This window comes from Lynx rufus, unplaced genomic scaffold (assembly GCF_022079265.1).
Source record: "Lynx rufus isolate CCGP_SWC_20201006 ecotype Redwood Valley unplaced genomic scaffold, mLynRuf1.p SCAF_2, whole genome shotgun sequence".
In the NCBI taxonomy this organism is placed as follows: Eukaryota; Metazoa; Chordata; class Mammalia; order Carnivora; family Felidae; genus Lynx; species Lynx rufus.
In genome coordinates this window covers 189,255,422-189,543,779 of record NW_025814834.1, presented here as the reverse complement: position 1 = coordinate 189,543,779, position 288,358 = coordinate 189,255,422, and the positions used below count along the sequence as shown (strand labels likewise).

General features: G+C 41.8%; 6 protein-coding genes across 8 annotated transcripts; 5 read left to right on the top strand and 1 right to left on the bottom strand.

Annotated features, from left to right (window-relative positions):
• Positions 1-22,448: 22,448 nt before the first annotated feature.
• Positions 22,449-52,413, top strand: RIMKLA (ribosomal modification protein rimK like family member A). Its single transcript, XM_047082206.1, has 5 exons — positions 22,449-22,611; positions 38,956-39,186; positions 43,252-43,338; positions 48,699-48,902; positions 51,861-52,413. Exons 1-5 carry the CDS (start codon positions 22,449-22,451, stop codon positions 52,349-52,351), a joined length of 1,176 nt encoding a protein of 391 aa, XP_046938162.1. The 3' UTR covers positions 52,352-52,413.
• A 15,604-nt stretch (positions 52,414-68,017) lies between these two features.
• ZMYND12 (zinc finger MYND-type containing 12) lies at positions 68,018-95,034 on the bottom strand. The gene is made up of 8 exons (XM_047084701.1): positions 94,838-95,034; positions 84,011-84,152; positions 82,722-82,893; positions 73,838-74,007; positions 71,962-72,084; positions 71,618-71,729; positions 69,914-70,059; positions 68,018-68,284 (listed from the first exon to the last, which is right to left on the bottom strand). Exons 1-8 carry the CDS (start codon positions 94,945-94,947, stop codon positions 68,159-68,161), a joined length of 1,101 nt encoding a protein of 366 aa, XP_046940657.1. The 5' UTR covers positions 94,948-95,034; the 3' UTR covers positions 68,018-68,158.
• Positions 95,035-95,457: 423 nt separating this feature from the next.
• On the top strand, positions 95,458-98,857 carry PPCS (phosphopantothenoylcysteine synthetase). 3 transcript variants are annotated; one of them, XM_047085049.1, is made up of 3 exons: positions 95,458-96,037; positions 96,209-96,312; positions 98,006-98,857. In XM_047085049.1, the coding sequence occupies exons 1-3, from the start codon at positions 95,530-95,532 to the stop codon at positions 98,327-98,329; spliced, it is 936 nt and encodes a 311-aa protein (XP_046941005.1). In that variant the 5' UTR covers positions 95,458-95,529; the 3' UTR covers positions 98,330-98,857. The 3 variants fall into 3 exon arrangements, with proteins under 3 accessions (XP_046941005.1, XP_046941006.1, XP_046941007.1); XM_047085050.1 differs by having other exon boundaries at positions 95,517-95,592; XM_047085051.1 differs by lacking the exons at positions 95,458-96,037; positions 96,209-96,312 and adding an exon at positions 96,331-96,531.
• Positions 98,858-121,900: 23,043 nt separating this feature from the next.
• On the top strand, positions 121,901-232,887 carry CCDC30 (coiled-coil domain containing 30). The gene is made up of 18 exons (XM_047082363.1): positions 121,901-122,063; positions 131,981-132,052; positions 138,640-138,755; positions 141,316-141,414; positions 158,313-158,438; positions 159,792-159,929; positions 162,147-162,316; positions 174,304-174,547; positions 179,353-179,532; positions 188,398-188,607; positions 192,445-192,599; positions 202,447-202,612; positions 203,209-203,321; positions 218,943-219,084; positions 222,373-222,509; positions 225,411-225,525; positions 232,264-232,331; positions 232,689-232,887. The coding sequence occupies exons 1-18, from the start codon at positions 121,994-121,996 to the stop codon at positions 232,885-232,887; spliced, it is 2,520 nt and encodes an 839-aa protein (XP_046938319.1). The 5' UTR covers positions 121,901-121,993.
• A 2,180-nt stretch (positions 232,888-235,067) lies between these two features.
• On the top strand, positions 235,068-251,405 carry PPIH (peptidylprolyl isomerase H). The gene is made up of 10 exons (XM_047085137.1): positions 235,068-235,143; positions 235,486-235,550; positions 235,872-235,895; positions 236,166-236,210; positions 236,480-236,522; positions 240,257-240,349; positions 243,697-243,784; positions 244,261-244,301; positions 245,128-245,216; positions 251,228-251,405. Exons 1-9 carry the CDS (start codon positions 235,078-235,080, stop codon positions 245,194-245,196), a joined length of 534 nt encoding a protein of 177 aa, XP_046941093.1. The 5' UTR covers positions 235,068-235,077; the 3' UTR covers positions 245,197-245,216; positions 251,228-251,405.
• Positions 251,406-256,350: 4,945 nt separating this feature from the next.
• Positions 256,351-276,533, top strand: YBX1 (Y-box binding protein 1). The gene is made up of 8 exons (XM_047083698.1): positions 256,351-256,660; positions 257,361-257,424; positions 267,112-267,145; positions 269,971-270,060; positions 270,357-270,659; positions 270,935-271,017; positions 275,020-275,285; positions 276,149-276,533. Exons 1-7 carry the CDS (start codon positions 256,495-256,497, stop codon positions 275,252-275,254), a joined length of 975 nt encoding a protein of 324 aa, XP_046939654.1. The 5' UTR covers positions 256,351-256,494; the 3' UTR covers positions 275,255-275,285; positions 276,149-276,533.
• Positions 276,534-288,358: the final 11,825 nt, after the last annotated feature.

Below are 288,358 nucleotides of genomic sequence, written 5' to 3'. Positions count from 1 at the left end.
TTGTGGGGCGGGGGGGGGAGGGCAGAAAGAGAGGGACACAGGGAGAATCCCAAGCAGGCTCTGCACCATCAGGACAGAGCCCGATGGGGGCTCGAACTCCTGAACAGTGAGGTTGTGACCTGCGCTGAAATCAAGTGTCAGACGCTTAACCAACTGAGCTACGTAGGCAGCCCTGTGCAACTAGTTTTGACCATTTACTTAGAAACTTCCACAAGATGGTTTGCTGACAACTTTGTTATCTAATATCTACTGCCTTGGGGTTTCCGACTGAAACTTCTAATTTAAAATCCTATTACACTTGCATTTGTGAGCTAAATGCTACTTGGATGTGATGGATTATTCTTTTTACTATCCTAATGGATTACATTTGTCAATGTTTTATTTAAGATTATGGAATCTGTGTTCATAAATGAAATTGACTATACTTGTGCTTTTTCTGTACCAACCTTGTAAGTATCATGCAGCAGGACAGAAATTTGCATACTATGACTCAGATGTGCCAAAGAATATAATGTTCACTATTTTCTACAATAAATTCTTAGACTCAAGCCTCTATTCCTGCTAATAGCATGGGGAAAAAAACTTTTAATTATGTTTATGTCTCTCTAAGTTCAAATTGAATTTAGTCAATTCAAAATTCTACTCCCTGCTGGCTGTTTTACCCACTCATGACAGCAGGAGAGGAACCCCACGCTGTCCTGTGGCCTCCCCTGATCCCACTGTTACAGCCTACTGAGGAAAAGCTAGTCCTACCTTATCTTTTGCAGTATTGTTCTGATGTCTACTACTGAAATTCATCATCTCTGCATTCTGCACCCCCCATGACAACCTCAGGCAGGAAGAGAATCCAATTAAGAAGGGGAAAATGCATCAGGAGGTGTTTTCTAAACATTTTAACTAGCTTACTTATCTTTAAATCCAAGACATTTATTGTTCGTATGTTTTTGTGGCTAAATCAAGAATCCAATCACAGGACAGTTCCCAGTTATAATGGTGGGAGCGTTTCCTCCAAGTGCTTTACTCAACTTCTCAGAATCCTCTCAGGAGCCCTATGCTAATAACTATTACTTATAATAGCTCTGTTAGGTGCCTTACTTATATTTTTTAATGTCTTTTTTTAATTTATTTTTGAGAGAGAGAGAGAGGCAGGGGAGTGGCAGAGAGAGAGAGAGACAGACAGACAGACAGAATCCAAAGCAGGCTCCAGGCTCTGAGCTGTCAGCACAGAGCCTGATGCGGGGCTCGAACTCACGGACCAGGAGATCATGACCTGAGCCGAAATCAGATGCTTAACCAACTAAGCCACCGAGGCACCCCTTACTTATAATGTTTTAAATTCTTGCTATAACCCAGTGGAGTACATAATGCCATTTCCATTTTACAGAAAAATAAACCGAGGTACAGAAAGGTGACTGTATTAATTAGGATACAGGCTAAGTTGCTGTAACAAAGAGATAACAAAAGACAGTGGCTTAAACAAGCTGGAGGTTTATTTCTCTCCCCAAACACAGCAGAGGCAGGCAGAAAGTCCAGGATGCAGGTGGCTCGGCTTCACTCACCCGTACCTTTCTTCTGTCTCATTACTCCACCATTGAATCATCCATTGTGCCATCCTCATTTGTTTGGTAAAAGCTGGCTCACCACTACACATGCATGTCCCAGCCTGTGGGAAGGAGGAAGAGAGGATGAAGGACAGGCAGTTCCTTTAAGGAAATTGCACGCAAACACTTCAGCTCGTGTCCCATTGTCCAGAAAGATCATAGTCACATGGCCACAACTAACTGCAAGGGAGGCTGAAAAATAGAGGCTCTACTCATGCCTAGGTAAAATCTAGTGGTAGATAGATGTGGTAATGATTCTATTACTAGAAGGAGGGACTCACGGGGGCGCCTGAGTGGCTCAGACTGTTGAGCGTCCAACTTTGGCTCAGGTCATGATCTCACAGTTCATGGGTTCAAGCCCCGTGTCAGGCTCTACACTGAGCTCTTGTTCAGAGCCTGGAGCCTGCTTTGGATGCTGTGTCTCCTTCTCTCTCTGCCCCTCCCCTGCTCGTACTCTGTCTCACTCTGTCTCTCAAAAATAAATAAATGTAAAAAAAATTTTTTCTTAAAGAAGGGAATCATGGACACTGGGGATTGGTTAGGCATTGCTGCACAGAATCTAATATGATTCCCTCCTTCCAAATTCTGAGCACTGTGTGCAGATGAAAAACTACAGTTCCCATTTGCCTTGCAGATAGGAGCCACCAATTAGATATCAACAGAAGTCACTGTGTGGGGCTCCTGGAAAACTTCTGTTGTCCTTCCTCCCTTCATCCATTCTGCTGCTTGGAAAGCAGATGAGGTGACTAGAGCTTCAAAAGCCATATTAGACCATGAGTGACCTAGAAGGTGCTAAGGATGGTGAGGCATGCAGAAAGGAACTAGAAACTTAATGATCAAGGAGCCACCATACCAAATTGGGACAACCTAACTCTGCACTTCTTTATTTTGAGGGAGAAATCAGCCTCTTTCACTTTTCAGCTGCTTTATGACCTACACACAGCCAAATGTAATTCTTAACGAATTCAAATTATTCATTTAAGCAACATATTCACAGTCGTGCAGCTAGGAAGATGTTTGTACTCAGATTTACCTGGTTCCAAAGCCCATATTCCTGCCCCTGCAGGATTAAATTGGCCTTTTACAAGACAAAAATGGTATCCTTTTGTTAAGATTCTACAATGCAATGAAGAAATAGTGGTATAGTCTCCATCCTATTTAGGGAAAGATATTTATCCTTTACATCTAGAGTCCTTTATGTGATACAGCATTTTGGCTAGCAAAATATTTCTCTGTTGGATGTATGCAACATAAAATTACAGGAAAGCACCATGAGCTATCGAGCCAGGCATGATTTGTTATTCTTATCTTTGACTTTTTTCTATTAATTTTAATTGGCTTCCTATTCATTCCTTTTGTTGTCAGCTTGCACGTGCTGACAGGCAAGCAGTAGGAAGCACCAGTGTGAAGGAAGATTAATGGGGAACATTTTTGAAATGTATAACAATCTATTCATCACTGTAACTTTTTCCCATTTGGAAAAAAAATCCATAATTATTTAACTTTTAATTCGAATACACTGGGCCCACCTTATGGGACACATAGTTGGAGATTCTCTCATCTACATGGTTGACAGATGAGCCTTATATGCCAGGATGGAAAACACATAGATAAGAAACAGGCCAGGAGAGCCACTATGACCCTATGAACCTGGATAAAGGCTTTATTCTTTCTTGTCTGGAGAGCATTTGGTTAAAGTAGGAAATCAACTACATGGACTGTTTAAGCCACATGTTCTAAATTGCTATTGGGGATGATATCACTAGAATTAGGAAAATTGTGCTACTTTGGGGGGGGGTGGTAAAATACCAGAAAGTTGACATATGTTGTTTAGAAGGGTTTATTAGATAATATTGTATTTATCTCCTTTTGAGAAAAGGAGAGATGATTGTCAGAGGCTGTCAAAAATACTTAGATTTAGAATGTCCTATGTAGTATAAAGGAAATAGGTAAGATTGTGATTTACCAGCAAATGTCACTTTTTCATTGTAGGGGTTTGTGGCAGATAAAAGAATGGCCCTCCAAAGATGTTCAAGTTTTAATCCCCAAAACCTGTGAGTATGTCACCTTACATAGCAGAAGGGGTTTTGCAGATGTGATTAAATGAAAGGTTTTAAAATAAGAACATTCTACTTTTATTTATTTGAGAGAGAGAGAGTGAGCATGAGCAGCAGGAGGGGCAGAGAGAGAGAGGGAGAGAGAGAATCCCAAGTAGGTTCTGTGCTGTCAGCACAGAGCCCAGTGCGGGGCTCAATCCCATGAACCGTGAGATCATGACCTGAGCTGAAATCAACAGCCGGATGCTTAACCAACTGAGCCACCCAGGCGCCCCATAAAATAAGAATATGTTAAAGGTTGCAGGAGTCGAGATGCCATTGCTGGAAGGGGCCATGAGGCAGTGTGGATTGCCACCAGAAGCTGAAAAGGCAAGGGACTGATTGTCCCTCAAGTCTCCAAAAGGAGCACTGCTCTGTCAACACTTGATTTTAGCCCCATAAGGCCCGTTTCTGACCTCCAGAACTGTAAGATAATAAATTTGTGGGATGCCTGGCTGGCTCAGTCAGTGCAGCATGTGAATCTTGATCTCGGTGTTGTGAGTTTGAGTCCCACGTTGGGCATAGAGATTACTTAAAATAATAATAATAATAATAATAATAATAATAATAATAACGACAACACCCAAGTGCCCCTCAAATGAGTTCATTTTAGATACAAGTATACAAATCAGGATAAACTCTGGCTCCTTGGAGAAATGGCTGATTCTAGGATTGGGACAGGAAATATTCAAGATGAGCCTGAAGCATCTTGTAGTGCCAGAAAGTAATGGAGTGCTAAAAGACATATAAATAAATAAATAAATAAGTAAATAAATAAATAAATAAAAATAAGACAGTGATGGGGATATGTCAAAGAGGCAAAGGAAGCACCTGAAAGAGCTCCTAATGGCCGAAACTGGTACAATTTAAGCAACAAAATAAACAAAGTAGTATTGGGTTATAACCCAATGTACAGAATAAATATCCATGAGAATCCAATGTGATTCTCTCCTAAATTCTGAGCATGTGACCAGAAAAAAACAGACAAACTACAAAACTACATGTCCATTTCTTTTGCAGATAGGAATAGCAATTGAATATAAGAAGTCACTAGGTGATAATAATGATTGAATAAATAAGTAAATGGGGGAGAAGAGACAAATGTCCCGTGCAAAAAAAAAAAAAAAAATATATATATATATATATATATATATACACACACACACATATCTATATATATATCCAAATAATTTATGTAGATGCTCTGCTTTTAAGGAGGTAGAACAACTCTTGATATCAGGTATCAACTGATAGGAGGTATCAACTCTTGATATCAGCTCAAGTCATGATTTCATGGTTGTGAGATAGAGCCCTGTGTCGGGCTCTGTGCTGAGAGTGGAGACTGTTTGGGATTTTCTCTCTCTCTCTCTGCTCCTCCCCTGCTCATTCTCTCTCTCTCTCAAAGTAAGTAAATAAACTTTAAAAAAAAAGGAAGTGGAATATAATTGCCTCCCCTTACGTATGAGCTGTGGAGTGACATCTATCCAAAGAGTACAGTATGGAAAGGGGGGAGGGGAGAGTAATTTTACAGTAGAGAAGCCTGACCAACACTACCTCAACCAGGTGATCAAGGTCAACAACAGTAGTTACAAGTCATATTGATAGTATGTATCCTTGATACAATGTGATGAAAACTGGCATCTATTAAAAAGAAAACCATAAGCCCAAAATGGCATCACTTAGACCAACTCACCAAACCTGGGCTTAATACCTAACCTAAATGCAATTTCAACCTCCCCCAGAAATGTAGTCTTAACAGGTCAGTCAAGAATTTTCTGGGGTGCCTGGTTGGCTCAGTCAGTGGAGCAAGTAACTCCTAAACTTGAGGTCAGGGGTTCAAGCCCCATGTTGGGTGTAGAGCTTATTGAAAAAAAATTTTTTTCTGATAAGCACCAGTGAGGTAATCTGTCACATGGGCCCTCACTGTTCCACACCGCCCAACCGGGTCCCTCCCTCCCCTACCCCACCCCTACCCCCCAACAAAGGAAGAGGACGTAAAACTCCCTGCTCTTTCCACTAAGAGAAGTGACCCAACCTGAAACAATCTTTTCTTTCTTTTGCTAGTAACTTCCTTGCCCCACCCTCCTCCCTATAACAATCCTATTTTATACAACTCTTCGAGCTCCTACTTGCTGGCTGGGATGCTGCCCAACTCATGAATCACTTAATAAAGTGAATTAGATCTTCAAATTTACTCACTTGAATTTTGTTTTTAAAAAAATGAAAAATAAATGGAAGATTCAAAGACTATATATGCTCTCCAAGCAATCCTCCCTAAATACTGCTTCTCTGAGCCAAACTAATAACAATGGAAAGCATTTTGATTCCTAACAAGTGGTGGGTTGGAAGCTATTCTGCTCATGCTAAATACAGACCCAGCTGGGAGCAGCACTGACTGAACTTGCTTGTAAAAACTGAAGGGCTGGGCAGAGACCTGGGGCCAGAGCCTCACACAGGTGAGCAGAGCAAAGACATGGCCGGGACAGGAATCTCTGTAGAAAATGGTTTTGGATCCACTCCAACACACAGATATCTAGATGATGGAGACCCCAGAGTTCTCCTCCAGTTAGTACTGACATGGGTTAGGTCCCAGAAGACACTGGGGGCAGATTTAGCCACACTCCCAGCTCTGTCATTAAAAAACAAAGGAAACAAAACTCCCTTTGGATAACTAAAAATAAATAAGTCAAATTTGTTTTTTAACAACCCTTACCTCTTGTGGTCTTCCTCCCAAAAGGCAATGACCTTTTATTCTATAATGATAATAATAATAATAATAATAATAATAATGTATCAATATTTTCATATGCTCATATATTGTCATTGTTCATATGTTCATTATAACAAATATGCCATAGTAATATAAGATATTACTAATAGGGCAAACTGAGCACAGCGTACATGGGAAATATCTTTACTATCTTTGCAAAATCTAAATTTTTCTGTAAATCTTAAAGTTTTACATTATAAAGCTTACTTAAATTTTTTTTTAACGTTTATTTTTGAGACACAGAGAGACAGGGCATGAACCGGTGAGGGTCAGAGAGAGGGAGACACAGAATACGAAACAGGCTCCAGGCTCTGAGCTGTCAGCACAGAGCCCGACGTGGGGCTTGAACTCATGGACCATGAGATCATGACCTGAGCTGAAGTAACCCACTGAGCCACCCAGGCGCCCCTATAAAGCTTACTTAAAAAGAAGGAAGAATGTGGGGCACCTGGGTGACTCAGTCAGTTAAGTGTCTGACTCTTGATTTCTGCTTAGGTCATGATCTCTTAGTTCATGGGATCAAGCCCCAAGTAGGGCTCTGCTCTGACAGCACAAAGCCTGCTTGTGCTCTCTCACCCTATCTCTCTCTGCCCCTCCCTTGCATGCTCTCTCTCTGTCTCTCAAAATAAATAAATATTAAAAAAAGAAGAAGAATGAATCTTAGTTTCTGATATATCATCTGTGGGGATAACAGACCAACGATAAGCTAGTCCTTAATCTTGTGTCATGTTGAATCTGATATTCTTGGAGGATGTCCTAAGATCCTTCATCATTCAATTTTTCCTAGGATCTCAACAGGAATTCAGCATCTACCAGGTAATTATGCAATTCCTCAATAAGTAATTATTCAATTCAACTATCACCACACCCTGTGGCAGGCCTGGTTATCCTAAAAGAGGAAGGTACTCTGGACATAGAGCTGGAAGAAAACAGGATGAACCTACTATCCTACTAATTCTTTATCCCCTGCACCCTAATGAACAGTGTTCTGCTGGGTGTTATGTGCACTTAATTTATTTTGTCCCAAGGGGTAGGTTAGATGTGCTGTTTCACTTCTGAAACTTTAAGCCTCCCTATGAGACTAGAAAAAGGTCTAGGACTTTGTTAATGGGAAGAGTGGCTGATGGAACAGTGCTTCCTCTCAATTTCACACATCCCTTCCGTTTGGCAGGTGCAGTACTCTTAGCATAATACTGGGGAGGAGAGTAAGTTTTCTGATTGGTAAGTTTGAAAGGAAAATCTGAGGCTGGACAATTGGTTCCTAGACCTGTTTGAAAGCAGAAACAACACTATAGCTTTTTTTTGAGAGAGACAGAGAACACACACACACACACACTCAGTGGGGGAGGGGCAAAGGGAGAGAAAAAGAATCTCAAGCAGGCTCTATGCCCAGTACAGAGCATGACATGAGGCTCAATTTTACCACCATGAGATCACGACCTGAGCCAAAATCAAAAGTTGATGCTTAACTGGCTGAGCCACCCAGGCACCCCAATAGTTGTATTAGTTATATTATTAACGTAGCTCCATGTTCTGTTCCCTACTTAATTATGTTTTATGCATGTCTTAAGCCCAGTGCACGACCAATCATTAACTGTGCCCTTGTAACTCTACCACTTGTTTGCACATTGATTATTATAAGAATCTGACAGGACACAGATGCTGACATTTGTCTTAAAACTATCTGATGTACCAAGTCCTGAATGGCACCTCATTGTCTGGAAGCATGTATACCTCCAGATGTTTCAAGCCCCGCCCCCCCCCCCACTTAAGGTTTCAAGAAACCCTTCACTCTCCTCTCATGAATTTATCTTCTTCTCCAAACATACATAAGCTGTGCCTAGGCTCAGCAGGGGAATGCAGCTGTTGGAAATGATCCCCTGCCTCCTCATCGGGCTGCCCTCTGATAACAAAGCTTTCTCTGCTTCAAAACCGGTGTCTCAAGACATTGGCCTACGGCACATCAGGTGCACGGACAAGTTTGAGTTCAGTGACAAAACTAGGTATGCACAGCAGAACCCCTTTCCTATCTCCTTCCTTTGGAGAGTGTGTCTGGCCAGAGTTAGCAGGCTCTATGCTCTGCTCCTTCATGTTCCCTTCATGCTCCCTTCCCTTATGGAGGAGTCCTACAGAATTCAGTTATTTCTCTGACTAGGTGGTAAATCCATCTAACTCTAGGTTTCAGCATTAAGAAGACAGTTGAACTCTCACATCTAAGCCACGTTCTCTGATGTCATAGAAACATAGTCTTTTGGCCTCCATCTACCAGCTCTTGCCTTATTTATCAAGTGGTTCAGAACTTGGATAGAAAAGAGAAGTGTTAAGCATTACCCCTATAAGGCCTAAGCTTTGGAGTAATACTCCCCAGGGAAGTCAAGGCCATGGTGTATTGTGCTCAACTGAAAGCAAGTGTATGCAGTAGGATGCCTTGCCTTGATTCCAGGACTCTTGTGTTGGGACAGAGGATCTGCACATAGCCTGGGACTATCTCTTGAAATGCTGGCATTCAGAAAGACTTCCTAGGTGTCTCATATGTCTCGTCTGCAGCCTGTGGGAATGTGATGCATATTTCCAGACCTAGACTGAGCCTTGTGTCCTATAAGCCAGGGCCCTCTCTCCTGTCTTGTAGACAACTAAGAGGGCATTTGGAACCTAAGCTGCGCCATCAACAAAGTACAGATCATATCTTAGGAACGTGAACGATATCAAGCAAGGCCGGGGGGTAACCAGTAACCTTTGGGTCACATTTAGGCACATCTACAATGGCTACAACAACATAATTCTTTATGCTAGTGTTAACCACTGGTCTGTTATGTTGTGTACAGCCTCAGCCTCTATAGGCACATGAAGAACTTTACTGTGTGAGTAGATCTCTTGGGATATATTTCTCTACAGTTATAATAGACAAAAGGGGAAAAGAGGCAAATCACAGAGCACTTTTAGATGTATCTATTTTTTTTTAATTTTTTAAATATTTATTTTTGAGAGAGAGACAGAGCACAACAGGGGAGGGGCAGAGAGAGCGAGACACAGAATCTGAAGCAGGCTCCAGGCTCCAAGCTGTCAGCACAGATGCGATGCAGGGCTCGAACTCATGAACTGTGAGGTCATGACCTGAGCGGAAGTCAGACACTTAACTGACTGAGACACCCAGGCGCCCCTAGATGTATCTTAATCTCACACCTAGACCAAAAGGAACATTTAGGGAGCCCAGGACTAAGTATTTTCCCAGGACTGTCTGCCATGGCCCCTGTGCCCAGCCATCACACAGCTCCCTGGAAAACAACGGCAGACTTTGCAGCTCTCTAGCCTTTACCAGCATGGGCTTGTTTCCTCTGCTGGTGGGCTTAGTTCAGTCCATTTACTCCTGGCTCCTGGTATTTGTCTATGAGTTTCTCGAATACCTAGTGACGTTCCAATAAGACTATGGAATTATAGCATTGTAGTTTATTTTATTTTTCAAAGATTTTAAGCAATCTCTATACCCAAGGTGGGGCTCAAACTCACAAGATCCTGAGATCCTGAGCCACACACTCCACCAACTGTGCCAGCCAGGCGCTCTGGAATTATAGTATTTTAGAGCTGGCTTTAGAGATTATTTACATAATGGGTTATCTAATTTAAAATTCTTCATCTTGCAGGTAAAGACTAGTGAGGGTTAAGTGACTTTTCTAACATTCCATTGCTGGCTAGTTACGGTGCTAGCTTGCAGGACAAGAACGTGGGTCTCCTAATTCAGTAGGGTTTTTTTCCTGCTACCTGTGCTGCCCCCCATGTATCCCATCTCTTGTCTGCTGTATACAGTACACTCTCTTCTACTGGACATGACTAAATTACCTGATGCTTTAGCTGGTATCAAGATTTTAAAAATAATACAATCTGAAGTCTTCAGAGAGATGGGACCAAAGAAATAACACACAGTGTGTTGTCCGATTCCCTGGCAAGAAGGGACAGAGTCAATTACTATTAGTTTTTCCAAGTAATGGGTGTGACTCATGCAACCTTTGCTTTTCATCAAGGGTTTAGTTCATCAAGGGTTTAGCCCCATGACTGCTCTCCCTTGGCAAACCAGTTTGAAAATGAATTATTCACAGATGTTTCACTCTCATTGCTGAAAGTATCCTTCTTCACAGTTTTTTTGGTGTGTGTTTTTTTTTTTTATTTTCTTTAATTGTGAGCAGTCAAATAGAAGCTCCTGTGCCTCGGGCTGTCTATCTTACTATCTCCACTGTCTCTAGATTAGTTTCTTCCAACTCTCTTTGATGGATTCGGTAACCACCTCAGGACACATCCCTTCCACACCTCCCTCCTACCCTGGCCCTATCACTGGCTAGAACCCCATCCGATTTAGTTTTATGGAGGATAACACAAAAGGAGAACAGGAGAACGTCTGAGCAGCAGAGTAGGAAGCAGTCCTGTGTCTTCAATTTTACACCCTTCTGCCGAAAAATAAAGCCCTAGGGCAGTGGTAGGAGAGACACAGATTGAGAAATGTATACACGTTTGACCACCTTTGACTCACCACTCCAGGGGACACCCCAGATGGCAACAGCGGCCACATTCTCCTCTATCCCTACTGGAGCGAGTGCCCACTGGGATCAAAGTGGGATTTGGGTACTGCTGGAGTGTTAACGAGATGACATGTCTCCCAGTTTTCTGCTGCATTCTGTTTTGCCCGATTGTGAAGGAGCCTTCCAGGAAAAGAACTCAAGCCATATCCACGCTGTGTATGTAGGTATGTCTGAGGGGCTGGGGGAAAGGAGGCAGGGGAGGGCTGACAGAAGCAAATTGCAGGCAGGACTCCAGATTCCCAGGAGAGCATTCATCACAAAAGAAAGGGTGCAGTATCATCGGCCACGTGCAGCATCAGGGCTACAGGTTTGGTTCGTATGGTAGTTCTGGTACCAACATGGTGGCTATTACCTAACCTTGTCAAACCCAGTCTCTTGCCATTGGTATCTTCTCTATGTTCTGGGGAACAGGAGAGGGCCAGGTTTAAGCTGCATGTAACACTACAAAGGCCTGCCTTGGCACATCGGAGAGCCATCACGGTCTTAACAGTGTGACTAAATGTGAGCATGGCTTACTCTGACATGGTGTGATGGTCAGTACTTCCGTGAGATGGTTCTCACAGCTTTTCTTTTTTTTTTTTTAAGTTTATTTATTTTTTTTTGAGAGACAGAGAGAGAGAGAGAGAGAGAGAGAGAGAGAGAGAGAGAGAGCAGGGGAGGGAGGGAAAGAGAGAATCCCAAGCAGATGCAGGACTTGAACTCATGTACCACGAGATCATGACCTGAGCCAAAATTGAGACCTAGACACTGACTGAGACACCCAGGTGCCCCATGACAGATTTTCTTAGATTTTATTTTCTATCTTGATAAGAGATGTACCAGTTTCAGAAAACATAGAACCCCCAATGCTTCATAATTTCCACAGCTCATGACTGTGTGCTTTTGACAGCTCTGTCACATTCGTGATGGTTTTTCATTATTTGTTTGCTTTGGCATATTGAGAGGGCATATGAGGCTGTTATAGTTGGATGACAAGGTGGGATGGGCCTGTGATCCCTCCTGCTCTCCCGGTGTTATGTTTAACATAATGGCATTTCTTTGATACACTGGCAAACGAGAGGAAGCTGCTCCTTTGCTTTTCAGAGGAAACAGTAGGAGCTGTGCTCCTGGTAGCCTTCAGCTGCCTAGGGGCAGTCACAGCTCCTGAGGGCAGGGATCAGGACCCTAGTACAAAGAGAAAAAGTGCTTCTTCCTCCTGGAGAACACAGGTGGGTGGGTGGGTAACTCAACCTTAATGAACTACGTTTCGTGCTAGACTTTGGTCCCCATGCTTGCCCTTACTGGGTGCCCTTGTGCACTGCACAGTCTATACAACTGGACATAATGGCACAACTCTCTGGACTGGACCCCATCAGATAATCTGGGAAACTCACGGGCACATCTCCAAATAGAGTACTAAAAGGAGGTGCAGGAAAGAAACACAGCACAGGCATTGGCCTGAGCACCAGAGTGGCCAACCACGGTCCAGCTAAGTAGCATCAACAACATAAGCAGCGGGAAATCCAAGGGAACCATGGAGCAGGAATCCACACAGAAAGCAAGCGGTGATCAGTGTGGAACGTTAAGAGCAGAAACATTGAAAGTATGACATGAAGCCTGGGCTGTTTCGTGGGAACGCTGGAGATATTTAGTTGGGGACTCTCAGGCATTAGAAAGGAGAATGTGGTGGAAAGTTCTTGTTTTGTCTGCCCAGACCCACACAAATTGTGTGAGTCTGGTGAGGCTGCCAACTATTCCTCCCCACTTCACAGCCACAGGGCCCAGCCAACCAAGGAACCCAATAGCCTTGGCTATGATTAGCCCAGAGGTAGGCCAATCAGGTTCTTCCTGGGGATTTTTTTTTTTTTTCCATTTAAAGGTAGAAGAAAAGGCATGTGGCCTTCCAGATAAAGAGTGTTAAGAATGTGAATGGGGGCCCTCTTCTCTGCCATGTAGAGGAAGGTATCCCTTGTAGAAGAGAATGGGGCCAATGTCAGAAAGAAGCAGAGCAAGAGTGAGAGAAAGGAAGGGACAGGGATTGAAAGAGTGAGAAAGACCAATTTTGAAAATGTATTTTAGTCCCCTAGATCTAGCTGTGACTGAAGTCCACTCCTAGACTTCCAAGGGTTGTAAGCCGCCAGTACATTCCCTTTTTGCTTATGCTAGTTTAAACGGAATTTGTTACTTGCAAATTGTCAAATGTACATGCAGGTGGGACCTATCTCTAACTCTTTAAAAATCTTTTTAAAAGTTTATTTATTTTGTGAGGGAGAGAGTGTGTGCACATGCACACACATACACATGTGTGCACATGAGCGGGGGAAGGGGCAGAGAGAGGGAGAGAGAGAATCTCAAGCAGGCTCCATGCTGTTGGCTGAAACTCACAAACCATGAGATAATGACTTGAGCCAAAATCAAGAGTCGAATGCTTAACTGACTGAGCCACCCAAGTGCCCCCCTATCTCTAACTCTTAAGTGACCTTTTAGAGTTGGGAACCTTCAGTTCATTACAAACTGCCAATGCATCTTCATATTCTCAAGGATGCTAAGAGTTACCTGCCTCTCAGTTCCCTGGATATTCCCAAGGTCTTTGGATGATTTGACCAAATTCCTGACTTTTTATGGTTAAACTTCCTTGCTTCTGACCCATCTCTTTGATATACAGAAGGACAGATTATGTGGCTGACCAAATCATCCATCTGAACTGGGAATTCTGCCTTACTGAATAATTACTAAAGTTGCACCAAAAGAGAGACATATTAATTCTTAAGATTTTACTGGCAACTCCTTTTGTAAAAATAAAACATATTTGCAAATGAGTAACCTGCTCAATACACTGGTTTTGCATACTCAAATATTTATATTTTAAGCTATATATGTGTGTGTGTATGTGTATATATATATATATATATACTTTCAAAATGTTTATTTTATATATTTTATAATATGCATTATAAAATAAATAAAAATATATACACACACTAGTAATTTTTCATCCAAAGAAAGTCTATATAAAGAAAAAAGTATATATCACTTTGTGCCAGTGATATGCCACAAAGCTAAGAATTGATTCCTATCTTGGACCAGTTATCTTCAAACAGAAGGTACAAACAATACTTATTAATCCTAACATGGGCACATTTATTCACAGGTCAAGCATGATAGAGCTTTAGCAGGATGACCAGTGGTGAATGGGAAATGGACAGAGCCCACCAGGAGCAGAACTAGGGAAAACTGACCTAGCTAAAGGGTCATTTGTCAACATGCCAAGATAAAGAATATGCCAGGACTAAGTTCCAGCTGGTTTCAGTATCAAGGAAGTACACAGCAGATGAAGCATAGCTTAGACCTAGTGAAGGGTCTAAGATCAATGTCAGCAAATGGCAGTCATACCATGGTTCTAGGTTGGCAGCCAGCCCCTAGAGGGTAACAAAAACAGGTCTTGGGCTCACGAGGGACAGGAATTCAAAGAGCTAGGATGAGGGTCAGGATCTTAGACCTGCTAGGGTTTCAGGCTAGTCCTTTTGTCCAAATGGGAAGAATGCCCACTTAGACAGCCTGGCCATTATGGATGAAAGCTATACCTCAGTGGGCATGCAGGGGGTCAGGCGATGGCACAACTTATTTCACCCACTGGCGGGAAAAGGAATTCAGCTCAACCTAGGTAGTAAGACACAAATATGACTAAGACATAGCAAAATTGCTCTCAAATGGCTTACAGTCTAGACGGAAACTAGACTGACTAGAGCACAAGGAGATGATTTCACATGTGTGCAGATACTGGAGGACTTTGACAATTGCCAAAGGAGAAAAATGCATAGTGTGCTACCATTGGGAAAATGAATACAGTTTTACACCATAAGATGGCCAACGGGACTAAAACAAGCTCTGGTCTCTAGTTTGGAGACCCCTCTTCCAGGTTCTTCTTGCCCTGTTTGCCACGCGCACAAGCCTGCCACAGATATGGAAGCTGACCACTATAAATTACCCTTCCTCCCTTCATTCGGAGCTCAGATCTTTGGAAAAACAGTCTCCTCTGAGCCCGCTGGTGTTAAATAAATCTCCGATCCACCAAGATCTCCGAGTGCCGCTTGGTTTTTCCGCCAGCGTTCCAGCCTGGTTCCGTAACACTATCAGAACACAAAGAAGGGCCACTTACCCCAAACTAAGATACAGGAAGATTTCCTAGGGAAGGTGCTACTTGAGCCGATGCTAGCAGGCAATGAAAAGTGAGAAAGATTTACCGTGAACAGTCGTGGAGGTGGGACACAGAAATGCATATTCAGGGAATTTGAAGAAACTGGAGATTACTAGAGTGGCACATCCGTAGGGTCTCTTATCCCCACATAAGGATAGGGAGGTACGGTGGGAGCTGTTCTTCATCTTCATGTCCATTTCCTCTCTTCCTTTTAGTAACAGAAGCCCTTCTCACCCCACACTGAGTTTTAGCTGGGCACACACCTAACCAATTAGGGAGTACAGTCTCCAGCCTCCTTGCAGTAGATGTGACTATGGGTCCAGGTTCTTGGGATGTGAATGGAAGTTAGGAGTATAATGTTCATGTTACATCTTTCAAAGGCGGCCACTTGTCCACTTCCTCTTTCCTCTCTTTCTCCTTCCAGAGGCCTGGAACACAGATGTGGCCACAAGAGCCGGCCCCAAACATGCCAACAATGAGTTGGTGGCACACTAGGATGAAAGGAACCTGGGTCCTGGGTTGAACCAGTGAAGCAGAGCTACTTCCCCATCCCGGACATCCTCCTTACTGGACTACTGAGTGGCAGAGAAATTACTTGTCGAGTCACTGTCTTCTGGGGTCTTTTTGTTATTGAGCATAGCCTGTTCCCTAACATGAGAGGAAAGGAAAGATAGTGTTAGGATTTCTAATAGAATTCCCGACTTGGTCAGAAAAGGCTAAGGAGCTAGGAAAGGACGACGGAACAACTGTCTTAATGATTACAGCTGCATGAGGCTGGGGCTGGCAGATAACAAGATAAGCAATTACGCAGCCTTGTCTCCAGACAGATAGGGCAAGCCCCTTGAGAACTATAAACTCCTACCCGGTTCTGGGAGCCTAGTTCATCCAGAGCAGGACAGCAGCCGGCAATCCCCTCCTGGACGTCTTCTTTGTACCCTGCCTTGCAGACCTGTGTCCGCTGTACTCTTCAAAAGCTGGCTCCAACAAGCTCCACATGAAGACTTCATGAAAAAACCCCATTCAGTCGTTTTGTGTTAATTAGGTTTACAAAAGAAGAGTATTATTTATAATCGCCTTCTATTTCCTGAAGAGGGAAGATCCTGTAACTGGAAGAACTTGCTGTTTTGCTGAACATGGTCATTCGTTGGGCACAGGTTTGGATGTAGAAACTAGGATGAAATGCATTCCTCTGAATAATGAAGGGTTGAGGAGTCTACATAGGGCTGGTGGGGGGGAAGGTGAAGAGCAGGAAAGCTGGAGGCTGGGAGGTAGGATGGGGTAGGGGATGGGAAGAGATCCCTGTGGCAGAAGCGGAGAGTGTGTACTCTAGAGAAAGAGGTGTGTCGTAGCGGGGTTCCAGCTGCTACAGCCCACGTGACATAAATCACGTCTCCCCTTCAGCAAATTCGATCTTGTTCACTAAGATGCTGGTAGGAGAGGGCATAAGGGGTGTGAGCTTGAATAAGAGGAGGAGGGGAAAACTGACACCTGGATTACATACAGCACAGAGAGAAGAAACAAGAGCACAGAAAGTCAGAGTCAATGCCAATGATGAACAGTTATAGAATTGCAGACACCTTCTGTTAGTTATTGTTTCTATAATTCAAAATTATGTGTACTGGACTGTCTTAATCTGAGTTACTATTCACCCAGTAGCTACCCAATGTCCATTACTGGAATAATCATCACTAGCACATACTCATCACTTACGAAAATTCAGAAACAGAGAGCGTTCTTCTAGTTGAGGGTAGGCTGAATTTAAGGAAGGACCAGACAGGAACTGTATTTGAGCTGGGCCTTGAAGAATGGACAGGAATTGGTTATGCAAAGTCTTCTCAGAGGAAGGGAACAGCACGGATAATCTGACCAAAGCCAAAGTCATGCATTTTTTCCACATATACTTAGCAACGTGCACTGTGTGCCAGGCACTAAGCAAGGTCCCAGGGAGGTGAAGATGAATTTGGCTCACAGGCTTCTGTTAATATATCCTGCTGTTTTTCTTTTCGTTCTGTTATTGGTTTGCCGCATCTATCAGGTCTTTTTTGGCCACATTTCTGCCCGGCCAGTTTTTCTTTCTTGAATTGTGTGTGTGTGTGTGTGTGTGTGTGTGTGTGTGTGTGTGTGTGTGTGACAGTGAGAGAGAGAGAGAGATGCTTCTTTTGCTATCTAATGCATTTTAACCTGCCATTGATGACCATTTCTCTAATTTATTGAGGTCAATTGAATTTTGATCTTCTATATACTTGGCACATCCATCTGCTTAGGGTCATATGTAATATTTATGAAGACTATCACTTTCTTTCCACTGTCCACACCCACATCTCAATACCCATTTGTGCCAGTCTATACTGAAGGTTAAAAGTAAGATGAGAAATATAGCCCCAGAATCCCAGGTTACAAAACCTGGTATACTTGACCCTTGAGCAACACAGATTTGAACTGTGTGTGTCTACTTATACATGGATTTGTTTCAATATAGTACAGTCCTGTAAGTATATTTTCCCTTCTTTTTGATTTTTTTAAAATTTTTTTTAATGTTTATTTACTTTACAGAGAGAGAGAGAGAGACACGGGGAGGAGCAGAGAGAAAGAGAGGGAGACACAGAATCCAAAGTAGGCTCCAGGCTCTGAGCTGTCAGCACAGAGCCCGCCGCAGGGCTCAAACTTACAAACTGCAAGATCATGACCTGAGCCCAAGTCAGACACTTAACTGACTGAGCCACCCAGGCACCCTTTGATTTTCTTAATAACATTTTCTTTTCTCTAGCTTACTTTCTTGTAAGAATACTGTGTAGAACACATATACAATATATGTGTTGTTTATGTTATCAGTAAGGCTTTTGGTCAACAGAAGGCTGTTAGTAGTTAAGTTTTTAGGGAGTCAAAAGTTATAAATGGATTTTCAACTGTGCAGGGGGTCGGCATCTCTACCCACCGTGTTATTCAAAGGCCAACTGTTTATCTGTAATTGACCACAGTTTTGTCAACTGAAATTGCAATGATGTCTCTTAACGATGGTCATAACTATTATCAACAGTTACCTGAGTACCTACTACAGGTAGAAACAGTGATACACAATGCTTTAGCCCCTGTTCTTAAGAGGCTTACTGTCTAGATGAGGAGGCAAATAGATGGTGCACAGGCCACTTTTCTATTCCTCTTCCTAACAGAGTAAGAACAGAAGTGAGAGTGTGGGAACATAGGAAGGAATTCCCTTTTCTGCCCTTCTATTTATTTATTTGTTTGTTTGTTTTGAGAGCAAGTGGGGGAGGGGCAGAGAATGTCCTGTCTTCTTAATGGTTTCCTTCAGAAGGAAGAATTTGTTAATCTGATTGCTCAGAACCCAGTACATTAATAAGTTCACATTTTACGTGGTTACGGTCGCTTTGTCTTCAAAGGTCACGTGGCCGTGTGTGCTGCTTTGCTCCCCATTTCCTGCTAAGCGGCCCGGCTCAGTCTCTAGCACACACTAAGAAAAGTAAATCCGGTCTGCTTTGCAGATCTGATCATCTTCTCCCCTCTTTCGGCAGGCATGCCCACGCATACTGGCCCCGAAATGTAGAGGGGGGAAAGGGAACAGGGAATTAGGGAGCTTCACTGTAGCCTGAAACCTATGCCATGTCACTCAACCTAGTCTTCTGGCAGATTTCTGTTCTGGAGGTTATTGGGTGCCAGCTCAGCTATGAGTAAAATAATCCACTGGTTTCGATTCCAATTTCTTTCTTGTGCATAGTCCCCTTGGGAACTCTAAGGAGAGGAGAGATGATTAGCAGAGCAAGATTTGGTTATTTCTGGTCCTTGTGTGTGGCCCGCTGTGTTGTTGGTCACAGTTTTAAACAAATGTTTGCTGTCCTTCCTTAGTGATGCCAGAGTTGGCCAGAGGAACTTTTTGTGACCAAGAACATGCATCAGTTCCAGGCAGAAATATTAAGAAATACTGTGGGATGCACATGATCACTTTTCTTCTTTCATGAGACCAACTGTGTTCCAGATAAGGGTCCAGCGTGGGTCCCAGCATAAGGACAAACTAGAATATAGCCAAGTTGACCTGCCATGAACATGTAGGGTATTTCAAGAAAAAAACTTTGCTGTCGTAAGACACTTTGAGATCATCTGTTACCACAGCCTAACCTAGCTGACATATTTACTGTATTACCACATGTATTAAACACTGCTATTTGTCCCCTTAACATCTATTCTCCTTTCATTCCTCCTAAGAAAACCCCCATTTTGCCCAGGTTATTCACCTAAGTCTACATGTGCTTGGGGAAAAAAAGTCTAATTCTCAGCCACAGGGGCGAATCATAATTAATTTAAGCCATTCATGATAGTTTCTTCCTCCTTGATGGTGACTGGTTTAGATGTCAGCATATGAGATCATGGGAAGATGGCTTGAAGAATTCCAAGACAGGTTTTCCTTGATAATGAAAGGGATACATGGGAAGAAACAGTCTCTCTACTTCTGCCAGATGTTACGTGTATGCATGTGTTAGGTGGAACTGTGGCAACCATTTTGTGACTACGAGGGGCACTAACCTAGGAATGTCAGAGTGACAAAACGGAAAGAATCTGGGTCACTGAGAATGTTATTTAGCTGTTAAATGAACTAAATCTAAAGCTGCCCTACATGCCACATGAGATAATATATTTTCCTTACTGTTTAAGAGAGTAGAATCTAGGGGCGCCTGGGCGGCTCAGTCGGTTGAGCGTCCGACTTCAGCTCAGGTCATGATCTCGCGGTCCGTGAGTTCGAGCCCCGCGTCAGGCTCTGTGCTGACCGCTCAGAGCCTGGAGCCTGTTTCAGATTCTGTGTCTCCCTCTCTCTCTGACCCTCCCCCGTTCATGCTCTGTCTCTCTCTCTCTCAAAAAATAAATAAACGTTAAAAAAAAATTAAAAAAAAAAAAGAGAGTAGAATCTGGAATGGAGGGGGAAAGAGTGAGTTTGGCTTTAGGTATGTTGAGATAATGGCAGGACAGCATTCTGTTTTATACTGCTGAAGCTCAAAAGATGTCAGGATTCAATGTGAATTTGGGAGTCATCTATGGAGAAAGTTACATAACATAATACATCTGGGAAAAATAATCCTAAACCTGGGACCATATCTCTGTGCGTGAGGAATTTCCGTAATATAACAAAACGTTACACCTATACAAGCATAGCCATCTCCTAACGGGATATGCCGCTGTCCCACATCCTCACCTGTCACCCATCCTAGAAAAGGGAGACCACAGGGGTGGTATTAACTTGCTAGCAAGGAAGAGCAAAGACAGTGAGGAAGCAGACCCTGCTCTCCTCAAGCCTGGATATGCACCTGTATCTTCATATGACTTAAGTATTCTAGCCTCGTATAGATAGCTATGGACATAGATGATAAGCAACTTCTAAATTTACAGACCCTTATACAGTTTTCAGTAAACAAGTGTGCCAGCACTCTATGGTTCGTCATCTCATAGACATGCTATGTGTGATACTGCAAAAGCCCCATAGGAAGCACCAGGGTCAACAAGGTGAATACCATGGAGCATCAAGGAAATGGCCAATGTAGAAGACAGAGTCTCTAGTGCCCAAACTCATCTGTGGTTAGAAGATATTTTGGGGGGGGCACCTGGGGGGCTCAGTCAGTTGAGGGTCAGACTTCGGCTCAGGTCATGATCTCATGGTTCATGAGTTCCAGCCCTTCATCCAGCTCTGTGCTGATTGCCTGGAACCTGCTTTGGATTCTGTGTCTCCCTCTCTGTTGCACCTCCCCCTCTCACACTGTCTCTCAGAAAAATAAATAAACATTAAAAAAATTATAAATAAAAAAAAGAGAATTTTTGGAAATTACTAATCCATAGGGCACTAGTGTACTGATTCTTTAAGAAAATACATGGTAGTGGGGGGGGCATTTTGCAACACAAAAGGATTTAGTTAACCTTGCTTGAAAAAGAATTAATTTTTGAAATTCTATTTAGATATAACTTTTCCAAAGGCACATCTAGTGGGGTAAATGCACACATCTGCATGATATTTACAGTGAAGCCTGTACCTTACCTGAGACATCTTAAGATGGGTTTCCAAGTCGTCACTGCTGGGCCTGCCTTGAAATTACTCTTGCTTCCCTAAGCCAAAAAAAAAAAAAAAAAAAAGACATATATTTTAATGAGCTGGAAGAGCAATTGCGATCTTCAAAGATGGCTAACTTCAGTCTTGCAGTTATTTAGAAGGGATCTGGCTTCAAACATTGTTTGCAGGCAGAATCTGCAATTGGCTAGGACCGAGGACGGTATTTAAAGATGACTCAGTTGTACGGCCTGTGGGGGTGGAGAGAGGGAAGACCAGCCAGTGGTCCTTCTAAAAGGACTCTTAAACCCGTTTTCGTCACATTGAGGTTCTGAGGCCCACAGCCGCCGCAAACTAGTTGGGGGTGTCCAGTGCAAGAAAATCTGAGACCCTGAGAAACGTACCTTCAAATTATCTGAATGGGAGGCGGCTAAAGCCTAATCCCCCTCAACACCCCCCACCCTCCACCCCAGCTCCAGGCCGGGATTTCGGCAGAGAATTCCGAGGCCAGGGTCCAACTGGGGGCCTTCCCGGGTGACCTTCGCCAGGCCCCAGAATCCCCCTTGGGATGTCCCTGAGGCCCTGCCCGGGACTCTGCTAGGGCCCACCGGTGCCCCTCGGACCCCGCTGCTCGCGACCGCGTTTGGGACGCAGCCCGCCGCCCGCTGCGCATCTTTAGCGGGGTAGCGGGGACACCCTCTCCGCCCCGCGGGCCGCCGCCCCGGCCCCTCCCGCTCCCGCCGTCCCACCCCGGCCGGCGACGCCACGCCCACCGGGGTCCCGGGCGGGGCGGGGATGCCCTCCGGCTGCCGCGCTAGTCGCCCGCCTGCCACCCGCGGACTCCCCGGGGCCCGTCCGCCGGGCGCCGCCCCTCCCCCGTCCGCCGCAGGCCCCCGGCCCCGCCGCCCCTCCCGGGCGCCGCCCGCGGAGGCCGCCTCTGCAGCTGGCCGCGCGGCCGGCCCGCGCCCGCCGCCGCGCGCTGATTGGCTGGCCCGGGCCGGCGGCGGCGCTGAGTGGCCGGGCAGATTCGCTGGGTCAGGGCTGCAGAGGCGCCTGGCGCACCGGCGGGAGCGGAGCCGCGGCTCGCGCTCGCCCGGGACGCCGGCCGCCCGCCCGCCCGCCAGCCCGAGCGAGCGGCCCGGGGCGTCGAGGGGGCCCGCGCCGCGCCGGGCGCCGCCGCCCTGGCCGCCATGTGCTCCCAGCTCTGGTTCCTGACGGACCGGCGCATCCGCGAGGACTACCCGCAGGTGCAGATCCTGCGCGCTCTCCGTCAGCGCTGCTCCGAACAGGACGTGCGCTTCCGGGCGGTGCTCATGGACCAGATCGCCGTCACCATCGTCGGCGGCCACCTCGGTGAGCGAGGCGGGCCCCGGGAGGGCGGGGAGGCGCGCCGGGGTCCCCGGGAGCCGGCCGGTGGGCGCGCGCACCCGGGCCTCCCCCAGCCAAGTCTCCTTCGGGCCCCCGCAGACCAGCCGCCCTCCCCCGCGAGCCCTCCTAGGGTTGGAGAAAGCCCCTAACCTTGAGAGCTTCCTTTGACCACCACCATCTGCTCCGAGACCAAGATTTGAGAACGGAATTTCACGTACTTAGGGGACTTTGTTTTGGGAGGAACTCGAATTCACCTGAAGCCGTCTGGAGGTCCGAGGAAAATTTGCAAATTCCGCTCGCATCCATACCCTGTCAGTATAGCTTTATGGAAACCCTCACTAAATTTACAAAATTGCCATTAAGGTGAATGTTTTTAAAAGTTTTCTAGGAGCGTGTAAGCGTCAGTAATGCACTACATAGAATGTCATTCCCAGACTAGGAACCTACATAGGGGAAGACATTTACGATTGGAGTCACCTCTTGAGTATGTAAGTGGGAGAGTGGACCGTTGATGGCTTCTCTTTAAACTCATCCTCCTTCCTAAAAGTGTTGAATTCTGATTCCAGAAAAGCCAAGATTTCAGGTACAGACCATTCTGGCCTCAGATTTCTCTATGCTGTGTCCAAGAGGCATTTTTTGGGTAAGACATGGTTATCATCTGTGACCCTGACCTCAAAAGGTTAAGTATGTTTTTAGATATTCTTAATTATCTTTAATACAAGCAGTCTCTGACAGGAATCCGTGGCTTAGGAACCTCCCTCTGGTTTGCAGTTTGAGTCGCTCCAGCCTCCACTCTGGAAGTAATCCAGCTACTTCAGGGGGATCAGATGTAGGGCTGGGGGTGAGGGGAATAGGGGCCCAGTTCCGGGTGCTTTTTGGGACACCATTCATAATATTTCAATCATTCCTGGTTAAATAAGCTCATAATTTGTTACTCTTCTTTAGCAGAGGAAAGGGATTCCAAATTCTGAACAGGATACTTACAGGCATTTTGAATGTGACCTGTGTAGAATGTATCTGTTCTAGATGCTTCATCCATAAATTTATCTAAACCCTTCATAAGTAATATCAGATTATATAGCCTGCTGGAGAAATATACTGTAAACATTAGGTGTCACACATTAATCTAAAGCAATGTGTCATCTATAAGGGGTACTCTCTATTCCTGATTTGTTAAAACGCTTAACAGTTAATGTAGAGTTAGATTCCTGAATAAGGGTTCTGCAAAGCTGAATTCTTACCACAGCTTTGCTACTAACAAGTATCTTGGCTTTACCTTGGCCAGGTCCCTTTATGTCTTTGAATCTCAGGTTTCTTGTTTATAAAACTAAGTGGTTCTTGCAGCTCCAAAATTCTTAAATGGAACAATCTGTTATATTTTACTGATCTAGATCTAGTATACATTTTTCTACCCCCAAGGTCAGTTTGTTTGCTCTTCATTTTATTTATTTATTTTGCAGCTTGTAAAGATGCCATTTTTGAGATATAGTCGTTGAAATTCCACATCATATTCCTGTTGTAAACCCATCACACATTCTGTGAAAGAGTAGGGAAGTGCTGTTTTGTATCTAAAATCCCCTTTTAGGGGTGCCTGGCTAGCTCAGTTGGTAGAGTATGTGGCTCTTGATCTTGGAGTTGTGAATTTGAGCCCTATGTTGGGTGTAGAGATTACTAAAAAATTTTTTAAAACATTTTAAAGAATTCATCCCAGAAAAAGAGAAAATTAAATTCTCGGTGCTGCAGAAAGCATTTAAACACTTCTGTTCAGTGTCTTAAAAGTTTATAGGAATTTATGTGTGACTGTATCTCAATCTATTCACAAACTAGGAGTTACTTCTTCTTACAGTAGAAGAAAATATAGTTATTTGCCTAGTTAAAGGAGAAACTGAAGACAGGTATTTTTTGAAGCAGTTTTAATCTTTTGCTAATTCAGAGATAGCCACACACAATTTATATAATATAAAACAAACCTATCAGATAACTATTTCCTCCGTCCAAAGGAAGGGTGTGAAGGGTGATCTCGTTTGCTTGTTCAGTGCTGTAGAGATGACTGGAATAGTGTCTTACAATAATAGGCACTCAATATATATTTTTGAGTGAATAAAGATATGCACTCTATTTCCCAGTTTCTTCTGTAGTCAAACTATAGAAAAGACTTGGTGATTGGCTGAGCCAAGTATTCTTCTGAAATGAACTCTAGAACTTACTGGCTTTGAAATACAGAAATAGTTACTGATATTAATGCCATTTCCCATTTGAAAGTTATTGAGTGAGAGCTGGGGAAGCCTTTGGGATTGTCCATCCTGACCCTTTCGTTTTACAAACGGAGAACCACACACTCAAATATACTCAGTGCCACCCAGCTGGTAAGCAGCAGCGACAGTTAAAGACATGGTCTGATTTCCAGCTGTGGATACGGAATAAGTCTGTGCTGGGGCATCCACAGCCTGTAGTACCTTTTCCTGTGGATGTGGAATTGAACTGAATTAAATTACATTGAGGCTAGAGCGTGACTTTTCAAAGCGATTTTAAAGTTTAGGAGTTTAATGCACCACCTTTACCAAGTCTTCATTCATACCATTGCTTCCTTCATTCCTTCTTCAGATTAGTGTAGGGGTTGATGCAGGAGTCAGTATGGGCAGGACCTCAGCCAATTACTTCAGTTCTTTCCTGAGCTTCCCCCTGTGGAGGCTAGTGGGACCTTAGATCCAGAGACAGAATTTCGGGTTATATTCAGACAAGAGATGAAAAGTTTAGGATTTAAAGATGGCAGTTATTTTATTTTATTTTTTATTTTTTTTAATTTTTTTTTTTCAACGTGTATTTATTTTTGGGACAGAGAGAGACAGAGCATGAACAGGGGAGGGGCAGAGAGAGAGGGAGACACAGTATCAGAAACAGGCTCCAGGCTCTGAGCCATCAGCCCAGAGCCCGATGCGGGGCTCGAACTCACAGACCGCGAGATCGTGACCTGGCTGAAGTCGGACGCTTAACCGACTGCGCCACCCAGGCGCCCCAAGATGGCAGTTATTTTAAACAAGATAATACAAGTAAGCTGAAAATGCCATGCAAATGCAAAGTTTTGTGATGAGTATTTTTTTTAGTGTTTATTTATTTTTGAGAGAGAGAGAGAGAAAGAGAGTGTGCACAAGCGGGGGAGGGACAGAGAAAGAGGGAGAGACACAAAATTCAAAGCAGGCTCTGGGCTCTGGCTGTCAGCTCTGAGCCTGATGCAGGGCTCGAACCCATGAACCGTGAGATCATGACCAGAGCCAAAGTCAGATGCTTAATTGACTGAGCCGCCCAGGTGCCCCAGTGATGAGTATTTTTAACCAGTGATCTAGCTGCCCCAGCCTACCTTTGGATGGGGTGAGTGGGAATGGCCACTGGGAAGAGTGGAATGACCTTCAGGTGACTGAAGCAATCCTGTAGAAAACACTTTCCCTTCACCTTTCCGTGGGATGTAGCATCTCTTTTCCTTCTTAGAAACCACAAGTTCTTCATTCGTCCAACAAATATTTCTTAATTGTTCCTAACCACAGGCTAAGGTGGTGGTGCATGTGTCACCAAAACGCACATAGTAATAGTCAAAGCAAAATATGTGTAATGTTTGTTGTGTGCCAGGCAGCTGTTGAGGTTCTTTCTGCAAATTAACTCTCAAAAACGTCACTAGGGTGTCTGGCACACAGTACTGGCTGGCAGTGAGGACCAGTACTCAGGAATTCCAGTCTCAGCAAATTTGTTTCCTCTCTTCCACTCTGCCCCATGCATCACCTGCACTGACTTCCCTGTGCCCCGTGCACTCGATTCCCTCGGCCCAAGGTGCCCATCTGGTGCAGTTCCCCTCACATGGCACACTTTCTTTCTTTCTTTCTTTTTTTTTTTAAGTTTATTTATTTATTTTGAGAGAGAGAATACATGTGAGTGAGGGAGGGGCTGGATGAAAGGGAGAAAGAATCCTGAGCAGGCTCCATGCTCAGCATGGAGCCCAGCGGGGGGCTCGATCTCAAAAACCATGAGATCATGATCTGAGCCGACATCAAGAGTCAGATCCTTAACGGACAGAGCCCTCAGGAGCCCCTCATGTGGCAAATTTAGTCCTCCTCCATCCTCAGCTCCCATGATTCACCTCTGTACAGTCTTTCTTGAACTTCCTCCCCTCCCCTCCCCTCCGGCAATCTCTTTCCCATTTGCTGCCAAGTAACGTTGTGTATCCTTCTAAAATAGCATCCATCGTATTTTATTGTAATTTATCTATTTACAAAGTTTGTCTTCTCTTTGTCTCCTGAAACGACTGGGAATCCCTCAAATGTATGTTCTGAAGCTGGCCTCCATACATAGTAGGCCTCCAGTTAATGTTTGGATGATTGAGTCAAGGGCATGAGAAGCTAATTTGAAGCGTATGAGACTTTTACTGTAACTAGGTTCTGTTTGGGAGATCATTTTTGGCCATGTAAATGTTTTTGTGATGAGCCATTCTATGAGGACAGAGCCACCAGTGTAAATTAAGTTCTTTGATCACCCACAGGTCTTTACAATGGCAGTTTATTGTCTCAAAAAACAAGTATAGTCACAAACTCAGGGATAGACATCGAGACCAAAAAGATGCACCTGACCTGGAAATGAGGGTGTGTGGCAGTGTGTCTCTTAGGAGCAGAATGACTCAGCATTCCTTGTCTTCCTTTCAGAGCTGAAACCTTGGTGGCCATATGGCAATTTCTAGGTCAGGTTCTTTAAGTTAAGGTGTTCTGGGATATTTTTCTTTGGTTCTTTGTTGTAATCAGCTGAGTAAGATGTAAGTGCTCAAGTGGGAGGAATCCGAACTGAATTTGATGAAGTGGTCGTGTCGCAGCCTTCCAGAAGATGGCAGAGGCCTCACAGAGAAGGGATGGTCTCCCATTGCTGTGCAAGGAGGCCCTAGCAGGCAGGGGTACATACTGACCTGTGCATAGAGGTTGATCTTTGACCTCGCGCTCTGCCCAAAGCCTGGGCCTGACACTCTGTAATCTGAATAAGCTACCATACAGGACTAGTGGAAAAGTCTGAGAGTGGATGGAAGCATCTGCCATATACTGTTTCTAAACCGACGTGAGCACTGAATGGATACGCCTTACCGCATGGGTCCACATTTATATCTGTGGGCCAACCTCAAGGACTGAGGATGGACTGGATGTGTACTTTATGATTCTAACGGTAGTTTTTAGGGATACGTCATGAACTGTGTTGGAAGGAATTCTAGAACCAATAGATTGGGGTCCTTAGTAGATCTCAAAGCCTTACTTACAGAGTTCTGAACCACCTATTGCTGTTACCGTAACACTTCCTCCAAATTTGTTAGGATTGACTGGTGGAAGGGGTAGAGCCATCATCAGAGAGGTCCACGTAATCCCCATCCCTCCACACGTCCTTATCACTCCCCTTATTAGCAGGGAGTCCAGTGACATCCAGGTATGTCAGTGCTAGCCTCACCCCATTCCACCCTCTTCTCCAGTGCTTAGGTACGCCAACCTTACCCACTTTCCTGAGACACGTCACCTTATCATGGGTTTATATTGTTTTAACACATAACTACAACATGATCTGAAATGTTTAATCTAGTCCCATTTGATCCTTCACTCTTAAAAAGTAACTCAAGCGATGCCTGGGTGGCCTAGTTGGTTGAGTGTCCGACTTTGGCACAGGTCATGACCTCACAGTTCATGGGTTCAAGCCCCACATTGGGCTTTACACTGACAGTGTGAACCTGCTTCATATTCTCTGTCCCCCCCCCCGCCCCTCCCCCCTCACGCACTTGTGCACTCTCTCTCTCTCTCTCAAAAATAAACTTTAAAAAAATAAAAGTAATTCAAGAAGATCCCCCCCCCACCATGAGAAAGTGATAAATTTAAATTAGTTACTTTGCATTGAGGAACCAACAGGAATAATGGAATAACTATTTCTGTAACTCTGTTATTAATGCTTTCATATATTTTATGTGCCTTCATCTTCACAACAGTCCTTCCCATTCACAACTGTTGCCTGCCCAGTCTGTGCCAGGCACTGTGCTAGGTACTGGAGATGTGATGGAGAGTAAGAACAGTCTCCATCCTCATTGTTGGGATTTCGTTCATTCTTTTGGTCAACAAATACCTGTTGACTACCTACTATGTGTAAGGTATCATTCTAGGTACCAGAACAAAACAGGAAGAAATCCCTGCCTTTCCAGGAAATTAGAGTCTAGATGGGAGAGATAGGATACAAACAAGATAAGTAAAATATATAGTATGTTGGTGAAAAGGGCTAAGAAGGAAAAAGCAGGGAAAGGGGATGGCATATTTCTGGAGGCAGGAGAGGAGATGCAATTTTGGATAGGGTGGAAGGGTGTTCCTCACCTAGGAGATGATGTTCAGCTAAAGACTTGAAGGAGGTGAGGAAACAAGGCATTTAGATATCTGAGATTAGAGTAGTTTAGGCAAGAGGGAGTAGCAAAGCAATCAGTATGGCCACAGCGGAGTGAGCCAAGGAGCAGGCCCTGGGAGAGGAGGTCAGAGAAGTGGAGAGTGAGGGGAGAAGAGCCAATATATCGGGCCTTGTGGGTCATGGAAGGACTTTGTATTTTACTCTGGATGAACTGGGAATCCATTGAAGGGTTTTGAGCAGAGGGGTGACATGACCTGCCTTATGGTCACAGGGTCACTCTGGTCACAGTGTTGAGAATAGACTGATGGTACCAAGGGCAGAAGCAGGGAGATTGCTGAGGTCGTTGCTACAATTTGGGTGAGAGATGACGATTGTTGGACTAGAATGATTTCAGGGGAGGAGGTGCAAAGTAACTGGATTTGGGGTAGATTTTGAAGACAGAGTTGTCAGGATTTGCCTACTGGATCAGATGTTGGATGTTCAGGAAAGACTAGTCAAGGAGGACTCCAATGTGTCTGTCCTGAGCAGCTAGAAGAATAAAGTTTGCCATTTACCCACCTGGAAAGGATGTAGGAGTAGGTTTGAGCAGGGGGTGAGGATCAGGACCGAGACTGAGATGCCCGTTAGACATCCAAGTGAAAATGTCAAGTAGGCGGTCTGTTATATCAGTTGGGATAAAGGGGAAAGCCCTGGCCCGAAGATATCAAAAGTAGAAGCATCTCCACATACCTATCAAGGGAGTGACTTCATAGAAAAGAGAAGAGGTCCAAGGACTGGGCTCTGGGGCACTCCAGTTAGTGGTTGGGGAGATGAGGAGCAGCCAGGAAGGAAACCTAAGTATAAGGGATGAAGAAATCCAGGAGAGAGGAATGTCCTGGAAGCAGAGTGGACAAAGTATTTAAAGAAGGAAGACGTGATCAGACTGTGTCAGATTTTGCTGATAGATCAGGTTAGATGAGGAGTGAGAATGGACCATTGGATTTAGCAACATGGAGTTAGCATTAGTGTCCCTGATAAGAGAAGCTTCATGAAATAATGGACAACAATGAATATACACACTGTCTTAGGAGTTTTGTTATAAAGGGAAGGTGAAAAATGAATTAGTAGCCTGCTATGAACTGAACTATTTCTCTCTCTCTCTCTCTCTCTCTCTCTCTCTGCCTTCTGATGATACAGCAAGAAGGCAGCTATCTGCAAGCTAGGAACAGGGCCCTCACCAGAACTCAGTCGTGCTGGCACCCTGATGTCAGATTTCCAGTCTCCAGAACTGTGAGAAATATATGTCTGTTGGTTAAGCTCCCCAGTCTGTGGTATTTTGTTGTAATAGCCTAGCTGACTAAGACCTTGCTCAAAGGGGAGATGGGTTTGAGAGTCTTTCCTTAAGACAGAAAAAACAGTGTGTTATATGCTGGTGTGAATGATCCAGTAGAGAGAGAGAAGTTGGTGATGCAGGGGAGGTGGATTGCTGGAGCAGTGCTTTATAAGTGAGAAGGAGGGATTGGGATCTGTTACATATTTCAAGGAATTGGCCTAAGCTAGGAGCAAGGATGCTTCAGCCATTGTAAGAGGGAAGATAACCTACAATGGCCCAGGTGCCAGTAGATGGATAGATGTGCTTGTGGGAGCTTATAGGGAAGTTCCTTTCTGATTACTTCAGTTTCTCTCATTGAAATAAGAAGGAGGGAGAAAGTAGCAAGAAGAGAAAGTGAAATCGTTCTTTAGGGTCAGGGAGAGTGAATGGACCAGGGAAATAGGGTGCTCGCCAGGCAGCAGTAAGAATGCCTTTGAGACCAGTCGGCAGGTTTTTGTATTTTTTTCTTCATGTTCCACTGCACAGGAGGGAACACGAAGTAGGCAGAGTTGGATTGGTCTAACCAGGGATGTGGTTCAGCCAAGCAAAAACTAGGTGCAAGATCTGAGGATGTACCGTAGATTTGAAGATGCATGCTATGGTGCTTTCCTATGAAATTTAAATAGGTTAAGGCAGGAAGTGAGGGTCTGAAGCGAGGGGCAGTAAAAAACAGGGATCTACACATGGTAGTTCCTAGGGTCAAAGTGGGGTCAAAGTTTGGCTGGAGTTGGGGGTACTAGAGAGAGTAAGCTGGAAAGATAGGAGACGGTGTTTGGAGACAGGAATTATGATGATTGCATCAAGTGTAGAATGTAACCCGGAGTGGTGGCTGAGTTGGGGTGGTGGACTTCAGCCAAGGACTTCCATCCTTGGAGGAAATGAGGTCAGGAAACAGAGGCATGGGCATTGGAAGAATTCTGCACAAGGGTACTGAAATCAGCATTAGCTGGGGCAGTGTTGAGGGGTCAATGAGTCAGGAGCTAAAGCTTCAGAGACAGAGGTGGGTGACTGGGGTCCCTAGATGGCCTGTACAAGTGGAGTGCTGTGCAGTCTGATGAGAGCTGAGCTGGGAGTTTTAGGGGAGAGAGAGGAGGAAGGTCTGGAAGCCACAACAAGGAGCGCATCTCTCCCACTGGCAGGTTCGGGAATCCCAGGTGCCAGGAAGAGAGCACAACCACAACTGGGAAGGACCATTAGGGAAGTGGGTTAACTGGGGAGAGTCGGGGGTGAGCCACACTCAGGAAAAGAGGGTGAAGGGAACACTCACTGTAAAGGTTGAGGATGGGGGATTTGCTGCCCGTTGAGTCCCAGAGGACACCGCGAGGTGGAAAGGGGTGGAAGATGGGAGTAGAAAAGACAATGTCAGAGCCAGGTGGGGATTAGCGTGTAGGGAGATGAGGTGGCCTCGGAGACTGGAGTCTTGGGTGACTGATGTGAAAGGGATAAAGGGCTTGAGGAGATTTGTCTTCGTGGTTGCAAGGAGGCTCGTTACGGTGAGGTAGGGCTGGGGAGGGTTTGGGAGAGGGCAGGTTGGTTTCCTGGGACCCTTCCATTTTACGGATGAGGAAACCGACACCCACAGAGACTTGTGTCTTGCCAAGTTGTTGAATGACAACGAGGCATTTTTTTTAAGTTTTAGATATTTATTTTGAGAGAGAGAACGCATGCATGCTTGTGCACAAGTGGGGAGGGGCAGAGGGAGAGAGAGAGAATCGCAAGCAGGCTCCACGCTGTCAGCACAGAGCCCAACACGGGGCTTGATCTCACGAACTCCAAGATCATGACCTGAGCCGAAATTAAGAGTTAGGCACTTAACTTAACCTACTGAGCCACCCAGGAGCCCCTAAATGACAAGGAATTGAATCACGTCTCTGACTTGGAGACTAGCACTTTATCTCCTTCGTCATAATGGCCTTTCATCTCAAGTTGTCTTAACTTCTTCCAGTGCTTTTGCAAATACATTCACCCTGGGATATCCCTGAACTCAGTGCTTGTAAGATGCCAGACCTTGACCATAGATTTATTTCTGAGAGGTGAACGTGCATTTATTAGTTTCACACATTTTTTCTGAGCCCAAAGGCACCATGAGTCAACATTTCCTTTCCGAAACTTTCCTTGATTCTCTCTCAGAGATTATCACTAACCGCTCCCTCCTCATTCACTGTCACTGTGCCCTGACATATATACCTGTTCGACCACTTGTGTTATAATCAGTCACCTCCTGTCCCCACCCACTACCCAAACCAGACTGATAACTCTTCCTAACACCCAGGTACTCTGTACAGAGCATCGACAGCATTAACCACAATTGTGTGTTGTCTTTCTTCTTAAATTCCAGGGATATCATCTGTTTCACCCACACCCCTCTACCCCCGTGCCCAGCCCTTAAGATGGTGCCTGTTCCTTAGCTGTGAGTGGCCCTCCAGTGTCCCTGTTGCCCTCCCATTTGATGGCACTGGGACCCCACTTCTAACCATCAACACCCGAATCTCTGAGGGCTCTCTCCGATCCCAAGAGGCCACTTGGCCCATACATGCAAGGCCAGCCAGAAGGGCCAGGAAATTAATACCACGTCCCCGGAGCAGCTTTCAACCAAAGACTGAGTTGGTGCACAAAAATTATCAATTGCCAACTCCGTCACCCCTCACGTGGGATAACTGAGGCGTGTGCACTAAACTATTTCTTACTGTTACGCAGCAGGATTAAGCCCTGGTTGCCAAGGCGGTCCCTCACTTAATAACATACCCTCTATTTGCCACATTCCCTTCTTTCCTCTCGCACCCGTGTTTCCTGAAATTACCATCCTAATAATAAACTTTTTGCACCTGTCTCGGGAGCGCTTCTGGGGACACCCAAACTAACAGTGGACTCAGCCCAGAGTAGCTGCTAAATAGATAATTGCTGAATGGATGTGTTGAGTGACAGACTGAATGTTTACGTTGTGTCTGTATGTCCCTAAGGAGACTAAGCTCCTCATAGGCAAAGATCACCTGGTTCAGCTTGGTATTCCTGCTTCATAGTGTGTGTGACTCACCCCAACAGTTCACTAAAGGTTGAATTGAATTAAATGACCTGAAAATAGCAATTGGTGGAGAACAAAAGCAGCCACTTAATGACTGTGGGTTTTAATGAGGTGGAGGTAAGACCTCTTTGGGCCTTGTGACAAAGAACTTTAAAAGGGAAGGAGTGGTGATAGCATCTCCTTAAAAATAAAAATAACTTCCTTCTAAGAAATAACTTCCTTATGGGGGGGGGGGCGGGTGGAGGCTAGAAACACGCAGGGAAAGCCTGGAACATCATCGAGAGGGGCCAGGTCATGTTTCAGATGACACATCTTCCTTATAACACGATGAGATCATGTGAAGCGCTCCGTGGATCATCCACTTACTTTACTTCTACTGTCGATTCCATTCTGACAACTTTCAGAGCTTCACTACCAGCCACTGTTACACAATCCTGAGTCTGGGTGGCTCACTCTGTTAAGTATCCGACTCTTGATTTCGGCTCAGGTCATGATCTTGAGGTTCATCAATTTGAGCCCCACATTGGGCTTTATGCTGACGGTGCGGAGCCTGCTTGGAATCTCCTGCCTCCCTCTCTTTCTGCCCCTCCCCCGCTCTTTCTCAAAAATAAACGTTAAAAAAATATATATATATATATGTATATGCATATACATATATATGTATATATATGTATATATATGTATGTATATATATGTATATATATATGTATATATATATATACGTACACATACATATATATATATATATGTGTGTGTGTATATAGGGGTCCCGAAAGCTGCCGTAAGTGAGGTCCTTGCTTGCCATCATCCTATAGTGTCCTGTGATTTTCTTATCTCCGCTGCTTGCTTTGTACATGAAGGTTTTTTTCTAGTGCACTACAAACCAGTTTACTTTTTTTTTTTAATGTTTACTTATTTTTGAGAGAGAGAGAGAGAGTACGAGTGGGGGAGGGTCAGAGAGAGAGGGAGACACAGAATCTGAAACAGGCTTCAGGCTCTGAGCTGTCAGCACAGAGCCTGACGCAGGGCTTAAACTCACAGACCACAAGATTATGCCCTGAGCTGAAGTCGGACACTTAACTGACTGAGCCACCCAGGCACCCCTAAAACCAGTTTACTTTTGAAGCTTTCTCTCATGAAGCCAAGGATGTGTGCGTCTGTGCGCATAGGGTGGGAGGTAACCCATTATGCATCAGTCAATGTGGAGACTTTTAAAGTCAGATCTGGGCGCCTGCGTGGCTCAGTTGCTTAAGCATCAGACTTCGGCTCGGGTCATGAGCTCGCAGTTCATGGTTTGAGCCCCACGTCGGGCTCTGTGCTGACAGCTCGGAGCCTGGAGCCTGCTTCAGGTTCTGTGTCTCCCTCTCTCTCTGCCCCTCCCCTGCTCGCGCTCTGTCTCTTTCTCAAAAATAAACATTAAAAAATTTTTAAAAAATAAAGTCAGATCTAAGGCAGGGATCCATATGACAAGAAATCTTTTGTTTATTTGTTTATTTTTAATTTTTTTAAAGTAATCTTTATATCCAGAATGGGTCTCAAACTCACAACCCGGAGATCAAGAGCCACACACTCTGCTAACTGAGGCAGCCAGGCGCCCCAAGGAATTTTTCCTTTAAATGAGATAATATATGTGAAAGTTCTTAGCAAAGTACCTAAAATACAACAGATGCCCACTAAAAATGCTAGCCAGATTCAGATCTGAGTGGCCTCACCTCTGACTATCTGTGCTTCTGTTTCCCTCTATTGATGTGAATGGTTGAGAATGGTTTTTAATATTGAGAGCTCTACTTTCCAAGAATGATTTGCTTCTTTCTAAACCGATTTCTCTGTATTATAAAGTACATGTCTTTGCTGTTGTACATATAAATGCAAAAGTCTAGTTTTGATTAACTTAATTGAACCTGATATGTGAGTTAGAAAAAAGCAGGCTCGGTTCTTTGGAAAAAGTTATCCCATTTTTCTATCCTGTTTTTAATGCAGTAAAATATTTCTGAATGTAAATAACAGACATCAAAAGGAAATCAGAATATACTAACCCATGAAAGTAGATTATTCTTTTTAGAAGTAATATGAAGAAAACATTGTTATGGCTTTAAATGGTTGATTTAGATCAGATTGGCTGTTGGCCACTGTACTAACTAGTTTGGGGTCTGATCTTTTTCACTGTCTTACTGACTTGTTTGGGGACAGAATGATATAGTAAAAAAAAAAAAAAAAAAGTGGTTTGCGGCTGAACAGTAAATTTCAAGCCCAATGTAGGAGTCTGGGAGAGTCTGAATATTCCAGAAACAGTTCTGCTCCCTTCCTCCTGCCCTGTCACCCAAGTCAAGGTGATGCCCAAAAGCACTGGGGCACTTAGTCACATGAAATCCCTTGTTATTTGTTATTTGAGGGCAGGAGCCTCTCATTGCTGAGCGCTTTCCCTCTATCTACAGGCTGCCAAGCAGAGCCCTGCCCTACCTGATGTCCTGCATCAGCTCTTTATTCCCTTGGCCTGAGGCCTTTGGATTGCAGTGGAAATGTTAAGGACTCTGGGAAAGGTGACACATTTAGGCTGCATCCTGTATTAAGCGTATCAGTTCCTTTCCTGAGAGCAGATATTTGAATGGGGAGAGGGGAAGCCATTTCTGAGTGGTTCAAGGTCTCAGAGTTCAGCAGCAGGTTTGCCAAGAGCCAGTCTTAAACTCAGGTTGTTCTTGGCCACGGCCGTGTGGAACTGCCGTTCGCAGTGAAGCCACAGGCCAGCAGCAGCCTCTTGTCTACTACTTCTAGAACCGACGATTTCTTTAGGTTTAGACGGCAAAGAGAACAGGAATGACCGGGGCAAGGGAAGATGCCCACAGCAAATATCGCTGGAGCTGTGGACGTGGGTGGAGGCGGAGCTGGGCGTGCACATGTAATTCCTTAACCTGTCCCACCCCTCTCGGCACAGAGCTGGAAGCAGGCACGGCCAGAGACCACACCTGTCTAACTGCTTGGTAGAGTCTTTTCGGCTACACTTAACCCCCTTCCATTCTTCATTTATTGAAGGCTCCAGTTGGAATGAGCCAGGCCCAAAGATTTACCTTTGGGGAAGAGAGATGAAGTTCTGGTAAGATTTCCTAGGTGTACGTGACTCTGCTTGAGGCCGCGCTGTCTCCGTCCACGTGTGGTTGATATTTCCAGAAACGATTGAATTCTTTTCTTCCCATTTAGAAGCTTCACTGTTCATGTGTGGCCTCGTGTTGGGATTTAAAAGCCAGACGGTTCTGCTGCTTCTCGTTTCTCTAGGTCACTTTTCTGTTGCAAAGCCATTTTCCTCCCCAGCGGGCACGAAGCTGCATAAGTTGTCCTCGCTGGCTTCATCGAATGTGCAGTGATGATGCCAGCGCCTCACGTGTGTATGGCACTATATGGTTTTCAAAGCATTTTTGCTCATATTAGCTCCTCGTGTGATGTCGTCTCAGGCTGTTGCTTTTGCCCTGCGTGTTTACTCCCCATTTTCAGCAACATGAATACTTTTCTTTCTTTCTTCTATCAGTTTTGAGGATGCTATACGGGGTTTGCTCTTTTTTTTTTCTTCTTCTCCTTTTATGTTATTTTCCCCAATGGCTGTAAGTGGCAAAAGGAAAAAGCCTGTATAAATGATACTGTTTTCTGACGGCAAAGGGAAGATAACCTAAATGCTCTTTATAAATCACCCCTGAGAATTCTGTTCTAGTTCCTCGGGTTCACGCTATCCGCAGAAGTACTAAAAACAATTTATCTCCGTGATTACGCCGACCCCCTTTTGTTGCATTGATGAAACATCTTCTAGAACGCAGGGGAAACTATGCAGGTTAGATCCATGTAGTCGTTTTGTGGTTTTGGTTTCTTTGCTTGTTTACTTTTGTTTTGCTCTGAGTTTTTGTATTGAGATTCTTCATCCCCCCCAGTGGAGAAATAGTGATTTCATGAGCATCTTTTGTGTTCTCCGAATTCTGTGGTTGTATAGCGTGTCACTTATGAAGTAGAAGGCACTTGGGTTAAAGCCTATAAGATGGTTCTGACACTGTTTAAATTTTATTTTTTTTTTAATTTTTTTTTAACGTTTATTTATTTTTGAGACAGAGAGAGACAGAGCATGAACGGGGGAGGGTCACAGAGAGAGGGAGACACAGAATCTGAAACAGGCTCCAGGCTCTGAGCTGTCAGCACAGAGCCCGACGCGGGGCTCGAACCCACTGACCGTGAGATCATGACCTGAGCCGAAGTCGGACACTTAACCGACCGAGCCACCCAGGCGCCCCTAAATTTTAGATTTAAACACTGTGTTTAGATTTTCTTTAGAGCCTGGTAGAGACTCCTTTAAGGTTCACGAAGCCTGACCAAGTAATTCCCTGAACTCACTCCTCATTGCCCTACCCATCCCATTTCCTGCCTCTGTGGTTCCAAACCTATTTCCCTGGGGCCTCTCAACAATTCAGCAACCATCAAGTGCCTATCATGCACCAGGCACTGTTCTAAGGGCTGGGGATACAGGAGTGAACAGACAGACAAAATAATGCTCATGGATAGCTCTATCTCTTGGGGCTACAGAAGATAAACCAAATTATGTCTTCTGCATGAAAGCCCTGCAGATCCATGAAGACTGAACTGCTGATCCTCTTGAGTCTTCACTCCAAGCTGATACTCCCAGTTTGCCCGTGCCCTTATGCTGTGTGGACCAGCTCTCTTCAGATGCATTCTGATTTTGTTTAATATTGAATTGATTTTTAGCAGATTGATATTTTTTTAAGAGTTTTGTTGTTATAAGGAGAATATGCACTTGGAGACATCTTGGAAAATACAGATAAGTAGAAAATAGGAAATTACCTATAATCCCATTACCCATTGTTCAAATGTTGGTATATTTCCTTCTAGTCTTTTCTAACTTGTATTTATAATTTTGTGTCCTGTTTTTTTCCACTTAACATTGGCATTTTTGCATTTATTACATTCATGAAAATCATTTAAATGGTTATATAATATTCCAGACATATTTTTATCTTTTTTTTTTTTTTTTAAGTAATCTCTATGCCCAGTGTGGGGCTGGAGCTCACAACCCCAAGATCAAGAGTCACCTGCTCCCCTGACTGAGCCATCCAGGTGCCCCTCCAGATAGACTTTTCAAGGTTAAGTCATAAAAGACTAGTAAGGATTCCTTAAGTGAGCTGCACTGCTTCCTTTTTATTTCGTCTCCAGCCTTGAAAGACACTACACTTTGAGTAATACTAGTGCTCCATCGAAGGAAGATGCTGGACTATGTAAATCTCCTGTGGATTCTTCTAACTTGGATTATTCTTGATATGTTGCTTTTCTTTTCTTTCTTTTCTTTTTTTGTTTCCTGTTCATTTTTTTGTGTTTCCTCATGATCATGCTCTGCCCATTTGTGTGGAGTGCGGGGTTGACTGTAGCTTTCTTGTTACTACAGGATATCCAAGTGCCATTTTCAAGGCTGTCTCCCTGCTGGGTTGAGCCTTGAGTCTGTCAGAACCAGTTCTTCTGGTGGGACCAGACCGTGGCAAGCATAGAACTCACGCTGGCCCTTCGATTGCAGGTCTTCAGCTGAACCAGAAGGCACTTACCACTTTCCCAGACGTGGTGCTTGTGCGGGTGCCCACACCCTCAGTGCAGTCAGACAGCGACATCACCGTCCTGCGCCACCTGGAGAAGCTGGGCTGCCGCCTGGTCAACCGCCCACAGAGCATTTTAAACTGTGTCAACAAGTTCTGGACTTTCCAAGAGCTGGCTGGACATGGGGTTCCTATGCCAGACACCTTCTCCTATGGTGAGTGTCCTTGGGATTGGAACCTAGCTTTCCACATCACCTGCATCTCTATGTTTTTTTTTGCCCAGAAGCGCTCCAGTATCTTGGTTTTCAGTGTGAATCTGTTCCTCTTAGGTGGTTCAACATCTTGAGTTTTTCACATGGCCGTTCCCTCTGTCTGAAATGCCTTCGCTTCTTTCTGTCTGTGATTCACTCATTCTACATGCATGTGGTAGGCACTATGTGCCAACCCCCATGCTAGGTACTGGGCTATAGCAGCAAGTGAGACAGAGTCCTGCCCGGAAGGCATTCCCAGTTCACCAGAGGTGGAGCACGGCAAGTAAACTGGCCGGGTCAGGGCAGTGTAACAAGTGCCACGGTAAGAGCCAGGGCAAGGTGGTACGGGACATGCAGGAGGGCTCCGCATGCAGTTTAGGAGATGTCGAGGAAGGCTTGCTGAAAGAGAGAATGTCTGAACTAAGCTGAAGTTATCCAGCTAAAGCACTGGGGACAAGGGGGTTCCCTACACAGAGAACAGAATATAGATCAGCCTGGAGGCAAGCGAGAACATGACGGATGGGTGGTACATAACATAACAGATTATGTAGAACATAAAGGTGATGGAATTGAGATTTAAACTAGAACGAGTAGGGGGCGCCTGGGTGGCTCAATCGGTTAGGTGTCTGACTTAGGCTCAGGTCATGATCTCATGGTCCGTGAGTTCAAGCCCTGCGTCGGGCTCTGTGCTGACAGCCCAGAGCCTGGAGCCTGCTTCAGATTCTATGTCTCCCTCTCTCTCTCTGCCCCTCTCCCGCTCACACTTTGTCCATCTGTCTGTCTGTCTGTCTCTCTCTCAAAAATAAATAAACATTAAAAAAAATAAACGGCATGGGAAGTGGAGTAGGGTGAATCCTAAGACTAATGGGAAGTTACTAGAAGGTGTTAATCAAGGGGGTGGCCCAATCAGACTTTAGTACTTCATACTTTGGCTAAAGTATGAAGAAGGAATCAGACAGGGGCAGAGTAGAGACAAGGTGGCAGTAGGGTTTTTAAACTGTCAAAGTGGGGGGCACCTGGGTGGCTCAGTTGGTTAAGTGTCTGGCTTGATCTCAGCTCACATCTTGAGCCCAGGGTCATGAGTTCAAGCCCCACAATGGGCTCCATACTGGATGTGAAGCCTACTTAAAAATCAGTCTGTCTATCTATCTGTCTGTCCATCCATCCGTCCAAGTGAGCAGTGATGATCTAAACTAAGGTAGCCATAGTAAGAATGAAGATATGTGAACAGATTCAGAAATTATGAAAGAGATCAAAATAACAGGCCATGATGACTGGTTGGATGTGAAGAATATACAGAGGACTCCAGAGTGACTCTGGTTTCTGGTTTGGGCAACCAGATGTGAAAGCAAACATTCACTGCAACTAGAAACACCAGGGAGGAGAAACAGGTTGGTGGGGGGCAGGGGTGGGGTGGTGAGGGGTTATCAGGCAGAGATGATTTCAGTTTGGGACACATTCTTTTTGAGGCGTCTATAGTATGAGCAAGTAAGAATACTCAGTAGGCAGGAGATAAATGGATCTGGAGCTCCTGAGAGAGGTGTAATTTAGGGAAGCGGATTTGGAAACCTTCATTAGGTTAAGTGAAGTCACAAGAATGGATGAGATTGCTTCAAGGAGAACGTATAGAATGAAGAGAGTGCTGAACTCTACACTTAAAATGGTTAACATTTTATGTATATTTTACCACAATAAAAAATAAAATTTAGTAAGAGAGGGTTCAAGAGGGAACCCTTTAGAAAATGGGTAAAGGAACACATATAGGAGACCAAGCAGGAGCATTTGGAGAGGTGAGGAGGGAAGGGAGAGATGCCAGATGCCAGTGGAAAGAGCATTCCAGAAAGGATGAGTGTTCTTTGGTTCTGAAAGGACAGGTGTGTTGGGTAAGTGATGGGGAGAAAAGCCCATCAAGGGTCAAGGATGAGGGAATGAATGAGAAGTGAGAAGATGAAAACCCGTCTCAGTAGCTGATGGTAGTTAAGGGATGATACAGGAGCAAGGATGGCGATTTTGTTTGTTGAAGATGGGAGAGAACTGGGCATGTTTAAAATGGCGACAGAACTAGGAACGGGGAGGCTGAAGACCCGTCAGAGAGAGCACACTTAATAGCACAAGAGCTCCGAGGAGGTGAGAGGGAGAGGGGTCTAAAGCACAGGTGCAGGGATGGCCTTGGATAAGAAGGACCCCTCTTTCACTGTTGTATACGGGAAGGAAAAAGCATAGCTAGAGACGAGTTAGATATGTCAAGGGATGTCAGGAAGTTGGGATATCCCTTTTTTTTTTTTTTTTTAAGGAGATAGAAGTTTATTAAATACACTGCAAGGGAGCGGCGGGCAGGAGAGAGACTGTCTGCGGGAGTTCCTTTCTAATAAAGTGTACTCTTCGTGAGGATGTTCCTGATTACCTACACGGCCTCACCATGGTTTTGTTTTAATCATTAACACTTTTGTAAACAAGGCAGATCTTATTAGTATGCCAGGGTATTTTGCTTTGCAAAAATTGATGAACTATAATACCACCTGTGGCAGGCAGACTACTGTCCCCCAGAGAGGCGAATGTATAGAAAATCACGGACACTTATGAAACAATTTAGAAAGATTTTAATATACATTATTATTCATATTTTAAAAATTAAGAATTAGCGTATAGTGGAGGTAATTCAGGCTTTTGAGTCATGCCTTAACTGGTGAGACAAATCCCCAGGCTTAGTTTCTTTGGGCATCGGCTTTCTATTGTTGTACCGCAAAGTACTAAAAACTTAGCAGCTTAAAATAACACCTGTCTAGGAGCACCTGGTGAGTTGAGCACCCAACTCTTGATTTTGGCTCAGGTCATGATCTCAGTGTTGTGAGATTGGGCCTCACGTGGGGCTCTGCCCTGGGCTTGGAGCCTGCTTGAGATTCTCTGTCTTCCTTTGCCCTGCCCCCTGCTCACGCAGCCTCTCTCTAAAAAAAAAAGAGAGAGAGAGAGGGAGACATCCATTTATTATCTCACAGTTTCTGTAGGTCAGAAGTCAAGCCACAGCATAGCTGGGTTCTTGCTCAGGCCTCACCAGACTGGAATCAAGGGACAGCTGAGCTGTGGTCTCATCTGGGGTCTGGGGTCTTCCAGGCTCACTAGTTGTTGGCATTTAGTTCCTTGCAGTTGTAGGACAGAGGTGTCTACTACTTTCTTGCTGGTTATCAGCTGAGGGCTATTCTCAGCTTTTAGAAGCTGACTGCTGTCCCTGTCACATGGCCTTCTTGACAATGGCCAAGGACAATGTGCTCCTTCAAGGCCAGCAGGAGAGTCTCTCTGACTTTTCACCTTTCCTTAAAGGACTCACCTGATTATGTCAGGCCCACCATAAATCCTCCCCCTCTTTATCAACTCAAAGTAGACTATTAACCTAGTCACAGGAATATCCCATCATATTCACTGGTCCCTCCCATACCCAAGAGAGGGGATTATACAGGGCGTGTAAACCAGGGTGTGGGAATCTTAGGGCCATTTCAGAGTTCTACCTACCACAGTCATTTTCTTTTTTAATGTTTATTTTTGAGAGAGAGAGAGAGGGAGCATGTGCGGGGGAGGGGCAGAAAGAGAGGGAGACACAGAATCTGAGGCAGGCTCCATGTTCTGATCTGTCAGCACGGAGCCTGACGCGGGGCTCGAACCCACGAACCGCGAGATCATGACCTGAGCCGAAGTTGGCTGCTTAACCTACTAAGCCCGCCAGGTGCCCCCTGCCACAGCCATTTTAAAGGGAAAGATACCTGCCCTGCCTATGGGATTGTTAGGAGGATCGCATGAACTAAAGCAGGTGCAGCCTTTGCCACACTGAAATACTTGAGGCGCTCCAGTTTCCTTGTGTCTCTACTCCTGCATATAGTATAGGTGCCCCATGCATGTCTGTCAGATGGAATGGGTTCGAATTGCTTTAATCGGGAACACGAGGCCTTGAAAGACATCCTACAGAAGGGGCACTGCGGGGCTGACCGCTCCCGACCATTAGCCTTACCTTCACTGACGTTTACCTTTTCTTGGCAGGTGGGCATGATGACTTTTCCAAAATGATCGATGAGGCTGAGCCCCTGGGCTACCCGGTCGTGGTGAAGAGCACACGAGGACACCGGGGTCAGTGCTGCTCCTCCTGGACTTCCGTTAGGGCCGCACCTCTGCGAGGGCAAGACCCTCATTGGGTGTCGCGGAAGCGCTGGTTTAGAGAAGCGGAGTGTCCCCTCAAGGGGCTCACAGTGTAGTCCTTCCTCTGTCCCCTCCTCTCTGTCCCCACCGTCCTTGCTTGGTCAGACCCTTCTCATCCATCCCCTGGACTCTGACTGGTCTCTCTGACTTCAGCGCCCGTGTGTCCTCTCTTCCTTGGAAGTGATTTCTCTGAAACCTCTGTTCTTGTCACTGCCTTGCTAAAAAGCCCTCCCGAGAGCCCTGTTGCCTGTTAGACAAAGCCCATATTCCGCTCTGTAGCTCCAAAGGCCCTGAAGCTTCAGCCTCCCTTTGTAGCCTTCTCTGGCCCCGTGAACCCTCATAGTCCACCGCAGACTACTTCTCATTCACCAGCTAGACCGTGCGCTGTCTTCTCTTTCCTTTGCTGGAAATGCCATCTTCCTCTGGCACCTAGGGATGCCACCTGTAAAGGCCAGCCCTGGCTATTGTCTCTTTCCCCTCCACACCCCCGGTCTCCCTGCCTCTCTGCCAGGCAGAATTAATCATGTTTCTGTAGCACGTTGACCGTGCCTCTAACAGTACTGCGCTTTATGACAGTTACGGGTGTATGTGCCTTTTCCCCCTCATTGGCTGTGAGCTGCTCAGGGTTGGGAACTCAGTCCCAGAGTCCTGCTCCGGCGCTCCATGCATAGCAGGGACTGGTGCAGCAGGTGAGCAGGTACCCCCTGATGCAACCCAGATGGCATACTTAACTGCTCAGGGCATCTGCAGCGAGTGGAGGCACCGTGAACAGACATGTCCTGAGCAGTTCCTGGGATGTAGGGACTGGGCGGTGAAATTAAGTGGATGCAGTCACTGCTGTCAGGGAGCTCCAGTGTGCAGAGAGTAGAGTTGCAGGGTAGCCTTGCAGGGTGATGGCCACTGTGGCAGGCTCATCCAGCACCCGCTTGTACCCAACAGAGGGGGACCAGCTCTGCCACGAGTAGGGTGGGCTTTGCTGGCAGGAGAGGAGACTTAGGCTGGAGTGTGCAATTCGAATTGGAGGAAGGAAGTGCAAAAACAGAAGTAGATGTGAGCAAAGCAACTCGTGGGAAACAAGGACACTGTCGAGGAGAAAGAAGAATGAGTTTGGGGGGCAGAGTGGGGCCCTCAGTGCTATTTAGATATGCTACAGTCCTGAAGTTCAACATCCCATTTCTTTTGTGCTAAAATATACAGAATTTAAAATTCAACTAATATTATTAGCCTGCAGACTGCCAGGGACTGTTCTAGCCTCTGGGGATACAGAAAGGAACAAAACAAAAACTCCTGTCCTCAGGGAGCTCATATTGTAGAAAGGTAAGAAAGACAATAAGCAGAAATTAAATAAAATACATCGTATTGTCAAACGTTTCAAAAATTGAGATTGTAATTCACATAACAAAGAGTTCACCATTTTTTAAGTGTACAATTTAGTGGATTTTAGTACATTCACTGTTGTGTACAACCATAGCCACTATCTAATTTCAGAACATTTCCATCCCAGAAAAAAACCCTGTATCTATTAGGGGTCAATTGCAATTGCCCTTCCCCTCGTCCCTGGCAACCACTAATCTACTTGTTGTTTCTATAGATTTGCCTGTTTCGAACATTTCATATCAATGGGATCACACCCTATGTGGTCTTTTGTGTCTGGTTTCTTTGACCTAGCATGATGTTTTCATGGGTCACCCATGTTATAGCGTGGAATAGTACTTTGTCCCTCAGTAATACTCTGTTGTATGGATAGACCACATTTTGTTTATCTGCTCACCAGTTGATGGACATTTGAGTTGTTTCCACTTTGTGGCTATTGTATATAATGCTGTGATAGACATGTGTGTAAGTTTCTATGTGAACATATGCTTTCATTTCTCTTGGGTATCTGCCTAAGCATGGAATTGCTGGGCCAGTATGGTAACTCCATGTTTCACTTTAAAGGAACTGCCAAACTGTTTTCCACATTGGTTATGCCATTTTGCATTCCTACCAGCAGTGTATGAGGGTTCTAATTTCTCCACATCCTCCCCAACCCTTGTTTTATTCATTCATTCGTGATTAGTTGATTGATTTATTGATTTTTTGGGGGGGAGTAGTAAATAAAACTTTTTGATTGTATATATTAATTTGAAAGCTTGCAGCCTGAAAAGTGAGCAGGTTTAACTCTTAGAATATACATGTATGAATGTCCTCTTTGCCTTGACAAATAAAGAAAATAGCCCCCACACTTCCACCATAAAAGCAAGCCACAAGCCAAAATACATGTTTTTCAAGCATTAGTGATGTAGAGGCCCACTTCATTTATTTTACATGTTTTTTTAAGATATGGATAAACAACATAATATCAGTTTCAGGTATGCAATGTAATGATTCAATATTTGTATATATTGCAAAATGATCGGCACAGTAAGCCCATCACCATACAGAGCTACAGAACTTTTTTTCTTATGATGAGAACTTTTAAGATTTACTCTCTTAGCAGCTAGCAAATATGAGATTTGTTTTTACTCTTGTGGTATCTTATCATGGTTTTGCTTTTTATTTCCCTAATGACTAATGATGTTGAACATCTTTTCATGTGCCTGTTGGGCATGTGTAGATCTTCTTCAGATAACTGTCTGTTCAAATCCTTTGTTCACTTTTCACTTGGACTGTTGGTCTTTTGATTGCCGTGTTAAGAGTTCATGACATACGAACATAATTGGAACAGGTTTTTTCCCTACACTGTAGCTTTTCGTTTTCACTTTCTTGATAGTGTCCTTGAATGCACAGAAGGTTTTGATTTTGATGGAGTTAAATTTGTTTATTTTTTTTTTCCTTGGGTGACTTGTGCTTTTAGATGTCATTTTCTGGTTGCTTAATCCAGGGTCACACAGATTGACACCGGTGTTTCCTTCTAAGAGTTTAATAGTTTTCACTCTTACAAATGGGTCTTTGATCCATTTTGAGCTAATTATGTATATGGTGTGACAAAGAAGTCCAGCTTCCTTCTTTTGCATGTGGATATCCAATTTCCCCAGTATTACTTGTTGAAGACTATTCTTTCCCCCATTGGATGCTTTTGTAACTCTTGTCAAATATCACCTGACCATTGTGGGCTCTCAGTTCTACTCTATTGATCCCTATATCTTTTTATGCAAGACCACACTGTCTTCATTACTGTAACTTTGTAGTAAGTTTTCAATTGGGAAGTGTGGGTCCTCCAACTTTGTCCTTTTTTTTTTCCTCAAGATTGTGTTGGATATTTGGGATCCCTTGCATTTCCATATCAATTTTAGGATCAGCTTGTCAACTTCTGCAAAAAAAGAAGTTGGACTTTTAGTGGGGACTGCATTGAATCTGTAGATCAATTTGAGGAGTGTTACCATCATAACAGTATTAAGTCCACTGGTCCCTGAACATGGGATGTCTCTCCATTTATTCAGCTCTTTTTCTCAAAAATGTTTTATAGTTTTCAGTGATAACGTCTTCTACTTTTTTGGTTGAGTTTATTTTTTTTTTATTTTTTTTTTAACGTTTATTTATTTTTGAGACAGAGAGAGACAGAGCATGAACAGGGGAGGGGCAGAGAGAGAGGGAGACACAGAATCGGAAACAGGCTTCAGGCTCTGAGCTGTCAGCACAGAGCCCGACGCGGGGCTCGAACTCACGGACCGTGAGATCATGACCTGAGCCGAAGTCAGATGCTTAACCGACTGAGCCACCCAGGCGCCCCTGGTTGAGTTTATTTCTAAATTTTTTGTTCCTTTTGATGCTATGGAATTGTGTTCTTAATTTAATTTTCAGGTTGTTCCCTGCTAGTGTAATATATAGTATCTTAAGGGAAATGGGTTGGGAGTAAACAAATTATAGCAGCTATTAAACTTTAGTATGTGGAAATAAATCTGAAGAAGGCAGTGGGATGGTACAGGCTGTGCCCTTGAGAAAGTTACTAATCTTGTAGACCTTTATTTCCCTCTACTGTAAAACAAAAATAACTATCCTGTTCTAATGGCTTCATAGGGCTAGTATGAAGTGTAAATGAAATAATAAAAAAAACAGGGTTTGGCACATGGTAGATAATTAACTAATCTTAGTCCTCTTTCCCACCCCCTCCCTCTTTTTGCTCTGTGCCTAAAAACTAACTGCAGGGTAAGCCCCATACTGGGACCTGCCAGCAACCAAGGAACCAAGTCGCTGTATCTAGCCCCCATTTCTGCTGAAAATCCTACCTAATGTCCAGGGAACCCCCAGTGCCTCTAATTGAATCCCAGCCATCTAGTGTCAGTTGCCAGATCTCCTGGTGCCAAATGTGCAGTGATGGAGACGTGTGTTGGAGGTTACTTCTCAGTCTCCTAAGCCACTAGGGCCTGAGATCCATCATCACTCTTTTTATTAAGATTTCAGAAGGGTCCCAGTCCTTTTAAGGTGGTTACACACCTCCTAGGAAAACCGTGTCTTCTTTTCCCATATTTGCTAACAAGAAGGCTCAGACTGGGTATGCTCATGTCAGATTTGCAGACATCAGAATCTCTTGCTCAGATTTGTTGGCTAGTATGCAGATGGAAAGCAGGTGCCGAATAATTGTAAAAGCAGTGATGATTCAAGCAGAAAATAAAGAATTGGGAGTCAAGAAGGAATGCTTTCCCTAGACAGCAGAAGTATAGATCATTCCATCTAGGATTGAACAGGTATAGCCAAGTAAGAAACTTCCTATGTTTAAAGGGAGGAGGGAGTCTGTCAGTGGCTTCTTCTTTGAACTCCCATGGCATTTTGCATAGACCTCTTTTAATGCTATATCATGCTGTGTTGTAGTTACCTTTTGCGGGTCTCTCTCTGCCTAGACTTGGAATTCCTCTGAAGTGTGTTTAGTTAATTGTGTTCTGTAAGCGTGGATTGGCACCTGCCTTGTGCCTCAAGCCCAGTGTAAGTTTTGGAGATTAAATAAATGGGGTTAGAGATGGACCCTGCCTAATCAGCATCCTGGGGTGATTGGAGATGCTAACTGCTTTTGGAACTGAATTGACTAGATCCTTAGGATTCTATGTTGGCCTCTTCTCTGTGTCTCTGGAATACATTATTGTTTCATCTTGAAAAAAGAGTTGTTGAGGGAGAGGGACCTGAGTAAAACCAAGAGAAAATAAGGTTCAGTGGCCATTTGATAAGAAGCTCGAGTCTGGTCAGGAAACAGAAGGGGCCAAGGTAAGGCAAGTTTGGGAAGAATTGACAACTGTATGGGCCAGGGAAATGGGAGGGCAAGGACAGGACTCAGAGGCTTCTGTAACTACTCTTACTCTGTGTCTTTCTTCTTAAAGGAAAAGCTGTTTTTCTTGCAAGAGATAAACATCACCTCTCAGACATCTGCCATCTGATCCGCCATGATGTGCCCTACCTGTTCCAGAAGTATGTGAAGGAGTCACATGGCAAAGACATCCGGGTGGTGGTGGTCGGGGGCCGGGTGATAGGCTCTATGCTCCGCTGCTCCACAGACGGACGGATGCAAAGCAACTGCTCTCTCGGTAAGGTATAAAAGCTCACAGTCAGTGTGTCAGTCGTGGGAGGCCACCGGGATTTTTATTAGGATGTGTGCACCCATTCAGTAAATGTGGATGGATCCCTCCTATCTTGTCAAATGCTCTGCTAGGTGCCAGGATCACAGAGAAGAGTTAGAAACAAGCCCTTGCCACAGCGAGCAGTCCAGGAGAAGAATGGACAGGTGTAAGTGCTGTGATAGAGGTCAGGCCAGGGGTATCACGACACTGAGGTTGAACCCTATCTGGGAGGTGTTGGGACTCAGTCAGGTTTAGTGTAAGGGGTGACAGGGGGATCCGTGTTTGAGAAAAACCCTGGGTAGGGGAGGAATCGAAGGCATAAGGCAGGAAGCAGGAAGATGAGTTCAGAAGATTTTACAGTAGCTCAGGCAAGAAATAATGAGGGTCTACACTAATGCAAGGCAGGAGGAGAGTGATTCTGCTTTTACATTGTAATTGAAAATTGTGTTTTTCTTTTTATTAAAATTTTTTTTTTTACATTTATTTATTTCTGAGACAGAGAGAGACAGAGCATGAACAGGGGAGGGGCAGAGAGAGAGGGAGACACAGAATCCGAAATGGGCTCCAGGCTCCAAGCTGTCAGCACAGAGCCCGATGCGGGGCTCGAACTCACGGACCGTGAGATCATGACCTGAGCCGAAGTCGGACACTCAACCGACTGAGCCACCCAGGCACCCGAAAATTGTGTTTTTCTTATATGTATGATACTATTAGCTGCAGTTTATGTTTGGGTCAAACGCATAACCCCATCCCATGAACCTATTGTTTTTGTGGGTTTTTTTCTTAATGTTTTTATTTACTTTTGAGAGAGAGAGAGAGCGAGCATGTGCAAGTGCTAGCGGGGAAGGGACAGAGAGAGAAGGGGACAGAGGATCTGAAGCAGGTTCCACCCTGACAGCACAGAGCCTGATGCGGGGCTCGAACTCACCAACTGTGACATCGTGACTTGAACCCAAGTCGGGTGCTTAACTGACCGAGCCACCCAGGTGCCCCCCGTGAACCTGTTGTTAATCTTGTTTTCTGTTATGGTGAATGGAGATGTTTCAGGAGGGATGTAAATTTTTGTCCCCATCAAAGAAAGCTCTCGTCACCCTCAGTGAATGAATGTGTGTGTTGGTAATATGAAAGAAACAACAACAAAAAACAACTATGGTTATTTCTTAAATGGCCCAGTGAGTGTACCAAGGCTAGTGATTAAGAAAGAGGCCGAGACACAGATTCGGTCCTTCATTAATACTGGTTGAGCAGCCACCACGAGCACACTCTGTGAGTATAGCGATCAGCCGGGGAGCCCCTGCTCTGGAACAGCTTACGGGTCCATGAAGGAGAAGACACGAAAGCACATCACTGCAAGACACTGTGATGAAATGCTGTGAGGGGGGCAGATGCTAGGCTCAGGCTGACACAGTGCTAAGTACCCAGCATGCTGTCCCATCTCATTTTCGTTTGTGGTACCACCACAGTGAGCCTCGTGGATGATGCTGTCTTTTTTAGTCACCTTACAAAATCCCTTCTTTAACTAGGAACCACACAGTTTTGTCATTTACCCACGTTACTGAGCTAGTCTAAAACTCTTTTATAGCCTTTTCCTTCTATAACCTAACAGGTGGGGAAGGGACAGTGTTAAGGTAAAGACGTTAGTTGTTGGACCTGAGAACACAAGTCTTAAGTCTTTCCAGGGAGACTATTAAACCTGAGGTCTTAGCTTTGTGGTACGTAAGGGCAGTCAGACTCTGTGTGTCTTTGGTATAGGATTTTGTCTCATAAGCCTTTCCGTCTCCCTCTTCCTAAGACATAATGTTAATTTTGCTTTTTCTATACGAAAGGAACACATTCTCGATGTAGAAAATTGGTAAGTATGGCAAAGTCAAATGAAAAAAGATGTCTATCATTAATCCCACTCCCTAGAGACAGCCATTGTTAACATTTTCTTATCATTATTTCCAACAACATCTATTTTATTTATTTATTTGGAGAGAGAGAGAGAGCACGCATGCACAGGGGAGGGAGGGAGGGAGAGAAAGAATCCCAAGTAGGCCCTGTGCCGTGAGCACGGAGCCCGACATAGGGCCCATTCTTACAACTGACCTTGAGGTCACGACCTGAACTGAAACCAAGAGTCAGATACTTAGCTGACTGAGCCACCCAGGTGGCCCCAACCAACAATATCTCTTTGCACACTTGTGGTCATACTGCACAGTCTTCAGTCCTTTCACGTGTTTTTCCAAAGGATCACAAGCTCTCTACAAGCATTATTATTAATGATTCTAAAATATGCTGCTTTCCTCCATTAGGAGATATTTGTAGCTTTTCATTTATTTATCAACAAATATTTAGTGAGTGCCTACTATGTACAAGTATTTCAGTTTTCCAGGATTTTATTTTATTTATTTTTTTTTTTTTAATTTTTTTTTTCAACGTTTATTTATTTTTGGGACAGAGAGAGACAGAGCATGAACGGGGGAGGGGCAGAGAGAGAGGGAGACACAGAATCCGAAACAGGCTCCAGGCTCTGAGCCATCAGCCCAGAGCCTGACGCGGGGCTCAAACTCATGGACCGCAAGATCGTGACCTGGCTGAAGTCGGACGTTTAACCGACTGCGCCACCCAGGCGCCCCTCAGTTTTCCAGGATTTTAAATAACTCTACCATCCATTTTGTGCAAAAAGCTTTTTTCCATTATGTAAGATTATTTCCTTAGTGGTAGGATGAGTGGGTCTGAGGAAATAAACATTTTAAAAACTCTTAGATAAGACATGACCCTGTTGTTTTCCCAAAGGGTGTCCTGATTTCTGAACAGACCTTCTGTGAGTGATGACAGTGCCCGTCTCACTGCCTCTCCTTGGCATTCCCCATCTCTTCTTTGAAGGGTTATTGTGTCCTCGGTGTCTGATGTCACCATTATGTCACTGTGCTTTCCCCACAGGCGGTGTGGGTGTCATGTGCCCGCTGACAGAACAAGGCAAGCAGTTGGCTATTCAGGTGTCCAACATCCTGGGCATGGACTTCTGTGGCATTGATCTCCTCATCATGGACGATGGCTCCTTTGTGGTGTGTGAGGCAAACGCCAACGTCGGCTTCTTAGCCTTCGACCAGGCATGCAATTTAGATGTGGGTGGCATCATCGCGGACTATACCATGTCCTTGCTGCCCAATAGGCAGACTGGCAAGATGGCTGTCCTCCCGGGACTGTCCAGTCCCAGGGAGAAGAAAGAGCCAGATGGCTGCACTTCAGCTCAGGGAGTTGCAGAGAGCGTCTACGCCATCAACAATGGGTCTACCTCTAGTGAGAGTGAGCCTGAACTGGGAGAGATCCGGGATTCCTCAGTGAGCACAGTGGGGGCCCCGCCCCCCATGCTGCCTGAACCTGGCTACAACATTAACAACAGGATTGCTTCAGAATTAAAACTTAAGTGAATTCCTGCTTTTTGGGCAGCATTTAAACCAAATCCTACTGCTTCCCTATAGTTTTGAGTGAATAAAATCTGGACTAATGTGATTTCATTTGCACAGAAACTAGAAATCCCATCTGGGCACTCAGCATTCTTTCTAACGATGATTTAAGCAAACGGCTTAGCTTTGTGGTTTTTACAAAGACTAACCTAAAGACACTCACCACGAGCAACATCCCGACTGATCAACTTGAGACCGATGTCTGCTGCGAGCACTTGGATATACGGCTGACTTTTAAGGCGCTGACTCTGTCCTGCTGCTTCTGGCTGTGATCAGCAGAGCCCATTAACCCAGAACGGCCCCTGGAAATACTGTACTCAGAAGCCCCACTGGACGGAGGCGGGTGCAGAAGAGACCGAATGTGACTGCGGTTATGTGCTCTTCGTTAAGTGTGTGTGTGATGTGTGGAGAATACACAGTCCAAACGCTATGAGAGGATCGATCTCTGCTCCCCGTCAATCACCATCTTGGCCATATTTCTCTGACACTCAGGATATGGTGTTTTAGGGAGCTTCCTCATTAGCAGTGAAGCACTTTGTAGAAAGTTCGAGATTGAACGTTCTTTGACTTCACTGGTTGGCAGATATCCTGCTGTGTAACTGGGGCTTTCTACAAATTGCTTTGCCGCTCCGAATTTATAGACCCTGCTTCAACTAATGCCAGCCCCAGCAGCCTCTTGCACCTTTGCTGCCTTTGGCCTCAGCTGGAAATGCACTTCAACGAGCTAGTGGCCACACACTTTATTTCTTATGCGTGCACTAGAATTGAACACCATGAACTTTCTTGTCAATGGACTCTGTTCGTTTGTCATCCAGAAGCCGGTGGGTTTTTATCATAGAAGCTACTGGAAGATAATCATTTTCCCTCTTCTCTCCTAAAACTTTGTGTACTGCTTAGCTGTAGGAGGTTTTCTTGTATGTGTTGGTGTTGTGGGCCTGTTGGGTAGATTGAGCCATTGGAAACACACTCTAATCCCCTTGACCTTCTAGTCCTATCCAGGTTTCAGAGACCTGTCCTTACCCACTTTTCCACACTGGGGAGACTCAGGTATTAGGAATTGCCCATTGCACATTTTGGGGGAGGACGGTGTTGGATAATATAGACGTGACACCAAGTGCTTTTCATTTTAACTCTTTAAGCAGTAGATGATGATCCTTCCCTTGGGAGAAATCATGGAGATAGAGTTTTCCATTTCTGCTCATATGAAGTATGATGAGAATGAGCAAGGCTCCCTCTTTAACCAAATACGCTAAAACGTAAGCCCTCAAGAGTTACCATAACCTATTATTTCCTCGAGAGATCGTACTCTGGAGCTGTGATGTTACATATGCCAAGAACACATAGACTTCCTCTTTGGAATGATCTCTGAAGCCATGCAAGGTAAGAGGCCTCCCACCCTTACAGTGAGACCTCGTTTTTCACACCACTCCTCCCGAGAGGTAGTCCCAAGCTCCATCACCCGTTTTATTAATCAGACTTATCTTCTAATGCTCTTTGGCTCTTAAAAAAAAAAAAATCATTCCTCAAAACATAAATCTACCCATAAAGGACAAAGACCTACCAACACTGAGGAAGCTCACAAGTGGACAGTTTCCAAGGAAGGCTCTAGAAATAGTCTGACTTAAGGTCAGCTTCACTGGACTAAACATCCATCTTCCCAAGGTGACTAGTTTGAAGGCAGCAACACCCATTTGGGTGTATAAATTCCTGGACTTAATTCTGCTGTAAATGTAAAAATGTGTATAAAGCCAACACTGTCACATTTTTTCACAACACATCTAAGTAGCAATTGGCTTTTAAAATATTGTGGCTAAAAGCACATCTCACCAAGTAGTTCTTAGACAACTGAAAAACGTTTGGCTCCATGATATGGAGATAATGCACTACACCATTGTAGTCTAAATGCAGTCCAACGTAGGGTGCATGCCACTCAGTTGTAACTCTAGTAAATTGTACGGTTGACGGATGATAACGCTTCACCTTTATACAGGTTACGACATTTACCTTATCTTTACCACTCAGGGTGGGTTTAGGAGGACAGTTCTAGGTCTGTTCTTGTTGAATTGTCCAAATGCTTTCTACGTAAACATCTGAACTGAGTGATGACCTTCTGGAAGCTGCATTCACTCATTCCCACTGTTCAGTGTAAGCCCAATCTCCCCAGTTTATCTCAAAGGATACTAGCGGGCCCTGTGCTAAGCAGAGCAGCTAGAGGGTGCTTCCGGATTTGTCAAAGGGGGCTCTTCAAGCTGCTAGTGACATCTATAGTCATTGGCACCATTGCTTTTTGGCCCAGCCTAGAAGCAGAGAAAGCTGGGTCACACCCAACTCATAGCTCCCCTCCAGGATTTCCCCTACTGGCCGTGGGCCCTGTGAGCCTCGGTCATGCGTCTGGGCCACGCTTGTTACACCTGCCGACCAGACCTGCTGGAAGGAACGTGGGGCTCAGAGCCAGATCCCGGTTTTGGCTCTCCCCTTAAATAGCTCACTAACCTTGTGCAGTCAGGTGGAGTCTGCCTCCATTTTTCCATTCTGATAGGGGAGATGCCTACTCTGTTTACCTCTTGGGGGTGCTTTGAGGTTGACGCGAGTTAATTAATGAGACTTTGCATCATGTGGGAGGTGGTAGAAGAATACCTCCCACATCTGGTTTTATAAGTTTCTCCTCACCCCTCCCCTGAGGGAGTTAAGAAAGAAAGAGGCCACGAATTCTTGGCATCAGCACATTAAAGAGTGTCAGGGGAACCTGAAAAGGATGCAGCTTCTCAGAGGCTTCACCGCCTGAAAGAAGGAAGGCTCTCCGTGTACTCAAACAGCCTTCTGGATGTATCGTATATAACCGGAAACTCCTGACTCTCCTATATCAACTAACGGTCTTCCTTGTGTAACATAAATTGCAGTGTCTGTACACGGTCTTCCCATTATCTTGAAACTGGTCGAAACTTGAATGCCAATAGCTCAGTCACGCAGAATATATATGATCCTGCACTTGGGAAAAATGTCTTCATGCTATCTGTCTGATTGCTGAGGGGCATGGGGTTGCCAGAACGTGGGTTTGGGCCTTTTAGGTCTTTAAAATCCGATAAAATCCTAAGCTCTTACTGTCACCGTTGCAGACTCCCTGCACCCAGCTCAGAGGGGATTCTGTGACAGTTGGGGGCGGGGCAAGGAGGAAAGGGAAGGAGAAAGGTCTTGGATACTTTTGTGACATTTCAGGGGAAGAAATAAGAAATTGGATCATTTGGAATTCCAGGGGGAAAGAGGAAGAAGTGGCTCTTCTGTGGATTGTTTTAAGGAAAGAATCACGCACACGTATTCATTAGAAGTAGGGGTCTTTGAAACCCTTCTGTAGAAAGAAAATGAGATGCACGGATTCTCATGAACCCTGAGGAAGTGGGAGAGACATCCCCTAGCGCTTTATGTCCTGATGAATGTTGGTCTAAGATGATGCAAATCCATCATCTGGAGATTGAAGCAGCTCACCGGGGGTTCCAGGATCCCCCTAGTAACAGCTGGCCCTTCTGGAAGTTAATGACCAGAATGCCACGTGCAGGCAAGCTTAGAGCCACAGCTCTCTGAGGTGGGTCTAAGGAGCCGTGTCAGACCGAATCCAAAGGCAGTAAAACAGGGCACTTCAGCTTAATACTTTGCACCTGGAGGTGAGGCTACTATTTGCTGTAAGTCTATGCAGATGTTCGGGGAAGAGTCCTGACAACGGTCATCTTTGTCCCTGTCCCTGAAGTTAGTGTTGTTCCATCTGTTGCTGCAGCCCAGCAGCAAGCCTGGTCCTATTTTTGCCTCTGAGACTCAAGATCATGACTTTAAAATGTTTCTACCTGGAGAACCCCCATCTCAGGAATATGTTGTTTGAATACTTTCTTAAAACTATATTATGCTTCCATTCCAAGCCTACAGTCAGACGCTGCAGACCTCCCTTCCAAATGAAATTTTTTTTCCTTCAAGCTCTTCCGTTTCTTTCTGGTGTGGCTCCTGTGCCCACGTGTGGCACTTTTCTGGGCCCTTGTGCCGGCATCCCAACCCTGTCTGGTAGTCTCACTGTGCCATTTCGGGTTCACTGTGACTTCGAGGCAATACTGGGAAAGTCACCCATGAAGCCAGATTTGAGGACACAGGAACAACAGCGCTTTGGACACCAGTTCAGTTCCCCATTTTATAGATGGAGGATCTGAATCCCAGAGGCTGAGATCATTTAGCGAGTCAGCCACAGGGCTGGGACCTGGGCCGTCCGATTCCCCATTCTGGTTTAGCATGCTGCCAGAGGTGGCTCTGTTCTTCCCTGGCGCCTAGCCCTTGCTCCCGTCCTGGGCTCACCCTCTGCCCTTTTTCCTGCTGAGCCTCTGCTCGGGATTAACGTGGTGTTGATGTGCCAGCTCTGAAGCGTTCGGCTCTTGGATGGCTTGTAAATGAGAGCCCCAGAGGTGTATATGAGATTTCCATGGTGCAAGCTGGCCTAAGGCCCAAGCCTTCAGACCGGCTAAGACCATTTAGCCCCGCCCCACACCATCCGTGAGAGAAAGGGAAGGTCCCGGCTGAGCTGGCCGAAGGCTCCCTCGGCCCCAGTTTGGCTGATGTTTCCCCATTGCGGAATTTCTTGGATTTGTAGAGGCTTTTATGGGCCTCCGTGGAAGCCAAGGGCTTGAAGGGCCCATATTTCTCCCATCAGGCACCCCTGCAGGGGCATCCTGATGGACGCACACGCTCCAGCTACAGCCAGCCACAAAGTCAAAAGTTCGCTCCCACTTGGTGCTTCAGCTCCATGGCGCACCCGCCTGCAGCCAGCCACTGGGCCGGATCCCTCCCTGTTGTAGCCCTCGTGTCAGCTGAGGACCACCTACCCCTCGAGATCCAGACAAGCCTGATAACTGGGCCTTCAGATGTCTGCGATTTCTAAGGCGCTTACATTGTGGCAGCCACAGCTGACTCCAGACTTCTGCTACCTCATTTTAAGCAATGATGGAGTCTCATCCCTGCAGTGCATCAGCTGACACGAAGCTCGGTTCTGTCCATTTTCACACAACAAAATTCAAATGAGCCAGTGTGTGTGTGTGTGTGTGTGTGTGCGTGTGTGTGCGTGTGCGCGCGCGTGCATGCGCATGCGTGTATGAGCACGTGTGTGCTTATGTATCTTTCAAAGATGTGAGAGGAAAGGACATTGCAGCATCGCAGACAGGGCACTCCCATTCATTAAATGTTCTTTTGATACGCTACAGAGGAACCCATAACCTTCCACCCCACAAGTACCTGTCTCCCTTCTTGGGACAGACCCAATTCATTTACATTCTCTTGTACAGCAGCATAGCCAGTCCTTTCCTTAATTTGATTCCTGCCAGTGCCATTACCTTTAAGATTTCCCCTTCTCTAACAGGTGGCTTATTTAAAAACAATTTTTTTTAATGTTTATTCATTTATTTTGCAAGAGAGAAAGAGTTTGAGCAGGGGAAGGGCAGAGAGAGAGGGAGAGAGAATCCAAAGCAGGCTCCATGCTGTCAGCACAGAGCCCGATGCAGGGCTCGAACTCATGAACCGTGATATCATGACCTGAGCTGAAACCAGGAGCCAGCCACTTAACTGACGGAGCCACGTGGGTGCCCCACCAGTGGCTTGTTAAAGGTATTTTCCTAAACAAAGATGGCTCCCTCCTCAAGAGAAACTCGAGTGTCATCTTCCAAGGTGATATTTCATTCCCACTATGCTAGCCAGGCATCACCACGACTGGCTGTCAGGATCGTCACGCTTTATGGAAGGCAGCACGAACTCACGTCCGTGGTGCCAGTTTGAGTTAGACATCCCCAGTTCAAATCCTGACTTGATAACTTCTAGCATGGGAGACCTCGGGAAAGTCACTTAATCTTGCCAAACCTTTGTTTCTCTACCTATAAACGTGATAAATAAACACAATCTTGAGTGTGGAGCACTTGACCACATGCCTAGCCTTCAGCAGCTTCCTTTCCTCTTGCTTCCTCCACCGTCAGCAGTCACAAACAGCTCCTGGCGGTGACCGTGGCTCTGTGCCAGGAGATAAAAGCTGGCAGACAGCAGCTTTCCAGCTGGGAGGGTGAGGAGGGCCGGCAGCTGCTCAAGCATGCCGTGGCTTAGGCTTAATAATCGGAAGGCCCCCTCCATGCTTGAGATGATGCTATAGTGTAAGATGTAGGTGGTGTATTTGGCTTGGGCTTGTATTTGAAGGAAAGGCTGCCTCGGACAACTGGGAGGCTGGAAAGCTGCTGAGCAGCCTGACCTTGGATGATTTAGCACCTGGTTTCCTTGGCTTTTCCTGTATTAGGTTTGCTGGCCTTGCATCAAATGGAGGGAGGAGGTGCCAGAGACTTGAATGAAATCTGTCAAACAGAGGGTGAGGGGAGTGCAGAAGGCCAGGGTGGCGCAGGGCACTCCGATACCCCAACGGCACCATCTGGACTTGGCAGGGATGACAGCCCTGAGATCAGATGGGGAAGCAGCCGATACAGTGGCTAAAGTCCCGCTGGACTGGGCCTGTCCTGAATGAGACTCCCATACTCTCCTGTCTACAAGGAACGCTCGTCTCCTGAAAGGGGAGCTGGGGCTCTCGAGCCCTCTGCTGAACTAACAAAGGTCTCTGTGAAGACAGGATCGGGCAGGTCGCTGGTTCCTTTCAGTCCCACCCGGAAGTCCCCCAGAGTGCCAGCGGTGTGCTGGAGCCGGCCCGTAGTGGCCCATGAGAGGAATTTGGAGAGCTGGTTTTTAAACACGGCCATCATTAAACATTAAATTCTATAAACCTACAATTAAAGTATATTAAAAACATAGGTGATAAGTCCTCAAAACTCATCACTTCCTAATTATTTTACTACATTTTGCCATTCTCGATGCTCTTGAGGTTACGCTGTCCGTTGTATCTGTGCGGTGGAAACGCCATGTAACGAATGGCGAGCTGCTTGCGCGTCTCTTCAAACGCCCCCCATTCAGGGACATCACGTTGGCCACTTGAAATCAGCCGTGGTAGGATATGGCCACCACAGAGATGCATATCCAGTCGTTCCCCCCCGGAGGGCTGGTTGTTCAACATTTGTCAGTACACCACTGCCATGGGGTGACGGAGAAAGAAACTGAGCCACGTAAGCATTGGCACGCCTGACCCCAGGGAGGTGGCCTGTGTGATGTATTTCTCAGAAGCGAGTGTGCTGGTCTACTGTGCAGAGCTGGCAAAGGAAAACACTCGAAAACGCTGCTTCTCCGCCTGTTTTGTCTTGCCTCTGTTTGTCACGCGTGAGCAAGGTGTTTAGTTTGCTCCTAAACTGAACGGAGTCATGTGTAGGTTCTGTCTCACTGTGGGCTGTGCTTCAGTTCCCTCCAGGAAAGTGCGTTCGGTTCCTCCACCCTAATTGGCAAACTGGAAAATGTGCTATAAGGGACGTACCTTAACTAGGCACCAAAGGAGCTCATTTCCAAGTGGTTTCTACAGCAATAACAATGTTAACTTCTCCGACAGGGAAGAAATCATTCCTAAATGATTGTTTTGCTGTCTTTGCTTTTTATTAAAATTAGTACTGTGGGACAAAATGCCTTGTCTGCCTTTGTTCTCCAAACCCTGTGCCTTTTTCAGTGAGAACCACATGCTGAATCTACATTTTATTATCTTCATATCATAAAAGGAGGGAAAAAGCGTCACAAAAACTTCATCCCATTCACTGGCATACCAGCTGCATTCTGAAAAACCGTAATTTTCCTTTCAAGTGCCGAGTGTCATCTGAGTTGTAACACTGCCAACTCTCAACCGTCAAAATGATGGAGGAAAATACTAATGCAGATGGTGGGAGCTTGTCATGGGCCTGCTCCGTGCGTTCTCCTGGGCTGACATTTGAACTAAGACTCAAACAGCAAGAAAGGGCCGAAAGCCATTAACGACGGATGGCCGCGTGGTGCAGTCAGGGTCACGGGGGACAGAAAGGATCTGTGTACCCATCTGAAGAATGCTCCCGGGTCAGGCTGAGCCGGCGGGACCTGTGTCCGCATAACGCTTCGCAGGGCTTCCTGGCAGAAAACTGCGATCTGACCTTGAACTCACGTGGTCAGCACCAGGCCTGAGGCTCCTGAACTTAGGCTGTTCCTCAGTTTGTGAGGGGGAGGGAGCCCAGCCTGAGGCAAGAGAGTGGCTCCATTGTTGCAGCCAGGGATGATTTGGGCATCGCTACTGTCATACCACTCATGTGCTTCAAACCACATACTGGGGAATGTGACCATGTTTCTTTTTATTTTATATGAACATCTTTGAAGGACACAAAAGCAAAGAGTTTAGGAAACCACCCAGATTTTAAATTATCAAAATTTTCTATTTTTACTGCATCTACTCATTTCTTTTCCTTAATTAAGCATTTAATACAAATCCCACACACCACATCTTTTCTCCTCTTCATTCTTCAACATGTATCTCTTTTTTGAAAGAGGGCATTTCCTTATGCCTTGACCACATCTACCAAAAAAATGAACAATAATTCCTTGATAACACCCACTTCCCATTCTTTATTTATTTTTGAGGGGGGTGGGTAGGAGCAGAGAGGGGGACAGAGGATCCAAAGCGGGCTCTGCACTGACAGCGGCGAGCCCAATGTGGGGCTCGAACTCATGAACCATGAGATGATAACCTGACCCGAAGTCGGACACTCAACCGAGCCACCCAGGTGCCCCACCCACCTCCCATTCTATCTCACTCCCCAGGTTGTCTCAAGAACTACCTTTAGCTGCACTGTAGACCAGGGCATTTGATGGGGCAGGAGGTACACTGGAAAGGGTGGTGGTCGTTTTCCCACCATCCTGATTATGGCTCTGGCAGAAACAGTGGCACCAGGGGAGACACCACTGGAGGGGCACCAGCTGCCTACAGACACCCTCCCAAGTTGTGGGATCTTGGGATTTCTTCCCCTCAAGGAATAAGCCTATGAAGCTCCCCTTCTATTTTCCAGGGTCCCATGGTCTTCCTCTGAGACTTCCCCAGCCTCCACGCTGCTGGCACCCACCTGGCTGTCACACTGGTGCCCACTGCTTCTCCTGCGGCTGTGTCTTTCACTGCAGGAATTGCCTAAATCAGGGAAGGGGCTTCTCCCAAGGATGACCTCTTTCCCCAACCTCAGATCTATTGTACCCTTACGGAATCACAACTCTTCAGATCTCCCAAAGATCCTTGGCTTCTTCATTTGTTAGAAAATTTTGGCTGCGGGGCGCCTGGGTAGCTCAGTCGGTTAAGCATCCAACTTCAGCTCAGGTCAGGATCCCACAGTTTGTGGGTTGGAGCCCCATGTCGGGCTCTGCGCTAACAGTGTAGAAACCTGCTTGGGATTCTGTCTCTTTCCCTCTCTCTCTCTGCCCCTCCCCCACTCACGCTTTTTTCTCTCTCTCTCCCTCTCTCTCTCTCTCTCAAAAATAAATAAATAAACTTAAAAAAAAACCCAGAAAATTTTGGCTGGATTTCTCATGAGAGACCAAGAGGACGTCTAAAGAGCAGCTCACTGTCACATCCGAAGGCACACCTCTGACTAAAGACACAGGGCAACCGATGTACTGCCTGCTCAGGGATTTTCTTTTGCTACAAAGAACATTAAGACAATTGCTGAAATCTCATATCAATGTTAATTTCCTGATTGTGATCATTGCGCTGATGAGCGTACGTATGTAAGAGAGTGTCCTTGTTTTTAGAAAATAACACAGTAAATGTTGGGGAGGTAAAGGGGCATCATGTCTGCAACTTGCTTCCCAATGGTTTGGAAAACAGTGAATATGTACAGAGAAAAAATAATAAAGTAAATGTGGTATGAAATGTTTGGGGAATCTGGATGAAAGGTACACGGGAATTCTCTGAACAGTCTGAAGAAATCTGAAATTATGTCAGCCTCCCCTATCTTTGGTTTGGGGCATTTCCTTTTTTCTCTTCTCTCTCTTTTCCGTAGGCGATCTCCTCCTTTTCCGCGGTATTAATTACCATCTACACGATACTCTCAAATTTATCTGGGGCTCAAACTCACGAACGATGAGATCGTGACCTGAACCGAAGTCGGGTGCTTAACCGACTGAGCCACTCAGGTGCCCGTAGGCTGCTCTTCTTAATGTCAGAATGAATGCCCAGTTGTACCTTTCCATCTATCTTCAAATGTCTTACCTGTTTCTCAATCTTGCCCCGCCCTAGTCTCAGTGCATGTTCTTCTTTTTTTTTAATATAAAATTTATTGTCAAATTGGTTTCCATACAACACCCAGTGCTCCTCCCAACAGGTGCCCTCCTCAATGCCCATCACCCACTTTCCCCTCCCTCCCACCCCCCATCAACCCTCAGTTTATTCTCAGTTTTTAAGAGTCTCTTATGGTTTGCCTCCCTCCCTCTCTAACTTTTTTTCCCCTTCCCCTCCCCCATGGTCTTCTGTTAAGTTCTCAGGATCCACGTAAGTCTTCTTTCTTCACAAACCCTCTCCTCTTCCAAGTCCTCCTCACCTGAGTGCACAATGCCAACTGCCTGCTCAAACCAGAAGAAAATAGGGGTGCCTGGGTGGCTCACTCAGTTAAGCATCCAACTCTTGGTTTTGGCTTAGGTCATGATCTCGTGGTTTCCTGAGTCCAAGCCCCTGACTTCAGGCTTTGTGCTGGCAGCACAGAGCCTGCTTAGGATTCTCTCTCTCTCTGCCCCTCCCCTGCCCACACTGTCCCTGTCTTTCTCGAAATAAATAAATAAACTTAAAAAAAGAAAAAAGAGAATAAGAGACTCTTAAAAACTGAGAACAAACTGAGGGTTGATGGGGGGTGGGAGGGAGGGGAAAGTGGGTGATGGGCATTGAGGAGGGCACCTGTTGGGAGGAGCACTGGGTGTTGTATGGAAACCAATTTGACAATAAATTTCATATGTTAAAAAAAAGAAAGAAAAAAAAAGAAACAGAAGAAAATAAACCACGACTCCAGTACTTACTTTTGGCTACTATCTCCCCCATCCCCCATGTACACGTTTATTTCTTGTGGTGAAACTTGACTTTCAAATTATGAATGGTCTTTTGTCACTGAAACCTTTTTTTGCCTTGTTCATTAAGACGTTCTGTAAGGATCTACAATCCTTACAAAAGTTTGCAAGCAAAGGACAACAATTTTATAATATATGATCCTAGCTTTATAAGCTGGTCCCAATAGTAACTTGTTCATATGCTTTTAAAGCCTGCTGATGTTTACTGAAGACTTTGCTATGTTTGTGTGGGGGTAGACATCAAAATGTTTATCTCCATCACACTGCCATCAATATTGATGAATATCAGGAATGACATAGCTTTTCTATCAAACAAAATGACAGCATGGCCTGTCATTCAAGTAATGGCTCATTATCTTTTTTTGAAGTATTTACTTTGTCAAACAATTGTTTCTCGTGACCTGTTATTCTTGAGAGATGTCGCACTTCATTGGGCCATCGTGAATACAGAGACCCCTCACTTGCCTGTGCATGTACATCTGTAGGTAGGGGGACCGACTGGTGGGTAAAGCAGTTTGTTACTAAGCTTGGTCATTGGAGGACCTATGACACAGCACCACTCCACAGCCGTCAGTGATTAAACGTTATATAGTAGGAAGGCAGAGCAACCACTCAAAGTGAATTTCTGTTAAGGTTCATAGACAACATGATCAAATTTGTAACAGTGAATATGTACTTGCTGGTAGAAAAAATTTAGCTAGACCTTTCAAGGATGATTCCTCAACTCCATGCCCGAAAATTCTGCTGAAGATGCATGGGGAAGATGCGATGACCAGGCGGGAAAGACAAGAGACACTCTGTGGAGGACCCAGAGCCTCACCGAAACTCCTGGTTCTCTTTAACCTGCTTGTACCTTTCTGGGTCAAGCAAACCCCACTTCGCAGAGATCTTTGGAATTGAGATTATGTCCTGCATCACTGTATCACATATGAAAATGAAACACATTTTCATTGAAGAGTGAAAAAAGTGAGGGCAAAATAAATCATTTTAAGATTAACGAAAGAAAGAAAATCTGAGAATTTGTCATTAGCACACCCTCATTACAAGAAATACTGAAGGATGTATAAGTAATGTGAGCCCAGATCAAAGTAGGAAAAGCAAGAAGGATTAGGACTTTATAAAATAATATTTGTGACTTGTGGCCTTTTTTTTTAAGTTTATTTATTTATTTTGAGAGAGCAGGAGAGCACATGTGCGTGCTTGAGTGGGGGAGGGGCAGAGATGGAGAATCCCAAGCAGATCTATGCTGTCAATGCACAGCCCATCAAGGGGCTCGACCCCACGAACTGTGAGATCATGACCTGAGCAGAAATCAAGAGTCGGACACTTAACTGACTGAGCCACCCAGGTGCCCCATAAGGTATACTTAAAATAAATAACAGTGATAACATATAAGTTAGGGGGCAATAAAGGAATTAAAAGGTTTTAAAGATCCTGTATTATCCAGGATGAGAGTAAACATCCTGAGGAATTTGAGACTTTGTTAAGTTAGGAATGAATATCTGAATTTCTGGGGTAACCACTGAAAGAATGGAAACAATGGTATATACCCTACAATCTAGTAGAGAGGAGGAGAAAATAAAATGAGAAAAATGTATAATCGATCCAAAAGAAAGAAGAAAACAGAACATGCAGAATAAATAGAAGACATAAAATAAGATCGTGGCTTTAAACTCAAATAATTCAGTGTGTAAATAAAATGTAAGTGGCTAAATGATTCTTTAACAGTCACCAATATAAAAATATCCAACTATATTTTTACAAGAGATATATCTAAAAAATAAGGATACAGACTGTTTGAAAGTAAAAGATTGCAAGAAGAAACATCAAGCGTTTCAGTCAGGTTTTAGCTGGGAAAACAGAAGCCTCTAGGTGTTCAGAGTGAAGAACTTTATTTAATACAGGGAATTAGAGACTTCAATGATCTTTGAAACAGCCGGTGATAAAGAGCAGGGAGCAAAGGTCAGCAAGCTGCTTTCACACAAAATCTGCTTTCAGGAAAGCACCTGGGTGATTTTCAGCAAGATTAATAGCTGCTCCTTCTCCTCCAGTTTCCAAATCCTGTGCAGTTGTCTCTCATTGGCTAGGTTCAATCCAGAATCATAAAGAAAAGAGATACAGGGAACTGTAGTTCCAAGCTTCCTATTGGAAGCAGAGATAAATGCTTAAGGAAACAGTGAGGATGCCTACCTGAGATCAAGCAAACCAGCCCAAAAGGAAACAGAGGTAGCTATGTGAATATCAGATCAAAGTAGACTCTAAGGTCAAAAGTATTACTAGAGACAGAGAGAATCGCTTCATAATACGAAAAATAATAAAGATTCAATTCACGAGCAAGATCTAATATTTGAATTTGCACTTGCCTAATAAGAAAGCCTCAAAATATGTAAAGCTGACAGAACCACAAAGAGAAGTAGATACACCCACAATCATATTGGATGGGTTTTATATACTTCTCCCAGAAATAAACAAATAATTCAACAAGGATGTACAAGATTTGAAAATATGAACAAGGTCACCTTAATGTACATACATAGGGCAATGTGCTCAATAATTCTATTCTTTTCTAGCACACACAGAATGTTCTCAAATAATGAGCATATCCTGGGAGATAAGGCAAATCTCAACAAAGTTCTAAAAGTCAGAGTTGTACACAACTGACCTCAATAAAATTAAGCTAGAAATCAACAACAAAGAGGCAATTAAGGTCATCTTGTTTCAGAAATTAAGAGTCATAGATCATAAAAAATTAAGAAATATTTAGAACAAAGAAGGGGTGCCTGGGTGGCTCACTCAGTTGAGTGTCCAACTCTTGATTTCGGCTCAGGTCATGATCCCAGGGTCATGAGATCAAGCCCCACATCGGGCTCCATGCTGAGCCTGCTTGGGATTCCTTCTCTCCCTCTCCCTCTGTCCCTTCCTCACTTGTGCATGTGCACTCCCTCTCTAAAAGAAAAAAAGAGAAATATTTAGAACAAAATGACAATTAAAATGCTGTACTTCATAGTATGTAGGATAAACTAAGGCAGTATTTAGAGGAAAATTTGTAGCCTTAAATGCAAGTGTTCGAAAAACAGAAAGACTGACAATTAAATTACTAAACATGTGAAAAAGGAGAAGACTATGGCCCATGACCAAGAGGAAAATTGGTCAAAAGGAACAATAAACTAAAACACTTTAATTTAAACAATAATTTTATAAATGCACTCAGTGGGGAAGGACTCATGAACAAGAACTCTGGGGTAGAGAAGATAGAGAACAGATATCAGAGGGGGGACGAAAGAGAAAGGGGCCAGTGAATATGGTTGAGGAGAGAGCTAGGCTTAATGAAATGGATTTGACAGACATCTTCAGAATAGGGAAGTTCCAATATTTTCTTTTAAATTATCTGCTAAGGGTTGTTGATCCCCCTCTGCACCCCTCCAGTCTTCACCAGACGTCTGTTTGAAAGAGCCGACTCTTATCTGGGGTCAGAGGGTGAGAGTCAAGCAGCAGGGGGTGTGTTCTGGGAGAGAGGAACAAACAGCTGCGAGATGAACTGTGCAGACAATGATGCAGCTGGAGTGCCAGGCGTGGGGCAGGAAGTAAGGCCCTGTGACTTTAGCCATCATGGAGAAGCAGAAGAAACCCACGGGTACGGAACAGGGGTGCCAGCAGATTTTCCCTAGATCTGTTTATTATGCATGTCGGGGTGATTGAATTTACAGGGAGGAGCATAAAGCTACCCCACAGGTCCTCGGCATCCTCTCCCCCGGATGCAGATCTACCCAGGATGCAAAGTGCTAACGGGCAGGCTGCTTGGCGAGTCTGGAGGCAATAAAAGGATGTGCTAAATAACCAGAGTCATCGATGGGACGTGCCGATACAGCCATGGTCACCTCTGGGCCGTCTTACAACAATGGATGAAGTTATGGGCGGGGGAGGGGATCAGGGTCACAAAGCTATTAAAGTGAGAGAACGGGGATTTGAACCCGGGTATGTCTGCCACAGAGGCCTGCACTCTGTCCTTCACATCAGCATAGATGGCTCATGTCTGTTTCAATCATTGTCGAGGAAAAGAAAGACCCCAGCCTGGAATGGTATCTCAGCCAAGCCAGACTGGGTGCTCTGCAAAGACCTATGATGGATGTCGCATTTTGCTACTTGTATTTGATATGTCTCGTGTCTTTTTGTTCTGCTATTCCTCCTTTTCTGCCTTCTTTTGCATGAAGTGGATATCTTCCAGTGTACCATTTTAATTTCTTTGTCGATCTGTAACTACCTTTCAGAGTAATTTTCTCAGTGATTGCTCTAAGAAGTATAATGGACATTTAAGTCACAATCTACCTCAGATTAATGTTAACTTAATTCCAGTAGAACAGGAAAACTTTGCTCCAATATAACTCTATCCCCTACACCCTTCTTTGGCAAAGATCTATGAAACATGTGTCCCTGGGAGACTTCTGGTAAATAATAAACTATTTGTGCTTTACTTATAAGTACCATATTAATGAGCTGACAGCACATTACTCAAAGTCATACAAAGTCACGGCAAGCCAAGTGCAAAGGTCATAGTTAAGATCACTTTTACTTATTTTTATGTCTAAAGCTCTATAGTCCCTCGCATATGCTGTGTTAAGAATAAAAACATGGCTATGTTTGCACATGTGTGCAGTGCCAGGGGGAAAGAGTGTGAACTTCAGCAAATCATAGTACCTCAAAGCAGTTGTGCAAGCTGGAATGCATTAGACGTTCAATAGCCCCTTGAATAGCTCCTGATGCAGAGTTCATGGGTCACTAAGTAACAGGATGAGTTTCTTCAGCTGAGATAAGACTTAGTAACTCTTGAATGGTACTTTGTTCATGGACACTGAGATGGTGTTCTTTGGCTAGACCGAAGGCTCTCTCAGCATATTCTTGTGCCTGGAATGGAATTACAGTTACAAAAGGAAGTCGTCATAGGAAAGCTTTACACTGGGAAGCCCCATCTGTGCTCAACATGGGAAAGGACCCATCAGCTTCTCACGCCACCGGTGTGAAAAATTTCCACTTTTGGAGTTGCCACTTGCTGGAGACTTGCGAATACCCACTAGGTCCTTACAACTAGCCACACATGTGCTGAGTGGGGCATGGGGGACCAGAGAAACCCACCTGGCTTGACAAACTAAGTACAAAGTACGCCTTCTTAACAAAGTGAGATCTCCACAGGATCTGAATCAGGACCCTCCGAACCAGCACCGGGAGGCCAGGGGTGACAGGTTCCACAAGCGGCTTCCCATCCTAGGGGCCATGGTCTAGAGTTTTGACTTGGACAGAGGCCTCACAGGACATCCTGGGACAGATTCTGGGCTGGCTCTTCTCCCCTCCTCCCCCTTCCTCCCTTCCTCCCTCACTTCCAATAAATATTTATTGAATGGCTATTACGTTCCAGGTACTATGACCACAGGTGGAAATTCCTGCCCTCCTGGAGCTTACAGTACAGTGAGGGAGAGAGGCAATAAACAAGAGGAACAAGTAAAACACCACAGTATCCTCAATAGTGATACATGTTAAGGAAAACGATAAGGTAGGAAAGGGGGGCTGGAAGCACCAGTGGCAGTAGCAGGGTTTTGCAGCTTTCAGCAGGGGGGCCAGAGAAAGCTTCGCTGAAGACAGTTGAGGAAAGACCTAAAGGAAGTGAGGTGGCAATCTGGAGTAGATATATGTGTCCCTATTCTCTAAGGACCTCTTATAGATCTAATACCCTTCACATGCCTTAGGGTAAGGACTTCCTTGAGTACACAGTAGAAAATTGGACCTGGAACTGTAGAAAAGAGGTTTTTACAGTGTAAGCTTGGAAATTCAATGGAAATGTTTTCCTGTTCCCTAAGCACTCTTACTACATCCCAGATAGGGTTGGTGTCCCTCCCTCGCATTCCCACAGAGCCCCGGTCTTCACGATCACACTGAATTATAACCTACTGACTGCGAGCACCTCTAGGTCCTGGCATACAGAAGGCACTTAGTAAAGTTTGCTGAAGAAAGGTAGGGAGGAAGGGAGAGGGGGGAAGGGAATCCTAAATTTTCCGTGACACCCACACACAAAGGCCTCCTCCAACCAGCCCTCCCTCTCTCCTTGCCTGCATTCGTTTTCTTTACAGAGCTATTTGCGATCTGAAATTTTATTCCCCATTAAATGTTGCCTTGTTTATTGTGACCTCCCCTCCTCCAAAAGAAGTTGGGCAAATAATGGACCCTCTCTGCGCCTCAGTTTCCTTACCTGTAAAGTGGGAATAATAAAATACCTACATAAAGTTGGCCTGACAATTAACTGCATTAGTTCGTGAGAAGTACTTAGGCTAGTAACGGGCATATCCCTCTGGAAGAAGACAATGCAGTTTCCATTATGCAGGCTGGACTCAACAAATGAGAAACATCATGAACATCTGAACTCTTCTGAAGTGCGGCCTTACTCAGAGGGCAGAAACCAGTGCAACTGGGCAAAACACAGCTGAATTCAACTAGAGGAACTTCTACCTCCATTAGACATGGCGCTTTTCTGGGGAAACTTGCCTTTGAAGAATTCATCATCAGGTAGTAAAGCATGACCAGGGTATTCAGAACAAAGATAGTTTTTTGGGGGGCTGTGTCGGATGTAGATTCTCGAATGTTCCAGACTGAAGTCAGGATCTGAATGGCTTCTGCTTCCTGGGCTTCATCTGCAAGGGGAAAGGGAGGAAGCTGGAAAGAAGAAACAGGCTGCGGGGAGCCGCTATGGGTGAGCACAGAGCTGACAGGGTGCTGGCCTTGGGCACAAGGCACAGCAGGTTCTTCACCCAGAGGACTGCGGCCACACGCGAGCAAGAAGCCGGGCAGTTTCAGGCAGCTCCGTAAAACCTGCTCACCCCAGTGGGTCTCAAGGTAACTGCGATTTCGGTCTTTCAGAGTCCTAAACTCTCGATTTCTTAGGCTCCAAATGCAGAGGCTATCCCAGCGGGATTCCTTGGTCCCACTTAGCTTCCGCCTGAGAGTCAGGGAGGGAGCGGGGACTTCCAGCAGCCAGCAAGCAGCTTAATCTTCTCCCAAATCCAAGGGTGCTGGCGCCTCGGCCTTGCTGCTTCCCCGTGTAAGTTTGTTTACACTTCCTTCCAGTGGTGTTAGGCCCTACTCTAGCGACTATTTATTCACTTATTATGAGTTATTTGGGGCCACATACTTCTAAACACTTTTTACATACTAAGAAGTACGTAAGAGAAGAAGACAGAAAGGGCACACACCATAACCCTGAGGTTGGCTGCCTTTGGATTTCTAAGTTTTCTGCTTTCACATAAACCACTTTTATAATGAGAGAAAACTGAATAAAGTTATTAATTTAAATTGTTTTTAATGTTTATTTATTTTTGAGAAGGAGGGACAGAGAGAGCATGAGCAGGGGAGAGGCAGAGAGAGAGGGAGACACAGAATCTGAAGCAGGCTCCAGGCTCTGAGCTGTCAGCACAGAGCCTGACGCGGGGCTTGAAGTCAAGAACCATGAGATCATGACCCAAACCGGAGTCACTTAACCAACTGAGCCCCCCAGATTAGCCCTGTCCTAATTTTTTAAATCTTAGTTCAAAACCTCTCCTCCAAGAAGTCTTCCCTATTTAACACCATCCAACTATCCTCACCTCTTCATTCTAGGACTCATCTTGTGATATAATTTGTACTTGTAGGCATTTCCTTTTATTTCATATAGGTCCTGTGTCATCAACTACACTGCATGTCTCTTTTGAGCAGGAACTAGATCCTCTGTCCCTTTTTATTACCTCAGAGGGAATGATGCTGTACAGTGCCACTCAGTACTCACCCTCTGTTGAGCCTGGGGACAGAGAAATAATGAGACCCGGCCCTGCCGCTGAGAAGCTCACTGCCCAGTAAAGGAAGAGGTGAAGGCCCCAGAACAAATGCGCAGTATGAGAGAGTTTACCTTGCCTTATGTGCCCTGGAGAAATGGAGGCTCTGCAGAAATCACAGGGAGCTCTTGTAAGTCTTTTTCTCTTCACATCCGTACCTTATGAGCCCCCGGAAAGGCTGTGTATAGTACCAGGGCTCTGAATTCTTCCCAACACTGGTGAAATCCCTTTGGTTTTCCTATCTCAGTGTCCGCTTCAGCAAACTACAGGAGATGGCACTGGTGTGCTCGTGACAGGGACAGTGGCTCTCCCTCTTGGGGAGAAGGCCTGTGGATTAGGTGGGGTGAAGCCACTGCTCTGTTTCCCAGGGAGAGCTGCCACTTACCCAAGCCGGTGTCAGTCTCAAATCGTTTGCCCAGTAAGTCTATCTGTTGGATGCGAGCCTCTGAGAGCACTTGGTAGCGATTGTTCAAGTATTTACTCCAGATCTCAGAGACCTATTGGGAAAGCAGACACAATCAGAGAAGGAGGCCAGACCTGAGCCTCGTGTATTTTGCTGGTGGAGAAACAGGAAGAAAGAAAAGTGGGATATATCGTGTATCAGGCCATGTGATCTTGGGCAAATCATCTCATCTTTCTGTGCCTCAAATTTCTCATGAATGGTCTGACGCCAGTTGTAACTTAGAAGGCCAAAGCATCAAGGCTCAACTCCCATATTCCCCACCTCACCTTCGTGTACAATGTGTCTGCCACGTCCAACTTTTTAAGGCCATAGAAGATATTAGCCAGGTGGAAGTAGCCTCCTGATGTCCTGATATCCTCTGTTCCAAATGCACAACTGGCAAAATAAATCTACAGCAGAAGGAAGAAGGGGTGCTTCAGTTCCCTTTGTAAATCATGTATCTGATTTTAAAAACTTGTACACCTAGAATTCGTAACGATACAAACAAAATTAAAAAGCGGGCAAAGGATCTGCATAGACGTGTCTCCAAAAAGATATGCCAGAGGCTAATAACACAGGAAGTGGTGCTCAACATTATTAGTCATTACAGAAATGCAAAATAAAATTGCCGTGAGATACCACTTCACGCACACTAGAATGGCTCTCATCAAAAAGGCGGAAAATCAGCGTTGGCAAGGACATGGAGAAAACAGAACCCTCGTCCACGGCTGGCGGGAATAGAACATGATGCAGTCTCTGTGAAAGACGGTTTGGCAGCTCTCCAAACATTCAACAGTGAGTTACTACATGACCCAGCAATTTCGTTCGTGGACACACACCCAAGGGAAATGAAAACTTGTGTCCACACTAAGACTTGTACACAAACATTCACAGCAGCGATACTCATAACAGTGGAGACAACCCCAATGTTCATCAAGTGATAAATGGCTGGACAAAAATTGTGTATATCCAGAAGATGAACACTACTCAGCAATAAAAGGAATGAGGTATTGATACAACAACATGGATGAACCTCTAAGTAATTCTGCTAAGTGACAGAAGTCAGATGAAAAGACAACATATCATTCTGCTTTTAGTAAATGTCCAGAAAAGGCAAATCTAGGGAGACAGAAAGTGGTTGCCTGGGGCTGGGGGTCAGAGTGAGAAATAAACTGCAAATGGATATGAGGGATCTCTGGGGTGATGGGAATGTTCTAAGACTGGACTGGACTGATGGCTGTACAACTCTGTGAGTTTACTAAAAATCATTGAGCTGTATACCGAAAGTGGGTGAGGTCTATGATATGTTATCAATGAAGCTATGGTTGATTTTTTTTTTTTGAAAGGTAGGCAGAAGAATCTGAGTTTGATCTGTATCTTAACTGTATTGTGCTGCTAGCCAGCACAAGTTTCCAGTGGATTTATCAACATTGTGCAGTGGCAGGCAATCAGAGGGAGGGCTGCCCGGTGGAGAGGCTGAAGAGACAACCAACTTGCGTGGAGATTGCATCCTGACCCTAACCTCATCCAGATTTCAGGCTCAGGAACTTTTCTGTCTGGTAATATTGTCCACAGCTGAAATCCTAACAGAAACAGCATAAATTCTGAAAGAACAGCTCAGTCCTCACCCTCATCATCATCTTATCTAACATTTGTACATAGTTTCATAGTTTATAAAGTATAGTTTATAAGAACTTTCATATGCCAACAGCTCTGAAGTAGAAACATTGATGTTATATGTAAAAATAACAGCCAAAATGCTGCATAGATATTGTCCTATTATTAATCTCTCCAATGACCCAGTGAGGCACAGGCTATTTGATGATTTCTGTCTTATACTTGATGAAAGAGTTGAAATAATTGGTCCAAGATTATGGCCAAGAGTAAAAGTAAAGCCCTTCTCTTAACCACTGTGCTGTTCTGCCTCCCTTTCTTATCCTCAGAGCAGTTGGGCTTGCAGAAGTGGCGTGACCTGGCCTAAGGATGCACAGTCAGGAGGTGGAGAGGCTTGAACTCAGGTTGTTAGAACCACGTCCTCGCTGATACCTCACCGGTCAGTTGTAAACGGAAAGTTTTAGAGAAGGGCTCAGTTAAAAAAGAACAAACAAAGCTCAGCATAGCTGTTCTCAGAAACATTCAGGTGTCATAATTTAGCTTGTTTACATCATTGGCCAGATGATAACGGGCTTCCTCGTAGTTCTCCTTAGCTATGTGGAGAAGTCCCAGGTTCCGATGCAGTAAAGACTGGATGGCATAAGAGCATTCCGTTGATTTGAGGACTGTCCACTGGGCTTGGGATAGGTATTCCTCAGCTTGGACAATCTGGCCCAGACCTGCCCAAAAGAAGTAAAGAAGGTTAGAATTTATATCCTGGCCAGAGAACACATGATGAAATATGAGTCAGCACCCATTCACTCATTTATTCATTGACTCAAACATTTATTGACGCACAAAACTTGTACATGAACATTCATAGCAGCCTAGCCATAATAGCCAAAAAATAGAAACAACTTAAATGCTCATCAGCTGATGAGTAGATATACAAAACGTGGCCTATCCATATCCATGGGTGGAATATTACTTCAGTCACAGAAAGGAATGAAGTACTGATCCAGGCTATAGCATGGATAAACCTTGAAAACATTGCACTAAGTCAAGGCAGACAGATATAAAAGGCCACATATTGCGGGATTCCACTGATATGAAATGTCCAGAACAGGTAAATCCATAGAGACAGAAAATGGTGGCCAGGGACTGTGGGATGGAGAACGGAGGGTGACTACCAATATTCCATATTGGCATGGGGTTCCATTTTGGGGTGACTAAAATGTTCTGTAATTAGACGTGGTGATGGTTGCATAATCTTGTGAATACACTCAAACCGCTGAATTGTACTTTAAAGGAGTGGATTTTATGCATGTGAATTGCATCTCAATTAAAAAGTTATGCCTATGGGGCGCCTGGGTGGCGCAGTCGGTTAAGCGTCCGACTTCAGCCAGGTCACGATCTCGCGGTCCGTGAGTTCGAGCCCCGCGTCAGGCTCTGGGCTGATGGCTCGGAGCCTGGAGCCTGTTTCCGATTCTGTGTCTCCCTCTCTCTCTGCCCCTCCCCCGTTCATGCTCTGTCTCTCTCTGTCCCAAAAATAAATAAAAAACGTTGAAAAAAAAAATTTTTTTTAAAAAGTTATGCCTATGTATATTTAATATCTTTTATGTACCAGGCCTTGTGTTGATTGATGAGGATTCAAAGATGAATCAAAGCCACTGCCCTTCAAAAATTTACAGCTGGGTTCAGGAAATGCATGTGTGTGTGGCATGAAAACAAACACATTTGTAAAATAGTGTAAGTGCAACAATAGTAACATCATAAGGTTTGGAAGTGGCAGAGATGAGGAGGTGTTTAATTCTATGGATGGGGTGGAGAGGGGGCATTGGAATGGGGAGAAGCATGGTCAGTGCTCTGGATTGAATGCTGTAGTACCCCAAAATCCATAGTTGAAGCCCTAATCCCCAAAGTGATGGTATTTGGAGGTGGGCCTTTGGGAGGTAATGGGGTCATGAGAGTGGAGCCCTCAAGAATGGGATTGGTGCCTGTAAAAGAAAAGGTACAAGAGAGATGATCCCTCTCTCTGCCCTATGAGGATGCAGTGAGAAGGTGGCTGTCTACAAGTACAAAAGTGCGCCCTCACCAGATACCATATCTGCTGACAACTTGATCTTGGACTTTCAGCCTCCAGAACGGTGAGAAATAACTGTTTAAGCCACCCAGTCTGTGGTATTTGTTACAGCAGCCGAACTAAGACAGGAAAATCTGAGCTGAGTTTGGAGGATGAAAAGAAGTTTTCCTGACAGATAAGGGAGGGCGGGCATCCAGGGTGGAGGGTAACATATGCAGAACCATAAGATACGAAATAGTGGGCTGTGTTTGGAGAACCATATATGGGTCTGTGACGCTGGAGCACAAATGTGTGAGTGATCGAGTGGCAGGAAATGAGGCTAAAGAGGCAGTCATAGGACAGGTCATAGAGGGCTTAGTAAGTTGCGCCAAGGAGCTGGAAGCACGTGGATAAAAGGTAGAGGATTTTCAGAAAGGGAGAGAGAATTGGATTTAGATATAGAAGGATACCCAGGAGCCAATATGGAGGAGGGACCAGAGGGGAGGAAGAAAACTGGAAGACTCTGGAAGACTTTGGAAATAGTTCAGGCCAGAGCCTGAACTAAGGCAGTGAGTAAACATAGAACAGATACACAAGAGGCATTTAGGAGCCAGAATGGACAACACATAGTTACTAGGTAAAAGGCAACTTTATTTCTAATGTTCAGATATTGCTGATGCTTAAAACTTTTTCTTTGGTTGTGGGGCGCCTCGGTGGCTCAGTCAGTTGAGTGTCTGACTTCGGCTCAGGTCTTGATCTCACAGCTCGTGGGTTTTGGCCCCACGTCTGGCTCTGTGCTGACAGCTCAGAGCCTGGATCCTGCTTCAGATTCTGTGTCTCCCTCTCTCTCTGCCCCTCCCCCGCTCATACTCTGTATCTCTCTGTCTCAAAAATAAACATTAAAAAATTTTTTTAAAATAAAAAAACCTTTTCGTTTGGTTGTAAAGATACATAACAGTTTCCTGCCTACCTGCTTGCCTTCTAGGGAGGCTGTCAGAAAACTAAACAGAAAACTTCTGTGACAGCCTTCTGCAGAGCAGGAAGCATGCTCTGGGTGCAAAGTATTTCATGTAATGGGTGCTGCAGCAGAAATGGTCAGGAGATGAGACCACACACCCCTCACAAGACAATCTTCAGTTCTGCTTGTGCTTTCTCCCAGGCCCAGTTCATATGTAGGCATTTTTTATTCTAGTTGTAATCACAGGTCACCGAACTAAAGGAGGCGAGCTGAAGAAGCAGCAAGCTAAGGGAGAAAACAAGGAACTTATCTTGACTGAAGTTCAAACTAAAACAGGAAAATCCTCAATGAGAAGCAAGAGGCTGAGGCCATGATCCTGGCTCATGCGGACATGGCAAGTCACATCTTCCATGCGGATTTGCTCTGTAAAATAAGAGCTTGAGACTTCGGTCCTCTCAAATTTAAAGAAGCAAATGACTCTTAGCAAAGATTATTTAGACGGGGGAAATTGGTAGAGGGCATTGACGTATATTGGACATTTCTCATTCTCATTGTCCGGTTTTCATTCAAGAAGGCCATGCCAAGGAAGGAAGGGCCCAAGGCCAAGCTGTACCAGCAAATAACAAGCATCCCAAAGGAAAAGGCATCCTTGGGAGAAAAATATTTGAGCCCCCAAATCCAGAGAGCAGGGATAGTGAGGCAGGAGGAGTGCACTGCTCCAAGCAGGTCAGAACTGAGACTGCGGCTGCTGGGTCGGTAAGTTCAGGCATGTTCTCCTAGGCACAGTGTTCGCCTGGACAGGCGTAGGGATGGAGTGGAGATACTAGATACACAAAGTTGCCAAAGGAAGTGAGACTATCCTAAAAGGTCATGTCCTAAAACGTATGGAATAGAAAAAGAAGGGATAGCCAGTTAAGGAGTAATGACACTCATCTGCAGGGTGAGACAATAGGCTTACGCCGGGCTGGCGGCCGAACTGAGAGACATTATGGAGGAAGATTTTGTAAGGCTTGGTGACAAAAGCAAAAGAGCACAGAATAAAGCAGTCACAGATAATCATCTGGGAGGCTGGGAGGCATCCAGGGGAAGGAAAGGGAATTCGTATTTACTGAGGGCCTGCTATTTGCTGTGTGTACGTCACGCTAGGCCATTTGCATCTGTGATCGAAGTCTGCCAACAACCCTGTGAAATACGTATCAGAGGAGGAAACTTCATCCATTCATTCAACCGTACATTCGTCTAATTTAGACTCTGCACCGCTCTGCTAGCTGCTCAGCGCATGCTAGTGGGTGAATAAAACACACATGATCTCTGACCTCAAGGAGCTTATAACCAAGGGAAGTAGACACACAGTAAAGAAACAAAAATGAAGTGCTGTGAGGGAAATGAACAGAACACGGTGATCAAAAACAAAGAGGGAAGAAACCTACCCTGATTGGATGTTTAGGGAACACCTCTCTGAGAAGGTCATATTTACGCAGACACCTGATGATTGAAGAGAAGCCAGCTGTTGTATAAGGGACTAAAGCAAGAGTTGGAATTTGAACCCAGGTTCTCCTGCTTCCAATGTGCTGACAACAGTGGGGGAGGGTGAGTGAGGTGGCTCTTCGAAGTGTGACTGAAAATATCATCTCTAGTTTATTAAAACTCCAAAGTTCGACGGAAAGGAAAAGAATAGGCTAAAATACCTCTTATTTTTCCACTCCAGTCTGAAGGAACCCCTAAGATGAGAAAGGGACATGTGCTCAAGGAATGTGATTTATTTAGGGGCGCCTGGGTGGCTCAGTTGGTTAAGCGTCCGACTTTGGCTCAGGTCATGATCTCACGGTTCATGAGTTTGTGAGTTCGAGCCCCATGTCAGGTTCTGTGCTGAAAGCTCAGAGCCTGGAGCCTGCTTTGGATTCTGTGTTTCCCTCTCTCTCTGCCCCTCCCCTGCTATTAAAAAAAAAAAAAAAAAAAAGAAGAATGTGATTTGTTTAGACTGACAAAAAGGTTGAGAAAGTTTTCAGTCAATGACCGGGGGAGGTATTAATGAGAACTTCTATTTAGACAGAACCTTCCAGCTTGCAAAGCACTCTCACGTTCATTACACACAAATTCATTTAATCCTCAAAACAATCCTGTGAAGGGCACTTAGATTTGCCAAATGCTTTCTCAGGGCCCACTCGGCGCCAGGTTTGTGGGGGGGGGGTGGGGTTTGAGCACCTCCTCTGTGTTAAGTGCTGTTCTGTGCGTGAAGACACTCTGATGAGTGAGAATAGGGACAGTTCCGGTTCTCCCTCAGCTTATAGTCCAGAGAGAAAGAGAAACTGTAATTAAGTAATCTCATCAATGGATATGTACACCCAGAAGAGGAAGAGGTTTTTAAGGGGACATATAAAAAGAAACCTGGTCCAGTCTGGGGGCTTAAAGAATTAACTCTTTAAATTCTTTTTTTATATTTTTTTATTTTTTATTTTTATTAAAAAAAATTGTTTTTAGCGTTTATTTTTGAGAGACACAGAGACAGAATGCAAGTGGGTCAGGGGCAGAGAGAGAGGGAGACACAGAATCTGAAGCAGGCTCCAGGCTCTGAGCTCTCAGCACAGAGCCCGGCGCGGGGCTCGAACTCACGAGCTGTGAGATCATGACCTGAGCCAAAGTCGGACGCTCAACCGACTGAGCCACCCAGGCACCCCCAAATTTTTTATTTTGAGAGAGAGAGAGAGAGACCAAGCAGAAGAGAGGGGCAGAGCTGGACAGAAAACCCCAAGCAGGTTCCATGCTCAGTGCAGACTCTGATGCAGGATTCGATTCCACGACCCTGCGATCATGACCTGAGCTGAAATCAAGAGTTAGATAATTAACTGACTGAGCCACCCACGTGCCCCAAGGGGGTGGTAACTCTTGAGTTTAGACCTAAAGGATGAATAGGAGTTAGTTAGGTGGAGGGGAGGGAAGAAGAGATGGGGAGAGTGGCTAAAGAGGAACCTTCCCAAACAAGGAGAAGGCCAATGTAACTAAAAGGGAGAGAGAAGATGTGAGATGAGGTGACAGAATTCATAAAGGCTCGATCACGCTGCAGCTCATAGGCTGCTTGGAGAATCTGGTCCTCACCTAGTGGAATGGTCTGATCACATTTTGTGTGGAGGCCAGACTGGAGGGAGGCCAGATCTCAGCTAGTGAGCAGTAGTCCAGAAGAGAGATGATGAAACTTAGGCTAGGGAGACTTTTCCCAAATCCCACAGCTAGTCAGTGTCAGAAATACACAGAGCCTGAGCTGTATCTCTTTGTCCAGTGCTCTTCCCAGTAGTTTTGGTGGAGGGACAGTTGGAATGGGGAGCCAGACCTGAGCGAGTGAGGAGGGGCATTCTCGCAGTTACATGGCCTGGTAGAGGGGAGTAAGAGTCCAAACTGGTGAGGAGGGGATCGATGCAGAAGCAGAAGCCCTGATTGAGGAGTCAGAGCCCATGGAAGGAGAGAAGGACATCTGCAAAGGGAAAGAGTAGGGATGGAGATGAGAGATTAGTTCATACAGGGGAACTGATGAAATGTATTAATGAAAAAGGAAGCCAGCATTCTCACTGTCAGAGAAGAGAACTACAGATATGGAATGGGAGGAAATTAGATTGGGCATGGGTTCATGCCAGTACCTCTAAATTCAGTCCAACAGGTGTTGGTAGAGGTACCAGGTACTGGCATGGACCCATACTCATATCTCTATCTCTATCTATCTATCTATTCATCTAACTATCTTTCTAGAGAGAGAGAGAATGAATTTAGATGTAAAATGTGCATACATTATTATATTCATACATATTCCCTAACTCTGTCCATTGAGAAGGCCTAGGAGTAGCCCTACCCCAACAGCAATGCATATGTCTAGTGCACAACTCTTGGCTTCTGAATCCCATTTTCCACTAAAAAAAAAAAAAAAAAAAAAAAATCAAGGCTCCTTGGAGGTATGTTGAGAAAGCAGGAAAGTGATAAAGAACATTGGGGATTGTCAAGGAGACACAGAAGCCAGTTTGAATGGGCAGCCACAAAGCATAAGAGACTCTTAAAAACTGAGAACAGGGGCGCCTGGGTGGCTCAGTCGGCTAAGCGTCCAACTTCGGTTCAGGTCATGATCTTGCGGTCTGTGGGTTCGAGCAGCGCGTCGGGCTCTGTGCTGACAGCTCAGAGCCTGGAGCCTGTTTCAGATTCTGTGTCTCCCTCTTTCTCTGACCCTCCCCTGTTCATGCTCTCTCTCTCTCTCTCTCTGTCTCAAAAATAAATAAACGTTAAAAAAAATTAAAAAAAAAAACTGCGAACAAACTGATGGCTGATGGGGGGTGGGGGGGTGGGTAACAGGTATTGAAGAGGGCATCTTTTGGGGTGAGCACTGGGTGTTGTATGGAAACCAATTTGACAATAAATTTCATATATTTTATTTTTTTTAATTTTTTTTTCAACGTTTTTTTTATTTATTTTTGGGACAGAGAGAGACAGAGCATGAACGGGGGAGGGGCAGAGAGAGAGGGAGACACAGAATCGGAAACGGGCTCCAGGCTCTGAGCCATCAGCCCAGAGCCTGACGCGGGGCTCGAACTCACGGACCGCGAAATCGTGACCTGGCTGAAGTCAGACGCTTAACTGACTGCGCCACCCAGGCGCCCCAAATTTCATATATTTTAAAAAAATGAATGGCCAGCCACTTAGAATAATCTAACCACCAAATTAATGATAGTAACAGATTATTAACCCATTGAATAGAACAGGGAACCAAGAATTCATTCTGATATAAATAAATAAATGAATATATTAAAAGTTTGATGGAATGGGATATTTCTATAGTTTCAGAATACCTCCCCATAAAATACTTACTAATTGCAAAGAGAGGGAAGAGTATACAAAGAAGCCTGTCAGACGCCACCAGTAAAGTAACTTAAATGGGTATCATCAGTAATGAAACAAATTGAAAACATATGCCAACTTTCAGGATGAGGTTGAGCCCCGCTTCTGTGATATTCCTGCCAAAGATACATCACCTGAGTCCAGTTGTGAAGAAACATCAGAGAGACCCAAATCAAGAGACATTTTATAGAATACTTGGCCTTTAATCTTAAAAGTGTCAGAGTCATAAAAGCCAAAGAAAGATTGAGAAACTATTCCAGAATGAGGGAGACTAAAAATATATAGCAACAAAACGAAAAGGATGATTTTTAACTGTATCCTTCTGCTATAAAGATGTTATTGGGACAGTTGGAGAAACTTGAATGGGATCTGCTTAGTAGATGATTGTAGATGGTGGTGGTACTGTGTTATGAAGAACGTCTTTGCAGGAGATGCATCAGGCAAGCAACTTACTCTCAACGTAGCTCAGGGAAAAAAGTTCAAGGTTCTGTATTTCCAATAGCCTTTCTTTTGAAAAGTTTGCTTTTACAATTTTTTTTAATGTTTATTAATTTTTGAGAAAGAGAGAAAGAGGGAGGCAGGGTGGGAGGGGCAGAGAGAGAAGAAGACACAGAATCTGAAACAGGCTCCAGGCTCTGAACTGTCAGCACAGAGCCCAAGGTGGGGCTCAAACTCACCAGCTGTGAGATCATGATCAGAGCCGAAGTTGGACACTTAACCAACTGAGCCACCCAGCGCCTCTAAAAGTTTGTTTAAAAAAATAGTGGCTATTAAGATGTATAAAATGGTTGGACAGTAATTAAAACATTGCAGAGGCTCAAAAAGGTTAATTCCCCTCCAAAATGCTAATTGTCTTCTTGTAGCAACAACCGTGTGGGATGGAGCTCCGCCAAGGCTGTGCTTCCCACTCTCAGAACCCCCTCTCCTATCCACGGGAGCAGGTTCCTATACTCCTATTACCATGTGACCCTGACACAAAGGTAGGTAAAGGTAAACACCATACTCAAGCTGAGTCAACACAACCATCTCTTCTAGGAATTGAACACTGGAAATCAGATGCTAATTAGTTTCTATTACCCTCCTTGAACCTGGAGGACATGTAGATTCCCTGTAAATTCAGCTACATCTGATATCTTGGGGTAGCTGTCTTCTGTGGTAGGCATCGGGCAGAAAAATCTGCAGAGATGGAAAATAAAGCAGATGCGAAGACAGAAGCAGAGACAAGAGACAAGGCCCAAGAGAGAAGCAGAGCACCAGCCTCAGTTGGTTACAACACTCTGATTCTAGTGCCTCATGAAGACTCAATTCCCCTGGGACACCCCAGGGTCCTCGTAAATGTCCTCTTTCTGCTTAGACCAGCTATTTAGTGGATTTCCATCAGTAGTAGCCCAAAGTTGATGACATCTGCTTCCCCACCTTATGCCAAACTTTACAGCAACACTGCTCTTTTACGAAAAGTGTCTTGGTGCCACTTCCAAGGTTGCACTCTTTGGCCACTGAAACGACCCGGTATAGTGCTCTTTAAGGGGCCCCCGGGGATCTCAAGTCATTTCCCTTACCCAGGCTCGCCTCGGCCAGCAGCAGGTAAGCAGGCACAAGCTCTACGGAACTCAGGCCGTGTAGGTTCATGCGGAAGCGAAGCGAATGCAAAGCTGCTGGGACAGCGGCTTCGTGTTTTCCTTCAAAGAGGTATTTCTGGGCTACAGTGTAGCAGAATTCAATCAAGTGCTTCTGCGGAAGAAAAAACTAGACCATCAATGGCGGGCATAGGTACACCTGGAGCAAGGCCAACACCTAATGAACTGGTCGAGGGCACCAAGCTAACCTACTTGTATTAGGGTGGCCATGAAATCCAAAATAGGTGATAGAAAAAACCCGGACTGTGAGTTCCTCAAGGGCCAGGAACAAGTGTCCTTTCACCATAGTTCATTGATCAGCATAAATGAGTGCTTAATAGAAAACTATGCAATAAATATTATTCTTATATTTGTAATAAAATTGTGGTTTAGCAGAACTGTCATGTCTTAGGACATTCTAAAAAAATCTGGCTTTCTGCTTGAGTTAATTTTGAGAGAAATATCTTCTCTTTCCTTCTGGAGTTAGGATAACAGATATAGCGAATATCGGAAATAACTTAAACTCTGCATTGTCCCAAGGCCATTCTCAAAGTGCCACAATACTAAAATGGATGAATCTGGTGTTTTGAGATTTATGGCTTATAAAGCCCTAATTTTTTTTAGAATAATTGAGATGCTTATCAATGCCATAAAATCTCCTTTATGTATTCCCTAGTGTATTCATACATCATTTTTTTGACCTCCTCCTATGCACCTATGCTGTTATCAACATACTTGGCATATATGGGTGTTAAGGCTGAATTCTGTTCTCCCCCCCCCCACCCCGCAAACTCAAGCTCTAACCCCTAGTACCCAAGAATGTCACTGTGTTTAAAGACGGGGCCTTACAGAGGTGATTAAGTTAAAATGAGGCCATTAGGGTGGCCCCTAATCCAATTTGACTGGTGTCCTTTTAAGAAGACATTTGGAAACACCAGGGATGCCTGTGAACAGAGAAAACCAAGCCTGTTGATACCCATCCTTGATCTTGGGACTTCTAGGTTCCAGAATTTCTGTTGTTTAAGCCACCCAGCCTACGGTATTTTGTTATGGCAGCCTTTGGCACCTAATACAGTACGTATTCAGTAAATATGTGGAGAACAACTGACTGAATGGTACTGAGGGCATAGAGCCACAAAACAAAGTCTCTGTCCTCAAGGAGGTTCGCCCTTTCTCCTGGGAAGTTTCGCGGCACCCGTGAGCCACCCCTGTCACAGTCCCGCAAGACCCACCTGCCGCTGCCGAAGCTGCTGCAGGCCATGCTGCCGCTCTTCCTCTGAATTGTAGAAGGGCATGGTGGTGCGCAGTGGGATCAGGAGCTGACAGATCTTCTCATGGATGCTGTCCCAGTCAGCTCTTTGATGAACCACACCACTGACAATAAAAGCACGGATTTCATGATCTTTACCTTGGGCCTGACCCACGATTCTCTTGGCCCTACTCCTGGCCCAGCCCTAAAACCTGGAGAAGTAAGCCCAACACATACCGTCAGGCAGGGAACCCAATGCCATTTCTGACACAAATCTCTTTTTTGTCATGAGGCTATTTGATGGTGTAAGAACTAGTTGGGGAGGGAGGCTGCTGTTTCTTTGGGCACAGGGTCACGTTCCGAAGTCACGTGGTGATGCCGTGGCTGTTGCGCTTTTCTGCTTGGTTAGGAACAACAAAGACGACTTTATCTCTCCATTGTTCTAAGACCATTTTCAGAATATCTGAACACCAAAGTTGATGGGTGAGAGGGTCTTTTCCTCGGGGAAGGGAGAGGAATTTACATTGGTTGAGGCTCTAGGAGACACTTTCCTACCATGAGTGCCACTGTGTCACTTAGCTCTGGAGAGCTCTACTTGCAGTGTCTGTTGTTCCAGGGGGCACACTGACACAAACACCCTGGGAACGGCCCCAAATCCCAGTGGTGCAGCAGGTGTTTTTGCTAGTAACTATTTAATTTTTTGACAGCAAAACCAAAGCTATTATTTCAAAGATAAGGAAGCATAGGTGTGGAAAGCTTAAGTAGTTACTCCGAGCCTATACTCCAGAGTCAGGTGTTTTCTTAGTTCTCCAGAGGGAAGCACTGTGACAGTTGGTATAAAGCTTTTCTGAAATTTACATACAGATTTAGTATTTTTAAACACTTAATTGGACAGGACAGCAGCCCTACAGAGAATCCATTCCCATTCCTTAAGTAATTACCTCTGTGAATGATTCCCAAACCTATTACCTGATTCTGACCCTTTCTCCAATTATTTTTGTTTTACATTTCTTTTACATTTTTTAAATGTTTACTTATTTTTTGAGGGAGATGGAGACAGAGACAAGAGTGTGAGCAGGGGTGGGACAGAGAGAGAGGGAGACACAGAATCCGAAGCTGGCTCCAGGCTCTGAGCCGTCAGCACAGAGCCCGATGTGGGGCTTGAACTCACGAACCGAACTGTGAAATCATGACCTGAGCTGAAGTTTAACCGACTGAGCCAACTAGGAGCCCCCTTTTTTACATTTTTAAGTATACTTTAAATTTCGTGGTTTTTAGTATAATCACAAGATTGCAAAACCATCACCCTATCTAATGCCAGGACAATTTCATCAATCAAAAAAAAAAAATCCATTTGCTCTAGCCGGTCTCATTTTTCTCTCCACCCACTGATGCCCAGAAACCACTAATCTACTTTCTCTCTGTGTTTGACTCTTTGGGACATTACATATAAATGTTAACAGATAACATGGGACCTTTTGGGTCTGGTTTCTTACACTTAGCATGATGTTTGCAAAGTTCATCCATTTCATAGCATTTATCAATATTTTATTCCTTTGTACGACTGAATGATATTCCACTGCATGGCTGTATCACTTTTAATGTTTATCCATTCATCAGTTGGTGGACATTTGAGTTACTTCTACTTTTTGGCTATGATGAATAATGCTGCTATGAATACTTGTATACAAGTTTTTGTGTGAACATATGTTTTCTTTTATTTTAAAGTTTGAAATTTTAATATTTTAATAGTGTGGGAAGAGGAGAACTTTCACGCAAAAATTTGGATGGTTTTATGGTGATGTCTAGCAAATTGATACATATGCATGACCCTTGTCCAAGCAATTCTCATTTAAGAATTTGCACAACATATGCACAAAACTGCAGACTACATGTGAACATATTATTACTTGCAGAGAAAAACAGACACAACTCACATCTCCATCATTCTAGACTGAACGTATGTTTTCAATTCTCTGAGCACATACCTAAGAATGGAATTGCTGGGTCATATAGTAACTCTATGTTTGACTTTTTGAGGACTGCCAAAACGTTTTCCACAGAGGCTGTACACTTTTATAGCCCACCAGCAATATATGAAGGGTTCGGTTTTCTGTATCTTTGCCAACACTTGCTATTCTCTTTTTTTAAATTAAAGCTATTTTAGTGTGTGTGAAGTAGTATCTCATTGTGATTTTATTTTGCATTTCCTTAACAAAAACGTTCAGCATCATTTCATGTGCTTATTGGCCATTTGTAGATCTTCTTTGGAGAATTGTGTATTCAAATCTTCTGACCATTTTTTAACTGAGTCTTTAGCTTTTTGCTGTTGAGTTTTAAGAGTCCTTTACATATTCCAGACAGAAGATCCTTATCAGGTATCGGATTTGTAAATATTTTCTCCCATTCTGTGGGTTGTCTTTTCACCTTCTTGATGATGTTCTCTGATGCACAGTTTTTTGGGTTGTTGTTGTTGTTTTGTTTTGTTTTTTGGTACTTACTTTATTTGTAAAAAAAAAATCTGCCTTTTCTTTATAACAAATTTCTAATTCTTTTTTTTTCTCTTTTGAGATTTTTATTTAAATTCAAGTTAGTTAATATATAGGGTAAAATTGGTTTCAGAAGTAGAATTCAGTGATTCATTACTTACATACAACACCCAGCGCTGATCACAAGTACCCTCTTTAATACCCATCACCCATTTAACCCATCCCTCTATCCACCTCCCCTCCAGCAACCCTCCATTTGTTCTCTATCATTAAAAGTCTCTTGTGGTTTGCCTCCTTCTCTGCTTTTTTTCTTATTTTATTTGTCCTTCCCTTCCTCTATGCTCATTTGTTTTGTTTCTTGAATTCCACATATGAATGAAATCATATGGTATTATCTTTCTCTGACTGACTTATCTTGCTTATCTGATGCACAGAAGTTTTAAATTTTTATTTTTTAAGTTATTTTGAGAAAGAGAGAGAGCAAGGGAGGGACAGAGAGGGACAGAGAGACTCCCAAGCAGGCTCCACACTGCCAGTGCAGAGCCCCACACGGGGCTTGAACTAACGAACCGTGAGATCATGACCTAACCCGAAATCAAGAGTCAGGCACTTAACTGATTGAGCCACCCAGGTGCCCCTGATGCACAGAAGTTTTAAGTTTTGATGAAGTCCAGCTAATCCACTTTTTCTTTGGATCTTTGTGTTTTTGGTGTCCTATCTAAATGATTGCCTAATCCTAAATTACACAGATTTACAACTAAGTTTCCCTCTGAAAATTTTGGTTTTAGCTCTTACATTTAGCTCTTTTCATATATGGTGTAAGGTAGGAGTCCAAATTCATTCTTTTGCATGTGGCTATGCAGTTATCCCAGCACCATCTGGAAGGGACCATTCTTTCCCCAGTTGAATGGTCTTGGCACCCGTGTTGAAAATCAATGGGCCATAAATGTATGTGCTTATTTCAGGACTCTCAATTCTAGTCCATTGATCTATATGTCTATCCTTACGTCAGTACCACACAGTCTTCACTACTGTAGCTTCATAGTAAAATGTGAAACTGAAAAGTATGAGTCCTCTAACTTTGTTCTTTTTAAAAGACTTTTTGGCTATTCTGGGTACTTTGCATTTTCATATAAATTTTAGGATCAGTGTGGCCATTTATGCAAAAGTAACAGTTGGAATTTTGACACGGATTGCACTAAATCTGTAGATCATTTTTAAGTGTCACTATCTTAATAATAAGTCTTAATACTTCATAAACATATTCATAAACTATGAATATGGAATGTCTCTCCATTTATGTAGGTCTTTCATTTCTTTCAAAAATGTTTGTGTCTTGCCATTCTTGGATTAAAAAAATTTTTTTTGACGCTATTGTGAATGGAATGGCTTTCCTAATTTTCAGATTGTTCGTTGCTAGCATACAGAAATACAACTGATTTTTGCACATTGATCTTGTATCCTGTAACCTTACTGAATTCATGTATTAGTCCCAATAGGTTTTTTTTTTTGTAGGTTCTTTAGGGATTTCTCTGTATAAAATCATGTCATCACCAAAAAGAAGTCTTTTTTACTCCTTCTTTTCCAAGTTGGATCCCTCTTATTTCATCATCTTACCTAGCTGCCCCAACTAGTTCTAGAACAATGTTGCATAGAAGTAATAAAGGTAACATTCTTGTCTCATTCCTGATTTTTGGGGGGAGGGGGAGAAGCTTTCAGTCTTTGATCACTCAATATGATGTTAGCTTTCTGTTTCTCTATAAGTTTATTCACAGATACCCTTTACCAAGTTATGAAAGTTTCTTTCTATTCCTAATTTGTTGTGTCTTTATTATAAAGGGTGTTGGATTTTATCAAATGCTTTTTCTGTATCTATTCAGATTATCGTGTGGTTTTTGTCTTCTAATCTGTTAAAATGATGTCTTAAACTGATTGATATTAGCATGTTGAGCCAACCTTGAATTCCTGGAAGAAATGCCACTTGGTCATGATGTATAATCCTTTTTTATATGCTGCTGGATTTGGTTTGCTAGTATTCTGTTGAGGATTTTTTGCACCCATATTCATGAGGGATGTTGATCTGTAGTTTTTTCTTGTGATATTTTTGTCTGGTTTTGATATTAGGGTAACGTGGGCCTCATAAAATGAGTTGGGGACTTTTTCTTCCTCTTTTACTTTTTGGAACAGTTTTTGAAGAATTTGAAGTTTTTGAAGAATCTTGAAGAACTAACTAGCATTAATTTTTAAGTATTTGATAGAATTCACTAGTGAAGTCATCTGGTCCTGGGCTTTTCTTTGTGGGAAGTTTTTGGTTGCTAGCTAAATCTTTTTAGTTAACAGATCAACTCAGAAATTCTTTTTCTCTTGAGTCAGTTTGCCAGTTTGTGTCTTATTAGGAATATATTTCATCTAGGTTTTCTAATTTGTTGGCATACATTTCTACATTGTATTCTCTTATAACCTCTTTGATTTCTGCAAAGTTGCTAGCAATGTCCCCACTTGGATTTCTGACTTTAGTAATTTGGGTGTTCTCTTCTTGGTCAATCTAAATAAAGGTTTGTCAATTTTGTTACTCTCTTTAAAATATCAATTTTTAGTTTTGTTGATTCTTTCTCTCGCTTCTCTATTTTCTATTTCACTTCTCTCTACTCTAATCTTTAATATTTTCCTCCTTCCATTAGTTTTGGGTTGAGTTTGCTTTTTCTTTCTCTAGTTTCTTTTTTTTTTTTTTTTAATTTTTTTTTTCAACGTTTATTTATTTTTGGGACAGAGAGAGACAGAGCATGAACGGGGGAGGGGCAGAGAGAGAGGGAGACACAGAATCGGAAACAGGCTCCAGGCTCCGAGCCGTCAGCCCAGAGCCTGACGCAGGGCTCGAACTCACGGACCGCGAGATCGTGACCTGGCTGAAGTCGGACACTTAACCGACTGTGCCACCCAGGCGCCCCTTTCTCTAGTTTCTTAAAGTGGAAGGGCAGGTCACTGATTTGAGATCTTACTTCTTTTATAATGTATGTGTTTATAGCTAGAAATTTCCCTCTGAGTACTGCTTTTACTGCATCCCGTAAGTTTTAGTATTGGTATTTTTGTCCTCATTTCATCTCAAAGCATTTTCTAATTTCCCTTGTGATTTCTTCTTTGACTCACAGGTTAAGACTGTGTTATTTCCATACATTCTTAAATTCCCCAAATTTCCTTCTGTTATTACTAATATCATTCCACTGTGGTTACAGAACATACTTTGTATAATTTCAACCCTTATAAATTTATTGAGACTTGCTTTATGGTCTAATACATGGTCTATCCTGGAGAATATTCCATATGCACTTGAGAGGAATGTATATAGATGTCTGTTAGGTCTAGTTGGCTTATAGTGTTGTTCAAGCCTTGTATCTCCTTGCTTATCTCCTGTTCATTATTCACGGTGGAATACTGAAGTGTCCAACTATTAATTATTTCTCCCTTCTCTACTTCATGCATTTTGAGACTCTGTTGTTGGATACATAAATCATGAATTTTTGCATTTCTACAGCCGATTATATATTTTTACTCAAATGTCTAAGTTAACTGATTCCATTTATACATATTCCAAAACTGGTAACAATAACCTAGCACAGGGTCAGCAAAGTTTGTCTGTAAAGGGCCAAATATTTTAGGCTTTGAGAGCTACATGGTCTCTGTTGTAAAAATTCAACTCTTGTGGTAGCACAAAAACAGTCATAGACAACATATAGCTTTGTTCAACCTCTCTCTCCTTCTTTCTTTCCTTCTGGGACAACAGAAAGGCAATAAGGTATTTTCTCTTTAAACTGTAACTGCTATCATAGAAATGACATAAAGCACTTAAAAAACTTTATAGAGAATTACTGTAAACAAATCAATTAAAGCACTTAACAGCCAGGATATAGAAACAGTTGAGTTCCATAGGATATTTATTAAATAGGGACTTTTTGAATAATCGTGTGAGCAATGGAAATATTAATTTACTTAACTGCCTGAATTTTTGTTCCACTGAGAGCATTTGACATATCTAGCCTTTCCAAATAAAATGAGCATTATTTATATATTCATGAGTTCTTTTTCTTATTCATCTGTCTAATCCCTAATACCCAGCACAGAGTCATGCATAAAGGAGTTGAAAATATGTTTTCAATCAGGGCTCACAATCAAGTAGCCTGTGAGCTAGACATTTTTTGGCCAATATCATGTTTTGTTTTGTGTTTTAATAAGTTTGTTTAATTTTTTTTAAGTTTATTTATTTAAGAGAGACAGAGACAGCATGAGTAGGGGAGGGGCAGAGAGAGAGAGGGAGAGAGAGAATCCCAAGCAGGCTTCACGCTGTCAGCACAGAGCCCAATGTGGGGCTTGAATTCACCAAACCATGAGATCATGACCTGAACTGAATCTAAGAGTTGAACACTTAACCGATGAAGCCATCCCAGCCCCCCAACCATTACCATGTTTTTTAGACTAAATTTGGAAGACATTAGGCAGGACACTCATTCTGCAGTTTACCACAGATCATACTGTCTCCTACTATTGAATGCCACTTCACTATTCGTTTTCTTTTCCTGATCAGTGAAAACATTTTAATTTGTGCCCCACATGTTAAATAAAACTTACTGCAAATCACTCTTATCTATATGCAATGATTTGCTAACTTACACTACTAAAGCCTCTTGTAACTTTCTGTAATGTTTCAGTGTGTACTTTAATAAAATTGCCTTTTCTTACAAATGTTCTGTTCCCTGGCTACATTCTCATAATCCAATATAGAACAATATGTGCAAGATTAACAGAGTGTATAAAACAGATGTATTTATAGGAAAAGAGTATAAAGAAATTGACCAAGATATCAGACTATTAATCTCTAAATTGTGAGATTATAGATTATTTTTCTTCTTTATTTTTTATATTTTCAAATTCTCTATAGTAAGCATGAGTTACATTAATAATTAGAGAAAAAAAATCTTTTGGGGTGCTTGGGTGGCTCAGTCAGTTGAGCATCCAACTTCGGCTCAGGTCATGATCTCACAGTTCATGAGTTCAAGCCCTACATCGGGCTTTGCGCTGACAGCTCAGAGCCTGGAGCCTGCTTCCAGTTCTGTGTCTCCGGCTGTCTCTGCCCCTCCCCTGCTCACCCTCTGTCTCTCACTTTCTCAAAAATAAATAAACATTTTAAAACATTTTAAAAGAAAAAAAAACTCTTTTGCAAAAAAAGAGAAAAAAAAACTTTCACAAATTCAAGTTTACTGTCCTCTGGCTCCTTAAATTTGGAATGAAGGAAAAGAATATTTACTGAGTGTCAGTTTGGTTTCAGGCATGATGCTACATGCTTTGCACTCGACCACAAAACCTGGTGAGGGAGGAGTATTAAAGCCCCCATTTCTGAGATGCAGAACAATTAACTCAGCCTTATTTTATGGATAAATCTTAAAATTCCCAGGACACAAGCATAGAGAAATCTGAAGAAAAGAAGGTGGAGGGGAGAGGAGAATACCTTAAAGAGAATTAAAGGCAGTGAAAGAGGAGAAAGGAACTAATGGTGGATAAGGGCATAGGAAATAATAACTTATTCATGCATTCATCACATATTTAGTTCCGACTGTTTCACGACACTCTGCAAGAGACTGTAAGGTATATACAGATGGGTTTGACACAGATCAAAAGACAGCATTTGCAGGATAGTCCTTCTACACATATTCAACATAATATCCTGCATTAATGGAACATAATAAAATTGAGATAGCACACGTGTCAACAACTAAAATGAAGAAGGGAAGTAAGAGTCATCTAAGAGTAGAGAGTGACGACAAAGTGAGTTGAGAGGAAGAAGGAATTACTTCTGGCTGCAGGGATGAAGGCAAGAGGGAAAGAGGTAGATGCTCATATCAGGTAGAGGCTCTTCTCTCTCCCCTGAGTGCCAGGCCTGTACTTGAAGTGGTTTACTAGCCATCTCTCCCAAGGGACCTGAAGGCCCTCAAACTGTGTATCCCCTACCCAATCTGTCACCCACCACCACCTCCTTCTGTGTTAATAGGTTTACTATCCACTCAGAAGCTCGCTTATTCAACAAATGATCACTGAGTGTGCGGTATGTGCAGCCAGTGGGTTTAGTAAGAGACACAGATACTAAACAAGTAAACACGAAATACAAAAGTACAGGAAAAACAAAGAAAAAGGTGAGCGAGAAAACTCAGAGAGGAGTACTTCCAGAAAGACCTCTTTGAAGAAATAACATTCCTGAGAACTGAAGGATGAGAGGGAGCTTGTGGCTGAAGAGGACGTTCCTAGTAGAGAAAACAGTCCAGGCAAAGAAACTGAGGGAGGAAAGGACTTGGCAAACTAGACCTGAAGAAAACCTCGGTAACTACATGAAGGAGAAGAGAGGGTGAGTGTAGTGGGAAATGAAGGTAGAGAAATGACCAGGGCTTTGTAGTTTTTGCTACAAATCCTGAATTGTATTCTAAAGGCAATGAAGACACTGCAAGAAAAACACAGATGCCGTCCCTTCCCTCATGGGATATACAGACCTAGTGAGGAATATGGACTATTAAACAACTGATGTCAATCTGTGTCCTAAAATTTAGGACTAGGTCCTACTAGTACTAGGGAACATATAGAGTGCTGCAAGAGCACTGAGGAGGAACACCTAATTCAGTCTGAGAGAGGTAGATTCACTTTCTGCTAGGATCACTGCAACAACTTTTTTTTTTTTTTTTAACATTTATTCCTTTTGAGAGACAGAGTGTGAGCAGGGAAGGGGCAGAGAGACAGAGAGAGAGAAACAGAATCCGAAGCCGGCTCCAGGCTCTGAGCTGTCAGCAAAGAGCCCGATGAGGGGCTCAAACTCACAGACTGCAAGATCATGACCTGAGCTGAAGTTAGATGCTTAACTGACTGAGCCACCCAGGTGCCCCAACTGCAACAACTTCTTAATCAGTGATGCGGCCTCCAGGGTCTACCTTCCAATTTATCTTCCACACTGCTACTGTCATCCTTCCTTAACACAAGGGAGAGCCCGTCAAAACGATCCATGACACCCCAGAGGATAAATTCCAAACTTCTCGATCTCATGTCACCATCTGGCCCTAACCTGTATCTTCTTGGTTTAAACTCCTACTACTACCTACCACGATCGTTTTTAAACGTTCTTTTTAGTAAGAAATACATTTTACCATTACAAACACACATATCCACATAAAATGCTAAAAATTTTCAAGAAACAATTCAAGTAGGGTTACTCTGATACTTTCTATGTTATTCTACTTTCTTCCTTAAAAAAGTGCATTTTCCTTAAAATGCTGGTTGTGATTTATCCATGATCTGCTAATGGGTCCAGTCTGCAATGTGCAAATCAGCAACTGCTTCCTCCACTACCTTCTCTACCCGGCTCTGAATAAACTCTGTTCTTTTAGCTTTTACCCAAGTAGACCTGGATGCCAGGAGTACCCTGCCCTTCTGTCTTCATTGTTCATTCACCTAGCAATTTCCTACTGACCTTTCAAGAGTCATCGCAAACATTATTTACTCAGAGAAACCTTTCCAGATACTGCCCCCAGCCACTAGGCTTCCATCCTTAGAGGTCCCCGGAAACAGCGCACCTTGAGTGACAGTACTTGTCATGCTGAGTCTATTATAATGACTTTTTAAAACAAGTTAGTTTGCTGGACTAGGTTTCTGGCCATCTGCCACCTAGCAGTTTTATCTCAGGTCCAACATAGGTCTAATTGGAAGCAAAGATCAGGGGATGTTATGTTGAACGAATGAAATCTCATCTCATTTTCTACTACCCTCCCCACACTCTCACCGTCTTGGCTGTGCACCAAACTGGCCTGGTTTCTATTCCTCAAACACACCACAGCCTTTACACCCTCAGAGCCCAGCATTTCCACGGTGGACTGCTCCTACTTTATTTTCACATCAGTATCTACCCTCCAAGAAGCTGTCTGTCCTACTTCCCATCACATTTTCTTTGTCTTTATGGCATTTACGACTCTCTGAAATTATCTTGTTTTCTTTTTATCTATCTTCCGCATTAGTATGTTAGATCTTTGAGGGACACAGTCCACCAAGTTTCCACTAGTTAACTTCAGCTTCTAGAACAGTGCATTGCGCACAGTAGGCGGTCAACAAAACATCTGGTGACGAATGAATGAGTGGGAGAAGAGGCACACACAGAAGTCTTGGGGACCTGTCTTGAAACCGCGTTGAGTGTTCCCTGGCAGAGCTGGTGCTATGGCTTACGCAGGGCACACAGACCTGTAATGGGGAGAGAGGGAGGGAGTTGAGGGGCCCACGTGCCACATTTCAGGGCCTACCAGTAATAAGTGACCGTGCAGGCCGTGCACACGCGCTCGGCCGGGGCTTCGCACACTTCGCAGCAGAGCCGGCGCCCCTTGGGCACCGCCAGCGGGCAGATGATGTCCATGTTGCAGCCAGCGGCGTCTTCGGTCCCCAGGACGGTTGCCTGGAGAGGACAGGCCGGACGCCGGAGTCACGTGACCACTACCGGGCAGCCTCGTTCCCAGGAATTCAAGCTCAGGGGGGAGAAGCGCAGTTCCACTGACATCTAGAGTGTATTTGTGGGGTTAAAAAATAATAATAATTAAAAAAAAAAAACCCACAAAACTCCCCCCAGTTAAGTCCCGAAGGTTAAATGGCCGGGCAATCTGACTCTAGTGGAATCAAAGTCCAGGAAGGCCTATACGGTGGCCGGTTAGAGGCAAACACGGACAGTTCGTTACCGGAGGAGGAAACTAACATGAGGGGAATGTGACTCTTCCAGATGCCTGCCCGCCCACAAGTCCCGCTAGCTCAGGGTCACCTCTGCCGCGCTGTGGGTCGAAACCGGCACGCCTCCCCCGACGCGGAGAAGGCTGGCGCCGGCGTGCGGCGTAAGGTAAAGGTCCGCCCCCTCGCTATTGCGGCTGCGCGGGGACCTGGAGCCGGGCTGGGGCGCGGCGCCGGTGGCGGTAGAGTGTGCGCCAGTGTGGGGCGCGCCCAGGGACTGATGGCGGAAGTGGACCTGGTCGCCGAGTTCCCCAAGCCTGCGGGAGCTGCGCGCTACGCCGAGGTTATGGCTCGCTTCGCCGCCAGGCTGGGCGCGCAGGGCCGGCGGGTGGTGTTGATCACGTCCGGCGGCACCAAGGTCCCCCTGGAAGCCCGACCAGTGCGCTTCCTGGACAACTTCAGCAGCGGGCGGCGCGGTGCCACCTCGGCCGAGGCCTTCCTGGCCGCGGGCTACGGGGTCCTGTTCCTGTACCGCGCTCGCTCCGCCTTCCCTTTTGCCCACCGCTTCCCGCCCCAGACCTGGTTGTCGGCGTTGCGGCCCAGCGGCTCAACCCCTTCGGGCTTGCTGAGCCTGGAGGCCGAGGAGAATGCACTTCCGGGCTTCGCGGCCGCTCTGCGGAGCTACCAGGAGGCTGCGGCTGCCGGCACCTTCCTTGCCGTGGAGTTCTCCACTTTGGCGGACTATTTGCATCTGCTGCAGGCTGCGGCCCAGGCGCTCAATCCGCTGGGTGCGTGCTCTAGGAGTCCAAGGTTTCCTGCAGGCAGAGCCTTTCTCCCCCAGACACTTTTCCCCTCACCTTTTCATTATCCGCTGTCTCACAGCCAAGGGAGCCTGAGTTGAAAAGGACCCGATCCCATATCCCACTCCGATTTATTACACCCTGTGCTTCTCTCTGCAGGCTCTTCTGCGATGTTTTACCTGGCTGCGGCCGTGTCAGATTTCTATGTTCCTGTCTCAGAAATGCCTGAACACAAGATCCAGTCATCTGGGGGCCCACTGCAGGTGACAGGCGCTTCTCTTCCAGAGATCTGATCCCCCTATAATCAATCTTGGGTTAATTCCCTCTTGATCTGGAGATGGCCTTTCTGCATTCCGTATGTGCTAGGCACTAGGGATACAGAGATGAATAAGACACCGCCCTCCCTCAAGAACCTCACACTCTAGTGAGGGAGCTGGACACAGACATAATTACAGTACAGAGTGATAAATGCTCTAGTAGAGGTACGTACAAAGTGAAGTCAGAGCATGGGGTGAGTGAATCTTGGGGAAGTCAAGGAAGGCTTCCTGGAAGAGATGACATAACTGGGTTTTAAAAGATGAGTAGAGAGTATACCAGACAAAGTAGGGAAGGTCATTACAGATTGAGTACAGATTGAAGTTTGGAAATGAGCAGTGTGCGGTGAACTGAAATTCTTTGGTAAGGCTGGAGAGCAGGGAGAGTGGGGAGCCTGAAGAGAGCTTACTTCGCAGAAGATTTTGTATTCCCTCTTAAGGAACTTTATCCTGTGGAGCTAAGGAAAACAAGTAGGAGAATGAGACAAAAATTCTTGTTTGAAAAGAACATTCTGGCATCAATAGGAAAGGTAAATTAGAGAGAGAGCGGTGGGTGTAAGTCAGATAACCATGATGGCTGTAGTTTGAGGAAGGGGTATGGGGTGACTAGTGGTGTGGTTCAGATGTTGAGATGATCTGGCTTCTTGGAACCTGAGAGAATTCTTAATCATTTATGATACAAGCAGAATTTAAAAGGAGAAACTCTGCCTGTGGGGCACTTGCTGTTCATTTGTTCAACAAATAATTTATTGAGTACCCTCTATATGGCAAATACTATGGCAGGACTTGGAGATAAAGCAGTGTAAAGAAATACACTGTGCCCCTGTGTTGCTTCTCCTTTGCCGAGGAGACCATAAATAAGCCAAATGCATACTATGTTAGATAGTGGAAAATGCTAAGCAGAAAAATTAAGTGGGGAATGTATGTATAATCCCTATGCTAACTTTCTGAGGGGGAAATCCTGATAATTATCGTAGTAAATTCACACTTTTAAAAATCTGGGAGCTTTGGTGTATCCTGTATTTTTCGGTTCTTCCTTGAAAATACACAAACCGACTCAACATTCTTAGAAGGGATCAAGAATGGCATAGTGGGAGTTTTGATCAAATGAAGATAAAAATCAGTTCTGTTTCTTCAGCGCTAAGATGTGTTACGAGTGACAGTGTTTAAGTGGAGTCAAATAGCCATTCTACCGGTGCAAGAAATATTTTAGGCAGAGGTTTAAAAACCCAACTTTAATTAAATTGCTGCCAAAGTTACATTTGGGTTATAGATTTGCATGAACAGATTATTTGCATTTGTTTATTTGAGCGTTTGGTAAAATGAGGGGAATGTTTAATAAAATATAATGCTCTTTTTCTAGAGCTCTGTTAATGGTAATGAGGGTGGTAGGGCAAGGTTAATTCATGGCTTGTCCCAGGATTTGTATAAAGCCTTGGAATTAGGTATCTTTATGAACCCTCTAGAACCAAGGCTTTTAAGCCAAGCATGTATAAATGCTTTGAAAAGTTTGACAATGAGAAATACCACTTAAACTGACTTAGCCAAAAATCTGAGTCCTTGCTTCCTTAGTTTCCCATGAGATTGACCTGGTAGATACTGAGCTTTGTTTGCTTATTAAGCTTTTCTTTTTCCAATACAGATAACAATGAAGATGGTGCCAAAAATGCTTTCTCCTTTGGTTAAAGACTGGGCTCCCAAAGCATTTATAATTTCCTTTAAGTTGGAGACTGACCCTTCCATCATACTTGATCGTGCACGGAATGCTTTGGAAGTTTATCGACATCAAGTGGTGATAGCTAATAGCATTGAGTCACGACGGTCCTTTGTGGTTATTCTAACCAAAGACTCAGAAACCAAGATATTGCTATCAGAGGAAGAAGTAGAGAAAGGTGTAGATATAGAAGACAAGATAGTGGATGATCTTCAGTCTCGACACACGGCTTTTATACATGACAAAAACTGAAGTGAAAAGCCTTTGTAGGATCAAAACTTGTTCAGTGGATCAGGGCTCTTACAAGTGGTGAAAATAAACCCTTTGCTTTCATAAAGACAGAGAAAATGAAGGGAGAAAGCAGTGAGTGGTATGCAGGTGAATATAGTTTGGTATTTGTCTTTTAAAGGTCATTTCATACTCCATAAAAATGAAAACAAGAGCAAAGCAGTTACGACCAAACCACCTGACACACTCACCTGATTATCATCTGGATTTTGAAAATGAACACAAACTGTTGCTCACCTTTAGAAAAAGAGCTCATTGGGAACTATATGCCTCAGCATATACATGTGAGGCCTGAATATCAACCTTCTTCATACTATGAGAAGGATTAGGGATGCATGAATGGCCATGCCTTGAAGATCAAATATTTCTTGATGCCTACTATGTGGTAGGTCCTGAGGATTATGAAGATTGAAAAGATGAATAAATATGTCTCTGTTTGGGAAATGGATGTATGAATAATAAAGTGCAATAAAGTGTGTGCCCAAAAGCCAACACAATGGAAATGATGTTGTTTTTATCAAAGATGGGAGTAGGAGAGAAGGACACTTCCCTTGGTATAGATTCCCTGTAGAGTGATGTGCTTCCCCCTACATTTACTTTTTGCTCCTTTTTCTAGATTGACTCTATTTGAGATAACAGTTTGCCTTTCAAATATTTTAGAACTGCTCTTAGGGGAAATTTAACTTTGGCTTCTACCCCGGGGCCAGGCAGGGACCTATTACTGACTTCTGCCTTGAGGGAAGCTTTACAATGTGGTAAGGAGTATGGGTTTTGGAGTCAGCCTAAGTTTGATGGTTCCAGCTGTGTCACCTGTGACCTTTGTAAGCTTACACCCTTAACTTCCTCTCAGGCTCCTCATTTATAAACCAGAGATAATAAATCTCTCTGCTAAGTAATGCCCTTTGTGGCGAGGATTAGATAAAACAGTGAAGATAAAGCATTAGTCTGGTGCCTGGCATGTAGATTTTTCACCTGCGCTTAAATTTTCTGGTGTATTTTCTGGCGGTGGCAGTATTATTCTGGTGCCTCTCTTGGTCCCTGAATTCTTAAGATTTCAAAGCAACTTTCACTGTTCTGCACTTTGGGTTGGGAGTGCACAAGAAGTGTGGTTCAGAAAAATCCCCTAATGATCTGTAGGATGATCCAGAGTGCATATTGAAAAACTACCATTAATAAGTAGATAGAAATAGGAGTTATACATATTTGATTTAAAATGCTGTTAGTGAAGCACCTGGTCGTTCAGTAGGTTAAGCATCTACCTCTTGGTTTCGGCTCAGGTCATGATCTCGCGGTTTCATGAGTTCAAGCCTGGAATCGGGTTCTGCACTGGCAGCACAGAGCCTGCTCGGGATTCCCTGTCTCTGTCTCTCTCCCTGTCCCCCACTCGCGCTGACTCTCTCTCTCTCAAACTTTTAACAAAATAAAATATAATTAGTGCTATTTCATGGAGTTGGGAAGGGTACCCCCTTGTATCTAATGACAGGCACAATTTTAGTTGAAAAGATTTGAGTAGAGGTGCCGAAATGCATTGAAATAAATCAGTAAGTCAGGAGATGTGACTCTGTGAGCAGAGGAAAAATAACTGCAGCAATCAGGACTATTCTGTAAGCAGCAGTTTCATTGAACAAAAATTTTAAATTAACTTAAGGTCCAATTAGCAAAACCTCAAAGACAACAAGCTCTGTCAGCAGTGGCTGCAGTACTAAAGGGATAGGAAGCAAAAGATTGATTTTCTTCCCTACATCTATTGCTTTATGTGAATGATGACTGTCATTATGATGTTGGAATGTCCAATAAGAGCAAATGGAGTGAAAACTAGAAGAGATCTTAATGTTTGTTTCTGCCATAATTATTACTTCCCTGGAGAACCATTTCCTATCCTGTTTTGTTATGCTTAAATAAACGCCACTTCCCTACATGCAATTATTTAAAGTGTTTCCCAATTCAGTTTAATTTTCATTTGGAGCACTTAAACAGTATTCACACATGTTAATATTCCAAGAGATTTTTTGTTTGTTTCTTTAACAGCAAATAGGAGTGTGCAAGGGAAGAAATAATGAAAAGGAACATGAGTCAATGAAAGTGAATGAGAAGGCACTTGATCTAGATTGGATGACCAAGGATTGTTTGGAGGAAGTGACACTTGAACTGATAAGTAGGAGTTAAGTGGGCCGGAAGTGATGGTGGTGAGCATTTTAGATCAGAGTAAAAACACTTCTTGCAGGGCTCTTGCACGAGGAAATGGTTGAAGCACTTACAGAAAGTAAGGGATAAGATCTGTCCAGACAACTGGCCAAGCTTTGGAAAGGATCCTATGTGGAACTAGAATAAGACTGAAATGTACCTGTGTGGGGTATCAGCAAAGCAAGGGCCCCCAAAACAGGAGTCAAATCAAGCTTTGAAGAACTAGAATCTTGCAATAAGAGCATTTAAATGAAGATGATATAAACCAAGCCTCTGTCAAATTGTCACTTAGAAATTATTTTGCATGACATAGGTGGAGGAAGGAAGGGTTCATCCAAACTGAATTTTCAGTGCTTGGGACTTCTCCTTCCCCTCCTCCTCCTCTTCTTCCTCCTCCTCCCCCCCCCCCCCCCTTCTTCTTCTTCTCCTCCTTCTTCTTTAGTGCTTAGAACTTCTAAAGAGCTCTGTCTCAGGGACAATTCTAGTCAAGTCCGGTTTATTCATGTTTTACAGTAATAAAGACGGGTCCAAAAATGTGATTTGTCTTAGGCGCCCCAGGTAGTGACGGATCTAGGCTTAAAACTCAGAACTCCTGACCCTCTCCCTTTTAAGAATGAAGTTACTTCTAGAAAAAAATAAAACCATTAGGCCTGGTCTTTAGATAAGGCCAGGCGGGAAGCTATTTGATAGTTATAAATGCCCGCTAACAAAATGTATCCCCGAAGTAGCAAGCGTGCGCCCGGTTGTGACCATGGTTACTGCAAAGCCAACGGAATGAGCCGTACCTTCAATCCTGCCGAAAAACCCCACCCCACGACCCAAAAGCCAATGGTGTGCACTGTCTCCACAGGAAGAGCAGCCCCTGAGCCAATGGTGCGCGTCGTTTCTATGGTTCCCGCCGGAAGGATGCCTTGGCGTCCCTGCGGCCAGCGCGGTTGCTATGACGCTCCGGCCTGAGAAGGCACCTGCAGCTGGCAGCGGAGCAGCGGTGGAGGAGCCGTGCGACTCGGGACTCTCCAAAAGACAATTTCCGACCTGGTTCCTGAGGTTCCCCCTGTTCCCGCTTCAGCCCCGAGGAGGAAAGCGCCTACTCCCCGTCCCTTTTCAGCATTCTACGTCTTTCTCGCTCGTCTCCCCAGTATGGCCTGAAACAGGAGAGCCTGTCGTAGCTCTGCCTTTGTAGTCGCGGGCTGGAGTGAAACCGCCTGAAGAAGGGCTCGTCCGTCTCCTGGGACCCAGCCGCCCCAGGCCTTTAGGTTTAGGCTGCCTGTCTTGCTGAGAGAGAGCTTGGAACCCCGTCAGTCAGCTAGGCGGGCGTTCCTTTTCCCACCGCCCAGGCGAAGACTCGGCCCTGCACCGCCAACCGCGCCTGAAGGTCCCGGCCCGGACGAAGTCCTCGGAGCCACGGCTTCCCTTGGTTGTAGGCTGTTTTCTGCCTTTTCGCCTTAGGTTCATCATGCGGAACCTTAATTCCCGATGAAGCTCTGGAGGCCTTTTGTATCTTCAGCATCAGACGTCATCAAGTCAGTTACTTTCTGCCTTTCCAGCTACAACCTCATCCATTTCTCTCATCACCCAGAGTGCCAGTTTTCTCATCCTGCTCATTCCACAGCCATTTTCACCCTTTCTTGTCCACGCTGCGCGTCACTGAATGTCCATTCGTCTCCACCACCTCTGCCATCTATAGACCACCTCCCTCTGCTTTCCTACTACAATGCTTTGGGTAGCTAAGTATTCCACATTCTCCAGCCCTGGGATCATTTGGAAGATTTTCTCTGTTTCTCTGCACTGTGGCAAGCTTCCTGTCTTGGGTAAACTAGAGACTAACATGGAGAAGCACACATTGGTAAATACAAACAGTAAATTTCTACAAGCCTAGTGTGTTTTGAAAGTGGAGGGGAAAACAACCAAAATGCATTTTTAGGCCGGTCCCAGGCTTATATAAAGAAAGAAGATTGTTCCTGGCTCAAGTGAATACTATGTTAGGTATACACAATGCTTTCGTGCATGTGAAAAGATCATTCAGGATGATCATGTAACAGGATTTCAACTTTCATGAGCCCATATGAATTCAATGCCTTGATACGATAGAATTTTCTGGAGAGGAGATGCTTGAAACAGCATCTCTTGTGCCTTCTCTTCATGTCAGTTTCTTAACTAGAAGGCGTTCTTTGCTATGTGAGCCAAGAAACAGAAATGACGAGGAGTGGTTGAAAAGAAATATTTTTGGCAAAGGAGCACTCTTAGTGGTCCTTAAAAGACTGGAACATAGGACCTTAAAAATAGAGTGAGTTTCATTTAGAGCCAGTGCAATTTCCTTTTAGTTGGAAAACTTTATTTAAATTGTCTTAAAGTATGTGTTCCTTGTTGAGTCTTACTATTTCTTTCTCAGTATTTGGATTTAAATGTAAACCATTCTGAATATATGCAAAGTGTACACTTTGAGAGGGTATTTTGGGAGCCAGAATGATTTGGATATTTTTATTTCTCAGGTCAATTACGACACTTATTTATGATATCTCATACTTACAGCCAGGTCAAGTTTCCAAACACTGAGAAGTTCAGCTTTCTCTTCTATAATAGATTGGGGGAGGGGGGTAGAAGTTCTGAAACTTTTTCAGTTGTTCACATTTAATGGATAAGTTCTAACTTTTGAAAAACAGTGTTAAGGGCGCCTGGGTGGCGCAGCCGGTTAAGCGTCCGACTTCAGCCAGGTCACGATCTCGCGGTCCGTGAGTTAGAGCCCCGCATCAGGCTCTGGGCTGATGGCTCGGAGCCTGGAGCCTGTTTCCGATTCTGTGTCTCCCTCTCTCTCTGCCCCTCCCCCGTTCATGCTCTGTCTCTCTCTGTCCCAAAAATAAAAAAAAAAAATAAAAAAAAAATAAAAGAAAAACAGTGTTAGATGCTATATCACAAGGGGTTTACCTTTCCCTTCCAAAATGTATATACTGAACAAACATGATGGCAACATTGAAAAGTAACTCTTTTTTTTTAAGATTTTATTTTGAAGTAATCGCTATACCCAGCGTGGGACTTGAAACTCACAACCCCACAACACCGAGATCCGAGATCCGGGGTCCTATGTTCTACTGACTGAGCCAGCCAGGCATCCAAACAGTAACTTTTAAAAACGTTTCTTTCACCCTGCACAGTAGTTCTAAACCCAGGGGGTGATCCTGCTCCCCAAGAGATGTGTGGCAATGGATAGAGACATTTTTAGTTGTCACAGCTAGGGAGATGTTACTGGCATCCAGTTGGCAGAGGCCAGGGATGCTGCTTTATATCCTTCTGTGCACAGAATATCCCCCCACAACAAAGAATTATTCAGCTCAAATGTCAACAATGCTGAGGTTGACAAACCCTGCCCTAACGTATCGAGTTTATTTTTCTGTTCTGGGTCAGTCCTTGCTCGTGCGTGTGCATTTTTACATAGCTGTAATGATAGTGTACACGTTGACTTTCCTTTTCTCTTAATTTTATATTTTAAGCATTTAAACATTGCTTTCAATTTGAGAGAGGAGGGGAGGGGGCATGCACATGCCAGCGCAAGCAGGGGAAGGGCAGAGGGACAGGGAGAGAGAGAATCTCAAGCAAGCTGCACACCCAGCGTGGAGCCCAACGAGGGGTTCAGTCCCACCACCATGAGATCATGACCTGAGGCAAAACCAAGAGTTGGATGCTTAACCACCTGAGCCACCCAGACACCCCTATAATTCTCTTAATGTGTATTTATTTTGAGAGACAAAGAATGAGTGGGGGAGAGGCAGAGAGAGAGAGAGGGAGAGAGAGCATCTGAAGCAGACTCTGCACTCTCAGCACGGAGCCCAATGCAGGGCTCAATCCCACAAACCATGACATCATGATCTGAGCTGAAATCAAGAGTCAGACGCTCAACCGACTGAGCCATCCAGGCAGCCCAAGATGTCTATAATTTTTAAATTGTATTGGTGTAGAAGGAAGAAAGAAGGATTAGGGTGAGTAGCCTATCTGGATATTTCAGTTTTTGTGGCCATGCTATTTACGTTTGTTTCCTAATGTCATTCTAAGACCATGAGATCCCAACCTCATCTTTCGCTCGGAGCCAAAAGATGTGCTGTAGCACAAGGTGTGGTCCTGGCCCCTTCACCGTAGTTTGAGGGCACCTGTAGGGGAAATACGAACGAGAAGCGATGAATCTACACCCATTCTTCTTGCCCTTGTTCCATTTAAAATCCTTTTTCTCATGGGGCGCCTGGGTGGCGCAGTCGGTTAAGCGTCCGACTTCAGCCAGGTCACGATCTCGCGGTCCGTGAGTTCGAGCCCCGCGTCGGGCTCTGGGCTGATGGCTCAGAGCCTGGAGCCTGTTTCCGATGCTGTGTCTCCCTCTCTCTCTGCCCCTCCCCCGTTCATGCTCTGTCTCTCTCTGTCCCAAAAATAAATAAACGTTGAAAAAAAAAAATTAATAAAATCCTTTTTCTCTGTCTCAGCTTGCTTTGACAGCTTTACCAACTCATTCTTTACATCTGGAAGTTTTGAGGGGCCCCTAAAAGTTTTTGAGATACTTAATGAGCATTTATTCAGTATCTACTTTGTAGAGAATAGTTGTGTGTGCTTTGATATGTGGGTAATTTGAGGCACAGTTTAGATGTCAGAGCATTTATAATTCAAATAATGGATTTATATTGCTTTAAGGTCTGCTTTTTTAGAATTTTGAATCTCCATTGAGTCCCAGTAAATCCCCTGGGAAAATGTGCATTCTGGGATGTCATAGCAGAACAGGCAGAGGGGCCCAAATGTTCAAAGTCATGGAAATAATCAGCAGCATGAGGGGGATCAGTGAGTGTACCGGCGTGGAAGGCTAATGTCAAGGTGTGGCGGAAGATAAAGCTATAGAGACAGGCAGGAACCAGGTTGTGAAGAATCTCTGGTGCCAAGCTAAGGGGTTGAACTCTTCCTGAAAGCACTGCAAATGATAAGCAGCAAGTGATTTGCATTCAGAACGGTCAGTCTGAGGGCTGTGGATGGGGGCCAGCCTGGCAGCAGGGACATCAGTTACGGATACAATAAACTGGACAATAAATGAGGAGAGCCTACACTAAGGCAGCACCATTAGATAAGAGGGAGAATCTACACATTCAGGACTGGTTGTTAATGAGAGTGGGATAAATAAGAAGGCAGGGCCATGGATGCCTCCTGGGTTTCTGGCTTAGGAAACTATATTGATGGTGATTTTATTAACTATTGAATACAGAAGGCGGACCAGGTGGAAAGGAAAGATGAGTGGATTGTTCAAACTGAGTTGTTTATCAGACAATTAGATATGCATTGGTCTTAAATAGTAGACTCATTTTAGATTGCCTTCCTAGCCTACATCCTCTTCTTTGGAATTTGTACCTCTCCAGCAATCCTTGCTTAAAGAGTAGACTTTGGTTGGGGCGCCTGGGTGGCTCAGTCGGTTAAGGGTCCGTGACTCTGGTCATGCACGAGGCGCTCTGTGAGTTCAAGCCCTGTGTCGGCCCTGTGCTGACAGCTAAGAGCCTGGAGCCTGCTTCAGATTCTGTGTCTCCCTCTCTGCCTGTCCCTCCCCCGCTCGTTCTCTCTCTCTCTCTCTCACCCTCTCTCTCTCTCAACAAATGAACATTTAAAAAAAATTTTTAAAGAGGAGACCTTGGTGGCTGTATTTATACCCCTACTTCCAACCCATTCTAGTCACAATGGACTGAATGAGGATTATACAACTAACTTTGGAGAGGGGGGCACAGTTCATTGGGTGAGCAAAAAATAATCATCCCTCTTTCATGAATTTGAACTAAAAGATAAAGAACAGAAATGACTTATCTGAAAAGTTAGATAGGCTTAACATGTGAATGGCTGTTTTTAGCCTGGCCGATGAGCAGGCAGAGAAAGTCCATCCATGTAGAAAAGCTAGCAAATGGGGGCAGATTCGTGTGGAAACGACAGAGCCGAAAGACCTCATGGGTCAGGCTAGACTAGTTCCAGTCTAGTCCAGGATGCGCTGCACAGTTCCATATCCAGCTCCTATGTAGTTATATTTATTTTCCAGTGTATGCCCTTGTGTTTTATTCTTTAAGTAACCCTCCTGTAGTAGTTTGGATTGGTTGGCCATGAGGGTCAGAAAGCTCAAAATAAAAATGGCTGGAGAAAGATAGAAATTTATTTCTGCCAAATAAGAGTCAAGAAGAAATCAGTCCAGACATCTTGAAATTGTCAGAGATTCACAGATTTCTTTTCTCATGATAGTATATTATCTGTGGCATGTGGCTTCTACCCCATGGTGTCCAGGATGGCTGCTCGAACTTCAGCTATCTTGTGTGCATTCCAGCCAGTGGAATGGAAGAACGAGTGAGGAAGGGGGAATCCTGTTCCTTTCAGGGCACTTCCTAGAGGTGGCACACAATTCCACTTGCATCCCATTGATTAGAACTTAGTCACATGGCTGTATCTAGCAGTAAGGCAGGCAGACGTGTGATCATTCGGGAAACCAGATTATCTTACGCTGAGGGAAAGGGAAGAATAAATATTGGAGGACAAAGCGCAGTCTTTGCCACATGCACTTGTGTTTGTTCTAACTTCAGTGTGTTTCTGTTTCTTCCCATTTTTTCTAGATAGATCTGGAGCTTCACAGAGATGGATTATTATTTAATGCTAACAATCCCATGAGGTAGGCATTATTATTAATCCACTTTGGGGGGAAACCAAAGTTTAAAGAAGTTAGGTGACTTGCCTAGTCATGAAACCAGAAAGTGGTGGAGGCAGGGTTTCAAGATGTGTCAGACTCCTATACCCAAGCTGTTAATGACCATAGTAGTGAGAAAGGCAGAGAGCCAAAGACAGAGTTCTTAGGAATGGCAGCATCTTAAGGGGCTGTGGATGAAGAAGAGCCCAGGAAGAAAACAGAGAAGGAAAGGTCAGAGAGGTAAGAGTAAAAACAGGAGAAAGTGATGTCACAGAACAGAGAAGGGAACCACTTTCAAGATAGGAGTGGACATAATGCAGAGAGATCATATATAAAAGTTACAGAAACATGTCCAATTTGGCATTTTGAAGGTTATTGGTAACTGATTTTTAAAAAAAATTTTAACAGTTATTCATTTTTGAGAGAGACAGAGCATGAGTGGTGAGTAGCAGAGAGAGAGGGGGATACAGAATCCGAAGCAGGCTCCAGGCTCTGAGCTGTCAGCACAGAGCCCGGCGTGAGATCCAAACTCGTGAACTGTGAGATCATGACCTGAGCTGAAGTCGGAAGCTCAATCAACTGAGCCACCCAGGTGCCCATTGGTAACTGATATTTTGAGTATAGTGGTAAGAACAGAAGCCAAAATGCAGTTATTTGAGGAGGGGAAGACAAATTAGAAGGAGGACAGTAGCTTCTGAGGAATGTGGTGGGGTCAAAGGAGGGTTATTTTTGTATCTTTATTTTTAAGACAAACATCTTGAGCAAAGGGTAAGAGATCAGTAGAGAAGGAGATAATGAGTATACAGAAAAGAAAAGCTTTCTTGAAGAAGCCATAGGGACAGGATCTAGAACACAGGTGAAGAAATTTGCTTTGGTCAGGAGGATGGAAATCTCCTCCACTGAGGGGGAAAGAGAACAAGGTCTCTAATGATGAAGGCTAGTACCTTGCTGTAAGGGAAGAAGCTGACAAAGTCATATGATGACCCTAGTTTTGCTAGTGCTGTGGGAGACAAGATCATCTGCCAAAAGAGGGGAGAGGTAAGACTTGGAGTTTGATGGGAGAGATGAAAGTTCTGAATAGCTGCTGAGTGAAATGGTAACAGAATCTGGTAAAGAATGCATAGAATGATCTAGCAGCCGAGAAGCTTGTCTCAGGCTGCAACCATGAATTTGTAGTGGCTTCAGTCGGCTTGCTTGTTTTATTTTTCCATACCAGCACTCAGCAAACTAAAATAGATGTAGAAAAGGCAAATGGTTGAACTTTTCCAGGGCTAGGATTTTCAGGGAAGGTGGGGCAAGGAGCAAGATAAGGGGGGACATTGATGAGAGGTTGAAATGATCAACTGTTGGGTCCAGGCTTGGCAGGAAAAGCCAAAAATATCTGGTAGTTTGAGAGAGGTAATGGTCCAGGGACTAAAGTCTCACTGTCGTTGTAAAACAATTATAGTTTAAGAGAGCAATCACCTCACACCCGTTAGTATGGCTATGATATATATCACTGTATATATAAAACAAATATAACAAACGTTGTCAAAGATGTGGAGAAATGGGAACCCTTCTACATTGCATGGTGGGAACATAAAATGGTGCAGCTGCTTTGGAAAACAGTACAGCAGCTCCTCAAAAAGTTAAACAGAATTATATGATAACAATTCTACGTCTAGGTATATACCCAAAACAATTGAAAGCAGGGACTTAAATGGATATTTGTATACCCATGATCACAGAACTGTTAATTCACACCAGTTGAAAGGTGGAAACAGCCCAAATGTCCATTACAGATGAGTGAATAAACAAAATGTAAACACATGTGTGCACACACAGACAGGAACTAGAATATTATTTAGCCTTAAAAAGGGAGAAGGAGAATGTGAATGGGGACCAGATGATGGGAGTGTGGGGGGGAGGAGCATGACAAGATTTTTAGCTGTCAGCCATGAGGAGGACACATAGGGTACAAAGATCCAGACCTGGGTCCTTTTTTCTTCCTGTGTGAGATTCAGATGATAATTAGAATTCTATATTGTCCATTAAAACTATTAATGTGAAAATGATAAGACTCTGAAGAACATAGCAAGAAAGGAGAAAAATAATTAAAAAAATATGATTTTCCTGTTAAAAAAACAAAACAGTATTATTTCTGTGGACTGTCTGCAGTACAGTAATAATTATGCATATCACTACAATTTGGGTCAGATTAACTTGGTTAAAAGTTGTGTTTGATTTTAACAGCAAGTCTGATTCACAGCTGGAGGTTCTAGTAACACAAATACAAACAACTCCAGCAAGCGGGAATCTATGTTTCACCTACTATTATAGTGTAAACTGTTTTGTAGCATGACTACTTTGAGCTGAAAAAGCTAAAGATTATATTGATGGCAGGCTTATATCAGGAAGTTTTGGAAGAGAGCTGAATGATTTAGAAGTCACCAGAAATTATAAGCCATATACTGTGAGCACAATAATTCCTTGATGGCACAGGAGCAGTGTGCAGTCTAGCTTCCAGAGGAGTCCCTGTATCTCTCAAATTCAACTGAGGGCGCTTCTTTGGAATTTATAACTTTGCAAGGGGTCTTTGGGCGATTTTCAGATTACTAAATTATAAACTTCAGAACTGGGTATACAGAAAAGCGTGTATTTTTTTTTAAACACACATTTGTATTGTGTGTGTGTGTGTGTGTGTGTGTGTATGTATACATGTGTATATATGTATATATATATATATCATGTTATCATTTCTTTTTTTTTTCATCATTTCTTATTTTAGAGATACTGTAAAGCCGTTTGAAACTTTAATTTTCTTTGTGTTGTTGGCTACTTCATGTAAGTGTTCATCACAACTGGATAACATACCCATTAATTAACAGAACTAAACTATACTTTGTACAGAGACTAACTCTGGGTGTATATACATATCAGATTTCTTGAATGCTCAGTTGTGTGTGTGTGCATGTGTGTGTGTGTGTACATACACATATGCTCATCTCTTCCACCAAGGCACAAGTGCAGTTAGAATACGTACTTCACCATCTTGACAAAGAAGGGATTGGACCCCTTGTTGCTACAGAAGAACCACTCTATTTTGTTTATTCCAGAATGAAGACAGGCTGAGCACTGCTACCAGAAATTTAGAAGAGCTTACAGTGAAGCACACGGAAGCAATGAAAGAAGTAAGAGCTAATAACATAAAGTTTTAAGATACCTGTGGTTTTGTTCATTGTCCTTCATTAAACTGACACATTAAAAACCAACATTTGAATATTACTGTGTAGTTTGCAAAGCACTCACAAGTATAATTTTTTTCATGAACTATGCCAACAGTCTGCATTGGTTTCCAGTAGAGTACATGTACAGGATGTTACCCAGAAATGAATGGCTGAAGATCCCAACAGGTCTGCTCAAGGTGGCTTTCATTATCTTTGTTTCAATAACCCACCCTCCAGCCGACTCTCTTGCTTGTAGGCTTAGAAACCTGAGTAGTCAGTGTTCTGTAAGAGGATCTGTTTCTCAAAGATGATCTTGAATTAACCACACTCACAAAGAAGTTTATAGAAAAATAGATACCAGCTTACTAACTGACGGTAAGAAACATAATTGTCACAGGAACGAGACATACATGTCCTGTGGCTGATGGATTCTTTCCCTACAGGTACACTACATGGGAAGCCAAACAGATGTTTGGTTACAGATGTTTACTCGCTGAACAAATCATTCTAAATTTTTATAGCACTGGCTAAGATAGCCTGAATTCCACAAGAGGGCTAATCTATACCTGCCCTTACTTCTGGACCTGTTATAGACTAGAACCAGGGTCCCCAGCCCTTAGATGAGTAGATAATGACATCTTTTGTCTTTCTTATCACTCTTTTTGATGTTTCCAATACTGATCAACATACTTTCTGACATATTCTTTCTTTAAACAAGTTAAGAAATTCAGATTGCTTGGAAATCACTCTGCTGTGTTTCATCATCTCAGCTCAGGTATGCAACTTACTGATTTTTAAATTTAACTCTTAGAGGACAATTTTATTTCCAAACTCAAAGAAGAATGCAGCTCCTTTAGAACAAAAGCAGGATAGCATAATAGACGATGCTATTATTATCTATAGCATAATAGACCAATAATAGACCATGAACTTTAACATTAGGCACAAGGGGGTGAAGCATTGCCTTTAGTACTGTCTTTGTGTGTAACTTTGGGTAAGTTTCTTCACTTCTTTGAACTTGAAATTCCTCACCTGTAAGATGGGGATGATAATAGCTTCTTCAAAGAGATTTGTGAAGTTTACAAGTACATGTGAGGTTAAAGCACACAAAAGATTTCACACACACATACTTGACACCTAGCAAGTATTCAATAAATTATAGGTGTTATTATTAGAAATAGGTAGTGTTGTTCCTGCCATTTTGAAGAGAAAGACATTGAAGATTAGCAGAAAGTTATTAAGTTGGGTGGCAGTGCTCTGTTACCTCTACTATACCACTCAGCTTTTTGTGTTTGTATTGTGAGGAGTTGTCCTCACAATTCAGTAAAACTAAATTCAGTTACTTTGGTAGTCTATCTCTAAGCAATTTGGCACAGTAGGTAAGAGCTTAGCCTCTGGGTTGGCCTGCTGAGTGTGAGGTCTAGCTCCTCCTCTTACTCAATTCTGCATGACACAGCAAACCCCTTGGACTCTAGCCACCTGCTTCCTCCCCTACAAAGCGGGAGGATAACAGTCTCATAGGATTGTGGTGAAAAGTAAATATTTGATGTCCTTAGTACAGTACCCAGAGCATCGAGTTAGCTTTTAATCTATTATTATGAGCCACATAAAAGTACCTGTTGTGAAGCTGCTATATGAACCAGAAGCTATTTTTTTAATACTCAATAATTTATTTTAATGCAGTCTTCTATTAAGATTTCAGACTTCTTAATCATCATTGTTAGCATAGGAGTATAAACAATTATTGTGGAGATTTTTCTCTGTTTATGAGTATCATGACTATATTCCCTAAACTATAGATAAGGCAACTTGATTTAAAACCTGATATGTTAATGGAAAAAAAAAAAGTAGAGATTGTGACTGTCCCAGAAATTTGTGGTGATATATCGTCATATCTATGGGAAACAATGACTGATAACATAAAACAGCTGAAAGGAAGTTTAGGGAGGGAGACCCACACTTAAGGAAAGCTGAATTTTCTGCCTATTTCTTAGATTATAGACACAACAGTATAGTGATCTCTTCATGACTCTTTCACTTCATAGACTTGATATGGGGTACTATATGATCCATGGACTAACAGTAAAAAAAATGTATTATTTTCTTTTTAGATGGAAAAGTATGCAAACCGTTTCCATACCTTAACAGAGGAAAGAGAAACATTGTCTCACGGTTGTGAAAAGGAAAACAAACAGTTTAGACATGAGGTTAAAGTGCTCCAACCGAAACAGGGTAATTTTTCCTTTTATAAAAATATAAAGTTAATTTTTTTTCTAATTCTAAAAGTAATATGCGACAATTATAGGAAATTGGAAAATGTATAAAAGAAGGAAGGGGAAAATTACTATATGTCTTCCACTCCAAGAAAAGTACTTATAATGTTTTGGGTGTATTTTCTGCCTGGTCTTTTTAAATTATCTGTTGTGAAATAGTCTGAAATGTGTGTGAGAGAGCACAGGATGGTCATTTCCTTCAGCCTCTATTAGAGCACTTACCACACTGTCCTAGTGACCTGTGTCAGCTCCTCTGGGGCAGAGATCTTGCCCTGGTCTTAGTGATTTCTGTGTTCCCCATCACACCTGCCCTGTAAAGTACCTAGCATATTATGGACTCAGAAAATATTTAAGTACTACAAAGCTACAAAAGAGGATACAGATAGGACCCCTTTAGAATATTCTATTTTGTTTAACCTCACAAATTAGATATTATTATTATATATGGTCAGTGATTATATCTACCACACATTAATTATTTTCCGTACTCAGCATTTTTCCTTACATCTCAGATATTCTATTTGAAATCTTTTTTTTTTTTTTCATTTTAGAACTTCCTTTCATGAGGGTCTGCTGATGGAAGTTTTTTCTTTATTTTGAATCTCAGACGGAAAAGTTGAGTTAATCACAGGATATATCTCATATGTACTACACTCTTGTTTCCTTTATTTTCATTTCTTGTTTTGCATTGAATATACTGAGTTTCCTTCTGCTGGCTTAATAGTTTGTGTTCTATTTTTGTTTGTATAGTGGTTGCATTTTAAGAGTTTTAAGTTTTCTTCTGGCATTTTTAGTTATTCTCAGCAGGAGTGTTGTTCAGGGCTCTAAGCTGCCATTCCATGAGAAACAGAAGATATGTATGTCCTACTGCCAGCATAAATTAGCTTTTGAAGGATTGGTAAATAGGGGAATTATGTCATTTCAAGGCAGAAGTTCATATACAGTTTCCCCCAGCATGTTAATGATTTTGGCTTACCAGCAAGCAAGCCTTGGAGTTTACACATGAAACTCATTTGTCCCACATTATTCTTCTGGCCTCAGTTTGGCCACATGTTTCTCCTTGGAAGTGCTTATTGTAAAGATATCCCTAATCTTTGTGCATTTTGCCTTTGTTTCCATAACTCCACAGACTCAACTCTTTTAGCTCACCTTTACAGCAAGCCTGGTTTTTTAAAAGAAGATAAAGCCCTATATTTACTATAGTATTTCTATATTTGATGGAATCTGATGTAATTCTTTTAATGTACCAGTATAATTATAAGGATTGTCAGTGTTTTTTATAGCACTCTAGTTACACAATGACAGAGATTTAGAATGGTCTATACCAATCTGTTTTTTTCAAGAAGCACTATTATTTTTAGTGAGCACTTTACAAAATACAAGTTTGTTTGTTTTGGGCACATAAAACTTAATTACTCCAGAAAAGCTTATATAATTGAAGGTTGAAGATAGAGCTAATATGACTAGATAATGGACGTAATGTTGGGTGGGAGAAAATGGGGGAAATCACTGGTGTCCCAAAGCTTTCTGGCCTGGGCATTTGGAATATTAGAGTTCCAGCTACTCAGGTGGGGGAGACTATGGGAAATCCCATTTGAGAAAGACCGTAAAGAGCTTGCTTTTGGACATGTACATTTTGATGCATGTATTAGACATCCAAGTGGGAATGTCAAGTAGACAACTGTGTAAGTTTGGAAGGCACCACAAGCTGCAGCTGTGAATTTGGGAGTCATCAGTATATAGCCAAACCTAAAGCCTTGGGACTATAGGGATTATCTGGGGAGTAAAAGAGGATTCGGGGATGGGCCCTGGGACATTCCTATGTTTAGAGGCTGAAAAGGTGAGAAATTAGCCAAGGAGTCTGTGAAGAAGTGGCCTGCAAAGTGGGAGGAAAACCAGCAGAGTGTGGGGTCCCAGAGAGAAATGACGACAGTGTTTTAAGAAAAGGATGTGAACAAGTAGGTCATATATCACTGATAGGATATGTAGAACAAGGACAGATCATTCACTATAGGATTTGGTCACATGAAGGTCATCAGTAACTTTGACAAGAGCTGCTTCTGTGGAGTGGTGGGTATGAAAGCCTGCTTGCAGTGAACTCAGGAAAGAGTGGTAGGAGAGGAAGAGGGGACATGGCAATGGTTGATCCCTTCTTGAAGCTGTGCTGTAAAGGAGAGTAAGGAAGTTGTGTAGAAGCTGGAGAGGGATATGAGATTGAAGGAAGATTTCTTATTGTTTTCATTGTTGTTTTTAGTGGGAGATATGATAGCATGTCTTGAAGATAATTACAACTCTAAGTTGGGAAGAAAGCTTGATGGGGCAATCAAGAGAGGAGTCAGCTGCAAGCATGTGGTCTTTGAGATAAGTGGGAATGGGATCCAGTGCACAAGGGGAGAGTTAGGAGCAAGGATAGTTTGTTAAATTGCACAAGAGATTTATAAGATTTAAAAGATTTTGGAATCTTTGAAAGATCGTGGAAGCTGTCTTTGGAGTGTGCTTTTTTTCTCCGTGAAATAAGAAGCAGGGTATTCAGCAGAGAGTGAGGGCAGGGAAGGAGCTGTTGGAGACTTGAGGAGAGAGAGGAATGAAATAATGGTCTAGAGCTCTAGAAAATATAAGAAAATGAGAGAGAATTCTGGGGAATTGTGGGAGGATTGCTGGACAATAAGGACTCACTTGGGGCGAGTAGACATGAAGCGAGAGTGAAACCAATCAGCACTGGCTGTGCAGTTTTCTCCAGCAACATTCAGCTTCTGGAGTGAGGTGCAGTAGGGCTGAAGGGTTGGACTTAAACAGGCTGGAATTCTGTCAACCAAGTATAATGGAAGGAAAGAGAGGCATGGGAGTTGTGAATGTTTCAAGAGAGTGATGATAACAATGAACTGATTGGATGAATCTAAGCTAGTTAAGAAAGTGAGAACAAGAGTGGGAAAGGAACATTGAGCAGTGTTTCAAGTCAGTGGATTATAGTTACCAGTATGGCCAAAAACTTGTTGACATCCAGCTACTAGAAGTATATAGGAAGGGGTGATTGGAGGATGGGATGCTTGAAATTGAGACTGGGGAGTTGCTGCTAATGACTCCCATAGAATTACTATGGGAGTAGAGAATGAGATGGCGTAGAGGACTCTTTGGAAGTTAGTTGCTAAACAGACTGAGAAGCCAGGGCACTAGAATAATCTATCTGAATGTTGAAATCACCAAGAATTTTGGTAGGACTTGTTGCGTAATGTCATGCAAGTTAATTGGCTTGTCGGTGCCTGCATCCTTGTCCCATAAATGAGATAATCATGTTTCCTACCTCAGTGGCTTTTGCAAGGATTAGATGAGATAAATTTATCTTAAATGCTTAGTACAATACCTGCCACATAGTAAGCACTCAATAAAACAACAACGAATTTTAAAGTTATCCAATAGTAAGAATATCTACCATTTTTTGAGAACTTTTTCCCATTTTTTTTTGTTATGATTTCTGAAAGTTTGCAAACACCCTGGACAGATAGAAAGAAGAGTGGTAGTAACAGTATAACTGATTTTTAAAATTAATTTGCTGTGTAATTAAGAACACATTTAACATCATATAACAGCAATTATTTGCCTGCATTTCTTTTAATAGTTTTGTATTTGTTATTTCTTCCAAACAGAAGTGCAAATAAAAGAGGTTGAAGAAATGTTGTATCAAGAGGGCTTATCTGAAATAGCTCTGAGCAGCCCCAGTGAACAGATTGCATACTTACTGGTAGAAAGAAGTACACTCTTGCAGAAACTGGAAGCCTGGGGCCCAAAGCCAGAGTCACAAAGGTGTATGACCAGTAAATTCCTGAAAGAACATCCCCAGGTATTCTGAAATTAACTAGGTAATTGAATAAGAGGCAGGCCAGTCTTTTAGTATTTGTTTTTTCAATCATTCATTCATTAAATTATAAGGAAGCCAGTTTTAATAATGCTTAAGAATATAAGTTTTAGGGCACCTGGGTGGTTCAGTCAGTAAAGGGTATGACTCTTGATTTTTTTTAAATTTTTTTTTATGTTTTTTATTTTATTTTGAGAGAGAGACAGAGTGTGAGTGGGGAAGGGGCAGAGAGAGAGGGAGACACAGAATCCAAAGCAGACTTCAGGCTCCGAGCTGTCGGCACAGAGTGCGACGTGGGGCTTGAACTCACGGACTGTGAGATCATGACCTGAGCCAAAGCCGGACACCCAACCAGTTGAGCCACCCAGGTGCCCCTGACTCTTGATTTTGGCTCAGGTCATGATCTCACGCTTCTGCCTGAGTCTGAGCCCCACTGTGGGATTCTCTCTCTCCCCGCCTTTCTCTCTGCCCCTCCCCTACTCACATGCTCGCTCTCTCTCTCTCTCTCAAAATAAACTTTAAAGCAAAAAAAGAATATAGGTTTTAGATTGGGGTGGACTTCCCCTGCTACTTGTTTGTGGTATGACTTTGCACAAGTTACCTTTTGTGAACCTTGATTTTCTCATTAATAAAATCTGACATCCACTCAACTACTCCACAAGGTGATCATGAAAATGAAATAACATATATAAGGCTCTAGAATAGTACCTCACACATTTATTAGCATTATTGTAGGGGACTTTTTCTCCACAAAAATCTGTAGTAAAAGGTAAAAGATTTATGCCATCTGAAAAGAAACCGGAGTATTAATTAGCATTATTGTTTTTATTTATTGAGCATGTTCCATGTGCCAGGATCTGTGCCAGTGGATGTAGAAACAAAGTCAAGTCAGACATGATTTGGACTTCCAAGGAACTTACAAGCTAATGGAGGAAGGAAAAAAAGCCAGTGGTTACAGTTCAGTGTGGAAAGTCCCATGATAAAGGCACAGAAGGCTAGGGAAACTCAGAGGAAGGTCTGAGTCAGATGTGATGGGTTACAGGACAAGAAAAGCCTTCCAGAAGAGGTGTTGAGTAGGATTTTGAAAGCTGAATAGGTGTTCATAACGCAGCTGGGAAAGGCATTGCTGGCAGGGGAAACAGTGTATAATGCATACTGGTTCATGTGAGTGAATGCTAAGAGATGTGGCTGGAGATATTTTCAGGAACCACATCATGGTGAGACTCATATGCTGAACTGAAGTTTGTACTTAGCACCCAGCAATGTTCCTGGATCACAGTAGAGGCATAAAATCATTTTTTAAACGATTTTATTTTTAAGTAATTTCTACACCCAATGCGGGGCTCAAACTCACAACCCAAAGATGAAGAGTTGTAGGCTACACTGACAGAGCCAGCCAAGCGCCCTGAGGCATAGAAACATTTGGAATGCATAGATAATGGACTTGGGTGTAGAAGGTCTGGAGAGTCACTAAATAATTTTAAGAGGAAAGAGTAACGAGTTGATTCATGTTATTACAAAATCTGAGACTTTGGGGCGCCTGGGTGGCGCAGTCGGTTAAGCGTCCGACTTCAGCCAGGTCACGATCTCGAGGTCCGTGAGTTCGAGCCCCGCGTCAGGCTCTGGGCTGATGGCTCAGAGCCTGGAGCCTGTTTCCGATTCTGTGTCTCCCTCTCTCTCTGTCCCTCCCCCGTTCATGCTCTGTCTCTCTCTGTCCCAAAAGTAAATAAAAACGTTGAAAAAATATTAAAAAAACAAAACAAAATCTGAGATTTTGATTTTTGGTTGTATTGAATCTATAAATCAGTTTAAGAGGAATTTACTATCTTAAAATATTGATGTGATCTGTGATCATGGAATATCTCTCCATGTATTTTTAAAAGTATATCAGTAAAGTTTTATGATTTTCCCTACAAAATCTTGCACTCTTTGTTACATGTATTCCTAGGTACTTCATATTTTTGGATGCTATTAATAGCAAATGCTATCTTTTTTAAAAGAATTTAATTTTCTAATTATCTTTTGCTGGTATTTGGAAGTATAATTATTTTACATATTGGCCTATACCTAGGATTGTTGCTAAAAATTTCCATTCATTTTACTTATTTATTTATTTCTAAAATATTTTTTTCTCTATTTATTTTTAAAAATATTTACTTATTTATTTTGAGAGAGAGAGAGAGACAGAGAGACTGAGCAGGGGAGGGGCAGAGAGAGAGGGAAAGAGAGAATCCCAAGCAGGCTCTGTGCCACCAGCACAGAGCCCAACATGGGGCTCAAACTCACGAACTGTGAGATCATGACCTGAGCTGAATTCAAGAGTTGGACACTTAACTGACTGAGCCACCCAGGTGCCCCTTGTTTATTTTCTTAAGTAGGCTTCACACCCAATGTGGGGCTTAAACTCACAACCCCACAATCAAGAGTCACATGCTCCACTGACTGAGCCAGCCAGGCTCCCCTCTCGTTCAATTTAGTAAGTAATTTAAAGATCTAAAGTATTTTCTACCTGTACAATCATATTACCTAAGAAGAATACTTCTGTTTCTTCCTTTTCAGTCCTTATTCCTTTTAATTCTTTTTCTTGCCTTATACTGGCTACGCTCTCTAGTATTATCTTGAAATTCATCTTATCACTGGTATTATCTGGTATTATTGTCTTGTTATTGATATCAGAGAAAGTATTCAATGATTCACTATTAAGTATGATGTTTGCTGAAGGTTTTGTTTCAAATGGTACTGTTTATTTATTATTTATACTCTTATTCCTAGTTTGCTAAGAGTTTTTATTAGAAACCAGTGGTAAGTATTTTAAATATTTTTTTATAGCCACTGAGATGATGAAATAATTTAGAACTTTAATCTGTTAATGTGAGAATTTTGTTGATTTATTTTTCTAATGTTAAACCTATTTTGCATTCCTGGGGCAAATCCAGCTTGTTCATTATATATTATCCTTTCTAGATATTACTAGCTTAGATTTGATAAAATTTTGTTTAAGATTTTTACATCTGTGTTTATGAGTAAGACGATTGCCCTGTGATTTTTCTTTCTCATGTTATTTTTGTTGGGTTTTAATCTCAAGGTTTGTCTAGCCAGTGTTAGCCAACCATTTTTCGTTATTTCCTCTATCATGAGAATATTTAGATAATTTTTCCTAATCTCTCTCCCATGAAATTTTAATACTACTGATAGAGTTCTATTTATATACTGTGGTGTTCTATTTATATACTGTAGGTATATCTTGCTTTGTAATAAAAAGAGTAAGATTTTTTTCGCCCCCTCAGAGTCAACTTTCACTCCCTTGGGGATGATATTGTCTCATTGAGAATGCATGATCTAGCCTCACAAAATGGATTGGACTGTGCTCCTATATTTTGCTTTTAAAAAAAAATTTAAATGACATTATTTAGGAAGACCGATTGATGTAAATTTCATTTATCTCTTGTTATTTATTTAGGAGAACTTTGAACAAAACCACCAGCCTCTGCAGAGAGAACAGGAGAAACATCAGGAACATGTGCAGCAGTCTAAAAAAAATGTGAGAGAGGTAAAAAAACAATCCTTTACTTAATAATAGTAGCTTTTACCAACTATTTTGTTTGAATATATTAAAATGTATAGATTCGTGCTGTGAAAATTATAAAATTGTGCATAAAAGTATTATAAACACATCACAAAAATTTGAGAAGAAAGAAGTTAATACTGATTTTTATTGAATGTATCAAAATTTAAACAGCGTGTGTTATATCCCTTGAAAAATCACTTTGGGATAATACATACTTCTTCCCAAATATGTTTGGAGCCCTTTTTGTGGGTAGTCCTTTAATATATAGCACATTGTTTTAAATAGAATCAATTCTCTTCATAGAATTAAATTTTTTGATCTGAGGAAATGTTATTAAGCACTAAATCCAGTGAATAAAGTATTTGCTGGGAATTTAACCACAGGAAGTAACCCAAGATAAATATATATGGATGAAACTGTATATCATAGCAGGTTGTTTTGTTTTGTTTTTTGATTTTTTTTTTTTTTTGAGAGAGAGAGAGAGAGAGAAAGAGAGCGTGTGCACATGCACGTGCACAAGCGGGAAGGAGAGAGAGAATCTTAAGCAGGTTCTGCGCTCAGCGCAACCCTGAGATCATGACCCCAGCTGAAATCAAGAGTCTGTCACTCAACCAACTAAGCCACTCAGGCACCCCTCATAGTGTTGTGTTAAATAGCAAAAATTTGGAAACTACCAAATGCTTAAGTGATTATATAAATCATGTTGCACCCACTCTGGAACATTATATAGACTTTAAAAATTATTGTTACAAAATCGGCGCTGTTATGTGGGAAAATGTTTCTCATGCAATGTTAAATGAAAAAGCCAGACAGAAACATGTACATAGATTGGGATTATGGCTATGTAAAAACTGTCTATAAATAAAAAATATTGCAAGGATATATACCGATACACTAGTAGTTTTGTTATGTATATGATATTTTGGTTGTCTTCTTATCTTTTAGAAAAATTTGTATAATGACTATATAAATTAATACATATGTGGGGATCAAAAGCAAGGTATAATTGAGATTGAATTTCTTAGCTCTTAAAATGCTTTGACAATAATTACAGGGGCACCTGGGTGGCTCAGTTGGTTAAGCATCCAACTCTTGATTTTGGCTCAGGTCATGATCTCATGGTTTGTGAGTTCAAGCCTTGTATCATGCTCTGTGCTGACAGCATAGAGCCTACCTGGGATTCTGTCTCCCTCTCTCTCTGCCTTTCCCCTGCTTGCTCTCTGTTTCTCTCTCAAGATAAATAAAAATAAAAATAAAGAGCAAGGTATAATTGAGACTGAATTTCTTAGCTTTTAAATGCTTTGAAAACAATTGCAAAAAAGGAGCTGGAGCTGTAAACATGATTTGAGTGTGTGCATATTTTGAAATTAAATGAAATACGTTATGTGAATGAATTTTATAAACTGTATTTAATGGACTGTATACATGAGGATGACTTTCTCTCTTTTTTCCAGATGATACTCACTTTTATGATAAAGTTTCTATTTTTTATAATTCAATAATTTAAATTATATATTTAATTTAATATAATTATATGTATAAATTATATAATTTAAATAATAATCTCTTAGATTAGGTTGAACTATATGAAGTTGTACGTTTATAGTGGAAAAAGATTAAATATCACCAACTTTATATGGTTTAACTTAATAAAAGAAATACATATAAATGAAATACTGTTTGCTACTTTCCTTTATTAGCTTTCAAACGCTTGTAGGAAATAGTACAGTGTTAAAAGAGTACATTTAATTTTTGTTTTATGACTAAAAATAGTTTTATTTCAGTCCCATAATGAAGACCTGGAAAAAGATAAAACATCACAAAACTGCCTAGAGAGAAATGCAGAACAAGTAGCAGAGAGGTTAAGGATGGCCCAAGAAGAAATCCGAAGGCTCACTGATGAGCTACAAGGGAAGGAGAAAGAACAGAGTAAATTAGGTAAGTTGTGGTTACAGAGGAACATTTCTGACCATGTTTTAATTATATATTATATATGATACATTATATATTATATTATGTATTATATTGTATATAATATTATATATTATATATATTAAATTGACATTTTCTCAGGATAGGATTTGAGTACATTGAGGGAAAAAAATCTCAGTTTGATAAACAGCTTCTTTTTCTCCAGTGTCCAGAAATGTTTTACTGAAGCATAAGCATAACCTACCTACCAAAATGCTTAAGTCCCAAGTTTACACCATGCCATGCAACAAATTCCCAGAAAACCCCTTTGTTTCTTCCTTCTAGGTCTACATCTTACTCAGAAGTAACTTTTAGCATTATTTCTGAGTTTTGATTGCAGGCAATACGCATTCTTAAATTGGGTTTGTTTCTCTTGTTCAATCTTATGTTTGTGAGATTCCTTCATGTCATTACATGTAGCCGTAGTTTATTCACTTATGCTGGTTGTGTAATATTCCACTGAATAAATATACTACAGTTTACTTTATCTAGCCATTCTACTGTTGATGGATATTTACATTGCTTCTACTTGTGGCCTATTACGAATAGTGCTGCTATGAATATTCTTGGACTTACCGACACATTTCTGTTTGTGATATACCTAATTATTGGATCAAAGGGTTATGTGTAGATTCTACTTTGGTAGATAGCTGCCATACTGTCTTCCAAATAGTTGTATTAATTTAAGCTCTCCTCACTTGTATGTGAGACTTTGTGAGTACTTGATATTGTCTATCTTACTAACTTTGCCTTTTCTGGTGAGTGGGTAGTGGTATTTAGTTATGGCTTTAATTTGCATTTCGCAAATGGCTAATGAAGTTGAAAACCCTCTCATTATTTGTTGTTATTGTTGTTGTTGCTCATTTGAATATACTATTTTGTGAAGTACCTGCTCAAGTCTCATGTATATTTTTCTATTGGGTGGTATCTTTTATTAATTTGTAAAATTTCATTTTTTTTCTTTTTTTTTAAGTTTACTTATTTTTGAAAGAGAGAGTGCAAGTGGGGGAGGGATAGAGAGAGGGAGAAAAAGAGAGAGAAAGGGAGAGAGAGATTGAGCAGGGGAGGAGCAGAGAGAGGGAGAGAGAGAATGCCAAGCAGGCTCTGTGCTGTCTGTGCAGAGCCCAACGAGGGGCTCTATCTCAGAAACTGTGAGATTGTGACCTGAGCCGAAATCAAGAGTTGGATGCTCCACCGACTGAGCCACCCAGGCGCCCCTAATTTGTAAAAGTTCTTTATATATCCTTGGGACTGTCGGCTGGGTCAGCCAGTTGGCAGAGCATGCAACTCTTGATCTCAGGGTCATGAGTCCAAGCCCCATGCTGAGTGTTGAGATTACTTAATAAAAAATTTTTTGGTTAATTCTTTATGTATTCTGGATATGAGCCTTTTATTGGTTCTAAATGTTACGTTGGAGTTTTTGCTATATCAAAATGCTAATATTTATCAAGTCAGGTTTAACACAGTTATTTTGTATGGCTTCTAGGTTTTCACTCATAAAGCCTTTTCTATATCACTATAAGATTATTGAAATGTTCATCTCTATCGTGTTTTATTGTGCTTTTATGGTTTCATTGTTTATATTTCAATCTTTGCTTTATCAACAATTTATTTTAGTATAAAGTTTAAACTTTTAAAACTATCCCCTTTCTGTATTATAATTTACAATGATTATGAAATTAGGTTGATTTTCAAATGCAGCATATAGGTTTCTTTAGGATCATATCTTGAAAGCGTTAAATGTATAAAACAGTAATTATTCCGCCAAACTGATCATGGGTTTAAAAACAATATCAGGAGGGTTGAGATTTTGTTAAGTATGTGTTTTAAATAATGAACACAAATGAAATTTTTGGAATATGGAATTTTTCTATATCCTAATAGGGTATATACACCATTATATATTTTTGTTAAAATTCACTGAACCATACACCGATAAGGGTGAATTTTACTGGATGCAAGTTAGAAACCCAATTTTAAAAAAATTTTGAAAAGAAATTCGGCTATGTGAGTATGATGAGAAGCAGTCTTTGCTGCTTGCAATACAGAAGGAAAAAGGAAAAGCAGGACACCCATTCCTTTTAGTCACATTTGGACACAACAGAACTCAATCACATGGCACTCTGTTCCAACAGCAGTTGGTTGGTCTGGTAGATCCTAAACTATTAACTGAAAGTTGTCACCACAGTAAGTATACTGGGGGGCTGTTGGGAAGCTGAATTAGCAAGTCCTTTAAAAACATATGTAGTATCATGGGGCACCTGGATGGCTCAGTCGGCTGAGCATCCGACTTCGTCTCAGGTCATGATCTCATGGTTTGTGAATTCGAGCCCTGCGTCGGGCTCTGTGCTGACAGCTCAGAGCCTGGAGCCTGTTTCGGATTCTGTCTCCTCTCTCTGCCCCTCCCCACTCGTGCTGTGTCTCTCTGTGCCTCAAAAATAAATAAATGTAAAAATAAAAGTTTAAAAACATATGTAGTATCAAAAAAATTAAAATAAAATATCTGTAGTACCAAAGTGTGCCCTAGATATAACTTCTTGAGTCATCGGTTTACAAGTCAGAATGTATTCCTAGGTAAATGTGTTATTCAACAGTGTTTACCAAGTATCAGTCTACTTTCAACACCCTTTTTTGTTGTTGTTGTTGTTTTGTTTTTTTTTTTTTGAGAGAGAGAGGGCGCAAGTGAGCAAGGGACAGAGAGATGGAGACAGAGAGAAGTGGGGCTCACCTGATTCAGGGCTCCAGTTTTACCTGAAGTGGGGCTTATGTTCACCCAAAGTCAGATGCTTAAAACTGAGCCACCCAGGTGCCCCCAAACTGACTCTTCAAAAAAAAAAATTTTTTTTTAAGTTTATTTAGTTTTGAGAGAGAGAGACAGAGACAGAGTGTGAGTTGGGGAGGGTCAGAGAGAGAGGGAGGCACAGAATCTGAAGCAGGCTCCTGGCTCTGAGCTGTCAGCACAGAGCCTGAAAAGGGGCTTGAACTCATGAGCCATGAGATCATGACCTGAAGTCAGAAGATGCTTAACTGACTGAGCCACCCAGGTGCCCCCAAATTGACCCTTAAATGAAGGACTCTATTTTAGCTTAATCTCTACCTCTGTCTATATCACATCCAAAACCTTGGATGGGAATTAAAAATTTTGGACAATAACAAAGATATTCTTCAAGAATAAAAAAAGAGGGTCACCTGGGTGTCTCAGTCGGTTAAGTGTCCGACTTCGGCTCAGGTCATGATCTCATGGTTTGTGGGTTTGAGCCCCGTGTCAGGCTCTGGGCTCTGCTGACAGCTCGGAGCCTGGAGCCCACTTCAGATTCTGTGTCTCCATCTCTCTACCCCTCCCCTTCTCGACTCTTCATCTCTCTTTCAAAAATAAATAAGCATTAAAAAAAAAAGAATAAAAAAAGAATTAATGTCAAATATTTATAGTATTCTTCAATAAATAAATTATATGAAAAAGATGAATTTTTTTTTCATTTAAGGGAATTATTAACCAGTTATAATGTGTGGACTTTACTCGATACTGATTGAAACAAATTTTTAACATTTGTGAAAAAAATTGGAAATGTGGATATTTACTGGATATGTAAGGAATTGCTAAATTTTCTTAACCACATGTGTATTGAATGTTTAAAAAGACTTCTTTTAGAGATATATAGTGAAATATTTATGGTTGAACAATATGTCTGGGATTTGCTTTTATAAAGACCCCTGTACCACACCCACACAAAAAAAATAACTCAAAATGGATCACAAAGCTAAATATAAGAGTTAAAACTGTAAAACTCTTAGAAGAAAACATAGTAACTCTTCATGATCTTGGATTAGGCAATGATATTTTAGTAGAGCACCAAAAGCAAAAGTGGTGAGAGAAAAACTAATAAATTGGAGTCAGTCAAAATTTGAAACTTTTTACAAATTAAGTTATTTATTTATTTTAAGAGAGAATCCTAAGCATGCTCTACTCTGTCAACACAGGGCCCAATGCGGGGCTTGATCCCATGAACTGTGAGATCATGATCTGAGCCAAAATCAAGAGTCAGACACTTAACTGACTGAGCCACCCAGGTATCCCCCAAATTGAAACTTCTATACTTCAAAATGCAACATCAAGGGACACTTGGCTGGCTCAGTCAGTAGAGCATGTGACTCTTGATCTTGGGGTTGTGAGTTCAGGTCCCATGTTGGGTATAGAGATTACTTAAGGAATAAAATATATTTTTTAATTTTTTAAAAGTTTTATTTATTTATTTTGAGAAAGAGAGAAAGACAGCATGAGCATGGGAGGGACAGAAAATGTGAGAGAGAATCCCAAGCAGGCTCTGTGTTCAGCGTGGAGCCCAACACAGGGCTCCAACTCACAAACCACGAGATCATGACCTTACCCAAAATCAAGAGTCAGACACTTAACCAACTGAGCCACCCAGGAACCCCTTAAGAAATAAAATCTTTAAAAAAACAAAACAAAACAAAACAACATCTGAATGTCCCAATCAGATGTGACTATTTCCATTCATCAGTTTTTTGGATTTGTTTTATATTAATAGTGACACAAATAAATAATGATATTATTGTCATGAATCTAATATTTACAGATAGATGAATAATTACGTGACTCATTAAATCATAAAAGGAAAACAATTGTATTTCTATATGCTATCAAGAAACTATTGAGGGGTGCCTGGCTGATTCAGTCGATTTTTGATCTTGGGGTTGTGGGTTCGAGCCCCATGTTGGGTGTAGATTACTTAAAATCTTTAAAAAAAAGAACTATTGAGAAATGAAATAAAAATTACCACTTGCAATATCAAAAGAAAAAAAAACAACCAACATCAAGAAAGTGAAAAAGACAACTCACAGGCTAGAAGAAAATGTTTGCAAATCATGTTTGATACAGGACTTATATTTAGAATATGTAAAGAATTCTGATAATAGTAAAAGAAAGCTTGATTTAAAAATGAGCAAAATATTTGGGTAGACATTTCTCTGGAGAAGATATATGAAAAGATGCTCAACATCATTAGTCACGAGGGAAGTGCAAATTAAAACCACAATGAGATACCAGTACACACACACTAGAATGGCTATAAAAAACCAAAAACAAACAAAAACAAAACAAAACAAAGCATGACAAGTGTTGGTAAGGATGTGGAAAGATTAGAACCTTCATATATTACTGACGGGAATGTAAAATGGTGCAGACACTGGAAAATAATTTGACAGTTTCTCAAGATGTTAGATGTAGAATTATCATGTGGCCCATCAATTTAACTCTTAGGTATCTACCCAAGAGAAATGTGCGTGCGAATGTTCAGAGCACTATTTACAATAGCCAAAAGATAGAAGTGACCCAAATGTCTCTCATTGGATGAATGGATAAACAAAATGTGATACAGTAATTATGTGTAGGAAATAGTTAACAGAGACCTGACACTGCTGTCCTTAGAAAGGCATGCTTGTGAGGTCAGCCCTTGACTAGCATCTGGGAACTTGGATTTTGGGAGTGTTCCCACCATTCCCTAACTGATAATAGGGGCTCACTGTGCCTAAACTGTTTGTGCAAACAGTGTGGTTTATACTTATATAGGGTCCCAGGATACAATTTCAAGGTGGGAGAGGGGTGTTTCTCTCACACCACCAAGCAATTCTTGGACATCATTTGGGTGTCCTACGTTTCCACTTAATTCTGACACTATTTACCTTTAATTCTGACGCTGTCTACCTGAAGATAGTGTCAGATTGTACAGGCTAAGGCTCAGTCTTGTAAGACTGCTCCCCTCCTTCAGATGCCAGTTGCAAGCCTAGGGTATCACCTGTGCTTCTGACCAACTGGCTATAGATTGGAATTTCCAATTACCCCCTCCTTGGGTTTGATGAATTTGCTTGAGTGGCTCATAGAACCCAGAGAAATATTTAATTTGCTAGATTACTGGTTTATTATGAAAGAATATAACTTAGGAATAGCCGGATGGAAGAAATGCATAGGGCAAAGTATGGGGATGGGGTGCAGAGCTTCCGTGTCCTCTCTGACTACACCATCCTCCCCAAACCTCCATGTGTTCAGCAACCCAGAAGCTCTCCAAACCCTCTCCTTCTGGGTTTTTACAGAGGTTTCACTAGAGGCATGTTGATTAAATCATTGGCTATTGGTAATTGATTCAACCTCTTGCTCCTCTCCTGTCCCTGGAGGTCAGAGGATAGGACCTCTAATCCCATGGTTGGTTCTCCTGGAAACCAGCCCCTGTTGTTAATTGCTGGCCAAAAGTCACCTCATTAACATAAGATGGCTTTATCGCTCTCATCACTTAGGAAATTCCAAGGGTTTTAGGATCTCTGTGCCAGAAATGGGTTGAAGATAAGGTCAAATGTATATTTCTAATCACAAATTGCAGTATCACAGTGCTCAATACCTGCCTTCCTTCTGAGAATCTGGAATTTTGGTACCTGGTGGGCAGAAGTGGTATATATGTGACTAGCTAGCCCCAAACAAAAACCTTGGGCACTGAATCTCTAATGAACTCCCCTGATAGAAGATACTTCACATGTATGATCAGTTTGTTGCTGGAGAAATTAACCACACCCTGTGTGACTCCACTGGAGAAGACTCTGGGAAGCTGGAGCCTGATTTCCTCTGGCCTTTGCCCCATGCACCTTTTATCTTTGCTGATTTTGCTTTGTATCCTTTTGTTGTAGTAAGTATCAGCTGTGACTATTAGTATATCTTTAGTCCAGTGAGGCAAGTCCTAAGAGTCACCGAACCTGGGAGTGATTTAGGGGACTCCAAACACTCATGCAATGGAAGACAATGTACCTGTAAAAACCAAATACTTAACGCTTGCTACAACATGGATGAATCTCAAAAACATAATGCTAAGTAAAGAAGTCAGATGCAAAAGGTCACATATTGTATGGTTATATTTATATGAAGTGTCCAGAAAAGGCAAAGTAGATTAATGGTTGCCCAGGGCTAAGAGTGGGAATTAGGGTTAACTAAATGGGCATGAGGTTTCTCAATGGGGTGATAGAAATGTTCTAAAATCAGATTGTGGTGGGTTTCACAAATGTAAATATACTAAAAGTCATTTTGTTTTAAATTTTTTTTAACGTTCATTTATTTTTGAGGCAGGGAGAAACAGAGCATGAACAGGGGAGGGTCAGAGAGAGGGAGGGTCAGAGAGAGGGTCAGAGAGAGGGAGAGGGTCAGAGAGAGGGGAGGGTCAGAGAGAAGCAGGCTCCAGGCTCTGAGCTGTCAGCACAGAGCCCGATGCGGGGCTCGAACTCACGGACCGCAAGATCGTGACCTGAGCCGAAGTCGGCCGCCCAACCGACTGAGCCACCCAGGCGCCCCTAAAAGTCATTTAATAGTACACTTTAAAAAGGCAAATTTTATGGTATATAAATTGCACCTCAATAAAGCTGTTAAAAATAGAAGAACTGGTGGAAATAGGTGTATTAGATAGAAATCTAAGATGGTCTCCACGAGCCTCACCTGGTATACACATACCTTTTCCAAGTTATTCAAAAATCAACTACAATATAGATGCTGCTATGAAGAGCTTTTGCAGATGTAGTTAAGGTCCCAAATCAATTGGCTTTAAGAAAGAGAGATTATCCTACGTGAGACTGACCTGATCAGACGAGCCCTCAAAAGAGGTTAGGCTTTTCCCTGAAGAAGATATTCAAAGTGTGAGAAGGATTTGATGTGAGGTAAATTCTCCTTTGCTGACTTTGAAGATGGAAGAGACCACGTGGCAAAGAATGTTGGTTGCTTCTAAAAGCTGATAGACCTCCCAGGCTAACAGTTAGCAAGGAGATGGGGACTTCAGTCCTACAACCATGGGACTGAATTCAGCCTGCAGCCTGAGTGAGCTTGGAACTGCATTCTTTCCCAATACCTCAGAGATGAACACACCCAGCTCATACCCAGCTCATACCTTGATTTCAGCCTCTCACGAATCTTGAGATCATGACATGAGCCAAAATCAAGAGTTAGACACTCAACCAACTGAGCCACCCAGGTACCCTCATTTTAAGTCACTGAGTTGTGGTGATTTGCTTTATAGCATTAGAAAACTAGTGTATAATAGTTATGGATATAAATGAAACAAGATTGGCCATGGCTTGATAATTGTTAAAAGCTGGATGATTTAAAAAAAAAGCTGGATGATAGATATAGGTGTTTCCATAACTGTTCTATCTACTTTTGTATATGTTGGAAATTTTCCTTAATAAAAAAAGTTCTTAAAAAAATACCCAGGCAACCACTAAAAGGAGTAGACTTAGAAAATAAAACTGTTAAACAGTAGAGTGGTCATAGAAACTTGGTCATAAAACCAACACAGTTTTAGAAATATTACTAGTTTAAATGCTCTGAGAGAGAGCTATGATTTTCAAATATCTGTGTGGACATGACAGGAGATGCTAACCTGGCAGTACGAGTTCATGCATTTGGTGGTCTCTGATATATCTGACTTTGGTATATGACATATTTGGTGTATGTGTTATTGTAGAAATAGGTTTTTTTTTTCTTTAAGTGGAAATTAAATCTAATGTTCACAGAACCTCTCAATTACCTCCTCAGTACTTTAAGCTTCCATAAAAAAATTTATTGTGTAGAGTAAATTCTGAGCTCTCTAAGGCTTTTCTGGTTTGCCTCCTGCGTATCTATCCAGCTTCATATCCCACATTTCCCCTAATCCTTTGCTCTGTAGGCCCAAGCAGTATCAGACTACATATAGTTCCCAGAACACTCAATGTTCTCTCCTACCCATTCTCTTTCATTTATGCTCTTCACTCTCTCTGAAACATCCTTCCACCTGCTATCATTCTACTCCCTCTCTTTCCATAGATGAACACTTAGGAAAATCATTGTTTTAGTAAAACAGAGTAATTCTTACATCTCTAGCACAGTGTAGTCAAACAGACCTGAGTTCAGATCTCAGATTTACCATTTGCTTGTTGTGTGACATTGAGCAAGTTGGTTAATTCTTCTGAGCCTCCCTTATCTTATCTATAAAATGAGAATGCTAATATCTACTCTGAAGGTTTGTTATAATGTTAATACATCTGACACTAGTAACTGCTGTTGCCAGTAGCAGTGGCAGTAATAGTATTGTTATGGTCAGAACCTAATTTTAGGTGAATCTGGTAGATTAGACTAGGATTTACTCCAAAGAACTGAGCGTTTTGGGATCAATAATGAGACATGCACGGTTGTGCTGATGTACTTACCTTGTGATTAGGAATGATCTCATAAGATTCACCTTAGTCTCTTACCTCTCGGAGGTTCTTCATCCTGACATAGGAAGCCAACCAGACATACCATTGGTGATGACTAGACTCCAGGAGGCCAAATGATAAAACCTGGATTAGAAAACGCAAATCCGGTTGACTCCAATGCTCCATGTTCTTGCCCTATACCATTCTGCCATCTTCATATAATTCTTGAATAGTATCAAAAGATACTTCCTGAAATTCTGTTGTTTTGATATTTCTAGCAACTACTGGTAAAATTCTAAATATTGCTAATTGCAGGAACTAATTTTAATATTTCTGAGTATAATTTTCTTTTTTTAAAGCTGATAGTACCATGCTTAAAAAGTTTAGCTTTTTTTCTATTTGTTTATAGTAGTCCCAAACTCTTCGGCATGGAATCTAGTTAGGGAAACAGAAATATTATCAGATCAGATAATCAGGAATAATAATAAGGTGCAGCAGGAACACTAAAAGGAGTCTGGAAAAGCTTCCTGGAGGTGACATTTATGCAGAAACTTAAAGGAAAATCAGCAGAAATAGAGTGTTCCAAAACAGGAGAACACTTCAGATTTGATCATTACACTAACCATTCACTCCTTACAGAAATATTTTGTTTCTTTTTTCTTTAGACTCTGCACTTAAGAAGGCTCAACTAGAAATAGAACACTTGAAAGAAAATTTGATAAAGCTGAAAGAGAATGGTGAGTCATGCATGTTAGTAGATATAATGTTTAATAATACATTAAACAATAATTTAATGTGTATTAAATATGTTTTAATATAATAATATCTTTAATAATAATACTAATAAAGCACTATTGCCATTGTTACTACTTATTTCTACTATTACTACTACTATCACTTACTGCTTACTAAGTAACAGGTATTCTCCCAGGCACTTTATATGCATGAACTCTAATCCTCACAACCCTTCCAAGTAGTATTATTATTCCCATTTCAAATACAAAAAAAACTGAGTTATGGAAGGTTAAGTGAGTTATCCAATAGCTACATTAAGTATTAATGAATTAAGTAATGCAGAGTGAGTATTAGAACCCATGTATCTGGGTTAGTCAGATACTCATGTATCTGACTCCAAAACCTGTGGTCAACACAAATAATACCTATTTTGCCCCTGACATCAAGACACCTTATGATGAATTTAACAATACTTCACACACACGTGTTCACTGGGAAGCCAATAGGTTTGGAATCCATGGTGAATTAGTTAACCTGTCCCTGGCTTGACTGTAAAAATGCTACCAACTATAAATAATACAACAAAAGTTGAGTGTTGTAATGGTTAGCAACTACAAAAATAATTAAAAACATGTTACCAGTTTTAAATAATTCTAAAATTGAGCTTATGCAGTGATACTGTGACTTATAATAAGAAATTTATATTTAGTCTTTGGCCCTGTTTCTGACACCAAGCTTCTAAAACCCTGCAAATTTCCCATGTGGAAATTTGTTAATGAGGACTCTTGGAAAGCCCCTGGTTTACCAATGCTGGAAGGGGACAGGGCTGGAGACTGAGTTTAGTCACCAGTGGCCAATGGATTTAATTACTCATGCCTATGAATGAAGCCTTTATAAAAACCCCAAAGGACAGGGTCTGGAGAGCTTCTGGTCAGTGAACACATGGAGATTTGGGGAGAGTGGTGTCCACAGAGAGGACATGAAAACTCCTCACCCCTTTACTCATACTTTGCCCTGTGCATTTCTTCTATCTGGCTATTCTTGAGTTATATCTTTTTATAATAAACTGGCAATCTAGTGAGTAAAATGTTTCTCTGAATTCTGTGAGCCACTCTAACAAAGTAATCAGACCAATATGGGGGTCGTGGCAACCTCTGATTTATAACCAGTCAGTCAGAAGCACACATAACAACATGAGCTTGCCATTGGCATCTGAAGTGGCGAACATTCTTGTGGGACTGAACCCTTAACCTGTGCAATCTGATGTTATCTCCAGCTAGATAGTGTCAGAATTGAGTGGAATTATAGGATGCCTGGCTGGTATCCAATAATTGCTTGGATGTATAGGAGAAAAGAACCCTTACATTGTAATTGGTGATCAGGATTGTTAACCCTCCTTTTCAAAAGTATGTGATACAGTTATAAACACAGCCTCCTTAGTAATTGATAGAACAATAAAACAAAATCAGTAAAGATATGGAAGACTTAAGAACACTACCAGCCAACATGATAATTATAGAAATTGATAATTATGGAAATGTTTGATAATTTCTATAATTGATAATTATAGCAAACTCCACCAGATGACACATTCTTTTCAAGTATACATGGAATGTTCACAAGGAGAGACCATACTGAGCCATAAAATACATTTTTGTGGAAGAACTGAAATCACAAATTATGTTCTCTGACCATAATAGAATTAAACCAAAAAACAATAACAGAAGTATGTTTAAAAAATCTCCAAATATCATAATTGCACCAAGAAGCATAAAATACCTAGGAATAAATCTAACCAAAGATGTAAAAGATCTGTATGCTGAAAACTATAGAAAGCTTATGAAGGTAATTGAAGAAGATATAAAGAAATGGAAAGACATTCCCTGCTCATGGATTGGAAGAATAAATATTGTCAAAATGTCAATACTACCCAAAGCTATCTACACATTTAATGCAATCCCAATCAAAATTGCACCAGCATTCTTCTCAAAACTAGAACAAGCAATCCTAAAATTCATATGGAACCACAAAAGGCCCCGAATAGCCAAAGTAATTTTGAAGAAGAAGACCAAAGCAGGAGGCATCACAATCCCAGACCTTAGCCTCTACTACAAAGCTGTAATCATCAAGACAGCATGGTATTGGCACAAAAACAGACACATAGACCAATGGAATAGAATAGAAACCCCAGAACTAGACCCACAAATGTATGGCCAACTAATCTTTGACAAAGCAGGAAAGAACATCCAATGGAAAAAAGACAGTCTCTTTAACAAATGGTGCTGGGAAAACTGGACAGCAACATGCAGAAGGTTGAAACTAGACCACTTTCTCACACCATCCACAAAAATAAACTCAAAATGGATAAAGGACCTGAATGTGAGACAGGAAACCATCAAAACTCTAGAGGAGAAAGCAGGAAAAGACCTCTCTGACCTCAGCCGTAGCAATCTCTTACTCGACACATCCCCAAAGGCAAGGGAATTAAAAGCAAAAATGAATTACTGGGACCTTATGAAGATAAAAAGCTTCTGCACAGCAAAGGAAACAACCAACAAAACTAAAAGGCAACCAACGGAATGGGAAAAGATATTTGCAAATGACATATCGGACAAAGGGCTAGTATCCAAAATCTATAAAGAGCTCACCAAACTCCACACCTGAAAAACAAATAACCCAGTGAAGAAATGGGCAGAAAACATGAATAGACACTTCTCTAAAGAAGACATCCAGATGGCCAACAGGCACATGAAAAGATGCTCAACGTCGCTCCTTATCAGGGAAATACAAATCAAAACCACACTCAGATATCACCTCACGCCAGTCAGAGTCGCCAAAATGAACAAATCAGGAGACTATAGATGCTGGAGAGGATGTGGAGAAACGGAAACCCTCTTGCACTGTTGGTGGGAATGCAAATTGGTTGCAGCCACTCTGGAAAACAGTGTGGAGGTTCCTCAGAAAATTAAAAATAGACCTACCCTATGACCCAGCAATAGCACCGCTAGGAATTTACCAAGGGATACAGGAGTACTGATGAATAGGGGCCCTTGTACCCCAATGTTTATAGCAGCACTCTCAACAATAGCCAAATTATGGAAAGAGCCTAAATGTCCATCAACTGATGAATGGATAAAGAAATTGTGGTTTATATACACAATGGAGTACTACGTGGCAATGAGAAAGAATGAAATATGGCCCTTTGTAGCAATGTGGATGGAACTGGAGAGTGTGCTGCTAAGTGAAATAAGCCATCCAGAGAAAGACAGATACCATATGGTTTCACTCTTTTGTGGATCCTGAGAAACTTAACAGGAACCCATGGGGGAGGGGAAGGAAAAAAAAAAGAGGTTAGAGTGGGAGAGAGCCAAAGCATAAGAGACTCTTAAAAACTGAGAACAAACTGAGGGCTGATGGGGGGTGGGAGGGAGGGGCGGGTGGGTGATGGGTATTGAGGAGGGCACCTTTTGGGATGAGCACTGGGTGTTGTATGGAAACCAATTTGGCAATAAATTTCATATATTGAAAAAAAAAATCTTCCTCATGAAGAAAACTGAGTTCAGATATCTTCACTAGTGAATTCTAAAAAACTTTTAAAGAATAAACAATACCAATTTTACATAAATTCTTCCAGAAAATTGAAGAAGACAGAATACTTTCCATATGGGCAGCATTACCCTGATAACAAAAACCAGGCGGAAATATTACAGTATCCCTGATGACTATAGAAGAACTTGTGAAAGTATGGAGAGTAAGAAGTAACTTTGGGAGTAGTTGTGTTTCTCCACAATGAATTGGCCAAATAAGTGGCTGTGCATCTATTCATAAGAATGACATAGATGTATGTGCATGACACAAATAGATGTCCGTGATATGTTATCAGGTGAAAAAAGCAAGTTGTACAGTACTATATGCGGGACAGTGTTATTTTGGCTTTTATTTTGGGGGTCTGGGTGTATGTGTGTGTGTGCCCACAGGACTTTGATGAAGTGGTACACATTAATGTGGGGCAGTAGAGTCGTGAAGACACCGGAATAATTTTGCGTAAGTTGTAAATACCTACTGCACTGAGTGTTTCAACTGTCTACCACGTACCCCACTATCCCAGCTCCTTCCAGCCCCTGTCTTCCCAGGCGCTAAAGGAATAATACTTGACAGTTCTCTAGAATTTTCCTCCTGAGCTCATTCTTACAGGTGAAGGTCCATGCTTTAAGAGTTGTTAAATATTTTTAATAAAACCCTCGTCTGTATGTTAGAATGTGTATATAGAATCTTTTGAAGAGTATTTACTAAGTATTAATATTATTTTGGGTGAGGGTGGTGAATAAGGGTTAGATGAGAATATTCAGTTTGAACATAACATTGTTTGTTTAACTAAAAGCCTATATTCCATTTGTGATCAGCAAAACAATATTGCATTTAAAACAAGCCATAATTTAACTGCATTTTTAAGATTTATGAAAACTAAAATTCTGGTAACCTCCAGTGTGGACAAATGGGGAGTGTCATTGTACAGAATGTAACTTTGTACAATCTTTTTGAAGATTTGTTTTGGCAGTATCTATTACATTTCCTAAATGCACATATCAGCTGATCCAGTGGTCCAATTTCTGGGGATTTGTTTTTTGGAAGTAATGTCATAAGTACCTAAAGACTGATGAAAAAGGATAATGATTTTAGAATTGTTTATAAGAGCAAGTCATTGGCAACACACCTGAATCTTCATCAGTAGGGGAAATGAACGCACTGGGCAGAATAAAATGAGAGGATGCGTTGAGACCAGTAGATTAGTAAGTGATGTATGAATAAGATGGACTAAAGTAGACAGGAATAAATTACTGATATGACACAGCTGCATACCCAAAATATATATTGAGTGAAAGAAGCCTCACACACACAAAATATGTATATTAAGAATCCATTTGTATGAAAACCAAGAACCAGTAAAACTAATTTAAAAGTAGTTCCAAATGAGAAATGGAAAATGACTTTGTAAGGACAGTCCTGTAAAGACATCCATGATACAAAACAACAACAACAACAAAACCCACACATCGATATGGTAAAGTTGCAGACAGATTGTGTAGCATCATTTAAATCTTTGAAAAATTGCACAAGCCAGAAAACAAATGTCTCTGTCTCTGTATATATGCACCCACCCACTGACACATATACAAGGTGGGATTGTGAATGATTTTTTTTTTCTTTTTGGTGTGTGCTCAGCACTTTTCAAATTAAAAAAATTACATGCTAAGAGGGGGAAAGGAAAAGGAAGCAAGGGGGAAAAAAGGAAGAAAGGAAAAATACAAGGAATAATTAATACAAAACAGGTGATAAAGAGGGAAAACAAAGGAGACTTTTTTAAGTTTATTTATTTTATTTGTGTGTGTGTGTGTGTGTGTGAGAGAGAGAGAGAGAGAGAGAGAGAGAGAGAGAGGAAGCACAAGCCAAGGGAGTGGCAGAAAAGGAAGGAGAGAGAATCCCATGCAGGCTCCATACCACCAGCACAGAGCCAGAGCCCTATGTGGAGCTCGAACTCACAGACTGTGAGATCATGACCTGAGCCGAAATCAAGAGTCAGACGTTTAACCAACTGAGCCACCCAGGTGTCCCAACAAAGGAGACTTTTAAGCAGAAGAAGAAAAATAAGAGAAATATATGTGGAAATGGCTAAAAAGAAACAGCTACAAATTCAGGACAGTTTCCCATAGCAAGTTTGCAATAATACAGAAACTGATGAACCCTGGAAAGAGCAGGTCTTAGAGTGGACTACCATTTTTTGGGCTGTGGTGCAGGCAGAAAGATGGTTTTGATACATTAACTTGATTTAGCTTAGAAAATTTGTCCATTCACTGCTCGTGGCTCACCATTTGTTGTCTGTGGGGCCCTACCGTTGCTGAATAGAAGTGTCTAGGAGTGTATGTGGTATGTATGAGAGATAGGACCACAAGCAAGTAGGAAGATAATTTTCTCTGCTGCTGAACTTCTAGGAGGTAGGCTCCACTGCTTTAAAAGTACATCTCCAGGGGCGCCTGGGTGGCGCAGTCGGTTGAGCGTCCGACTTCAGCCAGGTCACGATCTCGCGGTCCGTGAGTTCCAGCCCCGCGTCAGGCTCTGGGCTGATGGCTCAGAGCCTGGAGCCTGTTTCCGATTCTGTGTCTCCCTCTCTCTCTGCCCCTCCCCCGTTCATGCTCTGTCTCTCTCTGTCCCAAAAATAAATAAACATTGAAAAAAATAAATAAATAAAAGTACATCTCCTCCAAGAGCCTCTAGTGCCAAAAACCCTATCCTCAAAATATCCAGCTCTGGGGCGCCTGGGTGGCTCATTTGGTCAAGCATCCGACTTCGGCTCAGGTCATGATCTTACCGTCTGTGAGTTCGAGCCCCGCGTCGGGCTCTGTGCTGACAGCTCAGAGCCTGGAGCCTGCTTCAGATTCTGTGTCTCCCTCTCTCTCTGACCCTCCCCTGTTCATGCTCTGTCTCTCTCTGTCTCAAAAATAAATAAACATTAAAAAAAAAAGTTTAAAATATCCAGCTCATTAGTCTGGTGTGAGAAACAAAAAAAACTGTGTTCTTTTCTCTGTTTTAGATTCAATTGACCTACAGAGAGCAAAGGAACGTAATCAGAGACTGGATGAAGAAATTCTGGCTTTAAGAAATCGGGTTCGATCACTTGACTCAGAAAAAAAAGTGCTTGGAGAAGTAGTAAGTTGTTGAATGTCATTTGTTCTTAGAATTTATTTAAATGTGTATAAAATAACAATCAGCAGCTAGAGCAACATAGATATGTATTACCTATATATATGATTGTATATATATATATATATATATATATATATATACACATATATATATATATATATATATAGTCATTAATGAGGACTGATACTGGCAGCTATAGCATCCCAGATAGATGCCATACTGTGACTTAGATGACCTATCAGTATTTATATTTTATACATTTTAGCTGCCTGTGCTAAACAGTAATGTTACTGCTCTTATGTCAGTTTAGGACCTTTTTAATAAGGATTTAAATATCAGTTTACACTTAATTTAGCAAATAGAAATTATTATTCTATTATATTGGATAAATTTGAGTTGTGCCACATTGTTGAATTATTTCTTTTTAGTAATGTATTGATTTTTTTAATTTTTAGTTTTTTTAATGTTTATTTATTTTTGAGAGAGACAGAGACAGAGCGTGAGTGGGGGAGGGGCAGAGAGAGAGGGAGACACAGAATCTGAAACAGGCTCCAGGCTCTGAGCTGTCAGCACAGAGCCCAATGAAGGGCTCAAACTCACCGACTGTGAGATCATGACCTGAGCTGAAGTTGGATGCTCAACCTACTGAGCCACCCAGGCACCCCTGTATTTATTGATTTTTAATATGGACTTGTAAGTTCTGGATATATGTCTCTTCAATTTTAGTTTATATTCATTTTACAGTCATATCTCTAGTGTCTCACACAACAGCCCACATAAACTAAGTGCTCAAGTAATTTTGTTGCAAGAATGAATAAATACCCAAGAGGATGGCTATTATCAAAACAACAGAAAAAAAAAATGTTGACAGTAATATGGAGAAATTGGAGCCCTTGTGCATTGTTATTGAGAATGAAAAATAGTATTGCAGTGACTATAGAAAACAGCATGGTACTTTCTTTAAAAAGTAAATGTAGGGGCGCCTGAGTGGCTCAGTCGGTTGAGCGGCCGACTTCGGCTCAGGTCACGATCTCGCGGTCCGTGAGTTCGAGCCCCGCGTCGGGCTCTGTGCTGACAGCTCAGAGCCTGGAGCCTGTTTCAGATTCTGTGTCTCCCTCTCTCTGACCCTCCCCCGTTCATGCTCTGTCTCTCTCTGTCTCAAAAATAAATAAATGTTATAAAAAAAAAAAGTAAATGTAGAATTACCATATGATTGAGCAATTCTGCTTTTGAGTATATACCCAAAGAATTGAAAGCAGGGACTTGAACAGATTTGCACACTCATGTCACAGCAGTGTTATCCACAACATCCAAAAGGTTGAAGCAATGCAAGTGTCCCTTGATTGATGAATAGATAAACAAAATGTGGCACATACATTTGGAATATATAGATAAACAAAATGGAATATTACTCAGACTGAAGGGCATTCTGACCTGTGCTACAACAGGGATGAAACTTGAAGACATTATGTTAATTAAAATGTTAGTCACAAAAGGACAAATAGTGTATGATTCCCTTTATATGAGGTACCTAGAGTAGCAAAATCACAGAGACAGAAAATAGAATGGTGGTTGCCAGGGGCTGGGGGGAAAGAGAGGGACAGAATAGGGAGTTCTTATCTAATGGGTAAAGAGTTTCAGTTTTGGAAAATGGAAAGAATTGTGGAGACTGATGATGGTGATGGTTACATAATAATGTGAATGTACTTAATAGTACTGAACTGTGTGCTTAAAAATGGTCAACATGGTAGGGACGCCCATGTGGCTCAGTTGGTTGAGCGTCCAACTCGATTTCAGCTCAGGTCATGATCTCACTGTTCATGGGATTGAGCCCCAAATCAGGCACTATGCTGACAGTGTGGAGCCTGCTTGGGATTCTCTCTCTCCTTCTCTCTCTGCCCCTCTCCCATTCATGCTGTCTCATGCTCTCTCTCTCAAAATAAATAAATAAATAAAACTTTTTTAAAAAGATCAACATGGTAAATTTTGTGTTACATAGGTTTTATCATAATTTTTAAATGTAATCATAAGCATGAATAAACAATGACTGTTCAAGTTGTCTTAATCTTTGTAAATTTATATATTTAATACTGACATATACTTATATGTTTAATACCTGCATGTACATATATACACCTGCATGATAAAATTCAAGAAGGGTACATCCCATACAGTGTTGTTTCTGGAAAGGGAAAAGGGATTGTGGCGTAAGGTTATGATAGGATAATATCATTTTTTTTAAGTTTATTCATTTTGAGATAGAGCGTGTGAGTGGGGGAAGGGCAGAGAGAATGGGAGACAGAGAACCCCAAGCAGGCTCTGCACCGTCAGTACAGAGCCCGACTCAGGGCTCGAGCTCAAGAACCATGAGATCGTGACCTGAGCCAAGATCAAGAGTCGGAAGCTTAACCCACTGAGCCACTTTTTACTCTATAAACCTATGTGTGTTAGTTGAATTTTTTTCGTGAAGAATGTATTCATGTATTACTTGTACCTTTTAATAGCAAAGCAAACCCCCTCCCCAACCCCATACTCTCATATTTAAAATACTTTTGTATTTAAGGTTGAAAGGCTCAAAGGAAAGATTCATGAGTCTCAAGAGAATAAGCAACTTGGAAACCACTCCCCTGGGAAAACTGTGGGTGCTGAACAGAGAGAACAGGTATTTGAAAGTCTATTCTTTCTGGTTTCATATTTTGAAGTGAGTCCCATTTTTGCAGAGTATACCAGAGCGATTGGTGCTGATCATTTATTACTCTCCTCTTATTGCCTCTTTTTCTATTGCTCAGCCAATTAGAGTGGAGGAAGAAATTGGGGTTCAGAGGATGTGTTTCTGTTCACTTCTTCCCCACAGGGAAAATGTATGTGAAGAATGTGATGGATTATTTCTTTTAAAGAAAAGAGGAAAGGAATCTTACAAAGAGACAACCAATTTGAGCATTTTTAATCATCACAATGAAGTTGATTTATAGAATCAACCAATGGTGGGAGAGGGGGTAGTTGGAGTCACACTTAAAGTAATAAACCAGGGTAGAGAACGAGAAAGGCCTAGACGCCATGTACAGTGTCTAGTCTTTTCAGTGTGATCAGCATCTGAAGCGGTGGACAAAGTGATCGACTTTAGGGCTGGAATGAAGCAGGAGCCAGTATGTGTTAGACAGGGCTGTTTCAGACACTCAGGGCAAGGAGCTAGACTGCTTTGGGGGGCTTTCCTCTTATATACTTAAGATGAGTGACATCCCTTGTTGCTGAGGGGTCTCATTCATGAGAGCTGTTTTTATTGTAGCTCCCTGGGCCCTATAGCCCAGACCTCTTAGGTATCATGGAAACTACAGCTACAGAATTTCTTGGCTCTGACCCAAGGAGTTAGTATCCTTTCTTGTCTTCCAAAACCCTTTTCCATATAAGCAGTACATTTTTGTAGGAAAGAGAGGAAGAAAAGCAGGGAATGAGGAGTGGAGGAAAGAAAAGAAGGAATTTACAATCAAGACTGCAATAACTTTTACCAAAATCATTCCCCAAACACTCAGTAGGGCTCTAGTTACAAGCAAGTTGATTATTAATAACTATTTTGATTAGTTTCTTACTTATCCTTCCAGTATGTCTTTATGCAAATGTAAGAAATTTGAATATTTACTCAGATTTCCTCCTTTCCTGATTTCTTTTTCTTTTTACTTCTGTATCATACAAAAGAGAGATCCTTCTGTATCATACAAAAAAAGTCTTCCTCATTCTTTTGTCTTTTTAATTTTTTTTTAACATTTATTTATTTTTGAAAGACAGAGAGAGACAGTGCATGAGCAGGGGAGGGGGAGAGAGAGAGAGGGAGACACAGAATCCAAAGCAGGCTCCAGGATCTGAGCTGTTTGTTAGCACAGAGCCCAGCATGGGGCTTGAACTCACGAATTGCAAGACCATGACCTGAGCTGAAGTCAGACGCTCAACCAACTGAGCCACCCAGGCGCTCCAAGTCTTCCTCATTCTTTAGAGCAGTGTAGCTTTCTATTGTGTGGATGTACTACATTTAACCAGTCTCCTCTGATGAACACTTGGGTTGTTTCTAGTCTTTTGCACATGTATGCAGGTGTTTCTGTAGGATAGAGTCACAGAAATGGGATTATGGGATTAGAGATTAGATACATCTGTAATTTGGGTAGATATTGCCCGATATCCCTCAGAGAGAATTATACCATTTTCCTCTCCCTCAGCAATGCATGTGAAAACCACTTGGTAAAAAATTCACCGACTGAATATATTGTCAAAATTTTGTGTTTTTACTAAATGAGAGCTGAGAATGGGTATCCAAATGTAGTTTTCATGTTTATTTATCTATTTACAGTAAGACTGAGCATTTCTCATATGTTTAAAAGTTATTTGTATTTCTTTTATAAAATAGCTTGATTGAAATACCTAATACAATACAGACATACATATTTTAAGAGTTGAGTTCAATGAGATTTGACAGGTGCATACACCTGTATAACCGCAACCGACCACTGCAATCAAGAAAGAAAACACATTCATTAGCCTAACATATTCATTAGCTCCCTCCCCCTTTGCCATCACACCCCTCCCTGCCCTGTCCCCACTCCACCACTTTCTGTTATAATACGTTTTCTAGAATTTCTAATAAATAGAATCATCTGGTATATACTCTTTTGTGTTTGGCTTCTTTCACTTGAAATGATGCTTTTGAGATTTATCCATGTTGCTGCCTGTGTCAAGAGTTCATGTTTTATATTGCTGAGCAGTATGTGGATATACCATAAACTATTTGTCTACCCACTGGTTGATAGAACATTCAGATTATTTTCAGGTTTTGACTGTTATAAAATAAAGCTGCCACTAGTATCCTCATACCAGGTTTTTTTTTTCATCTGGGATAAATACCTAGTAGTGGAATTATCAAGTCATAGAGTCAGTGCATGTTTAACTGTATGAAAAACTGCCAGACTGCTTTCCAAAGTAGTGGTACTAGTTTACATTCCCATTGACGATAGTATGGAAGTTTCAGTTGCTTCCTCATCTTCAACAACATTGTTATTGTCAGTCTTGTGAATTCTAGACTTTCTAGTGGACACGTAATGGTATCTCATGGTGCTTTTAATTTGACTTTTGAGAGTATCTAATGACAATGAGTATGTTTTGATGTGTTTATTGGCCATTAGTGTATGTTCTTTTATGAAACCTCTGTTCAAATATTTTGCTCGTTTTTAATTCAGTTATTTATATTAAGTTGTAGGAATTCTTTCTATTTTTTGGATAACTGTCCTTCATTAGATAGATGTATTTTCAATATTTTCTCTCAGTCTGTGGCTTGTCTTTTCGTCTTTTAAAACAGTGTTTTATGAAGAGTAGTTGTTTTAAAATTTTGATGGATCCCAATTCATCAAATTTTTCTTTTATAATTTTATGATAGGACCTAAAAGCCATCTAAGAACCAAGGACACAAAATATTTCTCCTCTCTTTTCTTCTAAAGGTTTTATAGTTTGAGCTTCTACATTTAGATTTATGATCCATCAGAGATCATTTTTGTATATAGTGTGATGTAAGGGTTGAGGTTCATTTATTTCCAAATGTATATCCAATTATTCCAGAACCATTTATTGGAAAGAGAGATATTTCCTTATCGAATTACTTTGGCTCCTTTAGCAAAAATTAGTTATACAGCTCAGTTTCTGGACTCTATTCTGTTCCATTAATCTACGTTTATTCTTAAATAATGCCATGCTGTTGTTTTATTGTAAGTCTTAAAATCAGAAAGAAAACCTTTCCAACTCTGTTTTTCTTTTTTAAAATTGTTTGGACTGTTCTAGGTCCTTTGCATTCCCATATATATTTTATTTTTTAATGTGTATTTATTTATTTTTGAGAGAGAGAGAGCAAACATGAGCAGGAGAGGGGCAGAGAGAGGGGGAGAGAGAGAATCCTAAGCAGGCTCTGCACTGTAGCAGGCTCTGCGCTGACGGTGCAGAGCCTAACGCAGGGCTCAAAGTCACAAACCATGAGGTCATGACTTGAGCTGAAACCAAGAGTAGGAAACTTAACCGACTGAGCCACCCAGGTACTCCCCTATATACATTTTAGAATGAGCTTGTCAGTTTTGACAAAAATGCCATGTAGGATTTTGATTGGAATGGCATTGAATGTTCAGATCAATTGAGGAAGAATTTATATTTTAACAATATTGGGTCCACCAATGTGTTAACATGGTCTATATCTTTCCATTTATTTGGGCCTTTAATTTGTCTCAGCAATGTTTTGTAGTTTTCAGCACACAGTTCTTACCTATGTAGAATTCCATTTATTCTTTTAAAAAATGGAAGTATAATTTACATTGCCATAAAATTCACCCTTTTAAAGTGTACAGTGCAGTGAATTTTAGTATACTCACAAAGTTATGCAATTATCACTACTGTCTAATTTCAGAACATTTTTATCTCCCCAAAAGAAACCCCATATCCATTAGTAGTCATTCTCCATTCCCTTAGCCCCCAGCCTCTTGGCAACTACTAATTTACTTTTTGTCTCTAAGAATTTGCCTATCTGGTACATTTCATGCAAATGGAATCATAAAATATGTGGTCTTCTGCATCTGGCTTCTTTCACTTTAGCATAATATTTTCAAGACTCAAGCCTATCATAGCATAGGTAAGTGTTTTATCTCTTTTTTGTGGCTAAATAATATTTCATTGCATGGATTATACCACGTTTTGTTTTTCCATTCGTCAATTGAGGGGCATTTGGTAGTTCCCACTTTGTGGATATTTTGAATAATGCAAACTTTTTGTGTGGACATGTTTTCATTTCTTTTGGGTATGTACCTAGGAGTGAAATTGCTGGGTCATATGTTAACTCTCTGTTTACCCTTTTGAAGAAATGCCAGGCTGTTTTCCAAAGCAGTTGTTCCATATAATATTCCCATCAGCAGTGTATAAGAATTCCAATTTCCCCACATCTTCACCAATATTTGTTATAGTCTTATCTTTTTTATTATAGCTATCCTAGTGGGTGTGAAGTAGGATCTTAATGTAATTTTGATTTGTGTTTCCTGTGTAATCTTGAGCATCTTTTCTTACGCTTATTGGCCATTTGTATATCTTCTTTAGAAAATGTCTATTCATGGGGTGACTGAGTGGCTCAGTCTTTTAAGCATCCAACTCTTCACTTCAGCTCAGGTCATGATCTCATGCTTTGTGGGATCGTGCCCATGTTGGGCTCTGTGCTGATAGGGTGGAGCCTGCTTGGGATTCTCTCTCTCCCTCATTCTCTGCCTCTCCCCTGCTCACGTGTGTGTGCACTCACGCGCACTCACGCATGCACACACGCGAGCTCACTCACTCTCTCTCAAGATAAATAAATAAAGGGGTGCCTGGGTGGCTCAGTCGGTTGAGCATCCGACTTTGGCTCAGGTCATGATCTCACTGCTCGTGAGTTCGAGCCCTGCATTGGGTCCTGTGCTGACAGCTCAGAGCCTGGAGCCTGTTTCAGATTCTGTGTCTCCCTCTCGCTCTGCCCCTTCCCTGCTTATGCTCTGTCTCTCTCTGTCTCTCAAAAATGAATAAACATTAAAAAAATTTTTTTAAAGCTAAATAAGCATTAAAAAAAGAAAATGCCTATTCATATTCTTTGCCAGTTTTAATGGAGTTGTCTTTTTATTGCAAGAGCTCTTTATATACTCTATTTATTAATCTCTGTCATGGACTGAATTGTGCCTCCATTGAAATATGTTGAAGTCCTAACCCCCAGTACCTGTGAACACGACCTCATTTGGATACAGGGTCTTTGCAAATGCAGTCAAGTTAAGATGAGGTCATTAGGATGGACCCTAATCCAATATGACCGGCGTACCTGTGAGAAGAGAAAATGCTATGTGAAGACAGAGACACACAGGGAGTGCCATGTGATGACAGATGGAGAGATTGGAGGGATGCACATACAAGCCAAGACATGCCAAGGATTGACAGCCACCACCAGAAGCTAGAGGAGGCAAGGAAAGATTCTACCCAGAGTCTCAAAGGGAACATTGCTTTGGCAATAGCTTGACTTCAGAGTGCCAGCCTCCAGAGTGATGAGAAATAAATTTCTGTCATTTTAAGCTACCCAATTTGTGGTACTTTGTTATGGCAGCCCGCAGAAACTCGTTGACATCTTGGTACCAAAAAGTGAGGTACCTTCTATAACAAATAGCTAAAACAGTAGAAGTGGCTTTGTACTTGTATTACATGTGGAAGCTGGAGTAATGTTGGGGTGCTAGATAGAAAAAGCTTAAATTGCCTTGAAGGGATTGTTGGTATAAATACAGACTTAAAGGTGATTCTGGTGAGAGTTCATGAAGAAGTGAGACTATAGGGAAAGCTTCTGTCTCTCAGAGAATACGTAGATTGCCATGATCGGAATGTTGCTTAGAAACATGAACTTTGAAGCTGCTTCTGGTGAGGCCTCAGAGAGCAGTGAGGAACATGCCCTATTTGACTCTGAAGAAGAGCTGATCCTTGTTATAAAGTAGCAGAGAACGTGGTTGAATTATGTTTTACCACTGAGTGGAAAGTAGAACCTGGAAGTGATAAACTTGGATATTTAACTGTGGTGATTTCTGAACAAAATGTATAAGGTGTGGCCTGTTTTAACCGTGATGCTTATGGTAAAATATGAGAGGAAAAAGATAAATTGAATGAACTTCAATAAAAAAGAACAACACTCGATGTTATAAATCCTATAATATATTGTTAATTATTTTTGCTTAAGCCTTTTAAGGGGAACCTTTTAAGGGGAAAACAAAAGTATTTCGTATTTAACCACATACTGACCACTGCTAGAGTTCACCATTGCTTTGCATAGATCCAAATTTCTACCTGGTACCATACTTCTTTAGCCTAAAGACCATGATTCAACATTTCTCCTGGTATAGATCTACTAGTGATCAACTTTTTGTTTTTTTTTTTTCTTTTTGTCTGCAAAAGTCTTTTGTTCTACTTTTGTTTTTCAAAAATGTTTGTTATTGTGATAAAATACACATAACTATTCTTAAGTGTACAGTTCAGTGATAGTAAGCACATTCACAATGTTGTGCAGCTATTACTAACATCTACTTCCAGAACTCCCTTCATCTTGCAAACCTGAAACTGTGTATTCGTTAACCAATAATTCCCTCTTCTGCCCTTCCTCCCAGCCCCTGGTAACCGCCATTCTACTTTCTGTCTCTATGATTTGGACTACTCTAGGTACCTCAAATAAGGGGAATCACATTCACTATTTGTCCTTTGGTGACTCACATTTCAATTAGCATGATATCTTCCAAGTTTCATCCCTGTTGTACCACATGTCAGAATGCCCTTCCTATTTCAGGCTGAAATTCCATTGTATTGCCACATTTTGTGTATCTATTCATCCATCAAGGGACACTTGAGCTGCTTCAACCTTTGGGCTGTTGTGGATAACACTGCTATGAACACAAGTGTGTAAATATCCATTCAAGTCCCTGCTTTCAATTCTTTTGGGTATATACCTAGATGTGGAATTGCTGGATTATAGTAACTGGCTTTCATTTTGTTGAAGAACCATCATACCGTTTTCCACAGTGACTACACCATTTTACTTTCTCACTAACAGTTTCACAAGGGTTCCAATTTCTCTATATCATCATCAACAACACCTATTTTCTGTGGTTTTGGTGGTAGCTATCCTAATGAGTACAGGGTAGTTTCTCATTGTGGTTTGAGTTGCATTTACCTAATAATTAATGATGTTAAACATCTTTTCATGTGTTTATTGATCAATCATATGTCATCATTGGAGAAATATCTATTCAAGTCCGTTGCATATTTTAAAATCAGGTTGTTGTTATGTTGTTGAGTTTTGGGAGCTCTTTATATTTTCTGCTTATATCAATCCCTTATCAGCTATATAATTGCAAATATTTTTCCATTCCATAGGTTTCATTTCATCTGTGTTGATGCACAAAAAATTCTAAATTTCATGGTCAGTTTGTCTATTTTTTTTTATTGCCTGTGCCTTTGATGTCATATCCAAGAAATCATTGCCAAATTTAATGTTATAAAGCTTTTTGCATCTTTTCTTCTATGAGCTTTATAGTTTTACATCTTATATTTAAATCTTTGATTCATTTTTAGTTAATTTTTATATATGCTGTTAGGATACAACTTCATTCTTTTTGTACATGGATGTCCAATTTTTTCAGCATCATTTGTTGAAAAGACTGGTCTTTTCCCATTGAATGGTCTTGGCACATTTGTCAAAAATCATTTGACCATATCGGGACACCTGGGTGGCTCAGTCAGTTGAGTGACTGACTTCAGCTCAGGTCATGATCTCACAGTCTGAGTTCGAGCCCTGCATCAGGCTCTATGCTGACAGCTCAGGGTCTGGAGCCTGCTTCGGATTCTGTGTCTCCCTCTCTCTCTGCCCCTCCCCTGCTCATGCTCTGTCTGTCTCTCTCTCTGTCAAAACTAAATAAACATTAAAAAAAATCATTTGACCATATACATGCAGGTTTATTTTGGGGCTCTGTATTCTATTCCATTGGCCTATATGTCTGTATTTATGCCTGTACCACACTGTTTTGACTACTCTGGCTTTGTACTAAATTTTTAAGACATGTTTATTTTGAGTGAGAGAGAGAGAGAGTGCATGCTTATGCGCATGTGAGCGGGGGAGGGGCAGAGAGCGAGAGCGAGAGCGAGAGCGAGAGAATCCCAAGCAGGCTCCATGCTGTCAGCACAGAGCTCTAGCACAGAGCATCATGGGGCTCAGTCCCACAAACTGTGAGATCATGACCTGAACAGAAATCAAGAGTTGGACCCTTAACTGACTGAGCCACCCAGGCACCCTGCATATTTTAAAATCAGGAAGTATAACTCCTGAAGCTTTGTTCTTCTTTTTCAAGTTGGTTTTAGCTGTTCAGCATCCCTTGAAATTCCATACGAATTTTAAGATGGGTTTTTCTATTTCTGCAAAAAAAAAAAAATGTCATTGGGATTCTGATAGAGACTGCATTGAATCTTCAGATTGCTTTAGATAGTATTGACATCTTAATAATATTAAGTCTTCCAATCCATGAACATGGAATGTGTTTCCATTACTTTCTCTTCTTTAATTTTTTTCAGCAATGATTTCTAGTTTTTATTGTACAAGTCTTTCACCTCCTTGGTTAAATTAATTCCTAACTATTTTTTTTGATGCTACTATAAATAGAAGTGTTTTTGTAATTTCCTTTTCAGATTGCTCATTGTTACCATGTAGAAGTGTGACTGAGTTTTGTGTGTTGACTATGTGTCTTGCTACTTGGCTAAATTCATTTATTAAGTCTAACTGTGGAATCTTTAAGGTTTCCTACATATAAGATTATATCATCTGCAAACAGAGATAATTTTGCTTCTTCTTCTCCAGTTTGGACGTCTTTTATTTATTTTTCTCTTGTTTAATTGCTCTGGCTAGAATTTCCAATACTATGTTGAATAGAAATGGTGAAAGTTTGTTCCTAATCTTACAGGGAAAGCTTTCAGTCTTTGACCATTGAATATGATGTTCACCGTGGGTTTCTTCTAAATCTTTATTATGTTGAGATAGTTTTCTTCTTTTCCTAGTTTATTTTGTGGTTTGTTGTTGTCATTGTTGTTGTTGTTTTAAGTAGGATCCATGCCAAGCATGGAGCCCAATGCAGGGCTTGAAATCACAACCCTGAGATCAAGACCTACCTGAAAATCAAGAGTCAGACACTTAACCAACTGAGGCATCCAGGCGCCCCTCTTTAATGTTTTTTTAATCATGAAACGGTGTTGAATCCTGTCAAATGCTTTTTCTGCACCAATTAGATGATCATGTCAATGTTCCCTCATACTTTTAATGTGGTGTATCACAATGATTAATTTCTGTATATTGAACCATACTTACATTTCAGGAATAGATCTCACTTGGTTATGGTGTATATCCCTTCTAACATGATGTTAAATTCATTTTGATAATATTTTTTGAGGATTTTTACATCAATTCTCATAAAGGATATTGGTCTGTAGTTTTTTCTTCCTTATAGTATCTTTGTCTGGCTTTCATGGCAGGGTAAGCTGACCTCACAGGGTGAGTTAGAAAGTGTTTCTTCCCTTTCAAGTTTTGGGAAAAGTTTGAGAAGGCTTGGTGTTAGTTCTTTTTTTAATGTTTGGTAGAATTTACCAGTGAGGCCATCAGGCCTGAGACCTTTCTCTGTACTGGAGATTTTTGATTACTGACTCAGTATCCTTACTCATTATAGGTCTATTCAAATTTTCTGTTTCTTTATGATTCAGTCTTTGTTGGTTTTGTGTTTCTAGGAATTTGTCCATTTCGTGTATGTTGTCTAATTTATTGTGTACAATTGTTCAGAGTACTCTTTTTTTAAATGTTTTTATTTTTGAGAGAGAAAGAGAGAGAGAGAAAGAGAGAGAGAGAGAGAGAGAGAGCACAAGTGGGGGAGGGGCAGAGAGAGAGAGGGAGAAACAGAATCTGAAGCAGGTTCCAGGCTCCAAGCTGTCAGCACAGAGCCCAATGCAGGGCTCGAACTCATGAACTGCAAGATCATGACCTGAGCTGAAGCTGGAAGCTCAACCAACTGAGCCATCCAGGTGCTCCTGTTCAGAGTACTCTTATAATTTTTTTTTAATTTCTGTAGAATCAGTAGTAATATACTCATTTTCAACTCTTACTTTAGTAATTTGAGTCTTTTTTTTTTGTTAGTCTAGGTGAAGTTTTGTCAATTTTGTTCATCGTTTCAAATAACCAATTTTTGGTTTCACTGATTTTATATATTGATTTTCTATTCTTTATTTTATCTGTGCTCTAACCTTTATTATTTCTTTCTACTATGTTTGGATTTAATTTGTTGTTCTTTTCATACTTTCTTAAATTATAAAGTTAGGTTGTTGATTTCAAATCTTTCTTGTTCTTTAATGTGAGCATTTATTGCTATAAATTTCCCCCTTTTATTACTTCTCATAAGTTTTGCTATGTTGTACTTTCATTTTCATTCATCTCTGGGTATTTCCTAATCTCTCTTGTGATATCTTCTTTGATCCATTGGTTGTTTAAAAGTAAGTTGTTTAATTTCTACAAATATGTGAATTTTCCAGTTTTCCTTCTGTTCTTAATTTCTGTCTCCATCCTACTGTGATCAGAGAAGATACTTTGTATTACCATATTACCAATCTGTCTTTTAAAATCTGTTAAGATTTAGTCTGTGGCCTAAAATATGGTCTGTCCTGGAGAATGACCTGTGTGCATTTGAGAAGGATGAGTACTTTGTTGTCATTGAGTAGAGTGTCCTGTATGTCTGTTAAATATTACTGCTTTATTGTGTTGTTCAAGTCCTGTTTCCTTACTTATTTTATATCTGGCTGTTCTATCCATTATTGAAAGTAGGATATTGAGGGGTACCTGGATGACTCAGTCGTTAAGCATCTGACTTCAGCTCAGGTCATGATCTCATAGTTTGTGAGTTCGAGTCCCACATCGGGTGAGCTTGAGCCCCGCTTCGAGTAAAAACATGAACCCCAGGTGAGCCCTGCTTCTCTCTCTCTCTCTCTCTCTCTCTCTCTCTGCCCCTTGATAACTTGCACCCTTTCTCTCAATCAAAAAGAAAAAAAAAAAGAAAAAGAAAGAAAGAAAGAAAGAAAGAAAGAAAGAAAGAAAGAAAGAAAGAAAGAAAGAAAGGTATTGAAGTCTCCAATTCTTGTTGTAGAAATGTCTCCCATCTTCTTTCAGTTTGGCCAATTTTTGCCTTATATATTTTGGTTGGTGATTAGGTACTATTATATCTTATTGCTGTATTGAATGTTTTATTAATATATAATGTCCTTCTTTGTCTCTTGTAATTTTTTTTTATTTAAAGTCTATTTTGTCTGATATTAGTTTAACTAGCCCTGCCATCTTTTGTTACTGTTTGCATGAAAAACTTTTTTTATCCTTTATCTTGTAACCTGTTTGCATCTATGAATCTGAAGTGAATCTTGTGTGGACAGTATATAGTTGGATCATGTTTTGTTTTTATTCATGATACCAATGTCTGTCTTTTAATTGTAAAGATAATTACCTTAAATTTAAAGTAATTATTACAGTAGGACTTTTGTCATTTTGCCATGTTTCTATGTGCATTATAGCTCTTTGTCCCCCTCATTTCCTGCATTATTGTCTCTCTTGTGTATAGTTGATTTTTTGGTAATAAAACATTTTAATTCCTTTTCATTTCCTTTTGAGTATACTCTATAACTATTTTCTTTGTGGTTACCATAGGGATTACATTTAACATGCTAAAGTTATAACACTCTAATTTGACTTTATGCCAGCTTAACTGTAATAGTATGCAAAAATTCTACTCATTTACAGCTCTGCTCTCAGTAACTGACATCCCAAAATTACATTTTTATATATTGTGTGTCCAAAAACATGAACTAATAATTGCTTTTTTAAATGTATTAGTCTCTTAAATTACATAGAAACCAAATTATGGAATTAGAATGAAAGTTACAATAATACTAGCTTTTAGGCTAATAATTTTAAACAATATATTCATCTCTTAAATCATGTGGAAAAAAAGTTGAGTTTTAAACCATTGTTACTATAATACTAGCTTTTATAATTGCCCATGTATTTACCTTTACTGAGATGTTTATCTCTTCATATGGCTTTGAGTTACTGTCTGATATCTTTTCATTTCAACCCGCAGGACTCCCTTTAGGATTTCTCACAGGAAAGGTCTAGTACTAACAAACTCCCTCAGCTTTTATTTATCTGTGAATGTCTTAATTTCATTCTCACTCTTGAAAGGACAGTTTTGTTGGATATAGAACTCTTGGCTGACAGGTTTTTCCTTTTAGCATTTTGAATATATCAGCCCACAGCCTTCTGACCTCCAAAGTTTCTGATGAGAAATCTGCTCAATAATTGAGGATTATTGAGGATCTTATTGAGGATCTCCTGTAAGTGACAAGTCACTTCTCTCTTGCTGCAGTTGAGATTATCTCTTTGTCTTTGTCTTTCAATAGTTTAATTATAATGTGTCTTGGTGTGGGTCTCCTTGATTTCATCTTTCTTGCAGTTCATTGAGCTTCTTGGATGCTTATATTCATGTCTTTAAACAAATGGTCATTTTCTTTTGTCTTTGATGGTGACCATGACTGTGGCCCATTCCTGTTCTGTCACCCTTATATCCACTGAAAGGAGACTGATCTGGGAAGCAGGCACCAAGACAAACCTAGAATTACAGGAGAGTTATTGGGGGTGGTACCTGAGAAGGATCAGGGAAGGGCAGACATGGGCTAGCAAAGCCTTTAGATCGTGATTCAGGTCTGATATCTGTTAAAGAAGAGGGAGATGGAAGGAAGAACCTCAGCCTGTGGTGTAGCTCTGAGAAGTCTCATTCAGACCAACAGGGCTTTGGCTCTGTGATAACCTGTGACGAAATTCCACATTAACCAGAAATGGCCAGGCCTTAATATCCCTGACCATGCTCAGTTGTTCACTGGAGGATGCCTGGGAAGTGTGCGCCAAGTTCTCTCCTGAAGAGAGAGATACCTACCAGGGGTACAGTTCCATGTGGCCCTCTGTATCACAGAATCCTTTTTTTTTTTTTTTATGTTTATTTTGAGAGAGAGAGAAAGATCGCTGGTGGGGGGGGTGGGAGTGGGGCGGTAGAGAGAGAGGGAGACACAGAATCTGAAGCAGGCTCCAGGCTTCAAGCTGTCAGCACAGAGCCCAATGCAGGGCTCGAACCCACAAACTGGGAGATCATGACCTGAGACAAAGTTGGACACTCAACCGAACCCAGGTGCCCCACAGAATTCTGGATGGTAGAAAAGATTCTTGTAGAGTAACTGGTAAATCCACCTCCCTCTATGATAGATGTTATCTATGACATTCTGAATAAATGAGCATCTGTCTTATTTTAAAACATGTTTAGAAAAGAAAACACATTTTCCTATCATGTTTAATATTAAATACCAGGGTTTTTTTCTGTCTGATCTTAGTCCTGCAGCTATGGTATAAACCAGTTTTCTTTACCTTGTCATCAAGACTTGAAATATGTGTGGATTTCTAAAATAATAAAGATTTATATTGACTTTTAATGATCCTTTCATTTCATCCCACATAGAGCCCCCTGGAAGGGGCTAAGAAGGAACATTGTAAATATATGTGTCTTCCCTTTAAGAGTGTTTACAAATAGAAGTCTTTAAAATTAGAAAAGGTATTCAATGAATAAGTAATAAATTATAGTTAAATGGCCTTTTAAAGTCATTTCTTGGGGCACCTTGGTGGTTCAGTCAGTTGGGCGTCCAACTTCAGCTCAAGTCATGATCTCACGGCTCGTGGGTTCCAGCCCCGTGTCGGGCTCTGTGCTGCCGGCTCAGAGCTTGGAGCCTGCTTCAGATTCTGTGTCTCCCTCTCTCTCTGCCCCTCCCCTGCTCATGCTCTGTCTCTGTCTGTCTCAAAAATAAATAAGAACATTAAAAAATTTTTTAAAGTCATTTCTTGAGGAAAGAGGAAGTAACTAAATAGATTTTTGCCATTGAAGTTCTCTTGTGATCTTTCAAGAAGAAAAAGACTGAAGCTTTCTTGATTGTGTTTAGCAGCCAGGCAATGGTGATACCACTCAGTATTAACCAAAAAATCATTCTCAGCAGCGTAATCGAGTGAAATGAACGCTGTAATCCGGGGGTTAGGAGCTTTAGATCTTGATGCAGGGTCACGCTCCCCTTGGCCTGCATCATCAGCTTTTAGACGGGTGCTCAGGTGCCTCATGCCATCATTCCTGGTCTCTGACTACTTTACTTTCTGTTTCCTACAAATAGAAAGTAAAAGGATGGAAATTAAGATCTGAGTGCCTACGATGTTGTAATGACTCTGCTGTGGGTTTGATATAACTCATGTAATGTTAACAGAAAATTCTGGGAGGTAAGTATCGTTCCGTCTTCTGCATAGTGAGGAAACCAAGATCACAAATTCATAAATGTGGAAGATCTCAAATTTCAACTGACTACAAAACCCACATTTTTGCCACTGTGACTTTCAAACTGTGTTTTAGGGATCCTTGACGTTCTACAGATGCAAAGCTCCAGGCCTTCTGCCTCCACACCGACCAGAGAAGCTTCCATTTCTGGGAGCCCTGGAGGCAGTTTCCCCATAAGAATTCTTTTGAAAATAAATGAGAGGGGGTGACTTAAAAAGAACAAATAATTTAGTGACTACTGGGTGGCTCAGTCAGTTAAGCGCCCAACTCTTGGTTTCTGCTCAGGTCATGATCTCACAGTTCCATGGGATCGAGCCCGCATCAGGCTCTGTGCTGGCAGCATGAAGCTAACTTGGGGTTCTCTCCCTTCCTCCCTCTCTGTGCCCCCTTCCAAAAACAAATAAGCATTTAATTAATTTTTTTAAATTTTAAAAGAAGAACAAATAATTTAGAAAAGAAATCCTTTAAACCAAGTCCTCAAGATAATGATCTGTATTCCTTACCAATTTCTATATGCAGACAGATTTATCATTAATTAGATCCTCTTAACGTGGCTAGTATGCATATTCTCAGAGAAAATGCTTAAAAGAGAAGAAATGCTAGGTATCTGGTAAGAATGATAATAGCCACAATATGTCAAGCATCTCTCATATGCCATGTTCTGTTCTAGATGTTTTATAAACATAGTCTCATGTAATCCCTATAACAACCCTCCCGAGTTAGGAGAGATAGTCCCACTTCATATTTGAGAGAATTTAAAGGAACTTGAACAATGTAAGAGACAGAGCTAGGAGTTATTCCAGGTTTGTCTGGCCTTCCAGCTGATTTTGTTCATCATATTAACTCTTATGAGGATTTATGGAGGAATTTATACAGGGGATTTATTATAACTGATGGGGGTTACAGCATGCCCAACACTGAGCACATGAACCTGGAGGTGATGGCCTGGCATGTTTCTTCCTGTCTGGCACCCACATCCGCCACCCCATTGGCTATGCCTGTGCAAGGGCAGAGCACAGTGCAAGCACACAGCTTCCTGGCACGGATGGCAGGAACACTTGTCATACTGTGCCCAGGAAGCACAGTTTGGTTCAGAGCATTAGATGATCCCCACCTTTCAGGTAGTGGAACACTGAAAGTGGAAAATTCCAAGCTGTTACACCGTTCTCCAGAGCCATTGGTAGCTACCCTGTGCCAGTTAGGCAGTTCCTTAGCACGTCAGTCAGTGCTTCCCTCTGTTTGCTGTTGCCTGACAGATGAGGTAGGCTCCCTTCAGCTACCCAGAGCTCTCGCCATCCCACTGCTCATCTCTCACATTGTTTGCTGCCCTTTTCCTGTGTATTTCTGCTTGAAACTTTGGTCACCACGAAGTCTGTGAAGGACATAAATTGCCTAAGCGCATAATTATTTTTAGAATGGCATAAATTATGGGAGATTTCAAATATATATCCCTTTGAAAGCTATCTTTTAAAAGTTATGGCATTAAAATACATGACATTCTTATGCTAAAAAACACAAAGGAAATGAGGGGAGTTGAACCATTTCCCTACACTTTGCACGGAGGCATCTCAGGTGGTGGAGGGGTGGGGCCAAGAAGAGCTTTGCCTTGAGTGCTGAATGTTCAGCGTGTCAGGTATGGATGTGCAGAAACATTCACCAGGGCAGAAGAGGGTGGGTGATATCCTTTCCTGTATCCTTGTATGGTGCTGCTAAGAAGTCGACCTCATTCTTAGCCAGGTCTTTTTTCTATGCCCTTAGACAGGAGGATTTGCAAAAGTTACACTGAGGTTTTAGCATCCATTTTTCCAGTGTCCTTTTCCATTCTTTCCAACCCATCTCTTCCTGTTTTATTGATATTAAACACAAAAAAGGGAAGTTATTAATAATCAACGTTACTAAACTAATGGATTAATTCTGGAAAAACCTGTAGGTCAAATGAATACATATCTGGCAGTAAATTATGAATCCAGAAGTACAAGCAAAGCTCCAGCATACTTTTGTCCAAAATTTAATTAGGTAAAACTCTTTGGTTGATCCACCCTTTCCTTTCTTCAGCTTAAGTAAATATATCTGAGCCTCACCTCTGTTCTCTGTAAAAAGAAAAAAAAAAAGTAGTTCCAATTTTGTAGGGTTCTGGGAAAATAAAATGAGATTGTGCAAGTAAAACTTGTACCGTAACGTCTGACATATGCTAAGCACGAACTAACTATTAGCTGATCTCATTATTATTGCAATTATTATTACCAACGAATTTAGAAAGATTTCAACAATACTTTGCATTTGGTAGGTGCTTAACATTTACAGAATACTTTCAAAATCTCACTTTATTCCTACTCTGATGGCCATAGTGTAGGTAGGACAAGTATTAGCTCCATTTTACAGTTCAGAAAACAGACTCAGAGAGAAAAATGTCTCTTACGAACTATGGTACCATGAACTGTTTTTCCCAGCTTTATATCTCCTTTAGGTGACTTTATAGTTTAGTTAGGGTGTAAATTAGTATTATTAGAATTTATAGGAAACATTATTGTACGTAGAAATAATTATGTAAAATGCTTTTTTGCAGATTTTGAAAATGAGCCAAGAAAAAATTGACATATTTGAAAGTAAGTTGTCAGAAGAGAGAGAGAGGAGAAAGCAATCGACATCTGATCTTAATACTGTACAGAAGGCTTTGAAAGTTGATAGTGAGGTATTCTGCCACTCAGGATGTTATTCTCCTCTTTTTGCATTCCTAATTTAGGGATTTCATGTTACCATTTATTTTGATTTTAAAATAAATAGTAGCTCTAGAATATGTGTTTCTGTTAGTAATAACGGGGTGACTGTTGTTCCCTCATGCTGAGTTCCAGCTCCAGCACTAGCCAAAAAGAGACCTTTAAGTAGTAGGTGGTTTGATTATTAGGGTGTCCATAGAGTCATGGACTTGTCTCTCCTTTTAACTGCTTGTCCTACCATCTTGGAAAGGTCTATCAGGAGACAACCAGCCTATATTTAAAAGAGAGACCTGGAAGTGAGTCCATGGAAGTCTAGATCACCAATTTAGAGGATGGTGACATTTAATCAGTTTGCAGGGTGGGTGACAGCCAGTGCAATGCCCCAAATCCCATCCTGATGACCTACAGGAATTTCCAATACAATGAGGTAGGAAACTGATACCACTTGCCTTCTTCCTGTGGCCACTCTCTGTTCTCTCTCCTTTTTGCCCAACACTTTCCTCATCAACATTCCCTTCTCCTTCTGATTTGAAGGCTTTGGGAAAATACCATGTAACTCCTTTCCTAAAGTAAATTTAATATCATCTGTTTCCTTCACAGGACACCACAGACTAACTCTCAGGCCCCAGTCATCCACCAGCCAAACTACATCTTCCATGTCATCAATGTAGAAATTTGATAAGACTCTACATATAACTAAAGGGTTTTCTCTCACAGATATAGGGGGAAGAAATCAGAGGATTAGAGGAAGCCCTAGTTGATTAAGTCACTGAATACACATTATTAACTAAGGCAGCATAATTTGTTGTGAAGAACACAGAGTTTGAAGTTGGTCAGATGGTTGAATCTCAGCTTTACCACTTCCTGGCTATGTGAACTTGGGCAGGCCACTTACACTCTCTGAGCCTGTTTCAGTAGCCCTTCTGCATGAGGTTGTCACAAGATTAAAGGCTCAGTTATTCTGTAAAAGGTACATTTGAAAAAAGATACACTTTAAGCAAGAAAATATAATTAGTGCAGGAGTTGCTGAAGAATGTACCCTCTCTACAAGCCTTGCAAAAAGTAGGAAGAACTCTAGAAACCCAGTCCTTCCACCTGTGAGTGATAGAAGCTAAGAATGCTCAGTTTCATTAATTGACTTAAGTAAACTTTACTACTTAACTACCTTAACTACTTTCTTAAAAGTAGTTCTGCTAGAAGAATAAGTTGGGGGGAAAAAAGCAAAAAAAAAAAAATTGTGACAGTTGTTTCAAAGATTCCATTTTAGAAATATTATACCTTTTATGGGGAAAATCTCATTTTACTAAATGTCTTTATTTCTTAATCAGGAGTTGCAAAAATCAAGGTCAGAACTTATATGCCTTTATAATGAAATTCAAAGTCTTCCAAGGGCAGCAGAATACAGAGACAGTTATTTAATAACATATGACCTGCTACAAAGAGAGAATTCTGAATTAGAAACAAAGGTGAGACTGAATTAATTATTTAAATGTTCAGTGTTTGCCTTTATCTCTTATGAGGATACAATAAAAGGAAATTAATTTTCAATAAGAGATTACATGTAAATTGGAGTTTATTTTATTATTATAGAATAAATTCCCATATAGTGTAGGCTATAAGCCAAGCTATGACTCAGAATAGACTTCAGTCTTTCACTCTTAGAATTAATCTGTGAATTTTTTTTTTTTTTTTTTTTTTTTACTTTGAGTCAGTTTCCCAAAAGCTTAAATTTTGGAGCACATATTATAATGTAAAAGGTTTGCTCAAAAATACAACCACCAAATGATCCAGCAATTCCGCTATCTAGAGAGATATACCCAAAAGAATTGAAAGCAGAGTCTTGAAGAGATATTTGCACACCCATTTTCACAGCAGCATTATTCACAATAGTTAAAGCTTAGAAGTATCCCGAGTGTTTCTTGATGGATGAATAGATAAGCAAATTGTGGTATATACACACAATGGAAAGTCATTGAGCCTTAAAAAGGAAGGAGAATCTGCAATATGCTACAACATGGATGAATCTTGAAGACTTTATGCTAACTGAAATAAACCAATCACAAAACCACAAACACTGTATGATTTCAATTATAGGAGGTACTCAGAGTAGTCAAAATCATAAAGACAGAAAGTGTAATTGTGGTTGCCCAGGGACTGGGGGAGACAAGAAAAGGGTGTAATTGTATAATAGGTATTGGGTTTGTTTTACAAGATGAAAAGAGTTCGGGGGATGGGTGGCAGTGGCTGCACAACCGTGTGAATATATTTAATACCACGGAACCACACACTTAAACTGGTTAAGATGGTAAACTTTATGTTAGGTCTATTTTACCACCACCCCCAGTACTCAAAACAAACAAGTTTACTTAAGTGTCTTCAACCTTAAATCTTTGAATCAAAGCATTTTTTTTTTCAGTTATACTGAAAATTAGGCTTATACTTAGAATTAGAAAAATATTTAAATGTCCTGACCCCACTTTGTTCCCCAAGTGTAAAAATGGCTGCCAGACCAGGGTTAGTCAACATTGGAGGTTGCCTATAGAGTAATTTCTGGAGTCCCACCTATAATTAACAACTCTGGGCTGAAAATTCCCTTCCTCAGTTACTCTCTGGGTCTTGATTAAAATGGCAGAAAGAAGTGAAGGCTTGAACACACAGTTAAAAGATATTGGGTTATGTTTTGGTACATGTGAAATGGAGGACTAAGTCCAGGCCTCATTTATGTGAAGTTTTTATCCTGAAAGCAGGGTACAAGTTGCTGAGAGATTGGGATGTGGATCAAATAGTATGTGACTTAGGGAGGGAAATGTTCAGAACATGGGGTTTGCTGTCTGGGAAGGTAGATTATGGGGCATAGCCTATAACTAAGCTTTGTTTGTGGGATCTTGTCAGCAAAGTGAGTTACCCTCACACTGTGCAGTTAAAGGATCTTGTCTTATGAAATATCATTGGATAGTTTAACACAGGAGATAAATGTAGGCAATAAGAATATAATATAAAAATGAGAGAGCCATATCACTATCCTGCTAATCTGGCTCTCTCTCACTTAAAAAACTTTTAATTTTGAAATAATTTCAAACTTATAGAAAAGTTGCAAAAATAGCAAAAAGAATGCCCATGTACCCTCACCTCTCCAATGTTAACATGGTTGGTACTACATTTGCTTTATCTTTCTCTCTCTCCCTCTCTCCAAAAATACCCTTCTTTATTTTTTTTTTAATTTTTTTTTTCAACGTTTATTTATTTTTGGGACAGAGAGAGACAGAGCATGAACAGGCGAGGGGCAGAGAGAGAGGGAGACACAGAATCGGAAACAGGCTCCAGGCTCCGAGCCATCAGCCCAGAGCCCGACGCGGGGCTCGAACTCACGGACCGCGAGATCGTGACCTGGCTGAAGTCGGACGCTTAACCGACTGCGCCACCCAGGCACCCCAAAAATACCCTTCTTTAAAACCATGGATTTATGCATCCTTATGCCTATGGTAAAAATGGATTAATTATATAACAACTGCAAAGTGTTAAGTTAAACTAGAAGAAGATCCTTCAATTAGATGTTAATTTATATTACTTGTCAATAATTATTTAAGCATTTAATGGACTAAATGACTAAATGTACTTTTTTTCATAATTATCTGTAACAGTATGCAAAATAGAATATTTGTCTTTTCACTTTAACTTTATAGGTCTTGAAGCTTTCACAAGAATTTGAACAATTAAATCATTTTACTGTAGAGAGAAAAACTGCAGCTACTAATTTAATTACAGGTGAAAATATCTGTAAAGATCTTGTGTCTAAAGAACCAATTTTGGAAGTAGAGATTCAAAATCCAAAGGAAGAGGAAAAGGAACTCTGGTAAATTGAGAAAATCCCATATCACATTAATTATTTGGGGGGTACATTTGGCTTAATCATCATAAGAATTTGATATTTGTTGCCAAATGATGTGAGTGGAAAAATTAGTTATAAGCAAGCATTCCCCAAGAAGTTTGTCTTTTAATATATTATTAAATTTTTAAATCTTTTCCTGCTTTTTAAAATAATTTTATGCTTCTTGTAGAAAATTTGGAAAGCATGGAAAAGTGAAAGGAGATGTTAATAGCCCATAATGTCACCAGGGGGATATGTTAATGTCCTAATTTTTCTTTCTTCTCTCTATAAACATACATATATGTGGGATTTTTTTTTTTACATAATTGGACTATACTCTAAATATCAAAAAAGCTGAGAGATTTTTGCTGTTTTTATTTAACATTGTATCTGATAATTTTGATAACCCTTTTCTTTCTTTTTCATTCTTCTTTTCTCTCTTGTTAATCTTGCCCTTTAACTCTTGCCTTTCTACTTTTTCACCAAAAGTATTTTTTCACAGAAACTTGTTAGACTTTGGGCAAATGTATTACTCTGCCTTGGCACGATAATAGATGCAATCGAATTCTGTCCAGGCAAAAGCCTAGAACTAGATCATCAAAAGGGAATGAAAGATGGCAATTTGACTTATATATTATATAGTAAAGGATACATCATCAATGAACTAGGAAAATATGGTCTAGGTATGGCCACATTTATATCTTTCAAAATGTTTTAACATACAAGGAGGTTTTTTTGCTAGTTTTGGACCTCTGAATTGTATGCCCTCCTAAAAGTTGCTTTTAACTTTAGAGTGTGCTTTGAGTCCAAGATTCACAACCAAGAAACCTAGTTGCACAAGTGGGAAAAGCATATTGGAGAGGTGGTGGGGAATAGGTGTAATAGTGGTCACAAGAACAAAAAGCCAAGAGCTAGATCACAGCATTTAGGTTTACTGTAGGGGAAAAAGGAAGTCTAGTTCTTGAGCACTGGAAAAGTATATTACTGGGTTTTTGAGGGAGATTATTCTAGAATCTCTATAAGAGATAAATTAAAGAAGAAAAATGGACCAATTAATCCAGATATGAGCTGCAGATGAAGAGACAGTGGCCTAGATTGAGTAGGCAGCAGTGGAGACGAAGCGTCCAATTTGAACACTCTTCAGAGAAGAAGTTGACATTAATTATCAAAGCTGACAAAAATCCACCCACCTGACTTGGGGTAATTGGTAGGGATACTTGCCCCACAGAACAAGGCTATGGCCTTAATTCATTTGGAGGTGGGGAACCTTGCCATGATAAAGATACTGGACTTCTCTATAAAGAGCTCCTTGCTGCCACCGGTTTCCATGACTTGGTCTAAATTACTTCCCAGCACCAAGACTGTGAGATGTCTACGTATCTGCCCTATGCTTCCCTCTCTCCTCATAATGTTTCCTTGCTTATCTCCTCTGTCCCACTTCACAGCCTCCACATATCTCAGATCCATTACACAATCACAATCAACAGTAAAATTGCCTATCTACCATGTGCCAGGTACTATAGGAAGACACTGAGGATACAAAATAAGACACAATTCCTACCCTTATGGTCCAAATAGCCTGCTGGGGGAAGATAGTGTTGGATACTATGGAAGCACAAAGGAGGTGCCCTGGCCCGGGCTAATAAACCAGAAAATATTCTTAAAGGAAATAACAAACCGAGTCCTGAAGTATGGGTAACTGAGAGCCAAGCAAAAAGATGGGGGATTAATTTTCAAGGGGGATATGACATGTACAAGAGAAGGGATGATTTGTTTGAGGAACTCAATGACCTCAGTGCTGCTACAGCATAGAGCTTGAAGAGAGGAACTGGGGAAGGAGACCGTGAGAGTGAAGAAGTAGGCAGGGACCTGATCATGAGGGAACATGAGTGTCTGCATGAAGAAGTTTGGACAACAGGAAACTACCACAGGGTTTAGTAACATAAAAGAGACTAAGAAGATTTGTGCTTTAGAAAAATCACTCTGCCAATTGTGTGGGAAATAGATTGTTGTACAGGAACAAAGGCAGTGAGACCAGTTAGGAGACTGTTGCTATAATCTAGCTGAGAGATGGTGGTATTTGTGAGGAAGAGAAAAGTAAAGGGAATTGAGAAGAGGTAGACTCAACAGGACTTCAGGATTAATGAGTATAGGAAATGAGGAAGAAGGCATGGAAGTCAAGAGTGTGGGCAGAGTTTAAAGAAGACTTTCAAGGTTCTGGTTTGATGGTGTCATCCTCTGAGTTTGGGAACACAGTTTAGAGGGAGGAGGGGAAGGAGTTCAGCTTTTGAAACACTGACTTTGAAGTGTCTCTGGAGCAGCCATGCCAAGAGCAAATGAAGACTGGGCTGGAGATAAATTTGAGAATCATCTATAAGTGGACATAAGCAGAAGTCATATGATGGATGAGATGGCCCTGGTTGTTGTCTGATGAAAGTACCTGAAGGCAGAAACCAAAGAAAAGCCTCTTTATAAGAGACAAAAAGAATTACCCTCAGAAGTAACTGAGACAAAACAGCCAGAGAGGTAGAAGGAAAGTCAGGAGAGTATGTGTTACAGAAGCCAGATTAAAGAGTGTTTCAAGAAGAAAGGAATAGCAAATAGTGCCAGGTACTGCCAAGAAAATAAAGAATAAAGAGTGATTACTGAATCAGATTAAGAATGTGGTTGAAGACTTTAGTAAAAGTAGCTCCAAGGAAGGGCAAAAAACAAATGGCTTCCTAGATCCCATCTCATGGGATGGTGAATGGGAGTGAACTGAGGAGTGAGTGGAATTTGAGGAAGTACAACTGGTGAGTGTAGCTGCTTTCCAAAAAGTTTGGTTGTGAAAGGGAGAAGGGAATATGGAACTGAAGTGAGAGAAAATTTGTGTATGTTTAAATGCTGATCAGAAAGAGTCCCCAAATGGACAGGTTTAGGATTCTGCATACCAGAGAGGGGCTAGCCTTAGGAAGTCAGCCACCTGGTCCGCTGTAACAGGAGGAAGAAAGGGAGAATGGACAGAGATCCAAGTGAGTTTTTAACTTGAAACCAAAGGATTGTGTGACGATTTGTGTCTTCTGTGAAGTAGGAAAGAAAGTCATGTGCTGAAAGAGGAATAGAAATATCAGAGTTTATAACATAGTGAAAAAAGTTTGAAATAATCACTATGGTGAGTGGAAAGGGAAGCTGACTAGGGAGGGCAGGTAGTGTTGAGGACCCAGTAAAGCTAGAGACTGTGACTTTGTATGGCATCTGTCTTTGAGAATATGTGATCTGTGGGGCAACATTTAGTATAGGCATGAGAAGACAGTTGGATTCGTCCAGGACCAAGGTTTTGCCACACAAATGCAGTGGAAGGACAATGGGGGACGAAAGTTGAACATTTTATTTAGGCAGTGATTAAAATAATGAACAGTAGGCTCTACGTTGGATAAAGAAGCAGGTAAAGGGAGCTGATAGAAAAAGGGAAAAGTAATTGAAGGTACTTATGTAAAAATTATGTAAAAAGAACAAGCTGAAATCTGGATATCTAATTTTAGTTATTTTGGAAGTGAAGCATTTGCTGATGATACAACTCATAGTGTGGTTATGCAAGTAGCTGGCAAAGAGGGGGAGATGAGAAGATAACTGGAGATAAGGAGACTGAGGAAGTGAGATGCCAAGGCATTGGTGGGTGATCTGTATGGACCTTGGAATCTTCCAGGATGATTGCAGGACTTGGGGTGAAGAAGACACCAGAAAGCCATGAGCCAAAACCTTCCATTTGAAGAGAAGTAGAAAGTATTTACAGCACACCTAGCATGGTCCAATGCACATAGAAGCTGCTCCATAAGCCAAATCGATTGATTATTGTAGCACATCTCTTCTACTAGATTTTAGCTCCTTTAAGATAATGGACTCTTTCTTGTTTTTCTGTTGTTTATAGTGCCTTTCTTTTAGAACAACAGATCTTAGAACAGGAGGGACCTGCAGATCTTCTAGTGGTTTACAGAGGTCAACCTTCTAAAACTTTAGGAGCTCTGTAAGGGTCTCAGAAACTGCCATGGGAGATGAGGAAAGACTAATGAGTGGAATTCTGTGTAAGATTTTACTTCAAGAAAGAAGCCACAGCTAAAATGTTTGAAAACCACTGCTATTCAGCTAAGTCTTCTCCTTTCACAGAAGAGGTCTCTGAGACCAAGAGAACTAAAATGACTATTTTGGTCACAATCACATACTTAGCAAGTTATCAGCAGGACTGCAAGAGGTCCACATCCCCTAACTCTGAGTCAGAGGTTACCACTTTATCTACTTTGTATAGGACATAGTCACAAATATCCCAAGGGCAAGAAGGTGCTGGGACACTTGGGGTCTAGGTACTTGCTATGAAAGTGAGCATTATGGTGTTAAAAAATTACTCAGGACTCTGTCTCTGTATATGCATAACATGGAGGGGGGAAAGGGGAGAAGAATGAAGTCCCATCTGTCTTGTTCTGGACTGTCTCCAGTGTGTAGAACAATGCCTGACACACAGTAGGTACTTTTAAAATATTGGAATGGGGCGCCTGGGTGGCTCAGTCGGTTAAATGGCCGACTTCAGCTCAGGTCATGATCTCGCGGTCCATGAGTTCGAGCCCCGCGTCGGGCTCTGTGCTGATAGCTTGGAGCCTGGAGCCTGCTTCTGTTTCTGTGTCTCCCTCTCTCTCTTCCCCTCCCCCATTCGCGCTCTGTCTCTCTCTGCCTTTCAAAAATGAATAAATGTTGAAAAAAAAATTTTTTTAATAAAAAATAAATAAATAAAATATTGGAATGAATGGAGATTTCCTCCTACTCCCACTGTGTACTTGCAGCTAAACCCAAAGTTGGACTTCCAAGAGCAGCTCTAAGCTTGCAGAGCCCAGCTGATCTCAACCTGGGTTTGCTTTATTAGGAAGCTTGGGCCAGAGCAGCTGGTAGCTTCCCTTGACCTTAATGAGCTGTATTTTTTTCTAACACATTCTCATTTACCATCTCATTACATCTTACTACCTTTATCAAGAATTATATGATAAATCAGGGCACTAGTGTGGCTCAGTTGGTTAAGCATCTGACTCTTGATTTCACCTCAGGTCATGATCCATAGTTCATGGGGTTGAGCCCCACAACGGGCTCTGTGCTGACAGTGAGGAGCCTGCTTGGGATTCTCTCTCTCTCCCTCTCTGCCCTTCCCCAGCTCATGCTCCCTGTCTGTCTCTCTCAAAATAAATAAGTATTTTTTTAAAAAGAATTATATGATAAATGTTCAAGTTGATTTTCATTTCCGATTCAACTTGACAGTGAATTTATATCCATTGCACAAACTACTGATGCAATTTTCCTCTTCCTCTAAACTATTCCTTCCCCGGTCCAATCTATTCAGTGAATAGTCCCTCCCTTCACACAGTTGATCAAACCAAAGCCTAAGGAGTCACTTGCTTCCTCCCCACATCTAAGTCATCAACAAATCCTGTCAGTTCTACCATGAAAACATAAAATATTTAACCTATTTATTTCTATCTGTATCTCCACTGCTGCTACCCCACTCCCTGACACTGGTATCATTCACTGGGACTATCACAATATCTTCTTAACTGACCTCCCTGCTTCAATACCTCTTTCCTAATCCATTCTCCATAGATTAACCAAAGTGGTCCTTTAATAATGCAACTTGAATAATATTACTCCCTCTCTTAAAAACTTCTCAATGGCTTCCCATTATGCTTGAAATAAAATCTAAACCCTTACCATAACCAGTAAGGTCTTCTGTGACTTGGCCTCTGCCTACCTCTCCAATTTTATCATCATACCATTTTCTGCCTTGTTTATCATGCAGCCTTTCAGAGCCTCTAGCCCTTAAAGCACTTTTCCACTTCAGGAATTTTGCACTGACAAGCTCTTCCTGCCCAGAATGCTTCTCCCCCAGTTTTTCATGCGGCTGACTTCTCTGCACTTTCGCAGGTAATCACTAAACACCATGTTAGGAAAAATCCTAACTCCTGCTCTCCCATGTTACCTTATTTGTGATGTATCATAATCTGATGATCTTGTTTACTTGTTTGTTGTTTGTCCTCATATTCTTCCTCTTGGTGTGTGCTCTATGAGGGCATGGTCCCGGCTGTCTTGGTCACCGTTAACTTTTTAGCACATACAACAGTGCTTGGCATATAATTAATATTCAATAAATATTTGATGAATGAATGAGCTCATCTTTTCTTTTGCTTCCTCTCTGGAAACAGAGTTCTATTGCTACCCAGAAAGAAAATGCACATGAGCAAGGGAGATGGGCAGAGGGAGAGAGAGAGAGAATCTTAATCAGGCCCTATGCTCAGTGGAGAATCCTATGTGGCACTTGATCCCACGACCCTGGGATCATGACCTGAGCTGAAATCAAGAGTCGCACGCTCAGCCAACTGAGTCACCCAGGCACCCCTCTATTTTTTTAAGGAAATCTTTTTTTATTTTTAGGTACTTGTAGATTCACATGCATACGGTTGTATGAAATAATAGAGAGATCCCATGTACCCTTTATCTGTTTCCCCCATTGGTGACGTCTTGTAAAATTGTATTGTAATAGCATAACCTGGATATTGACATTGATACGGTCAAGATGCAGGACACTTACATCACCACAGGGATCCCTCATGTTGCTCTTTTATAGCCACCCCTCTCTTCCCTCCCACCTCACCCACTCCTTAACTCTAGACCCTATTCTATTGTAATTCTAACTAGTCTATTCTCCATCTCTGTTAGTTTTTCATTTCAAGAATGTTATATAAATAAAACCCTAAAATATGTAACCTTTTGGGATTGGCTTTTTTCACTCAACATAATTCTCTGGAGATTCATCTGGATTATTGATACAATAATTGGATCCTTTTGACTGTTATGTAGTATTCCATAGTATGGCTGTTCCACTTTAACCACTCATCCATTGGAAGACATCCAAGTTATTTCCAGTTTGGGCTATTTTAAATAAAGCTCTATAAATATTCAAGCTTTTATATGAACATAATCATTCATTTCTCTGGGCTAAATCCCCAGGAGTGCAATTTTGGGCCACATGGTCATTGCACATTAGGTTTTTTTGTTGTTTTTTAAGACACTGCTAAACTGTTTTTCCTCCAGTGGCTACACCATTGTACATTCCCACTAGCAATATAGGAGTGATCCATTTTTCTGCATCTTCACTAGCATTTGGTGTTGTCACTTGTAAATTTTAGCCATTCCAATATGTGTATAGTAATATCTCATTATAGCTTTAATTTGCATTTTCCTGAAGGCTAATAATATTGAATATCTTTTCATGTGCTTATTTGCATCTGTCTTTCCTCTTCATTGAAGTCTCCTTTCATACTTTTGCCTATTTTCTAAGTGGGTTTGTTTTTGTCACTGTTCAGTTTAGAGAGTTCTTTATGAATTCTAGACACTAGTCCTTTGTCAGACATGTGATTTGCAAATATTTTTTCCCAGTCTGTAGCTCATCTTTCACCCTCTTACCAGGATTTTCTCAACGTGAAAGTTTTTCATTTCGATGACATATCCATTTTTCCTTTGATGGATCATATTTTTGATGTTAAGTCTCAGAATGCTGCTTAACTTTAAATCTTGAAGACCCTTTCATTTTATTTGTAATTTTGCATTTAGGTCCATTTTGCATTTGAGTTTTTATTTTGATTATTGTATTCTTCATTTCCAAAATTTCCATTTGATTCTTCCTTATATCTTCTCTTTCTGTGCCAAGACTTTGTAGTTCTTTTCTGAGACTTTGCATTTTTTCATGCATTTCAAGTATATTCATAAGTTTATCAAAGCATTTTTATAAGAGCTGATTGAAAATCTTTGTCAGATAATTCTGACAAGTTGATTTTTTCATCTATTTTTGCCTTTTCTCATTTCCCTGCATTTTGGAATAAGGAGTAATTTTAGATTAAAATCTGAATATTTTGGGTATTATAAGACTCTAGGTCTTAATTAAACCTTCAGTTTAGCTGGCTTCTTCCGATACCCCTCTAGCAGGGGGAGTAGGAGAATGCTGTCTCATAACCACCCCAGGCAGGGTAAAAGTCCATGTTTCCCTTCAACCTCCATGGACACCCAAGGAAAGGGGAGGGTGCTCATTACAGTTGGTGAGGATGGGATTTCTTACTCCCCACCAGGCCTCTGCTTAGACTGCTCTGGCTGTGAGTGGGGGGAATGCCTTGTTACTGCTACCACTGGGTCTCCAAGACCCCACAGGGAAGTGGGTAGGGATGATCTTGTTATGCTGGACAGGGGTGAAAGTCCTTACTCTCCACTAGGCCTTCTCTGACACCACCCCAGTGGAAAGGGAGAAAGGTGCCTCCTCACTGCCAGGTCGGGGTGAAAGTCTCCCCGTGTCTTTTACTGCTTGGCAGGGATGAAAGTCTCTGCTCCCTGTTGACCTGTGACACCACCCCAACAGGGAGTTGGGGTGCCTCATGATAGCCTGGTGAAGGTGGGAGTATAGACTCCCAACCTGACCTTTGCTGACATGGGTGAGGGTGGGGCCACAATTTTTTTCTGTGGCGTTTGGAGTAAAGCAGATATTGTCCACAAGTTTTCTTACTTGTTTTGCTGTCCATTTCCTGGTCCTCTGTGTTTGTTGGTGCTGTCTGTGTTGCCGGCTTCTCCACCTGCAAGTCTAAGATATTTGAGGTAAAAAGAAAATGCAGGAAGCTCGCAGTCATGTCATTCCTCAGGTCCTGAGTACCCTACCTAGTCTGCCTTCTCTCTACCTGTCAGAGGCTTCTTATGTCTGTCTTACATATAATCCCCATGTTTTTAGTTGTACTTGGTGGGAGAAATAGGGAAAACTATTTTTACTGTTTTCCTGGAAACAGAGTTAGTTTTTCCATTTTAAAAATTATGAGGTACAGGGAGCCTGGGTGGCTCAGTCAGTTAAGCGTCCAACTTCAGCTCAGGCCATGATCTCACAGTCCATGAGTTCAAACCCTGCATCAGGCTCTGTGCTGACAGCTCAGAACCTGGAACCTGCTTTGGATTCTGTGTCTCCCTCTCTCTCTGCCCCTCCCCTGCTCATGCTCTGTCTCTGTCTCAAAAATAAAGAAAAACATTAAAATTTTTTTTAATTACGAGGTGTATGTTTGCATTTTCCCAGTCTTCAAGTGTATTTGGCTTCCACTGGAAGTAGGAAAAGGAAAAGAGTTTATGGAGGATGGAAAACATCATTGTTATTTTATCAGAAATTATTTTTAAAGGATTTTAGTCTTTATTTCGTGTTGTTTTGTATAGTTTGAATATATCTTTTCTTTTTTTAATTTATTTCAAGAGAGACAGAGAGAGTGGACAGGGGAGGGGCAGAGAGAGAGGGAGAGAGAGAATCCCAAGCAGGCTCCACACTGTCAGTGCAGAGCCCTATGTGAGCCTGAAACTCATGAGATCAGGACCTGAAATGAAACCAAGAGTCAGACATTTAACTGACTGAGCCACCCAGGCACCCCTCGTTTGAATATATTATCTTTAAAAAACTGCTGAGTTCAAAATAAAATATTTAATTTTTTTAATACAATACTAAAAGAATTTTAAAAGGGAAAAATGAAGACTCCCTGACATAATTTTTCCCCTGTTCCTTTCCAGTTTCTTCTGTATGTACATTTCCCATGGTATCATATATGTTTATACACATATACATACACATATATAGTTTATTGTCCTACCATTTTACTTTAATTAACGTATTTTTCATGTTGACGAATAGTCTTTATACCACTTTCAAGTTGATTTATCTTTAATTCTCTCAGCCATTTCTGTGTCTCCATTTAATCACTGTTTTAAATAGCATGCTTATGAGCGTTATTATACATTCAGCTCTTTTCTTCTCATGAATTATTCTACTGCAGTAAATTCATTGGTATTCAATTATTCAGTCAAAGGGTCTGAACATTTTTATGGCTCTTGATCTGTACTGCCAAATTGCCTTCTTGAAGAATTTGAGCACCAACTATGATTTGTGAAGCATGCTATGCTAGGCTCCAAGATAGCTGAAACAAATTTAAAATGAAGGAGCAAAAATAAAATCGGCATGCTTGTGTTCATACTACTTTTCATCCACTCTATCTAACCACTGAAGGTGCATTCCCTCCCCTCAGCTTCTGTGTCTCACAGTCTCTTGGTTTCCCTCCTCCCTCCCTGACTTCTCAGCTTCCTCTCCAGACTCTCATTCCCCTGCTTGTTCCTTACCAGTCTTTAGGTTCCTATCTAGAATGGTCCTCCTCCTCTCACTTCCTGCCTTCTCCTTGGCTCATGTTATCCCATCCCAAGGCTTCTCACATTCTTCTGTATCTGTATCTTCACCAGAGGCATTTTTCCAATTTTTTTTTAATGCTTATTTATTTTTGAGAGACAGAGACAGAGAGGGATCAGGGGAGGAGAAGAGAGAGAGGGGGACACAGAATCCAAAGCAGGCTCCAGGCTCTGAGCTGTCAGCACAGAGCCCAAAACGGGGCTCAAACTCATGAGCTGTGAGATCGTGACCTGAGCCAAAGATGGACACTTAACCGACTGAGCCACCCAGCCGCCCCCATCTTTCCAATTTAAATCCCCATTCCCCCTTCTTGGTCTACCATCCACTGGCCTCTCTGCTCCAGGCAGAAATCCAGGTGTCATCCTTTATTCCTTTTTCTCTCTCCCCTGCCACAGCCAGTTCATAACAAATTTTTATCAATATTGTGTTCTAAATATCTCTAGAATCCACCACTTGTTTCCATCCCCACCACCCTGTTCTAGTCCCTGTGGTTTATCACATGGATCACTACAGTAACCTCTGGTTTCCCTGCCACGTGACATCCAAATGATCTTCCTAAAGGACGTTCTCTCTTTTGTCTCTGGGCCTTTACCCATTTTATTTTTTAAGACATCCTCGAACACCCTTTTTTTCCTCTCTGTTCTCATCTATACCAACACCTTCTCCCAACACACCTACATACACACGAGTATGCACACACCTGTCCCTTTATGTTTTCCTAGTTTGTGCCTACTCATCCATCAGGACTCAGATGGCTTACTACTAGTTTAATCTACTCCCTTATTTACTTATCTTTTTTTATTCACTAAATTGTAAGCCCTTTAAGGCAGGGATATGTCCTAGTGCCTGCCAAAATGCCTGGTGCTTAGTGAGTAATTAAAAAAAAAATCTTTAGGGGTGCCTGGATGGCTCAGTTGGTTAAGCAACCAACTTCGGCTCAGGTCATATCTCACGGTTTGTGAGTTTGAGCCCCACGTGGGGCTCTCTGCTGTCAGCACAAAGCCTGCTTCAGATTCTCTGTCTTCCTCTCTCTCTGCCCCTCCCCTGTTTTCACTCTCTCTCTCTCTCTCTCAAAAATAAATAAAATAAACATTTTTTTAAAAACAAATTATAAAAATTTTTAAAAATCTTTATAAGCTGTGTCTGCCCAATGTCATATTTAAAGTTGAAAAGTGAAAAATTCATTTAACTGGTTGTTTTGGTATAGACAAAAGTCTTTGATGGGTCATCTCCCTGAATGTGAGTAAAAAAAAAAAAAAAGGACTCATCTGTATTTAAAGTTTATTTATGAGAGTAATATAACTGTTCTGCTATAGAATTCAAGTTGGAGGGGTGCCTGGGTGGCTCAACTGGTTAAGCATCCAACTTAGGCTCCGGTCATGATCTCACAGTTTGTGGGTTTGAGCCCCGCATGGGTCTCCGTGCTGACAGCTCAAAGCCTGGAGCCTTTTTCAGATTCTGTTTCTCCTCTCTCTGCCCTTCCCCTGATCATTCTCTCTCTCTCTCTCTCTCTCTCTCTCTCTCTCTCTCCCTCCCTCCCTCCCTTTCTCTCTCTCTCTTTCAAAAACAAACATTAAAAATTAACAAAAAAAAAAGAATTCAAGTTGGAAAATTGGCTTGTAGCACTGTTAGGGTTTTTTTTTTTTTCCTCCATATTCTGCTACTGTAATGAACATTTTGACAGTTTTTTTTTTGTTATATTTGCACCAAGTCCTGAACTAGGAGAAAGTAAGCAGAAGGAAATTCCTGAGGAGTCAGTAGAGGAGGGCACTTTGCCAAAAGAGAGGCAGGAGGAGGAGGACTCACAACAGAACCAAGATATGAAAGGCGGAGAACAACAGTTGACCTTGAAGCCTGAGGAAACTGTGAGGCTTAGAAAAGAGCTGAATTGTGTAAATCGGAGCTTCCTTCCATCTCAGAGCTCTGGGGATAGTTCAGATGACAGTGGTACCCAGGTAGGTGCTGTAAACACATGCTCTGACTGGGTCCATTTCCTCCGGTCAGCTGCGGATATAGGCATAATTTTTACATCAACATCAGTGTGTTTTGTTAAGCACGCTCATAACCATGGCCTGAATGGTAATCAAATAGCAACCAAAATCTGAACTAAGCCCGGTCATTGAGGCACTTTGTTATAAAGGGCTCTTAGGCTCGGTTAGGCTCCGCAGAAAAGAATGCTGATTGGTTGTCAATGTCTGCCCTGGGGAGGTAAGACAGGGAAGGGCAGGATTTGTGCCGCATTTTCTGTTCATTGCACCTAGCTTAGATGTACAAAATACTTTGTTTGGGTGGGGAAGAGATCACAGACTTGGAATTAAGTTTGGCTTTTGCTACTTACTAGAGATCTACCTGCTGGAGAGATCAAGAGAGTGACGACCAACCACACTTCAGCTCTTACAGCTCAATTTTGCAGGTTCTCTCTTATACAAATTAAGATATCCCTACACATACCTTTCTAGGAATTATTCTGAGATCCACAGAGGGAAGCCTTTGTACACATAAGTAAACTAACTTCAAAAGACTGACAATAGGCATTTAAAAATGGATTCAAGTGTATATTTGGGGGGGGAGAGGCAGAGTAATAGTAAAGGAAGTAAAAAAAAAACTTTTGAAAAGAGATTCAGATATACAGTCTGAAAACTAGGCAAGTCACAGTAGAGAAAGAAAATAGATACCTGAAAGGAGATTCAGATACATTTGAAAAAGAAGGGAGTCTCTGGGTTTGTTCAGAAGACCAGAGGGATCTAGGACATCAAAGGTTCAAAAAGAAGTTCATTTTCAAGCCCCCAGGCAGTCTGTTTATTGGGAAGTAAGCCAGTGTAGGCAACTTGGAAAGAGGCTGAGCACTGTGGTCACAAAGATTATAAAATCTTTTGTTTATGAGCTTAAAATGATCAATGCACTTAACAGAGTAATGAGTTGAAGAGTATGAGAAGTAACACCCTAGTTAATTTATTAATTTTATTTAATTTATACTTTCTCATTATTTGAAGAATCATTTCTCAATACTAGGGGGGATGTGACAACTATTAAATATGTATGAATTATATGGGAAATCTGGGCAAATAGCCACTTTGTGAAAGGACAAATAGCCCCTTTATGCCACACAGCTTCTTAGGGTTTCACTGAATTCTTGCAGAGTTCAGTAATTTTATTCCACAATAATGACTTTGAATTATTGAAAGAAGAGTAAGTTGCTCTTACTCGTTTATCCAGCTGTTGTTAATTGAGCATCTATGATGAGTCAGGCCCCGTGTTAGGGCCCATACAGCAGGAAACAAAATAGATGTGGGCTTCATGGGAAAAAATAACGTATTCGTGTTTTGAACTTTACATTTCCCAAAACAGTATAACACACACTATTTCATTTACTTCTTTAAGGAGGCAAGGATTTTGGACAGACTTTAGTGTTTCTGCAGTGTGCTGTGCAGTGATAATTTCAGAACCTTTTTCTGTGTAGAGGGTGCTTGGATCTACTGGTGGCTATAAATTGTTGTACTTTTTAGTTCTTGTGTATGTGAGGGTTGTGGTCTTCACCCTGTTGTCGGATTACAGTGTCTAGTGCCTAGCGGATTGTTCATGTGTGCTGCATCTTCTTAATCTCATAACATACACATTTAAGCAATGATAGCTAGGGGTGCCTGGATGGCTCAGTCGGTTGAGTGTCCAACTTCGGCTTAGGTCATGAACTCACTGTTCATGAGTTCAAGCCCTGCGTCAGGCTCCGTGCTGACAGCTCAGAGCCTGGAGCCTGCTTTGGATTCTGTGTCTCCCTCACTGTCTCTCCTTTCCCTGCTTGTACGTCTGTCTCTCAAAAAATGAATAAATGTTTAAAAAAAATTTTTTTAAGCAACTGTAGCTTGAGACTAGGTATCAGACTTTAAAGAATGCTTATTGATAGTAAATACATAGAAAAAGAATGGTGAGAGCCTCTTTTATGAGTAAGTACATGAGCTCTATTGTTCATATGTATTTGTGACATCATTTGTGGCTGTCAGTTGCCTTTGGTGGCTTAACTGCTGTTCAACAGTGTTCCAGGTACGATTGTAATAGCTGAATTCTAGATTACTACTTTCCCAACATTCATGAAACCAACTGGAATCACCATTAATTATCTGAATGTTATAGGTTTAAAATCTAGTTTCATGGTTTTACATAGCATTATTGAATATTTACTATGTTCCAGGCACTATACTAAATACCTTGTGTATATTAAGCAACACAACAAGACAGGATATTATTGTTGCCACTTTATAGATGAGGAAACTGAGCCTTTAGAGAGGTTAAATAATTTTCCCAGAATAACACATTGTGATGGAACCTGGGTCTGTCTACTCTAGAGCTTGACCTTTTAGCTGCTATTTGATTTGTTTCCCCCTGCTGAGAAGTTCAAAGAAAGCATACACTTCTCATGTAGAGCTAATTTCCTGAGGAAGGCTGACAAACTGTCTCCCAAAAGGCCTCTCAGGGTGTCTGTTATAGATTATCTGGGTGAATTCATTCAGGGTTTGATGTAGGCTTGTAGGCTTGATGTATTAGTCCCCCTAGAATGGATCTGTATCTTGGGGATAAACTCAAACCAAACTTTTGAGACTATTGGGTAAAATCAGAATGGCTGTTAGTTATTATTCTGTAACGATTAATCATAATTATCACTTGAACTTGTTTAAATAAACAGCACATTTACCTGTAGAGAGTGAAGAAAAATCAAAATCTGAAGGATGTTTGCTGAGTAGAGAGTCAGAACAAGTGGACTTTGTTTGTTGAGTGACACATTCACAGGTTGGATAGCCCGTTCCATCCACATTCACTGGATGAGAATATTTAAGGTTCATAAGCTTTAATTGTTTCCACAAAAGGAATGATCTTGTCATTGGGACCACTATATGGATTTGGTTCATATTAAATTTTTCTTTTGTGAAGACAATATTTTAAAATATTAAAAGCTAGATTTTAAGCCTATAAAATTAAGATAATTAGTACTGGTTCCATTTTTATTTATTTTAATTCTTAAGGAATTATGAATTCCTTAAGAAGAGACATTACGCATCATCTGGTCTTATGCCTTTAATTTGCAGATGAGTCAGCTGAGACTCAGAGAGGATAATTGCCTTAATAAATCTGTTGATTGATCAAGAAAGGATGCTTGTGTACTTTCCTTTGCACTCCTACATGGTTCCTAGTAGCCTGGCTGAGTCTAACCGCCTCTGTAATAACTTTCTACCAGGAAGCAATTTACATGTGGGGAAAAAATAAGGACCCTGTATGTTGGTCACTTGACTGGTAGCTTCTTTAATGGTTGCCTTTCATGAAAAATAATTTGCATTTCTACTCTGGCAAAGTGACTTGACTAGAAAATGTAGGCAAGAAAAATTATTGTTCTGGCTTTTCTCATCTTCAAAACAGGCTAAAAACTTCTGTACATGGGTGTAAAGGGGGTGCTTCTCTTGGATATCTTGGGCATGTTAAGCGGTCATATGGGCCGTGGATTACTAATTGATTATTAAAAGCTGCTGTTGTCTGATAGTTAAATAAGAAGCTGGACTGGTGATCAAGGCTTTCCAGGTTTCAGGAGAACTCTTGTTTCAGGTGGAGCAGAAGGCAGTTAAAATAAAATTGGGTAGCATCCACAGTAATGGGTAGTGGGTAATGGGCGGTGTCACTGAGTGCTTCTTGTGTACTACGTCATGCCGAGTTCTTGCATGCATTATCTTACTTACCCTTCACTCCATCCAGCAGTTATCATTATTATCCCCATTTTAAGATGAGGAAGATGAAAAGCAGAAAGACTAAGGAACTCCTCCAAGACAGATTCAGGACTGAAACCCAGATGCATCTAGTTCCAAAGATAGGGTTCTTAATAACTACATTATAATTCCATTAAAGAATTTTTTTCTAGGTATCTTAGACACTTGCAACTCTGGGACAAGCAAATTGGATTTAGACTGCCTTTTTGAATATACCAAGATGAGAATTGAAGGGCTTATAGGACTTGGGCAATTCTGTGTTGCAGTTCTGTTGTAAGCAAGAGAGACTAATGACATGGGCTTTCTGGGAAGTCATGGACAGGAAGTACACTGGACCAGGACTCAGGAAACTCTAAATATATCTTATCTGTTAACTGGATACAGTTGAATTCTTTATCTATACAGCACACCGATGTGAGCCTACCTTTTAGAGAATCCAAATGACTCCTCCTTTGGTCAAGGCGGTTTTATTGCACTGGAGGCCTGACAGGAGGGTGTATGGTTGTCGAATAGTAACTGAAGAAGAATCATCTGGTAGTAACAGGGAAAGTGATGAGGAAGGCTGAAAATTTAAGATCTCCTGCTAAATGTTCTTTCTTTTTGCCAACAGACACCACACACATGCACACATACTACATACACATTCACACTTTCCTTCTTCACATATTGACTCTTTGAACTTTCCATTGAAATATTTTACCCTAAAATGGTCCATGCTTCTGTTTCCCTTCATTGATGTGAAAAATAAGAAAGTTAGTTGTCTATGCTTAACTGCTTTGCCTAAATAATTTCTTTGATATGTTCATTCTAAAATAACAAGAGTTAAATCATACGAACATGCACCAACTAAACACAAGTATAAAAAGAGTAATTTGCTATAGGTAAGCCAACTCCAAAAATATTTACCTATGAATAATCAGGTCCTGACATTTCTGCTTCTGATAGCTGGAACCCACGTTTTACCAATATTCTTTCAAATTGTCCATGTTTCTCTTTTAAAATGTTTGTTTTAGTATCTATCATCTGGAGAAAAACAGAAATACCAGCAGCAAGAGGATATACAACAGCTTCGCCAGAATTTACATCGGCTCCAGATTCTGTGCAGCTCAGCCGAAAAAGAGCTCCGGTATGAGCGAGGAAAGAATTTGGACTTAAAGCAGCATAATAGCTTACTTCAGGAAGAAAGCATTAAGGTAACTCTAGTGGGTGTGTCCTTGATGGGAGGGTCTCAATTGCTTAATCACCCCTGTGGATAAATGAATTAGAACTCCTCAGCTGCATAGTTCATGATAGGATCCACAGATGTGTGGACAATGTGAGCTCTCTGATAACTCCCTCTGACTCTGCCCTACCAAGTAGGTACACAGTTCAGTTGTTTCTCTGCTGCTGAAGCTGTGTGTATACTGTCAACCTGTCAATGTGAAACACTTTAAGTTATACAGTCTTTTGAAATCATTAGCTACAACTTTTTTTTTTTTAATTTTTTTTTTTCAACGTTTATTTATTTTTGGGACAGAGAGACACAGAGCATGAACGGGGGAGGGGCAGAGAGAGAGGGAGACACAGAATCGGAAACAGGCTCCAGGCTCCGAGCCATCAGCCCAGAGCCTGACGCGGGGCTCGAACTCACGGACCGCGAGATCGTGACCTGGCTGAAGTCGGACGCTTAACCGACTGCGCCACCCAGGCGCCCCTAGCTACAACTTTTAACACTTAATCGATTTGAACCACCTGACCCCAAACACTAGTGGTCTTGACCTAGTTCTAGCTGCAGTCTTATTTAGTCCCTAAGAGATGTATCCATTATTATTGGTTGAATCAAATATCAACTGCACCGAGGTACAATTCCTAGGAGGGCAAACTTGTTCTTCCTGACTCAAGACTATCAAAAAGTTAGGAGGACATCCCCTAAACATGCCTGTTTTAAAATAACCTATCGTGGATGCCTAGGTGGCTCAGTCATTAAGCATCTGACTTCCACTCAGGTCATGATCTCATGGTTTGTGAGTTCAAGTCCCAGATCAGATGAGCACGAGCCACACCTCGGGTAAAACACGAGTCCCATTTCGAGTGGGCTCTGCTTCCTCCCTCTCTCTCTCTCTCTCTCTCTCTCTCTCCCTCTCTCCCTCTCTCTGCCCCTTTCTCACTTGTGCCCTCTCTCTCTAAAAAAATAAACAAGTAAAATAAATAAAATAATCTATGGAGAACTGTCATCCACAGAGTCATCTAAATTTTGTGAACCACATAAATATTCAAACTGAACCATCATGTAAAGTAGTGCTTCCTTTTAATTGAGGTTCAATTCTGTAAGCATATATCAGGGACCTAGTTTCTATAAGTCCCCATCTAAAGTTCTGGAATTCAACATTCAACAAATATGTGCTAAGCATCAGTCATATCCTGGGCAGGCAATCTTGTTGATACCGAAGGTTTAATTGTAGGTAAAACCAATACAGTTCTTATCCCCTGGTTAGTGGGGACCCATCCAGGGTCAAATCCTGCCTACCTTTTGTTTTTGTAAATAAAACTTTATTGGCACACAGCCATACCTGTTTGTTTACATATTATGGATGGCTGCTTTTGTACTACAAAAGCAGATTTGACTAGTTCTGACAGAGACCATGTGGCCCACAAAGGCTAAAATATTTGTGCTCTTGACCTTTTATAGGAAAATTTGTCACATCTGGTGAGGCAGGAACAGGGTAACTTATTCCAATAGTGACATAAAAATGAATTAAGGGGCACCTGGGTGGCTCAATCAGTTGAGCCTCTGACTCTTGATTTCAGCTCAGGTGATGATCCCAGGGTTGTGGTATCTAGCCCCGTGTCGGGCTCTGCACTGAGCATGGAGCCTGCTTAAGATTCTCCCTCCCCGCCTCTCCCCTGCTCACCGGCCCTCTCTCTCTCTCTCTCAATAGAAATAAAAAATAAGATAAAATTGTAATAAATTAATCAAGAAACGTCCCTACTTTTTAGTAACTCACAATCTAGTAGAGGAGATATAGATGAAAACAAGCAGTCATTTATGTCAAACTTTAAGGGAAGCCTTTCTTTTCTTTTTTTTTTTTTTCAGTATATGAAGTTTATTGTCAAATTGGTTTCCATACAACACCCAGTGCTCATCCCAAAAGGTGCCCTCCTCAATACCTAAGGGAAGCCTTTCTAGGGAGTCCTAGTGTTCCAGGATTATTTGAATAAACCTCTTTCTTACCCTCACTCCTCATGATTTTTTTAATATTGGCCACATTCTCTCAAGCCTTTGTAGTTTTAAATTAAATTCCAAATCTTTATCACATTTCCTTATAACACATTTCTGAGATCCTCTTAACTATCTAACTCTGAAAATATTCAAGCAATACTACATCTTTCTTAAGGTGTGATGATCGGACAACACAGATTATAATGCCTTATCTGTGGTTGACACCCTAGAAATTTTTGTTGAATTAATGAATGAGTCCTTTAGGGATAGGTAAATGATAAATTGGTAAACAGTAAAGCCATCTTTTGTTCTGTTTTAAATCCCTTCATGGTGGGATAAAATATTGGCCATTCCAGTAATGAGACATCAGTGTTTTGGCTGGTCCCTTAGGCCAGACACCTAAGCAAAGTCATATATAACAGCCAATTACCTTTTATTGACAGTTTGTCTGTTTTATCTCTTATAAACCTCCCTACAGCCCTAAAGGGTCAGCATTTTATAGATGAGAAACTATTCAGTATTGCAAAGCTAACAAATCATGGAGTCAGAATTTAAATTCAGGTCTGTTTCTCTTTTTCCTATGAAGGAATCTTTCTGTATTATACCTTTCCTCATTTTGGAACCTCAGCTTTGCAAACTTAGAACTCACTCTTTAAAATCCACTCAGAGATGATCAAACTCTGGGGCTCTGGCTAATGTTAGGCATACTTATAAGACTGATTAAGAAACCAGAGAATGGGATGCTTGGATGGCTTGGATGGTTGAGTGCCCAACTCTTGATTTTGGCTCATGTCATGATCCCAGTGTCATGGGATCAAGCCCCAAGTTGGGCTCTGCACTGAGCATGGAGCCTGCTTAAGATATTTCTCTCTCTCTCTCTCTCTCTCTCTCTCTCTCTGTCCCTCCCCCACGCACACACATACACTCTCTCTCAAATAAGAAAGAAACTAGAGTATTAATTTATTACTTTTAAACCATTTTATTATGAAATATAACACTCAGAAAGTATATAAGTATATAGTTTAACAAATTGTTATAAAGCAAGTACCCATATAACCACCACCCTGGATAAGAAACAGTGCATTGCCTGCGCACCAGCAGCCCCTGCCTGCCTCTTTCCCATCTATAATCCTGTCGCCTTCCCATTTTAGCAGTAACCACTAATCTGGATTAATAACTCTTTTGCTTTACTTTATAGTTTCACCAACTGTGAATCTCAAACAAAATAGTTTTGCCGATTCTTGAATATTTTACAAATACAATCAATCAGTGTATGCACCTTCTATCTTTTTATGACCTACTTGTTTGGAACATTCACCCATGTTGTGCTGTATAGCTATTGTTCGTCCATTTTCTTTGCAGTATAGCATTCCACCATAAGAAATTGCCATTACCTATTCTTTCTATGGTTTATGGGCATCTTGTATGTTTCCAGCCTGGGCTATTAAGAAGAATGCTATAGGCTTTCAGAGCTTCAGGCAGAGAATTGTTCTGACATCACCAGCACTGAGACACTGAACTGGATCCTCTTACTGGTGGTTGAACATCCCAGCCTGAAGCTAAAAATGCCCTCCTACATGCACATATCATTGGCCATAATAGTGTTTGCTCCACTGTTGTCTCATTCCATCAGTACCAGCATGATCAAAATGCTGCATGTTAGCCCTATGACTGATGATCACAGGTCCCGGAGGCCTTTAGCTTTCTTGGCCTGTGGAAGAGGTGGTCTTGTATGAAAGGACTTGTGCCTTTTCTGTTTACAGTAAGAAGTTTAGGTTTCGAAACCCTGAACTATCCAGTGCACCAAATATTCCAACACTTGATTTTTTCTTTTCCCCTATTTCTTTGTTTCTTCTTCTAGTCATTAGATCTGTGTCTTACTGAGTTTTTCATGGCTACATTTTTCTTTTTTTGTAACCTCATAATCCCCTTCACCTCTTTTGCCCATCTGCCCCACCTTCCTCCCTCGTGGTAGTAACCAGTTTGTTTTTTGTATTTATGAATCAATTTCTGTTTGGTTTGGTTTGTTTCAGAGTTCCCATATAAGTGAAATCCTATGTCTTTATCCGTGGCTACACTGTTCTTGAAAAATGAAAGTTCCAGGCTAACTAATAGGTTAGAGTGCCCTTCGAGAAGAAATCGAGATTTAATAGATTTGTTCCTGTCAATGAAGTTTCAAAAGCTGTACCAATCCTCCAAAATAAAAGGAGAAAAATTTTTTTAAAAATTAAAAAAGGGGAGAGAGTAGTTGAACTGGTTTAGAATAGTGGAGGGAGATAAAGGAGGATTTTTACTGAGAAAATAGGAGGCTTATTAAAGTCTGATCTAGAATTTCTTTTTGATAATACCAAAGAGACTAGCTTATTACAGTAGTTTTTTCCTCTTGATCTACATTGACCCCCCAGTGATACCAAGGCATATTACTTGTAGGGTTTAATTTCTTCATTTCTACACGCATTCATTTCTACTCTGTTTAATAAATTATTTTGACCTTTTTACATGCCTGTTAACATTTTTGGAGATGGCATATCTGGTCTTCAGAAATTAATGCAAAAGGAGGTATCATAAGCTTAGCACTCTGGATGCTTGAGTAGCCTTTATGCAAGGATCTTTGCTTTAAAACAGAGAGCATAACAGCACATTATTTCAGATATGTTCATTTATTGAATGTAAGACTCTTTCCTGAACAGTGAGATGTACAAAAGGATCTGAGTTAACACGTCTACTTTTTAAAAAACTGCTGCTGGGGCGCCTGGGTGGCTCAGTCGGTTAAGCGTCCAACTTCGGCTCAGGTCATGATCTCACGGTCCGTGAGTTCGAGCCTCGCGTTGGGCTCTGTGCTGACAGCTCAGAGCCTGGAGCCTGTTTCAGATTCTGTGTCTCCCTCTCTCTCTGCCCCTCCCTGTTCACGCTCTGTCTCTCTCTGTCTCAAAAATAAACGTTAAAAAAAATTTTAAAAACAAACTGCTGCTATGAACGTTCGTATACATGTATCCTGATGTCCACAGGACCTATTTCTCTAGGAAGGGAGTGGGAGTGGAATTATTGCATCACAGCGTATGTGTTACTTCAACTCCTGTCTAAAGGTTTATACTCCCACCAGCAGGTAGGAAGGTTCCTGTTGCTCTGCGTCCTCACCAACTCTTGGTACTGTCAGACTTTAAATTTTTTGCTAATCTCGGATACATGTATAGTGGTAGCTCCTAGCATTTTAATGTGCATTTCCCTGATTACAAATGAAGATGAACAGCTCTCTATAAATGTATTTGACATCTGAGTTCCTATTTTGTGAACTCCCTGTTTAAGATTTTGTTTACTTTTCTTTGGGACTTCTGTCCTTTTAATTTTCCCATTCATTTGTAGGAATTCTTTGTATATGAAGCCTTGATCAGGTTTGTATCACCAACACCTTCTACTCTGTGACTTACATTTTCACTCTCTAAATAGAAGTTTTGATGAATCAAAGTTTTTCATTTTAACCTAATCAATGTTTACCTTTATAATTGGTGATTTCAGGTTCTGACTTAAGAAATCTTTGTCAGCCTCAAAGTCATAAAGATATTCTCCTACATTACTATACTGTCCACTAGGACATAAGAAATGTGTGTGGTCTGTTTCTGAGCTCTCTCTTTTGTTCCATTGTTCTGTCTATTCTTGTGCCGATAGCATGCTATCTTAATTAATTTAGCATTATGCAGACCTCAATATTTGATAGAGCACAGCTTTTCATTTTGTTGTTCTTGTTCTAGGATGCCTGGATATTCTTGGCCATTTGAAATTTTATATAAATTTTGTCATCAGTTTGTCAAGTTACATGCACAAACCCACATGTACTCACACACAACATATATATACTAACACATAACCTTTGGGGATTTATACACTGAATTTACACACTAAATCTATAGATAAATTTGGGCAGAGTTTAAATCTTTACAATATTGAATCCTCCATGAAATATGTGTGTATTATATTTAGGTCTTTAATTTTTCCCAATATCCTAATTTTCTTTGTGGAGATCTTATACATCTTTTATGTTAGACACATTCCTAGGTGCTGATGTTTTCCATACTATTGTAAATGGTAACTTTTTAAAGTTTCATTTTCTAACTATTGCTAATACATAAACATGCAGTGAATTTTTTCGAATAAAAACCTTGTCATATTTTTAAATTACTTCTTACAATTGATGCTTATATTATTTTGTATTGTATACACAAGCAATCATATCATCTAGGAATAAATATAATTTTCTTTCTTTCCTTCCACATGTTATACCTTTCATTCTTTTTTCTTGCCTAAGCAGTGGCTAGTACAGTGCCAAATAGAACCGATGATAGTGGGTAACATTTTCTCATTCCCAGTCTCAAAGAAAAAGTTCTAAAATATCAGTTAATATGCCTTGTAGGGTTTTTTTTAATAGACATTTTTAATCACATTAAGAAAATTCTTGGGGCACCTGGGTGGCTCAGTTGGCTAAGCATCCAACTTCGGCTCAAGTCATGATCTCACGGTTCGTGAGTTCGAGCCCCATGTCAGGCTCTGTGCTGACAGCTCAGAGCCTGGAGCCTGCTTCAGATTCTGTGTCTCCCTCTCTCTCTGCCCCTCCCCTGTTCATGCTCTGTCTCTCTCTGTCTCAAAAATAAATAAACGTTAAAAAAATTTTTTAAATAAAATTCTTTTATAGTGTTCATTCAATGTTTTTGGATGAGTACATGTTGAATTTCATCAAATTCTTTTCTGCATAACTTTTTGAGAAGATAAGATTTTTATATCTGTTAATACAGTGAATTATATTGACTGATTTTCTAATGCTAACTCAACTCTGCATTCCTAGGATAAACCCATCTTCATCCTAAATTATTATCCTTTTTCTACATTGCTGGTGTTAGCTTGCTAGTATTTCTTTGGAATTTTTGCATCTTAGTTCGCAAATGAGACTAGCTTGTCATTTTTCTTCCTTATAACATTCATATCAAACTTTAGCATAAAGGTTACCCTAGCCCCTTAACATAAGACAGGTAACATACCTTCATTTTTTGTTCTCTGGAAGAGTTTGTAAGACTGAATTACAATTGGGGCACCTGAGGCACCTGGGTGGCTCAGTTGGTTGAGCATCTGACTCTTGATTTCAGTCCAGGTCATGATTTTGGTTCAGATCGTGATTTCACGGTTGTCAGATCGAGCCCCATGTTGGGCTCTGTGCTGACAGGGCAGAGCCTGCTTGGGATTCTCTCTCCCTCTCTTTCTCTCTCCTCCCCAACTTGTGCATGCTCTCTCTCTCAAAAATAAATAAACTGTAAAAAAAAAAAAAAAGGAGTAAATTACAACTATTTCTTCTTTAATAATTATAAGACCTCATTTCTGAATCCTTCTGATTCTAGAGTTTTCTTTTGGGAAGATTTTCAATTACTGATTCAGTTTCTTAATGGTTATAAGAAGTCACATTTTTTATTTCTTCTTGTATGAACTTTGGTATATTTTATTTTTATGGAAATTTTTTTCATTTAAATTTTCAAAATTTTTTATTAAAGTTAGTCATCAACTTTTAAAAATAGAGATGGCCCTTTTTACTTTCATGATGCTAAATAACCTGTGATTTAAAAGAGGTTGGCAAAGACCAGACCATAGAAGGCCAGGCAAGCTGCTGGGATTTGTTTCCAGAGTTTTAGGAAGCCTGAAAGATTTAAGCAGTGGAGTGAATAGTTCAATCTATGTTTTTAAAAGAACATTTTGGGGGCGCCTGGGTGGCTCAGTCAGTTAAGCGTCCGACTTCGGCTCAGGTCACGATCTCACGGTCCGTGAGTTTGAGCCCTGCGTCGGGCTCTGTGCTGACAGCTCAGAGCCTGGAGCCTGTTTCAGATTCTGTGTCTCCCTCTCTCTCTGATCCTCCCCCTCCCTCTCTCTGTCTCAAAAATAAATAAACGTTAAAAAAAAATTTAAAAGAACACATTGGCTACATTGTAGAGAACAGATTAGAAGGGCGTAAAAATGGAAGTGGCAGAACCATGTCATTATTGCAACAGCCAAGTCTGGAGACCATGATGTTGGAGACGAGGGTGTGGTAGACACTGATGGGCCGATGCAAGACGTGTTGTGGAGGGAGCACGACAGCAAGTGCCGAAGGGGCTCAGGATGGGAAAGGAAGACTCAGGATTACTTTGAGACTACTGGCCTGAACAAAACCTTGGATGGAGGCATCATTTATTGAAATCAGGAAGACTGAGAGAGAAAAATCATTTTTGATATGGACAGAATCAGGGAGTTTTATTTTGGCAGTTCCAGGCACAAAGATGGCATTTCAGATTGTGACAGTGAACTAGGGAAAGAATGATCAACTCTCAAAGCCTGGGAGAGTCCAGTGATATTTAGAAGCTGGGCAGCATTAGAAGAGTCTACACAAGAGACCGGGAAGGAACTGCAAAGAGATGCAAGCAAACCAGGAGAGTTTGGTATCACAGACTCCATGATAATTTTCTGAGACAGAGGGAGTGAATGCTACCTAAGAGGTCAGTTGTCCACTGGATTCATTTTGGCAGTGGGGACATCAGTAGTGCCCCAGCATAAATAGTTTCATGGAGGAGTGGGAATGAAAGCCAGCGTGCAGTAGATTTTTAAAAAAGGATGGAAAATGTTTAGACTGTGCATGTGTAGAAACATTAGGAAAATTCCTCTGTCCAGCGGCCATCTGGCAAACCTTACTGACACAAGACAGTTCCGGGGAGTTAATCATCCACGTGACATTCGTTATTTGTCAGCTCTTAGGGGACTGCACTGCTTGGAAAAGTGCTTATTCTGGCTCATGTTCATGTTCTGTCCACGCTTATTTCTATCACTCTTGTTTATTCCCCTCCTCTAGATCAAAATTGAACTAAAGCAGGCCCAGCAGAAGTTATTAGATGGTACAAAGATGTGCTCTTCACTCACGGCAGAATGGAAGCACGGTCAGCAGAAAATCAGGGAACTGGAGCTGGAGGTACTTAAACAGGATCAGAGCATTAAATCACAGGACAACCTGAAGGAAAAGCTGGCTCAAGAGAAATCAAAAGTCGCTGATGCGGAGGAAAAGGTAATTATCCTCATGCTTAGTAAGTAGCATACGCTGGATACCAGTACTAAAATCCTGTTTCCCTAAGGATTTAGGAAGTAGATATGATGCACACTTCATAGAATTCCAGGGTTTTTCTGTGCTCTTCCATGCTTTCCTCTCTTTTGACTTCACCTGCTCCTGCAGTTCCAGTAAATCTCATGTTTCTTTAAACTGCATGAACTTGAAAAGGTAAGCGTCTGGAAAGCTATAGCATGAACTTAAAGTAACTGACTGAAACCATATGACTTTTGTTTTATACTTTCAACTTTTAAAAGACTTATTCTCCTCTCCTTAGGATTGTCTCTCTCTATGGTTTTTATTTTACAATTTGGGGGTGGATTCGTGTTGTGAAATGAACCATTTTGAAATAATGCCCCTGCATTTTAGATTCGCTAACACCAGGTGGCAGTAGTACGCAACAGTTGCACATTTTGATCTGTGGGTTTGAGTCAAATCTCACGTAAAAAATAAATCCTTAAATAAATAAATAATGCAATCTAACAGTATAAATATGAAACAAACATCAAAAAGCAGATGACAGCAATCTTAATTATGCTCCAAAGCCTAATTTTGAGCTAAAGAAACCAGAACAAAAGACTTCATACTATGTAATTTCATTTATAAGAGGTTTAAGAAGAGACAAAACTAAACAGATGAACATAAGGGAAGGGAAGCAAAAATAATATAAAAACAGGGAGGGGGACAAAACATAAGAGCCTCAAACATAGAGAACAAACAAAGGATTGCTGGAGGGGTTGGGGGGGCGGGCAATGGGCTAAATAGGTAGGGGCATTAAGGAATCTACTCCTGAAATCGTTGCATTATATATGCTAACTAACTTGGATGTAAATTAAAAAATAAATAAATTATTTACAAAAAAAAAGAATGACAAAACTAAGCTACGGTCAGAGGATGTTGGTTGTCTTTATGAGGGTTATTAACTGGGAGAGGATGAGAGGGACTCTTCCATGGTGCTGGGAGCATTCTTTATCTTAGCATGGGAAGTGGTTATATAAGTAACTTCATTCAGTATGCTTCAAGATATGTGCACTTTATGTATGTTAGTACTCCATTAAAAACATAGTTGGCTGGGGCGTCAGGGTGGCTCAGTTAAGCATCCGACTCTTGATCTTGGCTCAGGTCATGATTTCACAGTTCATGGAAGTCAGCCCCAGATCAGGCTCTGTGCTGACAATGCAGAGCCTGCTTGGGATTCTCTCTCTCTCCCTCTCTCATGACCCTCCCCTGCTAATGCTCGTGCTCTCCCTCTTTCAAAATAAATAAACTTAAAAACAAGAAGTAGTTGGTAAAACTGATACAGATTAGTAAAAAACTCTAAATTTAGACAGTACTAAATACTGGTGAGGATTTTGTGCAACAGGGACTCATATATTGACTGCAGTTGGAAGAGTAAATTAGCATAAACACTTTGGAAAGCAGTTGGCATTTGCATCTAGTTAGGTTAAAGACGTGTGTATCATACAACCCAATGCTTCTACTACTGGGCATAAATACTAGAAAAAGTATTATACTGCACAGAGGTATCAGGAGACAGGAATACAATCATTTTTGTAGAAATATTGTTCCAAATAGCAGAAAATTGGAAGCAACCCAAACGTCCCCTGACATAATATCAAATAAATAAACTGTATATTTACACAATAGCATACAACAGTGAAAATAAATGAATTACAGGTACATGCTGTAGTTCAATATATATTGAATAAAAAATCAGGGGCACCTGGGTGGCTCGGCTGGTTAAGCGTCCGACTCTTGATTTTGGCTGAGGTCATTATCTCACAGTTTGTGAGTTCGAGCCCCATATCGGTCTCTGCACTGGCAGTGTGGAGCCTGCTTCAGATTCTCTCTCTGCCCCTCTCTTGCTCGTATTCTCTCTAAATAAATAAATAAATAAACGGGTTTTTTTTAATTTTTTTTTAATGTTTATTTATTTTTGAGACAGAGAGAGACAGAGCATGAACGGGGGAGGGTCAGAAAGGGAGCGAGACACAGAATCGGAAACAGGCTCCAGGCTCTGAGCTGTCAGCACAGAGCCCGACGCGGGGCTTGAACTCACGGGCCGTGAGATCATGACCTGAGCCGAAGTCGGACGCTTAACCGACCAAGCCACCCAGGCGCCCCAATAAACATTTAAAAAAATCACCAAAAACACGGTATGATTTCATTGATTCAGAGGTCAAAATTATGTAAAGTAAAAGCCATGTTACACAGATTATATATTAAAGAAAAAGCAAGGAAATGATTAACCCCAAACTCAAGATAATTGGTTTTCTCAAGTGAGGAGGGAAGGGGGATAATTGACAAGGTCCCAGAGTAGACTTTAAAAGTATTGGAAATGTTCTTTTCTTAACTGGGTGACAGGTTCAAAAGTCTGCATATGTCCCTGATAGAGAAGCCAATGGGGTGGTGATATTTGCCTCTGTGGAATTAAGAGTGAATATCTTTAAGGAAGTATTTTCCCTTTGTAGGACTAAACAGGGGCACCTCAGAGGAACTTTAACTGGCCATGGATGACGGGCCACCCACTGCCATTGCCCTCGAATCATTCTGCATTTCTGCGTCTTCACCTCTCCTATAGTTTGTGGGCTCTGCCAGGATCTAGGGCTGGTGCACAAAGCCCTGCTCTTAAAAAGGGGGCTGCCGTGCACTGGCGTTCACGAGTGTTTGTGGGGACTGTGGTGCCAAACTGTCATAATGAATGCATTTTTAGATCAGGAATACATTCAGGAGACAATAGCTATTCTGCTAAGAACTACTCATTCAGCAGATATTTATTGAGCATCTACTATGTACCAGTCACAACTTAGGGTGACACAGAGGTTCATAAAAATATGTAAACAAATTAAAAGGAGACTTATCTAATAAAAAAAAAGTTTTAATGAAGCTTTTAATCTAACATGTAAATTCTAAAATAAAATTATACATCTGTTTTTCAAATTCATATATCTTATTGTTAGTCCTACCAGTGCATTAAAGAGCATATTACTGGTGCGAGGTGATACGCTAACAGGAACTCGATTTGTAAGAGACTCCTACTTCGTTTTAAGATCTTATCCTGAATCTAGTCACACTGTGGAGAAACTAGACACACTCCTACATTGCTGTTGGAAGTGTCAATTGGCCTAATACCTATGGAGCCAGCTTGGCATTATCTATTAAACAAATAATAGTAATCTTTGCCCTAGCAAACCCACATCTCGTAATGTATTCTAGAGATCTGTTGGTAATAGCAAAAGATTGGAATCAATTCAATTGTCCATCAGTAGGGGTCTACTTAAATAAGTTATAATATATCCTTATATATGCAGCTGTAAAAGAGAGGGCGATTCTACATAAACATATAATATGGAAAAACCACCAAGTGTATTTTTATTTACAAAAAGCAAGCTGCATAAGTATATATGGTATGCCATCATTTGTGTAAAAAATATGTATATGAAGGAGAACTGTATAATAGTATTTATTTATATAGGCATAAATAAATCCCTGGAAGGGTACGTAAGATACCAGTAATTGTGTATTTAGTGGAGGAAAAGTGGCAGGAAGACAGGATAAAGATGGGAAGGAGTTTTCACTGCATAGCTTCGTTTACCCAAACATACATTAAACTACACGAATGTATCATGTAGTGTAAAACTTAGGTAACTTATTTTAAAATTAAATCTAGCCACATTCTCTGCTTTAGATCAGATTTGGTTGTTAGCACTATGTTTGCTAGTTACTCATCCAGCATTTCCCTGATTGGAAAAAAAAAGGTCATGCTTAATGTTTTATTTGTGAAATTTTTCCTTCAAGATTTTGGATCTGCAGCAGAAATTAGAACATGCTCATAAAGTCTGTCTCACAGACACTTGTATTTCGGGAAAGAAGCAACTAGAGGAAAGGATAAAGGAAGCACTAGAAAATGAAGCTAAGACAAAGCAACTATATCAGGAGGAACAACAGAAGAGGTAAGAGGAGCAAAGATGTCAGTTTCCCATGGGCCAACCTGATTGAGTTTAGCAGGAATGTCAGTTTACGGATGTATTTCCTGTGTGTTCCCACTGCAGTGAACTACATTACATAACTTCTTGTATATAGCACTCGTTACACTGTATTCGAATTGTTTTTCCTGTTTGCCTTTCACAAAAGAGTGTCAGATTCTTAAGGGCAGGGGTTATTTCTCGTTGCTCTGAGCCGGGTGCGCAGGGTGCACGAGTAAATTTTCTTGAAAGACTGACTAGATTACTTATGAAATATGATACTCTGGGCTTTGCTTTTCCAACTCTCACATGATTGGCATAAACTGCAAACTAAAGGAAATTGATTTTTGTATTTATCAGCTGATTTCCTTGAAAGAAATTCCAAGTACTTTACAGACCTCTTAATCATCAGTAATCTGTCACCAAATAGGAGCTTTCATTTTTTTCTAAAATTATTATGATTACTATTAGAATTCTTACTTAAATGATCTTCCTGGATGCCCTAAACTTCAGTAACTGATGCTTCTTATTTCTATGGCACTGAAGAGTGAACCACATATGCTTTTTTTTTAATTTTTTTTTTAATGTTTATTTATTTTTGAGACAGAGAGAGACAGAGCGTGAGCAGGGGAGGGGCAGAGAGAGAGGGAGACACAGAATCCGAAGCAGGCTCCAGGCTCTGAGCTGTCAGCACAGAGCCCGACGCGGGGCTCGAACCCACGGACGGTGAGATCCTGACCTGAGCCGAAGTCAGACGCTTAACTGACTGAGCCACCCGGCGCCCCTAAAGATTCCCATATATTAAGTTTAGTCAAATGTAAGCTTACAATGAAAAATCAGCACATAACACAAGGAAGATGGCTACCATAAATGATAGTCGGTAGAAACAACAAACACCAAAGTTGTAACCCCCAAGAACTCCAGCAGCTGGGATTATGAATAATAGATTGTAAAACAACTCTATGAAGTTTTTAAAGAAACACAATGTGAAGGAACCCTCATACGCTGTTGGTAGGAATGTAAATTGGTGCCACCACTGTGGAAGACAGTATGGAGGTTCTTCAAACAATTAAAAATAAAACTATCATATGATCCAATAATTCTACTACTGGGTATTTACCCAAAGAAAATGAAAAAAACATTAATTTGAAATGATACATACATTCCTATGTTTATTGCAGCATTATTTATAATAGCCAAGATATGGAAGCAACCTACATGCCCATTAGTAGACAAATGGATAAGGAGGATGTGATGTGATGTGTGTGTGTACCATACATAATGGAATATTATGCAGTCATAAAAAAGGATCCGATCATGCCATTTGCAACAAATTGGATGGACCTGGAGTGTATTATGCTAAGTGAAATAAATCAGACTGAGAAAGAGAAATACCATATGACTTCACTCATATGTGAAATCTAAAAAAAACAAATGAACAAACAAAAAGCAAAATTGGACCTATAAATACAGAGAACAAATTGAGGATTGCCAGAGGGAAAGGGGGTAGGGACATTGGCAAAATGGGTGAAGGGGTGTGGGAGATAAAGGCTTCCAGTTATGGGATGGATAAATCATAGGAATAAAGCAGCATAAGGAATATAGTCAATGGTATTGTGATCGCATTGTATGATGACAGACTGTAGCTACACTTTTGGTGAGAACAGCATAATGTATAAACTTGTTGAATCACTATGTTGCTATGTTGTACACCTAAAACTCATGTAATATTGTATGTCAACTATAAGTAAAATAACACAATTAAAAAATAACTCAAAGAAAAACATTTTTTAAAAAGGGACAAAGATATGGGGCGCCTGGGTGGCTCAGTCGGTTAAGCGTCCGACTTCGGCTCAGGTCATGATCTCGCGGTTCGTGAGTTCAAGCCCCGCGTCGGGCTCTGTGCTGACAGCTCGGAGCCTGGAGCCTGTTTCGGATTCTGTGTCTCCCTCTCTGTCTCTGACCCTCCCCCGTTCATGCTCTGTCTCTCTCTGTCTCAAAAATAAATAAACGTTAAAAAAAAAAAAAATTAAAAAAAAAAAAGGGACAAAGATGTAATTCAAGAATTGAACAAGGAAAAAGGCTATTTAACTTTCCTGAAACTAGGTTTTTTGTGTCTAAAGTGGGATTAGTAATACCAGCTCTATGCATCTTCTGTGAAGCCTGGCTGAGATGAAATATGTTGAAGTAATATTTAAGCTAGCTATAACAAAATGGAATACTGTAGGGTAGGGAAATTCTTCTCTACAAAACGAATAATATAGTATACATTGTTTCAAAACCTGGAGGAAAGCAACTCCAATTTAGATACTTAGATTATAACCTACTTTTTTCACTGTTCTGTTTATCTTCTTTTAAATCTTCTAGAATATTATTTTCACAATGTATCATAATGAATTTAATCCGTTATTGCTGGATATTTACATTTTCCCCAGTTTCTTGCTATAATAAACAACGATATAATATTTTATCCTTGTAGTCAAATTTTTGTGCACATCCTTTACTACTTCCTTGGAATAAATTCTAGCAAGTACAATTGTAATTATAACTACTTATATGAAATTTAAATTATTAAAGAGCTATATAAAATAAAAAGCATAAATCCTTCAGATTTCTGTTCTTTGGCAGTAACCACTTCAAGTGATCAGATTTTTTCTATGCATATGCATATATTTTTTGTTGTTCTTATTTTGTTAACAGAAGTTGAGCCATTTAAATTATATTGCTTTGGAATTTGCCTTTTTCACCTAACAATATTACATGGGCAACCTTTAGCCACTTAAGAGCTACAAAATCTTAGACAAGTTTATCTTTTCAGTGCCTGTCTGTACCAACTTCATAAGATCATTGTGCGGATTGCATGAGTTATAAGTGGTTGGTTGGCTTATATTATCAGTATATGGCACATAATAAGCACTTGTATCAGTCTAGGTTCAATCAGAATAGAGCTAGCAGGAGAAATAAATGTTTAGTAAGAGATTTGGTATGGGGATTTGCTCTTTTTTTTTTTTTTTTAAGAGAGAGCACACACAAGCTGGGGAGAGGGGCAAAGGGAGAAAGAGAGGATCTCATGCAGTTTCCACATTCAGCACAGAGTCCTATGGGGGCCTTGATCCCACAACCCTGGGATCATGACCTGCTCAGAAATCAAGAGTCAGAAGCTCAACTGACTGAGCCACCCCAGTGCCCCAGGGGTTTGGTCTCTCATGCAGTTGTGAGCAGGGCTACACAGCCTGTAAGGCTGTCTTCATTCATCTTATGCTGGAGCTTGAAGTCCACTCAGGAAGTGAAGATGGGTACCACAGGAGGGAGAGCAATGTCAAGCTAAACCTATGAGCACAGGATGAACCCATGTCAGTTCTCCCTACCTCCAAACCTGATAAAGTAGGCGTCCTGCAGGAGAAGATGGCCCCCTCATCAAGGACCTAAACGGACACCTGGCCCAGGAGCTGGGGAAGGTGAAGGAGGACCCGAGGGAAGGTGGAGAAGTTGCAGGCCTGGCTTGTTGCCTCATGCAGAGGTGAGCAGCAGATACCTGGTGATGGGGATGAGCTACAAAAGCACTTGGTCCGACTTTCCAAGTGTAAAATCCAAACTGCTTCACTTCCGCCCTCCATCCCCTGCACCAGTAAACTGTACGTCTTGTAGCCCACTCTAATCAGAAATATACACGGAGGTCATGCCTAGCTAAGCTGACACATTACCAGCCACTACTAAAAAGGTGCTGTTATTATTCTTGCAATATTTTATGTTATTTTTGTTACTATTGCCATCATCATCTTCAGTAAAGTGAGAAATGTTCGTTTTTGCCAGAACAAAATGTTTGGGGATGAGGGAAGTATGGAGAAAAGGAGGCTAGAAAGGTAAGCTTGACCTGGGTCCTGCTGGACCTAACAAGCCACATAAAGGACCTTGGACATGTTCATGGAAGACACTGGTCCACAGCTTTTGTGTCCTGTAAGGTCTAGATCTGGTTTTGGTATTAGGGTGATGCTGGTGTCATAGAATTGAGTAAGTGTCCCCTCTTCTTTGCTTTTTCTGGAAGAGATTGTAAAGAATTGCTATCTTTCCTTTTCCTCCTCCTCCTCCTCCTTTTCAAAAATGTTTACTTATTTATTTTTTGAGAGCGAGAAAGTGCAAGTGTGAGCAGGGATGGGGGGCAGAGAGAGAAGGAGGAGAGAGAATCTCAAGCAGGCTCCACACTGTCAGAGCGGAGCCAGACGCGGGGCTCAATATCACAAACTGTAAGATCATCACCTGGGCCAAAATCAAGAGTCAGGAGCTTAACAGATGGAGCCACCCAAGTGCCCCAATATTGTTTCTTCTTTAAACGTTTGGTTGATGGGGCACCTGGGCGGCTCCGTTGGTTAAGCATCCGACTTCAGCTCAGGTCATGACCTCGCAGTCTGTGACTTTGAACCCGCATCAGGCTCTACGCTGTCAGTTCAGAGCCCGGGGCCTGCTTCGGATTCTGTGTCTCCCTCCCTCTCTGCCCCTCCCCTATTTATGCTCTGTCTCTCTCTGTCTCTCAAAAACTGAATAAATGTTAAAAAAAAAATTTAATAAATAAGTAAATAGAAATAAATGTTTGGTTGAATTCACCAGTGAAATCACCCGGGCTTACTGCTCTATTTTTTGGAAAGTTATTAAATATTGATTTAATTTCTTTAATAGGTATAGGCCTATTCAGAATATCTATTTCTCCTTAAGAGCTGTTAGATTGTGTCTTTCAATGAATCAGTCCATGTCAGACAAGTTATCAGATGTGTAGGCATAGAGGGGCGCCTGGGTGGCTCACTCAGTTAAGTGTCAGACTTCAGCTCAGGTCATGTGAGTTTCTGCTCGCGGTTTGTGAGTTCCAGTCCCGCATCAGGCTCTGTGCTGACAGCTCAGAGCCGGGAGCCTGCTTGGGATTCTTTGTCTCCCTCTTTCTCTGCCCCTCCCCTGCTCATGCTCTGTCTCTCTCTGTCTCAAAAATAAATAAAAACATTAAAACAAAAATTTTAGGGGCGCCTGGGTGGCACAGTCGGTTAAGCGTCTGACTTCAGCCAGGTCACGATCTCGCGGTCCGTGAGTTCCAGCCCCGTGTCAGGCTCTGGGCTGATGGCTCGGAGCCTGGAGCCTGTTTCCGATTCTGTGTCTCCCTCTCTCTCTGCCCCTCCCCTGTTCATGCTCTGTCTCTCTCTGTCCCAAAAATAAATAAAACGTTGGAAAAAAAAAATTAAAAAAAATTTTTTTTTAAAAATGTGTAGGCATAGAATTGTTCAAAATATTCCTTTATTGTCCTTTTAATGTCCATAGGATCAGTTGTGATGGTTCCTCTTTCATTTCTGACATTAGTAAATTGTGCCTTCTTTGTTTCTTGATTAGCCTGGCTAGCAGTTTGTCAATTTCATTGATCTTTTCAAAGAACCAGTTTCATTATATTTCTCTATTGTTTTCCTGTGTTCAATTTCACTACTTTCTGCTCTGATTTTTGTTACTTCTTTTCTTCTGCTTTCTTCAGGATTATATTGATCTTCTTTCTCTAGTTTCCTAACATGGAAGCTTAAATTATTGATTTTTGATCTTTTCTTTTATAATATTTGCATTTAATGCTGTTAAGTTTCCCTCTATGCACAGCTTTTGTTTCCTCTCACAAATTTTGTAAGTTGTATTTTCATTTTCATGTAAAATATATATAATTCATAATATTTTTAAAACTTCTCTCAAGACTTCTTTGACATGTATTATTTATAAGTATGTTGTTTGATCTCCAAATATTTGAGGATTTTCCAGCTATCTTTCTGTTACGATTTTTAGTTCCATAATATTATTTTAAACAGTTGTGTGGCATTCTGTAACACAGATATATTATAATTTATGTGAAATGCTTTTTAGATATTTTTGCTGTTACAAACAATGATGTAACAAATATCCTTGTACATAGACTTGATGATAAGTGTTATACAAAGGGAGGCTTAGGATGCTGTGTAGCAGAGACACCTCGTCTGGTCTGGGGAGCTCAAGAAAGCCTTCCTCAAAGAAAGCTATTCAAGCTGAGTGAGAGGTATTTGGGATGGATGGCTAAAAGAGAATATTAAGGAAAGGAAGGTCTGGAAGAGGAAGATAAGGAAAAGGAGTTGTAAGGAAGGAATAAGTGTAGAAGATGACTTATTTCAGGAAGTGAAAAAAAGTTCATTTTGCCTGGAGCAAAATGCTTGGGGGTAGAGGGAGGGCAAGAGAAAGAGGCTAGAAAGGTTAGCTAGCTCACAAGCCATATTGAAGTGTTCGGACTACATGATATGATGAGATTGGTTTAGAAGGACCGCTCTGATTGCTATATAAGGGATAGATTGAAAGAGAGGTTAAGGCTATTGGGGAGACAGAGTTTTATCAATCCACTGATTTCTTAATTTCTTTTTCCTTTTTTGGCTGGGTATAGTATATGTTATTGATGGTAATGACAAGGTAGGGTTCCCCAAGTCCCTCCCCTTCTTCAGGAGGTCTAGGATAGAAACTGTGGAGGTCAAATGATTCTCAGTGTGTTAAGGGATGCATTGGGGCAATGACTCCCCAACAGTCCTTCCTCTTGCTCTCGCTGGGACTGGTGGTCCAGGAGGCTCTTACTCCTTGGAGGCCATGTGGACCCTAAGGTCTGCCACCCAGTTGGTGTAGCCAAATTCATTGTCATACCAGGAAATGAGCTTGACAAATTCGTCACTAAGATCAATGCCAGCCCCAGCATCGAAGATGGAAGAGTGGGTGTCACTGTTAAAGTTGCAGGAGACAACCTGGTCCTCAGTGTAGCCCTGAATGCCCTTGAGGGGACCCTCCAATACCTGCTTCACCACCTACTTGATATTGTCATATTTGGCAGCTTTCTCCAGGTGGCAGGTCAGATCCACAGCTGATGCATTATGGGTAGGGACACAGAAGGCCATGCCAGTGAGCTTTCACTCAGCTGGGATGACATTGCCTACAGCCTTGGTGGCACCAGTAGAAGTAGGGATGATGTTCTGGGCAGCCCACGGCCATCACACCACAGCTTCCCAGAGGGGCTGTCCGTGGTCTTCCAAAGGGCAGTGATGGCATGGACTATGATCATAAGTCCCTCCACAATGCCTAAAGTCGTCATGGATGACCTTGGCCAGAAAGGCCAAGTGATTTGTGGTGGAGGAGGCATTGCTGACAATCTTGAGGGAATTGTCGATTTTCTCATGGTTCCTGCCCATCACAAACATGGGGTCATCAGGAGAAGGGGCAGAGATGATGACCCTCTTGACCCCACCCTTCAAGTGAGCCCCAGCCTTCTCCAGGGTGGTGAAGACCCCAGTGGACTCCACAACATACTCAGCACCAACATCACCCTATTTGATGTTGGCGGGATCTTGCTCCTAGATGATGGAGATTGCGGATGCCTGGGTGGCTCAGTCAGTTAAATGTCCAACTTCAGCTCAGGACTTGATCTCACAGTTTGTGGGTTTGAGCCCCACATCAGGCTCTGCGCTGATAGCTCAGAGCCTGGGGCCTGCTTTGGATTTTATGTTTCCCTCTCTCTCTCTCTCTCTCTCTCTGCCCCTCTCCCACTCATGCTCTGTCTCTCTCTCTCCCTCTATCTCTCAAAAATAAAATAAACATTAAGATTTTTTTAAAAAAGAAGATGGTGATGGGCTTTCCACTGATGACAAGTTTCCCATTCTCAGCCTTGATTGCGCCATGAAATTTGCCATGGGTGGAATCATAGTGGAACACGTAGACCATGTAGTTGAGGTCAATGAAGGGGCATTGATGTTGACAGTATCCACTTTGCCATAGTTAAAAGCAGCCCTGGTGACCAGGTGCACAATAGGGTAGGGCCACATTTGTTTACTCTAACCATCACCACCATATCTGGGGGATGCAGCTGGCACTGTACCAGGAAATGTGGCCATCTGTCGAGTGGGGAGGAGCAGAGAGCTTTCTTAATCTCATTCATTGGCATAGCTGGTTTATTTGTTAGTCTTTGTTCAAGCTATATGTAATATAGGAGTTAATTTCTAACATATTTATGAGTTGCTCTTTAAATGTTGACTTCCTATATTTCAATGCCGTTCTCCAACTCCTAAATTCTATTGAGGTAACTCAACTTTCTTTAATTCTAGCACTTTAAAATTTCCCTTTCAGCCCCAAAGCTTTTCTCTTAGTCTGGCCCCTTGATCAGAAATTCAGAATGGAACCAAAAATGGGAATGCAAGCTGGTGTAGCCACTCTGGAAAACAGTATGGAGGTTCCTCAAAACACTCAAAATAGAACTACCCTACGACCCAGCAATTGCACTACTAGGCATTTATCCACGGGATACAGGTGTGCTGTTTTGAAGGGACACATGCACCCCTATGTTTATAGCAGCACTATCAACAATAGCCAAAGTATGGAAAGAGCCCAAATGTCCATCAATGGATGAATGGATAAAGAATAAAGAAAATGTATGTATGTGTATATATACACACACACACACACACACACACACACACACACACACACACACAATGGAGTATTACTCGGCAATCAAAAAGAATGAAATCTTGCCATTGCAACCACGTGGATGGAACTGGAGGGTATTATGCTAAGTGAAATCAGTCAGTCAGAGAAAGACAAAAATCATATGACTTCACTCATATGAGGTCTTTAAGAGACAAAACAGATGAACATAAGGGAAGGAAAACAAAAATAATATAACAGGGAGGGAGACAAAACAGAAGAGACTCGTAAATATGGAGAACAAACTGAGGGTTACTGGAGGGGTTGTGGGAGGCGGGATGGGCTAAATGGGTAAGGGGCACTAAAGAATCTACTCCTGAAATCATTGTTGCACTATATGCTAACTCATTTGGATGTAAATTTTAAAAAATAAAAAATAAAATTAAAGAAAAAGAATAATAAAGAAAGAATGGAACCAAAAAGAAGTAGACAGTAATAGCTGGGAATTGCTCAGGTTTATAATGATGAAACAGGTGAAGGGGGTGGTGCTGGTGCAGGGGTGGATGTGAATGGGAGAAGTTCAGCTTAGGGAGCCTGTAAACCTGCACTTAATATCGGGAACCATGACAGGAGCTGGAAGTGCTGGAGGTTGAGAGCGAGGAGTCCCACGTCTCAAATATCAATCTTTGCCAGTAAACCATCGTTTTTTTCGGAAAACTGAAGTTAGAGAAAGGGAGCGCTTGTCCAGTCTCAGTACTTTAATGACCCAGCATGTAAGTGCTACCTCAGCATCCTCATCATATTCTTCTGGGTAATCTCCTAGATCCAAAGAGCCTTGTCGGAAATCTTCCACAACTATAGTCTGATGAGATTCCCTCTGAAGGAGTTAAGTGCTTTTGGCCCTTTTGAAAAAGGGTGAATTTCCTCATCAAACACAGGCTCATTTATGATTCAGCTCCTGCAGCCTTAACATGTGTGCATTAGTATCAGTAGTGTTTGTAACTTACAACCCTATATTGAACCAAGAAAATCAAGGGACTCAACTTGTAAAGCAGTGAGGATGAGTAGAAATAAAAGAGGATTCAAGGTTAGAGCCCCACCTCCATCTTGTCCTAGCAAGTTAATTAAAACTCTCTGTTGCCACAGCTTCTTCTGTGAAATAAGGGGAGTTATTTTCTTTTTCAGAGGTTTTTTGTGTTGTTTTTTTTTTTGATGAATGAGAGAGAGAATTGAGAAAAGCCTCACAAAGGAGGTCCCCTGTGTCGGTCTCTTTATTTTATGGACACATACCCGACCTCATTGAACTAATAAAATCCCTTGTAATGGTATAACAATTTTAGGTCAAAGAATTTCATAAATCCGGTGTGATTTAATGTACATTAATTGCCCTCAGGAAACTCCTAGATCAGAATGTAAATGAGCTACAAAAGCAAGTGAGAATCTTACAAGATAAAGGGAATCAACTGGAAATAACCAGTTCTCAGCAACAATCCAGAATTCAGCAACAGGAGGCCCAACTTCAAAAATACTTGGAAAACAAGAAAGAAAAATCGGATGAGGTAAGAAAGTAAATAGACATACTTTCTCAGTTTTCCTGTTTCCATAGACCCGAGTGATCTAATCATAGCTAATAATAATAGCTAGTAATGAGTGCCTAGCATTTTACCCCTTAGGTTTATCGGGAAAGCAGAAACTACTCTAGGTATTTCAAGCAAGAATGGGTTTAACACAGGGAATCACATGCTTACAAACTGTTGGAAGGGAGATGTAAGGGTGAGGAGAGAGAAGGTCAGAAAGAACTGCTGCTGGCCTTTAATAACCCCAGTTCAGAAATCCCAGGGAGGGGCGCCTGGGTGGCTCAGTTGGTTGAGTGTCCGACTCTGGCTCAGGTCATGATCTCACAGTTTGTGAGTTCAAGCCCCACACAGGGCTCTCTGCTGTCAGTGCAGAGCCTGCTTCATATCCTCCGTCCTCTCTCTCCGCCCCTCCCCTGCTCATGCTCGGCTCTCTCTCTCTCAAAAAAATAAAACATTTGAAGGAAGGAAGGAAGGAAGGAAGGAAGGGAGGGAAAGAAAGAAAGAGAAAGAAAGGGAAGGGAAAGGAAAGGAAAGGAAAGCACAGAATGTTCTCATTTAAAAAAAATTTGTTTTTTCAGCATCTCAAGAGCAACGGAGAACTGTCAGAAAAGCTGTCCAAGTTGCAGCAAGAGAAGGAAGCACTGTGTAAAGAATATGCGCAACTTTTGAAGCAGATGGATGCCCATATGAGGTAAACAAAAAAAAGTTCTGGAAAGGGATTTCATGCCTTTTCCCAAATACACCCTTTTCATTTGCCTTCATGCTTTTATTCCCCTTCACATACTTTGCTCAGTCTGGACCACCCCCTCCCCATTTCAACTCTTCATTTCAAATCCTAATTCTTAGACTAGGAGTCACCTTCTCCAAGAAGCCCACCTTTCTTTCTTTCTTTCTTTCTTTCTTTCTTTCTTTCTTTCTTTCTTTCTTTCTTATGTTTATTTATTTTTGAGAGACAGCGTGAGACAGAGCACGAGTGGGGGAGGGGCAGAGAGATAGGGAGACACAGAATCTGAAGCAGGCTCCAGGCTCTGAGCTGTCAGCACAGAGCCCGACGCGGGGCTCGAACTCACGGACCGTGAGATCATGACCTGAGCCGAAGTCGGACGCTTAAACGACTGAGCCACCTGGGCACCTCTCCAAGAAGCCTTTCTTGACCCCACCAGCCTGGGCTGGGTGAAGTACTCATTCTTTGTAGCCTCCTCCTAGCCCTTTGCACATGCCTCTTTGTACTTATTTCAGAGCTTGCCACTTTGTCTTGAAATAGTGTGAGTTACTACCTGTCTTCCTCACCAGACTGTAGGCTTTTCAAGGGCATGGGCCATGGTCTTATTCATCTTTTTATCCATAGTTCTGATTATATAGTAGGTGCTCAATAAAAAATGTGTTTCTGAACTTCCTTCTCTTTCTGCCATTCACTGCTCATCATTCCACCAGATTCCTCCCACTCTCCTCCTCTCTGGAATGTAGCAGAGTAGTTCAGAGTATGGACTCTGGAGCCATATTGCCTGGGAACAAATCCTGGTTCTTCCAGAAACTAGCTGTGCGACCTTGGGTGAGTTATGTAAACTTTCTGTGCCTGAGGTCCCTCATCTTTAAAATGGGTAAAATAACAGCACTTACCTCAGAAAGTTGTTTTGAGAATTAAGTAAATCACTATATGTAAAGCACTTACTTAGAACAATGTTTAGCACACAGCTATTATCATATCTAGTTATTGTTCATTGTTTTTCCGTGATCCACCTTTCTCCTACCAGCTCTGTAGTCTTCTGCTCTATTCCTTCCATTAGGCTGAAATTTCTTATTCTCTTGTGTTCTTACCTGCGTAATTATCACATTGATGAGAATGATTTAAAAACCACTGTTTAAATAAAAAAAAACGTTGAAAAAAAAACCACTGTTTACTGCTGTAGAGCAGAGTGTTTTTAGAGTCACTGGTATCCCTTACCTTGCTTTGATCATCATAATACTGAAAAATGTAAAAACCATGGTCAGGGGAGTATGTGTGGTTCAGTTCATGCTGCTTACGAACCTAAAGCTAGAACTCAGTCGTCTAATAAGCTCTTTAGGGGCACCTGGGTGGCTGAGTTGGTTCAGTGACAGACTCTTGATTTCAGCGCAGGTCATGGTCTCACAGTTTGTGAGTTCAAGCCCAGCTTTGGACTCTGCACTGAGAGTGCAGAGCCTGCTTGGGATCCTCTCTCTCCTCTCTCTCTCTCTCTGCTCCTGCCCTGCCCTGCTCACTCTCTAAATAAATAAATAACTTAAAAAAAAAGTGAATAACCTATATAGGGCTCTTTCCACATCTTGCCTTGGTATTAGAGGGAGTTGAAAGAATGAAGTGCTAGGTCTAGGGCATATAAAATGCCACAATTCCTGACAAGTGAGTTGATCCTGAATCTAATATGTGTAGAAATTGCTTACCCAGAATCCTTTCTGTGTTTACTCCTAGTCTCTGTCATTTAAACATAGTTTTATGACTTTACTATCATAGCTTGGATAAAATTTTATATTCTCTTCCTCTTTTTTTTTTGATGCAAAAAAGGTGATTTTATTAAAGCACAGGGACAGGACCCATGGGCGGGAAGAGCTCTCTACTGCAAGTGTGGAGGTGACCCTTTTATAGAGTCTGGGAAAGATAAAGTTAAGAGGAAGTTTCCAAAGAGACTTTCACATGCTAAAGACTTACTGGAAGCCTAGCTATTGTCAAGCTAAAGTTGTTTATCTCTTTAGCAAAGCATTATCATTAAGACCGGAGGGAGTTCCTGGACTTTTGGCCATTGATGGGATTGCCTTTTTGTTGTAAACTGGTAGAGACTATTTGTTTTTTGTCCTTTCCTGTTTTGGGATAGCTGGGAGTGTCCAAGGACTATCATACATGTCCTACCTGCGGGGGTGGGGGGTTGCTGTTAGCCTGTACTTTACCCCCAGCTTACCCCATGCTCCCCACTGAAAAATTTTGACCCTTAAATCTTTAAGGTTGTTGAAAGTGGAAGGTCTCATCTTCTGTAGCTTCTTCCTGCTGAGTAGGGGTGTAGAAATGTCCCTACCTATAAGGGTCAATATTGTTCAGTTGGGGAAGGTATAGGGGAGTTACAAAAGACAGAGGCAGCTGAATCCAAGGTGGACAATGTGTATGAACCTTCCTGAGTAGAAAGGATCATCTGTTGGCTTGAAGTTATTGCAGTGATGGAGTCTTAGCACCAGGCAGAGAGACATGGCAGAAAACAGCAAAACATGATTAGAATAACTAGAAAGATTAGCCCAAATAAAAGTCCTTTGGTAGTTGACAAAAATCCTCCAGTCCAGAAATTTAACCAATCATTAAAGGAAAGAGAGGGATTGTTTCCAGCACCAATTCAAGTATTCATGTCAGTTAGAAATCCGGAAATATTTTTGTGGTCATCTGGAATGTATACACAGCATTTTGTTTTTATGAGAGTACAAGTTTCACCTTGTGCAGCAGTTAAGACATCTAATACTATTCTATTTGGTAGAACTGCTCTATGCATAATGTTATTGAGAGTCATTGAAGGCTTTAACTGTGTAACAGGTGGTGTTTAACCATCATATAGACTCTGTTTTGTTTAGTAAGCAATTAGTCAATCAATAAAAGGTACTTTTATAGAAACAAGAAAAATACAGGTTAATGGTTAGAGCAAATTACAAACCCAGTGTTTACCAGTGCTACCAGTGAGATTTTTAGATGTCAGGCTTGAAGCATCCTCCAATGGGAGTGGGAACAGGCGGCAGGAATCAGATGGGTTTTTCTGATTTGTAATTCAGATGTCTCTTGTGATCCTTTTGAATGGCCCATTTTAAGAGGAATTGTTAGTATAAATTGGGGAAAGGAGAATGAAAAAGAAAGGTACAACCATCCTAAGAGAAGTTTGAGCAAAAGTTTGAGGTCTTCCACGGGTTTACAAGAACAAGAAGGCACATTAGTTTGCTCATTGGTTTTCTGAAGGAGGTACGGGTTTTATTTTAGATATAGGAGCCCGTAAAGAGTGCCCCTCTAATTTTACTTCAGTGGGAGTATATGATATGACCCCGTAGGGGACCTTTTATTTTAGAGTTAAATTCCCTACTGTATTGGACTTTCAATTTACCAGGTCTCCTGGGTTTATATGGATGGGGTGGGTTTCTAGTAAATGTCAGATCAGGTTTAGGGAGTCTATGGTTTGCATATCCACTTAAGAGATTTATGAATTAACCTGGATAATTCAAGTGAATAACTTAATAAAGTGAATAATTTAATAAAGGACTATAGTCTTTATCTATTGATAGGTCTACAGGGAGAAAAGTCTTTTCATACAATCTTTGGGGAATCCATCCCATTTTCCAGTTGTTTGGATAATCATATGCCCCTGGGGTTTTGTTATTATCACCACAGAATAACAAGCAAGAAGATTGTCCATACCTGTGGTATTATGACAATTTTTCTGAAGTTTACCTCAAGTTGTCTAGTTTAGGCAAACAACATTTAAGACGATCAGAACTAGAATTTAACATTCATAAAGGTGTGTTATTGAAACCTGTTATTGAAACCTCTAAAAACCCTCATTTCCAAAGACAGCCAAATGGAAACCAATTTGTTTGTAGAACAAGTCCAGTTTTAACAAACTTGGCCTACTTATTTACAGAAGTTCAGCAAGAACAGTTATTGATCATATATATCTTTTAAATTTTACTTTGCTGGAACTTTTTAATTTTTTTTTTCAACGTTTATTTATTTTTTGGGGGGACAGAGAGAGACAAAGCATGAACAGGGGAGGGGCAGAGAGAGAGGGAGACACAGAATCGGAAACAGGCTCCAGGCTCTGAGCCATCAGCCCAGAGCCTGATGCGGGGCTCGAACTCACGGACCGCGAGATCGTGACCTGGCTGAAGTCGGACTCTTAACCGACTGCGCCACCCAGGCGCCCCTACTGGAACTTTTTAGAAGGAATCTCCAGATTGAACTTTTTAGTAGCCTCTCCAGGCCAGAAGCCAAGCCAAGTACTTGCTGTCAGACATGCCTGCAACACCTGTAGATTTGGGCGAATTCCTCTTCACAAGGTGCCGAAGATATCCCGAGGTTCCTGCACCTGCCAGGAAGTGACATTCTTTACTCACCTGGTTAGGCTGCTGGGAACTTAGCCAAGGAGCTTTATGGCTCCATGTGTCATAAAGTCAACCTTAGTTCCTTTTAACTGTATGGTCATAACTGAGTCTATGCATGTCTCTCAAATATGACATTCCAGTTAAAGCCTTGGTAAAATTACCAATATTTCCAATGGTGTCCGGTTCCAAGGAGAACAGATTCTCATTGAACTTATGTAGCAGTGAGACATACACATGGAGATGGGACACCAAGGCTTTTCTTTACAGGAAGCAGTTTTATTTGTGCCAGCACAGGCTCAGCGGGCTAAGACCCAAAAGGCTGAGCCCTAAGCACCATGGGGGGCAGGAGAGGGTCGCCTTTTGTACAATTTTTGCTCCTTTGTCTCCCGCATATGGTAACCTACAGTCTGAATGGGCGGTCTATGTTACAGAGTCGTGAGGAATGTTGTGCACGTGCACATAGCCAGGTTGCCTTCTCTTGTCTTGAGGTTTTCACCACATTCCTTAGGGAGGGGCTCTACCACACTTAGGCAAACAAGTATGATGGCCATGGAAGAAAGAATGCTCACTGAGAACTTTTGAATTTGAGAGGGTTTAGGTAGAGAGAAAAGTTAAATACTTTGTACACAAATAAATACTTTATGACATTTCTGTATAGCACAGATATCTTGAGAAAGTTTCCTTAATCTTGAAGAGCAAATGTTAGAGAACCAGCAATACTTCAAAACAAGAGCTGCAAAACGATAACCATCTTTTTCAGTTCATTTAGTCCCATGTTACTAATTCTTGTTCTGTTTCAATGCAACTTTTTAGTTCTGAAAATTCTTACCCATCTTAATATTAATCTTAAAGATGTCAAATGCCTGTATGTGTCCTAAAAGTTCTTTGTATAAGTCTCCTTGAAGATGAAACATGTTTTCTTATATGCTTCCAGAACAAATAACTATAAATGACAAAATCTCAGAAACGGACATTGGTAACAATCTAATATGAGAGTTCATTAAGATGCAATTGACAGGGGCGCCTGGGTGGCTCAGTTGGTTGAACGTCCGACTTCAGCTCGGGTCATGATCTCGCCATCTCTGAGTTCGAGCCCGGAGCCTGTTTCGGATTCTGTGTCTCCCTCTCTCTCTGACCCTTCCCCATTCATGCTCTGTCTCTCTCTGTCTCAAAAAAATAAATAAACATTAAAAAAAATTTTTTTTAATTAAAAAAAAGATGCAATTGACAAGGAAATTCGGTTATTTTTGTGACACATAACACTTCAATAATCGGCATAGCCAAGTGCCGACCTTATTACCAAAACATATTAAAACATCAGGATTTGCATTCATATTGGAGCATTTACCCATGCATTTACCCATGCACTTACCCGTGCAACACAACCTAAGGTTTACCATGAATGACAGTGTCTTCCAAGTAACTTCACATACCAAAAAAAGGCCTAACTGGTCAAAAAGACTTCATTTACAATTTAAATCTTGGGAAGTTTGTTAAAACCTTAGAAAGTTACAGAGCACAACCTAAACAGGATTACTGCTCATTACAAATTTTATTTATTCATTTAACCAAGGTGGCACTGAGAGATTCCAAAGGCAAATATATAAGGTTATATAGTTGTTAGCAGAACTTAGCTCCTTTCACATTGAGAAGTTTTAACTTGAAGTAATCAAAGACTTGATAAAGAGGAAACCCAAAGCTTTGGTTTTCTCCGGCAGACCAGAGAGAAAAATTTTGCATATTATTTTTTTATCAAGAGCAGATCAACAATCCAAGAAAACTTTTGTGTTTTTAGCAGAGAGAAAAGCAGAATTTTAACCTTATACCAGTGTACTTTTAAAATCCATTCGTTGCAACCTTTGTGCATCCTAACCACACATGAAATTCCTTTCCAGAGATTTTCCTTCACGAACCTTCTACAACTTTCCTTTGCCATCAGATTTTGTTCCAAACCATTTCTCTCCAAACAGCCCTTCTCATTTAGGACAAAATTACTTTCTTTTACCTTCCACAAAAATGTATTTCCATTCCTTATATTCTTCTTACACATTTCCTACATTTTTACATACCGAGTTGTTTCCCTTATTTCCATTAGTATAAACTACATTCAGCAGAATTTTAACTCTTAGAAACCTTAGTTTCCAGTGAAAACTTAGTAGTAACCGATTGTGAACTGTTACCAGAATTCTTAAGATGGCAAATTTATGAACCACTTAAGCACAAGCATGTTTGCCGACAGACCCAAATAGCCTTAGTTTCTCTGCAATAAGAAGTCAAAGTGCAAACCTAATTAATGTTTTAGCATTCCATTCTATTTGGAAAAGACCTAGATGTCCAATGAATTCTATCCCGTTCATTATACAATCGAAACTTTAATGTTTCAGGTTACCAAAGACTTTGAAAGCTGTCTTAACAATTACTGCTGAAAACTTCAAGACAGACAAAATTAGCCATTATTTTAAGTCATCTTTTTGCTAACAAATTGCAGAGGTAACCTGAGCTTATTTGACCTTCAGCAAACCCAGATAGAATAAAAAAAAAAGTTTTATATTTAATGCTGATAAACAGGTTTATCTCAAACCAGCAAACTTAAATTAGTTTAACTACCAAAAATGTTACCCCTGCATCCACTTAAAAGTCAATCAATTTGTTCCCCGTCTTTAGTTTTTACCTGGAACATCAGCGGGGAATATGAAGTGGGGAGTCCAAGGGGGTGTCCTTTACTCCTTGACTTAGAGGGTGGGAGGAGGAGCCAATGGTGCCTGAGGCACCAATGATGGTATAGGAACCAGTTGTGCAGGCTGCACCCAAGGTGGTGCAGAAATAGGAGGAGGGGGAGGGGAAGGCTGAAGAGGTGAGGTTCTACCCAGAGGCCTGAAGGCAGATAAAATTCCAGAGGGCAGAGAGAGAGAGAGAGAGAGAGAGAGAGGTCTACTTGGTCCTAAAGCCTGTCCACTTGGACAGATGAGCAGGCACCAGGTTTTTTGTTTTGTTTTGTTTTGTTTCCAAAGTGGAAATATGGAGTCCATGTCAGGTAGGAGAAAGCAGACATTTGTTTCCCTGAAACAAATGGAGTTTCGGCAGCTGCTTGGGAATATTCCTTAAAGTCCCCGTCCCTAGGTAGACTAACCACAGTTAGTTCCAATTATAGCCATTAACCCAGGAAATGAATGAAGGAGAGGCCCTCACATCTATTAGCAGAACAGAGAGAGAGTCAAGTGTCCCCTTCATTAGGGATGGCCTGGGTTTCCTCCAGCAACTTAGTTCTATCAGGAGGAGGCCTGTTTAGACATCCAGTATGTCAGGAGGGAGTTTACTAACCAAACACATTTAGGCAAATACATTCTGTAAGAGGACTTTTCGTCTGGGTCCTGATTTAGAGCCGTGAATGCCTGGACCTAGAGTACCTCTATCCATTTGCCAGATTTCCTGCAGAAGAGATCTAATGGCTAGATCCTAGTAAGGCCATGCAGTGTTACGGGAGATCAGTCCTTTCCTAAATTTTGCAATGCAAATTGTCTCCACTGGATTGAAAAGGCATCTCAAGGGAGGATCCCTGAGAACTGAAGAGGAGCTCCCATGTTCCTCCTTCCTAGAGAGAGAAGTAGAGAAGGTCCATTACTACGGAGATCCGCCACCTCACCACCCCCCGCCCCGCCCCAACTCCCCACTCCCAGTTGGCGTCCCATACGCAGGATGTGTCAGAGGTTCCTGGTGTTAAAGTGACCTGAGGCATCCCTCGAACAAAGTAGCTATGATCACTGACTGACCAGCCAACTAAGGGCCCCTGAAGGAAGGATGCTAGGGTCCCTCCCTCCCTCCCCTGGCTTCCCCATTGCATCCTAGACTACAGATGTGTGCTGACGTATGGACTGAGTTTGCCTTGTCAAAAAGGCTGAGAAGAAACCGCCATTTTTAACCCAAGGAAAATACTGGAAAAGTTTTACAAGGGGGAATTAGCCAATTTTGTAATGTAAGTAGCAGTTAGTAGAAGACGTTGACAGAAAACAGTAAAGATAGAAATCTATCATGATCTAAGTGACATTCCAACACATATAGGCTTTACAGCCAACTTCCCTGGGAAATGGTCCCCAGTTGAGTTTTAATTCAATTGAGTACTGGTTTCGGCTGGCTCCTAGTGGGGGTCTCCTGGCCAGAGGCGGCTAGTCCAGAGATTTGGAGGGGAATTACATTAGACCAATGAGGAGGAAACCTCACACTGGAGTCTTAGGATCGGTGGCCATCCTGGTGACTTAGGTGGCTGTCCCGTGCCCAAGACAGACAACTTTGTATAAGGACAGGAATAAAGAGAGGGCATCAAGCTTCTGGGTCTTATTACCATTCCCGCCAGGGTACTAACTTTCAGCCAAAAGGCAGGCTTTTTCCTCCCCATAGAGTAGCCACAGCTAGAGGATTGCAACCTAAGCAATCGACATGAAAGTGTTCCAATTCGACCACATTCCTTGAAAAGCCCCTGAAATGAGAGTAAAGGAAGAAAAGAAAAGGTACTCATCAAGTTTGCACCAAGGCTCAGAGTCCAGATGAAAAGACTCAAAGCTCCCATGTAAGGGCACCAAAATGATGGGATTCTTACCACATGTAATCTTTTGTGTCCAACTTCTTTTGCTCAACATATTCTATGATTTTTGATGCTCACGTATAGTCATAAATATTTGTCATTTTATCTTAAAATTTTTTGCCGGCTGTGAGGCTGGTGATTCTTCCATGTTATTTTCCCCTTGCCTTTGGGACAGTGGATCCTGACCCTAGCTGCATGTGCCTGGGCACCAGCATAGATTTAGTTAGATCAGAAGCAGTGGGGATAGGGCTTAGGGATGGATCACTGTTTTTATAAAAGCTTCCTCATGTGATTCTGATGTGCCATCCGGTGTTAAAAAACACAGATTTAGGAAAGAAAATGGAAGGAACTGTCAAAACTCGAAGTTCATTTTTGTTTTCATTCCCCTGATCCCAGTCCTGGCCTTTATGGACCATGCCTAATTTTTCCATGTTTTCCCAACCACTCTTCCAGAGGAACAAATTCCTTGCCTTTTTGAAAGAAAAATAATGGAAAAGTCCATCTGGTTCTACTCGAACATAAACAAAAAGTTGTCCTAAATTTTAAAACATGAGTATTGTGCTGCCTCATAGATCTAGTAGTTAATAAAACCAAAAATAAACTTAGAAAATGCATGTGCTCTTCAGGCAAGTTGGCCAACAGAGCTTCTGACCAAACCAGAAAGTGTGCCAAACAGCCAGTCAGCAATGGCGAGGGAAGGCTCCAGCCTCTCACCAGCTGTACTGCGTCAACATACTCTTCAAACCATGCGTAACACTACAGGAAGAAGCCTGAGTATCAGGCAGTAGGAGATAGTCAGGTCAACCCTAATCCACTCACTTAATGGAACTTCATTCCACTGTAAAAGATGGGGGCCCTGAAGGTGAGACAGCAGCATGAGGAAATGCTTACAATATAATAAATGAAAAGGGCATAAGATAAAAATTTTAATATAGGTAAGATTTAAGGAAAAGATGCTTATAAAAAGACTAGAAGGAAATACAACCACTATTTTAATACTAATCATATTGGGAGTTGGGTTTTCTTCCCAAATTTTCTATAGCTTATCATCTTACTTTAAAAAATAAATTAATTTCTGGGGCGCCTGAGTGGCTCCAGTGGGTGTCTGACTTCGGCTCAGGTCATAGTCTCACAGTTTATGAGTTCAGGCCCGGCATCAGGCTCTGTGCTGGCAGCTTGGAGCCTGGAGCCTGCTTTGGATTCTATATCTCCCTCTCCCTCTGCCCTACCCCTGCTGGTACTCTTTCCCTCTCTCTCTTTCGAAAATAAATAAAACATTAAAAACAATTTTTAATAAAAAAATTTCTTTTTTTAAATGTTTATTTATTTTGAGAGAGAGAAAAAAGAGAGAGTAGGGGAGGATCAGAGAGAGAGAGAGAGAATCCCCAACTCTGCTAACAACACAGAGCCCGACCTGGGGCTTGAGCTTTAAGCTCGACACTGACAGTGTGGATCCCTCCCCCTCTCTCTCTCTGCCCCTCCCCTGCACCTGCTCTCTTTTTCGAAAATAATGAACTAAAAAAAAAAAACAAAAAGGACATAATTTACAAGGCTGTACGACTCTCTTGGAGTAGCTCTTCCATCACAGTTTGATTAGAATTAGCATCTAGATAAGTCTGTTTTGCTCCTCCCCTCCAGCTGGTTCCTAGTACTTGTATAAAACAAAATATCAAACCCACACATATTTGGTCAATTTATGACAAGGAAGCAAAGAATATACAGTGGGGAAGAGACAGTCTCTTCAATAAACAGCGTTGTGGAAACTGGATGGTTACATGCCAAAGAATGAAGCTGGACCACTCTCTTATACCATACACAAAATTTTACTCAAAAAATGGATTAAAGACTTGAATGTAAGACCTGAAATGTAAGCCTACAGTTAACACAATATTCAATGGTGAAATGCTGAAAGCTTTCTCTAGTAGATCAGAAGATATAAACTTTCTGTTATAAAACAAATAAATCGTGGAGATGTAATGTATAGCATGGTGACCAGAGTTAGTATTGTATTGCATCTTTGAAAGCTGCTAAGAGAGTAAATCTTAAAAGCTCTCATCACAAAAAGAAAAGTTTCTATATATGGTGACAGATGTTAGACTGTAGTGATCGTTTTGCAATATACACAAATATCAACTCATTATGTTACACAGCTAAAACTAATATAATGTCAATTATGCCTCAATTTAAAAAATAATGAAATTTAATTTCATTTTTAAAAATTAAAAAATAAATTTCTTACTGGAGAAATCAGCAACATCTGGTTTGCTTGGCTTTGCTGGCATTATAGCATTAGGGTAGAGTGGGAGATCACAGGCTCTAAGGTCAGATTCTTCTTTGTACAAGTAACTTCCTTCTGGGTCAGGAGTCTCAAGGACACCCTTAGGTTTGTGATTCATTCGGACTCACAGAACTCAGAAAAGCCGTTATACTCATGGTTATGGTATATTACAGTGAAAGAATACAGATTAAAATCAGCAGAGGAGAAAGGCACATAGGATAGAGTCCAGGAGAGACAGGATGCAAGCCTGTTGTCCTCTCCCAGTGGAGTAGAACGGACAGTACATAATCCTACCAGCAATGATGTGTGACAACACGTATGAAGGTTTCCCAACCAGGGAAACTCACCTGAGCCTTGACATCCAGAGATTTTTATCGGGGGTCAGTCTCATCGGCATGGAGTGCCCCAGTGATTACCGTTAATTACTCAGTCTCCAGACTCCCAAACCCCCAAGGTCAAACTGACACAGCATGGCCCAGGGCCCTAGGAGAACAAAAATGCTCTCACCATAAATCATATTGGGTTTTTTTTTTTTTTGAAATGTTTATTTATCCTTGAGAGAGCACAAGCAGGGGAAAGACAGAGAGAGGGGGACAGAGGATCCTAAGCAGGCTCCGTGCTGACAGCATAGAGCCCGATGCGGGGCTCAAACTCATGAACCGCGAGATCATGACCTAAGCCGCAGTCAGATGCTCAACCGACTGATCCACCCAGGTGCCCCGATCATATTGTTAACATAAAATATTGGTGTGGTCCAAGGCCACAGGTATACAAAGATGTTATTATCGAGCAGGATATTCCAAGGCCTTAGAGAGCTAGTCAAGGAATGTGAAGGGTTTGGATACCTCAGTTCCACTGAGTAAACTCTACTGCCCAGCCTCCACGTCCTGATTCATAGAGAAGGAGATTAGCTGCACAGCTTTGCTTTAAAATCAAATGAGAAAAAAAAAATAATAAAAATAAAGAAATAATAAATAAATAAATAAATAAATAAATAAATAAATAAATAAATAAATAAAATCAAATGAGGTGTGTGAAAAGCCTGGAGCACAGGTTTTTAGTTAGCTGGTAGTTCCCTTCCGTCAGGGCTTCCCCCAGTTTAAGTATCAGAGGTAAGATCAGACAGTTGACATGTGCAAACTGCTCAGCACCGTAGGCCTGAATGACTGTGCCCTCAAGTGTCTACAGTACCCAGAGTGGATTCCTCATTCCTTAAACACTTTCTGTTTCAGTTAAAAAGGCATTACCCAAATGTCTAGGCATTCAGGGAAATCGGGGCTACAGAGACCATTAGAATAGTTTCTTCTTGTTTGGAGTAGTTGTGTTTTTTTGTTTTTTAAGCTATCAGGATGTAATTAACCACAAATAAAAATAACGTGAAACGAAAGAAACCAAAAACTTGACATCGATTTAGACCAAAATTTTCTCTTACATAACAAGAAATCTGGAGGAAGGTGATTGTTGGGGTAGCTTTAGCTGCTCAGTAGTGTCGTGAAGGCCCAGGCTCTTTCCTTCCTTTCGCTCTGCCATGCTTGGTGGGTCAGCACCTTTGTCTTTAGACTTGTCACATCATGGTTACAAGGTGGTGACTGTAGGGGCAGGTGGTGCAAGCTCAGCAGGAGGCCAGCCAGCGCAGAGAGGGCTGGTTTCTGAAGTTCCTGGAAGTGCCCAGCAAGCATACCTTTGTCACAGGTCCATCCCTGTAGCCACACACACACACACACACACACACATCTGGGACCCACCCACCTTTCTTGAGATCAAGAGCTCTCTGTGGGCACCTAAATGAAATCTGGGTTTTGCCAGCAGGAGCGAAGAAAGGCTCTAGGTACACTTAGCCTGCCACAAGTAGTCTGTTTATGATGAAGTGGAAGTGGTGAGGGATCCCTCCCAAATATGCCCAGGGCTTTCTCTCAAGCTTTAGGTTGCATTAGAATCCCAGAAGCGGGGGCGCCTGGGTGGCGCAGTCGGTTAAGCATCCGACTTCAGCCAGGTCACGATCTTGCTGTCCGTGAGTTCGAGCCCCGCGTCAGGCTCTGGGCTGATGGCTCTGGGCTGATGGCTCTGGGCTGATGGCTCTGGGCTGATGGCTCGGAGCCTGGAGCCTGTTTCCGATTCTGTGTCTCCCTCTCTCTCTGCCCCTCCCCCGTTCATGCTCTGTCTCTCTCTGTCCCAAAAATAAATAAAAAACGTTGAAAAAAAAAAAACTTTTAAAAAAAGAATCCCAGAAGCGTTGCTAAAACACAGATCCACTCCCAGAGTTTACTATTCTGCGGTTCCGGGAGAGAGCCCGAGGCTTTGCACCTTCGAACAAGTTCCCAGGCGATGCGGATGTTGCTGGTCACAACGCAGCTTGGGGAACACTGCTGTAGGCTGAGAAAACCTGGTTTATGAACGTTAGCTACAGCAGTGCTTCTCAGTGAGCAGTGGTTTGCCTCCCAGGGCAAGGGAACATTTTGCAATGTCTGGAGACATTGGTACGTCTGGCATCAAGTGGGTAGAGGCCAAGGATTCTACAAAGCACAGGATAGCCTTCCACAACAAAGACTTATCTGGCACAAGATGCCAATGGGGCAAAGGTCAAGAAACCCTGGTGTGGAGTGATTTTGTGTTATCAGACCTAATAGGTTCAAAGTAAAACTTCTCCTCAATTTTTCATTAGAAGAAGCACTTTCTGAATAACAATGTTCTTACTTGGAAAGCACAGCCATTCTCAAAGAGGTTTGCCTAGTGGTGGCATTGAGGTATTAATCTGTTTTCTTGTTTGCTCGGATTAGGTGTTATAGTAGCTTGAAATGATCGTTTAGATTTTTGTTCTTTAAAAAAAAACCCAACAGGTTTATTGATATAATTAATACACCGTATAGTTCACCCACTTAAAGTGTACAATTGAATGGCTTTTAGTTGTACATCCATCACCACAATCAATTTTAAAACATTTCACACCCCCAAAAGAAGCCTTTTAGCTGTTGTCCGCCATCCTCAGTTTCCCTCCCCACCCCTAGCCCTGGGCGACAAGAAATCCTCTATTTGCCTGTTCTGGACGTTACATATAAATGGAATAATATAATATGTGGTCGTTTGTGACTGACTCTTTTCACTCAGCATAATGCTTTCAAGGTTCATCCATAGTGTCACATGGATCAGTACCTCATTACTTTTTGAGGCAGATTCGTGTTCCATTGTACAGATATCCCATATTTTATTTATCCATTCTTCAGGTGATGGTCTTTGGGTTGTTTCTACCTTTTGGCTATTGTGAATGGTGCTAGTATGAATATTCACATACAGGTTTTTGTGTGGACATATGTTTTCACTTCTCTTGGAGAAATACCTAGGAGTGGAATTGCTGGGTCATATGGCTCTATGTTTAACCATTTGAGCCAGGCTTTCTCCAAAGAGGCTGCCATTCCTACCAGCAGTGTTTGAGAGTTCCAATATCCCTACATCTTTGCTAGCACCTGCTATTATCTTTCTTTTTCATTTTAGCCATCCTAGTGGGTGTGAAGTAGTATCTCGTTGTGGCTTTGACTTGCGTTTCCTTAATGCCTAATGACGTTGAACGTCTTTTCATGTGCTTATTGGCGTTAAGTTCAACTTATGTCAGAATCAGAGTTAGAGTCTTGAGCAGAAACCTACAGAGAACTGGCCTGCAGAAGTTCAGACTTGGGGCAAGGATCGAGAGCAGACTCAGTTATCAGAGACTGAAGTGGGTTATATCACTGTCCACAGGTATAGCCAAGAACTAGAAACTTAAATTAACAGCTGACTCCATGGAGCAGGATTCAGAATTAGATGTCAGGGGTCAGAAGTCAAGGAGTGTTTCCTGAGTTGGGGATGACTAAAGCTGGTGTTATTTAAGAGGTTATCCTTGGTCCATTCCCCTACTTGGGGGCAAGAAGTCCTGCAGGAGTGAGGCAGGACGAATATCCACATCTGGTGGCAGGCCTCGACAGAGCAAAAAGAGGACACCCGAGAGAGGCGCACACACACGAGGAGGCAACATAAACTTCCACAGTGCTCAGCTGGGCCTCTATTTAAATTTACTTTGGGGGCGCCTGGCTGGCTCAGTCAGTTGAGCGTCCAACTCTTGATTTCAGCTCAGATCATGATCTCATGGTTTGTGGGATCGAGCCCCGTATTGGGCTTCGTGCTGTTTGTGGAGCTTGGGATCTTCTGTCTCTCTGCCCCTCCCCTGTTCACACACACACACACACACACTCTCTCTCTCTCTCTCTCTCTCTCTCTCTCTCTCTCTCAAAGAAACAAACTCAAAAAATAAACTAAAATAAAATAAGAATAAACTAATAAATAAGCAAACAAACAAATAAATAAATAGAAATTTACTTTTACAGAGACTTCAATGAGAAACATCACCACCACAAAGTCAAGCTTGGCCGAGTCAAGAACCTTTTACTTCAGGAAGTAGAGCTGCGAGAAAAGAGAATTGAGCATTTGGAAAATGAAGTCAGAATCCTGCAGCACCAAGTGGAAAAGGTGGGCAGAAGCGAAGAGCTCCCCAAGTTGTCGCTGCTCAACCCATTTGGGAGAGTGCGCTTGGGCTGCAATCCACCCGGTGGCCCCTTTGCAGCCCAGGTTTTCACTTCTTTGCACCTTCTTTTGATGTGAGTCATCCTTTAAGACCTTCCAGAAAGGATGTAGGACTCGTGGGGATGCTGAACCGAATCAGACGCTGAAAATAGCCCGCACTTCCAACTCAGGAGCAGTGTCTGGTCTTCTCTGACATACCCTTCTGAACCACACTCAGTAACTCATTCCTACCCCACGTTGCCCTCATCATGCCTCGAACTCCTGTCGGTCTTAAATGGCAGTGAAAATATGTGGCCCCTATTCCTTTAGCAATCCTTGTGGGGTGTCTCCAAGCCTTTTTCTAAATATCCGTGGTTTCTTTATCCCTGTCCCGTTGCCCCTGTGACTTACTGGTAAGCGAGAAGACAATGAGGCAGATGGCACGGTATTGACTGCAGAATGGTCTTGAGATCATCAAACGACACAAATTCAAAATGGAGAGCGGCTGACGAGGCCAGTCATGCTTTCCCTTCTTGAGATTCCCCAGCCCATTTCAGAATTTTGAAAACTCTGTCCTCACTCCTAAAATACTCATAGCTATGCACGTGCCAAGGATTCCAGAAGAATTCATGCAATTTCAGTCATTCCACGGGCTGTTATGGGATGGTGAAGAATTCTAGACTACACACATGAGACATTTTTGGATTATAACAGATGGGTCACCAATGTTGGATTCTTAATTAAAAAAATCCTCCTGATACTCTACACTATAGTGAGGGAGAAAAATAAGCTGGATTTTGCAGTATCCTTTTATCTGGGCACTACATCGCCAAACTTTCAAAGACTCAGATCTAGGTTAGATTCACAACTAGGAAAGGTATGCAGAAGAAAGGAGCAATCCTGGCTCATGGGCCCACCAGAAATATTCTGCATTATCACTTTCTTGTACTGCCTGCCTTCCACTTCTAGTCTTACATGACAGAAACAGCCCCCCTCCTTTCAGCAGGCGTCTTCTCTTTCTCCCTGACTGTACCGGGTTAAATAACGTCCTCCACAAAGTCGTGTCTATCCAGAACCTCAGAGTGGGATCTGATTTGTAAATAAGGTCTTTGCAGGTGGGATTTGTTAAGATGAGGTCATAGTGGATTCGAGTTGGCCCTAAATCAAGGCCCGAAATCCAGTATGTCTGATGGCCCTATGAGAAGAGCAGACACACATAGACACGTGCAGGGGAAGATGGATGATGGATGCAGCTCCACCAGGGAGCACCAGGGAGGGCTTGCCAACACCAGAAACTGAGAGAGAGGTGTGGAGCCCCCAGAAGGAACTAACTCACCCAACACCCCAATTTTAGACGTGTGGCCTCCAGGAATGTGAGAAAATCAGTTCCTCTTGTTTTAAGCCATCCAGTTTGTGGTTCTTTGCTACAGCAGTCCTGGAAACCTGACATATCTACCCAGAGAGTGGCAGGTCTCCAGGAAGTACACTGGAGGAGGCAAGTAAGCAGAGGCTAAGGAAGAGCAGTTGCCCCTTTTCTCATTGCCCTTGAAGGGGGGCTGTGGACTCTGGCCTTAAACAGACTTGGATGCAAAATCTAGCCCTGCCACTTAATAGTTCTGTGACCTTGCACAAGCCTCTGGGTATCCTTTCCTCATCTGTAAAATGGCATTGCTAGTACCCATCTCACAAGGCTTTTTGTGCAGTTAAAATATGAAATGCCCGTACCTGACACATACAACTTTCCATAGATGTTACTTTCTTCTCTTTTGTGTGTAAGCCTAGAGAAGACTGATGTGAGATCTTCTAATGCCACAGTGGTACAAACCTGGAGGTCCTGACTTTACTTTGTTTAGTGTCTGTGGATCAGAGCCATGAGCATAAAAAAGCTGGGCTCCCTTTCCAAGCACCAAATGTCCAGAAAGTAGTGCCACTTTTTTGGGCTTTGTTCCTTCAGCCTTCTCTTTATAGGGTGAGCCAACTGAGTCTCCTGACTATTGTAAACGTCCAAACCAGAGTTCTCCAAATATTTTATCCTTTTATTAGAGAATGTGTCCTGATTTTCTGACTAAAAAAAAAAAAAAAAAAAAAAAAAAAAAAAAAAAAATAGGGTATTTCCAAAGGGCAGGGTGTCAGTAGCCTTCTCCCTCCAGTTTCCTTTCTAATCCAGTTGTAACCGTGGAGTATTATCTGTGGGATGGCTTCTTCTCAATCCTTACCAAAAATGTATTTAAATAAGAGTAGGCAAGATTACTGTTAGACATTGAAGGGTCCTGGATGCAGGACTTTAAAACCTGGAATGGTTTGTTTCAGAACATAATGTAATATCCTTTCCTATAATTATTAAATAATAGATGGAGTCTTTTCTGAATGATCTATATTAGTGTCTTTCTTAAAAGTAAGAAAGAAAGTTGCCCCTCTTAACTCTATGATTCACACCTGCCAGCAGCTCAATATTCTTCTCCTACCCCAACTCACTCCCGCCATCAGCACGTGGGAACAAACACAGAAGGGTGAGGGCACTTAACACTGACAGTCATTAGTGACATGAGGAGGGCAATTCTACACTTTTGAGCTTCTAGAGTCCTTCCCAACAGTGACATTTATTAATATCTACTGACTCCTTCAGTATAAGAAGTTTAGTATTGTTTTCACAAGACACCCTCCTTTCTCACTTTAGCTATAGCTTCACTAGCTGTTGCTTTCAGGGAAAATTGTTGGTAGAAAATGAAACATGGTGTTAGGATGGAAGTCTCTTCCGCATGATCACTATACGGATATTCTCAGTAGCCAGCTTACCTGCTTGATTTGCCAAGCCAACTGAGATCCTGACACTGGTTGCCAAGTGAGGGGACTAAATGTCCATCTTCTTGCCTTTGCTTTAAGAAGACTATCACCACAATGCAGATGGAGATGTATTATGTGAAAAAATGTCAAACTGGAGCTTCAGGGAATTCAGTTGTACTTGTTAGTGATTTGATACCTATGGTATTAGAATAAATATGAGAAGCTTGGGAACTTATTGAAGTTGAGGTCTCAGATATTTTTAAATGTTAACCCAGAAGAATGATTAATTACTCAAAAAAAATACATGACAAAAAAATAACCGAAATAAACAGAAGAACTCTCTAGCTGACGTCAGCAAACAGGTGAAAAACAGACCAGGGGGCAGGAGAGGAAAAGTCAACAAGGGAAATTTGCTGTCAACTTTGTAATTCTTTCTCCTGCTGTGGTAACAAGGGGCTTTATTATCTCTAGGAGAAGGCATTCCAGGACAAGATCATTGCTCAAAATGATATACTGCTCCTAGAGAAAAGGAACCTTCTGGAAAAACTCACAGAGAAAGAAGAATTAATCAAGAGCAATAAAGGGGTAACATCTTCAGTCCAGAACAAGTAGGTGCAGTCCTGACTGAGGAGCCAATGAACTCTATAAAGGTGTTCCTCCCTCCACAAAGAGATTGCTCCAGAGACTATCCCTTGAGTTTGCAGCCTATCTCATAACTGTTGCTCTGCTGTCTGCTGTTTCCAGTAGTTTATGCAAAAGTTGTGAAATTAAAGAGAAAAAAGATCACGGAGGAGGCGGGTTGGCCATTTAAATTTTTTTTTTTTAATGTTTATTTATTTTTGAGACAGAGACAGCATGAACGGGGGAGGGTCAGAGAGACAGGGAGACACAGAATCCGAGGCAGGCTCCAGGCTCTGAGCTGTCAGCACAGAGCCCGACACGGGGCTCGAACTCACGGACCGCGAGATCATGACCTGAGCCGAAGTCGGACGCTTAACCGACTGAGCCACCCAGGCACCCGGGTTGGCCATTTAGATGGGCTCTCTCACATAGGCATTGCCTGACTGAGGGCCTAGCTATGCTTATTCTGGCCTGTCACTTTGTGTTTTAACACTCATTTGTATCATTTGATACCTATGGAATCAAGAGAGATCGAGAGAGGAACAGGCTCATACTAGTGACTTAAATTCATTAAACCCATAGGATACCCAATGTATTAACTTGTAATGAGAAGTATCCACAGCAAAGATAAATTCACATATTAGCCAGCCCAAGCCCTCTCTCCTCGATAGGAAACTTCAATTATAATCAAAGTTTTCTTGGAGCACAGAATTAGGGCAAAGAGAGTGGGTTGAACTTAACAGATAGTGTCACCAATAATAACTGTAATGAGGGCACCGGGGTGGCTTAGTCCTTAAGCATCTGACTTTGGCTCAGGGCATGATCTCACAGTTCATGAGTTTGAGTCCCACACTGGGTGAACTTGAGCCCTGCTTCGGGTAAAACACAAGCCCTGGGTAAGCCCCGCTTCCCTCCACCCCCCACCTCTCTCTCTGCCCCCTTGCTCACTTGTGCCCTCTCTCTCTCTCTCAAAAACAAAACAAAACAAAACAAAACAAAACAAAACAAAACAAAACAAAACTATAATGATTAACATTTTTCAAGCACTCACTATGTGCTTGGCACTGTTCTAAACTCTCTCTCTCACCAATCCTCACACTAATCCCAGGAGGGAGACACTGGGATTAGACTTATTTCATGGGTGAGAAAGCTAAGGTCCAGAGAGGCTCAGGAACTCAGACAGCCTAGTCACTGACAGAGCAGTGTGTGAACCCCAGTAGCTTGGCCCTAGAGCCCACAGCACCACAGTCTGTGGGGAGATCTGTTCAGCAGATTGGAACTCTCCTTTCTGCTGTTGGGGGCACCTGCTTCTCTGGGCAGACCTGGAGAGTCTCTGATTATCTTTTACTATCTATGTCTCCCCTTTTATGTACTCTAAATAATCCATGGCCCTTCACAATCTACATCATTGATTTTGACATTCCCAATGCAACTGACTTGTTAGCTGTGCCTTAATATTAATGATATTTCCATATTGTCCTCCTGAAGGCACACTCTGGCCATCTGGATTGGATTTGTATGTTTTCCTTAGAGTAAGTTTCTTCTACAGAATGCTGCTTTCTTTTACAGATGAGAAAAACTGAGGCTCAGATTTGGTTTTTGTCAAGGGTCACACAGCAAGCAAATGGTAGAACCAGAACTCAAACACAAAACACAAAAAAAATCTCTGATCAAAACTATGTTTTGATCATGTGTCCCAAATAAACCATGGTCCTGGAAAATGAGCCTGGTATAGTGATTATACCAGGGCTTATATAACTTCTATAACTCGGGCTTAGAAGTCTGAAAGATCTGGATTGCATCTCAGCTCTCCGATTTTCTGGTTTTATGTTGCTTTTCTCTGAGCTTCAGTTTCCTCATATGTAAGATAGGCTCCATAACAACATCAATTTCATGGAGTTGTAAGGATGAATAAAATGAGCCAATACAGGGGCGCCTAGGTGGCTCAGTTGGTTAAGCGTCTGACTTCGGCTCAGGTCATGATCTCATGGTTCGTGGTTTCAAGTCCCACTTCGGGCTCTGTGCTGACAACTCAGAGCCTGGAGCCTGCTTCTGATTCTGTGTCTCCCTCTTTCTGCCCTTCCCCTGCTCATACTCTCTCTCTCTCTCTCTCTCTCTCTCTCTCTCTCTCTCTCAAAAATAAATTAAAAAAAAAACATAAAAAAGTTTAAAATAAAAAAAAATGAGCCAATATATGAACAGTTTTAAGTGTCTACTCTGTGGGTAGGTTATAGTGCCTAAGCGCATGGTAAGTACTTGGTAAATGGTTGCTGCTGCTGCTACCACTACTGCAGCTGTTACTACTATTACTACTACTACTGCTACTACCACTACTACCACCACTACTGCTGCTACTGCTACTACTACCACTACTACTGCTACTGTTATTGGTGCTACTGCTACTACTACTGCTGCTACTATTACTATTCCTGTTGCTGCTGCTGCTACTACAAAAGTAGAGGATGACTGTATGAGATCAGAACCAGATGCAGTCTGTGTAGCTACAATATTTGAAGGGATGCAGAGTCTCTTGTTTCAGTCCCACCCCTGAATAGGATCGTATCCTTTGTTAAGTTTCTCTGTTGCATACGGCATGTCTCTGTTCTCAATTTGTATTTAATGACTAGGTATAGGCCAGAAGCTTATTAATTTCGACTTCATCTTGGAACATGGTAGGAATTATTCTGCCAAAGTTGGTTCCAAAATCTGGGCAGTGGGCTAAGACCCAGAGCTAGTGGGAAGTGAGGACACAGTTTTGAGTTTTTGGTAATTAATAAATACTATGCATTATTATTATTTATAATAATACTATATTATTAGTTAGAAAGTAATAAATTGGTTAAAATACAGAAATTTTTAGTTATTCCTCTGATCTATCCCATTCTTAGAGTACTTCTCCTGGACAAAGAAAATAAGCATTTGCAGGAAACCAGTCTCTGGCTCAAACACCAGGTTGGCTTCTTAGAGAGTATCATAAGGAGCATCCAGATTCGCAGAGAAGAGGTAAGCTGGGTGCTGCTATGAGGGCCTTCATATGAAGCCTGGTTGCTAAGACTATCGTGTTCTCTCTTCCCTTCATCTTCCTGTAGCTGTAGGCTGTACTTGGCCTCATGGTGGACTATGGCAAAGAGGCCCATGGGCTGCACCAGGGCAGCACACCCCGAGACTACTCTTGGCCAGCTTTGCTCTTCTTTGGGTCAGCTTTTATTAAATACTCTCATCCTATGTGATCCCAAAGCAATTTGTGCATGCTTCATAGCTTCTTCCTTAACACTGTATCATCATTGCCTATTTTGCTTCTCTATCTCATCCACTTAGCAGTGAGACCCTTGAGGGCAAGGATTGTATCTCGTATGTCATTGTATCTATAGGCAGGTGCTCCATAAACATTTCAGAGTGAATGAATATTAAATATTTTCACAGATATGCCTCATTCTCAACAACCCTGTTTGCCATGGATTGTTTTAGCCCTGTCTGAGAAATGAGCATATCTGAGACTCCGAGTGGTAAATGAAGCTAGTCTGGTCTGGCAAGGAGTCAAGCCTAAGGAGAACATCAGAGTCAGAGAAAGAAAGAGAGTCAGAGTCCGAGAAATTATGTTACAAAAATCCAAACAGACAAGTGGCCAAGTCCAGGCAGATGTGGCAAAGAGTATAAGTTCAGAGAAGGTCCAGAGTCTAGCTGGTGAATGTGTCAGCAAGAGGGACTTCAAGGAGCAGAGTTGCATTCTGAATCCAGGAGAGAGGCTGCTTTCTTTCTCCCCTGGCTTATATCACTTCCTAGATGTTTCATCCCAGGATACTTTATGTAGCTCCTGCCTGTTGGGTACTATTGCTATGGGCATAAGACCCACATCTGGTTTGCTCTAGGAAAGGTGATTATTTCCAAGCTATATGAGTTGTCTTGTAGATTTTGTTTTCAAAAGCAGAACTTCCAGAGGTGCTTCCAGATTTCAGCTCAGGTCACGATCCCAGGGTTGTGGGATTGAGCCCCGTGTCAGGCACTGCATTGAGTGTGGAGCTTGCTTAAGATTCTCTCTCTCCCCCTCTGCCCCCTCCCCTGCTCACGCTGTTTCTCTCTCTCTCTAAAATAAAACAGGACCAAAAAAACTATTTTTTTTAAAAAAAGGAGAACTGCCAGATTATATGGCTTAATTTCCAGTAGTTTATGTCTTTGCTTGAGCTACAACTATGCTCAACTGTCTAGTCATTCATGGGTGCCTGGCTGGCTCAATCAGAAGGGCATGTGGCTGTTGATCTCAGGGTCGTGAGTTTGAGCCCCACGTTGGGTATAGAGATTACTTAAATAAATACATATTTTTAAAAAATTGTCTAGTCATTCACTATTTTACTTATTCATTCAACAAACATTCATCAATTCCAGGAACTATGCTATGTCCTAGGAATATGAAGATAGACCCTGTTTCCAGAGGTCTTTAGTCTAGTAGAGAAGGGCAGAGACATACATGAATAAGCACTATAGTATTATATAGGTGGTGAGTTGGAGCCTTAATGGAGTATATACTAGAACAATAGCTTTGATATCCACAATAGTATCCTCAAACAAAATAAATGTGACATGGGTCAGGATTACACTACGTCGAGCTCAATGTTTCACATGTGACAAAAGTACCAACTTATAGCATCTTCATATCTGTTAAACAACCCCAAAATTGTTTTTATTTATTTATTTTTTTTTTAATTTTTTTTTTCAACGTTTATTTATTTTTGGGACAGAGAGAGACAGAGCATGAACGGGGGAGGGGCAGAGAGAGAGGGAGACACAGAATCGGAAACAGGCCCCAGGCTCTGAGCCATCAGCCCAGAGCCCGACGCGGGGCTCGAACTCACGGACCGCGAGATCGTGACCTGGCTGAAGTCGGACGCTTAACCAACTGCGCCACCCAGGCGCCCCCCAAAATTGTTTTTAAATTTAGAATCTTAAGGATCTTCCAATTCAGCCCCCTCATTTTATACAGGAGGGAGAGAAAACTCAACGAGGTTAAATGATATGCCTGAGTCACACAGCAACTGCTGACATTTCTCATATCTCTTGATTCTCGGTAATTGAGTATCATGCTAAAAACAGACCAGCATATAGATCCTGAGATCAGATATATCCTAGATCTCTTCCTTCCTTGCAATACCTCAGAAGCTAAAGTGGTGAGAACTTGACCTTTGGTGAGTGCTTACTATGTGCCTGTTATTGCACTAAGCATTTTATGTATATTATCTCATTTAATCTACGACATAGATTCCCATTTTCACAGCTGAGGAAAACTGAGCTCTAGAGAGGTGAAGTGACATCATTGCCCAGGGCACATAACTAAGAAGTAGAAGAGCACGGACTGAAAACAACTCTCTTCGGTACTTTGTTCTTTGTTCTTAGCTGCTATCTCATTATACCCTAAGTCTACTGTTTCCCTTTCAAGGGTATTGGGGTAACTAGGGACCTAGCCTTGTGAGAGACCATATTGCTTCCTGCATTGTAATTCCATCTTTCTTCTCTTCTGGATTATAAATATACTCCATGAGAGCAGGATCTATGTCCATCATGTTACCCTCTGCATCCCAAGCACTTAGCACTTGAGTTACAGCAACAACTTAATGCAGTCTTTCCTCCTAATCTGTCCTGCCCATGCCTCTAGACTAATCTTCATGAAGCACTACCTGCTTTCATAGTACTTCATCTCATAGAGTTTCAGAGACTTCCTTTGTCTATAAGACAAAATTCATTCCTTCAGCAAATATTTATTAGACATATATAGGCATTATAATCCAATATAGAATATGGGCCTCATTCTGTTCCCTATATGGTCTAGATATGATGATGTATGAGATACAGTGTCTGCCCTCACAGAACTCAGCCCTAGTGAGAGTGACGCCAGATAGCTGGCAACTACCATACGTTGTGGCAAGTTCTATAATAGCAGTAGGCCCAGAATGCTGTGAAAGCAGAAAGAGCGATATCTAAACCTATCTGGGGTACTTAGGGAAGGCTTCCAGAGTTGTTGATGTCTAAGCCAGGAGAACTGAAGCCACGTAGGAAATACCTTTCTGACATCAAACAAGCCTGATCAAATGAACCAATCTATTTATGGTTTCCCCCAAAGCTCTGAGGTTTCCTCCCTCTGGATCTTGTATTTCCCTTACTTGGAAAGACACATCCTACTTTCCTTCTTCCATCTTCCTGGCTTTTGTGTTTTGAAGTCCTACTGTTCCATTAATCTATAGCCAAAGTATATTTACAAAATACGCTCTGAGCATATGACTCAAAACGATGCAATGGCTTCCCACAGTCTTCACAATAAAACCCAAATTTTCCAATGCAGTGTTTGTATCCTCCATGACCTTGCCTCTGTCATTCTTATCCATCTCATCGCATCTCATCCCTGGTTGGTTCCCCTCTCCACTCTGGGCTCCACATTGTCTGTGTCCCTGAATTCTATGGCATCAGCTTCAGGCTCTTCCAGGAAATCCCTCTCCCTCCACTGCCTTCTCCCACGCCTTTCTTCCCTCAGATTTTCTCTTGGCTTGTTCCAACTGTCTCTCAGAATGCAACCTAAATAGCTTCTTTTCCATAGAGCTTTTTCTGAATCTTCCCCTCCCAAAATCTTATCCTCCCCTCCCAAAATCTGGCTTTGTGCCCTTGATAGGTTTTCTCATTGCACCTTATGTGCCAAATCCCAGCTCAGCATTTTACTAGCTGTGTGAAAAAGGGAAACCTTGTTCACCTTCTAGTTCCCTCATCTGGGAAATGAAGTAATGACACTCAAAGGTGACTGTTCCACATAAAAATCTGCATATGAATATTTATAGCAGCATTATTCATAATAGCCAAGAGGTATAAACAAGCCAAATGTCCATCAACTGATGAATGGACACATAAAATGTGGTATATCCACACAACAGAATATCATTCAGCCATAAAAAGGAATGGCGTATCGATCCATCTTATAACACAGATGAGCTTTAAAGATATTATGTGAAATGAAAACAGCTGGTCACCAGAATAGGCAAATCTATAAACATAGAAGTAGATGAGTAGTTGCCTAGGGCTGAGGCATTGAGGGATAAGGGGGTATAGTTAAAGGGTATTAGGTTTATATTGGGAGCGATGAAAATGTTCTAAAATTGATTGTAATCATGGTTGTACAACCCTGTGAATATACTAAAAACAATTGAATTGTGTATTTTAAATGAGTGAATTATATAGTGTGTGAATTATATCTTCATAAAGCTATTGTAAGAATGAACGAATGAATGAATTTCAGAGATGGCAACTGGGGATAAAGTAGGATAATTAGAATAATGTACATAAATTACCCAATGTAATAGTTGGCAAATAGATGGCCTTCAATAAATATAGCTTCTTTCTCCCAGTACACATACATTCACTTGCTTCAAAATATATTGAATATTTACTGAGTTCCTCCCATTGTTAGGTATGTTCACGTTAATTTTCACAACCCTGGAAGATTAGGTATTGTTATTCTCTCATTTTAGATGTAGGAAACAAAACTCAGAGACGTGACAAGACATATCAGAGTCTAATTAGTAGAGCCAGAATTCAAGCCTGGTCCTCTCAGTCTAGTAAAATTTCTTTTCTTTTTTTTTAACATTTATTCTTTTTTTTTTTTTTTTTTTTTTTTTTTAATTTTTTTTTTTCAACGTTTATTCATTTTTTTGGGACAGAGAGAGACAGAGCATGAACGGGGGAGGGGCAGAGAGAGAGGGAGACACAGAATCAGAAACAGGCTCCAGGCTCTGAGCCATCAGCCCAGAGCCTGACGCGGGGCTCGAACTCCCGGACTGCGAGATCGTGACCTGGCTGAAGTCGGACGCTTAACCGACTGCGCCACCCAGGCGCCCCTTTTTTTTTTTTTTTGAGAGACAGAGAGAGACAGAGCATGAGTAGGGGAGGGGCAGAGAGAGAGGGAGACATAGAATCCAAAGCCGGCTCCAGGCTCTGAGCTGTCAGCACAGAGCCCTACACGGGGCTCGAACTCACAGACTGTGAGATCATGACCTGAGCTGAAGTTGGACACTTAACTGACTGAGCCACCCAGGCGCCCCTAGTAAAATTTCTAATGCATTATAAATTTCTCTGAATGCTAGTTTTTTCCTCCTTATAAAAGCTTCTCATTTATTTCAACACAACCAAGAATTTCTTACAGGAACTAGTTGGCATACATCAAAGGTTAAACAGAGGTCCAAGTTTAGGGGAATCAATAAGCCTCCATAACTGTATGTAAAATTTGGTCTGTGTTGATTGGTTTCTGTGAGAAAGGGTATTTGGTTTGTTTGTTTTTAATTTTTTTTAATGTTTATTTATTTTTGAGAGAGACAGAGACAGAATACGAGTGGGTTAGGGGCAGAGAGAGAGGGAGACACAGAATCCGAAGCAGGCTCCAGGCTCTGAGCTGTCAGAACAGAGCCCGACACGGGGCTCGAACTCACGAGCTGTGAGATCATGACCTGAGCCGAAGTCGGATGCCCAACCGACCAAGCCACCCAGACGCCCCAAGGGTATTTGGTTTTTAAAGTCATAGGAGTTACCAAAACATAGATACTTTTTATCCATGATTTAAAGGGACATAAAATGTTTGCCAGAGTATTAAATAAAAACTTACCTGAAAGTAGAATGGACTGATTATATCAGCCAATATAAAGTAATTCATGTATAAAAATAGATATAAAAAGCTGGCTTACAATGAAAGCGCTAATACAAAAGTGTAAGATTTATAATTGCCAAATATTCTTCAGGTATTTAGGGATTACATTTTCTTCAGTTTTTTCGAGATGTAATTGACATATAACATTCATTGTATAAAAGTATCTGGCATAATGATTTGATATATGTATACAATGCAAAATGATTATCGAATTAAGATTAGTTAACATCTATCACCTCACATAGTTTTTTTCCCTTGTGATGAGAACTTTTATAAGATCTACTCTCTCAGCAACTTTCAAATATACAGTACACTATTGTTGACTATAGTCTTCATGTTGTACATTACATCCCCAGAATTGATCTTATAACTGGAAGTTTGTACATTTTGACCATCTTCACCTAATTCCTCCAACCACTACACCCCCACCTCTGGCAACCACAAATCTGATCTCTGCTTCTAGGAATTTGGTTTTTGGGTTTTTTTTAGATTGTACATATATGTAAGATCATGAAGTATTTGTCTTTCTCTAATTAACTTATTTTACTTAGCATAATGCTCTCAAGGTCCATCCATGTCGTTGCAATTGGCAAGATTTCCTTCTTTTTTCATGGTTGAATAACATTCCGTGTGTGTGTGTGTGTGTGTGTGTGTGTCACATTTGCTTTACCCATTTATCTGTCCATGGTGTTGTAAATAACGCTGCTACAAACCTGGGGAGGGTGAAGATATCTTCAGACAGTGATTTCATTTTCTCCAGCTATCCAGAAGTAGAATTGCTGGATCATATGGTATTTCTATTTTTAATTTTTTGAGGAAACCCCATACTGTTTTCCATAGTGGCTGCACCAATGTACATGCCTGCCAACTATGCACAACTATCCTTTTCTCCACCACCTCACCAGCATTTGTTTTCTCTTGTCTTTTTTATGATAGCCATCCTAACAGGTATGTAGTGAGGGGATTAAATCTTTAACCAAAAATGTATATAAAGTATAAGTTTTAGGATAGTATGGCCAATGGCTTATTATTATAATTTTAAATATTCATCCTTTCTTTTCTTTTAGGAGACAAAAATTAGTAACATCCCTGAATTTGAAGTATTTTATAAAATCTTGCCCCTTCCAAACTCCAGGTTAGTAAAGCCAAGACAATCAACTGCATGCTTGAGACTCATGTCTGCCTAACTCATCCTGAGTTGCTTGTTGTCTTGAAGAAACATAGCATTTGGGGGTAATTTTCTTTTATATTTAGTATTTGAATCCTTTTCCAATTCCTTTTCTCTTTCCACTTTTTCACTCCTACACCTGACAGAATCTTGACTTAAGGTAGAAAGTAATCATAAACATAAGTTTACGCTAAATGTTATTTGGTTTCCTTTGTGCTTGACAGCTGTAAAAACTGAAATCCTATTGATGCCTTATCCCCATACCCCCAAAGTGCTACCAGGACATCCTGTTTTCACCAAGTTCTCACATGTGGCCATTCTTAGTTTTTCAGGAACAGGTTTGGTAGAGTCAGATGGAAGTCTTCAAGGGATTGAAGAAAATAAGTCAGAAGAAGCAATGCCAAACCCCAAGTCCTCCAAGTCTCTTTCATGTTCACAGAATTCTAAAGCTGGATATGTAAATGTGCCTTTTCTTAAAGAGACACATTGCATCGTAGAAGAAGACCAGAAGTCAGAACTATAACATCATTGGTGGCTAAACTAGGCTGATCAAAGCTGCTAACTTAAAGCTTGGGCATGAAGGTGGAACATGACATGGAGAACAGTTACCACAGATCCTCATGGGATATCAACCAGGAGCCTTCAGAATTGCTGATAAATTCATTAAACCAGTTGTAAAAATGGATTTCTCAAGTTTGCTTGATATCCTCAAATATCCTTGTATTGATCAATAATAGTGATTAGTTCAATGGTTTAATTAGGTTTCTGTTTAGCAGAGCATACATAGGCTAATTCAGCACTTTTTTACTATTATGGGTATTATTCATTTTTTAAAAGTTAAAAACAATGTAATCATATTAAAGCAAATACTTTAAAAAGAAAAAGATATCTCCTATAATCCTGCATTCTCAACACAACTATTTTCATTTATTCCTTTTGGTTATTCAAATGCATATATTTTAAATGGTTGTTATATTGTATGTTCATTTTCATGGTCTGATTTTTAGATTAATATAGTATAATACATTTTCCTGTATTTCAACAGTCTTCATAACTATTCTTTCAATAGCCACACGATATCCTATCATGTTGATGTTCCATAAATTCTGTTGTTTGCATTTTAGTTGTTTCTACTTTCTCACTATTTGAGATTATGTTGTGGTGAAAGTGTTTGTGAATGTAGCTCTTTTTTTCTATTGAGTTACTCCAGAAAAGATGAGCATAATTGGGTCAGCAGATACAAATGTTATATAGTTTTGGTATATCACTTATCTCATTGCTTTAAAAAAAAAGTTGTGTCAACATAATGTTTCTATAGTCAACCTCCAAGCTTCAATTTCTTGATGCATAAAATGAGAACAATAGTCATTCCTGTCCCATAGAGTTGTGAGGACCAAATGAAGTGAAGCATGCATGCATTTAGAACTTAGCAACTGCTTAACAAATGCTAGATATCATCATTTATTTTCACTAGCAGTTTGAATATACTAGTCTTTCCACAACCTCATCAACATTGGATATTACCAATTAAAAAAATTATTTTAAAATAGTATAAAGTATACTGAAGGGTGATTCCTGTTCCTTCTTCCCTTCCTGCCCCTTTCCCTCCTTATTCTCCTCCTCTTCAATTGGAGATAGAGAAGGAGACCAAAGGGAAAGGAAAAGTAACCAAAAATTTAAAAAAAGATATAAGTTGAGACATTGAATTTTTACATGTAACCCTTGCTTCCTCAGACCATTGACCTAGAAAGGATGATCAAAGGATATAAGACATAATAGCTATATCAGATACATGCTCTGGCTCCAAATTTTGCCCAAGGTCACCTTCTTTCACTCAATTCATCGAATCTATTTACTGAATTCCTGCTATGGGCTAGTCAATAGTAGGCACTATAGCTCACCTATAGTCTGTCAAAGACAGACAAATTTGGCATGAGGAAATAAACCAGTGATGCATCTGAAAGAGTGGGCTACTTTAGACTGAGTGCCAGTGTTCCCTTCTGAGTGACATTTGAGCTGAGACCTGAAGTATAAGGAGCACTTCCTACCTCCATTAAGACCTAGAAGAGTATTAAAGACAGTTAACATTACCAGGTCTCTACAGTATCGATCTCCGTGACCTCGAGGGACAGAAAGGCCTGAGTATCATACCTATCCGGCTCCAGGTATGCGGGGCCAGATAATGTAATATAGGCCCTTGTATGTAAGGAATTGGATTTTATTCTAAACATGGGAAGCCAGGAATGATTTATAAGCAGATTAATTTTAAAAGCTCCAGCTGGAAAAAAAAAAAAAAAAAAAGCTCTAGCTGCTCTGCAGGAACGAATTGTAGGTGACAAAAGCGGAAACTTGTGCCCCAACTGGTGTCCGGACTTAAAAGAAGGGGTACCTATGTCAGGCTGTTCTAAGCGCCGAGGACAGATTCCTGTCTTCGTAGGGCGCACTGACTTATAGGCGGGGGTAAGAAACACCACGTATAGCGGTTTAGAAGTCCTGGCCGAAGCCACTCCTGGCCGAAGCCACCACCGCAACGCCCAGTTTCGTCCAGAGACTGAGAGAGCGCTCCGCAGGGGGGTCGCAGGGCGGGGCTTCCGGGGGCGGGACCCGGCCTAGGTTGGTTGGTTACGCGCCTGCGCCGGAGAGTAAACTGGCGGAGCGGGGAACAGGTTCACCGGAACCCGGCGCCCCCGACTTCTGCTTCCGGGTCGCAGCCATGGCGGTGGCAAATTCAAGCCCTGTCAATCCTGTGGTGTTCTTTGATGTCAGCATTGGCGGCCAGGTGAGGTCCAGGCAGCCACCGCGCCCAAGGGACACTGCACAGGGCCAGCCAGGAAGATCTCACCCACCCAGGGAAAGCGGACTCGAGAAGCCAGATAGCATTACTTGGACCAGAACCTACCGACCTGCGGGGCGGGGGCGAGGGAGGGAGAGGAGGAGTCTTTCACATTTGAGCGCCCCTATGGGGGAGGGAATGGGCGCCACGCGAGGATAGACTATGCAGGCGGAGGTGGGAGAGACCAAGCGGCAAGCGGGAGAGAGGGGTCGGACCCTCCTGTTCCCTGCTGGCTGAGTCCTCGGTGGTCTTGGACCGGCCATTCTGACCGTCTCCTGCCGCTTGCAGGAAGTTGGCCGCATGAAGATCGAGCTCTTTGCCGACGTTGTGCCTAAAACGGCCGAAAATTTTAGGTAAGAAGATGATGCTCCAGCTCTGCCAGATTAACCCAAGCAGAAGCTGGACCGGTCTGCGGAATCGTCTGCCTGCCTCTATCCGTCCACTCACTGCCCTTGAGATCTGAGTCCCCTTTGTATCGCTCTGTCTGAATAGTCACCGTTTTTACTGTTCCCATGTCAATATATGTTGTTAGTTTTATGCTTAGTGTCTGGACGTCGGCTGGCCAGTTGATGGGCTTGCTGGCGCGAATGTTACCCCACCCCCACCTCCCATATTAGGGGCGCTCTCAGCTGTGATGTCATGGTAACTGAATCATTCACTCTTTTCTCTTTCAGACAGTTCTGCACTGGAGAATTCAGGTAAGTCTCAGACGTGGTTGGTTTCTCTGCTTGCTCCTGAAGCGTGTCCTGGGGCTGCAGTGGGGTTTTGGGGGGAACCACCGGCAGGCCTTGAATGATTATTGGTGACAGTAATAGGTAATACCGCCATGGGTCTGTCTTCAGTTTATTTGCCTTCTTTATCTCTGTTCTCCTGACCTTTAGGAGAGTCCCTTGGCTCGAGTGTGTGGTAAACTGGAAAGGCCTATGATTACCTGTCATCATTCCAAGTCTCTTTCTTTTTGGTTATAGAAAAGATGGGGTTCCAATAGGATACAAAGGGAGCACCTTCCACAGGTAAGTCCTTGGCAAGCCATCCCTACAGGCTTTTAGAATTACTTCCTTAGGGGATTAGTCTCTTTAGAGGAAAATAAAACCATAGGATAATTCCTAGATCTTGAGAAGGAATGGTTTTGTGAACTCAAAAGCTTATTTGAAGGCTTATTAAAAGCCAAAGTGATAAACATTTTATTTTTAAATCAATGTTAACCTAAAGTATAATGACTAAATCAATGTTTTTCTAAACTGCAGAGCCTTCTCTCAGGATCCTTAATTCTCTGTTTCAGGGTCATAAAGGATTTCATGATTCAGGGTGGGGATTTTGTTAATGTAAGTACTATTCCTTTGCTATCAAAGACCTATAGGAATATTGTTTTTTGTTATTGCTGCTACTGCTGTTTTGACTACAGGGCCCAGTCTTAAGGCTTGAAAACAGTAGCTAAGTTTGAAGGAGGAGGGGGTGATAGGAATGTCCTTTAGGGTTGCTGGCTACTACTCTTTAACCATTAGATGATAGACATCAGCGTTTTGATTGAGTCACTGACTTCCAAATCTTAGCCTTTTAGGGCCAGAAACTGAACTTTTCCAGCACACCTTTAGATGATTCATGAGAGACACAAACTAGTTAGTCACATGAAACTTCGATAGATATCAGATGAAATTTTTTTTTTGTTAATTTCTAAATGGCAGTAAGTCCTTTTCCAGTGAGCTAAATTCTTATGCCCCATTTCCCTTCCATTCCTCATATCACAGTACCTGGAAAGCTGAGTTTTTCATCAGAAACTGATTAGTGGACAAAGAATTAGAGCATCAGAGGTAGATTGTTCTGGAGGGGTATTTCCTCTGTTTTCTAGGAGAGCCTGGTGGAATAGTTCTTCACTGCGAAGCATGTCTTTCTTTTGACCAGACTACCTGTGTCTCTCATACCAAGTCTCATTTCCTTCTGACCTTGGCAGGTGTTGAATAAACCATATCTTTTCTTCTTAAACCTACTTTTGTCCTTGGCCAACCTCTTGTGTGCATGGTCTTTCTTATTTATATCATTTGGTTAGTCGTGTTGGGATTTTCTTGGATCTGGAAGACATTCTTTCTCCTTCATAGGTATATTTATTTAACTCTTAGGAGTTTTTTTGTTTTGTTTTTAACTTTTTAAAATGTTTTATTTATTTTTGAGAGAGAAAGAGAGACAGAGTGCAAGCAGGGAGGGGCAGGGAGAGAGGGAGGCATAGAATCTGAAGCAGGCTCCAGGCTCTGAGCTGTTAGCACAGAGCCTGATGCAGGGCTTGAACTCATGCCGTGAGATCATGACCTGAGCTGAAGTCGATGCTTAACCGACTGAGCCACCTAGGTGTCCCTAATTCTTAGGAGTTTTTGAAGACCTGTCTCTTTCCTATCTAGGGAAGGTTACAAAGGGGCAGATTTTAGGCCAAATCAGGCTTTCAGATATGCTTTGTTTCATGTGTGTGATGTTGTAAAACTGGGAAATTTCACCAGAAAATTCCAGAGTTTTCTCTCTAAAGAAGGGAAAACAGGGGCGCCTGGGTGGCGCAGTCGGTTAAGCGTCCGACTTCAGCCAGGTCACGATCTCGCGGTCCGGGAGTTCGAGCCCCGCGTCAGGCTCTGGGCTGATGGCTCAGAGCCTGGAGCCTGTTTCCGATTCTGTGGCTCCCTCTCTCTCTGCCCCTCCCCCGTTCATGCTCTGTCTCTCTCTGTCCCAAAAATAAATAAACGTTGAAAAAAAAAAAAAAAAAAGAAGGGAAAACAGAGGTGCATTAGGCCTGTGTTTCTCACATAGCAACAATTGTTTGGAATCACGTAACTGCTCCCTTTAAATAGCATGTGTCCTTGCCATTTCACCACAGCCACTACCGCCTGCTTTCCTTATTTATGTCACTTGCCTCTGTAGGCATTTAAGTTTGCAATCCCTGGCCATAACTGATGGTAGTAGGGCTTGAGGGACCGTATACTTTTTTGTTAGCTGGTAAGAAGGGCTAAGAATCTATTCTCTGCCTTCTTTTCTTTCTTCCCTAGGCTCCTGTGTTGCCATGTTGTCTTAAGAGGGCCAGGACCAACTTCTTGCATCATTGCCAGGCACATCTAGTTGCTGATAGCTCTAGAATCAGACAGTACAGTTGGTCAGCCAGAGGCTGTGTCAGCAAGAAACAATTGTTCAGAGCCACTCTTAGGAAAGAAAAAATAGAATGAGCAAGAAGCAGAATAAGTAGGTATTGAGACCTTCTAAAGTTGGACCAAGAATATGTGTTTCTTTGTTTTAATAATTTTTTTTCTGATTGCAAAATTATCTCTCAAGGAATCTCACTTCTCAAGGAATATATTCTTGGCATTTTAGTTTACATTTGCCAGTCTCATCATTGCACGTGTATGTGTGTCAAATATAATTCTTAACAGACTTAAAATCACGTATATATTTTAATTTTTTATACTTAATAATTATCTACATTTTCCCTTGTCATTAAGTCATTTTTTATAATAGCTACCTAATATTCCATTATGAATAGATAAGTTATTTGATCAGTCCACTGTGGTAAAAAGATTTAAGTTGCTTTCTATTATTTTCTCTGAAAATTAATTTTGTCATTTTCCCTACTCTGGCTCCTGGAGAGCAACCGATAGTGTAATTATAGAGAACGATGTGGTAACTGATCTGTCCCCCAGGTTTGTTGGGAAATTGGAAATGAACTTGTTTTTCTCTTCCTTCTGTATATATGTAGGTATTTATGTGGAGTTAAAGATATAATAGCTCACATGTATATAATTGTGTATCAATTGCAAGGTCTTTTCTCAGACACTGTTTAATTCGATCTCCATGGCAATGCTGTAAAGAGCAGGTGATTTCATCTTCACTTGATAGTTGAGGAAACTGAAGCTCAGCTATGGGAAATGACTCTCCCAGCTTATAAATGATGGACCTGGAACTCACATCCAGGCCTTTCCACCATACAGAGCTTAGTTTTATTGATAATTTTTAGTCAAATAAAGGTTTGATTTTGATTTTGATTCTTCCTTCCTTGGCTTATGTTAATACCCTTTGATAATCTTTTTCCCAATAAGGGCCCTTTGATTCTGCCCTAGGCCGGTGCTTTCCCTCTCTACCATTCACCCAATATTCTTTGGCTGGAAGAGATTGGGTTTTGGCAGGCACCTTCTCATTATTAGCTTTAGACCCCAGGGATTCTGTTTAAGGTACTGCAAATATGGCTGTGGTCAAGTTGCTTTATTACCCTGACATAAGTTGGCTCACTTGAAAAATGAGGAAGATGATAGCGCTTATTCCACACGGTTACTGGAAGAGCAAAGAGATAATGAAAATAAAGCTGGTTTAAGCTAGTTTAAGAAGAAACAGAACTAAGAACTGGAAAGCCACATAGGACCAAGGCAGTCCTTTTTCTGTTTCTCTCGTGCTCTCTACACCTGTGTATTGCCTTCTCTTTCTGTTCTTCAGTCCACCTTGCAGAGCATGGTCACTGCTGGCTTCCAGGTTTACATGATACACATTCAACATCAAAGAGAGCATCAGTCCTTCATGATTCCCAGAGAAGGAACTTTAGTTGGCCCTGCATTAGTTCGGCGTGCTCTCCTGGATCAATCAACTTTGGTCAAGAGGGTGGTGTCCATACAGACTAGGCTTCCAAGAGCCCATCAACCTGCAGTTTTGGGGAGCAGGGATAGTGGCACTTGAGTGGGTAATTTTATTTGATAACAGGCATGAGAGTCTTTGGGAGTGGCAAGGATTATGTATGGGATCACTATACTATTGTTCCCTACTCTGCCTTGTCTTAACTGAGCTTTCTAGAGGCCCAGCTGTGACCTGTTTTACTCAATCTGTGAGATGCCCCGGCCAGTCTGTGAGCTGCAGGTGCCTGGGACAGGGCCGGCTTTGATTATAAGACAGGGTCAGAGAGGTATGGCTCCCAAAGTGACCTTCAGGAGTAAGAGTGCACCTTCAAAAAGTTGGCTACGGTACAGCAGCATTCCTCCAGGGGGCCCAAGGAGGGGGAGCCCAACACTCAACACTTGCTAACACGTCCTTTCTCTCTGCTCAGGGAGATGGTACTGGAGTCGCCAGTATTTACCGGGGGCCATTTGCAGATGAAAATTTTAAACTTAGGCACTCCGCTCCAGGCCTGCTTTCCATGGTAAGTGAGAGCCAGTCAAGGTTTTGGGTTAGATTTGTAGCCAGCGGGTCTGTGGCGCCCCTTGAGGCACGGTGCCATCTCTTGGGATGGAAGCTCGTTCTTTACTTCTCTCACTTGTCCCAGGACTCAGCTCTGCCACACCTACCTCCTTCCTCAGTCGGCTTTGACTTGGTTGGGCTGGGCCCTCAGCATTGGAAGTTTTGGGGGGGCGGGCAAAACTGAAACTCTGATGTGTGTTTTCTTACCTCGCTCGAGCGAGGGTGTGCACCTCAGCCTTCAGCCCTGCCGCTCGGAGTGCAGCCAGCTGTGCTGTCGGGACATGGCGCCCATGCACTTGGTGCTCCACCCTGGCGTCCCGAGATGACTTCCCACTCATGCTGCCTCCTGGCTCGTCCTCCTCTGGGCTCGCTGACCACTCTCGCTCCCTCGGCCTGGCACCCTTTCCTACTTAGACCCCCCACTCCCACATCTCACTTGCCTTTCTCAGCTCCCTATCTACCCCACTTAACCCCCTCATCTACCCACTCCTGATCGCTCCCCCTTCTTCTCCGTATTCACTCTGCCCTCATTTTTCCTTACCCGTCTCACCTTCCTTCCCTCTCACTCTCCAGTCTCCTCCCTGCCTCCCCTCATCACCCATTTCCTTGGCAGTTTCCCCACACTCTCTCTCCCAGACTCAATATTTACAGGCACACTTTCTGTCCTTCTTGCCTCCCCTTCCACTTATCTACACAGGCCTTTATCAAGTGAAGGTTTACCAACACCCACTTTGTATCAGGTCAGGGTAGGGTACAAGGATACAGACCTGATCCCTGCCCTTGTGACACTTAACATCTAATGGGGGAATCACACATGCAAAATGACAAGTCCAGTATAGTGTAATTCATGCCACTGTGTATTAAGATGAGGGCACCTTAGGGTATGTAAAAGTACCGTGAGGGCCCCACGGAATGAGAGTAATTACTTTGAGGGGTCAGGCACAGCTTCATAGATGGGAGAGCTTTTGAATTCTGGAAGGAGCTCTATTCCAGATGGCATTTCAAGTTGAGCAAATAGCCTAGGGCAAAGCTGTGTGACCATGAAATGGCAGGGTGGCATAGTCAAGGGACCAAAGGTGAGGAAGGTGATGAGAACATAGGATGTGCATGGGGAGGGGGAAGGGCCAGTAGAGACTACTGAAGAGACTGGTGGGTCTAGCTCCTAAAGGGCTTTAAATGCCAGAATAAGGATGAAGTGTGTGGACTTGAGTTCACAGGTTATGGAGAGGTGTACGCTTTTTTGAGCAGGGTTGATCAACTTTGTGATTTAGAATGAAGACCCTGGCTGCAGTGTGAGTGGCAGATGGGAATGGAGAGCTGGGGGCAGAGAAGCCAGGAAGGAGGCTGCCATGAGAACTGGGCAACACTAAGCCTAGCAAACAGTGTGCAAGTCCCTTTTTTCAGACAGCCAAGCCAGGCAAGTGCAGGTTAATGCTGCAGGAGTAGTTTAGGTGGGCTTGGATCTTTGCCAGGAGGACTAGAACCCTCTAGGTGCATGCCACCTGTTAGCATCTATGGAGGACTCAAAACTGGAAGGAAACATTGGTCTCTACGCCCTTCAGGCTGACACTGGTGAAGTTGTGCTGTCCTTTCACATACCGTGTAATGTCCTTGTTTTTGTTTCCATCCTCTAAATCATGAGTTCCTCAAGGGCAGGGACAGGGCCTCATTGATCTCCAAGCCTTACTTACTACCTGATACTGAAAGGTGCTGAGTAGATACCTATAAACATGAATGACTGAAAGATAATCAGAATGATGGCTACCATTTATTGGACAGTTACTCAATAAGCACCTTATTTGCATTAATTTGTTTTAATCCTCTCAACATCCCTTTGAAATGGGTACAAATGAGGATGCCGAAGCACAGGGAGGTTATGTGACTAATCTGAGGTCACACGTTCAGTGGTGAAACTGGGATTCCAGCTAGGTCATCACCTGGCTCCAGAGCTTCTTCTCGAAAGTAGTAAGCCGTGCTGCCTAAAAAAATGAATAAACAAGTGGCTAAGGGCAGAGTGTGTCCCCTGAGCTATAAAAACATATGGGACTGTTTTCCTGCCTGTTTGCTAATAAATATTTATACAGCAAGCAGCTACTTAGGTAGATTGATTGGTGGAAAGCTTGATTGAAAGGAAAGAACTGGGAGTCTGGGAAGTCTAGCCCTTGTTCCACAGCGCCCTCCTGCTGCTGCTGACTCAGGCACCCTCAGCCGACTGAGCCACTCAGGCAGCACTCACATGGGGAATTTCTAAGTATAATATAAAATCCCCAATGAGAATGTACCCCTGGACAGTATCTTTAATGTATTTCATACACATTTTTATTCTTGCACGGTTGAACACAGAATCAACCAATTTAAATCCATTAAGCATCCAATTACTGCTAGTGACCTATCTAATAATTTCCAGTGCTGCTGTAGTCATATTAATTTTAGGAGACCTATGCTGTTAATAGTACTTTCAATTTCCCATTTTCCACTCCTTTTTTCCAAAATAAGGGAAGTATGCAATAAAATGTGCACAGAGTTAGTAGGGCAGTGCTTTTAAAAGGTAACTTGGATTTGTTAATGTACAGAAATCTGAATTTAGCATATTAAAGGCAGTTTAGTAGTATCAACATGTAAAGTATGAAAGTACACTTCCTATGAAAGTTAAATTTCGCTTTACAAAGTATTACTTTGCATTGTAATACTTGCCTGTTCTTTTACAGTGCATTATGAAATGTAAAGATACAGAAAGAATTTCAGGGGAGGAGACTCTCAGATTCTCAATTAAAAAATACTTCTTCCTGTAAAATTCAATAATAAAAGATTTGGGTGTAGCTGTAAAAAGCAAACATCATTGATTACATGTAGTCTTTTTTTCCTAGCACAGCACTAGTGTAGCAGCTTCTCGCACCTTCTTAAACTTCTTTATTACCATTGTTATGATGCAGTACAAAGCTATTCAGTTTATGGCATAGGCAACGGGCTTTTTCTCACTGGTATCTAGTTTATAACTGTAATCCAGTTCTAACCAGTATTGGATTAAATACAGCAAATTGGGCCCCATGAACAATTTTTCCTTTAATAAAAATCCACACTGCAGGGGAATTGTACATTTATTCAAGAATCTGGCTCCTTGACGGCAGATATTGTGTATCCTATTTATCTCGGTATCCTTGGATCCTAGCTCAGGAACTGGCTTATAGTAGGTATTCAGTAAGGTTTGCTGAAAGAAAGGAATCAGGGCTATGGGCTCTTTGGAGGGATCTCACCCTTCGGCTAGCATGGCCAGGAAAACTCACTGAAGGTATGTTTGGTTTCTGTCAGGCAAACAGTGGTCCCAGTACAAATGGCTGCCAGTTCTTCATCACCTGCTCTAAATGTGATTGGCTGGATGGGAAGCACGTAGTATTTGGTGAGTCCTATTCCTGTCCTGGAGTCCAGGCCCCATTCACCCAGAGTGGGACGTCCAAAGGAGCCAGCCCCCAGACTCCAGTACCGAGAGTGCCCACCTGGTGTAACTGCTCTGGCAGTAGCAGGGAAGGCGGAAGTGATGGGAGGTGGAGAGAGCTAGAGGGAAGAGCAGAGGGCTGTGTGATGTCGAATGCAACCACTTGTGTGATACGTATGTCTGGGGTGGACCCGGATGGTATCACTTAAGAAATGTCCTACAGAGGCAGCCTGGTACAGTGGGGCTTTGCAATCGCTCAGACCTAGTACTCTGCTCCTTATGAACTGTCACCTTGGGCAAATCATTTCACTTCCATCAAGTCCCAATTTTCAGATGGTCGTATGAAGAGCAAATGAGATGATAGATAAGAGTGGACATTGCAAGCTGGAAAATACTCTGCAAATGAGAGTAATAAAGTCCAGCTCGTACTCTTCCCACAGGAAAAATCATTGATGGACTTCTAGTGATGCGAAAGATTGAGGTGAGTCCTATTTTGATTTCCTCTCTCGCCCATTCTGGTCCCGTAGCACCTGACTAGTGTGGAGGGGCTGGAGAGCCAGGAGATGGCTCCAGTGTGTTAGGTCCAGTGTTTACTGCCTCCAGTTGCATGGGCTTCCTCAGGAAGGGGGAGGGAGTACAGGAGTAAAGGACCCCCCCCCTCTGTTATCTTGGCCTGTAAATTTGCCTCTAGTGCACACTGAGGTTCGGCCTCTGGTGGCCCCTTCACCTACTTGATAAAGTCCTACTCAGCATTGAATTCAAGATCCTTCATGACCTGGTCCCCGCTGTCTCTCCACAGCCTCTTCTGCCACTGCTGCCTCCATGTTCTAGTCACGTTAGGCCACTAGCTCTTCTCTAAATATGCCATACACATTCCTGCCTCTTGTTGCTTTCTGCCCCCGAACGTTTGCTCATGCTCTTTCTGCCACTGGAATGCTCTTTTTCTTTCTTTTCCTCCTGGTGGGATCCCATTCATCCTTCTAGGCCCAGCTCGAATGTCCTCTCTTGTGTGAATCCTTCCCTGACCTGTTTAAGCAGCACTTTAGTTGCTTCTTCTGCCCTGTTGTATAAACTCCCTCTTATAACTTATTACACTGTTATATGTCATAGGTTTGCTATTTTTTTTAAATGTTGTACATTTTCTTTTTGATCTGGATTATCTATACCCTTCTGCTAGGACACGCATGGACTGTTACCATTTCAGTCTCTGAGTCCTCGGTCCTTAGTACAGGGGCTGGCAGGCGTCAGTAAATGTTTGGTGAGTGCATGTGTAAGTCGATGAATCTCCACCATGCTTTCTCTCCTAGAATGTGCCCACAGGCCCCAACAATAAGCCCAAGCTACCTGTGGTGATCTCACAGTGTGGGGAGATGTAGTCCAGAGCGAGACTGATCAGGTACGTGTGTCTTTCTCCTCCTGGTTAGGAGTCCCTAGTGAAGTCAGCACCGTCTAGGGGAAAGAACTTTAGACTTGAAAACTTGGGGATTGAGCCCATTTCCTCTCTCTGTGACCTTAGGGAAATCCCTTCCCTTCTCTGAGCCTGTTTCCTCATCTGTCAAATGGAGATAATATCTATCTCTTAGGCTCGTTGTAAGGATCTAAAGAGAAAGGGTTATTAGGGCATTTTCCTCCTACCACTTTGCGGTTTACAAAGTATCAACCTGAAAAACAGTAAATAAATAAACATTAAAAAAGTTAGGGGCACCCGGGTGGCTCAGTCGGTTAGGCATCCGACTTCGGCTCGGGTCATGATCACAAGGCTTGTGAGTTCAAGCCCCATGTCAGGCTGTGCTAAGAACTCAGAGCCTGGAGTCTGCTTCGGATTCTGTGTCTCCCTCTCTCGCTGTGCCCTTCCCTCATTCATGCTCTGTCTCTCTTTCTCTCAAGAATAAATAAAACATTAAAAAATAATAATAATAAAAATAAAATTAAAAATGGGCACCTGGGTGGCTTAGCCGGTTAAGCGTCCAACTCTTGATTTTGGTTCAGGTCATGATCTCACACTTCGTGAGTGTGGAACCTGCTTGGGGTTCTCTTTCTCTGCTCCTCTCCTGCTCGCTCGCTCTCTCTAAATAAACTTAAAAAAAGAAAACCTGACAATATACTATGTTTGTAGCATATAGCTTTTTTTACCCTTCTCTTAGGATTTGAATAGTTACAAATTCTGAGTCTCTGTTCTTTATTTTATATGTCGTGACTCTTTTGTCCAGAATGTATTTTAAGCAAAAAACTAACATTGTGTTGCTTATCTTAACTTTGGTGATCTTCTTTGTTAAACAGAAGTTCTAAATTTTGATGGGGTCAAAATTATCAGTCTTTTCTCTTATGGCTTTTGTGGTTGTGTCTTATTTAAGAAGGTCCTTAGTATCTCAAATCATAATGTCTTTTGTATTTTTTCTAATATTTCTATGATTTTATTTATATAGTTAAATTATCTAGAATTTATTTTTCTTTTCTCTGCCTTTTTTTTTCTGAATGGAGATGTAGTCAAATGTCAGACCATTTTAATGACTGTACATACCTCTTTATGTGACTTAATTTGTGTTCATAGCATCTGGCACTTGCAGGCATTTATTAAAAATTTACTACATGAGTTAATAGAGAGGGAGAATGTCAGGCATTTTAGGCAGGGAACTAGTGTTAGCAAATGCTGGCAGGCGTGCACAAGTGTGTGCTAGAAGCTGCACGTGGTCCTCTCTCTTGTCCAGCCAGATGGTCCCTTCTCAGGCACAGGCGACACCCTGAGCTGTCTCTCCTATCAGTACTAGAGGTCCCTAGCTCTCAACCTGGTGTCCCCCTTCAGTAGTGGCTGGCATTTCCCTCCTAATCCCACTTACTTCTTTGCTGAACCTAAGTTAAGCTACCAGGTCCTTTTCCTTTTAAGGATTGACCACTGATCACTACTGGAGGACAGAGATGATAAGAATAAAGTTTAGGGGTGCCTGGGTGGCTCAGTCGGTTAAGTGTCTGACTTCAGCTCAGGTCATGATCTCACAGTCTGTGAGTTCGAGCCTCGCATTGGGCTCTGTGCTGACAGCTCAGAGCCTGGAGCCTGCTTCAGATTCTATGTCTCCCTCCCTCTCTCTCTCTCTCTCTGCCCCTCCCCTGCTCATGCTCATCCCTGTCTGTCTCAAAAATAAATAAAACATTAAAAAAAAAAAAAAAGAATAAAGTTTAGAAATTTTTTGTTTGGGGCCTTTTGTCTGTGTTTTTCTGAGTCCCTTACAGAAAGTTAGTGGCAGTCCTTGTTGGGGGTTTGATTTCTGAGGGTGGTTCTCACAACCCTCCCCTCCTCATCCCTTAATAACAAAGGGCATGTAAACCTTTGCCCCCATGGAAGCCTCTCTTCCCAGCCTGCAACCCAAGCAGAACAGATCCCACAGGGGCCATTTGATGTTCCAGAGGCTTCTAGACCAGAACTGTCCAATAGAAAGTCCTCTCTGTGGTGGTGGAAATGTTCTGTGTTTGTGCTGTCCATCATGCAGCTTCCAGCCACATGTGACAGTTGAGCACTTGAAATGTGGCTGACGTGACTGAAGGGCTGAATTTTTTACTTTATTTAATTTTAATTAAATTTAAATATAGTACCTCCAATTCAGTCTCCTACCCCTGACTTGATCAGGATTGAATCTTTCATAGCTAATACTTAGGGGCAATATAATAATAGCAGTTATCATTTATTACATCTTCTATCATTTATTTATTCTTCTTGTGCTCAGATATTGAGCTAAGAACTTGAATGATCTCATTTAACTTTACCAAAAATCCTTATCATGAGTTTTAAGGTGTTAGGGAATCTAGGTGCTTTGGGTTTCTAAGTAATGTGATGTGGGAGAAAGTAAGGAAAAGTAGAGATTAATTCCCCAGGGAGTATGGGAGTATCATCCCATTATTTACCTTCCTAGCTGTTAAAGTTATAAGCATCTCTAATTCCCATGGGAGTGTTTCAGCTCTCCCAGGTTGTTTGGGCAGGATAATGGTTGACAGCCAATACAGAGGCTGTTTTCAAGCCCTGTTGAACAGTACTTCTCAAACTTTACTGCACTTACAAATCACCAGGAGATCTTGTTAAAATGCTGGTTCTGATTCAGTGGGTCTAGATGGGGCCAGAGATTTTGCATTTCTAACTAGCACTTGGGAGATGCTGATGCTGACTTTGAGTGGCAAGGCGATAGTGGAATAACAGAGCCTGCTTTCTCATTGAGAAGCCACCATATTCCAGTCAGAAAAGACCCAGGAGATCCTCTCTTGGTGGCCCTGGTCCAGCAGGAATCTACTGCCTTCAAATCAAAGTATCACCTAATCATGCATGTGGGGCCTTGTGCCTAGGCACTGGAAATAAAAGAAGATGGGACGGAGATAGAAGACAGGTACAGTGATTTAATCAGCAGTACTTCCCTAGGAAGCACTTCCTTCTAGAACTTCTGTGTTTTGCTTTAGGGTCCTGACTTTGGTTTTGGTGAGGATGAAGTTTCTGTAAACTCTAGATGTAGAAACCATGTTTTTTTTTTAATCTCCATGGGTCCTGTGAAAGCGAACCTTGGCCCTCAGGGTTCGCCTGCTCTAGTCTGAACTGGGTTCTTTGCTACTTACAACCACTTGAGGGCTGGTGGAACCTCTGTTTTGAAAGCCAGAGCGTCTCTTGGAATAGAGAGTAGCTGTGGGCTCTGGCAGCCCAGCTAGTCTGAATTGTTGCCCTTCCAGTTATCCACAAATCTGGGGCCTGTAGCAAGGTGTAGATAGCTTTCTTCTGTCGTTGTTTCCCAAATTTCCCTAAGAATCAAATCACTCGGGGGCATTTGTTAAACCTACTAATTCCCAGATCCCTCCCCCGGAGAGTTTGAGTGAGTGAGTTTGAGTTAGGATCCTGGATGCTGTGTTTGTAACAAGCACCTCAGATGCTTCTTATCAGAGAAATGTGGGTAACACTGCTTAGGTAGTCCTGTGATGAATATCTTTTAGCATTTGCATCTTAGAAAGAATACATAATTAGCGCAACACATAATTTTACAGTTATTATAACTTACAGTAAGGCATTATTAAAGTTGTGATTATGTTAAAAATTAATTGTACTTGTGGATGATGGTTATGAGGACACTGGTGACGGTGCTGTTGGAATTACTGAGCTTTAGGACACACTGTCCCCCAGCTCCTGGGATTACCTGTCGATGTGATGTGTTACTGTAGAGGAAGGTTATGAAAGACATGTTGGTGGCACATGGACCGGTCCTTCATTCTTTCCACGATTAAGCACTACTTAATTGAGATGGGTCCCATGCTGCGTATGAGGATGCAAATATGAAAAGCTCAGTTCCTGTCTTCAGGGAACTCACAGTCTCTTGAGGAAACTGACAATTACAGTAGAGTAAAGCACCGGACTGGAAAAAGTCAGGGAAGCCAGAATGCCTGTGTCTGCCTGGAGTGGTTTGGGAAGACTACAGAAGAGACGATGCTTTGGCTGAGTACAGGAAAGAAGAGAATGTCTCGGGTGGCGAAAATGGGAAGGCATTCCAGGCAGAGGGAACAGCACGGGCAAAGTGTAAGGGACACTGCTAATAATTCCATATGGCCTAAGCAGGAAGGTATGAAAGAAAAGCAAAGGGTAAGAGGTAAGGCGGGTGGAGGCCAGGGCCACTTGTGAGAACCAATGCAGTCTGAGACATTCATATGTTATCCTGAGGTAGGCTTTAGACAGTATGCACCTTTTTCCCCCGGGGGTGAGAGTCCTTGGTACTCCCCAGATTCTCAAAAGGGAGCCTGGCCCTCCAAAAAGAACCAGGCCAAGAGGAGCCACTGGAGGATTTTGAGCAGGAAAACTTGGGGATTGGACTTCCTTATTCTGAAGATGATTCTGGCAGCCATGTGGAGGATAAGCTCAGGCCAGGGAGGTGTCCACTGCAGCAGTCCAGGCCAGAGAACAGGTTCCACATGAAAATACGGGTCTAGGGAGCTCCAGAGATTTGGCAGCAAATATTTGCATGCCTGCTGGGTTTGTGACACTGTTTGTTCCCTGCCCTGAAAGACAGACACCCTGCCAGCTAAAAAAGGGAGGGGAGGGGAACATGGCTGTATTCCAGTTCGATCCAGTACAAAGGCAGAGCTCCCAGCCTCGTAATCAGGTCTCAAACATTGAGGTACACCACATCAGCAAAATACTACATGGCCTTAAAGGTAGATGTGTATGTGTTGGCAGATTTCTAGGGTACATTAAGTGACAAAGTCAAGATTTAGTACATTTGAGTAACTCTTTCAGAAATTACTGTTGTGACATATAGCCAACTGTTAGTAATGGTTACTTCTGCAATGTAGAGATAGCAGAGTCCTTTCTTCCCGTTGCTCCTACTGTTGTGTATATGCTTGAAATTTCTATATTGAGCATGTATCTTATAAGAGAAATATATACTGTATATACATAGTTTTAACAAATCCTCCTTCCTCTCAGCTGCTCTGAGGAGCATGTGGCTGATATCAGTGTGTCAGTCACTCCCTGGTTACTCCATCTCCTCCCAGGTCTAGGCCCAGGCAATGGCACCTTCCTCGGTGCTCCCACAGCACTTGATTCATCTCTCTACACAGCATTTAAGGCAGCATATCACAAATGTGTTCACTTGGTTTTCTCTAGACAGAACTCCTTGAGGCAGAGACCATGCTGACTGACAAACACAGTGCCTGGTCTACAATACAGCTTAGATCCTGGAGCACCATGGAACTTACAAAGCACATCTATGCAGTTTGGTACATTCTGCTTGGGGGCCCAGGGTTAAACTTCTGTCTGAGCCTGCAGTATGACACCAGGACTCACTGTCCCCTGGAGGAAAAGGGGTGTGGCTATGTTTAGGGAGAGGGAGACCAAAGTTTCTGAGTGTACTCATTCTGTTCTTTTAGTAAAGCTAACTCCAAGGCCATAAACAGAGGGTGTGACTTTACTTTCTCTATAACCCTGGGACCAAAACCTGCAAGGAGGAAGGATTTCTCTTTGTTCTAGAGTTCCACAGAGAGCTGTCAAGGTCTGGCAAAAAGTACACAGACTTTGGAGCCAAGTAGACCAGGAAGCCCCATCACTGTCAAACCATTAAACCCCTTGGGACTCTAGTTTTCTCCTTTACTTAACTACAGGCGATATATACTGCACAGAGGTTCTGAAGGGTAAATAAATGCGATGATATGTGTGGCCATAAATGTTAGTTTCTTTCTTCTTGGTTCTTATGTAATATACCTCTCAACTTTACCCTGGGGAACCAAAGGTCTGACCTAGGGCAAGAGACCAGTTCTGCGCTTTTGGGAAAAGAAGATTAGGAGTGTAGAGAAGAGCCGGGGGTGTTGTCTCTCATGAAAGTCCCCTTCCAGTGCCTCTGAGCTGCTTATCTCTTCCATCCCTAACAGACTTCCATGTCTCTGCCATTGTAGGCCTTCCCTTGCTCTGGGTGATGCTCTTGAGTAAGATAATCTGGATTGGCCCCTGTGTTTGCTTCCCTGCCTGCTGCTGCCCTTTTTGATCGAGAGACCTTGGAAGTGTCACAGATTCAGAACCCAAGATTTTCTGCTTAAGTTTTCAACTGTAAATAAAGTGGTTTGTTTTTTTTTTTGTTTTTGTACACGTGTTGTTTTTAAATGGTTGTAATAACAGACTGTCTCCTCACGCTTTAGCTTCAGCTGGGAAGACTGGCCCTTGCAAGGGCTAGCGGGGACCAGACCCTAACTGTGGCTGTGACTAGGTGACGCCTCAGACCTGCAAGCAGTTGTAGCAGTCCCCCCTCAGGCTCCAGCTGCTGGGCAAAGACGGTAAAGCCTCAGGGCTAGAATCACTAGTTATTCCAAGGATATCCCCAGTAGGTTCAGTTTGGTTGGTTCTAGAACCTGTGGGAAAAGGGTCACTAACTTGGGATAGTTGTGGATGGGAGACCATTTGGTAGAATGTGTCTTAATCATGAGGAATTGGGAATAATTTACTCAAAAATCTTTGTTTCAATCTGGGGTCATTTTATAAACAACAGAGGTCTTGAGAAATTTTCTTCCCCTTTCATAGCCCCAGTTTTCTCCTCTGTAAAATGGGGATAATAATACGTATGTACTTCATAACACTGTTGAGAGGGTCAAATACGAGAATGGATAGGAAGGTAATTTGTAAACAATAACATGCCTTGGAAAATACTTATTTTGAAAGGACCTAGCCCAACATAGAAAGATCCCACTGAGCATAATGTTCAGGAGGTAAAGGGAGTTCCATAGTGTTGCTTTCAAGAGGCAGTTTCTATGCTATCCCATTCCTCCTTTTTCTCTCTTGGCTCATGGGCAGGGATGATTCACCTCCTGGCAGTGGCAGAGGTAGCACGGAGCTGAATTCTATGACAGAAGAGAACCTGGTTAAAAGTGCCATTTCAGTGTATTTAGGGTCCAAGGGAGCTGGTGTAAGGGCCCTACAGTATAGATATTTGCAACTCTCTGTAGCTAGGTAAACAGGGTTCAGGGAGCAAAGGGAAGGAAGGACTGACCTAGCAGAGGAGAGATCTTTAACTAGACAAGGTGGAATTAGAGAGTACGGAGGATGAGCTGCTGGGATCCTAAGCTGACGTTCCTGTGATGGGCCATTAAACTGAATTGTTACACTTGGCACCTGCATTCTAGGTCAGGCTCTGTCCTGGGCACAGGAGCCGCAAGATGAGTAGGATGTGGCCCTTGCTTGTGACAGGAGATAGGCACATTTTGATTCAGTGTGGTATTAGAATGTGAGCCCTTAGGGGGGCAGGAAATTCGGTCGTTTTGCTTTGTTTTACTGCTATGTCCCCACACCTAGAAGAGGTATCTAGTACCTAGTAAGTGCTCAAGAAAGACCTGTTACATGAATGCTATGTACAAGATGCTGGAGTGGGCAGGGGGTTGGGGGAAGAGGGTGCGGGCAGGGGGAGGTGTGAAAGGAAGAGGTAACATTTGTGGTAAGTATTGATGGATTGGTTGGAATTAGCCAGGAGATAAAGGTGGAAGGGGCTTTCTAGGAAGAGGAACTATGTTCTTGGGCCAGAGTCTGTTAGAGATAGAGGACAAGGTGTATGTTATTTTGCAAAAGAGATTCTTGGAATGAACTCTTGCCTTTCACACCACTTAAACGTAGGCACTGGGGTTGTCTACACTATGGTCACCATGCTGGGCAGTGTGGCAGGGGTCTAGCAAAACTGGAGTGGAAACCTCCCACCTTGGAAAAGGGGTTGAATTTTGACATGAACTCTTTATCCTCTAGTGCTTCAGTACTATTTTGGCAGTGGTATGGAGGTGGCTACAAGGAAACTAGTTTCTTAAATAACTCATCTTTATGCTTTTTGAGCACCACGAGAGAGCTTAGTGAAATAATTGAATAAGTAAGTAATGATACTTTTAGGTAACATTTTAAAGACAAATGTTACAGAATTTAGATTTCTGCTGAGGAGCCATCCCTTCGAAGCAGTTAGAGAAGGTTGCTCTTTATTGGCAGAGGTGCTAGTCCCATCGTTCAATCTGTCTTTGTAACTCTACCTTGGGGAAAAAGTCTCAAGCCAAAGGGCACACTTTTAAAGGTCCCCAATGTTGGCAGAACTGCCTTTTGAGAAAACATTTTCTTTTTAACAGTCAAAAGTTATCTGGAGCTGGGGCACCTGGGTAGCTCAGTTAAGCACTCTTTTTTTTCAACGTTTATTTTGGGACAGAGAGAGACAGAGCATGAACGGGGGAGGGGCAGAGAGAGAGGGAGACACAGAATCGGAAACAGGCTCCAGGCTCTGAGCCATCAGCCCAGAGCCTGACGCGGGGCTCGAACTCACGGACCGCGAGATCGTGACCTGGCTGAAGTCGGACGCTTAACCGACTGCGCCACCCAGGCGCCCCTAAGCACTCTTGATATTGGTGCAGGTCATGATCTCATGGTTCGGGAGTTGGAGGCATGCTTTGGGCTCTGTGCTGATGGGGCCCAGCCCGCTCGCTATTCTCTCTCCTCTCCTCTCTCTACCCCTCCCCTGCTCGTGCTTTCTCTCTCTCAGAATAAATTAATTTTTTTAAAAAGTTATCTGGAGCTGGAACAGATGAGTAGCAGTTCTAGAATCCACCTATTCTCTCCATACATATTGTTGCTGCAAGCCTTCTTCACCTGCCCAGATGACCTCTCTACTGCCAGTACCTCCTCCAATCCATTTTCTGTACCACGTTATTCATATAACAGATTTCTTAAGATATTGTGTGTCTGGTACTAGGCCAGATGCTCAGGAACTCATAGTCTGAGGAAAGGAAGATTTAATTCATGCAATACAGTGTGTTAGGAGGGTCTCCTAGTGAAGTAACATTTGAGGCAAGATCCAAAGGATGATGAGTTAAGCAAGCAAAAGAAGGGAGAAAGGAAGAATGTTATAAGTAGAGGGAATAGTATGTGATAGCTTAAAGGAAGCAATGTCTAAAAGATCACCAGGAAGGTTGAACAAGGAATGTGAAAGAAGTGTCAGGAGGTAAGTTTAGAGAAGTCCTACAGAGTCCTGTAAATCACAATAAGGAATTTAGACAGTAGTAGTCACTGAAAGATTTTAAGTAAGACTGTCATGATGAGATGTTTTCAAAAGAACACTCTGGATGTCATGGTGGAGAATGTTAGAGAAAGAAAGAGGTAGAGACTGGCTAGGAGGCCACAGCAGCGCTCTAAAGAGAGGGGTCAGCAAACTGGTTGGCAGGTCAGATCACATTCCCTGTTTTTCAGTGGCTCATAAGCTAAAAATAAGAATGCTTTTTTAAATGTTTAAATAGTTGAAACAAGACTATTTTGTGACATGTAAAAATATGAAATTCAAATTTCAGTGTCCATAAATAAAGTTTTCTTGGAACACAGGTGCACTTGTTTATTGATTGGCCGCTTTCAGGCTCTAAAGTTGAGCAGCTGAGACAGAACTGTCTGGTGTACAAAACTTAAAATATTTGCTATCTGGCCCTTAGAGAAAACGTTTGCCTACCTCTTCTGTAAGCAATAGATGATTGCCTACACTAGTGTCATGGCAGTAGCAATGAAGAGACTCTGGTTTGGCATTGAGAGATATTTATGACTGATTCTGATTCGGGAGGCCTTTAGGAGGTGGAAGTGACAGGCTAGATGACACTGCTGGGGTAAGGACTACTGCACTAGCTTGCTGTCTCTACTTCCATTCTCACCCCTCTTCAACCCATTCTCACCCCTCTACAACCCATTCTCCACACTCATTAGCCTTAAAAAAAAAAATCTTCCACTCCCTACTGACAATTCTAAAACTACCCTTTCCACTATTGCCCTTAGGATAATTTCAAATAAAATGTTACTAATTTGAACCTGCCTACCTCTATAACCCAATTTTTCATTCTAGTCTTTCTCAACTACTTTACTTCCATTCTCCCAGACCCCCATCTTCTTGCCGCTAGGCTTTTCCATAAACCTTGCTCCTGGAGTCAGCATTCCACCTTATCACCTCCACTCCCAAAATGCTTTGTGCTTTTGCACAGCTGGAGTATTTGTGGAGTGTTGGGTGTTTAAATTTCTGCCTTCATCCGTAGACTGAATTTAAGGCGGAAACTGACTCGCGAACCAAAGCATCCCCGGCCGATAGTAGATAGTAGAAGCTTAATGAAGAACAAATGAAGGTGGAGGACTTGAGCTACATCAGGTGGCAGCCTCAATTATAAACCATTTGTGAACTGTGGGTAATAATCCCCGTTTTGCATGGCTGTTGAAAGGATAAAATACAAGGGAAATGCCTAGCTTGCTCAATAAACGTGAGTTGAAATTAAATCTGATTTGTGTCCAATACAGAAAGACGTGAATACTTAACAAGGCAGTCCTTGCATGCCTGGTAAGATGGATCAGAAGGCAGGTCCCCGTGGAGTACACCACCGCCCTCCGCCCTAAATATGCTGAGCCGGGGCGGTCTGAGGGACTGCATGGTCCCTCCAAGGTGACTGACTGCTCCGCCGAAACAGACGCTCTTTGAATGCATACGTTCCAGAAACCCTCGGCTGTGCCGAGAGTACACGGCCATTGTAGAAAAGACGGCTTTATCCGCAGTAATGGTCCGGGGTCACAAGGACCACATTTACAGCAGAGGGAGAGAGGGAGGCCTTTCCTCCCTATGGGCTAAGGTGCCGTCGGGTCCCCTTCCAAGCCCTAGGGTCAAGGCCGGGTAATCCCGGCTCAGGCGTTTGGCGGTTGCCCTTCCCTTGGCCAAGACCCAGCCCTGGACGTGGGGCCCGCCCGCCCGCGCTGCAGCCTCGTGAAAGTCACGTTCACTCTGCCCGTCCTCTCGGGTACTCTATGGTTCTCGTGGTGACTCTACTCTAATTCTAGTTCCGGTCTCTATGGCGGCGGCGGAGGCAGGAACGGTTGTAGGTCGGCCGAATTAGCCGCCTAAGAGCCAATGAGAATGGAGGAGTGATAAAGTGTTAGCCAATAGAAGCCAGGAGTCGGGGTCAGGTGGTGAGATTGGCAGCACTAGTGGCCAGTGAACGATGCTTGGGGCGGGTCGCTCGCAGGGCTTATCCCGCCCGTCCCGCCATTCTCGCTAGTTCGATCGGTAGCGGGAGCGGAGAGCGGACCCCAGAGAGCCCTGAGCAGCCCCACCGCCGCCGCCGGCCTAGTTACCATCACACCCCGGGAGGAGCCGCAGCTGCCGCAGCCGGCCCCAGTCACCATCACCGCAACCATGAGCAGCGAGGCCGAGACCCAGCAGCCGCCCGCCGCCCCCCCCGCCGCCCCCGCCCTCAGCGCTGCCGACACCAAGCCCGGCACCACGGGCAGCGGCGCAGGGAGCGGCGGCCCGGGCGGCCTCACATCGGCGGCGCCTGCCGGCGGGGACAAGAAGGTCATCGGTGAGGGCCGGACGGGACGGGGGTGGGGCCGTAGGGAAGCCTGGCGGCGGAACCGTTACCCGAAGCGGGGCGAGCCGGCGAGCGCGCGGCCGGCGGGGACCGACTCGGCGGCGCGCGGCCGCCCCTCCCCCAGCCTTCCTCACCCGCGCCCTCGCGGACGCCGGCCCGCCCGGTCCGCGTGCCCGGCAGGCGCGCGCGCGCACCGTCTCCCGCGCCCCCTGCGGACCCCGCGCGGCCGCGCGCCCCTCCCCCCGGGCCGCCGCGCGCCGCCGACCGCGTGTGCGGCGGGGTCCCTCCCCTCTCCGGCGGCCGCGTGCGCTCGGGCCCGCACGCCGTTGTTCCGTCCCCCCCGGCCCGCTCCCTTCCGCGTGTACCCTGAGGGCGCGGCGCGCCGCCTACGCAGGCCCGTGTGGGCCGGACGCTTCCCCTTCCCTCACGTGCTCCCCGCCCCGCAGCCGCGCCCGCCCGCTGAGGCCCGCGCCTAGCGCCTGCCCACGGGCCTCTCCGCCGCCCCGAGCTCACCCACGTGTGCCGCGGGGCCCGTGCGCGGCCTCGGAGGAGAGAGGCTGTCAGGGGGTCTCTGGCCGCTGCGGAGCGCGTGCGGGGCCGGGTGCCCCAGCGTGGCGGGTCTAAGAAAGGACGTCTGGTAATCGTGCGTTTTTTGTTTTTGTGTGTGTGTGTGTTTTTTTTTCCCCTCCAGCAACGAAGGTTTTGGGAACAGTAAAATGGTTCAATGTAAGAAACGGATATGGTTTCATCAACAGGTGAGATGACCGCTACCGTAGTCTCGGTCCTACCTTTTCGCTTGCTCTGCTCCTTGGGCAGGCCCTGCGGGCTTGGAAGGGGTTAAGCATGGGTAGCTTGTTCCTTCTGGTGGGGTAGTGAGGTTTTGTTTTCCTTGAAGACTGAAGGGATTAGGGATCTGGAGATGGTCTTTTGTTTTGCAGCTAAATATTAATTTAAAGCTAAGTGAAGAGGCCGCTTCTGGTACAGAGCAATTTAAAAAGCGAGCGCAGTGGACGAGCCAACTCTCAACAGTTAGGGCAAACTCAGGTAACCAGGATCTAGTGTGATTCTCCGAGGTGCATTTTTATCCGTGTCACGTTAGTGAAATTGGTATTGAAAAATGTGATGTGATCCACTGGATTAGTACGTGGAGATTATTTCTAAGTGGTTAGCCTTTGGAGGTAACAAGAGTTGACAGTGCAGTAGGGGAGGTCTTGTCATCTTGACTGCTAAGGTTATATCGCCTTTGTTTAACGTTTCAGTGTATGATGTCTTGAAGGCCTTGGAGAAATTTCACATTAGAACTACAATTTCTATTTGTTCCTGTAGTGGCCTCTGGAAGAAACTACCCTTTTCCCTTTCTCAGGTTTTTTATTTCTCCTACTTGTTTGTTCTCATCTTTAGGATTAGTCCTTCGAGTCGTTTGTAGCAGTAGTGATGATAGCGTGCAGTTTTCATACACTGTACTCTTCTTCATGGTCTCCCTTGTGAGCCGGGCATCATTTCCAAGATGGCTGCCAAGCAAGGCTACTAGTGCAGTTGCATATGGGTGTAGGGCATGGTGTGTGCTCCTAGCACATTGGCCTTACAGGTAGGATACCTTCATCTCCGCGTTTTCTTACATTCTTGTTTCAGAAGGCATTAAACAACTAGAAAAGAACACCTAAGAGTAGGAAATAATACTGAATGTTTGTGTAATGGACACTACTGCAAGAAACCAAGTGGGCAAGATCAAGCTTAAAGACAGACATAATTGGCTGATGAAAAACCTTTCATTACTCAACCATAAAATATTGTGGAAATGCTCAAAAGCAAAAGAGATTGTAAGCATTTGATGGTCTGTTTTCCACGTTTGCAGTTGTGGGGAAATAATTTTGTTTCTTCCAAAATCTTTGGGGAATTTTCCATCTGTTATTAACACTTTTTGTGACAGGTCAAAGCTACGTTTTTTCCTCAGTTTTTTTGATAATTGGTTACTAGTGATGAAGAGAATGCTTGGGTGCTTATATTTGACCACTTTTTAGTTGCTCTCTGAATGTTAGCATTTCAGTTATTATTTCCATGTTATCCTGATTCCTGATTCTCTTTAGTGGTCTATACCTTAAACCAATAGTTCTCAAATTAAAGTATGCTTAGTACCTTGGAAGGGTGTTAAAAATGCAAATTCCTGAGTTCTTCCCAGCCTAGATTCTTTGGTTCTGGGGTACATTTTTAACAAGAATTCCAAGTGATTATGTCTTGTGGGCCATTCCTTGAAAAATAACGCTTCTAATTTTTGACCCAATGTAATGCTGGTGTGTACATTAGAAGGGAATGTAATGTGCAGCGTTTTCTGTGGTTGGATTGTAGTTTGTGTACTTTTGAAAGTGTATGCGCGTGCCTTATTTTTGCTATATTTTGTTAAATGGACAGAGGTTATGATTTTTTAAGTGAACAGTTTCTATCCAAGGGTAAAAGTAGTTTATTTACATATTCTAAGTTTTTTTATTTCATGAGATGCCATTCCTTGAGTTATCTTTATTCCAACCTGCAATTAACCCAATTGGTAGTCCTCCAGGGCAAGTTAAATGTAGATTGACTTTTGATGATCCTTCGCTTGGACTGTCCTAACCTCAACTATTTTGTCAAGTTAACCGGTTTAAATGTGCTTTGTGTTTCTAAACTGGTTTCAAAGATTGTAAGACTTTCAAGTCACTGTAAAATGTGACGGTAATAAGTCCAAGAGAAGTTTACCTTGATGAAGGGAAAATGTAGGTCTTAAAGAACTATAGTGTGGAAGTTTGCGAGTTGGTTGGGTATGTAGACAGGGGTGGAGGTACCTGGCTGTCGATTGGGAGGGGGTGGGTAGACACTGCTGCTGCTGTGTAAGGGAGAGGATGTAGTCTTTGGGATGATGGCTGTGACTCTAATTTTAACCTTGGGAGTTCTGTGAGTTATAATCTAGGTTCTTCAGATTTTTATAATTAAAATTGAAGGTATTTTTATGTAAACTTTTTTACTGTTGAAGAATGTATTTTCATTGTAAATATTGTGATCTAAATTATTACCCATGAAAATAATGTTAGTTTTGTAAGGATTATATTTAAAAGCGTTTTCTTCTGGTGGTTTTATTGTACAAAAGGCATAAGAGCTTTTAAAACATCAAACGTTTGGCAGCTTTTGTTAGGCTGCAGAATCTAGGAATTGTGAGAAATTCATGGTTAGTCTTCCTGTGCTGTCTTGAACAATAATTGGATTATGTGACTAAGAGGGGTTTGTTGAACACCACCACCACTTCCCCCCCAGTTTCTTTTCAGTTTGTTATGAAAAACTTCGCTCAAAACTGTTGGAAGATGTCATTAGAAGGATGCCACAGGGGTCAGTGGTTTCAGGGTTTGGTTCTTTGCTTTTTAAATCTGGAAACCTGATTTTTGTCTTTTGCTTCCAGCTGTTGAGGATTAATCCATGCTCACCAAACTCATGAAAAGTTACCATGAGTTGGTAACAATGGGACATGCATCTTTCATAGTGACAACAAGAGAAATACTCTGACTCTGTTCTCCAGAGTACTTAAAAATGCTTAATTAATCATCCTAGGGTTTGGTGGTGAGCGAGGAATTTGGAGCAAAGAGAATCCAGTAGGGCAGAGGGCACAAACTGGTGACCTCCTAGCTGAATCTACCCCCAGATGTTTTGTTTGGACAATAGTGTTTTAAAAAGGATTAGAAATAATTACTGACACTTAGGGAGATAATACCCAAATTTTCAAGTTATCTTTTTTTAAGATCTGAATTTTAGCTTTGGGGCCTGAAGTCCATGTAAATAAAAATCAGCTGGCCATGAGTATTATTACAACTTTCAAATAGGGCATACATTCCTTTTCTTTACCGCAATATGACAGGTTGGGTTTTCTCCTGTTGTTGACTTCCCTTCCTGCTTCGCTTCTGTGTATGCATTTGAATTTATTACCTGTGGTCTAGGAAGATGTATGATAAACCAAGCCAAGGAAGGACTTAGCTATCTCTCTTTAGCAAAAATACTGAAGTTGTGGTTATCAGGTTTAGTCTCTCTTTTAGGGATTCCATGTGTATGTAACTGATGAAGGTGACTTACTTCACACAGTGATGGCACATAAAAGTAGCTAATATTTCTCAAACACTTAACACCAGGAACTATTGTAAATGCTTTAGGTGAACTAAACTGTTTAATTTTTAAAATCTTTGAGGTGTAGATACTATTCTGAAGACAGAGGTTGAGTGATTTGCCCTAGGAAGCATAGTAAGTGGCAGAGGTAGGTTTTGAACTGTTTTCTTACTGTGGATTTTGTTCATTAGCTGCTGTTCTACTGTCCCTGAAAATATAGGCCCTTAGTCCTCTTCAATTTGGTTGGTTTCCACAAAGTTACAGGTAATTTCTTAGTGTGGCTATTCTTAGCCATTGAAAGACCTGTTTTCCTAAGTGATACCCAGCATGTCACTGGAGCTCCTATATGTGCTCACTGTTAGTTCCCTGGATTTTAAAAGCTTTCTGCTTTGCACTGCCTGTTTCATGTAGTTCGGTATTGGCTATAATAGTCCCAGTTTAGTGTGCAGATTGGCTTTAACAATTAAAAAGGACTTGCTTAATAGTCAGTATTGGGATGCAGTTGAGGAATTAAAAGAGAGAGCCTTTGACCCTTATTTCTTGGATCTTTTCACCCCGTCTTTATACGACCTGCAAGCTAAGGATGGGTTTTACCTTTTTAAGGGTTATTTAAGAATATGTGACAGTCTGTGACCTTACGTGGCCTAAAGTATTTACTGCCTGGTTCTTGGATTTTAAAATGTGTAAACTTATGGAAAAGTGATTGCCAAGTCTTTTGGGCTATTAAAAATCAGACTGAAGTTGATTATGCACAGTAAGGTCTATCTAAATCATAGAAGACATGGGTAGTCTGTAACAGAATATAACTAAATGCTGTGACACTAAGAAGACTGTGCTACTAAGGCAGGATGGGTGGATGGAAGCATAAAAAATGATACCTAAATAGTCCTTAGGTCATGATGTATCATTGGCAGTCTTGAAAAAGCAGTTATTGGTTGTGGAGGGGGGATTTGTTTTGATTTCAGAACTGAGGCTTTTCAGACAATGGCTTTGTATACAAGGCACTTGAGGATTAATTTACATGCTGGTTGGGTTAGTTGCTCATCTTAAGTTGGCCAGAAGTCATCCTTGTTCACCAAGTCACTGATAATGTAAAAGCTTTTCATCTTAAGTCTAGAGAATGAATGTATTCACCTGCTGGGTTTTTTTTATGACTATAGAATTAATAATTTGTGCAGTTGAGCAATTTAAGTTGTTAAAAGGGCATGGTGTAGTAATCTGCAACAAGGTAATAGAATAAGAGCGTTTAGTTATGGATAGATGAACTTATGTATATGTTAGGTTTCATTTAAGGCAGTGCTGTGGATGGGCGCAAAAGTTTCCTGAAATTTTAGGACATCTTAAAACACTTTAATCTGGATAAATTTAGTAGTATAGGAGTTTAATGCTAGCTATGTGTTTTTGCCTTCATTGTGCTGCATTAGGAACTTTTAAGAGACTTGTATTTATAAGTCCCAGCAGTATTTCTCTTTAGCATTTTCCCAATTTAAAAACAGTAGCCTCTTTTTTTTCTTTAGCTGCTCGCTATCTGTGATTCCTTTTTTCCTTGAAGTCAGTACTGTGTCCTCATTTGCTGAATAAGGACAATACTAGTTAAAGAGTGAGAAAACCTAAGAGGAGGGGTTTTTGTGAAAAATTTTCAGTATAAATAATGCCCTTAATAACAGTAAGAGGTGGAGTAGAAGAATACAGCAGAGAGCATACACCTGAGTGCAGAACAGGACTGTGTGCTATATGGAATGACACTGTTGTAATATTGTAGGCCTGTGCTGTCTATACAGTAACTATTAGACTTGTATGGAAGTGTAGTTAGTGCATGCATCTGAGAGACTGAGTTATTTTTAACTTGAATTTTAAAACATACCCAATTTAGTGTTTGTTTTGAACCACTTTCTTTTGCACAGCTTGCATTTGTGAACCTACTTTTCAGAAGTGTAAAACATAGAGCAGATTATGAAGGCTTAGTATGAAAAAAGAAATGTAAAATACTTGGCATTTTTAATAATTGATTTGTACGTGCTTAAATGCAAAACTCGTTTTATCTGTTTTTACTTTTTTTATTGTGACTACTGGAAAATAAACTTAGATACAGATTTCCCCATGTTGTCCAAAAGTAGTGCATTTCTGTGAAACCTTTCATGAAAGTGAAGTGGTGTAAAAGTTAAAGTGAACTTTTAGGTAACTAGGCAAACCTGTATTTATTTAGCTTGCATTTGATTTCTTTTGGACAGCAGTACTAGGCACTGAACAGCAAGTAAAATAATTGCCTCAAGTGGCAGCAGTAAGGAAGGGTTGAGGTTTGATTATAGTGTGGCCTTTAGGTAAGTGTTTTATCCCCACTATGCATATAAGGTAACTTGCCCCAGATCATGTAGTTAGTAATGGAATAGCCAGAATTCTAGCCTTGGCTCCAGTGGTTCTAGTAAGGAGTTCTAAACCACTGCTCTATGTATATTGCCTGCTCTTCTCTCCTCTTCACCCTCTCTGATCAGTAGGACTTAACGTACTATATAGTGTGTGGAAAACAATACTTGGTAATTCTGCTGCATTGCATTGAATGTGGTGGCCTTCTAGGTTGAAATCCTAGGACGGACCATGTCCTATTTTTGTTACTGTTGTTAGCCTAGTGCCTAGCTAGCTAGTTAGCCTGTTAAAGGGATGCATAAACTAGTCTGCCCTGCCCATAGTCTTCCACCCTCAGTGAAGTATGGTAAAGACAGAAGAAGTGTACCTTTTAGTTCTCGCGGATAATACCACAAAAGGTAAGGTGCAGTCCTGGGGATGTCTCTCTGTTCCTTCCTTATTACGTTAGTAACAGCTAAAAGTTTCAAACATACTTCTTGATGATCCATTTTGGTCAGCTTATTTTAATTGCTGCTTTTCCCTCTTTGGTAAGCTCTCTCTATATAGTAGCCGTGAGCATGCATTATTTCCCAGTGTTACTGTAGATAGGGGTCTACTCCACAGCGATTTCTATGACTTGTGAGGCCAAAATGGTTTTTACATTAGGGGAGGGGATATGTAGCAGAGCCTTGGTCTATTTACAGGGAATAATTTGTAGAGTGGGGTTAACGATGGTGCCTACCTTGGGTTGTGCGGATTGAATGGTATGTATAGTTAAAGCACTTGGGACAGTATCTGGAACCTAAATCCCTCAGTAAGGTATGCCGTTGTGTCTAGGTTTTCCCGTTTTGCAGGTGGAGATACAGTGAAGGGGAGGCAGCTTTCCAGGGTTGCACAGCTAATAGTGGAATGAGAACTAAAGATTGGATTTTCTTTTAGCAGTACCTTGAATTTCTGCACAGTCACTTAATAAGTTGCAACTAGATTGATTTGGTGCATCCAAACTGTAGTATTCTATCTTGGCTAAAACTGCATTTTTTGAGCTGTCAAATTTCTTCCTAAAATCAGATGCACTTTGGCCATGGTAATTCCCCTAACAGGCCGGTTTGTTGTCAAAAGAGTGAGTGCTGTTGTTGGCACCACACCAGTTAATGAGCCCATATTGGTTTCCACGTATCTTTGTACCTGCAGAATATCTTAAGCTGTCTTCCAAGGGAAGATAGCTGTCTTCCAAGGCATTGTGTATATTGCCTACTTTGTACTGTTTTTAGGAAGATACGTTCTAACTAGATAAGTCATTTTGGTAAATTTTTTAATTCCTTTTACAACCTTGAAGTAAAATTGTAGATAAATTTTTATTGCAGTGCATAGTATATTCTGTATGTACATAGTTACTTGCAGCTGTATTAGAAGACATGATGAATAGTCAGTGCCACCACAAATACTGATCGACAAAAGAAATGATGTATTGGCTACCCAGATACGCAGGTCGCATTATCAGTAATGGAAACTTCTTTCCATGGAAGTTGCATTTTTAGTAAATTCAGTGCATGTTAAAACAGTGTAAAATACCAGATTCAAAACTCAAATGTACTGGGGTGCCTAGGTGGCTGAGTTGGTTAAGTGTCCGGCTCTACCTCAGGTCATGATCTCACGGTTTGTGGGTTCGAGCTCCACATAAGGCTCTGTGCTGTCAGGTCAGCTCAGTCTGGATCCTGCTTTAGATTCTGTGTTTCCTTCTCTCTCTGCCCCTCCCCGTTCACACTCTGTCTCTCTCTGTCTCTCTCTCAAAAATAAGTAAACATTAAAAAAGATTTTAAAAAAGCCCTCAAATGTACTTACATGAAAGTCTACTAGGGTACCAAATAATTCTTTACCTAGTTCTCTAGCGCCTGACACCCTTCACCCCAGTTATGGCAAATAGTGCCCATCTTTGGAACAACTTTAAATGACCTGTGGTGGTCAGCACTGCCCCTGTTGAGAGTTCCTGTTCTAGACTTTCCTACTCTACTAGTTTTTCATTGTACTTCTTCTGAGGGCCTTAGGGTTCAAAATTAAAGGGTTCACTATTAAAGATCTTAATAGTGATGGCTATGGAATTGTTTGTAGGATGCCTGAGGACCTATTTGACAGATGGGCATTTTGGCAACCATAATTCCCTAGGTGTTCCTGATACTCAACTAGCTTATAGAAGTCAATTTTCGGTCACCTGCCTTGAGTAGCTTTTGCAGTGTTCTGCATTTGTGTGTAGGTTTTTGTTCTAAAAATTTAAAATTGTGTTCCCATAAATTAAATGTCCTCATGCTACGGGGGTTCTTTGGCGCGCAGCATTTGTTGCTCCATGGTTCAACAGGAAGCCAACAGTCAGTAAGCCAGTCAGTCTAATTCACTGTAACCTTTGTTCCTTTTGTCATTAAACATTAGAACTGTTATTAAGCCCATTCACTCTGATCTATCTGACAAAATGAAGAGGGTAGGAGGAGGTCAAAAAAGATCTGGAAATCTATTTCTCCTGTGGTGTTTACTTACAATATCATTGCCTTCACTCCAGCGTCCTAGGTGAAAAGCTAAAAGCTCATTCTCCTATTTTCCTCTCACTTCCAAAATCCACTTGTTCATAAAATTTCCCCTGCTTTTACCTCAAGAAAGAGACCTCAAATACTCTCCCTCACATAGGCTTCCATCAATCCTGGTCTGGGCTTCTAGAATAGTTTTTTATAACTAACTGGGCTTCTCTTGTATCTGAAATTTTCATAGTTGCTACTAGGTTGTAATATTTGATGATGTTATGCCATATTCCTCTACTCAAAAAAGCCTTTGCTGGCTCCTCTGCGTACATAATTTAGCTCTTGTTCTTTCCCTCCTCCACAGCCATATTCCTCATGACCCAGCCAGTTTGAACTCTTCTTGCATTGAGTTTGCTAGTTGCTGGTTTACCCATGTCCATGACCTCCTTTCTGTCTACCTCGGGAACATCTTTCTCATTTCCGTTAACTTCTTTAAGACTTAAGGCAAATGTTGCCTCCTTTAAAGTCCTGGAGCAGGTATTTTCAACCATATTTCTTTAGCACAGTTTAACTAGACATTTAATGATTGTTGCAAAATGGTGTCTGATAAGAAGTAAAGGGGTTGTGTGCTAGTAGGAAACTCATTCATCTTCATGTCCTTAGTTCTCCAGCACAATGCTTGCCTGCTTGCCACAGGAATGATGGGGGTATTGATGGCATCCATGTTTGTACCTCATTGTGGTCTTTTGTTTTTCTTTAAGAGCAGTTTTAGGTGCGTGACAAAACTGAGCAGAAAATAGATTTTCCATGTACACTGTGCTCATGCATGCAGCCTCCCCAACAGGGTCGACTCCTGCACGATCTCCACCTGCACTATCCACCACAGTAGTGACATTTGTTAAAATCAACAACCTTACATTGACGTGTTGTCACATCACCCAAAACCCATAGTTTACATTGGTACTCATTCTCGGTCTAGTACATTCTGTGAGGGTTTTTTAGGAGTCACCTTTATGACCTCGAGGAGATCTTGGAAATTGGAAATGGTAAGGAGGAACTGAGAAGGAAGCTAGTAATTAATGGAATGAGCTATATTTTTGGTCTCCTACTTAAATTAGTAACAGTGCTCTTAGGAGTAACAGTGGGGTGTGCTGGAACATTGTTTATGTTTAGTAGGATAAGTGTGACAGTTGCTAGTCACACCTTAATGGCTTAGTAGGTCACACTTGGACTTTTTTAAATCCTGCAGTAGTAACGTTACAACTGTTGGTAATCTCTTGGTCTTAAATGAAACAAAACAAAACTTTCTGCTTTAAATTTTCTAACGGCTGTATGGCAGCCAGAAAGTCCCAAGTGACGATAGGAAAAATGGGGGCGGGGGGAGATGTACAGAGAACCAAGCTTATGCTTAATCTTTGGTAATGTGAAATGTATTCCATTTTCTGACTTGTTCAACTTGGTTCTGTCTTGTAGGAATGACACCAAGGAAGATGTATTTGTACACCAGGTGAGTGCTTGTGTGAATGTTTACAATTCTGGTTTTAAGGGTTGTGAGAAGGGATGCATGTTTTCTCAACTATTGTTCCTTACAAAAAGGTTATTCTATCCAACCACCAAACAATTTAGTTCCCACAGGAAGTGCTCAAATGTATACATTGAAATATTGTATTGGCAGCTCACTTAATTAAAATAGGTGTATCTCAGATGGGTATTTTGTTAATAGTAGTTTTTAAATGATGAAGTCTGCTCAACTCATACTAAATTTTTAAACCCAATTTCAGAGGAAGAAAGAAAATCTCCCATTAACCTAAACTTGAACTAATAATGCTATAAATACACAGAAACTTTGGTGAGGTGTTTGCAAATGCTGCTAGGTTTTATCTCTGTGGTAGGGACAAAATCACAATAATCATGGGGGAGAAGTAGGACTAAGCTGCAAAACCTATAAATTTGAAGTGAATGCTGGGGGGAAAAAAACTAGCAAAGTAGCCTAGGCCCCTCTGTTTATGTTAAAACACTTTGAATAGGAATTACCTTTGGAGAATTTTGTTTTGGCTTGAAAAATTTAATTAAGAGTCCTTAGTTTAGGGTTGAGGTGAAAAGGCGGTGTGGCAAAGTTGGTAATTACTCATTAAATAATTTTTAGATTGGCTTCAGTGTTTTGTGGGTAAAAAACTAACACAGGATTAGGTGCTACAATGCTAAACTTTGACAAGTACATTTAAGAAAACTACTTTGGAAAATGCGCATTGAGGAATTTTATTAAAGCCACTGCCAAGTAAACACTAGTATCTCGAACTTAAGTACATCATGGGCTCCGTTGGACTTCATTATCTTCACAGGTGTGCTGTGGGTAGGAAAAACACATTTGTATGTGTGTACTTGAAGTTTTTTCACTAAGACTATTGAAATATTATCAGCTTGTATTGAAAATCACTTTAAGAACTTTTTAGCCACTTTATCTTTTTATTCAGACATCAAAAGACATAGTTGGTTTTCACACTCACTGTTAATCAGGCAGGTGTGAGCTTGGATGGCAGCATACTTCTTAGGAAGAGCTGTCTGAGGTTGGTACTTTGTCACCTTCTGAGGTATCCTATGCAGCATTCAGTGGCAATCAAGGGGGGAGCCAGATCAATTTCTTGAATATCCAAAGCCCTATCAGATAGTCTCAGGGTCAAATATATGAGAATGGAAACAAATGTTCTAAACATAGGGGCCCCTGGCTGGCTCAGTCAGAAGAGCATATAATTCTTGATCTCGAGCTCATGGGTTCCAGCCCCATGTTGGGTGTACAGATTACTAAAAATAAGTAAATAAACTTCAAAAAACAAATTCTAAACATAAATATGGGACTGTTCAATGTTACTTTTAAAACAAGTGTTTAATAAAATTGAATGCCAACGCCTTTGTGTTCTTAATTTCCCTTCACGTGTTCAAAAGAATATGCATACTTAGAAACAGGAGACAGCAAGGCTGGTCAGTCTTGTTACTTGTCAGCAACATTAAAGAGTTTGGGGAAATTGGGGTGTTTTGAAGATGCTGACTGAAAGAAGTTTTGAGATTATAATTCTCCATACTTCTGCTATCCCCTATGACTGCAGGTAATTGAGAGTTGGCTATATATGGAAGGTATGAAAACTTTGTGACAGTTTAGATGACAGATGAGCTCAATTATTTGGCTGAACGCATGTCACCCACTTGGTACTGACCCACAGGTGTCACCAATATGCTTTCCTCTTTATTTTGGAAGTGGTTTCAACATTTAGTTGTTTCTTGGGACTTTGGATGCTCAGGTCTTCGTGTATCCGGGAGACTGTAGTTCTGGGCAACTTAGCTTAATTGGCTTCAGCTTTGTTGGTTGTCCTGCCTCCTATGGAATGGAAATGCATGAGTGATCCCGTAATGGATACCGCTGTGATGTAGTAGAATGAACATGGGATTTGGAATCCCAAGACCTGGATTTAGAAAAGTCCATACTTTTTGAAGTGCCACTTAGCTGTGTGACCTTGGGCAAGTCACCTAAGTTTTTTTAAAGCCTGTTTAATTGTCTGTAAAAAGGGAGTAGTAATAACCTCACGTCATTTGTCATAATGAGTTTGACTGGGTAACACATGAAAGAACTTTATTAAGTAGTACATTCAAATGTGAGGTGTTATTCTTCCCCTTTTACTTTGTTGTAGCAGCAGTCTAGAGAACAAGTAACAATGTGAGATTTCTTGTATTCTGAGGAGGTAATAACTGACTATCCCACACGGTCAGATAATGTAAAGAGTGGCGCATAGTCAATACATGTGAATTGCATTTCCATTGAAGTATTATCACAGAGCGGTTGGAAGGGATTTTGGTTGACATTTGTAATTGAGTTTGATACGGTTAACACAGGGACAAAGTTGGTTTGGTCAACTTTGAAGCATGCAAAACTAAACTCGCCTGTCATCTAAACTGGCCCTGTGTGGGGCTAGCTTCTACTATTAAGTGCAGTCTTTGGGGGATAGATGGATATCCTCATTTTGTCTAAAGCTACATATGATGCTTTTGCAAAAAGCGTGTAAATACATATATATATTGTTGTGTCTTGAGTGTTAAATTACTTGTTTTAGTTTGGAAAATAGTGGTAAAATGCTGGGGCCTTGTAAGTTTAGAGTATTTTGGTTGAGGTTGGGGGTAGCATTGGTCCCTGTTTTCCTAAATTTATTGACGGTTTGGTCTTATTTAAAGCTAATATTAAGTGTATATCCAAGCTAAAATAATATTGACTCTGGTACATTTTGAATGAAAAAGCACATTATTCTCCCCTGTTAATCTATTTTTGGAATGTGATATTACTAGACTGCCATAAAGAAGAATAACCCCAGGAAGTACCTTCGCAGTGTAGGAGATGGAGAGACTGTGGAGTTTGATGTTGTTGAAGGAGAAAAGGTGAGGATGCTTTTTGTGTAAAGGTTTGACTTCAGTTTGGAAATATTTTGGAGATCTCATCCATTAGGATGGTGGCTCTAATGTGGATGGATGGGTCAGGTGACCACATGAACACAGGTGCATCAAGCCTTATGTGCTGGCTGCAGTTAGAGGGCAATCTCTTCAGAACAGTGAGGAACTGATACTTAATCATTTCTATGCACCCCTGGCCACATAGACCCTTTATTTGCTTTGTGTAAATTTTGTTAAGTGTACTTAATTCTGTTGTCACTGTCAATATATGATGGCTTTTGTAGGGTGCGGAGGCAGCAAATGTTACAGGCCCTGGTGGAGTTCCAGTGCAAGGCAGTAAATATGCAGCAGACCGTAACCATTATAGACGCTATCCACGTCGCAGGGGTCCTCCACGCAATTACCAGCAGAACTACCAGAATAGTGAGAGTGGGGAAAAGAACGAGGGATCGGAGAGTGCTCCCGAAGGCCAGGCCCAACAGCGCCGGCCCTACCGCAGGCGACGGTTCCCACCTTACTACATGCGGAGACCCTATGGGCGTCGACCACAGTATTCCAACCCTCCTGTGCAGGGAGAAGTGATGGAAGTAAGTTTTCACCGAAAAAAGTAAAAGAATGAACAGCATGCAAAAACTTTGAATAAGTCTGCGTTTTAAGCATACTGTGAGTGTCTATCTGTATTGGAGCAGTTAATCTAATGGGAAGCATTTTTTTGATTCCTAATGAAAACCCAAAAGATTAATTTATAATATAATTACAGTTAGATGATTTCTTTATTTTTAACTCCTGTAGGCAGACTTTGGATTTGTCTGATGGGGTTCATTTACTGTTACTGATTGAGTCAGCTTGATTGTCTTTCCAGGGTGCTGACAACCAGGGTGCAGGAGAACAAGGTAGACCAGTGAGACAGAATATGTATCGGGGTTATAGACCACGATTCCGCAGGTATGGTTTGTGTTAAATTTCTCAAGCATGTGTTAGGACTCAGCAGCATCATAATTCTCCTGCAGCCTTTTTGAGTCATTTATTTGTTAACACTTAACATTTTCTTTCATCAGATGCCTAAGAGGTGAACCTGAAGTCAGTTATCTTTGAGAATGTGTTCTTTGCATCTTCTTGCTGGTACTCATTAAAAACAGCTTGTATAGATGAGGTCTACTTTATATCATTGTGTTCCCCCCCCCCCCTTGTAATAAGGGTGTACGGAATTTCAGTTTTTCTGTCCTTGCACAGGTAAGAGAATAGTTCAACCTGTATTCTATTACATGTTTTAAGACCTGCTTCATTAGGAGGGAGATAGGTAAAGGTAAGCATTGCCTTTCAAGCGTTAGGAGTATCTGAACTGTACCTTAACATAAATGAGGAATCGATAGCGTAACCTCTTGAGATGGTATAATTTTCCATTAATCACGTCTCAATTGAGGGTTTTTTGTCACCCTTAAATTGCAAAATAAAATCACCCAGTAGAGTATAGAGTAATTGGAGAAGCGTTTCATGAGCCAGATGTGTTTGTTTAGTATATAAATATGCTAGTCCTCTTTGAGGCAGTATGCCCAGTCTGTCCCACAGTGGGTGGATAGAATGGTGTAACAGTTACTTTTTAAGGCTCTTTTTTTTATTAAAGCATTGAGTCTCTAGGTGTGATCCTATAACTAACAGTATACTCAAGGCAATACAGTAATAACTCTTAACTAATGATGACTTATATAGCAACTTTAACCGTTGATGCCTAAGTAAGTTTTAAGAAACAAATTCCTTACTATAAAAAGTATCTAAAATACAATATAGAAGTCTTCAAAATACATTGTGATTCTAATTTCTATTAAAGAGGTTTCTCACAACACCACCACCCCAATCTTTTGTGTACTTCAACAGAGATGGGATACTGAAGCTTTAGAAACTAGGGAACCCAGCTGAGATTACCCTATCTGCATCAGTATATATGCATTGAGAGTTTTGCAGTAGCTAGTGTCTATAACGTATTCTTGTTTCCATTGATGTATGTTGTGTCCTGAGTTTATAATTCATGAAAATAGCCTGGAGTTCTAGCTGGTTCATTTAAAATCTCCACCAGGAGTTTGTTAGCTGTGTGTTGGATGTTGGAGATAGATGGTGTTTCCCTGTTGAGTGTGGAAGATTATTTTTGATGCTGACAGATGAGCTTTGTTGATCTTGAACTCAGCTACTGTTCAAAGTAGTTTTAAGCCAACACAAAGATACCTTGTTGAAATACTGCAAATGATATCACAATGTCATTTTTCAAAGTGATCAGTGTTTTTAAGATTGGTCTAAAATAGGCTCTCGTGGCAGTTTCCATTATATCCAAGAGTGCCAACAGCAGAAAACTTGGTTTGCCTTTTTGTTATGCTATAAAGTTGCTTAAGTTTTCTGCCTAGCTTTTATTGGTGTCTTTAAAAAATAGCCTGTGAGTTTTTATTGTTGAGTGCTTTGGTTTTACTGTTTGCCTTTTAATTAGACGTAATAGTCTTCATTTGGTGGATAGACGGGTTGACAGAGCCACATACGATGCATGGGGTTAAAATCCTGATTAGTGTAGGTTCCGGGGCAAATTGAAAGATCTAAGGCAAGTATAGCAGTTTCACTGAGGAGACAAATGAAGTGGCAAGAAGGGAGAAGTGGCATCAAGAAAGTGTTTTTGAGAAGTAAGGGCACTACTATAGGCTGGAAAATTCAGTAGAAGACAATTGTCAGGAAAGTGAGTGTAGAACCATCTTCAGATAGGGTAGGATTTTGTCCACACTTAAGGGGTGGGCCCTTTGTTAGGAACCCTCGGTATTTTATGTGTAGGAAGCCCGAGTATGTGGGTATGATGTGTTAGTGGCATCAAATGGAGGGGTCAGTGAAGAGGTGTGAGGAGTTTGGGCCAAAGATGTGGGATTATCTCAAGAAGAGAAATCAGGAAAATCAGATAATAGAATAAGGGTCACAAATTTAAAGTGGGGCCAACCAATGTGGTTGTGTTTTCCAGCCATTTTTGAGCAGCAGGCTCAGGTTGAGCAGAGTTGAATTTGTCCTACATTTGTTGATCCAAATGAAGAACCTGGGGTTGGGATTGGTTATGCTTAATTAATGGTCAGCTTTTTTACTTGGGTAAAAGGGGAGACAAATATTAAGGAAAATTGGGAGATAGAATAATTGTAGCATCACTGGATTATAAATTCTCATGGAAATAAAGAATGGACGAACAAGAAGGAATTAAACTAGGAAAATCGGAAAGGGTGTTTGGAGAATGGAATACTTGGAAATTGAGAGAACCCAAATAGAAGAAAACTGGATAGGAGGTAAAGAACTTAAATACCCAGGTTATTTGGGGCTGTCAGGATAACGATAACAGGAAAAGGATAGTAAATGGAACATAACCTAACATAAGATGTGAAAGCTTGGGGTTTTAGAAAGAAATGGGGAAAACTGACTTAGAAGCCACAGTGATAGGTGTAGAGCAGCCACTCTTGAAGACTTCAGGGGAGAGCTAGAGCAGTTTTGCCTAAGACTTGCAGTGAGGTCCCAAAACTGGGGGGGCGGGGGGGGGGAGAGAAATTAGAACCCATGATGACCAATATGTATAAAAGACATGATACTAATCTTGATGTTTTTGAGGTGATGTAATGTATGGATGGAGGAAAGGCCAAGAAAACCTCACTGGTTTCTAACACTTACAGTTATCAGCTGAAGAAATTCTCATCTTTTCTTTGGTAATAGAAGTGTTGATAATTTCTTTGATCCTGATCACCTTTAATTTCAGGCCATTGACCATAATATTGCTACAGTGTAAACTTGAACTTTGTTTTCTAAGTGTATAGCTCTGGATTTTAGTAGTATAGTCACATAGTTATGCAACCATTACCACTATCTTAATTCCAGACGTTTTTACCCACCTCCCGCCAAAAAATACCCTTGCATCCGTTAGCAGTCACTCATTTACTTTTTGCCTGTACCCCAGCCCCTGGCTACCACCAGTTTCTGTCTGGATTTGCCTGTTTTGCACATCTCATGAATGGGATCATAGATTTGTATGTCTGCCCTCTTTCACTTTAGCATATTTTTTAAGGTTCATCCATGTTGTGGCATGTAGGATTTAATTCCTTTTCATGGGTAAATCAAGGTCCGCTGTATGGATATCCTATTTTGTTTCTTCAGCAGTCAGCTGATAGGCACTTGGATTGTTTCCACACTTTTGTTAATGTGAATATTGTAATCATAAAATAGATATTTTCTTGGGTATAGACCACTGAGTGGAGTTGATTGCTGGGTCACATAGTAACTCTAACAATTTGAAGAATTGCTGGACTCTTTTCCAAAGCTGCTACACCATTCTTATATTCCTGCCAGCAGTGTATGGGTTTCCAGTTTCTCCCTATCTTCACCAACACTGGTTATGCCTCTGATCTTTTGATTATGGCCATCCTGGTGGGTATGAAGTGGTCTCTTAACGGTTTTGATTTGCCTTTCCTTAATGACTGATGGTGGCTGTGTGCTTTTGATTTCTTTTGAGAGAACATCTTGTCTTTGATTTTGATTTCCTGCCTTTTTAGCAAGTGCTCATCTATCTGTAAAGGGTTAGTGGCACTTGTTCCCAAACCTGATTACCATGAAGCCCATTTAAAATGACCTCATCCAAGTATCTGTGGTGTGTCACTTTTAGTCAGCTCATGATTTACTCACTGTATCATCTATTAAAAAGTTAGAATTTGCTGGTCCATTAAAACCAGTTTTAAACTCTCGTCTTCTAGTTTACACTTCCAAATCCTTGCACTAAACCCTCTCATTCAGTTTGTGAAATGCGAACCAAGTTTTGCACTTCTCATTTTTGATAAACAGGCCAGATGTGGTGTTTAGTTGTCTGAACCAAGTGATAAACATTGGTGGGTGGGTTAAAGAAAGCGTGAAGGTTTTCTCACTGCAGTTTTGGCACAATGTTCACTCCAGGGGTCCTCCTCGCCAAAGACAGCCTAGAGAGGACGGCAATGAAGAAGATAAGGAAAATCAAGGAGATGAGACCCAAGGTCAGCAGCCACCTCAACGTCGGTACCGCCGTAACTTCAATTACCGACGCAGACGCCCAGAAAACCCTAAACCACAAGATGGCAAAGAGACAAAAGCAGCCGATCCACCAGCTGAGAATTCGTCCGCTCCCGAGGCTGAGCAGGGCGGGGCTGAGTAAATGCCGGCTTACCATCTCTACCATCATCCGGGTAAGTAAGCTTAGATGAGCTCTGGCTTCTGAGCAGTCATGCGTGGGGTCCATTAATGCAATAGAAAGATGAGCCATTGTGACTTAGGGTCTCTTCACCCATATTAATTTTCTAATTCCCTAAATACGCAGTTTTGGTAGTGGCAGGTATCAGGGCCATACTTAGCCTCTCGCCCACCTCAGTTCTGACACTTAGAGGCCTAAGTATTTCTTGAATATTAATTAGAGCCTTTGTCAACTGTTCTGAATGAATTCTGTGATTTTACCAGTAAGCTGAGGAAAGTCTTGCTAACTTTATTTACCCTGAGAAGTATGATGGTTGCGTTGTGTTTCTTCTCAAAAAAGAGGTGGGATAGCTACTAGAATTCACAACCTGTGTGGTGATGAGCAATATAGTCTCTTTGGGGAAAGTGGCAGCTTTGACATCATACCAGTTCCAATATTAAAGGATTCCTTTGCATTCACCCATTTACTTGATACTCAGAGGCATGTAATTGTCTCTGTTTTGTTCCGGAATTGTCATTTTCAGCCAGTAATGCTTTTGTTTTTTTCCCCTCTGTTATTTTGTGGTAAAGGGGAGAAGGCATGCTCCAGCATCCAATAACTGGACTCATGCCTGCATTATTTTCCCCTCTGAATGGCAAAAGGTCATTCAGAACTTACAAGTAGCCATTCTTGTCACAGCATTGTCAGCCCCCTGTTGGAAAATCAGTGTCTTGGAATAAAAACATAGATTTGTTAATGCCTTCCTACTTAGCTAGTGTGATCTGGAGCAATTTGGTATGTACTAAAAGAATGTTGTAGACGATGTAGTGCGAGATGATCTTAAATTTATTTATTTATTTATTTATTTATTTTCTACAGTTTAGTCATCCAACAAGAAGAAATGAATATGAAATTCCAGCAATAAGAAATGAACAAAAGATTGGAGCTGAAGACCTTAAGTGCTTGCTTTTTGCCCATTGACCAGATAACTAGAACTATCTGCATTATCTATGCAGCATGGGGTTTTTATTATTTTTACCTAAAGATGTCTCTTTTTGGTAATGACAAACGTGTTTTTTAAAAAAAAGAAAAAAAAAGCCTGGTTTTTCTCAATACACCTTTAAAGGTTTTTAAATTGTTTCATATCTGGTCAAGTTGAGATTTTTAAGAACCTCATTTTTAATTTGTAATAAAAGTTTACAACTTGATTTTTTCAAAAAAGTCAACAAATGGCAAGCACCTGTTAATAAAGGTCTTAAATAATTGTCTTTGTGTATATTTCTGTCTTGTCTTATTTTAGTTTGTAAGTCCTTAGCTAGCTTAGATGATACTGGTAATTATTACTCAGGGAGATTTCCTTAAAACATGTAGTTCTTTAAGGGAAAGTATTTATTTTGACAACTTGGCCATTTTCCTTCTTGTAAGATTCCTTTGGCTGTGGGGGGCAGTGGTATAAAGGGGAGAGGGCATGCTCCAGCATCCAATAACTGGACTCGTGCCTGCAAGCCACTTATTTCTGGCCTTTTGGAAAGTTATTTTACCCTGCCAGTTGAAGATACCCACCTTAAGAGTTACCATATACCTGCCACAGAGCCTATTGTGCTCAGTAAAGAGGTTCAGCTCCTGTGTGAGGTTGACTGAAGATGGTAACAACAGATAACATAATGCCTATAGGAAGACTTGCTAAAGAATGTGGAAATTGGTGAAAATAATTTTGTGTTCTCAGCTCCCTTCTACCCTAAGCCTCTTCTGGTTATTTTTTATAATATCTTGCTAGATGTTCGCTTGGAATCCTCCTGGTCAGCTTTTGGGGCCCAGGGGAGAAAGATGATGGTAATTTAGAGAGGCACATCCAGGAGTCCTACAGTGCTATGTAAGTCCAGGTGGGGGTGCCCCTTTCCAGAATGTGTCAGAATTCACACAACCAAGATTGCATTGTACTGATGCTTTTAATTCTAGGGGACTGGTGAAATAAGGCAGGAAAATAATATCAAGTAAGCTAGTATCTTTCAAACTCCTTCCAAACTCAGGACCAACTTTTTTTTTTTTTTGCCTGCTGTAAAAAAATATGCACTGCTGGCAAGAATGCAGTGGAACAGCTTTGAATACTGCTGATGGTTGTAAGATGTATTTTTTGTAATTACATACTTAGGATGTGTTATAATGCTATCATGGAAATTACAACACCAACAATACTGGTTAAATATCCAATACAGGTATTCCTCACTTTTCAAAAGTTAACATTATATACTACGTTGCCTTTAGGAAGCATATACGTTATTACTTGTTTTTGCTAGCAAAGAAATCTGAAAAGAATTTTTGCTTTATGAAAATAGCATTCAGTGTTTGTTTTGCTGCAGTGAGCTGTTAACAGAGGGCAGTGCACACTGAGCAAGAGTGGTGCCACCAAGTTCCTTTCCTAGAAACTACACTCAGCATCAAGCTGCCATAGCGTGGAAGAAAGTTGCCTGCAGTGTGGTCTTGATGCCAATGTTGCAAACAAAACTGCTTATGCATTTTTTCATGTGTATTTGTCTTGGGTCCTGTTGCCCAGCACCTTATGAATGCCTTTGCCAAATGTAAGAATTAGATAGCCTATGAGTCTCTAAGGCAACCCAGAGAACGTATTTTTTTCTCCAGCTAGGATGAAGGTTGAGTGCCCAGTCTGGCAGTCAGATGGCACAAGCATGAGACTTGGGAGAGGTCAGCACTTTGCTAGGCGGGAGTAGGGTTCTTCAGAAGCAGCGGTTTCCTCATCTGACAACTCTGCTTTAGTTTTTGAGCCTGGTGCTCCAGCCTTTAACAATTACAAGTATCTCATATCCCTTTATAAGAATTATTTATGTGGCTGTAGCAGAGGGATCACAGGAGAGTGGTAAGAAATTAGGTACCGAAAATGAATGAGGTGGGGTGCCTGGCTGACTCCATTGTCAGAGCATGCAACTCTTGATCTTGGGGCTGTGAGTTTGATCCCCACATTAGGTGTAAAGATTGCTTAGAAATAGTCTTTGGGGCATCTGGGCGTCTCAGTTAAGTGTCTGACTTCCGGCTCATGATTTCACAGTTTGTGGGTTTGAGCTCCACGTCTCTGTGCTGACAGCTCAAAACCTGGAGCCTGCTTTGGATTCTGTGTCTCCCTTTCTCTGCCCCTGCCCCAGTCGCACTGTCTCATATAATCTAAACATTTAAGAAAAAGTTTTCTTAGAAAGAAATGGCAGTGGTGTGATAATAGAAGAAAGCCCAGCACCAAGAACCCTGATGCTTCAGGTTTCAGGAGGAAGAAAAGCCACTGAAAGGGCTCTAAGGGAAGTTTAATTTAGAGGCAGAGTAAGAAAGGGAATCAGAAGAGGCTGGGGACCAAGTTTCAGAAGGCACAGTTGAAGGTTTGGGAAGTGAAGCAGCATGGGTCAGATTTGGAGCTGGTGAAAGCTAATGGAAATTGAGTAAGTGCTGACTGGAGTAAGCTTGAACATCTGCTTAAGCGACAGGTAAACCAGAAAGTGTCACGTGACTGGCTTCATGCTGAGGTTTTGCTAGCGGAAGGGTTAGTCTGATCTGTCATGGTTCGTTGACTTGTGGCTGGGGAAGGAGCAGTCTTCTGGAACTCTCCCTTCTCTGAGTGGTGCTCTGTAGGTAGAGGAGGTTGTATACCTTCAATCTGGCTGCTGTGAAGTTTACAAATAGTACAAAAGTGAATAGAAGGTTAGCTTGAACCATATTCACACCTTGAGTGATGTTTTAGTGCGCCTTACAGGTTTGGGCAGTTAGCTCTATCTATAGTCCTCCTGCCCTGTAATTCTGTCTAGGCTGAGGAGCTGGTGATGGAGTTACCTGGATTATTTTTAAAGAGAATGATTTTTATTTTAGAAATCATACTCTGGGGCAAGAAAAAAAAAAGTGATCAAAAAAGAAATGGCCAATTTGGTCATTATTGCAGGAGTCCAGATAAACAACGAGACCTGTATCATAGTTACGGCAATTGGAAAGAAGGTCAAATTTGAAATGTTTTCAGAAATGGAGTTGAGATCTAGGTGACTGATTGAATGTAGGGATGAAGAAGTCCAGCATGATGGCAGAATATTGATACATACAAATGACAAATGGTGTCATTTGCTAGAATAGAGAATGCACAAAGGGGAGAGGTCTTTTGAGTTTATGTGGTGTTTGAGGTGCCTATGTATGCAGCATCCATGGGGAGTATACAGGAAGCAGATTTGGAGCTAAGGAGTGAGTTATAGGTGGAGTTGAATGACACTCATCCGGCGGCCATTGAAAGCTGTGGTCATGGATGAAATTCCATCACTCTAGGGCATCTGTGGAGAACAGAAGGTGGAGGCCCAAACTTTTGGAACAAGGTCAAGATATAAAAGCAAAGGCCAGAAAGATCTGTGGAAATTCCAGAAAAGGAGGACCTCACAGAATCCTAGAGGACAAAATAGGAAATGACTCGTTTGCCATTACTCCAAAGAGGTTCAAAAAGCTAAATGTGGAAAAGTGCATTGTGCTTCACAACAAGGAGACAAGTCATGAGAGCAGTTGTGGAAATGTAGGGGTGGGCAGCAGGTTGAAGGGCTGTTGCTCCCACAGCCTGCCTTCCATCTCAGTAACAGCTAGCCCATCCCTCCAGGTCCCAGCCAAAACCCTCAATCCTGATTTCCTTTTTTTTTTTTTTTCCTCATCTCCTACCCTGACATGGGTCAAGGCCTCCACCTTTCTGCTATAGTTCATTTTAAAAATCTATCAGCCAGAGTTACACTGCTAAAACTCTCCAGCGGCTTCCAGTCTCACTTGTGCAGAAGCCAGCCAGGTATGGAAAACTTCACAATGTACCCCAGCCTGTCTTCCACTTTCTCAGCTCTCCCCCTGGTTTACGCCAACCTCACAGGCAGCTTTTTCCAGAGAAACTCCCAATTTCTAGGCTTTTCCCTCTTGATGGGGAAGACAGTTTCCCCAGTTAACTAAATGGCTTTCTTATGTTCTTTCAAGTCTAAAAAGCCTTCTCTGACCATTGTTTAAAACAGCAGCACCTCCCCTCCCCATGGCCAGATCTCCCAGCTTCCTTACCTTGCTTGGTTTTTCTCCAGTGCATTTCCTCATCTGCTAATTCTATATTTGTTTGTTCTTTGTGTTTGAGATTTTTGTTCTGTTTACTGCTGCTGTATCCCAGCATTTACAATAGGACTGAAAGAGTAAAAGCTCAAAAAATATATGTTGAAGTGGGATAAGGAATGTGAAGGCTGCTGGTGAAAGGGCAAGTTTGACCATCCAATTTACATATTAGCCAGATAGGATGCTCTTGAGTGGAGGGTTGTGGTTCTTAGTTACACTGGCCTGAAAGGACTACCTTGAGCAACATGGACGTTCCGGTCCCTCTAAAGATAAATTGGAGGGAGGCGCCTAGGTCACTCACTCAGTTGGGTGTTCAACTTCAGCTAAGGTCATGATCTCACAGTTCGTGAGTTTGAGCCCCATGTCAAGCTCTGTACTGACAGTTCAGAGCCTGGAGCCTGCTTCGGATTCTGTCTCCCTCTCTCTTTGCCCCTCCCCTACTCCCACTGTCTCACTCTGTTCTCAAAAAAATGTATAAATTGAAGGGAAGGGTTCTTTTTTTTAAATGAGGGGACATGTTTATGAGGGGGAGAGGAGCAACCAAGAAGATACCTTTAAGATTATAAAGCCTTATGTACAATAAAATGCCTTATTTTATCCTGTGCATAATGTAATTTGTCAAATCATTTGAGCCAATAGGAAGGAAAGTGGTTTAGAGTCAGAATACCTGAGTTCCAGTTCTTTCAGTGAAACTTGACCTTCCAGAGCCTCAGCATGGAGCTACTATGTAAGAGTCAGTCCTGAACTTTGAAATCGCTCTCAAAATAAGATCTATGGACCATCCACAAGAATATGAACAGATTTTCTTGGATCCCACCTTCAAACTGCCTAGTCCAAATGTAGGGGAGGAGCCTCAGAATGAGCATTTTATATCTTTAGAGATAACAAGAATTACTTCCTGAAATTCTGGTGAGGATTAGGTGAGAGTAAAGTAGAAATGTCTGACATTTTGTTAGTGCTCAGTAAATGTTGGTCGTTACTGTTAAAGGAACATCGTAAGGGTCAACTGAGATAATAGTTGTGAACTTTGTAAGCTGAAAGTGATGGACATGGGAATGTGACTTGTAGACCTCTGACTATAGGAAACATAAAAGACCCAACATGCTTTGCTTTGAAATCTATGTTTGCCCTGGGGCCATAATTCCCCAGGGTTTCCAAGCAAGGGAGTGACCTGGCAGAGATTCTAAGGCAGACCTGACCTGTTCATGGAAGATAGGGCTCCTCTGACAGCTGACTTTGGCTCAAGAACTCCCCTGATGGCCTTGCTAAATTTTCCATGATGGTCTAGGATGCTTCCCCCTGATATTATTTCACTCAGGTCCTGTCTGATGGCTCTCTCCACTCCCTCCCCGTTTTCTCTTACAGGTGTTTCCCTCATCCTTGCGTGCTTAATCCTATATGGGGGTCTACTGCTTGAAGGACCCAGACTAAATGAGCATCATAGAAAAGTAAGGAGGAGAAAAGTAAGGATGATTCTGGGAACAGAATCTGAATTCTGGGAATTCAAAATCAGGGACAGAGTATGAAGCACCAGGAATCTGTCCCCCTCCCCTGACAACAAGTACACTGGCAGAATTCATTTGATGTAATTATTTTGGAACTGGATTCTTGAAGGCTTGAAACATTCAGGGAAGGCATAGATGGCAAAATGAGATTAATTTGGGGGAATTCAGCTCTTAGCTAAGCTTCGGCTACCCATCCCTCACCCAGCCCAGCCCCATGGCAGGCGGTTGTGCACATGTTCTTCCTGGAGTAGCTTACAGGAGCCAGAGAGCAATAAGGAGTCTGTCCTCCAAATATGGGGGTTCTGTGTTCTGATTGTTCACTGCTGCTTCTGGTCAAGGAAACGTAGACCCAGGCCACAGCCGTTACTGTTCTGTCTTCTCTCCCCATTAGTGTAAGTCCCTCCCCTCCAGCTAATGTGAATTTTAGGGAATATAAAAGGCTATTCCTCCCCCACTTGTTGATTTTAGTCTTTTCCCCTTTGAGGAGCCAGACATTAAAGGGCAATCAAAAGTAACCAGTGTGTGGGGAAATTTTTAAAAAAGACATATATATATGCCCAGGGGAGGGCACAGGCTCAGATAAGAGCTAAAAAGACCTTAAATGTACACCTTAAAGTCTAAAGGGGCACCTAGGTGGCTCAGTTGGTTAAGCGTCCGACTAAGGTCCTGTTTTTAACAAAACTCCTAAAGCATATAAAGAAAATGGGAAATCTGGCCCATTCAAAGGAAAAAAGTAAAACCAGCAAACCATTTCTGAGAAAGATCTGATGGATGAACTACTAGACAAAGATTGTAAAACAACTATCTTAACAGATGCTCATAGAGCTAAAGGAAAATGTGGAGAAAATGAAAATGATATATGGGGACGTCTGGGTGGCTCAGTTGAGTGTCTGACTGACTCAGGTCATGATCTCACAATTCTGGAGTTAGAGCCCACTTCGGCTCCTCTAACCCCCGCCTCCCCCTGCCCCACCTCTGTCCTTCCCCTGCTTGCACTCCCTCTCTCTCTCAAGAATAACAAATATTTTAAAAATGTATGTGCAAAATGGAAGTAATAAAGAGATGGAAAACATAAAAGTTCTATAGCTGAAAAGTATAACTGCAATGTAAAATTCACTAGAGACATGCAAAGGCAAATTTGGGCATAAAGAATCCATGAGCCTGAAGCTAGGACAATTGAAATTATTGAATCTGAAGAGCAGGAAGAAGAGGTTGAAGAAAAGTGAACAAAGTCTAAGGGACCTGTGAGGTAACGCATCATGGGAGTCCCAGAAGGAGAGTGAAAAAGGGGCAGAGAATATTTAAAGAAGTAATGGCAGAAAATGTCCTAAATTTTATGAAAGACATGACTAGCGCCATACAAAAAGTTTAACAGACTCCAAGGAGGATGAACTAAAGAAGGCCCACACCAAGACACGTTTTAATTCAAACTGTGGAAAGCTGGAGAGAATTTTGAGATTGGCAAGAAAGAAGCAACCACGTACAAGGGGAAGCCTCTGTAAGATTATAAGCAGGTTTTTCATCAAAAACTGAAAGCCAGAGAGCAGTGGGCTTGATACATTTAAAGTGTTAAGAGAAAAAAACCATATAAACGAAGAATCATGTATCTGGAAAATTACAGAAGCAAATTCTGTATGATTCCACATATGTGAGGTACTAGAGTCCAACTAGAGGAAAGAGTAGAAGAGTGGTAATGGGGAGTGGCCGTTTAATGGATATAAGAGTTTCAGTTTTGTAAGATGGAAAGAGTTCTGGAGACGGATGGTAGTGATGATGGCACAGCAATATTAATGTACTTAATGTCACTGAGTTGTATACTTTAAAAAAAAAAAAACTTTTATGTTTATTATTATGTTTTTTGAGAGAGAACGAGAGTGGGAGAGGGTTAGGGAGACACAGAATCCGAAGCAGGCTCCAGGCTCTGAGCTGTCAGCACAGACCCGATTGGGGGCTCGAACTCATGAACCACGAGATCATGACCTGAGCCACCCACCCAGGTGCCCCTGAACTATATGCTTTAAATTGGTTAAGATGGTAAATTTTATGTGTATTTTACCCCATTTAAAAATTTGGGAAAAAATCATGGGAAAGGTGTTGAATAAAGGTATAAGAGCACATTGGAAACAAAACTGATTCTAGGGTCTTGCAGTCATTGTCAGTTTTATAGGAGAGAGGGCTTGTCCAAGGAAGAAAATCTTTACTGGAAACAACTGATATTTAAAGGCCATTTTATAAGGCTTTGTCATTTGGAGATCATCTTTTCCATTTTTGTAAGAATGTCATATAGCAAGGTTCATGTGCTCAGTAGATGATTTTTGGAATGCGTATTTAAATTAAAAACTTTTTTAAATGAAGTGGTATAATTTTAAACCAACTCCGGTAAATATTTTAATATCTAATGGTTCTTGTGTTAATTTGGATTGATCATGACCACTCACTTTCACAGAAGTAAAAATGTTGTAAATTTTTAAAATATATTTTCTTAAGTTTTAAAGTTCTATTTATTTTGAGAGAGAGAGAGAGCATGCATGAGTAGGGGAGGGGCAGAGAGAACGAGCAGGCTCCACACAGAGCCCAATGCAGGGCTCAATCCCACTACCTGCGAGATCATGACCTGAGCTGAAATCAAGAGTCTGACACTTAACTGAGCCACCCAGACGCCCCGGTAATAATTTTTAAATGTTCTCTGAAAGTATATCGTAGCCCTTTGAAAAGATAACTCTGGACTTCCACTTGTGGTAATGTTGGACCAACTATTCTGTGGAAGACAGCTAAAAAGATTAGACAAAGTATATTCTAAAATCTTATCAAAAGCAACAAAGTTTTGAGGGATTCCTAGGCGAGGTTCAGGAAGAAGGTGGTAATGTAGCAAAATGATGTTCAAGGCTACTTTTTCCCTGGATATGTTTGCAAATCTGGAAGGCAACTTGAGAGGCTGAGTGCTGATCTGAAAGTATGTTTGCTGAGCTGGAAGAGGCAGTTGTACAGTGCTGGAGGGAAAAAAGTCCAGCCCCACCAACTGTGGGAACCCTTGTAAACTACCTTATGCTTTGAGTTGGGGACCTCCAACGGTTGTACGATAGTGGCTAATTAAACCAACCCTCGTGTAGATTGCATTGCAACCTGACTTGGAGCCACTTGAGGACCCAGAAATCTCAAGTCCTGAGTGGATAAACGTGATCCTAAATAGCTAGTGCCCCTAGGCACAAGTAAATACTATCTGAGGAAAATAATATAATCCTATCTTGAAATTATTTCTGCACATATTTTACAGATGCCAAATCAAGTGCATATTCAAAGATAACTAGGTTTACAAGGAGACAAGGAACCATGAACAAGGTTGAAACAATAGAAAAGGACCCACAGGAACCCCAGGTGCCAAAGATAACAGACACAGAATGTGAAGCAAACATGTTTACTATATTCAGTGGAGATAAAAGAAGTAACTTGAAAATTTTAGGTGTTGGGGCGCCTGGGTGGCTCAGTCGGTTAAGCGTCCGACTTCGGCTCAGGTCACGATCTCACAGTCCGTGAGTTCGAGCCCCGCGTCGGGCTCTGTGCTGACAGCTCAGAGCCTGGAGCCTGCTTCGGATTCTGTGTCTCCCCCTCTCTCTGACCCTCCCCCGTTCATGCTCTGTCTCTCTCTGTCTCAAAAATAAATAAACATTAAAAAAAAATTAAAAAAAAATTTTAGGTGTTGTGGGCTGAATTGTGTCACTCTCCCACTCAAATTCATATATTGAAGTCAACCTTCAATACCTCAGAATGTGACTATTTCTGCATAGAGTATTTAAACAGGTAATTAAGGTTACATGCGGTCATTGAGGTAGACATTAATCCAATGGGACTGGTCTCCTCAAAAAGATCAGGACATGGGCATACACACAACTGAAGGACCATTGAAGATACCAGAAGAAGACAGCCTTCTACAATTTCAGAAGAGAAACCTCAAAATGAAACTAATTCCGCGACACCTAGATCTTGATCTAGACTGCTAGCCTTCAGGAACGTGAGGAAGTAAATTTCTGTTGCTTACGCCACCCAGGCTGTGATACTTTCTTATGGAAATCCTCACAAACTGCAATAAAGAAGGGAACCAGAAACTGTATAATTAAACCAGCAGATTTTTAAAAAATTAACCAGGTGGCAATCTGAGAACAGAAAAATACAATACCCACCCCAAAGAAATCAATAGATTTAGAAGCTGGTTAACGCAACTGAAGGTAGAATTTGTTAACTGGGAGATAACTGAAGGAAACCATATATAATGAAGTACAGAGAATTTAAAGACTGGAAAGTAGAGAAGAAAGGTAAGAGAGAATAGAGTAAGAAAATCAAGCAGGCTATGACTGAAGCCACAGAAGAAAGGAAAAAGAGAAAGAGAGAATGTCTGAGACTTAGGGATAATTAGGGGGAAGGAGACACCAAAAGAAAGTCAAGAAGTCCAAAACCTACTTAAAATACCCATATCTACACATCAATAACAGTACCACAGTTTTTAGATGACAAAAGAGGAGTCAGGAGGAAAAAAAAAATTACTTTGAAAGGGATGATATTAAAGCCGACATCTGATTTCTCAACAGAAAGACTGGGTGCCTTAAAACTGTGGAATGCTATCTTCAGTGATCTGAAAGAAAATACTTGCCAACCTAGGATTCCTATACACACTAGGATATGAAGGTAAAAAAAAAGACATTTTGAGGCAAAAATGGAGAGCATTGGCAAGCAAGCAGACGAGCAAAAGAAAATGATCCTGTTGGAATATTAGGAGATACAAAAGCAATGAAAACAAAGAAGTAAGTTCCAAACAAAGGTTGCCTACTTCTTTTGTTTGTTTGTTTTTAAATTTGCATCCAAGTTAGTTAGCATATAGTGCACTAATGATGTCAGGAGTAGACGCCAGTGATTCATCCCCTCCCTACATGTAACTCCCAGTGCTCATCCCAAGTGTCCTCCTTAATGCCCCTTACCCATTTAGCCCATCCCCCCACCCTCAGCCCCTCCAGCAATCCTCCATTTGTTCTCTATATTTAAGCATCTTATGTTTTCTCCCCCTCCCTGTTTTTATATTTTTGCTTTCCTTCCCTTATGTTCATCTTTGTATCTTAAATTCCACATATGAGTAAAGTCACGATATTTGTCTTTCTCTAATTTCGCTTAGCATATACACTCTAGTTCCATCCTCATTGTTGCAAATGGCAAGATTTCTTCTTTTGATTGCCGAGTAATACTCCATTGTATATATATACCACATCTTTATCCATTCATCTGTCAATGGACATTGGGCTCTTTCCATACTTTGGCTATTGTTGATAGTGCTGCTATAAACATTCGGGTACATGTGCCCCTTCGAAACAGCACACCTGAATCCTTTGGATAAATACCTAGTAGTACAATCACTGGGTGGTAGGGTAGTTCTATTTTTAATTTTTTGAGGAACCTCCATACTGTTTTCCAGAGTGACTGCACCAGTTTGCATTCCACCCAGCAGTGCAAAAGTGTTCTTTCTCGGGGCGCCTGGGTGGCGCAGTCGGTTAAGCGTCCGACTTCAGCCAGGTCACGATCTCGCGGTCCGTGAGTTCGAGCCCCGCGTCAGGCTCTGGGCTGATGGCTCAGAGCCTGGAGCCTGTTTCCGATTCTGTGTCTCCCTCTCTCTCTGCCCCTCCCCCGTTCATGCTCTGTCTCTCTCTGTCCCAAAAATAAATAAACGTTGAAAAAAAAAAATTTAAAAAAAAAAAAGTGTTCTTTCTCCACATCCTTGTCAACATCTATTGTTGTCTGAGTTGTTAATTTTAGCCACTCTGACTGGTGTTAGGTGGTATCTCATTTGGTTTTGATTTGTATTTTGCTGATGATGAGTGATGTTGAGCATTTTTTCATGTGTCTGTTAGCCATCTGGATGTCTTCTTTGGAGAAGTGTCTATTCATGTCTTTTGTGCATTTCTTCGCTGGATTATTTGTTTTTTTGGGTGTTGAGTTTGTTAAGTTCTTTATAGATTTTGGATACTAACTCTATCTGCTATGTCATTTGCAAATATCTTTTCCCATTCTGTCAGTTGCCTTCTAGTTTCACTGATTGTTTCCTTCACTGTGCAGAAGCTTTTTATCTTGATGAGGTTCCAGTAGTTCATTTTTGCTTTTGTTTCCCTTGCCTCCAGAGACGTGTTGAGTAAGAAGTTGCTGTGGCCGAGGTCAAAGAGGTTTTTGCCTGTTTTCTCTTCTAGGATTTTGATAGCTTCCTGTCTTACATTTAGGTTTCATCCATTTTGAGTTTATTTTTGTGTATGGTGTAAGAAAGTGGTCCAGGTTCAGTCTTCCGCCTGTCACTGTCCAGTTTTCCCAGTACCATTTGCTGAAGAGATTGTCTTTATTCCATTGGATAGTCTTTCCTGCTTTGTCAAAGATCAGTTGGCCAACGTTTGTGGATCCACTTCTGGGTTCTCTATTCTGTTCCTTGATCTAAGTGTCTGTTTTT

Bases quoted from the DNA above. Each gene is read 5' to 3' on its own strand.
- RIMKLA (XM_047082206.1), top strand. From the start codon at position 22,449: ATGTGCTCCCAGCTCTGGTTCCTGACGGACCGGCGCATCCGCGAGGAC. The intron at 39,187-43,251 runs GTGAGTGTCCTT...TTTTCTTGGCAG, and splicing joins GCCAGACACCTTCTCCTATG to GTGGGCATGATGACTTTTCC. The intron at 48,903-51,860 runs GTAAGGTATAAA...CTTTCCCCACAG, and splicing joins GCAAAGCAACTGCTCTCTCG to GCGGTGTGGGTGTCATGTGC.
- ZMYND12 (XM_047084701.1), bottom strand. From the start codon at position 94,947: ATGGACATCATCTGCCCGCTGGCGGTGCCCAAGGGGCGCCGGCTCTGC. The intron at 82,894-84,010 runs GTGGGTCTTGCG...TTTCTTCCGCAG, and splicing joins AGCAGCTTCGGCAGCGGCAG to AAGCACTTGATTGAATTCTG. The intron at 68,285-69,913 runs GCAAGTTTCCCC...ATTCCATTCCAG, and splicing joins TGATGATGAATTCTTCAAAG to GCACAAGAATATGCTGAGAG.
- PPCS (XM_047085049.1), top strand. From the start codon at position 95,530: ATGGCGGAAGTGGACCTGGTCGCCGAGTTCCCCAAGCCTGCGGGAGCT. The intron at 96,038-96,208 runs GTGCGTGCTCTA...TTCTCTCTGCAG, and splicing joins CCAGGCGCTCAATCCGCTGG to GCTCTTCTGCGATGTTTTAC. The intron at 96,313-98,005 runs GTGACAGGCGCT...TTTCCAATACAG, and splicing joins CATCTGGGGGCCCACTGCAG to ATAACAATGAAGATGGTGCC.
- CCDC30 (XM_047082363.1), top strand. From the start codon at position 121,994: ATGGCCCAAGAAGAAATCCGAAGGCTCACTGATGAGCTACAAGGGAAG. The intron at 219,085-222,372 runs GTGGGCAGAAGC...TATTATCTCTAG, and splicing joins TGCAGCACCAAGTGGAAAAG to GAGAAGGCATTCCAGGACAA. The intron at 232,332-232,688 runs GTTAGTAAAGCC...GGCCATTCTTAG, and splicing joins TTGCCCCTTCCAAACTCCAG to TTTTTCAGGAACAGGTTTGG.
- PPIH (XM_047085137.1), top strand. From the start codon at position 235,078: ATGGCGGTGGCAAATTCAAGCCCTGTCAATCCTGTGGTGTTCTTTGAT. The intron at 235,144-235,485 runs GTGAGGTCCAGG...TGCCGCTTGCAG, and splicing joins ATGTCAGCATTGGCGGCCAG to GAAGTTGGCCGCATGAAGAT. The intron at 236,211-236,479 runs GTAAGTCCTTGG...TCTCTGTTTCAG, and splicing joins AAAGGGAGCACCTTCCACAG to GGTCATAAAGGATTTCATGA.
- YBX1 (XM_047083698.1), top strand. From the start codon at position 256,495: ATGAGCAGCGAGGCCGAGACCCAGCAGCCGCCCGCCGCCCCCCCCGCC. The intron at 270,660-270,934 runs GTAAGTTTTCAC...TTGTCTTTCCAG, and splicing joins TGCAGGGAGAAGTGATGGAA to GGTGCTGACAACCAGGGTGC. The intron at 271,018-275,019 runs GTATGGTTTGTG...TGTTCACTCCAG, and splicing joins TATAGACCACGATTCCGCAG to GGGTCCTCCTCGCCAAAGAC.